Source organism: Micrasema longulum, unplaced genomic scaffold (assembly GCF_059751315.1).
Source record: "Micrasema longulum isolate JH-2025_06_02 unplaced genomic scaffold, ASM5975131v1 h1tg001633l, whole genome shotgun sequence".
NCBI classification, from domain to species: Eukaryota; Metazoa; Arthropoda; class Insecta; order Trichoptera; family Brachycentridae; genus Micrasema; species Micrasema longulum.
Window position 1 is genome coordinate 235,565 of NW_028278813.1, and position 288,358 is coordinate 523,922.

Here is a 288,358-nt window from a genome sequence, read left to right on the forward strand (position 1 = left end):
TGGCTAATAACAGGGGTGCATTTTTTCAATATGGCCGCTTGTTTGCATTTGACAGTGAGCGTGTTTATGACTCGTTGCATTTATTTTAATATTCTTTGAAAATGAAATTAAATTTTATTTTATTTTTAAATATATATTTTAATAAGCTTGCCCACCACATACCGCACACCGCATCTGAGGACATAAAGCTAGGGTTTCCTAGGACAGCGGTGCCCGTATCTTAACGGCCGTAGTGAACGGTGATGCGGTAGGCAGCCGTCGTAGCGGTGACTAGAGAGTGGTTTTATTTTTTAACTGTGTTATCAACACTATTTTTATAGGAAACCACTTTCTAGTCACCGTTACGACGGCTGTCAACCGCATCACTGTTCACTACGGCCGTTAAAATACGGGCACCGCTGTCCTAGGAAACCCTAGCTTAAGTCTCCTTGGCGGTGCTCACACACACACGGAAAAGTTGCTCGTTGCTCGAGAAAAGCTGCCCGAAGGAGCTCTCTGTAATCTGGTAGCCGTAGAATTAAGAATAGTCCAGAAGGAGCGTAGAATCATATTTGAATACATCGGACTGTGTCCAATAATCCCTCAGTATGCCCCACTTTCACCGCGCGCATTCGTGATGTCGCCGCGTAATGTTGCACGATAGGAAAAAATATAAACACAACACAAATGTACGGTAAAAAAAGCAATCTGTTAATTTCTCTAAAATTTTATTGTGCACGCGGAAATATTGATTGACACAACAGAGTCGATAAGTATTAAAGGGTCATTTAATAAGAGTAATTGAATTAATGAACTTTAAAATTAAAATATAAAACACATATTATTTTACATAAAACGGATATTTTTGTATTATGTTAAATAATATTTGATGTTTTAAAGATAATGTCGGTCAAATGTTCACCACAGAGTTGTTTGATTCGAGGTCCAATGTTCATTAATTCTCTCATTAGATGAGCAAAGTAGGGTAAAAAAAATTACTACCCTGGCAACACCAACGAAATATCCATTTTGTTTCTTCGACAATCTGACAGATGGAAAAATAATTCAAGTTTTAAGTAATGCATTTGCTACATACACATTTATTTGCTAATTACACATGAAATGTGATACCATCCTGTTTCTTTAAGATCCTAGTAGTATTTCTACCCATTAAAAGGACACAACACGGCATAGTTGTATTCAAATCAGGAGTTCCGTACTGAGCGACGCCTACAAAGAAACTAATGGGTAAAAAACGTAAACCTATTAATTTATGAGTAGTTTAGTCGCATTCTGTTTGATGTGCGTATGCGGCTTCTGGACTATTCTTAATTCTATGCTGGTAGCCTTAGCATCTTAAAGAAAGTAATCCATGAGTACACAATATCAGGGGCGAGCATCTTTGTGCTGAAAGAAGGTAATCCAGAAGTACATAATATGCACTTCATTTGATTGAGAAACGAGGGAAGTGAATTCTTCACACTGAGTATATTTTAATAGTGACAACCCTTAATAAACAATAAATGACGGAAATAATCAATATTGGTTATAAATTTTATATTTGAAGCACTAACTGTGTGGTTATTCATTATAATAAAATAAATAAAACAACTTCGTTTTTAACCACTAATTTGTTTTTAACCACTAAATTAGTGGTTAAAAACAAAGTTATTTTATTTATTTTATGATATTGGTTATATTTATTAATGAATTTCTTCGTAACTAGTTAAATCCACTTCAATATCGAGGCTATACTGACAGAATGCATTAAGTCGACAGTCTTTATATATTTCTAATATTTTAAAATATAGTTGCAAGATGTTGATTTTAAATGTACGCCATGTCTAGAATAAGCATTATTCTTAAAAAGCTTTAAAAAAAAATAAATTAAAGAAATTATGCGTTGAAAGAATAGTAAGAATAATAATAATAATAAGATTAGAATAGAAAAGTTTTGAATGCGATTATTTCGGAATTTGTTTAAATCACTTAATGCATTTTGTCAGTGAAGCCTCGATATCCAACTCGGTTAAATCAAATATAAATGTCTATTTTTACGGGTACTGTTTATTCTTTTATTATTTTATTTATCTGAAATACAATTAAATCGTACTTCGCATCTAGATCTTGTCCGTTTAAGAAATTAATCGAATTGCTATAATCTGTTTTGGAAAAACGTTGTTTGTGAAAAATTGTTAAGTCAAGGTTTAACTACTTTTTTTTATATTAACCGACACAATTATCGATTATTTTCATTTTCATAATCAACTTCTCTCGTTGCTAGTTTGAAATATATTCAACCGATACATTGATACCGTCGGCAGCCCACAGTAGGTGCGTGTGTGTGGGTGATAGTTGGCAGGAACATTTACGGGTGTGAGCAACATAACGTATTACAGTTTACAGTAGTATGTTATCGTATGCATTCGGAATGCTTTATATTTATATACATTATACATACACATTAATATTACATTTGTACGTATGCGGAGCTGCCATTATAGTTATCGGAGGCTCGGCCGGCTAGACCAATCACAGGCGAGATTCACACGAGCCCACATTCCCACTACTTTGCAAATTCTTTGTATTCCATATGCACTAGTTTTAAACTAACGTCATTTTTACGTACCGCAATTTTTTTTCAATTTCTCGACAGTGTACAAATATTTTTGAGTTTATCAATATTAAGAACTTTTTAAGAAGGCAATATGAGGTGAAAACTTTACACATTGAGTACCATCATTTCCATTCTGCATTTGTTTGAACACCCGTATTTTTTCAGTTCTTGGTTTATTTTTATTATTATTATTATTATAATGGTTGGATAATTTATACAGAGCCATTTTTGTGAAAATTACTTAAAAGATAAACTTTTGTTGATGGGCATAAGATTCTACTAAATTATTTCACTCAAAAGAAACACTTGAAAATGAATGAAAATGTCCATCATCTGAGTCGATTTAGTTTGTATGAACTTAAGTATTGTTGTGCGTTATTAAATGCACCTAATAGTGCCAGTCCAGGGACTATGAAATATTGTAGTCTAAATAAACCTTTTCAAAATAAATATTGCAAAATAACCATGCCTGAAATCGAACCAGAGACCTCTTGCGTGGTAGACGAACGCGCTGACCACTAAACCGCGAGGCTGACAAAGTAGATCGAGATTAATACTAGGCTTCTATAGGGTCTATGACCTATCATTAGCTTGTTTAGGTAATTAATTTATAACATTTCCTTTTCATAGGGCATTGCATTGTGACATGAAATGCAGCGTATGCTGATAACTTACTATATGAAGGTGAGGTGATCAGTCTTACGCTTCAGGTGCCTGTCCAGAGACAGTGAAATATTGCAACAAATATTTTACGTTGACCTTAGGAATCAATCCTGGGACCTTAAGCGTGGTTGAAAAACACGCCAACCACTACACTCCGAGGCGGAGAAAATACGTCCATTCGATTTTAGTTTTAAGCATTTTTACCTGAAAGTAGCTATCAAGTCATAAATGCTCGTCCAGGGTTCTGGTTCTATTTCACACACTGTATTATTTATCTGCCTTGATAATTTAAACGCGGATTGCTAAATACACCGTGTAACATTCAAATTGTTACAAGTACGCAAAATTATTTATACTAGTATAAGACAAATTTCCAGACTTCCATATAATAATTTATTCAAACTCCCATACTATTCCTTATAAGATTTTTAAGACATTGTTATGGTTTTGTTCGTCCGCTTCGTAGTCTAGTTATTACTGCGTTCAATTACCATACAAGAGGTCTCAGGTTCGACTCCTAACGTGATTGACATGAAGTATTTGATATTACCTATTTATTTTTAGTTCATAGTCTGGCACTTGAAGCGTAAACCTGAGGATATTGCATTCGTCTAACAAACTGATCGGGAGATGCAGCGGTTGGTGCACCAAAGTAGTGCTCTATGCACCTTTACGCATTAGGGGCGGATAGGAAATGGTTATAATGATGAAGTTTGGATTGGATTCCTGTATGGTTTGTGATTCAAATCCCGCTTAAATTATTTACAATTCGTAAAAAGTGTCACCTTAATTTAAAATATTTCGGTAATTCATAAAAACGCTAATATTTATTTAAAAAAAGTTTATTTAGTTTCATGACGTATTTTCAATGTTGGCCTAATGGAATTCACGTTGCCTCACTCTTTCACGGTATTTTCACTCCATGTGGTCGCCGTTTCACGCCGCTAAGGGTCATTATACCGTGGTTTAACTCCACACGAATAATTAGCATTAGCATTGTAACTTCGATAAAAACATAAAAGGTGCTAATTATTGTTGCTAAATTGAATGAAATGCTTATTACTTTTTATGTAGGCATAACGTAAGTAAAGTAGTCGTAAAGTGTCGGCCTCGTGGTGTAATGGTTAGCGCATTCGCCTACCATGCGAGAGGTCTCGGGTTCGATTCCCGATATGGTTGATTTCAAAGGGTGTTTTCACGCCAGAATATTTCATAGTCTCTGGACTGGTACCCGAAGCGTTAAGCTGATCATCTTATCTTCACGAAACAAAAAAGATATCAAGATACGCTGTAATTAATGTACCGATGCAGCGCCCTATGCACCATTAGGTGCGGAAAGGGAATGATGATGATGATAAAAGTAGTAATATTATACGTAACAACATTTAGTGGATTGAGCTACTAGCAAGAAGGGGGGGAGGGTGCATTAAGCAATTTAGCAGATGCAATCAGGGAAAAAACATGAGGGTCAAGAATCAAAGATTTTTATAAAGGTCTTTTCCAGGGAAAATATGATACCAAAATAAAACAACGGTGGTATTGAGATGGGCGGAAAATCGCGTTTTGTAGAAACAAAACTTTCTGCTGTAGAAAAAAAATCTGGGAAATCGGATGATAATTTGTCATTTAGCAATAGCGTTTCACATGCTTCGCTTTTTTAGCATGCTAATAAATTATAAAAGAATAGCATTTATTTCTAAATCTACAACCCACAACCGCAGGCGCCGGGTGATACCTACTGTCATTTTGCTAAATCCGTTCTCGTGCGCAACAGTCGGTTTTGAGTTTCGTTTGAGGGTGGTCGCATTTCCTCTTACCTCTTCTCGAATCAATCGAAGTTTATTTAAATAAAAATACTCTAATATTAATATTTTATAACACAAACTTATACTTCATTTGGAGTTGTAATCCAAACACAAACATTTATCCTTAGTCAAGTTATCAGTTGTAATATTTTTATAATTTTTATATATCTAAAAGTAGTTTTAAAGTTTAATATTAAGTTAAAAATCAGCTGCCTTTGAAGATTTTCAGTCGGTATGTACCCACGAATACATATTTAATTTATTTTAACGTTTATTTATTTATTTTTACTTGAACTTCATCATTACGGGTTATTTTTGTGACAGTTCTACAGTCTTGTGGGTTGACATTTACAATTTACACGCTCGTGAAATTGCACATAAACTTTATGATAATAATACTTAAATTTAAAAGCACCTATATTTGTTTTTAAATATGAACAAACTTGTACTTTTTAATCATTTAATTTTAATAGTTGCGATCAAAACCAAAATATTTAAATAAAATAAACTGTTCAAAGCCGGTAGTTTTTTAATTTTTTAAATATTGTGTGTTCAAAAATTATATACGATACGATAATAGTTTTTTTCATGTCCCGACTTGCCAGATAAATTTGTGTAAGTCGGGACTATGTACAAAATCCAGATTTTATCGACGCGACGTTGGAAAAGAAAAAGTTACCAAGTGTGACATGTAGCAACTTTGCAGAAGAGCCTATTAAAGTTTTTTTGTTTTTTTTTATTAATAAATAAAAATATTTCACACGTACGTATTATTTAGGCGGAATTCTAACATAATTCAAATTATAAAAAATCTCTTTCATTAGTTAATAAAACAAAACAACTTTAAGTGGCATTTCTGTGAAGTTGCTACATGTCGTTTAGTAGCTTTTTCCTTTTCTTCGTCGATAATAAATTATAAATAAATTGTGCGCGATTTTAATAATTACTTGATAAATTAATTTACGTATAATTTAAAATAACCTATAGACTTCTACGTGTTTGTTATTTTGCTGTTCCTTGTATTATTTTTTAATGTTTTTAAAGCCTTTGCCTTTTTTCTCGTTCCCATAATTTTATTTAGATAGAAGTATTTAATTCAAATTTAAGTACCCTTTGTTTTTTTTAATAAAAATCTCCACTGTCGAGCAATACACATTCGGCTTGAGTTAATCTAAGAATGCATACTTTTTTGTAAATATAATGTAAAAACCATCTGAATTTGAATAAAATAATTATTTTTTCAATGAATCCAATATTTTGTAGGTAAACTAATTTAATAGATTTGTGTTAACTAAGAATCGGTTATTCATAAATAATTGAAATGTTTTGTGATTTTGTAAAAATCACAAAAAATAACAAAAGTATGCTAGACAAAATGATTTTTAATTTATTTATTGAATCTTAAACTAGTACACACATAATTCATGAACATCGGAATACTAAATAAAATATTGTTATTGTTACACTATTTAAAAAAAACGATTTTTTTATACAAAATTAATTAAAGAGTCTTCCTCACTAGGAAAACCTGTTCTAAGGAGGTCTGTACAGTATTCAATATTTTTTTAACATATTTTATGTCATTCAAATATTTTCTTCTTCTTTTATCTTAATTCTCTTTTGAAATATTGTTTGTTATCAGTTAGCCTTATTTTATGTGGAAACACATTCAACAATTTGTCAGAAAAAACATCCTTGGACCTTAGTCCGAATGTGTAAAAGGGTGGAATATTGACAATGATTTTCATTTTATTTATTGGGGATATCAATAGTAATACATATAAAAAATATAACAAAATATACAGAGAATAAAAACAATGCCTTATATCCACAGAACATGTCCATTATAGGTTATAAATTGTTGTCTAGTTTATGTGGCCACATTACTTACACTGTAACATTCAACCTTCTGCTCATATTTGAGCATCCATATTTCATGAACTCTTCCATCCGTTGACTTTTACGAAGTAAAATAGTTGAAAATTTTATTGATGCGGGTGAGATTAATCCGAATGAATTATTTCACCTACTAGGCAATGCCTGAAAATACTCTTATACCAGATAGTGTTTTTCTGGGTTATTATGTCGTGTTTATGGGCTTTGTATTGCCGACGTTTCGGAGTACATTGCAGTGTCCATCTTCAGGGCTGAATGTATGAGTGTAGTTTTTAGTGTGTTTAATTGTGAGGAATTTGTACCGTGTCGCAGTCGGGCAATGTATGTGGTTAAGTGTGTGGAGTTTGTACCGTGGGCTTTTATACTCTTATACCAGTTAGATAAATCGAGCCAATGACAGGTCATAACCACTTATAATGCCGTAATATCGATGTGAAAAATGTTTTCCCTTTCTGTTGCATTAAATATGAATCTTGTACCCCGAATTGGCGGCCTCCGTGGTGTAGTGGTCAAGACGCTAGACTCACGCACGGAAGGTTCCGGGTTCGATTCCCGGTGAGAACACAAAAATTAAAAATGTGATTTTTCTCAAGCCTGGGTGCCCTGTGATGTAATTCACCACTGTAATTAGGCCTCCTGGCTTGTTGTGGTGCAAAAAAAAATGTATTAATTAATTACAGTTTCAGCTATTTAACTAAATCAACGGATGGAATACATAATGCAGAAATATGGATGTTTAAACATGGCATAATGGTGAATGTTAAACAGTGTTTAAAGTGGTAACATGAACCAGCTTATGACGGGTTAGAATCCCTGTATGATTTTTTTTCTCTCAGTTGCAATAAAATTAGTAAAATAATATATTGAGAGGAAACGTGGTCTGACTTTTCTTCATACAAACGTATTCTCGTATTTTCTCCCTGGATTATGGCACAAGATCAGTATTTTTTTTACACACTATAGATATTTACCATTTTCGTGTCCTTATCCTTTTGTTTTTTCATAATTGTTTCTTATGGGAGCTAGGACCATAAAAAACCCATAAAAGCGCCCAGTTTCATCTGCCATCTTCGGACGTACGGTATATTTATATGATAAATAATTTAAAAAAAACGGTAAAGGCACCGACACAGAAAATACCATTCTTTTATTCTTTAAAAAGATAAAATTATAATAGATTTCATTTTGGGGTGCGGAAAACGGGACAACGAAATCTCGATTTGGTCGATTTTAGTTAGGCATAATCAGTCCGACGCGTAGTTGCCTTTTCTGCAAGTGACGGAAACACTATGTTCAAATTGTTAAGTAAATGACAGCATTTATCGATACTATTCCTGGCCGATTACCTTTCGTTCCCATCCTTCCTTTGACCCATCCTTATGGTACCTACCAGGGGCGAACCGTGTATGGAAGCGATTATTCACAGCTTACCACTATATTTGACTAACCATAATAATGTTTTATTGTAACTTTATTTACAGAAAAACAAATAAATAATTTATTTATTTTAAATCATTTCCACCGTTTGTATTTTTATCCTAATATAAATATAAATTTTAATAGAGCACGCCCAGCGCCTGCGGTGAGCCAATAAATTATCCGATTATTCCAGCTTAATTTTTCATACAATAAAGTATACTATATTTTGAATGCATTAACCTTAGTGCGGGTTTTTTCTACTAGATTAAACTTGCAGAATACACTAATTATTTGAAGATTCTTGATTTGGAAAACAGTTTTTTAAACATTGTTTTTTAAGGACTATTTTTCTTTGAGATGGTACTTTTGACATAAGACCATAGTTACTTTCATGCGTCATATTGCAGGACATATAGCGCTCCACGCGGCCGTTTTTAGCACTAGTAATTACTAGAACAATGCGGCCAGTTGACATTTCAATTGAATACCTAATATCGACTGAATTCATAGTGGTATTTTTTATTTATTTTTTAATGAATTATATATTAAATAAATGGATTATATATCTATATAATATATCACAAAATAACATCGTTTGAGTTGATTTCATGGATGAGAGTTGTTGTATCACACAGATCCACAGAAAAATATCAATTTATAGTATGTATTACTTACATTATATTATGTACTTCCTATGTAGGTACAAATATATGATATTTTTTGTAGCTTACCTGTGAATAAAATCACAATTCGCCACTGGTACCTACCTAACACCAAGATAGAAGAAATTCAAAATTAGAAGATTCGGATTTAGAACAAAAACCAAACAACATTTTTGACTTCACATTTTGACTCGTCGCGCGTCGTTAAAAACATTGTTGCATTTTATAGTTCATTTTGTCATCCAGTGCCCGAAATTGAAGTACATTTTCACCATATTAAAGGTCCATCCATTCCATGTTCCTATACTTTATTCAAATATTTCCCTATTACAAAACTGAATGAAATTCGTTTTTCATTTACAATCCGCCTTTCCGCCTATTCGCCAAATTTATCTATGACGCTCATTGACATATTCATACATAGAAGCGCCCTGTAGAGTAAAATATTTTAAACAGTAGTGACACGAAAACATACCCATAGTTACTGAGTTTGTTTATCTTTACGCGGGCTCCATTCAACGGTCATGCAAATGTGACTAAAAATCGGAGGATACTTATTTTTGGTACATAATAAAGTTTGTATTTTAATGTTAACGATCAACATTCGTTTTTGGTGGATCCCAATCAGATTCTTTCCTGAAATTCCTTATAGTTTCGACCCATTTACTTCTTTTCACTAGATTTCGGGGAACGGAAAAATAATAATTACTCACATTTATTATATTTTAAAAACGTATTCCTATCAATGCATCCCAGTAAGTAAGAATAACTTCACAATTGCGCCGCTAGGCGTAGTTTGAAGTTTACAAAAAAATATATTTATTTTTGAATATTAATTGTTTTCAGCTTTGCTAATCACCCATGAAAAGTTACACAATCCTTTTTACAATGTTTATCCGAAAGGTTTTTATACGCTTTCACGACACAAGCAGGCATTTTTGTTTCGATTCTAAACGTCATGCCTGGCTAGCGGTCGAAGAACGGATAAATTGGGCATGACTAAGCGTTTGGGCATGAATTACGTGTCATAATTTTTTAGGGCTCAAGACAAGTCTATGATCACGCCGTACTTCCCCGAAGATTTTGAATGCCAGTTACTATTTAAACTGCTATGTTCTATTTTATACCGTGATTATCTCGTTTTAAATGTTACAATTGATCGCTTTGTGTACCAATATATCAAAATGTGATTTTGATCGTGTGACCACACATGAAATTCTAATGGGCTGGATTAAACTTTTCTACTCAATTGACCGTTTTTATTTATAGCCGGGAAGATGCATGGCATGACAAGATTTGATAGTCTAAAAATATTCTGGTAGATTCTACACGTGGTAATTAAATTATATTGGGTGTTGACATAAGCTGTGTCACTTTTTTAAATGAAGAGAACAAGAGTGCACAATAATAATAATAATAAAAAACAAATTATTTATATTCGACTTCATTATTTTACAACTAATTAAACAATACGTTTTTTTATTGATTAATATAATTGCATAATTGAGACATGTTTTTTTCTATACAATCTACCCTCCACAGTTTTTTTTATGTTATAGCTGTTAATTTTTAAAAAAGAGACTAGCTCTTGCGTTTGGAGAGTGACTTACACTGTTATATTTATTTAGTCATTTGAAGTTATGTAATTTCGAATACACAAGAGAAAACAATTAAAATTCATTGGGTCTTCAACACTGCGAAGCGATTCAATTATGGAAATTTAGATAAAAATAATTCAACTCATTTTCAAACTATGTTGCTCATTGTTGATAAATATGTAATATGTATATTTCATTGTACTTTTTTAAAATTCGATGCAAAATAAGTATCCTATTTTACTTCTCACCTCTCCGACTATCTCTATGCAAAAAAATTGTCAATCATCCGCTTCGTTGAGACGTGAAAGAAACACAAATAAACATACAAACACACTTTCGCATTTATAATTATTGAGATATAATACTCGTATAAAAAGATGACACTCCAAACAAATACGAGCGAAAATGTAATTTTCAAAGGAAAGGGAATTACCAGCGGAGAGAGCAAGTATCGTTACGTCATATTACGTCGACTTTGGCAAGCAAAACACGTAATACAGTAAAAAACACGGACTGTTTACATCGGTCTACTGAAAGTTCTATTCAGTATGTCGCTCCCTTCCGCATACGCGTCACCTTTGTTTGTCGTTTTCTGTACGCCCGAATAACTGAGCAGGACAGAGACAGGAGATAACTAACGAATTGCTATTTTAAACAAGTATTGATTAAGATGAGAAAATTACTTACCGGTGAAAGGTTATACTATCGCTCTTCCAGATCGATTTGTGCAATATCTACGAGTATAGGCATTTTAGTAATTGCGAGGAGACAAAAGTTCAAAAGTAGCCGGGGACTGCTTGCAACAGACTGAAGTCCGTTCTATCAAACATATGCCAATCAGCCGCAGGTTAAGGGACCATATTTCGAACCATATTTCGACTGTTAAACACTAAGTCAAAAAAATGTTTTTAATTCCTCTATGCCGTATTATCAGCGCTATGATTGAAAAAAAAATATTTTTAGAAATTACTCAGAAGTTCTCTTCCGTTTATTTTCTGCTAATTCTGCCGATTGGTCCGTTAACGGTGAGTTAAACGGATATCTTTCACAACTTTCTTATCATTAGTTGATTCATGTAAACTAGTGACGTCGTTCAAAGAAGTTCGTTTTTATTTATTTTTGAAACATTATTTTTTCGTACATATAAAAAAAAATTATGCCGTAAAATTTATTGCTCTTATTTTTACCGCTAGCAAGAAAACATTTTTTGTCACCAATTTACCGTAGGGCTGAAGTTCCTCATTAAGGGTCGCAATAATGTTCTAAAGGAAAATCGTGATGTTTGATTGCACGTGTTTATATTTATTTGACGTTTAATCACCAGTGTGGCCATATATGAAAGAAACTGTAAACGCATACAAAAAATGAAAATCCTCAAATTAATCACTCACTTAGGGCAAAGAAGATTTTCAATACCACCCCTGGATCTTTAGGTTTTGAGATTAGTACATCGATAGCTATCAAAGGTATTCGTCCCCCACGGTACACATATATATCTACGCACTGAAAGTGACAAAAATCATGTCCATGCATGCAATTTTTGCTTTAATTGCGATTTATTTAAATTTTACATAGTCATGATATGATTTTTATGCGTTATAAAGTTACTTGTAAAACGAACGCATCGTTTATTACGTTACTTAATGAAATAACTGAAATTCACAAGGAAAATCTATAAATAATACCTTTTACGAGATTACGACACGGGCACCGGGAGAATGTTGCCATAATGCAAAATGCTAAAAATAAATCCCGATAACCGGTTTTGGAATAACTTCTCAAGTACTGGGGAGATCTGATTAAGTACTGCTGTCATTTTTTATCCTGTCATGCCCATGAAATGATTCATTTTATAACATGGCAACATTTTTACCGTGCTGGAATGTTCCTTTTTTTAAATGCACTTACGGATCGCAATCGCAATTATTAGCTTTTCATGTTTAATTTCTTGAGCATGCCAGGTTGGCATAGCACGTTAAATGCTATTGCTATGCTTAGCTCTTGCGTGGCTGTGGTGTAACGCGAGTCTACATAGGAAACAAGACTTGATATATCTCTCCTATTTATTGTATTTTTTGTAATCTTCAAATGGGCATTTTTACACCGAATTTCAAAAGTATAATTTGTATGAATACGCTGGATTTTAATACATGAAATATTTATCCTTACTGTGCGGAGAATAATTATACGAATGAAAGTGATGCCAATACCACAATAAATCTGTTTTTGTGTATAAGAAAGAGCGTGAGAATAGAACATATAACAAGGAAGACAGAGACGTTGTTCTGTGGCCGGCGTTTATGTGAAAGAAACAACAATAAATAATAAATTTCTTAAATCAGTCGGTTATTGACAGTGAGTAGGTGCTTGCATGTGAGATGACCGGCGTATTGATGATTTTTTTTGATTTTGCTAAAGCAGGCCTAAATTGTATTATGTATGTATAAATTATAGAAAATTAATTATTTAACAGTACGTATGTCTATGTTTTTTTTCAAATGTCTAAACTTCAGAATATTATGTCTTTTGCTTGAGGTAACATGATATTAGGTGATTATAGCAGGCGCCACATTCAACAGCATGAAGGCTGTCCGGAGATCAGATATTTACTCAGTGGAAACCAAATGCCGCCTATATAACGCCTGCATAATACCTATTCTCTTCTATGGATGCGAATCGTGGCACCTCACTAGGGCCCAAAACAGCAAAATACCGAGTTTTGAGAATGGGTGTCTCAGAAGTATCTTGGGTGTGCGGTGGTTTGACTTTGTGCGGAATGAAGTAATAAGAGAACGGACGCAGTAAACTCCGGTGACATCTGTCACCAAGCGAAGGCGATACGGTTGGCTTGGCCATGTACTGCGGATGCCTCCTGAGAACCTTAACCACGCTTGCCTACTTTACAAGGCATTAGGTTCTCGACGTCCTGGACATCCACTGCTAACTGTTCGTCGGTATTTCATGCCAGAACTACGAGACGCGAACTTGACTTTGGAGGATGCACAGGATCTTCGTGGACACCATATGCTCCAACTAGGGAGCGGACATGGAATGATGAACACGATTTTACATCACCGCGTGTAAAGGAATTTTGTAGCACAGCTTTTGACGATTTAAACAGCAAAAGCTATTGCTATTCTAAATTATTTGCGATTTCACGATGCTAATGGTAATTATTCATACAGTATTCGCGTTGGCCTTATTTAGTACCTGCGTAATAATACTTTTATTACGGATGCCCGTCTTTTTATTTGTCATTAAAAATGATATAAATAACGAACTGGGTTTGAACGAACAAGGAGAGCATAAAATCCTGGCGCCACCATAAAGGAACGAGACCATTCAAAGATCAATTAAGAAGAAAGGTAAGGTTTGTATTTATTATGACGTAATTCCAAGTAGGAAGGTACTCACTTCAGATTGTCTGGAACATGTAACCTACCGCTTCCAATAATGTTTTAAATGAATCTAAGAAAAATCTGCGAAAGAATGTTCTAGAATCTCGACTATTCTGCCGTGTAATCCCTAGATCGCCGCTCATAAGGCCGAATACGTGAATTATTAACTTGTCTCAAAACTAAGACTATTACTAACTATTTATTTATTTACGGTTGCAAGAAGCTTTTACATAATTACAATAAAACCAGTAAAAAAAATACAACAAAAAATATCATAATATTAAAAAAGAACAAAAACACTGAGAAAAGTATACAATGGTAAACAGCATTTTTGTATAAAAAAAGAAACATTACATCTGATTACCTTACATAAATATTTACCCATATATAATAATGATAAATTAAAGAAAATAGCAGTTTTAAAAATAAGGAAGAAAAGAAAAAGAGAGAAAAAAAAGAAAAAGAGAAAAAAAAGAAAAAGAAAGTGCTTTAGAAGAAAAGTTAAAAATATTATTAATATTTAAAGCATTAACTTTGTCAACAATATTTTGAGTTTGTCCAAGTTTTTGTAGACAAGGACTGGATTCAACTCCCTGGGGAGCTGTTTATATTAACATATTACAACAGAGATGAAGAACATTTAAGAAAAGGTTATATAGAAGTCTAGGCATCTACAGGGCTTATGACCTGTCAATGGCTGGTTTAAGTGGCCACTTTACACACTGTGTAACATTCACCATTCTGCCTATATTTGAACATCTATATTCCTTCAATTCTTTCATCTGTTGATGTTTGTGAAGCTAAAGAGCTGAAACCTTTATTTATGCGGGTGAGATTCATCTAATTGAATTATTTCACCTACATACTAGGCAACGCCTGAAAATGTTATTTTTTCAATTTCTATACTTCTTCATGGACCAGGTAATTTATCAACTCAAAATATTGTTTATTACATTACATTAACTTTGTGGTGAAACATTTTACTAAATGTTATTAAATATTTGTATATAACCACTTCAGGACACCAATTCAACCAGCATGTTGGTTAAGTTGGTGTCCTGATGAAGAGACGGGTACGTCTCGAAACCGGTAGACATAGAAAAGTCGGCAAGCGGTTGTTAGTTTACTGCCTCTCCTTAAGCGAATATCTCAAATAATACTATAGATTTATTTTTTAAATTTGTTACTATATGTTTTTATGCACCCACGCAAGTAAATAATGTACACAATTAACATAATATTATACTAATGTGTGTTCAAGACTTGTACGCAAATAATAATTACCTATGTAAATTTTTTAGTTTTTTTCGTCTTAGATAAATGAAAATCAGCTTAAGTCTTATATCTGCGGCTTTAAAACGTGAACATCATTTCATAGTAATAACAATAATAAATTTTAAAAATATAATTATAACATACAATTGTTATCAATACAAAATAAGAAAACAAAGGTATACGTGACTAAAAGGCGGACTTATTGCCGCAGGCAATTTCTTACTGTTACAGTCTAACAAAAAAAATACAGTTAAAATATTTTTATTTTTTTTAAAGTTAAGAAAAAATGAACGATAAAAATATAACAATGTTTGATTATGTCCAAATGCTTGCAGACTGGCTGGATTTCCTCCCTAGGGAGTTGTTCATATTTAGATTTATTTCAACAGAGAGGGAAAAAGTTTTCGAGAAGAAATTTGGAAGTCTAGGCATTTACAGGGCTTATGACCTGTCATGCCAGGCGTTGCCTAGTAGGTGATTTGGTTCAGCCGGATGAATCTCACCCACGTGATAAAGGTTTCAGCTCTTTCACTTCACAAAAGTCAACAGATGGAAGAGTTGAGGAAATGTGGATGTTCAAACATGGGCAGAATGGTGAATGTTACACAGTGTGTAAAGTGGCCACTTAAACCAGCCAATGACAGGTCATAAGCCCTGTAAATGCCTAGACTTCCAAATTTCTTCTCGAAAACTTTTTCCCTCTCTGTTGAAATAAATCTAAATATGAACAACTCCCTAGGGAGGAAATCCAGCCAGTCTGCAAGCATTTGGACATAATCAAACATTGTTGAATTACTACCTGGTAAAAGAAGAAGTATAAAAATTGGAAAATTGTTTCCAGGCGTTGCCTAGTAGGTGATTTGGTTCAGCCGGATGAATCTCACCCACGTGATAAAGGTTTCAGCTCTTTCACTTCACAAAAGTCAACAGATGGAAGAGTTGAGGAAATGTGGATGTTCAAACATGGGCAGAATGGTGAATGTTACACAGTGTGTAAAGTGGCCACTTAAACCAGCCAATGACAGGTCATAAGCCCTGTAAATGCCTAGACTTCCAAATTTCTTCTCGAAAACTTTTTCCCTCTCTGTTGAAATAAATCTAGATAAAAATATAAATTAGAGTGCTTACATTATTTACATCAAATACATTCAAATTGACTCTGTTCCATCGTCCAAATACTCATTAATACTACGTAACATTAATCTATATACAATCGATTTATTGAAGCCCCCTTTTTATTTACATTCATATCACGTATGAAATGTCACTCCCTGAATATTCTAGTTTTTCCTTTCTCCTCCATATTTCATTCCCTCTTAACTCCCTCCTCTCTTCATAGTGTAGATATTTAGTCAATTTTTCTTTCTTAAAATTATTTATATGTATGTTTACCAATATTTTGTTCCAATATTATAATATACCAACAACATGTTCATATACCACTGATTTTCTCAAATTGAACGGTTTGGGTAGGTAGGAAGAAATTGCCTTAAGGCAATAAGACCCCTATTTATTTTATTGATTTATTTTTATTATTTATTTAAATGTATAATACAGTACTAATGCCAATTAAGATGTACTTGGATTATATAATTAGGTACCTACAAAAACATGATAAAAAAGCACAATAGATTATTTAGGTCTATATAAACAATGCTAAACAAAGACGAATAAGTCAATAATACACATTTTGGCACATAGTTAAAGACGAAGAGTCTAAAGCTGGTAATCCCAGCATGGAAAAGATCCACCTCTCTCGGTAGGCTGTTCAGCAGTCATTTTCCCCACAGGCATCAACAATGGTAAATTTGCTCTGCATTCTGGAAGAACAAATGATCTGTGTTGCCTAGTTCTTAAATATTTGCTCGGTACATATAGTTTTATGCGCTCCAAAATGTTAGGATTGTAAATAAACCTGTTTAGAAGTTTAAAGGCCATCATAAGCAAGACAATGCTCCTTCTGGTCCGCAAACTTGTGATAGTAAGCATACCTAAAAGGAACAGTGCTGGGTACTGCAATGGGTAGTACCCATATCCCTTCATGTAGAGGTAACGAAGAAACTTCTTCTGTGCTCATATGTATGTAAACTGTAAATGTATATAAAGTGTTCAAATAAATAAAATATTTCCTTTATTTTAAGTTTATTAAATATTGTTACGGTCATGCATATGGGTCCTCTTTGAGTAAACGATTTTTTCGCCAATGGAATTTTCAATTTGCCTGTAATATAAACAGCTCCCCAGGGAGTTGAATCCAGTCCTTGTCTACAAAAATTCGGACAAACTCAAAATATTGTTGATAAATCCACCTGGTCCATGAAGAAGTATAGAAATTGAAAGAATAAGATTTTCAGGCGTCGCCTAGTATGTAGGTGAAATAATTCAATCAGATGAATCTCACCCGCATAAATAAAGGTTTCAGCTCTTTAACTTCAAATAAATCAACAGATGAAAGAATTGAATGAATATACAGGGTGTTCTTTAAACCCCGTCTTATCCGAAACCACGATGATCAGTATGGGCAAGAAGACATATTGGCATATTTAAAAAAATATTTAGAACGAAGAAAATTTGTCGAAATAAAATATTAAAAAGAACAAATGGTTGCTTACTTCTGCAGGGGAAAAGCAAGGGGGGCGCGGCCGCGTGGTTATCGGTGTGTCAGACTCCCCCCTCTCCCTCCTGCAGAAGTTAGCAAACATTTGTTGTTTAAAATATTTTATTTCTTAAAATTTAATTCGTTATAAAAAAATATTTTCATGTGCCAATATGTCTTCTTGCTCATACTGATCATCGTGGTTTCGGATGTGACAGCGTTTAAAGAACACCCTGTAGATGTTCAAATATGGGCAGAATGGTGAATGTTACACAGGGTGTAAAGTGGCCACTTAAACCAGCCATTGACAGGTCATAAGCCTTGTAGATGCCTACACTTCTATATTACGTTCTCTTAAATGTTCTTCATCTCTGTTGTAATATGTTAACAAAATATTAGGTTGAAAATAAAGATTAATCTAATAACATGATATCACCTACGCCTTCTAAGAACTATTCTGGCCAAATCGAATATTGCCGCCATTATATTATAGTGTTTATGCACATAAATCTCTTTTTTGTTTTTTCGGATCCAATCATTACAAAAACTTTAAACTTTAATAGGAAACGTTTAACAGCGTAGCATGCGAGTATTATTATCGCAAAAAAATACAATAAAATTTAACCGACAATCTAAGACTCGTGAAAATTATAAAAATTAAATGAATTAATTTCAACAGTGTTTTGAGCATGTCTAGATGTTTTTACACAGGCTGGATTTCCTCCATAGAGAGTTATTTACATCTATTTAGAGGTAATGCAGTGCCCTATTCCCACTGGGTGTGGATGGGAAACGGTGATGACATCAATTTACCTATGAATTGGGAGTTGTTTATTAGTAAGTCATTAAAAATATTTAAAAAATATCATTATGGCGCGTTACGTTTTATCAGAAACACCTTTCCATTCACTGCAGCTAAATAATAATAATTATTTATGTCAAAATGTCTCGAGCCAGACAGACACACCTCCGCAGATAATGAAGTTCAATGAAAACAAATGAGGGGAAAAACATTTTTAAGGGAATATGGAGTCTGGGCATTTACAGGGTTTATGACCTGTCATTGACTTGTGTGGTTAGTTTCACCACTATTCACCGCTGTACTTATATTTTCAACACCTATATTAAATTTCGTTTTTCTTTTAATTTCAATAAAACTAATATTTTCATTCTAATGATTTACCCATAAATTTGGGGGAACATTTTTAATGAGTTGTAAATAACTCACTATTAGAAAATGGGAATCAAGTTGTGTTGTGACCGACATTATCTTTAAAAAATTAGATATTACTTAACATGACATAAAAATATCAGTTTTATGTAAAATATTTTTATTTTTATTTTCAAGTTCAACGTTCATTAATTAAATTACTCTTATTAAATGACCCTTTACTTATCTACTCTGTTGTGTCAATCAATGTGTGCAGTTAAATTTTCCGCGTGTAAAATAAAATTTTAGAGAAATTTAAAAAATATATATATTTTCATTTGTGTTATGACTATATTTTTCGCGATCTGGCAACATTACGCGGTGACTTTACGCATGAGCGCGGCGAAAGTGTGACTGTTCTTAATTCAATGGTTTAAGCATAGTTTTCAACATTTTGACAGCTACCATCTAGTGTCGTGTCTATGCTTACTAGTTATAGATAAATAAATGTGAATTGAGGATGTTTGTTTATCTCTTTCTTACACAATTAATTAAATGTGTATCGTGATGTGTTCTCTTTTTTTTCAAATTATTGAAGGCAGCACAGTATTAGAAATATTTGCTATTTGCCATATTATTTCAGATGTGGCTAGTATAGAAATAGCGTGTCACTATATTTCGCACAGACCTGACGATGAATTGACTCAATCCAATGTGTGCTTGTAAAGAGAGATTGTTATTAGACGTAATGGCTTCCTAGGAAGTTGCCTCGCAAGAGAACTGATGAAGCCTGTAATCTATGATGCTTGTTAGTGAAAAGATCAAATAAGCAATGATTTCCAATTTTCTAAAGGAAATTTTTACCTTTTACATGCCGACTTGACATGTACGTATTAAATATGACACGACATACAGACGGGGATCACTTTATTGATCTCATTCACTGCCGTATATTAAATATAGACACGTTATTCCTATACCAGCTACATTAAGACTGAAATTAGAGGGTTGTCCTCGGTAATTTGAATGAAAAAATCACGTTACACATGCAATCTTTTATGTAAGAAAGAGATATATTGCATTTTATCCTTAGTTCATATCTGGACCGCGATTACAATCGGAAGTTAAGGACATCATACCATGACGTCATAGATGGAGATAAATTCGCCAAAACGATTACGAAGATACGTTACCGACGCTCTATCTTAAATTTTTAAGGTAGTACATCGGTATGTACCAAGAGGTTTAGTACCCCACGGTACACATATCTACTCATTAGTGAAGTGAAAAAAAATTGTTCAACCGAGCAATTTTACTTTAATTACAATTCATTAAATTTTACAATCGTTCTGAGGTTGTTAGTTTTTTCCTTTAAATCCTATTAAGAGAAAGAAATAAGTAAATTTTGAAGTTGAATTGAATTCTGACGTAACTGTCAGTTTTTAATTTGAACGACTAGATGCAGAGATAATGTGGCTAGATGCTGCCATATTAATAGATAGTAGCATCTAGCCGTAAAAACTTTGCCACCATAAAAAATAAATTTAGTTATTTTATTTTTTCCATCATCCTGAGTGTACGTATAGAGATGTCAAAAGAGCCGGCTTAGGTAAAACATAAATGAATATCACAATAACATTATTATACTTTCGGGAGAGCACTCCTTCAATCGATGAGTAATACAAAACTCATCCGATATATTTTGTTTGAGGCAGGGCCTACATGGAATACATATTTTAAAATGTAAATTTCAATGCAATATTTCATAGTTCCTGGACTGGATCTTTAATGTGAGACTAATCGTCTTGCCTTCACGTATTTAATTATCAAGATTTGTTGCAGTTGGAGTACGAATGCAGTGCTCTATGCACTACTAAGCGTGGATAGGGAAACGAAAAATGTTCTTCCTTACTTGTCTTCTTCGCGTGAACGAGAACCAGAACCCTGGAGTAGTGTTTTTGACTCGATGACATGCTCTACGGTAAAAATCCTGAAAAAGTTAATCGAGTGCATTTAGAGTTTCAGCACAGTGCCCTATGCGCCATCGAGTGTGGATAAAGGGATGATGATGGTGATGCTGAAATCTAGTTGGAAAAAGTCTGTCTCTTAGTGTGGTGGTTAGCGCGTTCGCCTACCATGCTTGAGGCTCTGGGCTCGATGTCTCGGAAGGTCGCGTTAAAATATTAGTTTATAAGGTGGTTTTCACTGAAATATTATTTCATTCCTGGACTGGCACCTGAAGCGTAAGACTGATTACCTTACCTTCCTGTAATAAATGATTTATTTATTATTCAAACACTTTATAAACATATCGAGCCATAATCGGCAGAACAACGTAAGCGACAAATAGTGAATTGTGGGGGAGATGGTTTTTTTAAATTATTGTATCATATATATTTTTAAAAATAATTCGGTTAGTGGGATTTATAATGGTTGGTTACTGCCAATACTAAAATGACAGCCAAACTTTTTTAATACCTTCCGCTTTAAGATAGTGGCGGTAACGCTGTTTTGCCTATAACGCTAGCGTAACCGCCTACATTGTCGTCGGTTACGTTGTTTTGCTTAGCTTAAAAATAATGTGTCAACATATATTTTTTTTAAAGTGGAGTGATGCGGAGTTGATACATAGAAAACTTTAATTGGCCTATAATTTTGTTTTCTTTGTAAATATTTTATTTTTTGTTTGTTATAATGGCTGTTGTATTCTTTTAGTGAATAAAATAAATAAAAATAAATATCCTTAAATGTGGCAGGTGAATTTTATATACTCGTAGCTATGATGTTTTGAACACTTGTGCAAGGGGCAATAAGGAACACTTTTCCTTAAAAAATCGCGATTCGCCAAAAATGTCGCTTACGTCGTTCTGCCGATTATGGCTCGATATACAGTCTACGTACAAATGCATAAGGGCCGAAATATTGCCGCGAGGCAATTTATTCCTACCCACCCAAACCGTTCAACTGGAGAAAATCAGTGGTATACGAACATATTGTAGGCATATTGAAATATCAACAATGTTTGAGTATGTCCAAATGCTTGCAGACTGGCTGGATTTCCTACCTAGGGAGTCATTCATATTTAAATTTATTGCAACAGAGAAGGAAAACATTTTTGTGAAGGGAATATGGAAGTCTAGGCATTTACAGGGCCTATGACCTGTCATTGGCTGGTTTAAGTGGCCACTTTACACACTGTGTTACATTCACCATTCTGCCCATGTTTAAACATCTACAGGTTTGTTTTCAAAAATGTTTTTCTTCTCTGTTGCAATCAATTTAAATACAAACAACTCCCTAGGGAGGAAATCCAGCCAGTTTGCAAGCATTTGAACATACTCAAACATTGTTGAATTAATAACTACCTGGTAAAAGAAGAAGTGTGAAAATTGGAAAATTGTTTGCAGGCGTTGCCAGGCAGAATGGTGAATGTTACACAGTGTGTAAAGTGGCCTCTTAAACCAGCCAATGACAGGTCATAAGCCCTGTAAATGCCTATACTTCCATATTCCCTTCTCAATAATGTTTTCCCTCTCTGTTGCAATAAATTTAAATATATTTAAATATTTTCATTGTAAAAGAAAATATTGATATTCAGGTACATATTTATTTATTTATTTATTCATTCAAAATTACAAAATGAAATATTTATGAACTCATTAAGGCTTTTTAGGCTATGCCCGTGTCAAGCCACAATAAATAACAATAAAAATACACAGTAAAATTAAATAGATCAAATTATTATGACATAGAATAACAATCTAGAAAAAAAAGGTAAATGTAATAAATAATTAAATTCCAAAGAATACAATGCAAAAAAAAATAATCAGAAATAATTATTAAAATATAAATTATACAAATTAAGAATCACACATAATCAAATATACAAAATAGTGGTATCATTAAAATCAACAAAATAATAGTAAAATATAGTAGTATTAAAAAAAAGCAAAATAAGAGTATCATTTAAATCAACAGAAAAAGAATATATATATAAAAGCATAATTGAAATGATATTTGAGATATGTATTCTAGAAACTCACTCAATACTATAGTAAGAAATATAAGAAATAGGAGCAATAAATCATATGCCAAATAATAGTACGTACTAAATTAAATTAAACAAAAATACATAATGAAAAAAAAAAAACATAAAAATTAACAATATTTATAAAAAGCAAATAAAAGTAAAAAGTATGGAAGGAAAGCAGATTTGAAAAGTTTTCCTAATCTCGAACTTTAAAAAAATTGACAACCTCGTCCCTATCGATGTGCATTATACGAGTATATTTTAAAAAATAAATCAAATTGACTTAATAATAACTAAATATCTACACTATACTATGAATAGAGTAGGTGGTAACGAGGGACGGAAAGAGGAAGGTGAAAGGAAAACTTAAATTTTCAGGAAGTGGGATTCAAATGATGATTTGAATGTAAATAAAGAAGGAGACGTCTCTGACATAAATAGGTACATTATTTCACAATCGGAATCTATTACTGTGAAAAAGTAGACAAAAAAATTAGAGCGGGGATGAAGATGATCGAGGCAGTTCCCTATGTACCAGTGGGATGGATAAGGGTTTAATAATGGCTTATTTCAAAATAAAATGTTTTTTGATATCTTTACTTATACTTTATTTTAATAATAAAATAAGGCATTGTGCATTTGCTCGACGTCACAAGTCACAACTTTTTGAGCCGGTTAAAATAAATCACTTATTATGTCCAACTGAGCCCACACATATTTTCATAAATGCTGGGCATTGTCGACGCCATTTTGTTTTTTAAAAACGTCTTTCATTGAGTTTTGTTTTCTTGTTTCTTTCGGCTGACGGTGACGCGAGACGCGGAGACATCAGCGCGTGCGAAGGCAGATTTGGCACGACGAAAGCAACAAATTAGGCGCGTAGAACAATAACGGACCAACTCCTCATTGGCTCGCATTGTGGTGCAATGTTCCAATGCATGAAGGCGCTGGATGTGCGACAACTCTGCCTTAAAAAAGGTGGAAGGATTTTTATCAAGAATCTTTACGAACTTATTTTATCATTTAATATGAATTTTTCTTGTATTGGTCTCACTGAATACGCGCCTATGTTCAGAGTGAATTCAGGGCCTCGATTATAATGGAAAGTTAAGGACGTCATACCTTCACCATGACAGTATAGTTGAAGATAAACTATTTTAGATTTAAATAACTTCCTAGGGAGGAAATCTAGCCTGCCCACAAACATTTGGACATACTCAAAGCATTGTTGATTTTAAGTAGACTCAAATCACTATTTGATTTTAATAATATTGATCGGGTTGTGGTCCCGTGGCTAGTGTCACGGACTCATGTACCAAAGGTCCGTGGTTCGAATCCCACTCTACCCCAACTTGATTCCATTTTCTAATAGTGAGTTATTTACAACTCGTTGAAAATGGCCCTCAAAATTAAATATTTGGGTAAATCATAAGAAAAATTTATTAATAAAAAACACGCAAATATTTCTTTTTTCTTTTAAAGAAAAAATAATAAAAATAAAAATAATAATCATCATTATTTTAATATCCGCACATCGGTGCACGCATAGGGCGCATCATCGGTACTCAGTCGCAGCGTGTTTTAATATTTTTTATCACATTGGAGGTACGGCACAGTTTTACGATTTAGATGCCACACTAGGAACAATGAAATATTGCAACGTAAAACCTTTTTAAACGAATATTTCACGTATATCCCACTAGAAATCAAACTCAAGCATAGCCAACCAATAAACTACAAGGCACTTTACTTCCTTTTGATTTCCTTTTTTAGGATTTTCACCCGAGTTCTGGTCCTTTTTTATATATATCTCTGCATTCTTAATAAAGGGCCTTCGTTGAATACGATAATTATAATATATATAATATACAAATCACATAATGTGATACGATATTATATGATGTGAGTACTTCAAAACTGCCTACATATAATAAAAAACTTATAAAAGAACATTAGCAAAAGCGATTTTCAACAATAAACCACATCAACCTTGACGCCATTGATTATCTGAATTTTCTAAACTTTATTGTGCGCGGATTTGGACCAATTTTTTTCCATCTGTCAAACATGCGCACAATATTGAGTTGGATCTGGACTATTGCGTAAATTGTGACGCTGAAAGGCTTGTCTATTATTGTCTGGGGCGCTTCACTGATTTCTGTTAGTAAATAAATTACTAATTATTGTGCTCAGTGGATATTGTCGAAACGTGACACATTAGACATTAGCAATATTTTCAGTAGACATACACACACATTTATTGTTGCAGTTAAATACATACTTTGTTTTGATTGATTTGTTGATTTATTTTACAATGAATTACATTTATTTTATTTTTATGTTTTATCTGGGAGTTACATTATTTTTTACCTTGCTTATAATATACAAGGTTTATATTTCAAAAAGAGAATTTTTCTGCTATTATATTACTTTATTTTAGCTTAACTGTTGGGTTCAGGAAGGATATTCTAATGTGGGTCAATCAGGAACTTCTCAGCATTTGCTCATGTGGAGAGGAAACAACTTAAAACACTTCAGAAGAAGCCGGCCTGTTGCCAGTTATCAACAGGCCTTCCGTTCGACTAGAAGAGTGTTCGGCATTTTGTTCCCTACTTTGGTTGATTTTACCAATTGCCTGCACTATATTGATCATGCATGATACTACCTCTCGTGTGAGTTCTTTATTACCTATCACCGATGAGATGGCGCAAAGATCTTTACCCACGCTTCTGCATCGCGCCTCCAGCTGTTGTTTTTAAAAGCTGAAAAAGGGGCAATGCATCAATAGGTCAGGGACATCTTGAAGAGTTTCATCGTCGCATGGGCAGCTGTGGATCTCGGAGAGCTTGAAGTGATGCAGGTAGCTCATAAACCCACCATGACCCGCGAGAATCTGGGTGAGCTCGTAGCGAGCTTTTTGCATTCTCCTGAAATTATAGGCATGGACAATTGTAGGGAAAAACATTTTAGAATAATTCCGGTAGGTTCACTCAAATAACGATCGTTCTAGAGTAAAGTCGAAGGGTCCTGCTTCTGATTTTCCTTTTGGGAAATCGGTGAAATTGGGTGCTGTCTTCATGAATTACAATGAATTACATTAAGGGTGCCATTTTGGATCTGAATTAATAAGTGAGTGATTCCTTTGGGGATTTTTATCTTTTGCATGTGTTTACTCTTTGCTTAATATATTATGGCCACACTTATGATTAAACGTCAAACAAATAATATGAACACGTAAAATCAAACATGATGATTTTCATTTAGAACCCAAAATACTTAATTAGGTTGAATTGACCAAACCGTATTGGATTATTTCCGTTTTTGAACCAGTTTAATACACCAGTTGACGTTGATCATCAGTGTGGCCATTATATGAAACAAAGTTTACCTACGTAAAATAATACATTCATCCGTAGACGTACTAAATTTAACTTCATATATTAATTTTTCTGCACCAAGTAGTTGAAGTTTTTGAAAAAATCGATTTTTTGCGGAAACCAGCTGTCATTTCGTATTTAAGTAAGAAAATCAGTCCAATTAAGTTTTGTAATGCGTATTAAATCTTATTGAATAAGCATCTAAGGGCATGAGTTGCACTTTGTTTTGTAATAAATGGCTAGCATTATTTTATGAGGCATTGTTTTCGTCAATTGCAAAGATATTGTTGGCGCTCAACGGAATCCGTTCCGCGGAGTGTAATCTTTTTGTATTTTGGTAGTTTTAAAACGTGTGATTAAGTTATATCACTGACAAAATGTCCAGACAGTGATAAACTTCAAACCTTGGTTGAGGGCCAAAAGTAGTATGGAATATTTTTTTTAATAAATTTTACGTTCAATGTGATTCAAAATGCAACTTTATAGACCCCTTTCACTTTGATGTCCAAAAAAAAACTTCATTTATCATCGGCTCACTCTAATACACACGTACAGAAGAATAAAATATATAAAGACCTGACCGACGTTGTCCTGCCTGAATGTTGGCTTGACTGCTTAAAATGATTAATATTCAAATATTGAATTTAAGTAGGCACTTAGTTATTTTTTTATGATTGAATTCCAAAATTTTAAATAATTATTTTTTGATTATATATACTCTTTTTGCAAATGTCAAACTCTGCTCTTCTTACCAACAGTGGTGCACTTTATGTAGGAATACGATTTTCAAAAATGTATTGAATGTCGGCTAATATTATTTTAGTACTAGCAAAAATTCAGTATAAAGAAAGAAATGGGCAGAAATTATAAGGAATTTTAGGAAAGAATCTGATTGGGATCATCAAAAAGCGAATGTTGTTTGTAAACATTCAAAAACAATATTTTTTTATAAACAAAAATACAACATCTTTCCAATTTTTTAGTACATGCATTCTCGTCGAATGTAACCCAGGTACGTAGATGAATATAACATTTATGCTCCTATTTTTTTTACAAATTAAATTGAATATCTACGAACACGCGCAGCGCAAAGATCTACATTTCACTGAAAACCGCACATAAATCGGTAAAGCCGTTTAGGAGTTCAGTGACATCACACGTACAGAAGAATTATATATATATAGATTCGCTAAAACAAATCGTTAGATGACTTTATTACAGTTGTATTCATAGATCACACTTTATATAGGTCATTAGAACTGCGGAATTGTTACGAAACAGAAAATTACAACAAGTAGCTATCACTTGGCGTAGTAAATCAGTCGGAAACGCATTATTGTGTCTGTCGAGAATGAGTTGTGAGTTGTGACCGGGTCAAAGGTTAATGGTTCATAGATTGTTCGAATGACATAACAAACTGCGCTAGGATGGATGACCCGAGACCCGAGATCCGATGAGCACTGGCCATGCTAAACACTACATAGTTACTATGGACAAAAATGCAAATCTATTTCCAAAAATAACAATAAAATGCCCCACAACAAATTAACAACTAAAGAAGTTCAGTGAGTTCGTGTCATGTTTTTGTTATTTTATTGTATTGGCAGATGAAACCAGGCGCTTTATGGGTTTTTGGATGGTCCTAGATCTTATAAGAAACAATTTACCAAAAAAGCAAAACATTAGAGATACGCCACGCCTATGATAAATATCTATAATGTCTTAAAAAATCACTACTCAGTAGCATATTCAAGGGAGAAAATACGAGGATACGTTGTATGAAAAAAAGTAATTTTGAAATTAATTTTCTCGTGACGTCACAAATTTTTCCGAATCAACTTATAATATAGTGTTTTTGATTTCTGGTTTCCGGGAAGCCAATTAACTAATCAGCAGAACTCACCGACCAGAACTTGTGACGTAGTTAATTTTTATTAAAACCATTTTTACTATTTTTTTCATACATTTTCGAGAAACTCCGCCATACAATTTAATGCTCTTAGTTTACCGCGCATTAGAAAATATTTTTTATATTCAAATTAAGACTTTTTTCAGTTTCGTGAAGAAATCACCAACGCTACTGTACAGGATATGGCTACTACTGACAAAACATTCCCCGCAGAAGCTACAGGTAAGACTTTTAATCCTTTCATTGGCACTATTTTTATGGCACTTGTTTTAAAATATCCGTCTTTGTTATATCCGTCTTTGTCATATCCGTCTTTGTCATATCCGTCTTTGTCATATCCGTCTTTGTCATCCGTATTTGTCATATCCGTCTTTGTCATATCCGTCTTTGTCATATCCGTCTTTGTCATATCCGTCTTTGACGTATCCGTCTTGGACACAACCGTCTTTGACACAGTTGCCCAGACACGCCCTTTGAGAGTTGGTACACGTACTGGCACATGTGCTGGCGCGCGATCCGTCTATTGTCGGATTTTTGACACAGATCAAAGGGCGCTGGCGGAACGGTGGTGAAAGCATCCACACGCCGAGCCAGCAGAACTGCCGGAGAGTAAATAAAGATTCGCGTGGACACTCTCATTTTTCATAGATCCAAATCTGTTCAACGCATTCTTTACCCCTTGAGGCCCGAGACAAACCTGGCCACCAGAAAAACGTTATTTTTGTTTACGTTATTTTTCTTTCTTTTCATAAGGGTAGTAAAATTAAACCAAAGCGATCAAAAATTGTTTTTTTTTTATTTACTAAATTATTAAATAATTATTAAAAAATTAATATATTATTGAATTTGTTTGTTCATTAAATAGCTTTACAAAGATTTAAAAGATATATTATTAAAGTCAATTTAATAATGAGTACTCTTTCATAGGTTTGTTTTCTTAAATAGTTTCTCGCTTAAATAATTTCTATAAAAACATCGTTACTAAACACAAAAAAGTTGCATAACTGGACGCCATTTTGAGTAATTCACTCAAAGATTTTCGATGTTCTGCTTTTACAGACAAATAATATTGTAGAGAGCTGTTTAAAAGTATTTTCAGTTCTAAATTTGTTGCAACGGAGAGAAATTATTTTTGAGAAGGGGATATGGAAGTCTAGGAATTTACAGGGCTTATGACTTATCGTTGGCTGGTTTAAGCGGCCACTTTACACACTGTGTAACATTGACCATTCTGCCTATGTTTAAACATTCACATTTCCTCAACTCTTCCATCTGTTGACTTTTGTGAAGTAAAAGAGCTGAAACCTTTATGTGGGTGAGATTCATCCGGCTGAACCGATTCACTTACTAGGCAACGCCCGAAAACAATTTTCCAATTTTTATACGTCTTCTTTTATTTGCTTGAAAATGATGTTTTGAGTATGTCCAAATGTTAGCAGACTGGCTGGATTTCTTCCCTAGAGAGTTATTCAGATCTAATTTGACAGATGCGGGCGCTTATTCCAGCGAATTTTTTGACAGATAACTCTTACACCTCTAGACACCGTTAAGACGACTGTCTTATGAGATCCAGCGTGTATTATGGCCGCTGGATAATAGCACCGCTTTCCTAGGAAACCATAACTTTGTGCGGGAGAAATGTATTATTTTCAAAATAATGTTTTTTAAGCACCAGATAATCATACAAATCTTTAGTTCATTCGTAACTTTGATTATTTTATAGACTCAGTTATTTTTTTAAAAATTATTCTGTAAAACTAATATGGCCTCACTTATGAACCTGGCCTACAGTTACGTCTAGGCATAGTTGTATTTAAAAAATAAAAAAATAATTCAGAAAAACAACAGCAATACAAAAGAATATATACAACATCATATTTAAAAAAAACATAAAATAATGCCAAATCAGTTTCCCACATAAATACAATTATAAAATTCCAGTTCAGTTAGTTTTTGTGTGTGAGGATGCGTGGGTAAGTGAGTGGAGTGTGGTTTGGGTAGGCATGTGAATATGTGTGTGAGTGTATATGGGTGCAAGGGTGGGTTTATGGACGGGATAAGTGTGTGTTTGATATGAGTGAATTGAAACAACTTAAATTAATAATGTAAAAATATGTTTTTTTTTTATAAAGAAACATAATTTTTTCATGTAATAGTTTTTTAATTCTTGTTTTAAAAGTGAGTTTACTGCAGTTAAATGTATCTATGTTATTGAAAAATACATTATAATTACGCGCCAAATGAATCAGAGGAGAGTTCTGTGCATAGTTGGTGCGAACTGTGGGTACATGGAAAAGAGATAGATTCGTGTGACGGGTGCGGTAGCCAGGTACATTCAGGGCCAACTCGGAAACCAGAACAGGACTATCAAGACGTCCTTTAAGAATGTCAAAATAGAGATGGGAATATCATACTGATTCTATCACTTTAATAAGGGTGGTATTCTAATCCGTATTCTAGTACTATACCTAGGCGTAACTTTATGCCAAGTTTATGAGAAACGCCCTTAGTATATTATTTCGTCTAGTGAAATTTATTCCGGGCAGATAACACAGTGCTGAAGTTTTTTGACCCCGTGAAATGATGCAACCATCTGTTTATTTTAGTTATGCGATGAAACTTGTGGATTTGGATCATTTTTTCTGTAGCGGATTGCCACTGCATTTTGAAATGTGTTCGTGATGAAAATATCGCGAAACATTTGCATTTCATCTGAAAGTTTAAACACACATACATGAAGTGCACTTCCAAAAGCTGTTGTGTTATAAATAAAAACAACTTGGTTTTTAACCACTAATTTTTTTTTTTTACCGACTGGTTTCAAAGCTATATAAGCTTCTTTATCAAGGTACACTTAATAAATTAATTTCATCATATTTTATTTTATCGATGTTTAAATATTATGCTGTTTATGGATTTAATAAATCAAGTATTTTTGTCTTGTAAGGATGGGAAGCGTAATGTAAGATGGATACGACCTTTAAAACTAGACAGGAGTGGACTAAATTATTTATATAGTTTTCTTATAATGAATCGCTTTTTTAATTTCTAAGATTTCGTTTAAAGTTAGTGCTTAAAATATAAACTTTATAAGCATTATATTATAATGTAAGATTCGATGGTAATTGGCTTCAAAACATTGTTTAAAATAAACGAAAAAAAATTGTAGGTTGTACCATTTAACACCATTCAAAAATTGAAATATAACTCAATAGCTGGTACATCATAAATCCTTTAAAATAAATCGTTATTTAAAAGATATTTAAAGCATATAATTTGTGATCAAACATATCAATTATTATTTTGAATTTCTTGACTTTACTACTAACTTACTTAATTAAAATAAATATTTACATTCTTATAATTTACTTAAATATTTCGATTTTGGGGGCCATTTTCAACAACAACAACAAACCATCGCACCGTTTCTCGGCAGGGGTAGGCAGAGATGATAGAACGCCATCTCACTATGTCTTTTGCATACATACCTCGCTTCTTCTACATTCATAAATGTTCTCATGCACGCACACCGATTATTCCTACTTGTGACAGTTGCCATTTTCAACACGTTTTAAATAACCCATAATCAGAATCAAAATAATATGAATGTTCAAACATAGGCAGAATAGTGTATGTTATGTGTAAAGTTGTCACTTAAACCAGCCAATGACAGGTTATAATCCATGTAAACGCCTATTCCACATTTCCTTATCTTAAACTTCTTTTTTTGCTAACGTACACTTTAATAAATTTAATCTGGTAACATTTTAAATTTTAGCTTTTCAGCTTTCAGCGTTACACATGAAAATAATATTGTTTCAAAGCCTCGACATAGGAACTCACGTGTTTTGAAACCGGTTGGCATATAAAAACAATTTTTGTGATTTTACACAAAACAAAAGCTAACAGTATATTTACAGATTTATTGAAATAATGTTTGCTGAAATTAATCTTATTTTCATAACAACCTAGAACCGTAAGTAAGATAGCCTTCGCAGAACCGTAACTTTGATATAAATTTTCCAGACTTGTTTGCGAAGCTTTTATCTTTCGCCATAAATATATAGGTAATTTGGCAATTCATTTTCATGTTTGCCTTTAGGGAAGGTTGGCTCGAGGGTAGGTCACTGGTGCCTGCGTCAGAGGTTCGGAAAATGTAGATAAATATTATATTTGGTCGTTCTCGTGCCTTGTACCAACAATAATAAATATCTGTCCTTAAATATTGCGCCCATAGAAACAGTCTATTTTGGAAACTAAAACACTTAACATATATGGACAGTAGAACTCCAAATTTTCCGCACTCCGACGATCCTAATCGCTTTCAGAATTTCAGAAAAAAAAAATTAAGACGGAAACGTACTGCGATTTGCAAAATATCGACTTGGCTACTCGAAAACGGATGATGACAGTCAAACAGCTTACTTTGCCCGAAATGTTTAACAAGCAATGAGTTTAATTTTCAGTGTGGTACGTACATACTGTACTTATGTACAGCATTTGTAACTACGCTTAACACGTAAAAGCGTTGCCTTTTCATTTAATTAATTAAAAGCTCATTTTTTATTTTTAATCATACATTTTCACTTTCAACTAAAATAGACCCTCTTTCCGGAAAAAAATCCAATTCCCAGATTTTTTTATTATCCGAATGGAGTCCGGTCCCAATTGATTCGGATAGTTGGAGTTCTACTGTATTTCATTGGTGATGTCTAGATCGAATTTATAAATTTAAACTTTTATATAATACAGATATTACTATAAAAACACAATTTATTTATTTATTTCTAAGAATCAAACAGTTGACAATGATATAATAACATTGAAAAAAAATACGGTTTAAAGACAGACCAGCTAAGTTTCTAAATAAGAATCATAAATATTATTAAATTGTGCTACAACAAAAGGGTGTGTTTATGTGTATTTGTATGAGAGTAAGTGTAGATGTGTGTTTATGTGTATTAGTGTGGGAGTAAGTGTTCAGATGTGTGTAAGTGTGAGCATCATTAAATAGTAAGTAAGATCGTATCGCAGACAGAAATATAAAACTATATCAATAGATGAAAAAAAAGCATCATAGTTAGAGCAAAAACGATTGAGGAAAGAGTGTTGTGCATAGTTTGTGCTACAGACTGGCAGATGGAATAAATGCTTATTTCTTGTCACTCTAAAGGGGACAATAAGATTAATTTTGGAGAGTAGGTTAAAAGAGTCTTCTTAATAACTTATGTAAATAGCATAATTCCGATATTGTGCGTCTATTTTCAAAGGTAACAATTTATTGGAACTACAGTATTTCCAAGCGTTTATTTAACTTTTGACACATGGGCGCCTATAAAGTTCCGTAATTATTGACAGGCAACCATAGACCGAAAAATGCAATACTTCATGTTTTTTTCATTACGATAGTGAAGCGACATGTTCTTTTGCTCCGATATTTATCGATATCGATGTTTATTGAGCCTACTTATACAATGAGGATTATACAAGTTGATTTTTTTAATGAAAAAATATAAAATGTGAATTAAATTAAAACCAGAAATTAAAATAATAATTTTCTATCGAAAGCCACAGTATTTTTATTCATTTAATAATGAATACGACTAATTTACATGAAATATAAATGTCTAACTGATTCAATATTGTGAAAATATCAAATATTTATTAAAAACTACTTCTCGATTTCTGAATACGCAATTGTGATGCGCGCCTTGGCGGTCAAAGCTCTACGCAACTCTGGAAAGAGGAGCCAACACTATCTAGTATTATTTGTCAAAGTACAAAAAGATACAAAAAAAACTCACCCCGTTTCAGATGCCCGATTGACTCTGACCAATAATATTGATCTGTAATGCTGATAGTCGATCCACTACACTATCACATTAAATTTCTGTGTGAATTTCCAAAGAAAACGGCAGTGAAAAATATTGATACTTTCTTGTAGGCTTACAAAAGATGACTTTAAATTTATTTTATTGTGAAAAATCGTCGGATTCTTCCCCATATGAACTGGAATCATCACTTGAATCCTTAGTAACATTAATTGTAAATTCTCCTGTATTAACAATGTCAAACGCAATATCACGATCTCAATCAGAAAATATCTTCTTCTTTGTGCTTTCGACGACATTCGCCCAGTTTTCAGGCGTCACATTAGCACACGCATTTTCAAGAAGATCTATCATTTTCTTAGCGGTAAAAGGAGGAGTTGTGTTGTTTCTAGCGGCGTGTCCTTTGACTTGTGCTCAGATAAGCTCAATAGCATTGTATTGACAGTGGTATGGGGGAATTGACAATAACAAACTCCAACTAAGGAATTTATCGAGACTGTATTTAAAGTTTCTTTTGTAAAGAAATTATGTATTTTTTGCAATATTTTTTATTGAATGAAGACTTTAAAAAAAAATAATTTAGTACAGCGCTTTCGTAATATAGACTCTGCTTTAAACGTCTGGGTATGTTTATAAACTACAAAATTTAAAAACTTTTAAATTAAAAACTTTTTCATGAATAAAGTCGATTTTTATGAGAAATCGATTCGGAAACGCATTAGGACATCCCTAATCGATACATATTCGAGCTGTCAAAAGTTAAATAAATGGTTGGATAGAGTATAGTCTTCAAACACTCTTTTTAAGGGTCAGATATTAGAAATATCACTTCGCATCATTCCAACAGAACCAATATTGCTGATGTTTAAACTATCTCAGTTATCTCCACTTGATTTCATTATTTAGGAATTTTACCTGAGAGCAGCCATTGAGTCAAAAACATTCGTTCAGGGGTTTGGTTCTATTTCATACACATAACTGCATACTTCATCCTCGCCTAGACACAGAAATAGAAAGAGGTCAGATTTTTATTGATAGCTTTTAAAATACTTTTATATGGGAGTTACATTTATTTTTTACCTTGTTTATTATGTATAAAGTTTTTCAATTTATCCAAGTGGATTTTTCCGCTTTTAATAAGGTTCTATTTTATCAGTGTTGGGATCAGGAGGGATATTCTATAGTGAGCCAATCAGGAACTTACAAAATGAACGGTACAGAAAAAAATTCTGCGTTATCTGTTTTTCAGGGAGTATGGATTTTACCCGAGGCTTTTCCCGACTGACTTCTTACTAGGAATGCTGGGCTACCAATCATTGTTGGGGAGAAGGAATATTCATTTGTGTGTTCACTTTTTTCAACTCATTGGTGGTCGCATACATAATTCTGATATTCTGAATTAATTCGGTCTATTTGTCCCTGATAATTATCTTCGAAAAAGGCAACACAGGTTGTTCTACCAACCACTATGCAGAACTAACCTGCCAATGGTTATGCCGTTAGGTAGAGCAATCGTGTTATTCAATCGTATCGCCTCGTATATCGATATACTTCATGACAGTGGGATTACTCTTTAAAACAATTATACGTACTGTATTGACATATGGGTGTGAGGCGTTGACACTGACAGTAAAGATGACTGAAATGCTGGACACTTTTGAACGAAAAGTACTCCGAAGAATCTGCGGACCAGTGAGAGAGAATAATCAGGGGCGCATTCGGTATAACGAAGAACGTACAATATATACCAGGCCCCGAGCATCTCGGCACATATGAAGATGCTTAGATTACGATGGGCCGGACATGTACAGCGAATGCCTGACTCACGTGTCCCTAAAACAATAATGAGGGGACGCCCGGGACGAAAGAGATTAGTGGGAAGACCCAGTATGAGATGGGAGGATGAAGTGAGAAAGGGTGCAGCGCAGTTTTTCCAGGTGGTAAATTGGAAGACGGCGGCTGAGGACCGACAGAATTGGAGGCGAAAGTTGCAGGAGGCTAAAGCTCGATATGGGCTATAGCGCCATCGGAGAGAGAGGGATTACTCTTAGGAGGTCAATTTCCAAATTGTAATATGTATGTCAATTTTACATGACAATTTACATTTTTTTCTCTTTTCTATTTAATAAATCTTATATGTTTATTTCGTAATGTGTTGAGAATTAATTGGATACTTTGTAATGTTTGCAATGTAACTAAAAATAAATAAATGAAAACTTCTCTAGCATTTGCTCTAGTGAAGAGGAAACCACTTGAAACTTTTCAGAAGTAGCCGGCCTTTTGACAGCCTTCGACAGGCCTTCCGTTCCACTAGAAGGCTGTTCGGCATTTTGAGTCCTACTTTGGTTTATTTTACCAATGTCCTGCACTAACTTGACCATGAAAGATACTATCTCTCGTGGGGGTTCTTTATGAAGTATCACAGATCCGCTGTAGCATAGTCCCTCGAAAGTGATAGTTTGTGCGTCAAAGTTAACAGTCTTTTACGATAGGTAGGTAATAAAACATCATTTAAAATTGATGTTTTCATTAAGCGATGTTGGCTAGCTATATTATATAATACTTTTCTTTTAGATCTCGCCAATGTACGCCGCAACTGTCAACGTCCAAGTGCAAAAAAAGCTTTTCCGAGAAATGCTAGAACTATGTCAAGTATACAACGTACGCATACATCATTCGTATGATTTAGTGTTTCAAATTTACTCTATAAATGTTCGACCTTGTGTAGTTCTTGAAAATAATAAGTAAAATAGTAATAATAATAAATTCGTTATTTTAAAAATACAAGTCCAATGAAAATTCCTTAGAGTAATAATGCGTTACAGCTATAGAGATGCCATTTCGCTCCATTGCATAAATCAGTGTTTTTGAACCTGTCAGTGGGTCACGGGTAAAGATAAAAAGTAAGGGATTAAAAATTGGCATTTAGGCAATTGACAATGAGGAACTTCAGCTTCAGGAATAAATATTTTTTTAAAAACGCACTACTTTGAATGACGTCGCTGGTTCATATGAACCATCCAATGATATGAGAGCTTTGAAGGATATACAGTTTGGTCACCGTAAATGAACCAATCGGAAGAACTGTCATAGAATATCCTTTGACGTCACACGTGGAGTTATTTCAGAAATACAAAACTTTTAAAAAATCATAGCGCTTATAATACGATATATAAAAATAAAAATAAAAGATTTTCGGCTTAGTTTAATATTTAAAATTAAAATTAAAAAAAAAGACACTAAACTTCTTCATTGGTAGAACATAAGAAGTCTGGTCCCCCAGGGCATTTATTTTATTTGACTTTTGCATTGCTCGTTACTGCCACCCTCCTAATAAGTGAGAAGAGAGTGATTATGAGAAGATTTTTTTTTTTCATGGGACGACACTTTGCTTCATATAATGGCCACATTGATGTTTAACCGTCAAATGGCATATAAAACTAATACGGTTTGGCCAATTCAACCTAATTAAGTGTTTTGGCTAATGCTTAAGGTTGCAATAATGTTCTTAATAAAAATCACCATATTTGATTTCACATGTTCATATTTTTTGAAGTTTAAACATCAGTGTGGCCATATGTGAAGCAAAAATTAGCCGCATGGAAATAGTAAATATCCCCAAATTAACTACTTCCTAGGGGCTAGAGAAGTTTTGGCGGCACCCCATCTTGACAATAAAAAAGTAAATGGACAAAAATGACATTATTAAAAACCATGACACTTTTTTGTTTGTATGTTAATTAATCTTACATCTTAACTGTATGTATTAAATGCAAATAATGAATTTTTTCTCAGTTTATTTATTTAAATATAAATATATACGCCCGGAGGGCTATTACATGACAGGTACAAAATTAAAATTCAAACGTTTCATGGTATAACAAGTCAATTTGTAGGTCTAATATATATGTATCTAATGTACAGATTATTTTTTCAAAGTATCGAAGTACATTTATATATTTATTTATTTTTTCCATTATAAACAATGATAAATAATAAAAATAATGTGACTTCACTGGGGTGCCGAGGACACTTAACAATATTTAAAAATATATATTTTTACATGTGAGGATATACAAAGAAGACTTAATATCCAGAGATAATAAACAAAATGTTCAGACAGCTGTACACACTACGTATTTATTATTATATTTAATTTATGTGTACCTACATGATTAATTTTATAAAACGCACAATAAAAGAACAAAAACATAAAATAAACTATACATTTGTGGAGCACATGATTCAATATTGGTTTGGGCGAATACGACAATTTATTTTACTTCTACCCAGCTCCACTATCCATTTTTTTATAGCCTTTTTAAACATTTTCTCGTTACTAATTTCTTTAATGTGCAGTGGAAGTAGGTTATAGATTTTAATTGCATAACACTCAAAATTCCTTTGTCTGAAAGTGGTATGAGTTTGTATTTGTTTAAGTTGTCTTTGTGTTGGGGATCTAGTGATTATATTATTTGTATATGTTGTATTGATGGGGTTAATGTATTTTGTTTGAGTAAGAATAGTTTTTGAATTTGTAAGCGAGTATTGTTAATGCTTATGCTTCATTCATCGATATATCGCTGTTTAAATTCAAAAAGGCTACAAATTGAAATTCTACTTTTTTCAGCACAGCCGATGAAAGTTTTCGACACGAGATTGTTAACCATTATATTGACTGAATCATTATTAGGTCCCGGGAAGTAATGAAATTTCGAAATAGTGAATTGCAATCTTGATATCATTGAATTAAAATAAATTTACGAGCATATCAAAGAGTTTGTAGTGTTCTAAAAATACATAATTGGTATCCATGCACGCTAGTAAGCTTGCTTGCCAAGAAATATTATTTTACTGTCACAGAGAAAACCGGGCTTAAAAGAAAAGTACCGAAAATCATTTATTTTTTTATTTTTTATTAATAAATTTCACAAAACGTACATGTTTTTTGAAAAATTCCATATATATCTACTTTTAAACATCTAGTAAATGTTATCACTGTAACTCTCCAAAAAAGAGACTAACTCTTGTGCTTGGAGAGTGACTTACACTGTTGTAGTTGTTTTTTTAATCATTTTATTTTTTTTTTTTTGTTTTTTTACAATAAACATAATATTAAAACAGAGTATTAAAAAAATAACGCATAATTACATATCAATGCAATACATATTAATAGAAAAATAGTAAACAAAAAAATCCCACAAAGGCATGGCCCGTTCGTGGGTGTACAAGAAAATGTTAATGAATTTTTGCTCCTATAATAAATAATGGACAGTTATAATATTTTTGTATAACATAAGAAAGAAAAAAAAATATTCTGTTAAATATAAAATGGTATTTCTTTTATTTATAGTAATTAAAAAAGGAAATAAAAAATATTTAAAAAAACACAAAAATATTCCTTATTATTAAAGGGCAACAAAATAAATCATAGAAAAAAGAGTTCATATCTTTAGTTTGAATCCAGGATAGTGCAAAATCTCAACATTTCGAGACTTGGTCTCTGAGTTTCGTCTCAGTCTCGAGACTAGAAGTCCTAGTCAGGTCCCTTAGACGTTTTTTTGTTCCCAACAGTGCTTAAAGGCTCCTCTACAGTTCTAATCCTAGTCTACTTTCGGATATTTCGAAGCCAGGAAAGCTGTTTTCTTCCGACCCTACTACCTCCCTTGATTTTTCCCTTCACAACAAGTTAAAGTATGACTTATTTATTATTATTACCTGCCACACATATCTAAAATATTAAATCTGGTATTATAAAATAAAATATGACGTAGGTTTAGAAGATATGTGTAAATGTACCTATGTCTGCAGTCTGTAGGAACCTTAATATACACATCATTGAGGACTCTTAGTAAAAAAACACTAAAAAAGACCTATCCCAGTTTTCCTTGTGACAATGAATTTGTCAAGTGGGAATAGATTTGCCTTGTAGGAAACAATCATTGCATTTTCGCTTCACATAACGATTCTAATTATACTACATCTCAAGGCATCTCGTTTTTAGTGATCTGTAGCTAATATAATTGATAAAAAAATATTATTGATAATTATTTGTAAGCCTCGTTATGGTACTTTTGTAAAGTAAAAAAGTTTTGTTTTGAATGTGTTCAAACATATCGTCGTGATAGCACAACAACAAGGGTGTGCGAAAAATGCGACATTGACTTTTGTTTATATTTAACCTTATATATTATAAATCTAGAAAAAAATGACATAAAGTAGATGCTTACATAAATAATGAACGACTAACTGAAATTGAACATGTTAACTACTTAGGACTAACAATAGACAGACAATTGACATGGACAATTCATATCAACAATTTAATTAGCAAAGTGGCGACATTATCGAGTCTTTTTTTTAAAATCAAAAACTTTGTTTCAAAAACGGAAAAAATTCTAATGTACGAAGCCTATGTAAAAAATAAAATATGCTATTTGCAACTACTATGGGGAGCAGGAAACTAAAATGAGATAAACATATTACAAAGATAGAAAAATAAAATATTAAAGTTGACCTACCCTATCTAACAGAAACTAAAGAACTTTTAAACAAACTAAGCAATAATGTAACTGAACTCTTTAAACTAGAATCCTTACAATTTATTCATAAATTAGCCACTGATGTAATTGTAGATGAAGAACTAAAACTTGAAAAAAAAATTAGTGAACATGGACACAATACGAGAATATCAGAAAAATATCATATACAACCTTCTAAAACGAGACAAGGACATTCGAGACTAATAAACCATGGACTGAAATTATACAATAAACTACCAGACAAAACTAAACAAAAGACTCAGACAACCTTTACAAAAGATGATAAAAATATTATCATTAACAGTAGAATGTGAAAATTCTTGATGGAAGTTCATTGTAATTTATTATATAAATAAAACACGAGTGATACTTTAATCCACAAATTTGGAATATCCAGTGACCGGTTTCATCGCTTTCGCGACATCTTCGAGACTGGTATCTTTATTAAAGAGTTAAATGTATTTATACAAAACAGAGGTAAGGATAGATAATTCAAAGTTATATGTAAGTAAATTAAATAAAGTTATTTTTATCTTAAGGATCATTATCAAAAAAAATGATTTGGGTTAACTAATGAGTTGATATAATGCTATTTTAATGAGTTTAAGTATTTTATTTTATTTTTAGCGTCCCATCCTTCGTGAGTGTGGTTTTGTAAATAATGATTTCTGAAAAACAAAGGGTAAAAAGTCATTAGTAAAATTATATTACAATGGGTAAAGTAATGGAGAATGCACACGTGTTATCTGTTCATTAAGTAATTCTACGTCGGGTTTATTTTTTAATCTATTAATTTCGAGAATTTCTAATTTGTCAAGTTTATGGCCTTCTCTACAAACTCCGAAATCTCCCACCTCAGATCTCAGATGTTAGTGGCAAAGGTACTCGCATATAAAAATTTTCGCAGCGTCGTCAATAAAATTGAAGAATTTACATCAAACATTATCACGGAGCAATCCTACATGGTAGCCCTTATCGAAACTTGGCTTAATCCAAGTGTAGTCTCTTCTGAATTATTTGGATCGTTCTACCACGCCTACAGGAAGGATATAGGAAGTCGTGGAGGTGGAACACTATTAGCTATTCGTGACACCAGCTTCTCCCATGCTTAAATATTGACTAACTTCTATCTTATATTTGAAGAAATTAACTTCTAACGTGCGTGATTGGTTAAACAGCCCGTAAAGTTATACAGACCACAAATGTCAAATAAATAAATAAGTAAGCGGGGATCCTGAGCAACTTCTCTATCATGCTATAAGAACTTAACATGGCCTTCAAAAAAGTGTTACTACTTATGAACTTAAATAAAACTAAAGTGATGGCACGTACTTCTGTAAGGGTATGTATAGATAATAAACCCATAGAGGCAGTAAATTAATATGTTTATCTCGGCCATAAAATTGTCTTCGGTAAAGAAAATCAAACAATAGAGATCAACCGAAGAGTGGGGTTGGGATGGGCAGCTTTTGGGAAACTTGTTATTTAGTAATATTTTGAAAAATACCCGAATCCCCACCAATCTTAAACAAAAAGTGTTTGATTCCTGTGTTTTACCAGTACTCACATATAGGTTTGAGACCATCAAACTATCTAACAAAAGTGCGTACAAACTGAGAGTCACACGGAGAGCCATGGAGCGAGTGATGCTGGGGATAAGTCTTAGATATTAAATTAAGAATTAAATCATGAGAAATAAAACAGGTGTGCTGGATATTCTTGAAATAGTTGCTACGTTGAAATGGCGCTAGGCTTGTCATAACGCTCGCAGTTCAAACGATAAATGGACAAAACACCTCCTGTTCTGGCGCCCTCAACCGTCAGGAATCCCGGGTGACCGAAGCTCCGCTGGAGAGACGATATTGTGAAGCATTCGGAAACAGCGTGGATACAAATAGCCCAAGACCGTTTGGCATGGAGTAGGTGGAGGAGGTCTACGTTCAGGAGTGGACGGCTACGTGCTAAAGAAGAAGAACCCAAGTATCAAAATATATGCTTTTGAACGGATCTAGTTGTGATATAAACTTAAAAAAACAATTAAACCGCTCTCATGTAAAGTTGAAAAATATCACATGCGTCGTTGTTCTACAATCATGACGATATGCAGAATGGTAAATTTTACACAATGTGTAAAGTAGCCATATAAACTAATCAATGACTGGTTATTTAAATTAAATGCTTAAACTTTCACATTTCCTTCTTGAACATGTTTCTCAATCTTGATAACTCTCTAGGGGGTGGAGTCCGGCCTTGTCTATAACTATTTGAACATACTCAAAATATTATTGAATAAATAACCGAGAGTTAATTCAAATTGATTCATTTTAGGAAAATCCATTCATAATATAAAAGTGACATAACTTGTCAAAAAAGTGCATAGAATTTTTTCGTAGTGCATAATAGAAATTATTAATTTATTACAATACTTAAAAAAGAGTCACTCTGCCTCAATGCAGGGCCTGCCAGGAGTGAGGCACGTAATTGTAAATTTTAATGTTTTGTACATAAAATAGTATATAAAAATACATAAAATAAATAAATTTTAAAAATTAAAACAAAATAAATTATTACTAGTAATAAAATATAATGAACGTTGCTAATATATTGCAGAATGCCATGAAAAAGAAAATTCGTATTCTATCAAAACGTCATAATCAATACAGATTTAAAATTAATTAGTAAAGTATAATATAACGTCATAATTATTACAGATTTAAAATTAATTAGTAAAAAATTATAAAGATTCATAAAATTTGCCCGATGTGAATAAAGAGAGAAAAAAATAAATACAAATATGTAAAGTGTAGCAACACATATTAATTAAATAAATGGAATAAAAATATTGTAAACGAAAACAAAATTTAATTATGAACATTTAACAGAGTAATGAAGACAGTATTGTTTTTATTTTGTTACTAACCGTTTATTTTCCATACCGGCTGGTATTCCGAACTCGATTCTAGCGCTGTAAAGCGCGTTTTTACTCACTTAATACGCGTTATAGCGCGCTGTAAATGCATTCAGAATACCAGCCAAGGATATTTTTTAAACATAGCCAATTTTCCCTCAATAATCGATTGGTTCGGCCTTAACCAATAACCGGTAAATGGATCAGTTATTTTTATAACAGGATACTAGTTATTCGATTATTTCCATACATGTTATGTGCATTACTGAAGAGTTAAAATGTAGATTCAACGTATTCGCCTTTTAAGGCCAACAATGTCGTTTGTCAAGATGGACTCAATACAAAATGCTTATACATAAAAATCCACATTCTATGCTGTATTATATATTACCAAGAAGTGCACAAGCCTCCATCGTCTTGATAATATCGAGATATTTAAATAATTTGTTTTTATAATTGTATGGGTTTCAACTTTGAAATGTCAGAAACACTCACTAATTTAATATCGTGACATCACGGGCGATGTGATTAAGAAGTTTCGGTGGGAATTTTCAAAATTACAAAGTTGAAAAAAAATCATAGGGATAGTAATTGGATACATTAAAATAAAAAATAAAAATTGGCTAAGCTTGATAAAAATAACAGTATAAAAAGTCCTCTGAACTTCCTCCCTGCTAAATGTCACCGAAAAACATCTAATAGTAAGATTGCTTAGGTCATTAAAAAAATATTATATCATTCAAATTAATGCCATCAGAACTATACAAAATATTTATATAAATAAAATATCCGAATAAAAATTTAGGCTCGTGAGCGATCGAAATGTAATAAGAAAAACCTGTCAAACAAAACTTCTCACCTTTGTCTGCACATAATAATTTATTAAGACCTTTAGAGAAATAATTTTCTAGAGAAGCCCTTGAGCTCTATTGCATTTAACAAAAGCATTCCAATTTTTGTTTTGGTTTTAATTTGGTTTTTAGTTTAACAACAACCGTGTAATGGACGGTTTCGGATTGCACTCGCAATTCTCAACCCAAGTATCTACGGCCCGTTAAATTGCTGTAATCTGTAGACGACTTCGTGGCCAATAATCATAGAATTGGTTTTCTCCGCATGGGCGACTCCATTAAAACACTGCATCGGTACTTTAATTGGAAAACATCCTATCGGATTATTTGGCGGTTAATTTGGAATTGTTAGCCATTTATATGTAAAAATAGCTAACAATAGTTTAGAGAAAAGAAGAAATGTGGACTGCTGATGTATTTTTTCTGATTAATTCGTGGTATAACGATCAACATAGGTGTAATGGAGAGTATTTTTCTTTGTGTTCCTAATGACTACCTTAGAAAAAAGCAGGTTGAGCTGTTTTATCTTCCTGCTTGCAGAACCAACCTGTCGTTGGTAATGCCAGTAGGAAGAGCAATGTCTTTATTCAACCGTATCTCTTCGGATATCGACATCTTTCATATTAGTGAAAAAAAGTTCAGAGGGGATAGCATCCTTTTTTTTATAATTGTTGGGTATTTTTAAAAACATTTTTGTACATTTAAATTATAGTATTAACTTTTTCGTGTTATGTATGCATTTAAATATTTTTGTAATGCTCATAAACATATATTAGATAAATAAATTAATTAAAGGTTCCCAACATAAAATATATGAGTAAAAAAACAGAAGACGTTTCCTTTTATCCTAATTAAAAAATGTATTTTTAATGTTTTAAACTTTAAACCAATTAATTTGAAAAATATTTTTCGGGAATTAAAAAAAACATGTAATATAGTTTAGATAGTAACGGTGGTTTTAACGTTGAACTCCAGTATCAAATTATTGTTATTCTTTTATAATTTATTAATCATATAATACAAAGTATAATAAAAATGCAATTTATTCTCAGAAGTTACTACAGCTTAAAAACAGACGTAAGTAGTACTAACGTTTTTTTTAGTACATATTCAGAACAACAAAAAAACAAAGCAAGTGTCACTGCTTTATAACCAAGTATATGGCGGCCTCCGTGGTGTAGTGGTCAAGACGCTTGACTCACAGACGGAAGGTTCCGGGTTCGATTCCCGGTGAGAACTCAAAAATTAAATATGATTTTTCTCAAGCCTGGGTGTTCTGTGATGTAATTCACCACTGTAATTGGGCCTCCTGGCCTGTTGTGGTGCAAAAAAATAATAATAAAATAAAAATAAAAAAATAAAAATATCACAACATAATATGAATTGTAAACAGTTTCTTACAACAAACAAAATAAATAAATAAAAACGCTTTCGAGAATGGCAGAAGTGGCAAATCTAGGACTAAGGGAGATATGGTCCTTAACATCAGATGTTACGCAGACGACGCAATCAATTTATATTAGAAAATGTCAGCATTCGCATTTTCTTGTTAAATATTTTTCTTTGTTGTAAAAGTCTTTCTTATGTCGATTTCATGACATTTTGATGAAATAAGCTAATTTCAATGTCGCTACATAACATTAAACTTGTAAACATCTTAAAAATAGACGGTAATGGCAGCCAACATGTCTGCCGGGAGTACATATAGGTACTTTTACTTCTACGTAGGGGATTGACGGACTCTAAACTCTGGCGGTAAATCGTTTTGACGTAGGAGCATTCCAAATTTGAAATAAACAACGTTAATTCATTGATATATATGTATACACTAGATGCGGCACTAAGCACCCGACTTGTGTTCCATTCAACATAGGTTCCGGAGCTTATCTTGTATTTGGTGGGAAATAGTGTTTTTCGTTGTATACGCTAAGCAAATGTAAAGCAGTTCGACAATTTTTAGAACACGATTTCCAATTCGCGTTATATGAAGCGTCATCACAAACTTTGATGTCTTAATTACATTGTTTATGTCATTTTCCTGTTATTTCTGTATGATTTTTAATGGCATTGTCATATTTGTGTTTGTATACCAAAAAATTCACCAAAAACAATAAAAAAGGAATGGCCCACGCTCAGACGTTTAAGTCTTTGTGGGCATTTTTTCCAAATTTAAGGCTATGTTTATTTTTAGAATATGTATTTTTTCTCTTTTTCTCTTCTAATGTTTAATAAATATAATGTATAAAATATGTAATTTAATACATGCATAATATGTAACAGTATGGAAAAATAAACAAAAAAAAAAAAAAATTACCGCGTTGTGTTAATTATGACTTTTCTGTTAATTTGAAAAAACAAGGATGAACGTTCCGTTAATTGGCCTCCACAGTCTTATGATTTGACGCTCATGGATTACTTCCTATTTTAAGTCAATGGTCTGTGGAAACAAATCAGCAACTCTTGGAGCATCGGAAACTAATATAACACGCATCATTTCGGAAATAACGCCAGATTTGCTGAAAATAGTTGTCAAAAATTTACCATTCATTTCAGAGTAAACATTTTAAAATGAAGGGATGCCTTTTCAGGGTGCTTAAATGCCTGATTTTTCAGATGAGCTTGTCTTAGGTAAAAAATGAACTAATATTTCAAGTGAAAAACAATATAAGAAACGAATACAGTACGTATGAATAAAATAATGAGATTTTTTTCGCCGGATCTTTTTTCTCCTTCTCCTCTTAGTGCCCTGTCAGAGGTATCCCCCACATTGGCAATCACTCTGGCGAAGGTCTTTCTGTCCTGTGCTGTCCGGAAAATTTGCTCTACAGTCCTGAAACCAGTGCTGTCTCATATATTACGCAGCCAGGACATTTGCCTGCTTCCAGCCCCTCGGTGACCCTGCCCTTTAAAATTAAATGAAGCAAGTGGTACTTTTTTCCATGCATTATATGCCCTAGATACGAAATTTTACTAATATGTACAAGTAAAAATCTTCACCATTTTTATTTATACGCTAGGAACGCGTGTGAAATTCGAAAATTCCTGTCTCAGAGCGATGCCGGCCGCACGCCTTTCTTAACTTTAATGCCTGCCAAATGCGGCAAACGTCTGTCATATGGTAACCCCAGTCGCGGAGTACATTATTTGTCGGATATCACTCTCAAAAAATGTAAATGTACTTTCATTTTTTTAAACTCAATAAAAACACACTCATTCCGCCAAATATTTCCACATTTTATTTCAATTTATAGGTGTATTATACACAAAAACACATCCGTTAAATACATGCTAAATAAATACATTATTTTTAAGATACGGAGCGTGGAGAGGTGAACTGCAGGATAGTTCTGGCAAGCTGGGCCGGAACATTGCAATGAATCATAAATAAAATGTTACTCAAGCTATGAAGCCATAGATATTTGATTAGAAGTACGAGTCGGTCATTGCTATTTGATATTCATTTTACTGTACAATGCAATTCCACTGAGATTTGTTTACTTAATTGATTGATTGATTTAATAATACTCGTCGTGTCGGCGTCGCGTCGGTCAGCGAAGAAAATAATAGTTTCTATCTGTTCATTAATAAAAATCGGACGGTAGCTCAATACAATAAACCTACAAATATAATTCAAAATTAAGCTATGTATTTTCTTTAGATATTGATAATTGTATTGAATGTATCTTCACCACTATATAAATGTACAAACCTCTTGATGTGATCACTCACAATAACAGCGCTAAAAAAATTGACCAATATTTATTATTATGAATTAGGCGCTGAGAGCGACATTTAAATAATTTGTGCCAAAATGGCTTTCCACCATTTATGACTTGTTTTTTTTGTACAAAATAACTAAGACTGTTAATGTTAATGTTACTATTTTCTCTCGACATAAATAAGATATGTAAACAGACAGCTCTTATCCATTTTGTGGTTATGTTTCTCTGATACAATTTTTTTGTAAAACTTTCGTTTAGCCATACAGATTTTCTTTGTTCATTTAGTCTCCAACTTAAAGTGGCCTCAGACTTAGGATTTTTTTTCATCTAACTACACATACTCGAATGAAATTGATGTCAAATGTCGCTTAAGCTCCTATTGGTCTCAGTGCCAATTGCCAATTGTCTATAAAATAAAATTGATTTTTTCGTACGATATTGTGTATATATATGTGTATACAAAATCGACGTATTCTCGTCTGCAACCTACAGGTCATCAAAGATGTTTTAAAAAATAGATCCGATATTTGATTTTTCATGCTAAAAACTCGATTTGACTTTATAGAGAGGCACCGTGGCGCAGTTGGTTAGATGGCTAACTATGAAATCAGCGTCGCGGGTTTGATTTCCGCTAGTTGCAAGAAATGAATCCAAGAAAGATTTTTCCTCAATTTGTCTGGGTGTTGCGGTGTGTTTTTCATAATTTCCTTTCATATCCAGTCTAAATAAAAAGAAAGGCTTAGCGGATTTTTCCTTTTAAAATAAAATACAAAAGTTTAAAAAAAAAACAATTTTTTTTTTAAAGAAAAATTTAAGTGTCTTCGTAGGTAATCTGTAAGATGTTTAGAAATATTTAGAAAAGTTTAAGATGTTCAGAAAAAAAATGAACGAATATTCTATTTTTCATACAGAAAGGTTTGTTGATAAAATTGAAGTTAACACAGTTATCTTCGACTGTCTATAAAGCAAAATCGATATTTATGTGCGAAAATGTGTATATTTGTATGATAATTTCAAGTACCATATCTTCGTCGGTAAACTGTAATTGAACATGTTTAGAAAAAAAATGTACGTTTGTAGACGTATCGTACATAGTTTTACCACACATTTGACTGACATATCGCTTTTCGACAGAATTCAGCCTACTTTCACCCTTGTTTTTCCAATTCCTCCCATACATAAGGGTCGGCATCAGGCTCTTGCGATAAAAATCAAAATCGAAATTTCGATTGCGTTCATTTAATCTATATACGAGTATGTACTTAAATCTAGCAAAAGCAAAGCATTGCAGGGTTCGGCTCGTGTAAAGTAAAATAAACTCCTCAATAGCTCCAAACTCCAAAGGAAAACTCCCGTTGTTTATAATCGTGTAAGCTAATTAATAACAAATTAATATATTCGGTCTGTAGTCTGTAGTCTGTAGTCAGTACGTCTGGAGTTTGGAGATATGAACACGAGTAACAGTGTTGAATTGCGAACTTTTTAATTCTTTCCTATCTAATCTCAGCACGCTCCACATCATAAAGTTTAAAAGGCAATAATCACAATCGCGTGATAGCCATTTTATAACAAAAGCCGGCGACAGCTGTCAGCTTTCACATAAAAATGATGTTTCGTTTTCAGAAACAAGTGAATGAGGAAGTTCAGTGGTTTTTTTCAAATTTTTTATTTGTTAATAGACGGTTAAACTAAGTCTAAATTTTTTAATTTTTACATATCGTATTATCGGCGCTACGATTTTTTAAAGTTTTGTATTTCTGAAATAACTCCGCGTGTGACGTCAGAGGTTCATTTCCGCTTATTCTGTTCTTCCTATTGGTCCAGAAGCGACAAGCAGACCGGAAATCTTCCATAGCTCTCAGATCATAGGTTGATTCACATGAACCAGTGACGTCATTTAAAGTAGTGCGTTTTTATCAAAATATTTTTTATTATTTTTTCTGTACATTTTTAAGAAACTTTGCAGTACAATTTAATTCTCTAATTTTTATCCCGCGTAAGAAAACATTTTTTGTATCCAATTTCCCGTAGGGCTGAAGTTCCTCATTATAGCAATTTATAATTTACACGTCTAGAAGGTACTTTGTATTTTAAAATATATGTATGTTTATTCTCGATACTCATTTTATTTACATTTATTGCATTGACATATGGACAAGCCCTATAGAGTAAAATATTTGAAAAAGTGGTGACATGAAAACGTACCCATAGTTACTAAGTACTGCTTTTACCAAGGCTGCATTCAACGAGCATGAACTTGGTAACAAAATTTTAAGGATCCTGTAAATTTTAAGGATTTGGATACTCATTTTTTGATCAATTTTTTTGTTTTTTAACGTTAACAATCAACATTCGTTTTGGTGGATCCCAATCGGGTTCTTTCCTTAAATTCCTTATAATTTTGACTTTCAACCCAATTATTTATTTTCACTGGATTTTTAGGAACGAAATGATAATATATGTACTTCAGAGGCAGACGGACGCAAATCCAGAATTTGATGAAATGACATTTCGAATTTCTTATCCAGTTTATGATCATGTCCATTGATTTTGAAAAAATGTAAGTCTCATAATGAAAGAACCGATGTATTAAGATTCTGAAAATACAAATAAATGCTATAAGTTATTGGAAATCACTTTTAAAAAATAGATTCTTTAGGCTTTTGTTGAACATTTGACGTTTGAATTTGTATCCGTCTGTCTCTGAGGTACAAATATTATTAACTCACGTTTATTTGTTTATTATATTTTTTAAAAACGTATTTCTATCAGTGCACGGTGACTGAGAAGAGCTTCGCAATTGTTCCGCTAGGCGTAGTTTGACGTTCACAAAAAAGAATATTTTTATTTGAATATTACATCGCGCTCCATAGTGATCGCGAATACGATAAACAACCATGGTGAAAAATTGTTATCACGTTACTTATTAGCACTTCGATAGTTATTAGTAATTGAATTACAGGGGTGGTATTCTGAACGCAAAAGCGCGCGCAGAAATTACGTACTAAATACACGCCAACAGAACGATCTCTTCGCGCGCAATCCCGTCCAGAATACCAGCCCAGGTAGCAAAAAAATAACAAATATTACACATTATAACACAATAACAATCTAATTAAACCGTATTTTAAATTTATATTTCGCTTTACTGTATACGAAAATTTATACAAAACTTATATTACTTTTTCAATGTATTTTTACCATCGTTAGAATGGACTGCATAAGTCCGTCAAATAAATAAATAAATATAGGATGTTTTTATATTTTGAGTAAATATTAACATATTATTGAACTCTGATTAAATTATATGGATAATAATGATTGTTTTTAAATATGGTATTGCTAAATGATGGAACACATTGATTAATGTATAGTCTCATCTTTATTTTCTTATTACGTAACAAAAAAAGTAAAAAAAATCATTTTTGGGAATATTAACAAATGTAAAATATATAAACAGTAGTGTTCTTATAAATGTTATGTTTGGAGCTCTAATTTTTTGACTATTTATTATGAAGAAATAAATAAAATAACTTTATTTTTAACTTATTATATAAATAAAACACGAGTGATACTTTAATCCACAAATTTGGAATATCCAGTGACCGGTTTCATCGCTTTCGCGACATTTTCGAGATTGGTATCTTTATTAAGGAGTTTAATGTATTTATACAAAACTGAGGTAAGGATAGATAATTCAAAATCAAATGAAAGTAAATTAAATAAAGTTATTTTTATCTTAAAGATCATTATCAAAAAAAATTCTTTGGGTTAACTAATGAGTTGATATAATGCTATTTTAATGAGTTTTTCAAAACTTTATTATGATTATCTATCCTTACCTCTGTTTTGTATAAATATATTTAACTCTTTAATAAAGATACCAGTCTCGAAGACATCGCGAAAGCGATGAAACCGGTCACTGGATATTCCAAATTTGTGGATTAAAGTATCACTCGTGTTTTATTTATATAATAAATTACAATGAACTTCCATCAAGAATTTTCACTTACAAACTCAAATGTTTTATTTTTAACCGCTATTTTTTTTTTTCCATCGACCGGTTTCAAAGCTAAATAAGCTTCTTTCTCAAGGTATAATTGGCTCGCTCACAGTAATGCAAAAAATAAAATATAATGCAGAAATTTTTAATGTAAAATAATTGAGGAGATAAAAAAAAACAAAAAAATATAATCAAATTTAACCAACAATGCCATAAATAAAAACAAGGGATAAAAAAAAGATTACCAATGAGGAGAAAAACAGATTCTTAAAACTTATTTTACAAAGGATTGAAGCTGTACAATGATTTTCCCGAAGACGTAGAAAGCATTGAAATATTTAAAATTAACTTATAAAAAAATATTCTTGAGAAATTTTTATAAAAATTAAAATGTTATAACAGATTTTTTTATTTATTTATTTATCATTCATACAAATACATACATATTACAAAAAAAAAAAAAAAAAAACGTATCACAAATTCTATGAGGCTAAGGGCCCTGTGTTCAGTTGGGATACAACATAATGGAAAGTGGAAGCACGTACATAATTAAATAATAGCAATTAAAAAATATATATATATATTACATAAACATACATATATTTCAAAGGGTATCTGGACAACACGCTTAATAGTATATGAATCTATGCAATATCTCGCAGCAGTCTCCTGCAATGGTCTCTTACCTTAGACAAAATCCAGACCTGTACACTCTTTCTGAAAATGGCTTTCGTTTTGGAGAACTTAATATGTTCATCCAGGACATTGAATACTCTTGGGGCCACAAAAGAGAAATTTCTCTGAGCAAGCGTCGTACGTGTTTTTGGTATAAATATATCAAATTACAGAAAAACCAGATTATTTTAGTTCTTAAGATGTGATTAATTAACTTAATAAAGCATAAATAAATCAATAAAAATAAATTCAAATATTAATATTGTAATAGTCGCATGGGCATTTTAATACAAATTAATATAATTAAAATAAATTATATTAGAAGCTAATGATTATGATAAAATTATAAATGAACTTATCAATAAAACTTCTTGGTTTAGTTTTACTTTTTATTATTTTGACCAACGAGCGCTTTCGCCTAAGTAGGCATCTTCAAGACTGGTGAATTGTTTACAACGTTTACAGCTTTTATACTATTCTTAACATATTTTGGAGATAAGATCAAATAAGTATTTTAACAGGGGACAGAAAACATAAATATTTTCATCTAGTTTGCTAAATAGTTCATTTTTGGGAGTTTTTGGACCGAAACTGGGATTAAGCTTTTATTATTTAAAATGTGGGAAAAGAACACATGGCGAAATACAACAGAATGGAAAATACACATTTTAACAGATAAAGTTAGCACAATACTTTGGTTTTTTGACAGGGAAGTTTACATACCTATAGATGAATGACGAAATATTTTAAGATATATACATAGATAATACATTTGTTAATGATTCTAGTTTATCTAATTTAAAAAAAAAAACCCTTTATTTATAATTTAATCATAATCATTAACTATGGAGTTTTATCAAGAAATATCAACAATATTATATTATTATTTTTATTTTCTTTTATTCAGGAAACATACAGTACGGTTACATAGTTTTATATTTTACACAGTTAGACTTAACTCTAATGGACCAGTGAAGTGTCCATTTTATATAATAATTATATTATGTAAGGTTATCAATGAAAGTACAAAAAAAAGAAGGAAAAAAACATAAATGGAAGTTGTTTAAAAATTAAAATGTAAGTAAACAAAGTTTGTAGTTAGTATTTACAAATGGAAATAATATTAAAAATGAAAAAAAAATTAGAAGCCATTGTCATGTCCATGTCGGTGAATGAATAGGATATACCATCACAAGTACACACTACAAAAAAACGTTAATTTAAACAACAATGCAAATCATACAAGCATCCGTCACTCAAGCAAGTCGGTCAACCTATACAAAAAACTTCCTCAATCACATCATGACAATTTAAAATGCATCTACTTGTATTTACGATGACATGATTGCACCGCACCGCTGCGCTGCGCTGAAGTTTATTACTTTTTGCGCCATGTTTTTTTTAATGATAGCTCCACGGATGTTGTTTGATTACGTCATAATAATAATAATGTATAATCTTGAATTGATTGAATAATATAATTTTTTACGTAGTCTCAAGTTACTATGTATTGCCATGATACAATAGAATCCTATTTAAACTTGTGAGCAGCGTCATAGATTCGTTAATAAGAGGACGAGACCTCATACATACATGGGGAGGCGCTCGAAGTGTTACCAACTTCACGCTGCTGTAGCAACCAAACGGCCAATGACAGTGCTCTCGTGTTTTGACACGTGTCATTCTGTAATAATTCTACTGAAGCATATCATTTATGTCATAAATGAAAAAAGTTATCGAAATGGATTTCAAACTCAACAGTGTACAACTGGAAAATCGCTACGACATTTACATGTGAACAAAATGTTTGTTATCGGACCATTTTACGTTACAATGATGCTATAAAAAAAAAGAGGTGGACATCCAAAAACAGCAACATCGACAGAAATGGTTCGAAAGGAGTAGGCCAGAATTTAACGTAATCCACAACCATGCGTAGTTCAATTGGCGAAAAATCTCAATGTGTCTGATCGTAGCATGGGGCGCATATTGAGAAATGAACTACTATTGAAGCCCTGAAAAATACAAAAAGTTCTAAATTAAACGCCTGCACGAAAGGCAGTTCACCCAGCAAGAGTAAAGGTGTTTAAATACCTGCACGTTGGTGACGAGCTAGAAAATTGGGTCTTTTCCGATAATTTTTTTTACGGTTTAGCAATGTGTAAACAAACAAATCTTCGCTTAAAGACTGTAGTCTGGTAAAACGCACGCAAAATGAGGAAATCATACGATTTTGCCATTTTAAAACGAATATTTTTTTAACCGCGCAATAATAAAAAAAATGAAAAAAACATAAATTAGATTAAAACAATACTTTTAAAGGTATTTCTGTTTAAAAATATACTTAAAAGTTTTATGTAACTAAAATATAATTTCTTTTAGACTGGCAGATTACGCCATTTAAAATTTAGACTAAACTTAGGTATCTGGGATCTCAATAAAGACTAAGTATTGAACTAAATTTTTTTGCAATTATTTGAAGATAATAAATTGAACATGAAAGTGGCCGAAGCGAAATCTTAATTTTTTGTTTTTGAAAAGAAATACAAGCATTTTAAATCACATACATTTTTGTGACGTTTTCCTTAATTTTTTCGTAAAATTATGCCTTTGGTAATACTTTTATAGATGTTCAAATATAAGCAGAATGGTAAATGTTACACAGTGTGTAAAGTGGCCACTTAAATCAGCCATTGACAGGTCATAAGCCCTGTAGATGCCTAGACTTCTAAATTACCTTCTCCAAAATGTTCTTCATCTCTGTTGTAATATTTTTATTTTTATTTATTTATTAATGAAATCATACAGTCTTTATATAAAACAATGTACAAAAGAACAATGAAAAAAAGTAAGACCAATTACAGATTTAACACTAATTTATTGTGAATGCAGGAGGAGAGGGGAAAAATAATTTAATTCTAAAAAAGTAAAAATAAAAATGTTAAATAAAAAGTTCATAAAAAGGAGAAGACATTGTATAGCTACTCTACTTTCCTCCATCTCTCTCTGCTTCCATGAACATTAAAATTTAATTGTAAAAAACCACAACCAACAATAAATTATTAGATGCAGGTAGTAGATGTAAGTAAGTATAAATTAAGAGTTGAAATCAAATGTTTAAAATTAAAAGTAAAAGTTAAAATTAAAATGAAAAGTTTAAATTAAAATTAAGTTAAAAGTTTAAATTAAAAGTTAAAATTAAGAATTAAAATTAAAAAGTTAAAATTGAAAGATAAAATTAAAAACCAAATCAAAAGATCTGATAAAAATATGGTATTTACAATGTAGTATGTCGATGTCACTAAAACTGTCATTATAGGTAATCTGTATTCTTCGTAGAGTGCTATTTTTTAAATAATTAGTCATTGAGTTAGGAATGTCGAAGAGTACAGATTGACGAGTTCTACGGACAGGGACTCGATATGAAATGCCTCTAACAATTTCTGGGCTATCAATTACGTTATTAACAATTTTGTATAGAAAGCTCATATCCAACATGGTACGCCGAGTTGCGAGATTTTGAACCTTGTGAAAATTAGCGGACTCAGTCCTACTTGAGAATGAAACATTATTTTTGAAATCTAATTGTCTAAGAAAATAGTTTTGAATATGTTCAATACGATTTTTGTAAGTATTATATTGAGGATTCCAAATCGGCGAACCAAACTCGAGGATACTACGTACATATGAAAAAAAAAGTTTTCTTAATGCGTCGGTTCTTGTAAAAGGTTTGGTTGATCGTATGACAAACCCTAACATTTTGTAAGCTTTTTCTACAGTATTTTCTATATGTTTGTTAAATGTAAGTTTACTATCAAGTACAACACCAAGGTCACGGACTTCCGTAGAAGAATTTATAGTTAACTCGTTGATTTTATATGAATAATTATTTTTTTTAGAACGAATGCAGTAAAAAGAAATTTGCTGACACTTTTTAATGTGAATAGACAATCTGTTTTTAATGCAATATGTGTTTAATCTATTCAGGTCTTCTTAAAGATTTATACTGTCTTGATCATTATTGATAGGTAAGTATACTTTCATATGTTAATATAAACAGCTCCCCAGGGAGTTGAATCCAGTCCTGGTCTACAAAAATTTGGACAAACTCAAAATATTGTTTTTCAAAGATGGTGAATGGTAATTATATTTATTTATTCATGCATTTAATAATATTTACAGTTTTTTGTTCACTTTGCCCAGCTGTATGAAACAGTACTTATGATTTTTTTGTTGTATTACTGTAGAATGTTTTATTATTTAATTTTGTTTTTTACATTTATTCTTGAATTGTTTAAACTTTCTACTGAATATGCTGTATAATTTTTAGGTTATTTTTTAAAATATAAATTTTGTATTTGAGGGTTTATTTTTTTTTTTTATAAATCTTGGGTATAAGGAAATTTATGTTTTTTTAAAAAAACATTAAGCCTATTTGGCTTAATATTGTTAGTATTATAAATTTTTGTAAAAGGCAGATTTGCCGTTTATGTTAATAAAATAAAATATCTTGATACATATTACAGTAAGATTTTTTCGTAAAACTTTAACAAACAATACAATAATATTACTCAAACGATTAAAATAATTTATTTGTTTCTAATTATTATTATTCATTAGATTCTCTTTTACATTGTAAGTAAGTACTGAAATTCAGATTATTTCAATTATTAAAATTAATTTTAGCACTAGCAATCTTCTTTAGAAAGTTCGAATTTGAAATTGCAAGGGGCGTGCGTTGATTGGTCCAGGTTCGCGTGCAAGCATTATTCATATTATTTGCAGCTGTCACTATGGCGCCATGTCTAGCGAGTTCAAATAATCATGTTACAAACATTATAAATTATAAACATCATTCTTGTTCTCAGTTACTAGTAATCTTGTAAATGAGAAGGTATTATAGTTTCTTGTTGTACTGGTTGTTTAATAGTTCAATAATAATAAAGCCTCGTTTACTGTGATTTATATACAATCGTTTTCAGGCGTGGTTTTAGATCGAATAATGAGAGCTAACCCAACCAAACCCCCTATTTTTATAGTTAATTTAATGAACATTTTTTTTCGTAATTTACATAATAAAGTTCCTATGGTTTGGGGGCATGGAGTTAATGGACGACAAATAATAAAATAATTAAAGGATTTACACTGCAAATGCAAGAGTTTAGGAAGAAATGACACAAGCTCGACAAATATTATCAAGAGTGGACACGATAAAAGCCGGAATAATTTAATTCAGTTCAATTTTATTTTATAAATAATATGCACATCACTTAAATTGTAAAGCCGTACATATAAATAAAAAAATATATATTAATATACAACAGAGACTCTAGTCAAAGTAGTACGAGATTCTTGCTCCTGTAAAACACTTTCGGAAACATGGAACAGATCAACATCCAGAGCGATGTTGTTCAGCATAGCGGTAGCTCTTCCAACAGGCATATCCATCGGCAGATTGGTCCTGTATATTGGAATATGAAACAATCTATACTGACGATGTCTAAGCTAATTATCAGGAACATGCAAACCAATGCTCATCATAATCTCAGGATTACCGACTATACCGCGCAACAATCGATAAAGATGTGTCATCAAATACACATTTCTTCTTGCCTCTAAACTTTTGTAGCCATGCATACCTTGAAGAAACTCGGTCGGGTAGAGCCAAGGATACCCAAACTCTTTTATGGAGAGATACCTGAAACTTCTTTCGGATTTTCTCTAACATAAGACAGTGCTTCAGTTCATGTGGCCCCCAAATCATCGAGCCACCCTCTAGTCTACTGCGCACCAAGGAGTTGTAAACAGTTCTCAGTAAACTGTTCTTGTAAAAATTCCAATATAAACTTTTTTACATGCAAAAAAAAAACATCTTCCCATTTTTTTAGTATATGCATTCTCGTCGAATGCAACCCTGGTAGGTCGATTAATAAAACATTTATGCTCCTAACTTATTTTTTTACAGATTAGATTGAAGATTTTAAGGTCTACAAACGTGCGCAGCGCAAAGCTCATTATTATGCAAAAAATCGCAAGTAAATCGGTTAAGCCATTTAGGAGGAGTTTAGTGACATCACACGTACAGAAGAATTATATATATAAAGATAACCTGCGTGCGTTCTAGAAGATACATTTTAATGATACCATAGGAACCGTAAAAGCGTACTTGTAAGAGAAAAATCCGAGAAATATTTTTTCCCAATTGGTCTGTGTGTCGTGATGTATTTTTTATTACTCCCTTTTATATCCACTCTTTTTTATCTGCCGACAATCTCTTAAATCCACAATTCTTATACAGGGAGTTCTTCAAACCCTGTCACATCCAAAACCACGATGATCAGTGTGAGCAAGAAGACATATTGGCACATTAAAATAAATTTTTAGAACGACTAAAATATAGAAAAAAAAACAAAATGTTTATTACTTCTGCAGGGGAGAAACGAGGAAAGGGGAGGGGGCAGTATGATACACCGCCAACCGCACGGCCGCGCCCCCTCGTTTCTCCCCTGCAGAAGTAAGCAACCATTTGTTTTTTTACTAATATTCAATTTTACAAATTTTCTTCGTTCTGAATATACTTTTAAATATGCTAATATGTCTTCTTGCCCATACTGATCATCGTGGTTTCGGATGTGACAGGGTTTAAAGAACACCCTGTAAAGTGTCCATGCGGCTCTACTGTGGAATCATCTCCCATCCACTATCGAAGATGTTTTTACAGTAGCTCTGTTTAAATCACGCCTAAAAAAACATCTCCTTTCTCTTTCTTTGTTTCTCCTTTATTCTCCCTCCTTTTTCTTCTCCTTTTCTCATAAAATATTATCAATATGAATCCACTTACAAACATATTGAAAATTCATTTTTTGCTTTTTATTTAACGTATACGTTTTGAAACTACAATTATATTAATAACATATTTCAACTCTATGTAAAAGAAGAATTATAAATGACTTATTAAATTTATATAAAATAGCGAATGGCGTATTGGACGTCCCGGAATTAACTAGTGTTATCAGCTTGAAAGTACCTCTTCGAAATACTCGGCAGCTAACGTTATTTTTTGAATCTCCTGGCAGTCACAATTATTATTACAATTCACCAATACCTAGACTACACCGGTTAGGTAACGAGTATGGTGAAGTTGATATATTTTGTCTGTCTTTATATAAATATAGGTTAAGTATTCAAAAGGTTATAAATTAATTTATGTAAAATTTCTTAATATTTTTCTTTATTTACTATTTCTTTTTCTCATGTATCTCTTTAATAATGTATAAACTTATATGTATGTATATGTATGCGTGTATGTTTTCATATGTAAATTTTAAAAATATTTTTCTATGTACCATATACCTATGTTGGTACATTTCCTGATTTTTACCTATTATTGTATCTTTTAGCTTTTCTTATGTTATCTTTTATTTTTACCAAACTTACATACTTATGTTTCACTGCTGCACTTAAATGTAATTTCTAAAATATGTAAAAGCCCATTGGGCGTGTAAATCAATAAATAAATAAATAAATAAATAAATAAATATTTGATTTTATTGTTCAGTTCAAAGAAATTGCCATTTGGCAATAAACCTGGCAATGTACAGATATGTGATAAAACTCAAAATATTGTAATAAAACCAACTGGTCCAAGAAGTTTAAAAATTAGAAAATTGTTTTTCAGGCATTGCCTAGTATGTGAAATAATTTGATCAGATGAATCACTCCACAACAATAAAGGTTTCAGCTCTTTAGCTTCACTAAAATCAACAGATGGAAGAATTTAACAAATGTGGATGTTCAAATATAGGCAAAATTGTGAATGTTATACAGTGTGTAAAGTGGCCACTTGTTATGTAGTTATGCTTTTTTTAATACTCTGTTTTATCATTTATGTTTATTGTATAAAAACTTTTTTAAAAAAAAAAACCAGCCTATGATAGGTCATAAGCCCTGTAAATGCTTGGACTTCCATATTCCCTTCTCTAAAATGTTCTCCATCCCTGTTGTAATTTGTTTATCTTAATGACTCCCTAGGGGGTGAAATTTAGTCTTTTGTCTACAAACATTTGGACAAACTCAAAATATTGCGCTAATAGTATCGTTTAGTATTGGCAATTAAAATAACACGAAACCAATATATTTATGTAGATTTATGCAAATTGATGCAAATATTATGTAAAATAATAATATAATCGAGTTACCAGGCAAGTTTGGTTAATTGTACGATTCCTTATTGAAAACGAGTACCTAGCTGAACATCTGATATGATTGATTTTGACACACTGACACCGAACTATTTAGGGTATTAAATTACGTACCTTGGCATAAAAAAATGTTTATTAGTCATGCCGTGACTATGAAGGTCGATCGTTTAGTAAATAACTGGTTTTAAAGAATTGCATGTTTTTGTGGAAGTAAAGTGGGAAATGATAGATTTAAACTCGGAAGAGTTGTGATGACTCGGTAATGAGTCGCTCCTGACAAATTCACATCTTTGGCGTAAGTTTTGTTGACGTACTATTGAACTTTTATTATATAAATAAAAGACGAGTGATACATTAATCCACAAATTTGGAATATCCATTGACCAGTTTCATCGCTTTCGCGACATCTTCGAGACTGGTATCTTTATTAAGGAGTTCAACGTATTTATACAAAACAGAGGTAAGGATAGATAATTCAAAATTATATGAAAGTAAAAAAAAAATGATAATGATCCTTAAGATAAAAATAACTTTATTTAATTTACTTACATATAACTTTGAATTATCTATCCTTACCTCTGTTTTGTATAAATACATTGAACTCCTTAATAAAGATACCAGTCTCGAAGATGTCGCGAAAGCGATAAAACCGGTTATTGGATGTTCTAAATTTGTAGATTAAAGTATTACTCGTCTTTTATTTATATGTTAAATTACAATGAACTTCCATCAAGAATTTTTACTTACAAACTTAAATGTACTATTGAACTTTTAAAATTTAATGCTAACAAACTATATCTCTTAAATGTTGGCAAATAAATGTTTGTCGCGGGAGGCTAAATCAGCAGTTTACAACGGAATTCTGGTGCCACCTTTTATGTATGGAATTGGAAAAGTATGGATGAAAGTCGGTGGAATAATGTTGAAATACAATCTCTGACTAAAGCTGTAAAATTCTTTATACTAGCTGCACAAATGTCGAGATCCGTGCATTATGTAAGGCTGAGACCAGCACTATCGACAAAATCAAGAAAGGAGTCCAGCGTTGGTCTGGTCCATATGTAAAGCGAATGGACAGCGAAAGAACGGCTACAAGGAAATGACGCGAATGTTGATGGATCGAGAAAGGCATGGCGTGGCTGAATCTAACAAATACTTGAAGATGGGCATGTCAAAAGTCGGAATAATCATCGTGGGTGCATGGGAAGATATATGAATGTTGAGGGAGCGAGGTCTGTATGCAATGACAGAGTGATGTGGCATTCGATCCTTTCTGCCTATCCCCATGGGGCAACGGCGTGATTGTTTGTTTGTTCTTATTAAAAAAATATGCTTTTATATTCTTCATATAAAAATACACTGAAACATTATTATTCTTCTTTGTTTTATTCAAAAAAATAATGTATTTGTCCTATTGTCTGTATTATGGTTGGTAAAGATTTTGCATTATTATTATTATAAATAAATTAATGAATTAGTAATTGCACTAATGAATGAATTAGTAATAAAACTAATGAATTAATGAGTAATTGTATCACATGCGAAAGTTAGTAACTTCGATTTATTGCAAATAGAGTAAAAGGGATTTAGGGATTATTTTATTTTAGGGGGGTAGGGGTTGTAAATTAGATGGTGGACTAGTGCCCAGTGCCCAGCAGATCTTGGGCAAAGTCTTATTTAGAAGATACTTACTTTTATTCGAAGGCCACAATACTAATAATGTTTTTAATACATTTGTTCCAGGATGGCTGTCATGCAGAGTTGTGCTGAATATTATGGTGATTTTGGGCTTCATGTTGAATTATGCCCTGAGAGTGAACTTGACTATTGCCATTGTCGCTATGGTGGAACCCAGCGCCAGCGAGATGAATGCAACTCACGGAGTCCACAATGTCACATTGGTAAGCATGATCAAACCCCGACAGAACCCAATGACCAAGAAATTGATTTAATTACCACCCTTACTTTCGCGCATGCACGCGCTCATCAAAAACAAAACCCCACTCCTGTACCCCTCCTTTTGCACCCTTTCACACATAATTGATTTTTGTGTTTTATTCTTCCGGTGCCTTGTCGGGTCCCCCTGACGCGACGTTGGCGATCACTGCAGCGAAGGCAATGCTGTCCTGTAGCTCAATCACAAAGAACTATCGACGCGCTAATAAGTGACGTGACAACAATTACTCACCATGGATGTTTATCGTATTCCCGATCACAATGGAACACTATCTAATATCACTATCTAAATATTTAAATTGTTCCTTTGTCATTTTTCTTTCTTTCCCATCCCCTCTCCTCTCTTCATAGTATAGTGTTAATTTTTTTTAAATATATTTATTTTTGTTAATCTTCGCTTTTAATTTTTGTATAAAATTGTAAGATTCAATATGTCCATGTATTTATAATTTTCTCAAACTGAACGGTTTGGGTAGGTAGGAAGAAATTGCCTTAAGGCAATATGCCCGCCCTTATATGTATATATGTTGTATATGTATATAAAGTGTCAAATAATAATAATAATAACATCCGTGAGCACCTAATATTAAATGTCAACATATTTACGTTTCGTGACGTATAATCCTGCTTCGCAATCACATATTTGAATTTCGCCGGTGTAAATATGGAAAATATTCTGAAAATGCTATTTTTATTTATTTATTTATTATTTATCATGCTATTTATTGCATTTAGCCGGCGGTTGGCAAGCCAAATATAAAAAAAGCAGCCGCCATAGTGATTGTAATTTACTTTCACTTTTTTGTATTAGATACTCCTTACTATTTTGCAAATGCAATATATTGTATTATTTTTTATAGTAAACGCTGATTTTTTGCCAGTGACCTGTATTTATTTACGAGGAAAACAAAAAAACAAACCGACACGAGCGTTGACTTAGAGATTACACACGCGTTGACTTATGACCGCGATAACTTAAGCATGTTCATTATTGTTCATTGTGATCGCTCAAAGGTTTAGCATGTTTTTAAGCACGTCGATAGTTATTTGTGATATACTGCACTACTTTTATATATCGCAGCCAGAATGACTGCTTTAATTTTTTAAAAATTTAATTACGGACATTTATCTATTTACAAATTTATAGGGGTGAATATTACAAAATAAGAATAGTTTAAAACATTTAAAAATACTGAAAGAAGCATTAACAAACATAAGGTACATCAAGACAAGATCTGGACTATTTATTTAGCGCTTGTTTGAATCGTTGTAAACTAAAACCAAAAAAGTCCAGATCTTGTCTTGAGTTAACAATACGACAAAGACGGGTCGGGTCATTGGAGAATTAAGGCCATAGTTTGTTCTATGCTCATCGATGAACAGTTATTCGTTGTTTCTCAACTTACGAGTCAGAATATAGAATTTTACCTGTCCCATTGATGATGGCACATCGATTATATAATTTAGTATGCCGAATATACATAGAGTCAATATTAGTTCTACGTTTTATTAGTTTTACTTCAGAGTAAAACAAAATTCAGTGAAAACAGTTTAACCTTAACAAATTACAACGGGATGGAGAATACCTTAAATAAGGGAATATGGAAGTCTTGGCATTTACAGGGCTTATGACCTGTCTTTGGCTGGTTTAAGTGGCCACTTTACACACTGTAACATTCACCATTTTGCCTATGTTTGAACATCCGTATTTCTTCAATTCTTCCATTTGTTGATTTTAGTGAAGTTAAAGAGCTGAAACCTTTATTGTTGTGAAGAGATTCATCTGACTGAATTATTTCACATACTAGGCAACGCCAGAAAACAATTTTCCAATTTTTAAACTTCTTCTTGGACCAGTTGGTTTCATTACAATATTTAAGTTAGTCCAAATGATTGTAGACAAAAGACTGGATTTCACTCCCTCGGGAGTCATAAAGATTAACAAATTACCTTATTTTTCTTTCTAAACTGCAAACTTTGATAAAAACAAAAAAAAATATGTTTTTGATGTAAAATTCAGTTAAAACAGCTTTACCTTATTTTTTATTCTAAACTGCAAACTTGGATTTAAAAAAAAAAGTTTTTTATGTGTAGTAGTTACAAAAGTTAAAACCTTTAGAATTTATTTTTATTTTATTTTATTTATTTATTCATTCAAAATTACAAAATGAAATATTTATGAACTTATTAAGGCTTTTTAGGCTATGCCCGTGTCAAGCCACAATAAAAATACATAGTAAAATTAATTAGATCAAATTATAATGACATAGAATCACAATCTAGAAAAAAAAGGTAAATGTAATAAATAATCAAATTCCAAAGAATACAATGCAAAAAATATATTCAGAAATAAATTTTAAAATATAAATTATACAAATTAAGAATCACACATAATCAAATATACAAAATAGTGGTATCATTAAAATCAACAAAATAATAGTAAAATATAGTAGTATTAAAAAAAAAATAACACAATAATGCGGGTAAGATTCATCCGGGTGAATCAATTTACTTACTAGGCAACGCCTGAAAACCATTTTTCATTTTACAAAAGTCAACAGATGAAAGAGTTGAGGAAATGTGGATGTTTAAACATGGACAGAATGGTGAATGTTACATTGTGAGTGTGTGAAATGGCCACTTAAACCAGCCAATGACAGGTCATATGCCCTGTAAATTTATTTTGTTCATTAACGCTCAAGGGACATTTACAAAAAATACTAAAATTACATGCTAACATAATTAAAAATAAAACACAAAATATTTGGAAAAAAGATGTGAAATTATTTAGGCAAGAAAAATTAGAAAAGATATAATAAAAAAGTCATACAAAGTTAAAAAATAAAGCTAAACAAGAAAAAAAGTAGGCGTATAAACAAAAAATGCAAAAGTATAATTTAATGGAAATAAATTCTGTAAAGCAAAAAAAGTCAATAAAGTGTTACGGTAAGCAAGAAAGAAAAATGTTGGTAAAATTAATAATCAAGCAAGCATATTATTGCGAAAAAAAGGAACAAATGAAATACGTATTTTCCAATACTTAAACGCAATTGGATATTATAGCAAATAAAAACAAGTATAGCGTTTTATAAAAAAAGTTATACAAAGTAAAATACTTATAATAAATGCCTAGTCTTCCATATGCCCTTCTCAAAAGGTTTTACCTCTCTGTTACAACAAAATTAGATTTAAAAAATTTGTTATTGAATTAATTTTGAATGACGTATTTGCCTAACTACAAATTGGTAAATTCGTTATTTTTTATTTACATAAATACCATTCCTGGATTTGCCTTTAAATGAAATCTCTAAGCTCTGAAAACTAAGTAAAGATTTAGACGATAGTAAGAAGGCACCGTTAACAAAAATTAGGAACAGCAATTACTTGTAACATTGATCTTACTATGTAAAGGATACCAAATCTAAACATAGAATTTCAAAAGAGGGCAAGGCTAGAGCGTAATATATTTTGTAGCTACGTAGGTATGGGTCTTGCTTCCAAGGATAATAATTTTTATGCGAAACCGTATATTTTAATCCAAATGACTTAATTACCCGACTGAATACAAACGTGGGATTTTACGACATCCTGTCTGAGTTGGGTTATCTAAGATCGAATTGATGGGTTATCTTAATCCACGTGCAAAACTTATGATAATACCGGTACATATTTTATGTTGATATTTATTTTTTACATTTGTACTTACACAATCATCGTCTTGGTAGTGAAAGGACTGTGAAAAGTGAATTAAACATATCTGTTTTGTAAAAAATCTTAGAAATCTGATAAAAAGTATGAACACCACACGATCTTGTCATTTTAAAACACCGTTCTTTTGAAATCACGCCATTAAAAATAGAAAATAAATAACCATTAGACATACAATATTTTTTTAAGGTATTTCTGATAAAAAACATGTTCAAAGTTTTAAACAACTAAAATATATCTCCTTTATTACGCGACGGGCAATTCACGCCTCTTGAAATGTTGACTCAACTTAGGTACCGTAACCTGGGGTGACTTTACGCAATATTAAAAAATCCTACCCAATGTATCAAAATAAAATAAAACGTTCATTTAAATGGAAGAGTACGAATTTCACATTTATTGAATATTTTTTTGAAAAAATACAAGCAGAAAAAAAAAACGTGAAAATTAAAAATTTGGAACAAAATATCTCATACGGTGGGGTAACTTTGTGCCGAATTACAAAATCAAGCAAAAATTATATAAATATTGTTTTGGTGTATGGTATGTATACTTTATATCAAAACATTTTCTATTAAAAGTGAACACATGCAAGAATGTCAGCCATGGTAAAAAAATATTTTTCCTTATATTTATTGTTTAGATGTAAAATTATTCGTAACAAAGTAAAGTTTTGGCGCAACGTGTACCGTATATCTTGTTAAAAACAAACATCCATATAGGTAGATAGTAGATAGAGTGTCATCGGAAAGCGTCTGGATTTTATAACAAAGTTTTGTTTTTAAAATTATTTTTGTAAAATATATATATTGTTCATTTTTACTATTTTTAAAAAATCATTACATTACATTACAAACAGGCGCAAAGTCAAAGAAACAAGTTTATAAATAAAAAAATATCAATGAAGAAAGCTCAAGTTGTAACAATAGAAAAATAATAAGAAAATTACAAAAAAAAACTATAAGAAGCGAAGGGAGAATTGACTTAACAATAAATTATGAAACCAAAACAATAGATAATAAATTACTTTTGAATTCAGTACCCAATGTTTTGAGTATGTCCAAATGGTTGTAGACAGGCTGATTTCCTCCGTAGGTAGTTATTTAGGTCTAAATTTGTTGCAACAGAGAGGGAAAACATTTTTGAAAAGGGAATATCCTTTATACTTTTGAATTCCTTAGGGCCTGGTGGTTTGACCATTAGTAATAGTTAAAAGTCGAAAGTAATAGTAACAATTTTAAGAGCAAAAAGTTTTTTTTTCGTATGAAAAAGTGAATACTTTTTCAAAACTTTACTACTCTTGATTTTTAACTACAACTACCGATCAAAGAAAGGCTTTAGTGAATTACCAAAAATCCTAATTCATATAGGTTTTATAATAATAATGATTCATTGTTTTACTTTTCTTAATAAAATAGTAATTTGATGTGCTCTATATCAATATTACCTCAGCTCATATCTGCAAATATCGAGCAGTCAATAATTTGTGGTTTACGCCGATTCGAGATAATAAAGCTTTTAGTGTGAATGATTCTAGTACGTTCTAGTACACGCGATAAAATGCTATTTTGTTTGCATCAACCAATCCGATAAGACTACCGTTCTCCTACCGAACCACTAAAGTGAACACAAAACTGCTGTCAACACCTAGTACCTACCGGTCTGGGGGGCGATTACAATTGGAAGATCCGAAGCCATGTAGGTAGTTAGACGAATGTACCAACCACTTCTCTACAAGGCTTTTTCCACTCAATTTCCTTAATCGAGACTTTACCTGAGAGCAGCCATCGAGTGTCGTCTAGGATTTTGGTTCTATTTCGCGCACATAACTGTATTCATCACCCAATCGGATCCAGACATACGTTACAGTCGAAGATAAATTCTCCTGAGCGATTGCAAAGATACACTATCGACCCTGTATCTTCGAGTTTTGAGTTAAGTACGTCGATCGAGGGCACTAATACCCCACTGTACACATATCTATGCACTGAAGTGATGAAAACTAAGTTTCAACAATGTTTGAGTATGTCCGAATGCTTGCAGACTGGTTGGATTTCCTCCCTAGGGAGTTATTCATATTTCAATTATTGCAACAGAGAAAGAAAATCATTTTTGAGAAGGGAATATGGAAGTCTAGGAATCGACATGTCGGTAGAGCCGGTTTTGTAATACCGAAGTAGATAAAGATAGAAGAAAAGTCAAGTATACTACCGACGTAGACAGCGTTCGTAATCGCCCTCCTGGCTTATCTGAATGATTACATGTTGGTATTAATCAGGTGACCACAGAGACGATAAGGTTGCTCATTAAACCTTCAAGTAGGTTTACAAAGTACCCATCAAGTCTACAAATCCCGGGACGAGAAAAGCAAAAGCCATTCAACCCACAATATATTTGAATCAAGAAACCTCAAAAAAGATAAATAATAAACAAAAAATAAGTTAACAACATTTTGAAAAATATTATTGAAGGCATAATTTAATGAAAATACCACAAAATTTGTGTGATTTAAACCGCTTGTATTTTTCTTTATTATGTTTTTAACTTGTTCAATCGTCGTCAAATCGTTTGTTTGTCTTTAATACTCGTACTTCGTCTTTATACGAGTGCCAATGGACTAATTTTTAAGAGTCCTTGTCTTTATGTGATTATCAATGTTACTAGTTACTAAGTTTGATCTATATCTGCCGGTCGAAAACTAATTGAATATATTTTAGTTACATAAATCTTTTCAGTCTAAACTTTTTAACAAAAATACCTTAACAAATAGTTATTTCGTCGCCGATCAGGCAAAAGTTATGTCTAAAAATGTCATTCGCAACATAAAATGATGTTCTTTAAGAGGCAACTACTGTCGCCAAGCTAACTTAGTCGGGAAAATGTTGACTCCATATTATCGTTAAAAAATATTTCTTTAAAAATATAATTATTTTTAACCATGGCATTATAATAACTATATTTAATATTTTATTCCTTTCACCAGCTCTTATAGCTTGCATCGTCCAGATTTTAGCTCTACAATGCCCGATGTAGACGATCTGCTACATATCGATAATCGGTGTATAAAAGGGATTTCAAACATGTTTATCACTCGGCGACTAGTTTATTTTACTGTAAAAATACTAGCCATTATAATTTATTTTGAAAAGTCGCCAACGGGGTAAAATTTTTCGATAAAATTTGAAACAAAAAGTCAGTTGCGCGTATTCTGTCAAAAGTGTAAATTAGCTAAAGTTCAAAGGGTGATTTCTTTGTTTTTTTTTTAAAGATTTGAAGTTATAATTGTTTCCGCAACTTTAATTATTATATAAAAAGATGTTTATCAGAACCGTTATATATTGTTTTCCTTATATTCTTGTGTTTTTTAACCTTTTAATGCCCGATGTAGCATATTGTCCACAAAAACTAAAATCTGAAATTAAAACTGAAAATATTATGTTTAAAAATAAAATTTTATTCCAGTATTTACATCAAGAAACATACATAAAATTATGTTTTTAGTTAAAATTGAAAAAAATGATCATTGAAAGGTTAAACAAGCAAATATTACTTAACCAATTTTAGCCACCTTGCTTCTTTTAAAACCTTCTAGATATTTTTTAATTTATCAGGAATCAGAAAGAAAAAGTTACCAATGTAATTTATTAAAAATGCCATAAATAAATTATGTAGTTTTAATACCTCCAAAACACAAAAAACTGATTTTTCCTTGGTCTTTCCTTGGATTTCTCAAAATGATGTTTTTTGGATTAGTAACTTGACTGAACGGCGACGATTTTTTTTAATTGCGCTATTTGATCTTATGTTTTCATTACTTTTCTTGCGTTTTACTAGACTGCCTTATAAACGAACTCAATAAATAACGTTTTGAATAAACTGGTTGAGAGACTTTTGCAAAGCACCGTTCAGTTTAGTGTTGCAATCCTTACATAACGAAGTGCAGTTGTCGACCTTGAAATGGGACTTGAGTTCAATACTCTGAAACTAGGATTGATCCCATAGGTTTTACATTCTTCTTCAGTAACAAGAATTACGCAGTGATAAAGATTCTTTAGAAGCCAAACACGAAACATCCCTTTCTCAGTCAATGTCAATAAAAATAAAACCTCTTACAGACTTTGTCTATTCAATTAATTTATTTAAAAAATAACAAATACATCACAAACTTAAATTCAAGACGTACGCATACGAGTAATAAACAGGGAAAAAAAACATATAAGAGACTCTTGTCAAAGTATTAGGAGAATTCTACTCCGGAAAACCCCTTCGGATACATGCAACAGATCAACATTCAGAGCGATGTTGTTCAACATATCGGTAGCCTTTCCAACAGGCTACTGGTTTCGAGACCTACCCGTATCTTCGTTAGGAAACTTATGATATGACCAAAACCATCTCGAGTTTAAGGTACTTTCCTAAGGTGATGTTCTTAAATTTTGGCCAAATTTCAATAACACGCTACGCTATACATCATTAGAGTGGATTTTCTTTGCATTACACGGGTTGGATGCTCTTATTTCATGAGTCTCGTAGAGTAATATGACAACGTTATGAACGTTAATGCGCGTGCGCGGAAATTCGAATATTTATAATAGGACTGGACTCAAAATGAAGAGTAGTATCTAGAATCCAGCGTATCTAACGAATACTATTAAGGCCAAGGTACATTGATATCCAGTATATTGATATAGGAAATACGCATACGTATAAATATTGTTTGAATTTGTAAATTGCGTGCGCTCGAAAATTTTCTGCAATAATTTTTGGAATAATTTAACTTTTTTTTTCATATTTGTAATTTTTAATACTCAAATGTATATGATTATCTTAAAATATTAAAGGGATGCGCCGCATCCACAGCATATGGATGGAATGCGCCTGATATACATGTCTTCAATTTTTCCATCTGACGATCTTTGTGAAATTAAAGAGCCAAAACCTTTATAGATAACGGTCAGGTTCACCTGACTGAATATTTCACCTCTATACTTGGCAACGCCTGAAAATATTTTGCAACTTTCATATTTCTTCTTGAACCAGTTGGTTTAATCAAAGTTTGTCATTTTTTTGTAGATAAATATTATTTATTTCAATTTCAATTTATTTCAATTTATTTATTTTATAAACGTTTATGTACATTACAAAATAGTTCAATGCATACATTAAACGAAAAAATTAATACTAAAATTTCAATATACAAAAATGGTAAAATAAAAATACCCATCAATTCTAGAGAAAGAATGCTATCCTCTCTGAACTTTTTTTCATTAACATGAAAGATGTCAATATCCGAAAAGATACGGTTGAGTAAAGACATTGCTCTTCCTACTGGCATTACCATCGGCAGGTTGGTTCTGCAAGCAGGAAGATAAAACAGCTTAAGCTGTCTAAGGTAGTCATTAAGAACATAAAGAAAAATACTTTCCGTTGCACCTATGTTGATCGTAATACCACGGATTAATCGGAAAAAATACATAAGGAAGTATGCATTTCTTCTTTTTTCCAAACTATTGTAGCCAAGCATTCCCAGTATGAAGTCAGACGGGTACAACCACGGATAATATCCGCACTCCCTTAAGTAAAGATATTATATTCCCTTCTCTGATATATTCTCCATCTCTGTTGTAGTATGAGGTTAAATCCTTTTTTTTTTTATCAATATGATCAATCTCAAAATATTGTTGATTTCTAAGCTTGCTACTATTCGTTGTTCGAAACATTAACAAAAGACGCTTCGAGAATTTTCTTTGAGATCAACAAAACAACACGCTTTGTATTTAATTAGTTTGCACATCGTGTAAGGTCAAAAATACAAAGTAACATTCATTACCGTTAATTTATTAGATAAATCGTTGCTTTGTGGATAAAGGCAAAATGAAGAGAGATCAAATGAAGCCGATACTACAATACGATACATGCATTCCTGCATAGTCTTGACGTTATCTTTATGCACTGCAAGTTTATAATAACGGTAATTAAATCGATAACATGAAAAATGATAACCGTAACGTTGAATACAAGTGCGGTCAATTTAGAATAATGGTCTACATCAGGTATGGGTGACCTTTATCTAGTTTGGGCCAGATTGTCAATTTTCCCCGAGTTGGGAGCCGAATATTAGAATAATCTTAGAGTAATAACACGCCTATAGCTAATGATAGAGTCGCCCATACGGACAAACACCATTTACGATTATTAACCATGAAGTTAGCTAAAGCTTACAGTAGTACAACAGGCCGTAGGTACTCGGGTCGAGAATTACAAGCGCAAACCGAAACCGTCCGTTACACGTTTGTTGTTAAACTAAAAACCAAACAAAAAAATGGAACGTTTTTTTCTATGCAAAAAGGGCTTCTCTCGAGAATCATCTCCTCAATTAATTAGCTCTTCCAACCTCTATCACAACACGGACTATCTCTTCGTTCTAGTAACGGAGAGAACCCTTTTAATACCATTTCATCGCTTTTATTTTCTTGCCTCCTCTTTTACAGTAGTAGCTGCTCGATTGTGGAATAATCTACACACTAATGTTAGAGACTCCCCTTCTTTATTTACATTTAAGTCAAGATTGAAATGTCACTATCTAAATATTTAAGTTGTTCCTTTATCCTTCTTCTTTCCTTCCTATCCCCTCTCCTCTCTTCATAGTATAGTGTTATTATTGTTATTTTATTTTTTTGTTAATTTTTGTTTTTAATTTAGTATAAAATCATATACTTGTAATATAATGTCCATGTACTTGTAATTTTCTCAATCTGAATGGTTTCGGTAGGTAGGAAGAAATTGCCTTAAGGCAATATGCCCGCCCTTATATGTTTATATATTGTAAATATATGTTAAATAAATAAATTATTCTTTTGAGAAAATAACCACCCATATGAAATAAAAAATCATGAGAAAGAAATATAATCATCCAAAAAATGTATGTAATTCATATATTAAAAATAAGGAATTTATAAAACATGAACAAAATTAAAGCAAATGGCTGGCGCATAATAGGAGCGTTTGGTGAGGTTTTAGATTAGGGAAGCAGTAAGTAGTAGTTTGGTTATTAGTATTGTCTCAATTATCTGATGATGTTTTTTTACCCCTATTTATGAGAACTTTGCATCATAATTACATTACAATGAATGTATTTTTATAGGAAAGCAGCATTCATCAAACTCGCTTCCAGTGGGACGCGTACGAACAAAACCTTCTTCTTGGCTGCTTCTTCTGGGGTTATATCCTCACGGAGATTCCTGGTGGACGGATGGCTGAGGTCTTCGGCGCCAAGTAAGTAATTTCAATTTTCTACCAAACGTCTTGCTGTCGTATATTTTATTTGTAACTGCGTTCAATTTTTAACTTCACAATATTATTTAAATTTTATTGACAAAAATCAACAGATCATACAACATCTATACTATTTATACAAATATTATAAATGTTAAAGTGTGTTTGTTTATTTGTTTTTGTGTTCTTTGCGTGTCAACGGAGTGACCGATCGACTTGATTTTTTGCACAGGGATAGCCGGAGAGATGAAAAGTAAAAATGGCTACTAAATTTATACACCGAAAATTATTAAATTTCATTAAGAACATAGTAAAATTCAGTAACAATGAACAAAATTATTTGAAAATGAGTAGGCGGTAGGGTGGGACGTCAAAATGAATGGCGAGTTATCTCCAAAATAGAAGCCAATACGTCTCCTATGGTCTATTCGCGTCGGAGTGTTTCTATACTTTCTCTGGGTTAGCCGGGTCCATCGTTGTTCTCTATTTTTATTAATAATATTAAAAATGATATTTTGTACTCGCGTTTTTTGTTATTCGCGGATGATTTAAAACTTTTCTTAAATGTGACAACTTTGGATAATTTTCGTCTTCTCCAAGGAGATATATCTAATATATGTGAATGGGGAAGACGAAACAAACTTAGGTTTAATGTTTCCAAATGTTCGGTCACGCCTTTCACTAGGGCCCAAAAAACTTTTTTTTTTTTGCTACAAAATGAATGACCAGAATCTGACACGAACATCGAATGAAGGATCTGGGCGTTAGATTTGTGAGCACCCTAACATTTCATGATCACATAGTCAGTGATTTTGGTGTAATTTTGAATTTCCTCGAAAACAGTCATTGCATTGGCCACGCCCCTAATACGTCGCGATTCATGTTAATTTTCAATTTGGTTCCTGACCGTTCAATTTTTTTTTAGAACACCATCACGAATCTTGACGTCACAGCTATCAATGCCAATGAAAAACACAAAAGGTACCACACAGAAAATTCATTCTGATCCTTTCTTTAAAAAAACTACCCAATCGGTTCGGTTTTGGGGCGCGGAAAACGGTACAGTGAAACTTCGATTTTATTTAGGCATAATCAGTCCGGTGTGCAGTTGTCTTTTTGCACCGTTTCGGGGAGGCATTTGCGAGAGGGTGACAGAAAAACAATGTTCAAGTAGGTATTTATCAACATTTTCAGCCTCCGCCTATCATCTTCATAAAAAAATCTTGAAAAGTATTTTATAAATACAATCATTGTATTTTATGAATACTCAGGTTCACATTTTAAATAACCCGTTAAAGTCCTCATGAATATTGGAATATTTATGATAGATTATTGACGTAAAACGATGTTAATTTATGTATGTGTATAAACTGATGTTGTTACGAGTATTATGATTATTGCATTCCATTGTTTTATTTTATGAATATTAAACGCGCATATCAATCATTTATTACCATTTGGCTTTCCCATTTTTATAAAAGTATACTTCTAAAAGTCAATTCACTTGATTTTCCAATAAAATATTCCTGACTCTTATCAGCAGGGCCGCGATTACAATATGAAGTTGACATCATATCTTCACCATGACGGTACATATAGTGGAAGATAAATTATTCGAGCGATTACGAAATCCCCATAATCCACTACTTTTTTTCAACATTTTGCTCTATAGGACGCGTCTATGTATATCGCTAGGTTGATGGGTACGGTACACACGTATGTAATATTACAATTCATATTAAAGGTGGTATCAATAAGGCTCAAGTCCAGTCACTAAACTCTATTTATTTATTTTTTATTTATATCCCTACAGAGATGAGGTAGAATTTTTTCAAATTCAGGATTATGGATATTCGAGCGTTTACAGGGCTTATGACCTGTCATTGGCTGGGTTAAGTGGCCACTTTAAGTAGGTACTACAACATTCCCCATTCTGCTTATTAGCGAATATCCACACAGGTAACATTTTTGATTGTTGTATATATGTTACCGAATCGAGAAACCATCCACAAGCGAGTTGGAGCGTCATCTATGTATTGATATTAAAGTTAAGTATTTTAATTAGCAGATTACTTTATTTTATGTAGTTAAGACTCTTCCGAGTTAAATTAAAAAATATAAAATAAAAAATATATACCTACTCCCCCTTGGGAGAAAATCCAGATTTGTGTGTGTACAAAAATACACGTACCAAAAATAATGTTCTATTTATTTATGCTTTATTAAGTAAGTTCATAACATCTTAAAAACTAATATAAACTTTTAATAATATTACAATATATTTTTTCAAATTAATTTGAAATATTTCAATTTTTTCTATTTCCTTTATTTCTTCTGGTAACTCATTGTACAGCTTCAATCCCCCGTACAATGAGTTTTGAGATTCTGTTTTTTTCCTTATTGGTAATCTCATCTTTTTTTTCCCCTTGTTTCATATGTATGACATTGTTGGTTAAATTTTATTATTGTTTTTATTTTATTCATCCCCTTAATTATTTTATATTTAAAAATTGCCACATTATATTTAATTTGTTGCTTTACTGTGAACTTATTGCAAGCCAATTTATTTGTGCATTCTTTCTACATTAGAATAGATATTTATTTTGAGTATAATCCTCATTGCCTTATTTTGAAGAATTTGTATATTTTTATTTCTCCTTCATTAAATAAAAAAAGAATGGTAGAACAATTATTTATGTGTGGACATATTAATGTTTTGTATATGAGAAAACTACTTTTTAAATCTATTACATTTCGTAATCATTATTACATATTAAATATGTTTTTAAAATTTAAATATCCATCCAAGTAGACTCCGAGATACTTTATTTCGTCCACATAATTTATATTCAAATTATCAATATTGATATTGTAACTCTGGGGTATTATTTTTCTCCCAATATTCATATATTTTGTTTTTGAAATATTTAATTTCAATTTAAACTCTAGGTTGAGAAAGCTGTGCCATCTATTCTGCTCTCTTAGAGACACTCTGGATATTGGCACTCTCAGAAGTGTGTACTTTGCTCTGTTTCAATCCACTGCACCTATGTAATAGCTGGCTGAGGGGGTTGTGCAGCATCCATTTTAAAGCCTCTCAGAATTTCACAGAAATTATTATTAAGAATAATATTCCGGCGCCCTCCAACATACCCGTCAGAACGGTTTTTCCAATCCATGAAGGTGCTGGATATGAGACAACTGTACCTAAAGAAGCACTTACACACTTCTGGTCGAACAATAAGGAGAGGTCTCAGCAAAATGTCCGTACGAGGTTTTCCCAGAGCATGAATTATGTCATACCCAAAACCCGTACGGCTTTTCCTTAGAGACATCTCTCATTTATCGCACCGAGAGTGTTCAATATTTTGGAAGAAGGTATTAAGCTCTCAAGGACAATAATTATTTTCAAGAAAGGAGCTAAACTGGATTTTCCTTAGTGGGAGGGATTTGAGTAGGAAACTCCTGAATGATTTTCCGAATGTTTGAGTTTACTGTTTACCATATTGATGTGCCATATATATGTTTTTTTTTTAAAAAATGTTTTTTTATCTTTCTGATCTTATATTTGTGGTGAAGTACTCATGTGTCTGTGTCAACTTATTGCTCGTCCCATCCAACACAGGACTTTGAGTACTATGGAATTGGACTTATGTCTTAAATAATGTACAATAAACTTATATAAGTATGTTAATAAATAAATAAACCCTTAAAACTCCTTGGATTTATTAACAGAAGTACAACTGACTTAAAAAATATCAATACTCTTAAAACTCTCTTCTGTTCCCTAGTTCGCCCGCACCTAGAGTATTCCTCTGTCATCTGGTATCTATATTATGATGTTCACATAAAAAATATTGAATCAGTTTAACATCGTTTTTTAAGAGAGATGGGCTGAAGGTTGGGTTTATCCAGAGATCAATATACGTATAATGAGTTAGAAACTAGCTTAAATGTATCTTCTCTTCAAGACCGTTGAAATAAATCCGATCTTCTAGTCCCATTTAAAATTCTCAACTCACCCTTTGATGCGCCTGAACTACTGAGTTCAATAAAATTAAATATCCCAACTAGAAACCTCAGACAAAACATACTTTTTTATACCGATAACCATAGAACTAACTATGGTTTTCATTCCCCTATGCCCAGAATTCTTAGGTCTGCCAACAAGCATACCAGTTTTGATTTCTTTGATAACAAGTTGTCTTCTTTCATAAGATCACTAAATTAAATTAAATCATAACAGCTCTCTCCCGCTTCCACTCCCACCAAGTCTACTATTTACCATTGTGTCTTTCTACTTTCTTTTATAATAATTTTCTATGTATACATATTACACATGTCCTTAAAAATGCCCATTGGGCGTATACATAAATAAATAAATAAATTGTGTTCGTTGTAAAATACTCATCTGGATTTTGTTTTGTCTTCCTAGAAATCCTAACTGAAATCCGTATTATAAGGGTCAGAAAATGGTACATGATCTTGTTTAAGATTAGATAAGTTCTTCATGTATTTCTTGTTTCTTCTCTGGCAGGCGCGTGTTTGGCTACTCCATGCTGGTATCCAGCTTCGTCACGCTGCTGACCCCCATCGCCGCCTACAAGTCCCACATCGCAGTACTGGTGCTGAGGGTTGTACTCGGGTTCATGTTGGGAGCCACCTGGCCGGCCATACACCCGATGGCGGCACGCTGGATCCCGCCAATGGACAGGTCCAAGTTCATGTCCAACATGATGGGTAAGCTTACATAATTTGTGGTTAGAACTGTATTTTTTTGGTATCTGTTATATTCTTCCATTAGCCTTCAGTGAACTTAAAAAAAAAATACCAAATTCACAGGCCATGCTTTTGTGGGATTTTTTAAAATCTATTGTATAGTTTTTTTTGCTGTATATCAAACATTAATTGTAAAAAGCAAAATTAAAAAACACCCAAGTGGCAGGTGAAAAAAAGCTTTTAATACTCTTAGAAGATTTATTTTACATCCGCGCGACTACCTCATAATCGCCCTAAATAAATTTGATTAGAATTTTTTTAACATAAAAAAAATTAAACATTTCGAAGCCTAATTTTTTTCATATTTGCGTTTTCCAAAACACACTGTCGACAGTCATAATGAGGAACTTCAGCCCCACGGGAAATTGGATACAATAAATGGTTTCTTGCGCGCGGTAAAAATTGGAGCATTAAATTGTACGGCAAAGTTTCCTGAAAATGACACTAAACTTCTAAGTTTTGAGAGCAAGTGCTTGAAGAAAATATTAGGTATAAGGTGGTTTGATTTTATAACTAACTCTGAAGTCCGAGAACGGACGCAGCAGCCTCCTATAACGAGCGTCTTGAGGATGCGGTGGTGGACCTGGCTTGGACACGTGCTGCGCATGCCTCAGGAGAGCCTTAACCCATGTTGCCTTTTCTCTAAACCTGCGGGCTCGCGCCGCCTGCGCCCTGGAAGACCGTCGATGACAATCTTTCGATAGTGATGTCCACATGCTCCACTTAGGAGCGGATGTGGAAAGAAGATGGAGATAATACGATATATAAAAATTAAAAAAAAAAATTGGTTTAGTTTAATAGTCTAATAACAAAAAAAAACTGAACTTCCTCATTACTGACTGAGCAATGTTTTATTTCATGCCTATATATTTGTTAATGTTTCGCAAGTAATCTATAGTTGTATCATAATAAAAACAAATAAAGTAACAATCCGACTTATTGTTACACAGGAACAACAAAATCTGAAATACGAGTAGTTTTAGAAAAGACGATATTGAATTTGTGTGAGAATAATTTGAGAAATTGAGGTTATGATGTTCTGAGGTTAGTCTTTATAACTCTAGGTGATCTTAGAACTCACAATCACATTATTTATTTATTTATTATCATTATATTACATACACAAAATTACAATTTATGTAAAGTTGCTTTGACTGTCTAACTAGGGCTATTTACCCCGTTCTAAAACAGTCAAAAAAATATAAAAAACAGTACTCAATTTATAGAAACAGTTATAAAGATACAGGACAAAGTGAAAAACAAAGTAAAAAATGTAGTAAAAACATGGTAAAAAATGTAGTAAAAACATGGTAAAAAATGTAGTAAAAACACAGTAAAATTGTAGTAAAAACATAGTAAAATTGTAGTAAAAACATAGTAAAATTGTAGTAAAAACATAGTAAAAATGTAGTAAAAACATAGTAAAAAATGTAGTAAAAAAAACGTAGCAAAAAAAATAAATTATAAAAACAAGGTAATAAATGCAGTGAAAACATAAAAACAGAATACATAGTAAGAAACATATTTAAAGTTATAATAAAAAAATAAATGTATGTTGTATAGCAAAAAGCATATTTTAAGAAAGAAAAAAAAAAAAAAAACAGCATATTAAAAAATAAAGTAAAAGATGTAGTAAAAATTTAAAAAAATAAATACATAGTTAAAACAAGTTAAAAAGTCATGAGGATCTTAAAAATTAAATCAGTAAAAAACTAAAAATATATATTAACAATTTTAATTAAAACATGTGTTGGCCATCTAACAGTTTATTATGTTCTTACTTATTTATTTGTGTTGTAATATTACTTTTACTTTGGTTATTTTATGTATCTATTTTGTATACTTTATATTTCGATAATTAATCGCGGTACGCATATCATTCGACATGCTTGATTAATGTAAATTAATACTACTCAAGAATGTGACAATAGGATTGTTTACTTTGTATTTTTTTTGTAATTTCAAAGTCGAATTAATTGTGGCAATTAGTGCAATGGAAATTTCGAGAATCATGCTCGTGGCGACGCGGCCGCATACAAGAATCAGTAAGGAAAAATAAATTGAAAATATCTGTTCACATTTGAAAGTTATATCCATAAATACAAAAAAGAGGTTGATGGAAGCCCTGATATTCTCCATTTTGCTGTATGAGGCTAAATGTGGACAGTGTGTACCTATGGGAGAGGATCAATGCATTCGAGATGTGGTGTTGGAGAAGGTTTCTGCGTGTGCCTTGGACAGCCAGAAGAACGAATGCATAAGAGCTCCACATTACAACTCGTCTGTCAGTGGTGTGTCTGAGAAGGACACTGTTTTTTTTTTTAACATATTGCAAGATGTGAGTCAGTCAACCTAAAAAAGGTAATAATGACTGGTCGAGTTGAAGGTAGGAGAAGCTGGGGTAGAATAACATCTAGATGGACTGATCAAATAAGGAAGGCTACAGGGTTGACGGTCTAGTGATCACGATCCTCAGCACTGAGGGACCGACTTGAAAGAAGATTTTAAAAATTAAAAAATAATCTTAATTTTTAAAATGCGTTTTGTTATAATACGAATATACATACTCTTCTTCTTTCATTTCATTTGGGGTTGGCTCTCCTGATCCTTCCTCTCCGCAGTCTCCTACTGAAGGTCTTAGTCTCGTTCACTGGGATTTCTTCATCTCCCTTTTTATAGCACTCAACCATGTGGTACTGGATTGACCTGTACCTCTTTGGTCTTCACAAAGTTTCAGCGCCGTATACACCGTATTTTCTTCATGCCTGGCTAAAGGCCCATACCACCTCAGTTTGCATTTCCTCATCTTCTCCGCAACTGAAGCCTCCCCGAAACTACTCCTAATATGCACATTCTTTATTCTATCCAGTAATAAGGCTCGTTTCATCTGCTCTAAGGTTTGAGAGGTTGTTAGGACGATTAGGGTCTTTGCACAGGATTGTTCCTTATGTTGGTATTAGGAACAGTTAGGGTTTTTTGAGGGATTAGATTTATAGCATTTCAATATGGATCACGATAGGGTTATGTCAGCATCTGTGTAAGGACTTTGCCAGTAGTGTCTTGATAATTTGATGTACTTATGTGCTTTGAAATACGAGTTGTTTTTCTTCTTTTGTTTGAGCGCATGTTGTATTAGGCGAATTCTTCGAATGGTTTTGGGTTTTGTGTCTTTGTTTGTTTTGTCCGTATTACTACGTTCTTTTTCCTTTTCGAAGTGGGATCTGGAGCGTAAGGCCGCGGTCTCAATTTGGAACTAACACTGTATTCCTTCACTTTCATGCTGGAAAATTAGAATAAGGTGATTGTACTGCCCATGTGTATTTGATTGATCAAAAATTGACAATACTGGGTTACAATGAAAACTTTTAAAGTTTCCATGTTTTATTATTTTCGGGGATTAATTACAAAGAAATATGAAATTTTCGCTTAATTAGTTTTAAAAAATTGATAGCAAATATGCAAAACTGAAGAACGACACAAGCCTTTATAAATAGTTCCGGGAAAGGGGTGGGACTTTCATAGTATCCAGAAAAAAAATAATATTTATTTTTAAAAATAGCCTGTCCCTCGAAGGATGAAGTAAAAAACAACATCCCGTTACAAAAATGAGGGCCACCGTAATGTAATGGCTAAGACGCTTGACTCACGTGCGGAAGGCTCCGCGTTTGATTCCCGTTGAGAACACAAAAAATCACGTGATGAAGGGTAGGAAGGTAGCCTACCCTTCCAATAACTACTCCGCCAGGCTTGATGCTTATTATTCGTTAGGTTACGTAAAAAGAGGCTTGTCAGCAGCTGGGAAAGGGAGGATTTGGAAGGAATTTATGAAAAATATACCACAACACCCAGACCAATTTAAAAAAAATCTTTCTGGGAATTTTTTCTAGCGACTGGTGGGAATCAAATCTGCGACGCCATGCCCAGTTTCACAGTTAGCCACAGTTCCAACCTTGAGTGTTTAAATTAAAATGCGTTAGGTAACTAGTCTCCTTAAATTGTGGGATGACTTAATTTAACGTAATCATAACCACACGAGAATGATGTGTAACATGAAAACATTTATTATGTCATTGCTGCCCTTGGCATTTACATTGGGGAGAGTTGTATTGATCGTAGTTTAGTACATACGACTTACTTATATACACTTTTCTGTGCACATCCCGTGTTAGGGATTAACTTCCCCTATTTCTTTTTTGCGGCCAAATGCACCTTAGTTGGATCAATATTAGAGAAGCTACTCTCACTTTAATACTACCATAACTCCATTCCCCATAGGCAGAGAGGATGGACCACCACACACGTCTATCCTTACACTGACTACGTTTTACCTACAAACTACAAACTCTGCTGGCTTATGTATAAGTCACTGCACAAATAATACATGTTCGTCCGGAGAAATTGCAAGTGCAACAAACTCTGAAGTACCCGTTATTTCGGCGATTCCGGGAATTACTTTGTTGTTTCCTCCAATGATTCCACCAGAAAATCGTGGGCACTCTAATCCGTCATATACATTGACATGTTATACATAGACATGCCCTCCTGTACAGTAAAATATTTTAGAAAGTGAAAAAAAACCGTTTATATACCAGCGGTGCTATTCTTAACCGCTCTCGCGGCCGTAGAAAACACTTTTATCTCGTGTATTTAATTTTTATTTTTTTTGTTTATTCAGAAAAACAGCAGCAAGACAAAAAAGTATATACACCATTATGAAAAAAACATAAAATAAAGCCAAATAAGTTTCCCACATAAATAATTATAAAAATCCAGTTCAGTTAGATATTAATATATGTAGCAGTGCATGTGTTCGAGTTTTTCTGTTTGAGGATGCGTAGGTAAGTGAGTGGAGTGTGGTGTTGGTAGGTATGTGAATATGTGTGTAAGTGTATATGGGTGTGAGGGTGGGTTTAGGGACAGGGTGAGTGTGTGTTTAATACGAGTAAATAGAAAAATCTTAAATTTATAATGTAAAAATATTTTTTTTTATAAATAAACAGATTTTTTTTCAAATAATAGTTTTTGAATTCTTATTTTGAAAGTGGTTTTACTGCAGTTAATATATCTATGCTATAAAAAAATACATTATAATTACGCGCCAAGCGAATCAGAGGAGAAAAAATTGAATCTCCTACTCAAGGTTGGAACTGTGGCCAACTGTGAAACCGGCATGGCGTCGCAGATTCGATTCCCGTCAGTCACTAGAAAAAAATACATACAAAATACGCGAGATAAAAGTGTTTTCTACGGCCGCAAATGTGTTTGGAATATCACCCAGGGCTGCATTCAACAAGCATGAATATGCTACGAAAAATTGAAGGGTAGTCATTTTTGTTTCCTAAAAATATTTGTATTTTAACGTTAACAATCAGCATTCGTTTTTGGTGGATCCCATTCAGATTCTGTCCTTAAATTCCTTATAATTTCCACTTTCAACCCATTTTTTTCTTTTCACTGGATTTTTAGTGCATCACTGTAACTAAGAAGAGCTTCGCAAATGCGCCGCTAGGCGTAGTTTGACGTTTACACAAAATAATATTTGAGGGAATGAGAAGCAAATTTAGTAACCTCCATCAAAAACAGAAAATAAGTTATTGATGCCAAAATAATCTATACATAAAAACCTACCTACCTAAATAATAGCGTAATTCACAACTATCTCTAAATCTTGCAAAAACAGACCTCAATATTGTACAACTTGACATCGCAAAATTAGCATTCTCCATTGAGATAATGAAGCGTAATTAGAAATCTCAATTCTTTTTTCAAAGTTTTTCGCAAATATCTCAGTAACTCCTTTAATGGAGATTTTTAAGTTTGTTTCTAATTAATAAATCAACCCTCATTTAAATTTGAATAATATAATAACAAATAATTATTTGAAGCTTTGTTAATCACGCTTGAACCAATGAAAAGTTACATAATCCTCTTCACAATGTTTATCCAAAAGGTTTTTACACACTTTCATGACACAAGTAGGCATTTTCGTTTTGATTCTTAACGTCACGCCTTGGCGGTTGACAAACGACTATATACGCGCTGGGCATGAATGAGCGTTTGGACATAAGTTAATTGTCATTATTTTTGAGGGCTCAGGGCATTTCTATGTATAATTTCCCCTCATTATGCTGTTCATATCAAGCGCCTTGAATCAGTTCAACATCGTTTTATAAGAAAAATTGCATGGAAGATGGGATTGGAAAGAGGAGACTATTCATATTCTGATATGGAGAGGTTTTTAAGCATATCAAGTCTTGAAAAACGCAGATGCATTGCAGATATAATCTGCATGTATAAAATTATGAACTGTCTCATTGATGCCCCTGAAATTTTGCAAAAGATTCTTTTTAACGTTCCCACCCGTAGACTAAGAAATAATGAAATGCTTTTCCTCGGTCACTACAGGACCAATTATGGTGCACAGTCGCCTTTGCCCAGAATGATCAGGCGGGTGAACGATCATCAAGATCTTGATTATTATGGTGTAAGGATGTCTTTCTTTACAAATCAGCTAAAGAATCTGTATAGTTAGCCTATGCTTTTTACTTAATCTAAAAAATCTATCATCTGTCTTTGCTGCTTATTTCTGTTCCTTATATTTTTTTATTCCTTTGTAAAAATTTCTTTTAATTGTAATGTTTATAATGGACTTTGTCCGTAAATAAATAAATAAATAAATAAATAAATAAATAAATATGTCAATGGTCATATACCTTCGTACAAGTGACCGACCGAAACAATTTTTTTAGCCGAAACCGTGTTTTGCCTTCTGTTCTGGTTTCGGCTGGAACCGAAACTTATTGAAATAAGTTTAAAGTTATTAAAATAAGTTTAAAGTTATTTCAAAACGCCCAAAATCAGGCGTTTTTTTGTTAAACCCTCAAAGTAATAATTCACTCAAGAAGCCCCTTCAAAAATGTTCCAAGTTGTTTGTTTTGTTTTTTAATTTAACAACAAACGTGTAACGGACGTTTTCGGTTTGCGCTTGCAATTCTCGACCGGAATACATACGACCTGTTGTATTGCTGTAATTTGTTCCTAATATTGTAGTTTATTTATTTATTTATTTTATTTTATTTTATTTATTTGGATAACCAGCAGCTATAATTATCTCATATATATATATATATATATATATAACATAACAAATAAGCCAATTACAGGTTTTCACAAGTAGCATCACAGTAAGTTAAAAAAGATTCTCGAACATAAAATGAATAGTAATTAAATGTAAATTTAAAAGAAAAGAAAAAATACTACGAGTTATTTCGAAAGCAAACGCCGTACGTCATTAAGATTATTTGCAAAAAAATCTATGTTAAATGATTTATTTATTACATTAAAATTATTAAAAGTTCGCCACAAATATGTATTTTGCCTATAATTAGATGAAACAAGAGGTATGTGAAGAAGAGGGTTATTTCTTAAAACTTTATAATCATAGAATTGTTTTTCTCCGTACGGGCGACTCTATTAGCCAGCGGGGTGTTATTACTCTAAGGTTACTAACCTTACGAGTTCATTAAAAAAATACACAATAAAATAAAACGTATAAATTAAATGAGTAAATTTGTTTATGTTTTGCGTTTTTTGGTTCGTTATTATGTTATACTTTTGACTAAAAATACTCACCGGCCGAAAGTCGAAATAAAAGTCACGCGGCCGAGTCGTTCGCCATAAGATGCACCCGAGTACAGCCGAACGTAACCGAATTTGAAATTGAACATGTTAAATACTTAGGACTAACAATAGACAGACAATTGACATGGACAATTCATATCAACAATTTAATTAGCAAAGTGGCAACTTTATCGAGTCTATTTTTTAAAATCAAAAACTTTGTTCCAATAAAGGAAAAAATTTTAATGTATGAAGCATATGTAAAAACTAAAATATGTTATATGCAACTACTATGGGGAACAGGATATCAAAATGACATAAACAGACTACAAAGACAGCAAAATAAAATATTAAAGTTAGTATATGACCTTCCCTATCTAACAGCGACTAAAGAACTTTTTGAACAAACTAAACAATTAAACGTAACTGAACTCTTTAAACTAGAATCTTTAAAATTTATTCATAAATTAGCCACTGATGTAATTGTAGACGAAGAATTAAAACTTGAAAAAACCTGTAGTAAACATGAACACAATACGAGAATATCAGAAAAATGTCATATACAATCTTTTAAAACGAGAAAAGGACAATCGAGACTTATAAACCATGGACTGAAATTATACAATAAACTACCAGACAAAACTAAACAAAAGACTCAGGCAACCTTTACAAAAGATGTTAAAAATATTATTATTAACAGTAGAATGTGAATTTCAAAAGTGAAAACATTTTGTTAAATGTATGTAACCCTTAAGGGTTTATCAATAAAATTTAAATAAAAAAAAATATAAAATAAAAAACCCGACACATTCCGACCGCAGGCTTCGGCCAATTTTAGACCGAAACCGAAACCGCGGACGAAACTCGTTTTATTTGCCGAATCCAAAACCGAAAATGCGGGCGGTCACTAACCGTCAGATGTTTTTTTTTTATTTTTCGCGTCTTTTTGACATTAGTACCATGGGTTGATCTTTTTTGAAAACGGGACATTTCGGCGCCCCGAAGCCGTGCTTTGGGACAATGGAACAGGGTACCTAAAAACGGGACGTATGATCACGTTATGTATGATCTGTGTATCTGAGTCAATTTTTAATATACATATTACATACCTACGTAACTAAGGTCAATTAGTAAATTGTCGTAAATGTACACTTCTTGAACTTTGGGTAGGGTCAAACTGGAAGTTGTTCTCATATTAATTGACTCTTGACCAAATGATCAGTACTTAGATCTTGCATATTAAAAAGGTTAAATAATATTACTACGTACTATCGCGGTTCGTAATAATTTATGAGAGACGTAAGGTATTTATTATGGTTCACAAACAATACACAATACTTAGACATTGGTATAATAATTCATTTGTTTAGTTTCGAATCGTTCATAAATACGTATACATTTACTTTGGTAAAAAAATATTACAACACACAATTGACAAATGAGATTATTAGATTTTTTTAAATCAGTAATATAGTCCTCCAATTATTGTAATAATTTTACTCATTTTCGTATAAAAAAAGTGTATTCTTTACTTACATGTTTAATTACGTGTTACTGACGAAGAAATAAAACATTATACGCAAATATTCACAACTTCGTTTTAAAAAAAAAAAACTTTATTTTATAGACAGTTTAAGATAATTCCAGGGCCGCAATTATGAACGGCTATCTTCATCGGTATATACTGAGACGATATATAAACTAATATCGATATGTATGTACGAAAATGTATAAAAATTCAAAGTATCTTTGTCAGTAACTGGCAATTGAACATGTTTAGAAAAAAAAATGAAAACATATTCTAATTTTTATGCAGAAAACTAAATTTTATTTTGTAGATAAAGTTAAATATAAATTTTAACCTTTTTTTAAAATTTATTTAACTTTTTGTGCATAATGTTATTTGTACATTGGCGGGCTTATTGCCAAATGGCAATTTCTTCCAACCAACCAATAAAATAAAAGTTTTATTTTTATAATTCAAGTTACAGAACATATTCAATAGAAAAAAAAAAGATTAAAAAGTTAAAAATATATAAAAATAGAAATAAAAGTATTTGTTTATAAATTACCTCAAATCAAAACTATTACTCAATGGGAAAAAGGAAAAAAGAGGAAAGAGGAAAAGGGAAAGGAGGAGAGATTAAGGAAGAGAAAGGAGATGTTTCTTCAGACGTGATTTAAACAGTGATAATGTAGTAACATCTTTGATGGTGGATGGGAGATGATTCCACAGTCGAGTCGCATGGACACTTAACTTCCCACTAGAATACGTACTCAGGGCCGCGATTACTATCTTCATCGATACATATTGAGACGGTAAAGTATAATCGATATTTATGCACGGAAATAAGCAAATTCGCATAAAATTTAAATTGTATTCGTCGATAACCTATGATTGAATATGTTTAGAAAAAAAAAAATTATGCGTTTTCTATTTTTCATACATAAAACTTAATTTTACTTTGTAGATAAAAATTAAGATAAATGTTGATTTCCTATTGTTATACGGGCCCAGTGTCCCAATTACAATGAGGAGGTAAGAGGTAACAGTTATCTTCAACTGTCCATAAAATTAAATCGAATTTTCCGTACGAAAATGTATACATTATTACGTTTTTTTATTTGTTTACAACTTGTTCAATTACGTGTTACCAACGAAGACACTTAATTTACCCATTCGTTAAAAAAAAAAAAAAAACTTTATAGATAGTTGAAAATAACTTTGTTAAATTTCCATTGTAATCGGTATCCTGGTGCGAATAATGGTATTATAATTGTTCGTATAACTATTCGTATAAAGATTTTTCCAAAGCGTCACCAACTTTTGCTTCTGAAACTTCAGAAGATTGGCTTCAGTGACATTCTTCTGAAGCTTTTCACAAATTATCTTATAGATCGTAAGCAATATGTGTCATACGGACTGTATCAATCTGAAACATTTAATACCTCTTCAGGAGTTCCTCAATGTTCTAATTTAGTACTAATGTTATTTATAATCTTTGAAGTCATAAAACTTGTAATTTTCTTTGATTTGCTAACGACTTAAAAATATTTTGTAAAATACAGACTTCTTCAGATTATATTAAACTTCAGTGTGACATTCATAATATAATTCAATGGAGCAAACAAAACAAATTGTTCTTCAATATATTCAAATGTTTTGTAATGGCATACACAAGAGCATCCAAAACAATATACTATTGTTATTTCATGAACGGAGTGAGGCTTGAAAGGCCTTCAACGTCCAGCGATCTCAGAGTGTTGTTTAACGCTCAGTTATCTTTTAATCTTCATATGGTTAATCCATGTAATGACTCCCCTAAAATGCTTGCTTTTGTTCTTAGATATGCCAAGATCTTTCCCAACTTTCAGGTTATGAGGACATTGTATAATTCCTTGGTAAGAAGTCGTTTGGAGTTGAGTTCCATTATTTGGTTGCCGAATGAGGCTCGGTACTCTTTGATGGTGGAGAGAGTGTAGAAGAAATTTCTGGGCTATCTGTACCTAAAGGAGTGCGGATATTATCCTTGGCTCTTCTCAACTGACTTTTTACTAGGGATGCTAGACTATCAGTCATCATGGAGGAGGAAGGACGTTAATTTGGTTGTTCGATTCTTCCAGGTGATTGGTGATTGCATACATAACTCAGAAATTCTGATGGATGTAGGTCTGTTTGTACATAATAACTATCTTCGACAAAGGCAGCATCGTTTGTTTTACCTACCACGATGCAGAACCAATCTGCCAATGGTTATGCCGGTTGGTAGAGCAATCTTGCTACTTAATCGCATCACCTCGGATGTCGACATATTTCACAACAGTGGGTCTTCCCTTAAGAAATCACTTTCTAACTCATGATCTTTTCTGTTTACACTTTGTTATATTATTATATAAACATGACCATCGATTATCATTTGTGATTTATTTTTGTATTCAGAATGAATTGGATTTTTTTTCTGTAATGTTCTAAATAATTTAAATACAATAAAAATGAAATGAATATTGAAATCAAATTCTTTCCGTATTGTTTATAAATTCTTTCATTATTATTGATTGAGTTTATGTTGCGTATATTCTTATTTTTCAAATCAGTTATTTTTTGTTCAGTGTACATAAATACCTAAATGTATGACTATTCATACAACCACATTACACAAAACCGATAACAAACACAATAGATTAAACGTAATACATGTTTGGATGTAAATGTAAAACACGTGACATCAGCGCACAAAACCAGTATTTTTTTTTTTTAATTCTTGCCTTATTTTGTTTTTTTGAAAATGCCTTGGCATCTACAAAAATATAAAAGATTTTGAAACAGCGACTTTAAAAAAAGTTGAAATCTATTGCATCAGACAGGGAAAACACATTTGAGGAGGTAATATTGAAGTATAGGCATTAAAATAGCGTACGACCTATCATTGGTTGAATGAAATCCAGCCGTGCTCAGGGTATTTAAAAAAAAATACATATATGGGAGTTGCTTTATCTCTTACCTTGCTTATAAAATACAAGGTTTTTATGTCAAAAATATAATTTTTCCGCTATTATATTACTTTTATTTTAGCTAAACTGTTATGATCAGGAAGGACATTCTAGAGTGGGCCAATCATGAACTTCTCAGCGTTTGTTCGTGTGGAGAGGAAACCTCTTAAAATTCTTTAGGAGAAGCCGGCCAATAGGCCGTAGTCCATAGACAGTAGTCAACAGGCCTTCCGTTCCACTAGAAGAGTGTTCGGAATTTTGTTCCCTACTTTGGTTTATTTTATCAATTGCCTGCACTATATTGACCATGTATGCTCAGGATATTGTCGATCAAACTAGCTGGTATAAAGAGGGGCTTAGGAATCTAAAAGTATTTTAAGTCGTTGCCTAGTAGGTGAAATAATTCAGCCAGTTAAATCTCACCGACATCAATAAACGTCTGAGCTCTTTTACTTTACAAAAGTTAACTGACGGAAGAGTTGGGGAAATATTTACGTTGAAACGCAGAACGGTGAATGTTACGCAGTGTTCGCCACTTAAACCAGCCATGACAGGTCACAAGTCCTGTAAATGCCTATTTGTATTCCTTTCTCGATGGTATTTTCCCACTCAATTGCGATAGATTTTAATATTAACAGCTCCCTAGAGAGTGGAATCCAGCTTTGTCTAGAGACACTTGGACGTGCTCAGGATATTGTTTGAAAGTTAAAATTTTCTTTTTTTGATGTAGGAATCAGCATTTTTTAAATTAGCGAATAACTTCAGCTTGTTCCTGATATTTTCATGCGTAGATTCTAAAATGGTGAAATATTCTTTAAGTATCAGTCTAGAAAAAATGGCTTCTTGCCACAAATATTTGATGATTGGATTAAATTTTAACAAATTATTTACATTTTAAGCCAATTTCGCTAATAGTCTGTGTGGTTCCATAAATGTGTGATTTTTATTCCAGCATCATCATTGGGTGCTGCTATCACAATGCCTATTTGTGGATTACTGATCGCATCTGTTGGATGGGAGAGCGTATTCTATGTCACTGGTAAGTGTTTGTTTGTTTTTTTTGTTGCGTAATTTGCTGACGTTTTAAATACAATAGAACTGATTATAATATTTACTTATTCAGGAATCATTGGACTTATCTGGTCCCTGGTTTGGTTCCTAGTGATTTTTGACTCCCCAGCTGATCATCCTCGTATCTCTAAGGAAGAGAGAGACTTTATTGAGAAAGCAATTGGAAATACAACAAACCACTCGGTGAGTAAAGATCTGGCTTTATCGCGTGTATATAAATTATCACAGGGGTTTCAAAAGGCTTACAGTTTAGGCTGTTATCAAAATAATTAGTTCGCAACTTAATTTTCGTATAAAATGACAACGTGTACCACAGCGGGTGGAATGCAAACTCTGTTGGCTTATGTATAAGTCACTGTACAACTCTGCTCCAGAATATCTAAGGGAACTCTGAATTCCATATGAACTAGCTGACAGACGTCTTACGCTTAGATCAGCTACATCAACGTCGAAAGAAAAAGTTATTATACCTCTACGCAAACAGCGCACTAAATTTGGCGAACGCGCATTTGCGGTCGCAGGCCCTACGGCATGGAATGCTCTCCCAGCAGAGGTCCGAAACTCTGAGATAAAGTGATGTTTCGAAAGAAACTTAAAAGCCACTTGTTCTTTAAATCATTTAAATAAATTCTTAGCATGTGGTGACAAAGTACATTATTTTTCTTAAATTAAAAAGTTAAAATTAAATTTATATCTTTATATAATCACTTTGTAAAGCGCCCTTGAGGTATTATATTACGAAAACGGCGCTATATAAGTTATCTATCTATTATTTGCTTTCGTTAAATTATAATTTTATGTCACTTTTAATTCAATTTGCATATCTTTTTTTTAGAACAAAAGCGTGCCCTGGGGACAGATGCTTACTTCGGGACCTGTTTGGGGCATCATCATCACCCATGGTATGTCTGTGTTCGGCTACTTTACCGTGGTTAACCAGCTTCCTACATACATGAAGACCATTCTTCATTACAACATTAAATCGGTAAGTCTTGAACTAAATTTGAAAACGATACTTGTGGTGGGGACAGGTTAGGCAAACCAAAGTAGAATCTTCTGGATGTTCTACGATTTACGATTATGCAAAATTATTATTCATGTTTCATTACCCTGCAATATTACTTACAGCCACTAAAAGTCATGATTCTTTGTTGTTCATTCACATACATGACTATTTCATGACATGTAAAACCTTTCGTAATGTGGATTTAAACAGCAGCTATAATATTTTGTTATGTACTTGACTTTTTTACAAATATACTGTTTTATTTTGTTTTTTCCTGGAATTTATTTTTTATTGAGTTCATATTTTTCATCGATCTCGTTAGCATCTTTATTAAGGAAGTTCAGTTGTAAAGGAAATCGGAAACAAAAATGTTTTCTTACTCGCAGTAAAAAATAGAGTATTTAATAGGGAAATATCAGGGGTTTTAAAATATTTAAGGTCTATAAAATACTGTCCAGCAAAATATTTTTTTTCGCTAATTATGAGTTGCATAAATGGTATTTTTAAATTTTTAATTCCCGCAAAAACGGTCATTCTTTCATTCCTTCGGCCAAGCTCCTAATACGTCACGATTCATGTTTATTTGTACCTGGCCATTGAATTTTGTTAAGAACATTATCACGAATCTTGACGTCACAACAACCAAGGCCAATATTTTTATTAAATTTCTTTTTTACATTTATGTATGAAAACATTTCTCTTTGAAAATACAATTGATCATTCTAAATCCATTTAATATATTTTATTCGGTATTCGTAGTATGTGATATTTTCCTATTGTAACGCGAAGTTGCTCAAAAATTAATGAGAAAATAAATGGTTTCAATAAAAATGAACTACTTTGAATAACGTCACGAGCTCTTGTGAATCAACCAATGATATAATTCTGATAAATTTCCGATTTACGGAAAGCCGATCCGCCAATCAGCAGAACTCACCGTAGAGAATTTGTGAATTTGTCACAGGCGGAGTAATTTCAAAATTGTAAAATATTTGCGTTGAACCAGTGCGTTGTTTGTCATAATATGTTGTCTTTTATATTTATATATTTTTTAAAATTTTATTTTAGTCTTATATATTATACGGTTGCTACTTAAGTTTTGAGATTTGGCAACACCAGTCTGAATATGTCGAATCTGACATTGTCATCGTAAAGTTTGCCATTTTTAATGGTAAATGTACTCGGAACGTTTTGTCATACGAGTGATATTTTTGTTGTTTACAGATACTTGAAAAATTAATTTTGTTAAAAAAATAGAACTAAATCGTGAACATTTACGTGCGATGATTTTCTAAGAATTTCGACGTGTATTAAACCAACAACAGTGTGCCGATCAACTCGCTGCGACTTTTGATGATAAAGCACTATCTCAAGCCACCGTGTTTCGTTAGTTTTCTGAATTTAATCGTAGTCGCACTTTGTTACCGGAAGAATTTCATGAAGCTCATCCGAAATCGGCTGTTGTGCCAGAAAAAATCGATCCTTTGCGTGAACTGATATTGCAAGATCGTCATGTAACATAGCGTGAGATTGAGGCATGCTTGGAATTTAGTTTTACTTGCATACATTCAATATTGCATGAACATTTGGTCGTCAAAAAGATTTGTTCGCGTTGAATACCGCATAATATGACAATCGTTTAAAAAAGGCTCGTGTCGATTGGTGCAAACAAATGCTAAAACAATTCAATCGCGGTGCTTCAAAAGATGTTTTTAAGAGCGTGACAGGCGAAGAATCATAGATCTATGCATATGGACCCGAAACTAAACAACAATCGACTGTATGGGTCTTCTAAGACGAGCCAAATCCAACAAAAGTTGTTCGCGCACGAAGTTTTTTCGGAATAACTAGACATGTCGCCACCGTTTTACTAGAGCAACGTAGAGCGATCAATTCTGAATAGTACACCACCATTTGTTTGCCAGAAATGTACGGAAAAATAAGGGAAACCAATTGCAGAAGACGAATCATTCTCCACCACGGCAATGGAAGCTGTCAAACATCAGCTCAAACAAGTGTATTTTTGAGTCTTCAAAACATCGAATTGATGGGTCATCCGCCGCACAGTCCTGATTTGGCACCCAATCATTTTTTCTTATTCCCGCGGTACGCGGGTAGTGCGTTATTCACCTAAAGAATACGAATGACTACTCATTATGTTTGGGTTTTGCTTGAACTTGTGAATGCTTATTTGTCTGCTTTCAATACGTTTCTATTCTCGGAAGCGGATCACCGAGTTTACGCTCGTGTAGAGGCTCATTATCGTGAGTAATTGTTTGTTGCTGTTTGTATTAATTGTCGTACAAAGTGCGGAAGTATTGTTCTGATGCAGATAAATGTGCATTAACATTAATCCATAAATTCTGCACTCGCTGGCAGGCTGGGCTTTACCGCCACTTCCTGACTGTTGCTAGTCGAGTTTCTCGGAACTGTTATGATTGCAAGTTGTAAGTAACCCACATTTGCGAAGGCCGATTCTAATCATTATGGTATCCAGTATGTAAAATGGCTAAAAATGAATCAATTCTAATTACAATTTTTCTTAATTATTTACTGATTATTCACATTACATATAACTACAGATTATAAGATATTATTTACAAATCCCCGCAAGGTACTTTTTGTGGTTTATCGTTCAGCAATTAAAAAATATAGTTTCCAGTATTGTATGATTCGAGAAGCCACTCCCTTATTTTGCCCTTGTAACATTTAATGGTTTAAAGACAAGTTAACAATATAAGGTGTAAGTTACTTACTTCTATATGAATTGATATCATATGAAATATTTCAAAGTAATTCTTATTATTTTACTGTTCAAAAATTTATAGTTAAAATATTTTTCGTGCCGGCATCTGAGTTAGCGATATGAAGATTATATACTTTAAGAGAAGGTTAGAATTGAAATGTATAACTTGAACTAGCTAATATATTACTTAAACAACTCTTGAACTTTACAAAATTCAACAGATGGAAGTATTTAAGAAATATCTATGTTCAAACATAGGCATAATGGTAAATGTTACACAGCGTGTAAAGTGGCTACTTAAAAATTCCAATGACGGGTCATAACCCCGGTAAATGCCTAGACCTCCATATTACCATCTCTAAAATGTTCTCCGTCTCTGTCGTAATGTATGTAACCACATATATAAATCTTAATAAGTTCCCAGGGGCTGAAATCCAGTCTTCGTTTACAATCATTAGGACCAACTCAAAATACTTTTGATTTGACAAATAATATACTGCGGACTCGTTTTGTTAAAAAAATATTGCGAACCTATTTATGATCATTGCGATCTTAGACGAATTCGCAAAAATGAACACGATTGTGGAAGATAATGGACAAAGGATGTAACAATCGTTGCATATTAATTTTTAGGCATTGTTTCTACGCATTAGGGAGATTATATATTTAGTATTATTTATTCTACCTGGAGGCGACAGGTTAGTCAAATTCACAGACTATAATTAAATCTAGTTTCACTTACGCAAATATTGATGTGTTACCGATTGTTATTATTACATTAATAAATAAACATGGCCTAATGCCATACGTGATGTCTCATCTCTGTTGCAATCCTTTTTTTTTTCATTTTCTCAACCGTGTCACCAGAACTCAAAATCTGCTATTTGTCAAATCTTCTAAGGGCCGGTTGCATCGACAAAAGTTAAGTTAAAGTCAGGGCTAAAGTCAAATAAAAGTTACTTTTATGTCAAAATGCGATGCATCAAAAAAAGTTAACTAAATATCAACAAAAAAGTTACTTTTATTTGACCGCCCGCCAGGGGACCGTTTAAAGTTAAGTTTAAAGTTAAATGCGATCTGCGATTTGCCATCTGTCAAAAAAGCGTCGTGAGTGTTGAAACCTATAGATCGATCTGTGAAAAGTTGCACAAAATGTCAATTTTATCTGATTTTTCGTCTTCCGATGACGAATTTATCATCGAGTATATTCTAAACCGAAAAAATAAACTGTTCAAACCACGAACGGACCATTTTTTGTGGGAAGAGTCCGACTTTATCGCAAAATTTCGAATGTCAAAAAAGTGAAGAACTAATAATTATTTGAATTTTTAATTGTTAATTATTTTTCAAAACACAGGACTTGATCATCAGCGGCGTGGTGCAAAATTAATCTAAATCATGACTGTATTGAAATGCTGTTTATTTATTTTTAAATAGAGCTAGATTGAGCTCAGCTAACTCTTTCTGGGCATTTAAGGCTGCCATAGTTGCCCGAAAAATGACATTTTTGCTCTACTTCTAGAGTAAAAAGTTCTTCATTTTGTTTTAGCTTTTGCTCTTTTAATTTTTTATATAGTTCAAAAAGGACGATGTCCCTTTTGTTCTTTTCTTCTCCGAATGCGCAGTGTTGCTTCGCCCTTTCGCACACACTGAAAATTGGAACGAAATTTAAACGTTTGTGCCCAAAGACGCATATTGCAACGGAATTTTTCAGTTACCAGATATTGAGCCTTAACTAAGTTTAAATATTTAACTTTAAACTAAATTTATACCAACTTTGATGCAACCGGCCCAAAGACCAACTTTTATTTTTATGCCCCAATGTCCAGAATATGTGGATTAGTCGATTCGTCACACAACTCGGAATTTTTTGGCATAGATTTTCCGGCTTTTCAGACATACAGTAAAATAATCCAATTTTAATAAAATATTATTTGTGAATTCGCTACTTACACATGAAATGTAATCCCGCCCTATTCCCTTTTAATCCCAGCATAATTTTGACACTGAAAAACGACACACACGGCTTAGTTGAATTTAAATCGGCAGTAGTGTATTAAGCGACGTCTACAGAGTAACTCATGGCCAAAACGTAAAACTACTCATTAAAGAGTAGTTTTGTCGGCTTCAGTTTGATGCGCGGTTTCTGGGCTACTAAAATTTTATGTCTCCCTGTATTTTTCAGATGCATTATTTTTCTTCGTATAAAAAACTTTTCACTATATGTGTCGTAAAAATATTTTCTTTGTTGCATTTTGACCGAATAGAAAAACATTAATTGTATTTGTTTGACCTGTTTTCTTTTTTAAAATTGTTGAAAATATTAGTTTGTTGCGAATTACGTGGGTATTTATTGTTAAAATATTGTCACAACTTCAACATCCTTACAACCACTGTTCACTTCCCACCTTAGTATCCTTTGATCACCCGCCACAATAAGACCTCGTGTAGTGAATCGCGCGTTTGTTTTGTTGAACGTGTGCCGCATCATAGACTTTGTTTCCACCAACTACCAGTGTTCAGCTCCAGATCGGAGGCCTATCCTAGTATTGGTGCTGCTCGCAATTGACCACTCGGACTACCGCAATTCTATCAAGAACGAATCAGGTTAGTGGCATCCATTCCTAATCCATCTTATTCGTTGGGGTTGTGACCGATTGACACTGCATACCGCATATCGAGGATATTAACTTATTTCATTAAAATTAAAATACAGTCCACTCCGCTAAACAATATCGTAGAAGACCTAGGGCTTCGCACCCCCGCAATTTACATTCGTTTTCCCACCAACCAAGTTAAACAAGCATGAAATTCTGTTGGTATGTAGGATGTATCTACTTTGGTAATTATTTTTTTTATCGAAACACTTTGAAAAGGTAATTACAGACATCAGACATCAACACATCAGAGCTGAAGTGAACTGACGGTGTTAACAGAATACATTAAATCCATTATTTTGTCTCTAACTACTCTGCATTGTCCCGCTTAAGCGCTAACAGCCAAGTCAAATGAGAAATATTAAGGAAAACTGCTTACATTTGCATAATTCGATTGTCTATGGAAAATTCAACCAGTGGCGACCTGTGGTAACTTCGATCGTTTAATCGGGATTTTATTTATTGAAAAAGGAGGAATGTTTGCATTCTTTGAATTCACCATTCATTCATTTTAAAAAGTTGTAAATAACTGCGATAGAACAACAATCCCAAGACCTCAATCCAGTTCTTGGGGCATTTTGATCAAAGCATAAATATTTTTTAAATACTTGATTACCTTTTAACTGGTAAACTCATATTGACGATTGTTTCAGATTCACGTGTGTACGTTTGTAAGGGTGGCGTCCTCAATTCATACATAGAAAAACTAAAATTAACTAAATCTAATATACGCTAATTGTTGCCCGGAAATATTTGGTTTATTTTGATAGACTTTGCGCGTCGCATCGTATTAAAAATACGTGACTTCTACGTTTAATGAATTCCCATCTGTAAAAAAATGATTAATTATAACAAATCACAACAGATATGGAGAACATTTGAGAAAAGAGAATATGAAAGTCTAGATATTAACAGGGCTTATAACCTGTCATTGTCTGGTTTAAGTGGCTACTTTACACACTGTGTAAAATTCACCATTTTGCCCACGTTTGAACGTTCATATTTCTTCAATTCTTTCACATATATACTTCAAACCCCGTGCTAGTATTATGGACTCACGGACCAAAGGTCCCAAGTTCAAATCCCACTCTACCACAACTCAATTTCCATTTTTCCAGCACAAGTTATTTACGACTTTTAGGAATGGTTTAAAAATTGTAATATTTTATTAAATACAAGTATTCAAGTATTTAATTTTTTTTAAAATAGGTTTTTAAAAAAATTAAAGAAAATGAGTGTATTATTATGAAGGCAAGCGAGGGTATTAGAAGCAAACTTAAAAATCTCCATTGAAGGAGTTACGGAGATATTTGCGAAAAACTTTGAATAAAGAGTTGTGAGATTTCTAATTATGCTGCACCAACTCAATGGAGAATGCTAAGTTTGCGGTGTCAAGTAGTATAATTAAAATCTATTTTGCAAGATTTAGAGACGGTTTTGAATTACGCTATATTTCGGTTGGTAGATTTTTATGTATAGCTTATTTTGGCATCAATAACCAGCACGCGTTATTTACGACTTTTAGGAAATGGTCTGAAAATTTAAATATTTGAGTAAATAATTAGAACTCTTGTATTGCTCTTTAAAAACGCATAGGCGAAATGGTGAATATTACACAGTGTTCAAAGTTTATTTACGTTTATTTCTATTTTTATATATTTTTAACTTTTTAATCATTTTTTTTCTATTGAATATGTTCTGTAACTTGAATTATAAAAATAAAACTTTTATTTTATTGGTTGGTTGGAAGAAATTGCCATTTGGCAATAAGCCCGCCAATGTACAAATAACATTATGTACAAAAAGTTAAATAAATAAATAAATAAAGTCACCACTTAATCCAGCCAGTGATAGGTCATAAGCCCTATAAATGCCTAGACTTCCATATTCCCGTATCTAAAATGTTTTCCATCTCTGTTGTGATTTGTTAATCTTAATGACTCTAGGGGGTGAAATCCAGCCTTTTGTGTACAAACATTTGGACAAACTTAAAAGATTGATTGATTATAAGTTTAAAGTTCTCCTTCACTGTTGAATATTCTCGGAAGTCTGCCGCTTTGACGAAATAATTTCCGTTTTTAATGTATTCACGGCAATGTGATGGCGATGCTAATTTCAACTGCCTGTTAAATTAATAATATGCAAACGTTTTGAGATTCTATGAAAATGCGAGTAATATACACGCTTTTGACAGTTGGCGGGATAGATGGCTCGATAAAAATGATTTGCAGAATTAAAAATCTGTTCATTCTTTTCGTCATTATTTTATATATGTATAAATATACAAATATATTATCGGTGCGTTCGCCTATCACGCAGGAGGTCTCGGGTTCAATTTCCGACACGGTAAATGTATGTATTTAAAAAGGTGTTCTTAGACAGAAATATTTCAAAGTCTTTGAAATGGTATGTGACAAAAATTGATCGAGATACCCATTATTACGAGATATGAGGGCCAATGCAGACAGCAGACCATTAGGCGCGGAAAGTAATGCTACAGTAAGAAATTTTTAGTTTTAGAATTTTTCTGCTTTAATTTTAAATAAAAGAATTTGTACAGCGTGTTGTTAATTGAATTTATTTAAAATATTTGGAGTTTCTTTTTTATTAATATAATTATAATGAAGTTCATATTTATAATTTTTTTTATCGGTTAAATTGTTGGTAGGTGGCGTATGGCGGTATAGCCTAATCTTCTCTGATGAAACCATTTTAAGCTGAAGTATCATAATTTTTTATAGCTTTTGAATACCCGTCAAAATTAGCAGTTCACAATGGAGTCCTGGTCCCGAATCTGATGTATAGGAGCGAGGTATGGACTTGGAAAAACAGAGATGAAAGTAGGCTGAATGCTGTCGAAATGCGATCTTTTAGGCGAATGTTTGGTAAAACTATGTACGGTAGATGTACAAATGTCGAGATCCGTACATTATGTAAGGTGGAGATAGGCATTATCGACAAAATCAAGAAAGGAGCTCTGCGTTGGTTTGGACATGTAGAGCGAATGGACAGCGAAAGAACGGCTAAAAAGATTTACGTTGCGAATGTTGATGGATGCAGAAACAGAGAAAGACTGAGAAAGATATGGCATGACCAAATCCTACAAATACTTGAAGATGGAAATGGCAAAAGACGGAATAATCGGCGAGCGTGCATGAGAAGATGTATGAATATAGAGGAAGCGAGATCTGCATGCAAAGATAGAGTGATGATGATACAACGCTATCCTCTCTGCCTACCCTTACGGGGAAACGGCGTGATGGTGTGTTGTTGTTGTTGAAATACAAAAATTGTTGGCCTCGTGGTGTAATGGTCAGCGCTTTTGCTTACCATGCAAGAGGTCTCGGGTTCGATTCCCGACATGGTGGATGTAAAATATTTATCTAAAAGGGTGTTTTCACACTAGAATATTTCGTAGCCCCTGAACTGGTACCTGAAGCGTAAGACTGACCATTTTACCTTCATGTAACAAAAAATATTAAGACACGCTGCGATTGGTGTACTACTGCACTGCCCTATGCAGCCTGTGTTGATTCGTTAGAAAATTTCTTCTATGCAATGGATCATATTCAATATTTTGTTGAAATATGTTATAGATTTATTTGTTTTCAGGGAATCTATGTATGTACACAACATTAGAGCATTTAACAACAATATGGATTGTCCTCAGGGGTGGTATTCCAAACGCTCTCGCGGCCGTATTATCTCGCATATTTACATACAAAATACACTTCTCGTGCCGCGAGAGCGGTTCAGAATAGCACCCCTGATGAGGTTAGTCTCCATTTAACATGGTTCAGTCCATGCTCTCATAAATATGATACTACACTGAGTTTCTCTAATGACATTTCTTGGTAGAAATAATTGTTACCAGTGACCGGGTCTCGTCGTGACCGACATCGTCAGACTTGTGGGAGACTAAACAAATTTCTATATTATATTCAAGTGCAAGCAGAGGTCGTAAATCATGATTTTATGTAACTATGGGAATAAAAGAGTCTAAAGAAAAATAATTTAAATTTAAAGTTATAACAATGTATATAAAAAAATAGATGTGAAATTTAAATTTTATGAAATTTTATAGTAAAAATGTTTTTTAATTTGATTAAAACTATAACTATATATATTAAAGCTGGTTGGTACTTCCTTCGAAATCCACGTCCTCGGGCCAGGGTTGATGAGGAACTTCAGCCCTACGGGAAATTGGATACAATAAATGTTTCCTTGTGGGCGGTAAAAATTGGAGTATTAAATTGTAGGGCAAAGTTTCCGGAAAATGTACTAAAGAAATAATAAAAATGAACTACTTTAAACTACGTCATATTTCATATGAATCAACCAATGATAACTAACAGAGTTGTGGAAGATTTCCGGTTTACTAACTGTTGACGGACCAATCGGCAGAACTGACCGAGAAGAAGCGGAAGAGAACTTAGACGTCACGCGGAGTAATTTCGGATAAACAAAACTTTAAAAAATCATAACGCTGATAATACGCCATATAAAAATTTGAAAAAAAAACATTGGCTTAGTTTAATAGTCTTTTTGTATTATAGATAAAAAATGACATTTTGAAACAAATATTTTTTTTAAACCACTGACCTTCCTCATTAAGTGAATCATAATGCCAAGTTTTCCATTTTCCCTTTTCAAAAATGTCTTTCTTCTCCGACGCAACAAATTTAGAATAAGATTCAATCATATCCACAGACACTAAAAACATTGTATTTTGCACATTGCTCCACTGTCTGGTCTCCTCAATATTTCAAGAATTGAAAGAATTCATAAAAAAAATTTGAATCTCCTAAACTTTCGTCAATATTTACATTTCAATAACTATGAAAAAGGTGCAGTACATCACAAAATCGATACCTTACTATCTAGAAGAATCATCAATGATACCGTCTTCTTTTACAAAATATGCAATCACAACTTAGATTGCCCTCAATTGCTTGAGAAAATTAAAATTCGTATCCCTCAACGTACAACTCGGCTGCAACGATTGTTTCATGTTGGTATTTCAAGCATGAATAATAATAAGAATGCATCTTTTCCCAGAATTCTAAATAAGTATAATTAAAGACACGTTTTTTACTGAAATCGAAATATATTTACTCACTTTAAAGAAATTTAAAAATGCTAGAATTCTAATTGAAATAATAATAATTTTAATTTAATCTAACTGTACCTACCTAATATTTAATTTTTTTTGGTACTCTTTAGTATTGTAATAAATTAATTTGTTTGAAAGAAGAAAAGAGGAAGGGGTGATCTAGGGTTTTTCCGCATGGATCCGCCGTCGAAATGATTTTTAAGTCCGAGTAAACAAAAAAAAAAATCTTTTTTTTTTTATTATTTCATTATTATTGTTATATTTTATTTATTTTTTACGCGTGGAATGATGCGTAGTGACTTTTTAAAGCTACGCCTTTTTTCTTCTTTTTTTTGACATTGAATTTAGTAATGTATAAAAAACTATAATTGGCCTATAATTTTTGTTTATTTGTTATTTCGGCTGTTGTTTTCTTCTAATAAATAAAATAAAATAAATAAATAAAATAAAATATCACGCTCGAATATTAGGTAAGAGCTATTGGATGCCTACCATCAGACCCCATACCACCAAGAATGCAGGAATGTGGATTCCCACGAAATTTAATAAATTGTTGCATCAGATTCCATAAATTAATAAATTTCCTATTTTATCTCTAAGTGTGCAGACTTATTAAAATGTTATCAAAATTATCAAACATTTAATTGCAAAGTAATAAAACCATGAATATTAATAGTGATCGACCGAAACAAGATTTTCGCCGAAGCCGAAAACGAAATCGAACTTCGGCTTCTGTTCTAGTTTCGGCCGAAACTGAAGCGACCAAAACTAGGCGTTTCTACCGTAAAACCTTCCGAGTTCATTAAAATAAGTATTAAAAAAATACGCAATACAATAAAAGGCATACAATTAATGGTTCGTTATTATGTTATACATATTACTTATATGCAATGGTTCTTCAGTGTACGCTAACGGAACTTTATTTTATGAACTGTAAAGGAATGACAAAAATATAAATATGAAAGGTCACGCGACCGAGTCACGAGCCATAAGATGCACTCGAATACATACGAACGTAACCCGACACATTCCGACCTCGGGTTTCGGCTGAGCCGAAGTTATATCTAAAGGAAGAAGTTTCACTAGAAACTGAGGCATTGATTGATAAATACGTATTTGTTAGTGTTGCCTTTTTTCATTTATTTATTTAAAACTTTATGTACACATACATTTTATATATTGAACATATTATGCATTTTATATACATACGAGGGCGGACGTATTGTCTTACAGCAATTTCTTCTTTCCTACCCAATCAGTTCAGTCATCGTTCCCTTACCGCACCTAATGGTGCATAGTACACCAATCGCAGCGTATCTTGATAGAAAAAATTATTACATGAATGCAAGATGATCAGTCTTACGCTACAGGTACCAGGAACTATGAAATATTCTGGTGTGAAAACACCGTTTTAAATAAATATTTCAAATTAACCATGTCGGGAATCGAACCCGAGACCTCTCGCATGATAGGCAAACGCGCTGACCATTAAGAAGTACATGGATATATTCTATGTATTAATACAGAATCTTATAATTTTTTACAAAAATCAACTAAAAAGTTACGCAATACTGTGAAGGGTAGGAGAAGGGAAGGGAAGGAAAAAGAGGATAGTGGCATTTCAATCTTGATTTAAATGTAAATAAAGAAGGGGTGGCGTCTCTGACATACGTGGGTGGATTATTCCACAATCGAGCAGCTGCTACTGTGAAAGAGGAGGTAAAAAAATTACAGCGGTGAGTGGGTATTAGAAGGGTTTTCTCTCGTCACTAGAACGAAGAGATAGTCCGTGTTGTGATAGAGGTTGGAAGAGTTCTCTTAGATAAACAGGAGAAGTGGGCTTATTCAAAATATTGTAAAAAAGTTAATGATGGGAATGTTTCTTGTATGCTCAGTAGTATGTATGGCTCAGTAGCCATCCGATTCATTCGTCTTTGTAATTCAATTGTCGAAGGGTTTTCAAAAATACCGCTTTGACAAAGCAATCGAAATGATCACTCGACTATTGTCAAATAGGTGACAAAATGCCACCTATTTCCAGCATAAGGCTTTAGGGTCGTAAGCATTCTTTTAAGTCGTATCCAAGTAGAAAAAAAGAATTTATTATAAATATTTAAAGCATTAACTTTGTGATCAACTCTCTCCACTTACCAACTTTCTTATGTCACAAGACAAAAAAAGATGATAAATTAGAAAAAAATAAGAAAAAAATAAACAAAAAAGACAGAAAAGTCGGTAAGTCGTTGTATACAAATATTTAATAATATTTAGAAAAATAATACGGTAGAATCACACCGACATCAATAAAGGTTTCTGATCTTTTGTTTCACCAAAGTTAACAGATGAACCGTTTTTAGGTATAGATGTTAAAACGTGAAATAATGGTAAATATTGTATTATGATCAATGAATCCTATTTCAAATTATGCCTTCTATTATGCAGGGATATTAATATTTAGTTACCGACCGAAGTTTCGATTTCGGCCGAAACTTCGGCTCACCCGAAACTTGTGGTCGGGATGTGTCGGATTACGTTCGGCTATGCTCGGTGGAAAATAAGCTCAATTAGATATATTTTATTGTTGACCATAAAATAATTAGTTATTGCATTGCCATTGTCTAAAAAATAAAAACTATACAGATTTCATTCAAGATTTGTTGACTATATTTAGTAGTTTTTGTCATTCTTTTAAGAAATTCCTATAGCGTTCATTGAAGAATTGATACATATTTATTATTTATTTATAAATTTATTGCAAAAAAATAATATATATACTAAATAACAGGGAATCTATATAAAACCAATTAATGTAAAATGAAAACGGAGTGTTATCTGTTTATGATTGTCTCCATCTAACATGGCACAGCCTGCTCTAAGATGGAGATTTTTTATCTTTAGAGCATAAGTAGTCCTATACTAATAAAACAATAACATAAAAAAGAAAAACTAAAACCACTTAATTATAAATGCCTAGCTAATCAAATGTAAGAAATTAAAATCGTTATAATTCAAATAGAAATTATATATATGCCAAGAATACATGTTACTTAAACATAAATAATATCGTATAATATATAAACAGACAAATATAAAGTCATATATATAATATATATAACATGACAAACGAACCATTACATTTTTTCATTTTATTTCATTGTGTGTTCTTTTTATTTGACACTTATTTTAATGAAGTCTTAAGGGTAAACAATAAAAACGCCTAATTTGAATTTTGAAGTGACTTTGACTTTCGGCCGAAACTAGAACAGTAGCCGAAATTTGATTTCGGTTTCAGCTAAAAATCTTGTTTCGGTCTGTCAGTACTATTAGGAAACGGAAATCAAGAAGTAGTTGAGCGGGTTTCGAATTTTGGACCTCAGATGCATCACGGATCTTAGAATCACTTTCAAAACCAGGTTCCACTGTCTAAATATGCTGGAAATATTTATATAATTTGTGCATTGACATGTTAATACACATGGAAATGCCTAGAGCCTTCACAAATTATGTCACTTAACTCAAGCCCAAACGCTCAGTCAAACTAAGTAAAGACGGACGTGCCTAGAAAATACGAATCTTTTTAATGATAAGGTATATACCCAATGATTTATAGGTACGTGATTGATGAAACAACATCACGTGAATGGGCATCATTATAATCAGGTTTAACTGCACCACTACCACTGCCACTGGCATTGACTCATCCTAAATTGACCTTTAGATGGCAACTCGTAAATTCAAGCGAAAAACTATTGTTCAGCTATCCTTAACAATATTATTTTTCACAAATTCATTGGCATATTACACAGACGCGCCCCATAGAGTAAAATATTTTTAAAAGTAATGACACAAAACCTTCCTATTGTTACTTTGTTTGTTTGTTTAATAATAAAGTTTTATTTTATTTTATTAAATTTTATCTCTAATTCTTAATATTTTATATATATTTATATTTTCGATACCTGACACCCTCATTCCAATATAACACCCACACACCCACCCTCTCACTCACTTACACTCACACAAACACACTAGTATGTATTGTACGTGTATTTAATGTATTTATGTGGATATCTGTCATTGGTTTTATTCTCTGTATATGTTATTTGTTATATTTTTATTACATGTATTACTGTTGATATCCCCAATAAATAAAAAAAATAAAATAAAAAAAACCAGGGTTGCAGTCAACTACCATGCATATGCGACCAAAAATGGGAGGATACTCATTTTTGGTACATAAAAAAGTTTGTATGTTAACGTTAACAATCAACATTCATTTTTGGCGGATCCCAATTCGAAAGATTTTTACACGCTTTCATAACACAAGAAGTAGCTCAATCACAAATAACTATCGACGTGTTTAAAAACATGCTAAGAATTTGAGCAATGAACAATAATAAACATACTTAAGTTATCGCAGTCTTAAGTCAACGCGTGTGTAATCTCTAAGTCAACGCTCGTGTTGGTTTGTTTTTTGTTTTCCTTGTAAATAAATACAGTTCATTGGCGAAAAATCGGCGTTTACTATAAAAAATAATACAATACCATTTTTACTATTTTAGTAAGGAGTATCTAATACCAAAAAGTGAAAATCAAATTACAATTACATAAATATTTAATAAATAAATAAAAATAGCAGTTTTGGAATATTTTCCATTCACCGGTGAAATTCAAATATGCATTATACGACGCGAAACGTAAATATTTTGACATTTAATATTGGGTGTTCACGAAAGTTGCATTGTGATCGCAAATACGATAAACAACCATGGTGAGAAATTGTTATCACGTCGCTTATCAGCACGTCGATAGTTATTTGTGATTGAGCTACTGGCATTCTGGCTTCGATTCTAAATGTCACGCCTGGCTGGCGGACGAAGAGCGACTAAATACGCATTGGGCATGACTGAGTGTTTAGACACGAGTTAAATGTCATCATTTTTGAGGGCTCGGGGCATGTCTATGAATAATGATATGCCAATGGATTTAACCCATAATTTGTATTTTATGAATAAAAATTGGCTATCAAATAGTGTTCTAATACAATGCACTATGCACCACCTGACGCAGACGGGATGTTTAATTTTTACATTTGAATATTACCAAAATATGTTGGTTTTAAGTTATTATAACCTCATTTCTTTATTCTGTAGAATTGAAACGTTTTTGATTTCTCCTTCATTACACAAATAAAGTATCGAAGGACAATAATTTATACGTGTGAATTACTGTTTTATCGACAATAATAATCGTATTAGAAGCAAATTTAGAAATCTCCACCAAAAACGAAAAATTAATTACTGATGCCAAAATAAACTTTACATAAAAATCCACCAACCTAAATAATAGCGTAATTCAAAACCGTCTCTAAATCTTGCAAAAATATACTTCAATTGTACTACTTGAGACCGCAATCTTAGCATTTTCCATTGAGTTAGTGAAGCAAAATAAGAAATCTCACACTTCTTTTTTCAAAGTTTTTCGCAAATTTCACTCTCACATTTTTTCTTTTTTTTTAAAGAGAAATACTTGAGTTCTTATTGTTTACTCAAATATTACAATTTTCAGACTGTTTCCTAAAAGTCGCAAATAACTTGTGCTGGAAAAGTGTAAATCGAGTTGTGGTAGAGTGGGATTTGAACCTCGTTCCGTTGGCCCGTGAGTCCACAATACTACCACGGGACCACAACCCGGTGATGTTGCTTAAAGCAATAAAAATGGCGGAGGAACTCTGTATCAACAGCGGTCGGTTCGGTAGTCCTTGCAAGGACGAGTTTCAACTCGTTCAATCTAGTCCAAGGTTCCATTTCCTCCACTTCCCAGAATCGCGTCACGTGACGAGCAAAAACACGCGTCAGCAAATTATTAGGAAATTCGATCAGTCAGAGGAGACGGAGCATCTCCCGAGGCGAAGGGCGACTTTTGTTATTCTTGCGATCGCAATGAAAATAATAATACACGGTGGCGCAAAAGTCATCACCGTATTTGAAGATACCATATTTTTTTCAAATGGCGGGAAATGTCAGTTCTGCTTTGACATTTGTGAAGTAAACTGATACAAAATACAGGTCAACAAGACATGAATCGCTACACTACTTAAGAACGCGGAAAAATGTTTTCGATTGTTTTGCGGAATAATTCGTCAGCAGTGTTGGTGCAGCATGAATTTAGGCGCAGATTTCCCGGTCGTCCGACACCAACTGGGCAAACACTACGGCGTTTAGCCGCTCACCTAGAAGAGTATGAGACAACACGAGATGCTGCCAGGTCTGGCTGGCCCCGAAGCAGCCATTCTGCTGAGAATGTCGTGGCTGTGGCTAAATATGTCGCAGAGGACCCAAGAGTTTTGACCAGAATTCGCGCCACACCATTGGGTATCAATCAGTGGTCTTTAGAGAGAATTTTGGTGAAAAACTCGAAGATGTTCGCTTACAGAGTGCAGACAGCGCATCAGATGCTAGACGTTGACCACCAAGCGCGTGTAACCTACGCTCAAGCCATCCTGAACCTTGACAACGAGGAAGTCAACTTTTTATCGAAAATCATCATAAGCGACGAGGCCCATTTCCATCTCTGTGGATATATGAATAAGCAAAATTATTGCTTTTGGGGCACTGAAAATCCACGCAAAACTCACCAAGAGCCTTTAAACCCACTCAAGGTTACTGAATGGTGTGGCGTTTACGCTGGAAGCGTCATCAAACCTTATTTTTTCGAAAACGCCGCGGGCCAAACGAGCCATGCTCAACGATTTGTTCCTCCCTCGATTGGATGAATTAGGATTGGAAAACATGTGGTTCCAACAGAATGGCGCAACAGTGCATACTGCTCGAGCCACAACCAATATTCTGAGGGCTGCATATCCGGGGCGCCTGATCTCTCGTTTTGATGATTTGCAATGCCCGGCAAGATCACCCGATTTAACCGTTCCAGAATTCTTTTTGTGGGGTTTCTTCAAGTCACGAGTCTATGTCAACAAATCTTAGACTTTTGAAGCCCTTAAAGAGAATATCCGTCAAGAATGCGAGAACCTATCGTCGGAAGTTATTTAAGAGTAATGGATGCCATAAATCGGGCCAGCATGGTCATTAATTCTGGCGGCGGCCACCTAGCCCATATAATTTTCTCAACTTAATGGAAAAAAATTAGCCAAAGAACATCGGGTGACAACTTTTGCGCCATTTTGTATAATGCTTTATTGAATTATATTCAAGCATTTTGACACGAAATACAATAATTTTATTTATGAATAAAAATATATAGTAACAGAGACAATACATGTGCCTCGATTATGAAAACGGTATACTTAACTTCTGTACTAACTGTGATCGAAACAAACCCATGAATGACCACAAACAATTAGTCCGCGTTCCTTGCGTCATTAACATTAAAATAGAGAATAGTTCTCATTTATATTTTAAATAAGCTTCTGTGATAAAAATTGCCCACTTCAAAGCGATTATAAACGCCAATAAATCCTAATTCAAGCAAAAAATGTTTTTTTTATGACTTTTGGAAATGACCTAGAAGGTACGCTTAACGATCGTCTGTATTTATCTACCGATTGAATACAAAGCCGGCTCCTTTAACGTCTCGATATACACTCAGAAAGATAGTAAAACAGATGGAAAAAATAAAATAATAAAATTTAGTTTTACAGTGGCAACTTTCTAACGCCTCGATACTCTTATATGTTAATAGGGCAGAACCTAGCGACATTATTTTTTGCATCTAGGCGTTCGTTTTACTACACTGACAGTTATGTCAGAATTGAATTCGTCTTCAAAATTGACTAATTTCTCTCTCATATTTTTAATAGGCTTTTAAGAAAAAAAGTGCCGACCTCAAAACGATTCAAAATCAAAATAAATCGTAATTAAAGGAAAAATGGCTCGGTGGAACCAAATTTTTGACACTTTTAATTCATAGATAAACGTATCGAGGGTTTCTAGACCCGTCGCGTCGGTACAAGCCGATGTACTTGATGGTGGGGGGATTGGTAGTGTATTTTAGCAGTCGGTCGGGAGACTTTTATCTTCAACTGTGACGTCATACTGAAGCTATGTCATTTCAGTACGTAGATATGTGTACCGTGACGTACGCTTCCCCTTGTACCTATCCAAAACTTGAAGGTGGGGGATCGGTAGTGTATCTTTGTAATCGCTAGAGAGAATTTATCTTAAACTATGCCCTCAAGGTGAGAAAGTATGACGTTTTTATCCTCCCATCATAATCGAGGCCCAGGGGTGCTATTTTGAACCGCTCTCGCGGCACGAGAAACAGTTTTTCTCGTGTATTTTGTATGTACCTACGCGAGATAATACGACCGCAAGAGCGTTTGGAATACTACCCCAGGGCACTGGCTCTATGGACACGAGATAATTCGCAGATCCATCTCTATTTTTTCCCAATTAAAGTTTTTCTGTTTTATTGTCAATCGGACTGTGTGCACTGAGAATTACATTTAGAAATATTCATCCGACCAAACCAGAGGGCCCTTTTGATAAATGCAGTGGCGTTTCGATCAGCCATTGACCCTCATCTTCAAGGGCACTCGTGTAATAAATGATTGCGTATTGCGGAGGAATGTTTCATTGCAGTGTTACCGTTTCAAAAAACGAATCTAACGAGAGCCGGAAAAAATATAAGATATTATTCGTTAATATTTATTAGGCTGTCGAGTGAGATTTTTTATGGCCGGTAATAAGTAATAATTTAAGCAAGATTAATGGAGTTGATTTTTAAATTGGTTTACAAAGTGAGTTCTGTAGGTACACATTTTAAATATTTATAATTGCATCTGAAATGTATTAAATAAATTTAATCAACGATTGTACAATTTAGTAAAATATTAATAGGATTTTAATATATCTATTAAAAATGTATCCGGTCTTTTTCCCCATAAATATTGAATTAACCCGTTCAGGTTTGAATAAGGATCTTAATTGACTTAATGCACAGCTTTTATTATTATCGGTATGTTTTCTAATTTATATTATGTTTAACTTTTTTATTATTATAGGTATATTTTCTAATTAATATTTATGCTTCAATATTTATTACTATCGGTATGTTTTTTTATTATTTGATATAATTATTTGAATTTTGCAAGCGTCATTTAATGAAAAAAAAACACGTGTAAAAACAGGAATATCCTAGCTAGTCGGGACCTGAAACAACAAACGAGAACGTCTGTATATTTTAAAACTGTGAAATAAATACAATATTTGCTTTTGTAGTAAGAACGCACATTGGAACGATTTATATGAAAACTTATTGTTGCGAAAACATAAAGCAAAGGTTATTCATATTTAAATGAACTGTATGTATTTTTCTGTCTGTGAATTGCGAAACCCAAAGGAAACACTCGTATTGGCAAAAAGTACCTAATTATGCGGTTGCTGGTTTGTGCAATGTGGGTTATGTTCCGAGAATGCAAAGATCAGTCACATAATGACGTAAGCGTGATTATTTGATCTTTGCATTTCAAAACTGCCTATTATTATTATTGTTGGATTATTCAAGTACCTACGATTATTCTACCCGCTCTATGTAGTGACAGAATTAAAATAAAAGCTATTATCAGCGCATCAAATCAAATATAAAAACAATCAAGCGTCAAATAATTGTGTAAAAACAATACAGGGTATTCTTAAACCCTGTCACATGATCATGTAGGCCACGAAACCACGATGATCAGTATAGGCAAGAAGACATATTAGCATATTAAAAAAAATATTTGGAACAAAGAAAATTGAAAAAATAAATTATTTAAAAAAACAAATGGTAGCTTACTTCTGCAACGGAGAAGTGAGGAGAGCGCGGCGTAGTATCAGACTTCTCCCTCTACCCCTTTCCTTTCGACCCTGCAGAAGTAAGCATCTATTTGCTTTTTTAATATTTTATTTTTTTAAACTACTTTTGTTCTAAAAATATATATTTTAATGTGCTTATATGTCTTCTTGCTCATACTGATCATCGTAGTTTCGGATGTGACAGGGATTAATGAACACCCTGTATATTGAAATTAAGGCGTGAAAAATAATTTCATAATATACTTGAACTAAACTATAGCTAACGTGTATTTCTCGTCCAGAGTACCTACCTATTTTCGGAAAAGGAATTAGTAGCTCAATCACAAATAACTATCGACGTGCTAATAAGCGACGTGATAACAATTATTCACCATGGTTGTTTATCGTATTCGCGATCACAATGGAACATCCGAGAACACCTAATATTAAATGTCAAAATGTTAACGTTTCGCGACGTATAATCCTGCTGCGCAATCACATATTTGCATTTCACCAGTGTAAATATGGAAAATATTACAAAACCGCTATTTTTGTTCATTTATTATTTATCATTCTATTTATTGTATTTAGCCGGCGGTTGGCAAGCCAAAAATCAAGAAAAGCAGTCGCTATAGTAATTGTAATTTAATTTTCACTTTTTTGTATAAGATACTCCTTACTAAAATATTAAAAATGCAATATATTGTATTATTTTTAATTTTTCGCCAATGAACTGTTAAAATTACGAGGAAAAAGTATTTAAATTAGGAAAAAAAAATACGAGGAAAACAAAAAACAAACCGACACGACAGTTGACTTAGAGATTACACACGCGTTGACTTATGACTGCAATAACTTAAGAATGTTCATTATTGTTCATTGTGATCGCTCAAATGCTTAGCATGTTTTTAAGCACGTTGATAGTTATTTGTGATTGAGCTAAAGGGGTAGTTTTCGGATTGAAGGACATTATAATGAATATAATGTTTTTAGTACAGGACTCTTATTTATTTATATCTTTAATTTGTTTTTTTTTTTAACAAAATAGCCAGTTAAAAATAGCGCTGAGAACAGTGGTAAAAGGAAAAGAAGATCCTAAAAATCTTTGATCAAAATATTCACCAATAAGTCACCAACTTGAAATGAAAGGATGGAGATCTTAAAAAATAGATGGAAACCGCAAAAAAATTGACACTCACAAACTCTAAAAGAATTACCCTGTAAAATACCGAAAGAATCTTATAATTCAAAAATATTGCGAAAAATAGCAATGATCAATGAAATAAAATTAGGTTTCCTTTAGATACCTAATATTGTACGTGTTCGATTCACGCTGGTCCTAGCAGACTCAACGTAAAACATGAATAATTTATTGATTACAGTATTTTATAGTCCGTGGTAGTGAGATACCACGAATATTTTATTACTATTCGGTATTCGGCCTATTCGGCTACTATTTTAAATATTTTTTAATATCAAATCATGAAAAAATCAACGCACATATTACTCAAAAATATATCTATTTTAATCACAAATTTTTAGTTTATTACTTTAAATCTATCAGTGGTAAGTTGTGATAAATCAAAACATGTTTTCAGCATTTGTTGGTAGCAAACGATTGCACTTTTCCTCATAAATAATTCCTCGCCAAATATTGTTGTTACACAGCAAACACACAGCCAGTTATTATCTTGACCACTGAGATATTATATATAGAGATGACACTCCATACAAATCCAAGCTAAAAAGTGTCCAGCGGAGGGAGCAAATGTCGTCACGTCATATCACGTTGACTTTAGCAAGCAAAAAGCATGGACTGTTTACATCGGTCTACTGTAAGTTATATTCAGTATGTCGCTCCCTTCCGCATACGCGTCACCATTTTTTGTCGTTTTACTATACGCCCGAATAACTGAACAGGACAGAGACAGGAGATAACTCACGAATTGCTATTTTAAACAAGTATTGATTAAGATAAGAACATTACCGGTGAAAGGTTATACCATCGCTTTTCCAGATCGTTTTGTGCAGTATCTACGAGTATAAGCATTTTAGTAATTGCGAGGAGACAAAAGTTCAAAAGTAGCCGGGGACTGCTCGCAACAGACAAAAGTCCGTTATATCAAACATATGCCAATTGGCCGCAGGTTGAGGGACCATATTTCGAACGCTCATGCTTACTCTAGTTATACAGTGTGTTCTTTAAACCCTGTCACATCCGAAACCACGATGACCAGTATGAGGAAGAAGACATATTGGCACATTAAAATATTTTTTTCGAAAGAATAAAATTAAAAAAAATAAAATATAAAAAAAACAAATGGTTGCTAACTTCTGCAGGGGAGAAACGAAGAGGGGGAAGGGAGGAGTCTGACACACCGTTAACTACGCGGCCGCGCCCCCCTCGCTTCTCCCCTGCAGAAGTAAGGAACCATTTGTTCTTTTTAATATTTTATTTTGACAAATTTTCTTCGTTCTAAATATTTTTTTTAATATGCCAATATGTCTTCTTGCCCATACTGATCATCGTGGTGTCGGATGTGACAGGGTTTAAAGAACACCCTGTATACCTCAATGATCTTCACTACAAATCTCATAATATTCCCAAATAGGCGATTTTTTATCAAGTGGTGCCATGATGTACAATGAACAAATGATTACTAATAACTAATAATTATTACTAAAAAGGACTATCAGTAACACAATGTGATGTAATAATTAATAAACGCGTGTCGCGACACGATCTACTCGAAAATGAAACGAACACGCCCACCCCAACACCCCCGCACGCACAGCAATGAGACAGGTCGTAACCTGTCACGCGCGAAATACGCACATTTTTTGCAGCACATTCGGCTGCAGAATATTCGGCGCTTCGGCCGAGAGCGTGGCCGAATATTCGGTATTCGGTCAAATCACTATTCGTGGCATCTCTAGTCCGCAGACTGGCAATAGCGCCTGAAAGTGAGCACAGATGCGCCGATTCCTACCCTGCGATTGGAGTATGTATCAATACGAGTGTATTATGCGAGTGTATCATTGTATTGGTGATGAGTGATGAGTAATAATGATTCATCCAGTCACGCGGTCGATAAAAAAATACTGCCTAACCTATAAATTAAAGGTATATACTACTTGAAATCTGGGTACGTAGAAATAACAAAAGTTTAACAACAGTTTTTTGCTATGGAGATTCCAATGAATTGATTATGAAACAAATTTTGTATTTACGATCTTAATTATAAGCTTGTCGATTAAAAAAACATGTACGATACTCTATACGTAGGTAGCGTAAGTCTTAACCACTGTTGTATGGCTGTCTTACATTACAGGCTGTCCTGTTTTTTTAAAATTATTGTCTGCTTATGGAAAGATGGAAAATTTTCAGCCTTTTCTATTTGGAACTAGCTTGTTTTTTTAGGTGGGAGTTGCATTTATTATTTGCCTTGCTTATTATGTAAGAAGAAGCTTCTATTTTCTCTTTAAGTGTTGGGATCAGGAGGGATATTCTATAGTTGGCCAATCAGGAACTTTTCGGAATTTGCTCTTGTGAAGGTAAAACCACTTAAAACTCTCCAGGAGAAGCCGGCCTGTTGGCAATCATCAACAGGCTTTCCGTTCCACTAGAAGTTCTTATTAGAAATTAGCTGGTTTTGAGAGTTTCAGACTGCGAATCAGTGACCAATAAATTGAGCTTAGTAATAATAAACAATAATATGCTGATACGTGTATGTTGGATACTGAAAATGGTATATTTATATTGGTACTTTTTTTGGTATGTTGGTACTAAAGAAGCATTGAATTTATCTTTGAATGCTTCTGCATTATTACAGATATTAGATAATATCATCTCCCTTCCTGCATTTGTTGACATTTAATAAACCCGAAATAGAGTAATACAGACGCACAAAGACACTGCTCTTTCATGTTTATTATTCAAAATTATTTGTGGAATTTCATTGTGATTTATTATAGAGATACTTCCACAAACTTGTAACGGTTTAATCGCTTTCGCGACATCTTCGACTGGTATCTTTATTATAAAATTAGATCTCTACTTATTCAAGTTGTCTAGTAGTCGTTTTCTGATTTAAAAAATAAATAAATCAGAAAACAACAGCTTCAGTTGTTTTATTTGAGAATTTTTGAAGATTGCCTGTTAAAAAAATAAGGTAAAAATGCTGAGGAACTTTATGAATATTTATTTCTGGAAAGTCACCAAGTCACGTAGGTAGACTTTTCACTGATATACTGTTGAACTTCTGACCATTGTTTGCTTTGTGAAGAATTTCTTTGTTTGTTTTCTTACTTCCTCATATCGGTGTGACTTCAGTTTTCAATGGTACAAGCTTAAGAGACTTTAGATTCACTACAGCTGTAGGTACATACGCTGATTTACAATTTCAATTATGACAAGTCCCGCGGTCTCTTCTTATAATTTAAATATCGGCCATTTTGTTTACTCGGCTTAACTTTCAAAATACAAACAGTGATGTATTATTATTCAAGTGTCGGTTTCTTCACAACGCGGCGAGAGTTTTACGAGACAGATATTAATTTCTTTTTGTATCAGATGTCAATCAACTAAAATACGAAGAATTTAAATTGGCACACAACGAGGTTTAAATTCAAAACATCCTACTCCTATGCACACAACGTGCAAAAACAAACACGATAAGGTCATAATAAAAAATGTATGACGTAACTATTGGTGAACTACATTTTTCAATAAGTCCCGTCTTTTTTTGCTTGCATAGGCTATTTTCAGGGTGAACTATGTTGTGTGCTGTGTAGAAAAAAACAAAAACGATGTGTTTATGTACTCGCAATTCATACCGTGTCGCAGTCGACAGTAGATACATTCAGTTTCATTTTATTTGTTTATTTATTCATTAACGCCCGAAGGGGTTTTTACATATAAATACAGAGGTTATAAACAATTTACAAAATATAATTTTAAACGAAAAAAAATATAAAAAAAACAGATGAAAAAACTAGAAACTCAATTATTGTTTTAAAAAATTTAAGAATTTAATTTATTTTTTAATATTGGTTTCCCGTGTGTAGTGCCGGGACCACGTTGAGTTTTGCCCATCGTTTCTGTTTATTTTATACATTTTTCAATGTAAATGACACGTGCCTCTGTGACGCTTTTTCGAATATAAAAACATAGTTAGGTAGGGTAAAATGTACTAAAACACACAAGACATGATTTGAAAAAAAATGTTTCTACCACTTGAACAATTTACAATTTTGCCGATACAGCATTTAAAATTTCTGCGGATGAAATAAATTATGTCACTGTAAAATAACACGGTACCTATATTAATTTTAAAATAAATAATAACTCTCCCTTCCTGGTGAAATGTAGCTAGTACACATTGCATCTAATAACTTTTGAAATACCGAGTCAAGATTTTTGGTATTCTTTCGTCATACATTTACGTATCAATTGAAATATTTTATTATTAAATAATAAATAATTATTGGGTACAGAAATAGCGGTTTATAAGAAATTGGAGATAAATCACCTATACAATCGAAAGCTTACGGATGTGTCGCATTGTAGCGGCGATGAAATAAAAAAATACCGAATATACGACAACACGTCTTACTCTCAATGTTATAGATATACTGCGAGTGAGAGGGATAATTTTACGCGTGACGCAGGCCAGACTGTATGACTGCCACAAAATGGTTAGTTCATATAATTTCTGGCTCAGTTGCTCTCGGAGCCTCACTAAGGGTGGCCCGTTTGCACGTACTGTGAGCGTTAACAATAGTTTTTTCGAGTTTTTAGCGATTGTATTAAATTATAATTTTTGAGTTCAAATACAGTTGACTGAAGCAATTGCCTCAAAATGTTCTATGGGCACGCACTCACGCTGCATTTTTACCTCTAACAACAACGCGTAAGGCACACCGGAACTGCTCGACGTCGACACGATCGAAACTCAACAGAATCTCCGTGTCCCGTGTCGGCTTCGGTTCAGTTAGTTTTTTGATCTCTCTCTCTTTAAGACTTTTAAATACCCACATAATATAAATTCGTGTCATGGTTAATTCATTCAGTGTTGTATTTAATTTAATCATTATTTGTATAATCTATTAAACACATTATCTATTAAATCTCAGAACAATGTAAGTGAATCTTTCATTCAATTTCACGCAACCTTACAAAAAAACCACGGTTAGTAAAACTAACCATTTCATTCCAACAAAAGAGTTCACTACAGTTCCATTTTTTAGATTTTAAATCCCTCTTTTTTGTATTTTTTGTGCTTCACAGCGCCGGAACGCGCAAACTTTTTTAACACAATAAGGGAAGCGATAAATAACAAAAAGTAATGTATGCTAAATTCCGAGTATCGACAGGCGTCTCAGTAATGCAAAAATGTTTTTGAACGGCACTCGTTATAATGTACCTACACGTTCTAAGATCTGAAGTCAAATCGGTCGCTTTTCGCGCCTCTGGCGAATCGTGCTCTAATTGGATAGCGGTGAGACAAGCCCATATTTTATTCGTCACGTGGTTTATATAGTACTGGGAATTCCAAGTAGCGATTATAATCGGCATTTGATGTAGGTGGTAGGTACCAGTAGGAACTATTTACCGGCGAGGTGCGGTAAATGCTATTAACTAACCTGTAACTCGTAAGTAATAATCGACACATTATTCATTGGCGCCTGGCCCCCGATTACAAAGGACGATAAAAGATCTGGCGATTTTTTTATTATAGGCACCATAACGCAATATGTATGATTATTAATTATTATTTAAAAACTTCGATGGTCTGTCTTTCAACCGTATCTTTATTATATAATTCAATCATTGTTGACTGAATGTTTCCATAAATATATATTAAAAAAATATTTTGAATTTGTCAGTTTTTTTGTAGACGTGTACTGTGTTTGCGTAAGGGGTTATTAAGATTGACATATTACAACAAAGATGAATAATATTCTAGAGGAAAGAATATAGAAGTCTAGGGATTAACAGGGTTTATGGATTAGTCACTGGATTTGTTTTTTCGTTTTTAGAGAAATATTTGCATTTTAAAATTTTTCTTAAATATTTTAATTTTAGAGGCCATTTTCAACAGCTATTAGAAAATGGGAATCAAGTGGGGTTCGAACCATGGACCTCTGATCCATGAGTCCGCGACACTAGCCACGGGGTCCCGCCACAACTTAATTCGTTATTAAGTGACCACTTTACGCACTCATTTAAATATATATTTTTTGTTTACTACTTACATAATATACACATTTAAAATGATTTTTTTAAAAAGGAATAACCCGCTAAGCCTCTATATTGAGGCTTGTCAGCAGGTGGGATAGAGGGGATATGGAAGGAGGTAACGAAAAATACACTACAACACCCAGACCAATTGAGAAAAAAATCTTTCTTGGATTTTTTTCTTGCATAGCCAGTTGGCGGGAATCGAACCCTCAACGCTAGTTTCACAGTTGGCCGTCTAACCAACTGCGCCACGGCGCCTTTAAATATATATTTTTAGTTTACTACTTGCATTATATACACATTTAAATATATATTTTTGTTTACTACTTGCATTATATACACATTTAAATATAATTTTTTTGTTTACTACTTACATAATATACACATTTAAATATATATTTTTTTACACCGTGCCTTTCAAAAAAAAAGACAATCTCTTGTGCTTAAGAGAAACTTACACTACTATAATAAATTAATATAAATATTCTGTCTCACATATTTAAAAGTGTTTATTGTGGTAATGAAAAAGGAAATTGAGTGGAGAGAAGTCCGCCGGATAGTGTAGTGGTTAGTGGTTAGGGTCAAATGGATATTAAAGAATATACGTTCATCCAAGACTTGACATAGCAAAACACCAAAATGGTGATACATCAATTAAGCCATCTAAATTTTAGAGACTCTTTTGGAACTTTTGAAGAACTCTAAATACAATTTGATTTAAAAATGTTTCTTTTATTTTCAGAATGGATTGCTGTCATCTCTGCCATATTTAGGAAAGTATATGTTTGCTCTGGTTACCTCCCTCCTGGCTGATCACCTCAGAAGAACTGGAGTGTTGTCAACCACTGCTACTAGAAAGATCTTCACTACATTTGGTAAAGATATTTTTAAAAACTACCATTTCACAATCCTTGGATTGGGATTTAAAACGTAAGACAGGTCATCTTACCTTCATGTAAAAAATGATCAAGTGACTAGAGTTCATGTCCCCAAAGCTGCATATCATGGTATACTTAGAATAATGATTATTTTGTACATTTTTTAACTTTTGGATTATATTATGTATATAATTTCTGTATCTTTGAAGTCAGAATTTTTATCACATTGTAGAAGTTATTGTCACCTATCAATTACGGAGTGAAATGTGGAATAAAAAAAGTGATAATGCAGGTTTATTCATTCTAAAAGCAAGTTGGCTAAGTAATTACAAGCCCAAATATAATGGGTGCTTAATTTAATATTAAATTCACTATAAGTGATCAGACCGCTGAGGAGTATAATAGGCAATATCAGCAGGACACAGGAAACAAGGAAAAAGTGGAAGACTGCCTTTGCCGTGTCTGATGTGTTGACGGCTGCCAAAAATGTTCTGTGTTGCCGTATGCCACAACACTATAAAGTCACAGTGGATGATGTTAAAATTTATTAAATTTTTATTTATTTAAAAATGAAGCTTGCAGCACTGAATCTCAATAAGGAAAGAAATTCTCCACTTTTTTTTAGTACCTAGTAAGATATTTAAGAGCGCTTAAATAACAAATAATCTGTTTTTTATTATAGCCATTGGAACTCCATCATTGTTGATGATAGCACAAGTGTTTTTGGGATATGACAAGATTTGGTCAGTGGCCATCTTCACTATTGCCCTAACTATAAATGGAGCTGTTACTGCTGGCTATCTTGGGAATGGATTGGACATCGCCCCTAACTATTCTGGTAATTTTTTTTTAGTCATCGCATATTTCCCCATCTCTAATGTTCACATTCATGTGAAAACCAAATGCCCCCTATACAACGCCTGCATAATATCTATTCTTCTCCATGGATACGAATCGTGGCACCTCTCTAGGGCTCGAAACAGCAAAATAAGAGTTTTAGTTTCTGGGTGACAACTGTCATCAAGTGGAGGCGATATGGTTGGCCGGGCCATATACTTGAATGCTTCCTGAGAGCCTTAACCTGGCTTGCCTACTTTACAAGGCATCAGGTTCTCGACTTCCTGGACGTCCTCCGCCAACTGCTAAAATTACGGCACAGGAACCTGACTTGGGAGGATGCACATATGCTAGCAGCTGACAGAGACACCTGGAGGATCTTTGTCGACACGATATGTTCCAACTAGGGAGAGGACATGGAATGATGATGATGAACATTTATCGAATACTTAAGCTGCTAAAAGAAATAAAATAATTTATCATTTTATAACAGTATAATAATATTTTTACATTATAAATTAAATTACTCGTATTGATTAAAAAATAATTGATATCATAAAAGTTTTTCAAGGTAATATGAATCACAATTGTCAGTTTTATTATGTCTAGGATTTACAATTAACCAAAATTAATGTTGGCAGTAAAATATCAACTATGCGATTTTATAATCTAGTTTATTTGTGTGTGCACATAAGCTAGTCACATTATGATATAAAAAACATGTTATTCGTAATTTTTATCCTTGGAATTTGAATATGATCTTTATTAACAAAATGAATAAATACATTGTACAACAGTGATTAGTACACTGTCCCAGTGTGCTAAGATTTCATGTTTACAATTTCAACTTTTGTTAGGGTCAAAATGGGAAACATTTTATCCTTTGGATTTACCTCTACTTATTTGTTTCTTATCAAATTGCAAATTGATAATCGATCTCCTTTTTTTTAATTTTCAGGCACAATTTTCGGAATGGCAAATACTCTGTCCTCACTCGGAGGATTTCTATCCAGTTATATGGTCGGAACTCTCACATACAATAATGTAAGTCGATTAATTAACTGGTTTTAAATGCTTTCAAGAAAACATGGATAATAATACATATTTACAGAAGAAAATTTTTATAACAAATTAAACATAGTTTTGTAAATGAGAATTAAAATTATGTGGTGTGTGATACATAATTTAATTTTAAAAGAAAATTCAGTAGATACGCAACTTGCTATCTGAATATAAATCACATAATTATTCCTAGTTCTAATTAACATGTAACAATAAATATTTGAGGAAAAAAAACATTCATATTTAAGTTAGCATAAATTAGAAAATTAACGCAAGGTACTTACTGATTGTGATTGTGTTGTGTTATTAAGATTATTGCAAATCTGTTTTCCCCTCAAATAAAATTGAATGTATGCCTACCTATAATTATTATTCTCAAATGATTTTTGTCACTACTTTTAAAATCATTTTTATGATAAACAAATGGAAAGTGAGAGTTGTCAGATATTTAGTGTTTATTTGGATGACAATTCTTCAAAGAATTCAGGAGTTTAGGACGGTTTTTTTTAACCTGCAATATGTGTTTATTAACCATTAAAATTATATTTTATTTTCAGCAAACTTACGGACAATGGCAGATAGTGTTTTGGATTCTGGCAGGAACATATTTCTGTGGCGCTCTTTCTTTCCTTTTCCTCGGTTCTGGTAAACTACAATCCTGGAATAGTGGAGATCCTGTAGAGGAAGTTAGAGGAGAAGCTAACTGTGATGAACAAGTTCCACTGAAAGAGCAAGTCCCTGCCTAAGTACATTCCTATAAAAGAGATCTCCACACATTATGTTGATTATCAAAATTATGATCCATTTATCTGACACATTATAATAATTGAAGTTGTAAAAGAGTAAGGCTTTTTTCTCCAACATAAATTAATTTAGACAAAGTTATGAGTAGTAATGGAATGGATAGTGGTTTGGCTCGATGCCGGATATCTGGTGAGTCCCTAAGCCGGATGATATGGCCTATTGTTAAAAAAAAAACAGTAAAAACACCCCAGTATTTGAATTTCTTTCATAGAATAAAACAAAACTTTTAATGGGCATAAAATAAAAAGGAGTTAAAATATTTTTAATGATCACTTATCGATCAGTGCATTGCACACCAATATGGTTTATTAATTTAATAATTATAATAGCTTTGTGTAGTTTCACCTCTTGCGCCTTATTTTTTTATGCAAATACGTTTTTAATAAAAAAAATGCATTTGATAAATATATTTTATTTATGGGTTAAATTCTTTTTCTAGGGTGTATACTGAACACTGACGAATATTTTTATGCAAAAAAAAACAATTTTTCAAATAATGGAAGTTATTTCTTTTTTGCCAATCACTGTCAATAATAATATATTTTTTTGCATCACAAGAGGCCCAATTACAGTGGTGAATTACACCACAGAACGCCTAGGCTTGAGAAAAATCACATTTAATTTTTGTGGTCTCACCAGAAATCGAACCCGGAACCTTACGTGTGTGAGTCAAGCGTCTTGACCACCACACCACGGAGTAAATCAATTTAGAGAGAAATTTTCAGTTTAATGTATATTAGGTGTCCGCCGGATATTGAGATACTATCCGTTTCATCTCTAGTTATGAGCACTGTTAATGACAACTCAAAATCTTAAATCGCACAACGCTGATATTTTAAAATCCATGACTTATACTCACATTTACGAATAGATAATCCAACTTTACAGATCTCTAAACAATGTTAAAATGGACAAGTAATATAAGTTGAAAAATATATGTAAAAATATGTATCGGCTTATTGCGAATTATTACACTGTTTCTTTGTGCCATAGAGTTAATCATTACTTGTCGTCACAGGGATAGGGGTAAATGGATTTTTTAAATATACCGAGAGAATTATTTTTCGCTATATGTATATTCATTCACAAACCATCTGAAAAAATGACAGCGTTTCATAATCTTTTTATTGATTATGACCTAATATTTATACGTCGACAGAATACTTAATTGTTATTGATATTTGTGTCACTAGCTATGGATTTTTTCTGATTTTGATAATATTTAATGCATGTACATTACATCATGAACAGTTTATTTTCACTATGTGAAATATGCGGGCTTTAATTTGTTACGAATAACTTAACTACATCATTCTTTTTATACCTTCCTATAAGCAAATCATGGATACCACCTTACCCCTATACAGTAGAATATAAAACATACATATTTATGTTACTTAATTGGTATTTATTAAGTGATACGCTACTGTGAACTTGGGTCGGTTCGCAATATATTCTGTGTGACAACACAAGAGAATCTGAAAAGATTGCCTGTTAAATGATGTTCAAGTATGTATGAGAATGAAGCTCGAACAAACGTATTGAAAAAAATACTCGCTTATGATGAATGATATTAAAAAAATATCCATTATTTGCTTAACAATGTTCATTGAGCATTAAAGGAAGGAATGATTAATACCTGTGATTGTTTACAAAATAGTTTTTGAAATGTTCTCTATAATTTTGTCATAAATTTACCTATAATTCTTAATGTTATCTTTAGTGGAACTTGAGAAGCTAGACTTCAATATCGTTTCTATGTAATCGTAGTGTGTTGTTGAAACCTAATTTTATTTTTTTAAATTAGTAATCTCAATGGTTAAAATTTGACATGGGCAAGACCAGCCGTAATATAAAAGTTCTTGAAAACATATCAGCAATAAATAAAACTATTGAATTAGAACACCAGCTTCAATATATCTTGAAAGAAAACAATAAAAAAAATACAAAATTTGAATCGTTTCTGTATACTTACTTAAGCAACTGCAAAATGAATTATTTCAGTTGAACAAGAATAAGTATTTTTAACCCGGTTGAAAAGTTTTTTGAGAACAGAAAAATCTGCAAGTTTTGCATTTGTCATTGTTAGAAACTGGAACGTAAAACATTATAACTTCTGCGCAGTTCTAATATATTTGATTTAATGACAAATACTCTTGTTTTGTTGGTCTTGTTTTAGTACGACATTTTATTTCTTTGAAACATTGATAAAACTACTAATAAGAATGTTAGGTTAATAATTTATGTAGTTTATAGCGAAAACACTTTATAATTATTCATTTTAAATACTTCACATGTGATTTACATTATTTTGTAATGTGTTCTGTGCACTGTCTTAGTAGTATGTATTTCAATAAAAAAAAGCTTACTGATTTAAGACATTTATCTTTTATGATACATTCTTTTACTTAGAAATGCGATTTTTTATTAATTTCAGTTACACCTTTTGTGTATTTATAAAAAAAAATATATTAAGGATGAAAATTAATGTTAACTTTAGTAGTATGGTAAATAAATTATTTACGGTAGCTAGGCATATATAGAATATGACAATGTTTGAAAAATGACAATGCTATTAGATATTTTTGTATCATAAAAGTGTTAGAAAATTTTCTAGATTTTTTTATCTTTAATAAAATATAATATTAATCAAAATAAGCTTATAATCAATTGTATGAAACAAGTGCATCCAAATACAAATATTTACGAATTGGATATTTTTTTACATTATCTAGAAACAATATTTAAACAGGCACACAGGGTTTGCAAATTTAATACATTATTTTGTTCTTCTGTCAGAATCTATCTTTTAAATATTTGAGCCATGAAGTATGCACACTTAACAGTATTTTAATTATTACTTAATTTTTAAGGTTTTTAATAACGGCAAGCTAAATAATATTAATATTTTAACTTTTCACTCTGTTGATGTGGTTATATCTTGTGCAGTAAGAATTATTTTTTGAAGGCATGTTTTCTAGCCAATTCATCCAAAATTTCGCATAGTTCGCCTTATATTCTCCATAGTGATTTGTTTGAAACTATGTATTAGGAAATTTTAAGATTTATCTTTGTAAAAATACATGTAACAATAAAAATACCTATGTACGAGTACTTACGAGACTGCAAAACATTTCTTATCATATCTTAGACTGAAAATGCCTTTAAATGTCAATTCTACAATTTACTCGAGTAAGAATACAAACTTTTTAAATAAATACCCACCGGTTTACATTAAACATTATAACAATAATTTTTTCTCTCAAAATGATCATTATTATATTGTATTATATTAGAGATGCATGTTATTAAGACAAAACTATTTTAGTATTTCGATGTTGATCATCAATGTGAATTTTTATATTAATTAAATGTTTAATAAGTGTTTTTTTAGAGTTGGGATTATACCACATGTCATGTATGTCTATAAATAAATATTTTAAATAAATTACATATGAATTTTATTAAATTTTTGTAGTTATGCCACATTTATGATGGAAGCAAGACTCTAGGAAAATACATTTGAATAAAGTAATACATATTTTTAAATGAAATATTTTTAAAATTCAATAGTTTTCCTATCTTACTCCATAGAGTGCGGGTCCCAAACGTAGACAGTTTTTGATGACATTCCACCTCTGCATGCATGCATATTTAACTTTCTTTGGATCATTCCATAGATTCGTATTTTCTCCGACAAGGAAAAAAAAATGTTTGATAAATTTGATTACAAATGGATCTTTTGATCGTTTTTCATCAATCGCGCAGTCGGACTGAGATTCCCGCTGTACGCGTCTGTCAAATAAAAATAAAATTTACTTTCACACTTTGCGCACTCCCCCCCCAGTGCGCATGAGTGAAGTGGCCGCTAATGTTGCCAAACCGTAAACAATACATTACCATAACACAAATATGAGATAATTTTACGCTGTTATAACCACAAAAAAGATTTTACTGACTGGACAATAAAAAAAATCAGGTACTTTTACTAGGCAAACGTAATAAAAAACATAAAATAATAATTTAGTAATTAGTTCAAATTAATACAGTTTAATATTGTACCAAGGCGTTTTAATAGAAAGCTGGGTAAAAAAATTTGACTAACTGGCAATACGAAAAAAAATATCCGCCTTGTTTTATTTAACAATCTGACATATGGTAAAATAATTTAATTCTTAAATAATTTTACTTGTGAATTCGCTACTTACAGATGAAATGTGTTCCCACCCTATTCCCTTTTAATCCCAGGAGTATTTTGACAGTTAAAAACAACACAACATGGCGTAGTTGCGATTAAATTGGCAGTTGTGTACTAAGTGACGTCTACAGAGTAATTAATGGGTAGTTTTGTCGGCTTCAGTTTGATGTGCATACGCGGTATCTGGACTATTATAATTCTATGCATTTGAGATACCACTTGACAACTTTTAAACAAATATCAATCTGTCTAATCAAAGGTGAGCATTTTTAAAGATAACATTTAATTTCTGAAATGAATCCGAATGAAAGAATAGAAATAAAAGAACTTATTGCTTTTTTCAGTAGTTTTATTTTTGATACAAATCGAGTTTTCACATTTCTTTTGGAATCATCCCTTCACCGATTCAACATTTACAAAGGAAATCACAAGCTTGTCGGGTGGAAATAACAAGGATTTAATAAATAAATGTGTAAAAACTGTCAAAAGCACAATAATTATTAGTTTATAATATTGAAACATGCATAAATATCAACATACATATAAATAACATTTAAGCTTCATATCTTTTAATCGGTCAAAACGCATATAATGCGGTGTATATTAATTACTTCAAATTTTAATCCATTGTGGTCCGCCCTTAATTACCCAAAAATCACAATCTTCTTCCTCCAATCGGAGACTAATAATAAATTATAGCACTTCAGAAATGAGGATTACTAAGTAATATTATCTTTACATTTGGAATAAAATTTTGCATTCACTAGGTTTACTTACAATAAAAAGGCAATTCAGAAGTTTAGCTTTCCAAGCATTATTGACTTATGCTTATAAATCTAGCGTGCTAACGTGTTCCGCTAATTCAGAAATAATATTTCTGTATATTTATGAATTAAATCTTGTTCTAACAGAGGTTTAATTATTAGTCTATCTAGTTATGACTTTCATGAAAATCCTATAAAGTTTATTGTCCATTAAAATAAAACTTCAAACGACGCAACGACCCTAAACAAAATGTATTACGGATACCATCGTGGTTTATAACAAATTGACTGCTACAAATTAATCTATTTTTATTTCTTTTTGGACACACACATTATATGGAAATACAGGAGTGTTTGCTACAAAACTGGTACATGTAATTGTATTCTGGGTTTGAATTTCAAACATGATTGGCATATATAATAATTAGTGTAACAATGCAATCTACGCAATGTAAGGTGCGGTGCAGTGAAGTAAAAAAGTGATAAAAAAAAAATATTCTACCATCACATTTCTTTTTTCAAATAATCGCCTCGTACCATAAATTCGAATAAAAATGTAGCATTCTACTGATGCAATTGATTTAATGTAAATAATAAAGACACAGGCATCGGTCTTTCGATTCAAATATGAGACCAGGGGTGCTATTCTGAACCACTCTCGGGCACGAGAAAACAGATTTCCTCGTGTATTTCGTATGTAAATACAAGAGATAATACGGCCACGAGACCATTTGGAATACCAGCCCAGGGTAGCTTAATATAAACTATTTTCATGAGCAAATTAGATTCAGTAAATTGTAGCAGTCAATTATCACAAAACAACAAAGGTCTATAAATACTAACTACTTCGTTGTCATTGTGTGCACGAGGACTGTGAGCACATTTTTAAATCCAATTTCTAAATAAAAATAGGCATCGAGAGAACCTGATGCGTTATGAGACCATCTACTGAAAAATAAAATTATCAACAAAATTTTAAAATCAAATAAAACATTTCATATGCCATGAGGGAAATGGGAATTCCATTTACGCTAGTTATGTGCTGAGTTTGTTAACAATATAAGTTAGAGACGAGAGAAAAAAATATGCGACTAACAATATATAAGCAGTCCCATGAGAAGGATGGAAGAATTTACAATTAATTTAATTGATTTTTTTACATGTAATATCAATGGTGTTATAAACTATTCATCAATTCCAATTATATATTTACGCTAGAGTATGAAAATAGTATATTTTAGATCATTTTTACGAGAGGTAAACATTTGACAAAGCTTTCAAAATAATGTATTTCTTTACTTTTCATATAGGAAAAAATAAAAATTACATGTTTTAATTCACATCAGTATAATTTTTGTGGACAATAATGTGTTTTGAATTTTGGTGTTGCGAGTTAAATACAATTAAATTAACTATGTATTCATTTAAATTTTAATCATAAAATTAAGTAATATTGAAAAACAATATTATTTGGAATTTAAAACACTAATTAGACTTTTATGTGCAAAATATGACCATGTGGCTATCATTTCAGCATTCTATTATAAATATTTAAATTCAAAACAATCATTATTATTACAACCAAAAGCGGAAGCATATATGTAATTATGAACTTTTTATGTGGCTTTTCATGTAGCTCAAAACATAAAATAACAAATATCACATTTATGTCAGGAACAACCCTTTAGTCTAAAATTGTGTTAGAATTCAAATATTACTATTAAACTAGAGCAGATTAAAAATATGTTTTTACACTACGAAGGTGGTTTTTTCTTTAACAATTATTGAAAGCTGAGATCAAAGGACGATATGAAATCAACGAGAAAAACTAAATAAGTTAAAATAAACATAAAATAATTTAGAAGTTTTTGAAACGCAGCAAATAATCTAAATTCATTTAAGAAGTATTCAATAAACTATTAGATAATATAAGATTTATGAAGAATAGTGACCATTTTAGCTAGTATCTCAAGTTTGTCTACATTAATTTAGTTATTCTATTTATCCATAAGAGAATGAGTTTAGTTTAATTTTCCGACCTCTACGAGGTGACAACCTTGTGACCAGGTCAACATTTTTATACCAATAACTATAATAAAATACGTAGGATAAAATTAATTAAGGGCAGTGAATCAAGAAATTACATACACCAAAATTATTCCTTAATACTAAAAAAATGAAGAAATCAACGAAATTTAAATCAAGACGATATGGTATTTATTTTATTGGTTAAGTAGTAAAGCTTATATTCCGCATCCAATAGCCAAAAGTAGGATGACAAATGATGTCTGCGGGTGCTATTTGTAGACTGATTTTGAAACTTAACTTTGACTACATACATGAATTTGAATGCATTTTTAAAAGCATTTATTTTTTAACAATATTATATATATTTTATTTTGTACACTTGCCAAACACAGAAGCCTGACTCTTTTTTGCCAAGTTCAGCCTGAATTGTTCATAATGCAAATATTTATTTTTAAAATATACAAAAATTTGTTGATAATGAGGAAGTTCGGTGGCTTTATAATTTTTTTTTATTTGTTAATATCCTATTTAATATTTTTTATGTATCCTATTATCAGCACTACGATTTTTTTAAATTTTGTATTTATGAGATTACTCCGGCGTGACGTCTCAAGTTATCTTCCCCTTCTTCTCGGTCAGTTGACTTACCGTAAACCAGAAATTTATCACAAATCTCTTATCATTGGTTGATTCATAAGAACTAGTGACGTCATTTAAAGTAGTTTGTTTTTATTAAAATAACTTTTACTTTTTTTTTTTCATACATTTTTTAAGATACACTTTAATGCTCTAATTTTTACCATGCATAAGAAACATTTTTTATATCCAATTTCCCGTAGGGCTGAACTTCCTCATTTACATGGAACATCACACACAGCAAACAAATATATGTATATAATTTTGGATGCATTTTCAAATTTGTTGCATTAAAAATAATTAAAGACTGATTAATGTTACAACTTATCTTCATCAAGAAACAGAATTATTTTAATTAGACAGAGAGAAAAACCATTATTAGATATTTTTGAACAGTTTTGGTATAAATACCACATCATGCGATCTAAACATTTTAATTAGACACAGCGTGCAGTGGAAATAGTTTAAAATGATACGGTAAACGAGCAAATACTTTTTTATTTTAAAAGATAAATAAAGCAAATAATTTTGAAGGCTCATACATATTTTTTTAGTCAGTCAATAATTTCAAATATCCTTCATAGAATTTTTCCTCGATTTGTATCGGTGGTGGTTTTGTGGTAGTTGAATTGCAGACTCCGAGCAGATATTCTTACAAGGTTATTTGTGAGCAAATGCAAATGGCCACTGTTCAATATTTGGGTAAATCATAAGAACTAAGTTTGAAGTGAACATGAAAGGGATATTTAAAAAAAATCTAATAAAAATAATCGTACATGCAAAGAAAGATTTGATATAATAAAATTGACTTGAGCTTAATAAGAAATTTAAACATTGTGTTTATGCTTAATTGAAAATTCAATGAAATCAAACGAATTATAGACAGATGTCAAAAGGTAAAATCATCCATATTTTGCATAAAATGCAACAGATACACTAACATAATATGACACTCAGAGTCAATGGCATAATTTTTAGTGTCACGATAAGATGTCATTTGCAGGCGTTGAGTTATTGGCTGATTTTTAATTTTAAACTATTTCCACTGCAGTTGAAGAAGTTTGCAAACTGTTATATATACATCTTATAAATCTGTTGTCTTTATCAGACCACTATCCAGGGGTAAAAATCATATGATTTATGTATGTATTTGTGAATGTGTAATTTGCAAACTACATATCGCACTTCCGGTAAAAATAGTCATAAAAAAATTGATTTTGAATTGAGTATGTGAAGCAAATTATAATAAAAACAGTCATATCGTCGGTGACACTGCAACATAGCGTAACTTCATTTTTTAACAAAAATGTTTTTAGTGCATAAATTCATTATAGGGACTAAGAGCTGTTAGTTTTAAATTATTGATATAATCATTGTTCTGTAAGAGTTACTCGGAAATCAATGCCTACTGTCATAAGACCTACTGTCGTCTTGAGGACAGAGCAGGATCATGCTTTTGCTGTATGCAAACTAAGGTAAGCGCGGGGGATATAACGCGGTCGGGGATATGACGCGTTTTCGAGATCTCGCAAACTCGGCCTACTAGTGACGGAAAGGTATTGGGGAATGATAGTACCGACCATTGCCACCAGATGAAGCGTGTCTAAGTTAGTGTGCAGTGAACCGTCGTGGAAAGAGGGCCTGTTTTGTGCGCAGTTTTGCAGGTAACAACATGTGAAATTTCATCGAATAAATTTTAAAGCTTGTTAATTTGTTTTCTTTCTATGTTTTTATTGGTTTCGTATATTTTACGTTATCGCGCTGTCTTTAAAATCAATAATATGACTTGTATATTTACATAGCCCTCATCGCTTACTATTTGCTATTTTTTACTTAAAATGCCGTCAAATTGGGGATATGACGCATTGTGGTTGCGGGGGATATGACGCTCGTCATATCCCCCACATAATATTTGTGGTAATACTAACTTGTTTTTAGATATGCCTAGCTACAAGTCTAAGAACCTACGGGGCTGCTGGACTGAAGATAACCTTCATGCCGCTTTCAAGGATGTAGCAGGCGGCTCTTCAGTGAGGGGGGCAGCTAAAAAACATGGGATACCGGAAAAAACCCTACGATTCCGTCTCAAAACAAAGAACAGCAATAAAGGCAAGCTCGGGCAACCTCCTGTCCTTGGCTTGGACGCAGAACAAAAATTAGTGGTTCATATCAAGAGACTGCAGGCTGCCGGGTACGCCCCAACAAGGGATTCACTCTGCCGAATGGCTTTCAACCTGGCTGGACAAATGGGCCGAGCTTCCAGCGCACATTTCAACGTAGAGAAACGCAAGGCAGGAAGGGGATGGTTTAACGCATTTCTCAAACGAAATCCATCATTGGCAATTCGAAAAGCACAAGGAGTGTCTATGGCCCGCACGGATGGCATGATAAAGGAAGAAGTGAATAATTATTTCACTTTGCTAAAAACAACGTTAGACTCATTGAACCTCTTGAACAAACCAGCAAATATTTACAATGTAGATGAGTCAGGTCTACAGCTGAACAACCCTCCGCAAGAAGTCATAGCAGCCAAAGGCAGCAAATCAGTTCAAGTTCGGCAGTCAAAAGAACAAGGTGAAACAGTCACAGTTGTTGCCTGTTGTAATGCAGAGGGAAGCTTTTTACCGCCTTACGTAGTCTTCAAAGGCGTTTACAAGCAACAAGTGTGGCTCGATAATATGCCTAACGGATCGGAAGTGGTAATGGGTGGAAAATCAGCCTACATAAATGAAGAGCTGTTCAAGAATTGGCTGGAAAACCATTTTATCCCAAGGAAGACAGCTGGTCCATGCCTATTACTACTTGATGGTCACGGATCACACACTAACTCGCCTGACATATTAGAGAAAGCGTTGGAAAATGACGTCCACTTTCTTTGCCTTCCCAGCCATACGACGCATTACTTACAGCCTCTTGATAGATCGTTTTTCAAACCATTGAAGGCCTATTATCGAAGTGCTGCTATAGAATGGGGAAATGCAAATCCTGGAAAGAAGATAGAGCGCAGGCACTTTGGCCAACTTCTACAAAAAGGCTGGTCTCAAGCTGCAACAATGTCTACGGGTTCGGCAGGCTTCCGGGCCTGCGGTGTGTTTCCATTCGCCCCCTCATCCATTCCCGATTACGCCTACTTACAAGGAGCCCCGGAGTCCAACTCTATGCAAAAAGACGACGAAAGTGATGGCTTTGACTTGGGTCCTCAACCCAGCACATCCAATTCGGGTTCACACACCCCAAAGAAAAAACCCACTGAAACCCACTCTAATAAAACCACAGAAGTGACTCCTACAAAACTCTTAGAAATCGTGTCACCAGTGCCAAAGAGTGCTACTCCTGCCGTGGCGAAAAATAAACAGCATGCTCAGCTTTTGACAACGCCTGAAAATATAGAAGCTAAAAAGGCCAAACGAGCAATCAAAATTGCAAAGCAGCAGAAGACATTCAAGCCTCGAAAGCCGGCAAAAAAGAAGATCCCTTTGGAAGAAGAATTACCATCATCATCTGGAGGCGAGTGGGATGAAAAATCTTCCAAGGATGAAAGCTTAGATGAGGTAGATTTTCTCGAATGTGTAGAAACTGTTAACGTCGACGAATACGTGTTGGTTGAGTTTCCAGGAAAAAGTAAACCATTGTATTATGTGGGTGTAGTCGTTAGCATCAATAATGATGGCGTAGAAGTTAACTTCATGAAAAAAGGGGAGGTACAATTCATCTTTCCATTAGCCGAAGACATCAGCATTGTCAAAATGGAACAAATTAAGAAAATCATGCCGAAACCTAATGTTCGTCGCGGACACTTCAATTTTGCAGTAAAATTCCCCAACACCGTGTCAGTTGTGTAGTATGTATATTATGAATAAAATTTTATTAAAAATTGAAGCTTTAATTTTTTAAAAATTTGAGTTTTTATTTTTGGTTTACATGTAATTTCCCATATACCATATCCCCAACACCTGGTGCGTCATATTACCCCCCCTGTCGGGGATATGACGCAAAAGTTAACTTATTTTATTTTATATATTTTTAGTATTTCTCATTGTAAGATTTAGTTGCAATTTATGCTGTGTGTACCTAATAGTCCTAGGTACCATAAACACCAATCATCATGTCATAATAGGTATTAGCGTTTGAGATATTGCGAAAACCCGAATTGTGCGTCATATCCCCCACGCTTACCTTATATATTGTCAAAACACCCAAATTACTGCTGACGAATTGCTGAAACGTGCAGATACCAATACGCTGACAACCACAGAAATAGCATACGAAATCAAGTTCCCACTAGGAAGTAAAGTGAACACTGGACAACATATAAGTAGTAACAACTTAGTTACACAGTCAGTTCTATTATGTAGTTAGTTCAGTTAATTAGTTACTAATGTAAAACTTTTACGTAGTTACTCAATAATTTCTACACTTCTAATACTCAAGCGGTATTTTTGGTTGGTTAAAATCACAAGTAATATATTAAGAGAACAGGTTTTAGGTTTCCCTGTAAAAAAATCAAATTAATAGTTACGGATGCAGTATCTATTGCAGTATCACTGACGATAAGCTAAAAACATAGACATAATTCTAGCTTTAAGATTTAAGGGCTTGATGGCTTATTAGACCGTTACATTTATTTGGATGCGGCCATTCTCAAACAGTGCCATATTTTAATTATTTTTTTTATGACAATCGAGATTTTTTTTGTAAAATGTAATAGCATTTTTTGTGATAAATCTAAATATATGGCACATCGCTTTTGCTTTAAAGCACATGAAGGCAACCACCGACCCATGGGATGTTTTGATCCGGTCCGCGGAAATGTGTTTTGATCACACTAAAATTCATTCACACACTCAAAACTATTGAAAGTATTATGAACTAGATAAATAAAATTATCAGCTGCTAGCTTGAGGTGATTTTTGTCAAAAATTGTTGACAATAAATTGTCTTTCATTATTATCATTATGAGATACCGCATCATATTAATAGTAACAAGACACAGTTTTTAACTAAGGACGTTTTCCCCGAAAGAAGACTGAAAGTAATTTGAGAAAAAATAAAGCACAGACATTGGAAAACAAGAATGGTAACAAAAATATTGTGTAAGAATCGGAAGCATCAAACTCAATTTTAGAGAAAATAAATACTAAAACATTGGAATAACTTAATTCCAGAGTGCATTAGAAACATTAAATAGAATTTAACCGGACTAAGACTGTACTTATTTACCAATAAAATTGATGTATTTCCCATCCTGAGTGCATCATATGTCTATTTTATCGGATGTGCAATATTATTATTGTAGGATATTCACCTACATTGCAAAAATGAGTGTCTTATTAACAAGTAAAATAATTTCTTTTCATTTCATAAATATCAGAATTATTTAGATGGTGACACACCCACAGACATTATTAAAAAAATTGATCCGTTGAATTAATAATATGTCATTTTTAATATAGTTTTATAAAGCCAGTATTTAGGTCATATTGTTACAATATTCCCTATTTAAATTCTTATCTAGATTACAAATGGGTAACAATGATGTGTATGTGAATTTGTGATTTCTTTACTTGTCTAAAATACAAATAATCAACAAACATATTTTGTAAATAAATATTCTTAAGGATAATTTGAGCTACCAAAGACAACAATAGCTATAGATTCCACAACCAAAATTTAACTTCTAAAGCTAGTTAAAAAAAGTTATATGAACATTATTTTCATTAAGGATTTTGTACACAATGTATTTTAAAAATAAAAATACAAATCAAAATAATTGTTACAGTGAAAGCTAAATGCTATTTTTTTTAGCAGAAAACAAATTTTGTACAGCATTTAAAAATTGAATAAAAACAAGGTAGGTACTATTTGGATTATGTGATTTTAAAAACATACCTTATTAACAAAAGAATATTCTAGATGCACACAATTGTTCGCATAGGAAAGGTTGCTTTATTTTAATAAATTATTATACGTTTTTAAAGTCAACCGGGGTCAAGTCATTATAATTTATATACAGTTAAAACGATTTTATTAACATAAATATTTCATTTAATTTTTTAATGGAAATATCACTCACTACACATTTTGATTTTATCTGATGAAAACCACCAAATTTAAAGCTGAATACAAAATAAATTACTTCAAATAAATAGAGGCAATTATTTTGAGAAGGAAATTTGAAAGTCTATTGGTTGGTTTAAGTGATCATTTAAGATTAAGTACAGACACGGCGGAAACTGAATGGTTGTGATTGAACCGCAGAAAAGTGCGTGGCGAAGTTACATGTATTGAAATAATCCGCATTGTATATCCCATACTTTTTTCTTTCTGCACTTTATCGATAAACAGCTAAATCGCACGGTCTCCGCAAAGTAGCTGAACACTCTTTAAGCATGCCATAGTAATAAGAAGATCGCCACGAGATTCTATTTTCCGGCAGTTGAGTGTAGTTCAGTATGGTGATCTGCGCGAGCAAGTGTGAATGGATACGGAGACGCCAATATAAATAAGAAACGTGTCGGTTTCAAACCGCGCGATTTCCGCAGTGTCTGAACTAAGTCTAATACACCATATCTTTCATCATTCTAAATACAAAATAAAATGTATGGTAGTATGGCACATTGTGTTGACTAGAAAAATGAAATTATTTACAGGTGAAAACTTTACTGTCTAAATGTGTTTTTGATTCTAAAATAAGGACGAGTGTAACTATGAATAAGTAAACTTTACGTTTGTAATTAAATCTTACTATATTTCTTCTCTATAGTAATCTATTTTACTTTTAACATAAGTATGTTTGTACAAAGTCACTTGAATTTAAAATGTGAAGCTAAAAAAAGTGTACTAATGGATGAAAAGATTATAAAATAAATAATATTGTCAGTTTAAAAGGAAAATTGTATCTACCCATTTAATAAAACCTTAGTTATAATAAAAGAATATTCAAATACAAGCTGTCAAAAAATGGTAAATCGTAAAATGAAAATTATTAAAATACACTTTAAAAAGTGCATAGAATGTTATTTTAATGTAAAAATATATGAAATGTATAAGTATATTTGCATTTGTTTACTTTATATTACTGTATATCGACAGTCCCAACATATACTATCGAATCTGCATTTTGCGAGGTTTACAGGAGAGTAAAAACAAAGCTTGATATTTTTTCAAGAAGCTATCAGATACTGTAGAATTTCTAAACATGTGTCTATTGAAAAACAATATATTATACCAAAGACGTCAAACCAGAGTGAATACACCAAAATACACCAAAATACATTTTTTTTCACGTTTATTTTCAGAGCTATAGCAACAAATCTGCATTCATTTGAAAATAGGGTTAGGCTTATTTGTTACGGTTTTATTTTTGTTACAGAGAAAGCAGCAATTTTGGCAAGGTTTGTATTAAAATTTGTCTCCTCCCCAAACAAAAAAATTCTCGATGAGTCATATTGGTTCTAAGCCCTAGATGGGGATGGAAATAAATATTCATGTGCACAATAATGGGGAAATATCACATACTATGAATACCAATAAAAATATATGAAATGGATTTAGAATAATTAATTGTATTTTCAAAATCAATATGGATATTGCCGAGAAATGTTTTCATACATAAATTAATAAAAGGACTTTAAAAAAATATGTGGCTAGAAAAACGCAAATGACCCTGACAGTTGTGACGTCAAGATTCATGACAATGTTCTAAACCAATTTGAATGGGCAGGAACAAATAAACATGAGCCGTGACGTATGAGGGGCGTGGCCAATGGAATGACCATTTTCGCGGAAATTCAAAATTACAAATTTAATAATATTTATGCTACTAATAATTAGCATAAAATTTATTTTTTTTACTGGAAAGTATTTCATAGACTTTTATTATGTACTTTAAAAATGTTAAAAAAACCTGATACTTCCCTATTGTATAAAAATGAGTAACATAATGAAAAGTGAGTTATTTTCTCAGACAAAAAATATAATAAAATAAAAAAGAACTAATTCAATTCAGATTTTTGTGTCTATACTGTGTGTTTTTAGGACTCTGTTAATTTATTGCATAAACACATATATTCATTTCTAGGGAATCTATATAACACTAGATCATTTTGAGTGTCCTCTGGTTAGGTTAGTCACCATTTTAACATGGCTTAGCCTGATCTAAGATGGAGTGCTAGTATTTAACAATAAAATATGTAAAGTTTAACGATTTTTGTTGTATAGATGTTCAAGATTAGTACACTAATTGAACAGACAATTTGTATAATGAAATCAAAGCCATAAAATAAACATTGTTTTGATACAGAGAAAATAAAAAATATTTTAGCATGGTGTAACAAATTTAAGATCTAAGAAACAAAAAGAGATCCAGCTCGTTAAAATAATTTAAAGACAATATAACAATATAGTTTGTTCATAGTTAATCTCTACCACAACAAAATCAGTATTCAAAATGAAACATTCCCATATCAAAACCTATCCAAGTCAATTAAACAAGAAAGCTGAAAAATGATTTAAATGACTTTGAGCAAAAACAGTTTTTGTTCTTTGCTGTTATTATTATATGGAAGCGCTTTCAAATTGAAATTCAGATATTATTATAACAATATAATTATGTGGACAAATATTAAAAGACTCCATAAATATGAATAGATTTACTTTATAAATATGCGACGAAAGATAAAATTGCGGAAGTTATAAAAATACTGTGTAAAATTTAAACGGAGTACGTAAGAGTCTGTGTTGGTAAGACACCCATTGTGAATAGGATAATATATGTATGTATGTATAACCAAATTTGGTGTGCATAATCTGCTTAAGCTCCTATGATTGTGTCAAATATAAATATATTTACGCCTAATTTACGTGCATCGTTTGCATATAATTAAACGTGAAGATCAGTTAGCCACTTCACAACGTGTCGAGGCGAAGTGTAACGAGACATTTACACCGGCGCAGGGTTGGCGCGGAGAATGGTGGCTCTGTTTCCAGTGGACGTGGTATTCTGTAGGAACTAGCTCCTTATTACACAAATCCTTTCATCTGTCTTGTGGTATCCTGACAGATCTCAAGACCTTGCTTTGCTGAAATGATTAAAGGATAGAATTAAAAGCATTTATGACACTTACATAAATTGTTTATTGGGTGATACACTTAGAATTTTTCAAAGTGGCAGAAATCTTTTGAAAAGTAAGATTTTTTATGCATTGCATTTTTTGTTATATATAAGATTTACACATACATATTTCGTAGTTCATATTTATGGCATATACACTGGCTGTCAAATTGTGAAAATTGATCTTAAAATATAACTAATTATCTAGTTATCAATGAATTGGATCATATTTACAAATAACATAATCTAACCATTCTGTTTTCCACAGTTGCAGAGTAATTAAAGCATTTTCTCAACACATACAGTGCCATTTTTATGCACAGTCTAATCACAACGATAGTCTACTAGAGAATGAAGGCTAGGAAGACAATTACCCACAAATTGAAATGCCACCTACTACGCGCTTATATTGCTTCTATTTAATTTATTAGAATACAGACCACCTTGTGCATTAGAGTGAAGTCAGCAATTGTCCTTCTGGTGGAGAGAAATGATAACCTAAATTCAGATATCGAAGTTTGTTAGCAAATTTAATGTAGAGGTTTATCCCTTTTAAACTGTATGTAGTGTAAAAACTTTAGCTGAGCTCTTCCCAAGTTGAAAGAGTTGTAGTCGTACAAAGGGCTCTATTATAGCAGTACTGGTTACCTCATACTGGAGATCCGTCTCCATGAGCCCCCGCAAAGCCACCAGCTGGTACTGGCGGGCGCGCAGGGCTGGGGGCGCGCGGCGCAGCGCCCGGAGGGCCGCCCCCGCACGTAGCTGCCCCGCCCCGTGGGAGGGGTCCAGCACCAGCAGGCGCACCCCTCCCCCCCGTCGGGGGCTGCCGCGGACCACCTCGCACCCGATTATGGTGCGGGAGTGACCTGAAATATTCACTCATAAACATTGTGTTCTACCTATTTTCAGGCAGATAAGAATGCAGTTATGTATGTGATAGAACCTAGAGATCTTTGAATATTCTCACACATGGTCAATCATTAATGTTAACTGTTTCTTCCTCCTAATCGGTCCCTCGGTAAAGAGGATCGTGGCCACCATCCAGACGAGTCTCCCTTAACCTTCTCGGTGTCCTACGCCATTTAACTCATTTAGTATGGTATTTGTGATTCTTCTGATTTATTATAACCGTCCTAGTAAACGTTCCCTTCCTCATCTACCATCAAATGTTCTAAGCATAATCTGTAGCTCCAGGCTGTCCGGCCCCCAGAAATAAGGGTGTGCTGCTCGCATTGTGTAGAGATGCCAAATTCACTCAGTATCGACTCGCTGTTTCTGTGCTCTGACCAATGTTCTCGCAGCAGTCGTCTCCAACACTACATTAATGCGTCAATCCCTATAATTCCTGACCCTTAGTGTCCATATCTCTAAGAAGCTTACTGAAACTAAAGAGTCAACCATTTAGTGGGCAATAATTCACCTTGATGTTGAAGATAAAGCGGCGGTTTAAATTCCCCGGGATTTTCCTGGAAGTAGTTGAGGACCCAAGAAAACAATGCCGGGTGACCTCCATCTTCCCCGGTAGGTCGGTGGAAGTCAATCAGTTGACATCTAGAAATCCAACATACAAATTTTTACACGGAATGATGTCATTACAAATTTCAAATTCTAATGAACATTATCGGATATATAAATTATTGTTGCACCTTATTCTTAATGAGGATAATACAGTGACAACCTCACAAGCTCCGATCCACTTTCTTGTATTGTAAAGCTTTGAACCCAATTGCTCTGCCCCCTGTAAAAGTAAAAAGAATTCCCAGTTCAAAAGGCATATTGTATACTTGAAATATTCCTTTCCAATATTCGATGAGAAGTATTTTTTTACATGAAGTTGAAAGTGCTATACATTTAAAAAAAATCAGTTTTACTAAGTTAGTTATTTTCAGTCTCTTAATTAACAAAATTTAAGCAAAGGCAAAAAAAATTGTATGTGATGAATTTTGAATGAAAATGATCACAACTTATAGTGACATAACCAGGAACGACTCATGCCTGTGAATGTGTTCGTTGTGTTCGTAATCTAAAATTCGTGTTGAGTCAGGATATTATTAAACAATATTGATTGACAGTACCGAAAATTAAGTACACTTGATAGATGGGAAGCCAAACAAATTACTTCACTGGGATTGATTACATTAAAATGTTTTTATTTCAGGTGTACCTGTGTATCAAAGCCTAGTTTCCATGCATGCTCCACCATCAGCTGCAGGCGGGAGATGGAGGGTACAGCATTTCTGGGTTGCTGAGGAGGTGTTTTCCCCGCACCGATTGTCACCCACGCCCCATTGTACACAACTTCATTGTAAGGACTGTTTTCTACCAGCGATGATATCAACATTTGCATATTCCTGAAAAAGTGATTTAAATTGAAAACATCACATTTGCATGAAAATACACAGAGTGTTCTCGAAAATGTATTATTTTGTACAAATTATACGAAAGTCGACACCTAGATCAGTTTCTCAAATTATAAGTTTTCACATTCTTGGAATCTAATTTATAGTTTATTCCAAAATAATACTAATTGTGGTGTACCTTCGAGGGAAAAAATCATTAATGCCTGTCATGAATGAAAAATTGTTTATCAGCTAATTTAGATTTAGATAAATTCACTTTTTACTGAGGTCATATTTACTTATTCTGATAGTCATGAGCTGGCGTTTCAACCTCCGAAGGGAAAAGAGCCGGACCTACCATTGGCACAAAGAACCAGACACTTGCTTATGAGGGAGTGGAGAATAAAATGCTGGTGTAATTTTTACAAACACATATCTTTTCGTCCCTTTTCCGTAAGTGACAGGGAGCTACATCTTGCTAGATCCGCCGCTGGAGGGGAATACCCGGTTTACGGAACATTCAGTATATCAACACTCACAAAAAAAAAGTTACAGTTTTTCAGGAAGCATTTTTTTAAAATCCACCTTAAAAAGAATATTTTTTAATGATTACTTTGTAAATCCTAACAGAATATGTTTTGTACATCGAATGAATCTACATTACATATAAATACAACTGTTTTCTATAGGCTGTTTGATCTTTAGTTGATCAGTCAAAATAATAGATCAAATTGTTAAGTAACTTACCGAAAACCACACCCCCAGCCTCTATCTCCATACGTACTAGCGTAGTGGTCCACAGCAGAGCATAAGTGTGTGCGTAGAATAGATGGGTTTTGAGCATTTAGCGCTAGGATTCTTGGAAGAATTCCTGAAAAAAAAAGAAAACATTCTAAAAGACAGACACAATTTCTTTATTTTTAGATTAATTTTAGGGCTACTGAACTCACATTTCTTTACTTTTTATTTGTGTTTTATTTTGAATACATTAACATTCCATCAATTTAACATTTCATTTAATAAGACATTTTGGTCTCTATTATACAATGGTATCATATTAACAACGTATTGCTTTATTAAAGGCCAGAAAATATTTATTACATATACGCAGTTTTACTATTGTAAAGTGTGGTCCTTATGATAGCATAGGGTTTCCTAAGAGAGTGGTGCCACCATCTAGCGGCCATAGTGTAGTGGTAGATGACGTCACTAAAATGTCTACAAATCAAATAGCACAGGTTTCTTAGAAAGCATTGATTGATAGCAGAACGTCAAACAGCGATGACGTCTGTCAAAAATGACAAAATTTTGATTGATTTTGTAAGAAAATCAAGTAAATTTTGAAGTTTGCACTAAACCATGAGATGCACACTCTGCAGCAATGATAGATTTTGACATACGATGACTCCTTATCTTTCAAACGCACCTACTTTACCAAACATACCTATGCTGCTTAGTTTGTTTATTTAATAAACGCCCAGAGGGCTCTTACAATATATAGTTAAAAGTACATTAAGCATTATAGAAAATAACATAAAATAAAATCATAACTATTACACTAAACATGTAATTCATTCTAAAAACAAGAAAGATAAAGGAAATAAAGTGAAGACCAGTAGAGAAACACATTTAAAAGGAGAATTGAAGGGATAGTCATTAGATGGATAGGATAGCTGATTTGATTGCAGCAGGAGTGGCGTGTAGCAAGTCCAACAGCTCAGCATAATTATTAGCAGTTCTGTGGATGCTCACTAGGGGAGGGGAGAATGGTGGGTGAAGTTTGTCCTATTGTACGAACATGTGTTAGTTTGCCCGAATGTCCATTTTCTTAGTTTAATATAAATAAGTTTATAAAATTAGATGATCGGTCCATAAAATTAGGTGATCACGGCCACTAGATAACGGCACAGCTTTCTGTAAGTTTACATCTCAGGGCAACGTCAAGATGGTCGTCATGGCCATTAGATAATGGCACCGCTTTCTTGGGAAATCATGGCTTTAGAAATGACAATTACATATTGCTTATATGGAACCCCACCGTGTACTTAATGGTGTTTGATTTAAAATGTGTACTAGCCTTTTGTACAGCTTGTTGAATCGTCGACACCATCACTCTCCGCTCTCTTCAAGCCGATTCTTCTTTCATAATAGTCTCGCACTGAGAGTTCCCCCGTGTATACGGCCCTTCTGAGTCCCCGGGCGGCCTGTTGCCCGTAGTTCCCCTGCTCGTCCATTCCATACTGCGCCTGCGAATTATATTTTAATACTATTGATCGGATTGCTGATTTACTCTTTATATTAAATAAAAAAAGTATTTCTTCAATTTTTACACATGTACTGATGGCGACTGAGTTTTTCTGGGCCATTGTGATGTGTCATTGCAAAGATAAAAAAAAACATATATTAGCATTCTTATGATTTACCCAAATATTTCAATTTTGGGGCCATTTTAAGTTGTAAACAATTCACTATTAAAAACGGTAATCAAATTGTGGTAGAGCAGAGTTCAAACATTGGACCTCTGATCTGTGATTTTGCAATATTAGCCACAGGACCACATCTTGGTTCAGATTATTTTGATTTGATATTTAGTTTATTTTTTATTATAAATTCACTCAAATGATTTATTCAATTTAATACAATATTTCCTGAATAATGTGTGTGAATTATATAAATAAATTTGACCGCTCACTTTAACTGACATCATAGACAATAAATATTAAATTATTTAATACCGAATTTATAGAAGAACACTGATAACCAGTTATTTAGAGGCTCGTCAGCAGGTGGGAAAGAGAGGATATGGAAGGAAGTTATAAAAAAACACACCACAATACCCAGACCAATTAATATCAAATATACATACAATAAAACACAGTGAGTAAACAAACCCTTAGCATTTCAAATTCTCTTTGTTCTCGGTGTCTCTGTACTTCTCTCTGCTGATCGCTGATGGCCCCGGAATTAGCTGGTGGCTCATTTCCCCCTCGTTCGAAATGCTCCTCTATGTGCTTTGTCTGAAAAATCAGCAGCAAAACATCTAACTTATTAATGAAATAAAGTTTAACCCGTACTAGGTATAAAATAAAACATACAAAATTTCAAACAATATTTTCATAATAAAAACAGATAATAAAATATCAACGGCGTAGAAAAGCAAAATTTACTAAGCGATATGTAGCCAACTTTACAGAAGAGCTAATTAAAGCTTTTTTTTCAATCAATAAAAAATATTGTTCATTAAATTTTTATTTAAATTATGTAGGAATCAAGCCAATATAATAGGTATGGATGAGATTTTTTGTATTAATTAAAAAAAATATTCAAAAAATTGGCTTTTCTGTTAAGTTGATACATGTCCCTTGGTAATTTTTTCAATTTTTGATTTCGATATATATATTTTGTTATAAAATAACAATGGATAAAAATGTTGATATTTTGTACTTTCTGTCTGGTCTAACATTAATTTTCACAAAGGTATCATCATCATTATCATAATTTCCCATCAGCACCCAGTGGTGCATAAGACACTGCATTTATACTACAATTGCAGCGTATTTGAATATTTTTTTGTTATATGGAATGTAAGGTGACCAGTCTTACGCTTCAAGAGCCAAGTTAAGTGACAGACAAATGTTAACATATTGAAAAATCTACAAATTAAGATGACATGTGAGTCACAAATCCCACTACATTGTGTTGAAATATCAAAATAAATATTTGAGTTAGTAGCAAAAACAGCTCTGACTCGCACATTTATTGTTATATGCATATGAAAAAATTATTATTATAAATTATGCATATGAAATTTATTGTTATATGCAGAAAAATTGTTTTTAGCGATCTGTGCATAAGCAGAAAATGCCTCATTCAAATAGTTTCATGAAGAGCCCACATTTGGCAAACTGTACACTGATTTTTAAAGTAAATTTTCAGAATACGCAAACATTCTATCATGATTATAAAGAAAGCATAAATATGAATATAAAATAAAAAGATTGATAGATGAATTCTAACAAGAAAATAAAGAACTTTCTTGAGATACTTGAGAACAATACGGAAACATAGGTATTTTTAAGGCGTGTGTACGCGATTACTTTACATTGTCATTGGCTGGTGAACGCGATTACTTTACATGGTGAATATCAATTTGTTTGGTTATACGTACCATGTCTTGTTGAGTGGTACAGTTGGGTAGAGTCTGACAGCATACAGGACACACGAGGGCACTTGGCGATGGACTTGATTCCACTAGCATGTTCTCAGCAGATTGGAGATACGATGCGTTTTCAGTTCCTCCTGTCGCTCCATCCTGAATCAACAAACAACAATTGCCAAACTGCATCTCTCAAGGAAAAAATATAATTTATTACGTGACTTTGCATAAAAAAAAAGTTAAAGGTATGTACAGTCTAGTAAACATATACACCTCATATATTTAGAATATCAGGTTAATGGGCCAATTATAGATTTCCATGTTTTATTTTTTATTATTTGTGTTTTGACAAAGTAGTGAGAAAAAAAACCAGTCAGTAACAAACAAACAACAATTGTTTTCTTCGTTGTGAGAATGTTTGTAAGGGGGTGTAAGTGTAGGCGTGTGTTAGTGAGCATGTGTAATCAAGAACTATGTATGTGTGAAGGGTATCGCTCATTAACCCTTTTATTCAGGATGTAAATTTTTGACTTTCGTACTAATCAAAATTCAAAAGCGGTGATTTAAAAAAAAATACAGGAACCCCTAAGTAGATCTGTATTATTTTTTTGTAAACGTTTGTAATCAGCATTACACAGAAAAGTTTGTTTTTAACTAAGACGGCTTCTGGCTGGTTTGTTTGTTTTGGAGCAAATTCCTGTTGTTCTGATAAACGATATTGTCAATATTGTCACCGTTCAGGCAAAAGTAACTGACCACAAAAAAAAAACGTTTTGAGTTGAATATGCCATTCAAAAAGTGAAATTATGTTCCTTACGTGGCGAAAATCACCAAGGTTACTTAAGTTGAAAAAAAGTTGGGTAAATCTAAATTTTTGTTAGTGAAAAACAGAGGTGTGACTTTCAATAAAGTCTCAACAAGCATAAATCACTAAAGGCAGATAGAATTAATTGTCAATTTAGACAGATTTTTATATATTTGTAAGGATGATAGTAGTTATTATTTGTATAATAAAACACAAAACAATAAATATGTTAAAAAACATTTCTTTACATAAAACATATTTTTAACTACAAAATTTAATGATTATTTGTAATATTTCCTTCCCGGTCACAAACTCTTTTGCGTTGCATTGTCCAGATTATAAAAAGGCAAAAGTCAATAAACCAGATTTTCGCCACCTTAAAAATCTTCCAGATATATGAAAAATTTTAAAAAGTTACCGATGGATTTTTGAAAAAGGACAAAGGAATTTTGTTGTGTACATAAAACTATCAAATTGCGATTTCTCAAAAAGGTGTTTTTTGGGATAGTGACTTTTGCTTGAACGGCGATGATACTTAAGGCAAGTTCAGTAAAATTAAATTAATTTAATTAAATAACATTGCAAGATTTTTACACTTTAAATTAATTTCGTCGGTTGATTATCAGTTGGAGATTCATTGCTTATAAAAAATTAACGTTCAATAATTTCTTAAGTATAAAAGATTTTTTTTTAAATACCAAAAATTTTCAAATAATTTCTTCAGTAAACCAAGAATAAAAAAATATTTTTAATATCCACAGGAATTAATTCAGGTATGAAAGATTTAAGAGGGTACTTTCACAAATTGGGAATAACATTAAAAACACATTTAATATTAAGAGTAGATTTTTACGAATTTTTATAGACTGTGTTTAATGTTTATTTTAAAGACCGGTGGTAAATGTAATTTTATTTACGGAGTAGTGAGAACTTAAACAGAAAAAAGAAAACGGTTTACTAGCTCCCTTCCTTAATACGTAACATAAAATTTGGACAACTTTCTCTAGAGAGGCTTATTCTAGTTGTTTAGATTTTCAGTTACCTTTTGCGGGCTGAGTATATCTCTGTGCTCTATATTGACGTGCAGTTCCAAGTCTGTCCCTCCTGTGAAGGTCCTCTCGCACAGTGGGCAGTGGAGACCGGCCGGCGTCTGGGCGAGGGTGGGGTCGGGGGCAGGGTCGGAGGCAGCGTCGGAGCCAGTGGACGTGTTGCCCTGGTTGCTGGACTCCAGCGAGGGTGAAGTCAGGTCGAAATGCGCACGGTTCATGTGTTCTTCCAGGCGCTGGGCGCAGTCAGAGGTATACTTGCACATCAGGCACTAAATTCAAATTTAAAAAGTAAACTAATGAGCGTCACCCTGTTTCAGATTTCAGATACTATAAAACATACTTACAGGCGAACAAAAATGAGGTCTTTAAGTAGAGAACTTATTGAAGTATCTAATTTCGTAACGGTGTAGGCAGCAAAATTACCTGTTCATAGGACCAAGAGTCTTCAACGGCTTGCCGCAGAAGCTCAGGGATTAAAAAAATGTAAATAAAAATATGGGTTATAGATTTGACAGAGCCGTTAGTGGAATATTTAATTTATAATAATAAAGTGCGTTGAATACCCGCTGACTCAACTGAAGTTGTGCAAATAGAAATTCTTGTTTTGATTTAAGTTGGCGAATCTCTCAGGCGAATGTATGGTCAAACTATGTACAACAGATGCGCGAATGCCGAGATCCGTACATGATCTAAGTCTAAGATGAGCATTATTGACAAAATCGAGGAAGGAGCTCTGCGTTGGTTTGGACATGTAGAGCGAATGGACAGCGAAAGAACGGCTAAAAAGATTTACATTGTGAATGTTGATGGATGCAGAAATAGAGGAAGACCGAGAAAGATATGGCATGACCAAATCCAATAAACACTTGAAGATGGACATGTTAAAAGACGGAATAATCGGCGAGCGTGCATGAGAAGATGTATGATTCTAGAGGAAGCAAGATCTGTATGCAAAGACAGTGATATGGCGTTCAATCCTCTCTGTCTACCCTTATAAAGAAACGGCATGCTAGTTTGTTCATTTTGATTCGAGTTATTTATTAACATTTCTTGATGGAATTCCATTGAAATTATATAATAAAATATAAATTAAAAATAATTCTTGTCCCGCAGTAGGGTAAACCTAGGGAGAAACGTAATAAAAAAATAAATAAGGAATAAAGCTGCCAAAGCTGCTTCTTCGTGCAGTATACGGTGAAGATGCTATAAATTATTGATTAATTTGTTGTAAAATAATGAAGGAGAATACATTATTGACTAATTTGTTGCAATTTTTTCCTCTTGTTCCTTTCGTTTGGAAAAAACGGACACAACTTGTGTTAACACCAATACGTAACACATGAATTGGAATTTATAAAAATATTTTTAAAAGTTATATTTGGTGATGCAGATCAAGTGATTCGTATCCTCTCGGTGACAGGGTCTTACCAGCCTCTACTAAGCAGATTAAAAATATGAAAACAATTTTATATTTATATTTGACGCAATCATTTTGAGGTGAAACATTTTGAGAAATTTGAAGTCAAATAAGGAAACTTCATCAAAGCTGGTTGGAAGCGTATGATATTGAGGATTTTTTTTCATTGCAAGAAAGGAGTTTTAGAGACGTAAAACTCTTACTAAAAAATGACACACACAAAAAGGAGTCTTATTAGATTCACTACCAAAGTCTGACTGAGTTGAAAATTGAAACTAAGCATTTAAAACAAACATTTCTTTCATATGCTACATACTTGGAATTTGAGATTTAACGATGTTTCATTAGTTTGTATCACGTTTTTATTTACCTGAATGATGGGTGGACTCGGAGTACGAGGTTTCACCTTCTTGGGTGTGTTAGTCTTAAGTTTCAGGGCTAGTTGAGATCTTAAGGGTGATCCTTGACCAGCGCTCGATAGTGACAGCTAGAAAACCAGTCACAATGCAAAGATTAATACTAAAATACGGATAATTAATGGAAACAAAGCATGTGACAAATTTATTAGAAAGTGTTACTTTTCTTTGTCCAACATCAATTGTTTTCATACTGCTTTATATTAAAATTATTCACTACAGAGTTCTAGCAAGGAATATTTACAAAAAACATTATAGTATTTAAATACTGATTGCTACAAAGGAATTACAAAGAGCTGTGTATCAATTTACCTTGCTACCAGCAGGAGATAGTTCGTAATCACTGCTGGAGTTGTTACCTGAATTGTTTCTGTAATCTGTAAAAATAACAATATTTGAATTAACTAACTAACTAACTAACTAACCATCACGCCATTTCCCCAGAGGGGTAGGCAGAGAGGATAGAACGCCACACCACTCTGTCCTGGCACACTTCCTTTGCTTCCTTCACATTCATACATCTTCTCATGCACGCACGTCGATTATTCCGACTTTTCACATGGCCACTTTCAAGAATTTGTTGTACTTGATCATGCCATGTCTTTCTCGGCCTTCCTCGACTTCTACAACCAGACACATTCGCATCATAAATCTTTTTAGCCGTTCTTTCATCATTCATTCGCTCCACATGACCGAACCATCGCAAAAGACCTTTCTTAATTTTGTCGATAATGCTTAACTCAGCCTTGCATTCTGCTCTAATTTCGACATTAGGGCACCTATCATACATTGTTTTTCCGCACATTCGCCTGAGGGATCGCATTTCAACAGCATTCAGTCTACTTTCGTCCCTTTTTTTCCAACTCCATGCTTCGCTTCCATACATTAGGGTTGGTACCAGAACTCCATTATGAACTGCTAATTTAGCCTCTTGCGATAGACACTTATTTGCTACGACAGACTTTAAGGCACCATTAACTTTGAATTGAATGTAGTTATGCAGAAAGCCGCCAGTCCATGATATTAAAAAAAATGATATTGGTGTTATCGGGTTCAGGAAAGTCAGTTCTATGTTTTGATAAAAACAGCTGGGCTGCTTTTATACAAAAAAAAACTGTTAAAATCACATTTGGAAAGTGTCACAATTTCAAAATGTCACAAAAATGAATGCCACCTCATACATTTAGAGATTACATGAGATATTGGGTCTGGCTGTTTTCTGCAAAATGCATATTTTAGGTCGTGTGGTCAGACAGAAATCAAAAAAAATAATTTACCTAAAACATAATTAAATTATTTTTAAGAATAAATTAGTTGATTCTTCACAATTCAGTATTCTTATATAGATATAAAATAATATGATCAATACGTGATGACACAACATACATCATAGTTTTACTAGGGCTGGCGGTTTTCTGCAAAATGCACACCTTAGGTTATGTAGTCAGCCAAACTTCAAAAAAAATTTAAACTGGTAAAATATATAATTAAATTATTTTTGTATTTTAAAAAAAGCGAACAAACGCATCATTTATCATTTCTCAAAGTAAATAGTATAATATAAATTTCTATAGCTGGCTGTTTTCTGCATAACTATGTTTAATTGTGAGTTAACATTATATTTAAATATTAAATGTACATAATATATTTTTTGGCCTATTGGCTCAAAGGGCAGATACACCAAATATCAAATACAATTTTGTAAGAAAATTTACGTATCTATTAAAAAAAACATGGATGAATAATACATTGAATAATTTTTCTATTGAAAATTTTTACAGAATGTTCTTTATGCAAAAACGACTAAACTTATTTGATATGATTTAAATACAAGGTTTATATAACAAATCTTGTGGTAAAAGAAATATGCGTATTATTTGAATAAAAACTAAAATACCTTGGTGTCATAAAGCTAGGGTTTCCTAGGACAGCGGTGCCCGTATTTTAACGGCCGTAGTGAACGATGATGCAGTGGACAGCCGTCGTAGAGGTGACTAGAGTGTGGTTTTCTAGGAAAACGGTGTTATCAACACCATTTAACACCGTTTTCCTAGGAAACCACTCTCTAATCACTTTTACGATGGCTGTCCACTGCATCACCGTTCACTACGGCCGTTAAAATACGGGCACCGCTGTCCTAGGAAACCCTAGCTTAACAGTAAATATGTTAGCTTTTATATACATGATTTTTTTAAATGTTTGGTAAATAAATACTAAATATTAAAATTTTTATAAAGTTACGATGAAGTTTTTTATTTTCCTGAAAATGACTAAAATGGTCGGTTTTACGCTGCATAATATAAACTCACACAAAAATGAATATTTTTTACTTTTACAGAAATCATCAATTTTGTATTATAAATAATTCAGTCTATATCAACAAAAAAGTAAACAATGCTGAAATTTTCAGACTTATGTAAGTAAATGTGCCAATTGAAGTGTGAATATGAAGATAAGGTAGACAGAGGGTCCTTTTATACAGTTTATACAAGTCTAGGTACTTAAATAATAATTTAACGCATCATGCTTGACGTGTACATTAGGGTGGGCCGATATTTTTTTTTTCGGAATTTTGAAATAAAAGGGGTCTAAAAAGTTGCCTGTTGGATTACTCGGGATGCAAAAAAAATATTTGATACTACTTTTGGCCCTCAACCAGAGCTTGAAGTTTTCGAAAAAGTCAATTTTTTGCTCTAAACCGGCTGTCATTTCGTATTTAAGTAAGAAAATCAGTCAAATTAAATTGTATAATCTGCATTAAATCTTATTATATAAGCATCCAAGGGCGTGAGTTGCACATTGTTTTGTAATAAATGGGTAGCATTGTTTTAATGTGCCATTGTTTTCGTCAATTTTAGTCAGGCGCTCAACAGAATCAGTTCCGCGGAGTGTAAATTTTTTGCATTTCGGTAGTTTTAAAACGTGTTCGAATTTGTAATGTGATTAAGTTATATCTTTACGAACAAAAAAATAATTTTATCAATATAGATAATTATAAATGTTCAGACAGTTATAAACTTCAAACTTCTGTTGAGGGCCAAAAATAGTATGGAATATATTTTTAAATAATTTTTACGTTCAATGCGATCCAAAAGACAACTTTTTAGACCCCTTTCACTTTGATATCTAAAAAAAAAAAACTTCATACATCATCGGCCCACTCTAGTGTACATAAATTATTATTATGGGAAAAACCAATTGTTAAATCATGATGTACAAAGTTTACGCTAAAAGAAAATTGAGCAACAAATCTTACAATCAATATAAGACTTACCCTACCACTGAACTGTCCGAAAAAACATGCCCGTTTGACATAAAATACTTGACGAAAATTGAGATAGTAAAAATAGCACACAACATTGCACTGGGAAATACACAAGACAATGACACAACAGTAACCAAGCTGGAATACACAAATATTATACAATGGACTTAAACACTGCAATGACTTACCTGCCTACTTAAAAAAACATATTGGAGACAAATTGAAAATCAACATTAATTGCCACAACCAGGTAACTTCAAAATCGGCACTTGTGAATTACCTACTAAAACACATTTTTTTCCTCCTCCATGAATGCTACGATAAGACAAGTCATGCACTCAAATCAGATTTTAATGAAACTTGACTTGCCTATTTGTAGCATTCACTGAGGAAGATACAAATGTGCATTTTTAGTGGGTAACTCAAAAATGCTAATTTTGAAGTTACCTAGTTGGAGTAATTACCCCACTTTATGTTTATATAACCCCAATGGGTTTTTAAAATAATACATAAAGTAAAAAAAGGCAAGGTGGTCACTTAATGATCAGGACCCTCAGTTGTTTGAAAATGCCCTTATAAAAACAATAAGGAATTTCAGTGATACAGGATTTTTACAATGTTTTCTTACACGCGGTAAAAATTACAGAGTTCAACAATGTTTGATTATGTCCAAATGCTTGCAGACTGGCTGGATTTCCTCCCTAGGGAGTTGTTCATATTGATGGAAGAGTTGAGGAAATGTGGATGTTCAAACATAGGCAGAATGGTGAATGTTACACAGTGTGTAAAGTGGCCACTTAAACCAGCCAATGACAGGTCATAAGCCCTGTAAATGCCTAGACTTCCATATTCCTTTCTCAAAAATTTTTCCCTCTCTGTTGAAATAAATTTAAATATGAACAACTCCCTAGGGAGGAAATCCAGCCAGTCTGCAAGCATTTGGACATAATCAAACATTGTTGAATTACTACCTGGTAAAAGAAGAAGCATAAAAATTGGAAAATTGTTTTCAGGCGTTGCCTAGTAGGTGATTTGGTTCAGCCGGATGAATCTCACCCACGTGATAAAGGTTTCAGCTCTTTTACTTCACAAAAGTCAACAGATGGAAGAGTTGAGGAAATGTGGATGTTCAAACATAGGCAGAATGGTGAATGTTACACAGTGTGTAAAGTGGCCACTTAAACCAGCCAATGACAGGTCATAAGCCCTGTAAATGCCTAGACTTCCATATTCCCTTCTCAAAAATTTTTCCCTCTCTGTTGAAATAAATTTAAATTACAGAGTTCAATTGTACGGCCAAGTTTCTTAAAAATGCATGTAAACATGAATAAAAATTAACAAATTTGAATGATGTCACGAATTCTGGTTTATGGGAGCTATTATTCACCACTGAGCGGAACTCACCATAGAGAACTAGTGACGTCACAGGCGGAGTAATTTCCAAATTGTGAAACTTTAAAAAATTAAAGCGCTCATAATACGACACATAAAAATATTGAAAATTTTTTTTGGCTTAGTTTGATCCTCTATTGACAAATGAAAAAATCCACTGAACTTCCCAATAGTCTGATTTCATCAAAAAAATTCATACGTAGACTCAATAAAAAATACATTTAGTAAAACAACACAATAGTGGAAACATCTTACCGTGTTTGCTAACTCCGTTATGGTTATTGGAAGTCACACTTTCAACAGAATTTTGTCTGCTTGTTGATTTGCTCTTAGATTTGGATTTTGACAGGCTACTCTCACATCTGCGGTTCGGCTTAGAATCGAAAGAGGTCCCATTGTGAATATTCTCTCTGCTATTTTTCTTCGAAGTACTCGCTTCCCTGATGGTTCCCGGTAGCTTTTTACTTTTCGCATTACTCTGGCTCACTGTGCCGTTGGACTGGGAAGCGAGACTGGACTGACTAGTGCTTCTTAGACTGTTTCCATAATGCATGTGGTTGGTTTTATTAGATGGTAGAGCGTGTCCATTGCTATTAGGGGTATGCCAGCCATTTTGTACTGACGTCGGTGTGGTACTGTTGTTCGTATGACTTTCTGATATGGTGTCCGAGTCCTCATCAAATCTGTAATAAAAAAATTATAATTTAGAGCAATGAGGATATCATTTTCATTATTTTCTTATCCGCATTGAGAGGTGCATGGGGCACTGCATTGGCATTCTTATTTCAGTATATCTGAATGATTTTTTATTACACGGTAAGAAATTCAGGAAGCATATTCATAAATACCCGAGGCGTTATCCATTTCGGGATGGATCAGTATCAATCTGAAATACGTCTCCTGTTCGGCATGTTTCAGAGTCACTCAGGCGCTCATAAATTTGTCTTTTTTAATTAGGACTGCTCAATTTCATAAAGTCACAAAATCACCCCTGAGTAGCACCTGCTAACATCAATTAACAAAATTCTAGTTTTTATTGTAGCATCTCAGGAATGCCATAAATCTGTATTTGCAAAAAAAGTTTCTTTGTTTGTCCTGTATGAGTTCCTGTACCATTAATTAGATCGCGCTAAAACTTTAGTGAATCGTTGTGTGCACACCTACAAAGGTTTTTGAATTTATAAAATTGAATGTTTCTTTATTTGTTTGTTCGTTATGCATTTCTATACATTCATCTGATTGCAATGAAACTTTGACGATTTGTATGCCTGCAAAAGTTTCTGAATAATAAAAAATAAAATATTAATAAAAATTTGAAAATCTACGCTTCTTATATGGACAGCTGTATGTGGCCTGCTCATGAGTCAGAAAACCTTCTGATATTTGTGTATGTACCAGACAGAAAAACAAAAAATACTGTATATTTAAAAGCACTTCAACAAACATAATTAAAACACAAAAACTTTTTTCTTTGAGTGGCATTATTGCAACGCATGTCTGATACTCGATAGTGTCGTAAAAGAATTTGGTATGTGTCGGTTATAACTGGGGTGGCTAACGCGTCAGGAATCTCCAACCGATACAACTGCTATTTACAAAGCCACTTCAGGTGGATTCCGAACCATTCCTAACGTTTTTTTTTTTTTTTTTTAAGAAAAAGAAATATTTGCGTCACACTAGACATTAGCCACAGGACCACAACCCGATTTAAAAGTTTTGATGTATTTCCGAGTGATACTGAAACATCCCAAATGGATAAAGCGTCAAGCATTTATGCGTCAATATGTATCCAGGGACAGTGAAATTTTGCAGTACTAAGCTATTAAAACAAATATTTCATGTTGACCCTGCGACAGAATCGAAACCGGGACCTCTAGAATGGTAGGTGAATGCGCCAACCACTACAGTACAAGGCGATTTATCCTCACTTGATTTCCTTTTTTAGAATTTGTACCTGATGGTAGCCATCGAGCCAAAAACATTAGTCAAGAGTCCTGATTCTATTCCACACACAAAACAGCATTATTTATCCACCTGGACACAGAAATGAGGATATACCTTTGAGTATTTAAAAACCATTGAAAAATAGGCATGGTTAAATGTTTTAAAAAGTTACATAAGTATTTTGACCACTATATGCATGAAAAAACTGGACACATTAAAAGCAGTTAAAATAAAAAAATTCTTTCACTTAGCAATAAGTTAAGGGAGTTAAAGACAGCTGATATCATGAATTTTTACACAAAGAATTTATATAACTTTTTTTTTATACAAAATTGAATATCTATAACGTTATTGATCCAATTTTGACCCAAAAATGACTTGATTATGAGATGCTGTGATATAAAAATATAAATGTATCTTATCATTATGTAAACATTTCTACTATATTACCAATATTTTAATGCTTAACACATTCTCTGTAGCGCCATTGTAAATATTATTATCTATTTTTGCTTTATTTATTAGCTTCGACAGAATACATAATAATATAATGAGGATATTCAATGGTAATTATTTTTTTTATTTGTTAATAGACTTTCAAACTAATAAAAAAAAAAAAAAATTATGTATCATATTATAATACGATTTTCTAAAGTTTCGTAATTTTTTGATTACTCTGCTGGTGACGTCACTAATTCCCTTCAGATTGGTGGGTTGGCTTCCCGGAAACTGGAAATCTATCACAACACTCGATCATTGGTTGATTTAAAAGAACTCGTGACTTTAATAAAATCGTTTGTATGATTTTTTTCATACATTTTAGAGAAACTTTGCTGTACAATTAAATGTTCTAATTTTTACCGCGTGAAAGAAAATATTTTTTATATCTTATTTTCTCGTAGCACTGGACTTTCTCATTAAATTAACAATGTATTCCTCAGTGGGAAAATTCAATCCGCGGAATACATTTTACAATTTTAGTTTAGTTTGATTTATTCATTTTTAATAGTAATACTGAAAACATAAATTCAAACCACAAATACTAGAAAAACATTCTTAATATTATTAAAATAATTTATTTTTGTGAACTGACTGCAGATTCAACTAATCCAATCAGACAGAAAATATTTTTTAATAAAAAAACAAAAGAGCAAATAATATAACACATTCGGTAGGCCTAGCCTTGGCAAAATTAAATATGTAGTACATCAGTAGTTAAAGAGTTAACATGGTAGTTAAAACATGTTTTTAAAGATAAGGAAATTGATTTAACACCCAAAGAGATAAGAAAAATTGTAAATCAGAATATTGAATTATGCATACTAAAGAGATATGTACGATTACTTTTGGATTTATATATTTATAATAAAAATATTTTTCATGGGAAAATTGAGTAAAGAAAATACAATAAGATTTCTGTGAAAATCTATTAAAAAAAAAAACAAATATTTGAACTAATATTTGAAGTCGCCAAGTACTGGATTAAAAAAAATAGCTTTAAATGCGCGATTATGCTTGTTGCCAGCAAAAAATAAATATTCAATGGTTCAGTGTAGTAGAATTAAGTAAAAAATATGGAGTAAAAATGGTATTTATCATTGGAATTTCTCCCTTGTGTGTAGTTTGAATACAAACTGCTAATAAAAAAAAAAACAAAATGAAACTGAGCCAATCCTTTAAAATTTCAGTTTAATGGCATTCATTATGGTAAAGTCGGAAGAATAATCGTCTTATCAAAATTAGGTATGAAATAATGATCATTATATTGAATTTTTTAAAGTTCATGTACTTGAAATTTCAGATAATACGAATCCATTGCAGGCGAAGCGGGCTAACTGACAAAATGGTCATCCTTTTATATTCAAAGTTTTAACTTTTTTTTTAAAGGGGCATTTCATTGTAATTAGTGGGACATTTGATGCCAGAATTTGACCTACTTCGAGCTGTAACTATGTCATCAGAATTCGTACAATAATAAAATATAATCAATAATAATCATTTTATTATACTGTTTCAAGAAAAAGCCAAACAGTCGATTATGTTCAGCGTAATGATTATTTTAATGAATGTGACTGGTGGGACAATGGCAAATCCCATTTTTCTTTTTGGATTTGAAGATGAATTTATGCCAAACTACTCAATATTAATGGGAGTTTTTTTTGTGTTGTGCATGTAATAAAATAGAAGTTTAATGAAGAAAAAACAAAAACAAACTCAATTGAGACTGGTGGGACAGAGCTTTGTGACTGAAAGGATTTCTAAATAGTAATGGTTTTCAAAGACAAAAAAGTCATTATTTATTCCTTTGAAAAATATTTTTCTATAAATTAATTTTAAAAAGACGTTCAGTTATGTTACTATTAAATTAGAGGTGACAAATGAAAATTAAAAATTTATGTCGTTTTCCCATTTCGCATTGAATGCCCCATAACTGTTTTGATATGTTTAATTACAAGGGATGTTTTGTGCATAAAGAACCAGGAAAAATAAGTTTTTGGATTAAGAAATTTAATATAAGCAATATCTTTACTTCAACTTTGGAATATCAGTTCATTTCACCTGCAATGGGCTCATATTTAACATTTTTACACTCCACAATAGAGGATGGCATCATTATGGCAATTGATTTTTTTCCTGCAGTCAGTATGAATAAAGATTTGTAGCTACAGTACATTCTTAAGTATCAAACCCAGGAGATACGTCTTTTCCCTATACTACTTTTCTTTTTAACTTATCCTTGCAATATGATTCATACTATTTCATACTTTTTTTTACTCTAAGCTATTGCAACTGAATATCGCACAGAACGCAGGACCGGCCGACAGAAGGCGCTTTCAAACAACAAACAAAATCATGACCTATATAATTCTAAATAACTATAATAACCAATCTCAAATTGGAGTAATCTTCAAACGAATCATATCTTGACAATATTTTTATTCTTATAATATAATATTCATCTAACATAAAACAATTATTTTGTTATAAACCGGCTCATTTGCTATAAATATTAAAAATTAGTGGCTAATTTCTGTTAAAAGTATAATTTACAGATTAACAAAACTGTGTTCAGCTGCAATAAAGAATAGTGTGAGGGTGAAAAAGAGCCAGGGGCCTTATCCTGAACTCATTCGTCCTAAGAATCGCATGCGACTTATGTAAATTGACGAGTGACAGTATTCTTGAACCAACCGTGCGAGTGAAGTCGATCAAAAACCAGTTAAATTTTCTCGAATGCTCCAAAGCACTCGATATGGATAATCAAATGCGACATCGTACCTTCAGTTGTCAAACTTTGTTAATATAAAACGTCGTCATTCACCTTTGAAAGATTATCCTTTAAATTTCATTTGAACTAATATAATTAAAAATTAACCACAGTGATGAATGTTATGATGTAGGTGTATTGAAAAAAGTGCAAAAAATATCTTTTACATATTTCCAATCACTTCTGAAATGAAATATGATATTAAAATTATTTTAGCCTTCGTCAATGTCAAAATACATATTCGATAATACCTGTACATTAAATAATTTATAAGCTTTTAAAATCCATTAAACGAATGGCATTTTAAAGTGGTAAATTTTTATGAAAACTTATTTTTATTAATATTTTTACACATTTTCAAGAAACTTTGTCATGCAATTAAATGCTCTAATTTTTACCGCATGTAAGAAAACATTTTTAGATCCAATTTCCTGTAGCACTGAACTTCTTCATTAAGTTATAAAAGGAATTCATTTCGGACCTCTGAAACCACGGGTCTCCTAGGTAAGATTGACTCACGTTCGGAGGGTTTAGACTTTGATTCTCGGTGAGGTTACAAAAATTAAATGTGATTTTTCTAAAGCATCGGTGTTTTGTGCCATATGGTACGACCGTAATTGGGCCTCTTGGCCTGTTGTTGTGTGAACTAATAAAAAGATTGATACTTACGCTGGACTCTGATCATCGATGAACACCATTAGCTCGGCCTCGGGTGTCAGGAAGTCAAGATGTGCCTGGTTGACATGAATGAGCATCTCATCAGATGACAAATCAGTGAGATCACAGAAAGGACATGTGGCTTGGCCTTCCACGTGGTACATGAGGGTGTGCGCTCTCATCTCATCATCAGAGAACCCCTCCAGTCCGCATATTTCACACGTGTACGAAAAGGTGGGAGTGTTGGCGGCCATTTTATATTTATTCAGACTTTGGTGTCAAGCAAGATCATAGATATTTTAATTCGACTATCATAATTTCTAAAACAAAGGGAGGTGGTTAGTTCACAAGGTGGTTTAGTTAAAAGCAGTTATTTTAGATAATTTTATGAGTTGAGTAATCATAATATCTTTTATAATAAATATTTTTGAGCAGTCAACTCTTAAAACATCGTGCTAAAAAACGGTGCTGTAATGTTGTGTTACATTTGGCAAAAGACAAGATATTTTGAAAGACAGATATTTAAAAACAAAAAACTAATGCATTATAAAGAGTACAGGATTTAAAGGATGAATTTCATAAAAAGAAGTTTTGAGATAGAACGTTTTTAAGTTTTTAAACCTCTTGGACATTAAAATAAACTTATAAATCTAAAGGAATCTGCTTAATATAAATATCATATACTGTTTTAAATAATGTAAAATGGTTTGCATTAACATTAAATTATCGCTTCTTTTCCTTAAAGTGCCAAAAGCATCCACACGTTACGGTGCTGTGTAGTCATTACACATGCAAACAATTAGTAAGAATGAGAATATAATAATATTTTTATCTAATAGCTGAAAACATGAAAAAAACATTAGTTCATGCTCGCAGCGCTGGCGAAAGAACTGCCCCTAGTGAAACTCGGAGGGCTTCTAACTGGCGTCTGGCAGAAGTATTGGCAACTTTGCTGTTCGCGCGTGTCACACATGGAATTGCCTCTCTCGCTCCCGAATAAGCGTGTAGTATCGAGAGTGTGTGAGACAATAACATATTTGGTACTCTTTTAGTTATTACTCCGCAACATGTGACACATTGGTAAACTTTCTATTGTATTGGTGATTTATCTCCGATTTTCAATAAAATGCTTTTTCTGTTCTCAATAAGTATTAATTATTTAATAAAAAATGTTTGAATTGATACGTAAATGTATAATGGAGGAATACCGAAAATCTTAATGAATAATTTTTTTTATTTATGGAGATATTTGATTATTAGATACAATGTGTACCAGCTGCACATCACCGGGAAGGGAGAGTTATTTCTAGTATTTAATTGACATCGACTGTTTATCTTTATCATCTTTATCCACGTTTGCATTTTTTTCTTGTCCAATAAGTAAGAAGGAAAGTAGAGCCTTTATATCAAATTTTATTAAACAGAAATGTAGATCATGTGATTTGGCATCAGATGCCATTATCCTAACTTAACCTAAGTTCACATAACAAAATAAATTTAAAAATAAAACAATTATTATTGTTGTATTAAAATAAAGAGGCTAAGCGAATTTCAGCCTTTTTGTTAAATATTGTTTTCAACATTTTGGCTAAGCGTTCGATAGCCAGGGAGTGCAGGGATTTAATGAACAGCATAGTCGCCCAATTGAGTGGCCGATTTAACTATTTGGCGGCGATATATTATATAAATATCATTATCAAAAAAACACATAAGAATATGTTTAAATGTGCCCTGCTTCAAGATTCAAAATAAAAAAGTACACATGGTACCTGCTCCATAGCGTCAATGCAGCTGATTTGAATGAATAAAAAGTACTAAGAGGGAGAAGACCAAAATAATCATTCCGATCAGAAAAATTAGGCCAGATATAATTGATGAAATCTCGTTTAGTAAATATATGTATTTATTGTCATTCCGAAGAAAAACTAGAAAAAGTTATTGAGGAATGAACGACATTTTATACAAAAGTACTAATGAATCCTAGAAGTCTTAAGTACGATAAAAGTGACATTCCTTAATCCATGTAATAAAGTAGGGTTATAACGCGAAATCGATAAAACTTCCGCAATTTCACTTCTATCATAAAAGTAAACTATACTGTTCGTGAAATTGAAGAATTCGGTTACGTATTAAAAACAATACAATGTGTTAAAACACAGTAACACGCACTTATTTTCTATTTTCTGAAATATACTTACAATATCAGCTGTCAAGTTAAACTCGAGCGCCCGCTCACTTCTGGGCATACACTACAATAATTTATTTTTGCACTTTATCACTAAAATTATCATGGCACTTGGTGAATTAATTTAACAATTAAGAGGCTTCCGAATTTCTTTACATTTTGCTAGTCGTCGCAAAAGCTCTTTCACGAATTGACGCGAACTGGAACGGGGTTTCTCGATTCAGGAAGAAATCGAGCATTTTGTTTGACCAGCTGACCTCGTATCTCGTATTGATGGCGCCTTCGTACCTAACCAAAGATTTTCGCCGTTTCGACTTTTCCTCAAATTTCTCTATGGGAAGGAGAAAAATAGTTTCATTCAAGCGTCTGAAAATAGGAGAATCAATATCTTGCATAAGCTTATACATATTATTTTTAAAGGTTTCTCTCGGCAAACAACATATGTAACTTAATTTCAGGAGTTATCTCCCCTAATAAAGACGAATTAAAGCGTGTTCATACAAACTATGAAAACAACATAATATTTCATAGTTATATTGAAAAGTGCTTTATTGTATAGTAGGTACTATTTTTAATTCATTTCGTTAATTCGAAGAAGATTTATTTTAAATATAGTCGGCGTAGATGAGCGTAAATGGCCGTATATAAATTATGAATTTGTAAGTATTATGTAAGGGAGGATTAAACAACAGCAGGAAGCATTTTTTTTTCCCGGCTGGAGGGTTAAATCTGTGTCTTGAGTCTAAAAGGACTAATGCCGGATTTCATTTTTTTCTTGCCAACATTTTATAGAGGGTTGATGTCAATAAAAAAATACATATGTATATATTTTAAATGTATACACGTACAAATGTGGTAGTGCTTTTTTATTGAAAATAATTTCAAACACCTCAAGCAGTTTTTTATAACGCTGCAAAATAGCTGTAAAATTACTCTGGTGTCATGTTGTGATTTACGACATTGGCTCTTTTAGACCCAAGCCACAGAAATAATAATAAATTAATGTTTATTTATTTAACACTTTATTGAAAAAAATATTTTAGTATGAGCGAATCCGATAGGAATGCCTGCGGTCTTTAAAACAGTTTTTATGTGTATTGAGAGAATTCTTTCAATGCATTGACATATTAATACATAGACTCGCTTTGCAGAGTAATTTATTTAAAAAAGTAGTGATACGAAATAGTACCGATAGTTACAAAGTATGTTTATTTGTACCAGGGCTGCATTCAATGATAATTTATATGCTACCGAAAATTGGAGGATAATCATTTTATTAAAAAGTTTGTATTTTAATGATAACAAATTCCAAATAAACAGTGCTCCCTAGATCCCATCCCCACCTGGTTATTGAAAAAATGTATTAACCTTCTCTCTTCATATTTAACAAATATTTTCAATGAATCCATCAGCACGGGACAGGTTCCTAAATTATTTAAAGAAGCGATAGTTACTCCACTTTTAAAAAAACCTCAGCTGAACTCCGAGGATCTGGCGAATTTTCGGCCAGTATCCAACCTGCCAATAATATCCAAAATTCTAGAAAAAATCATAACTAAACAGATTTCAGTTCATATAAATGATTACAGCTTGCTTTCTAACTTCCAATCAGCTTATAGAAAATTCCACTCAACTGAAACGGGACTGTTAAAGATTCTATCAGATATAACTCTAGCAAATGAGTCTGGAAAATTAACGATACTTGCTCTCCTGGTCATGAGTGCTGCATTTGACACAATTGACCATAGTTTTCTTATTGAAAGATTAGAAGTCACTTTTGGAATTTATGGGCTCACTAAAGCATGGATCCAATCTTATATTTCGGAGCGAACGCAATCAGTTCAAGTTGTGGGTAAAAAGTCTTCATTTACCCTTCTTAAATCTGGCGTCCCACAAGGTTCCGTGCTTGGTCCAATGCTCTTCACACTGTTCATTAACGATGTGTCCAAAATTATTCACTCATTCGGATTACTTTCTCACTGTTATGCGGATGACCAACAAATCTATTTTTACTGCTCTCCTCAAGATATAAACAATTTAAAAAATCGTGTGTCTCAATGCATCCAAACCGTCAACAACTGGATGTCATCAAACAGACTCAAACTCAATCCATCTAAAACTGAGCTTCTATTGACAGCGACAAAAAAGCGACAACACCTTTTAGACCAATCTCCAATTTCAATAACAGGTTGTGATCTTACCCCTAGTAAAAATGTTAAACTACTGGGTGTTCATTTAAATTCAGATCTTTCTCTTCATTCTCAGGTCAATAAAACGGTAAGTGCTGGTTTCTTCCATCTCCGACAGATCAAATCCGTGCGGAGAAATATTGCTATAGATGCAACTAAAGCTCTTGTAAATGCTGATGTTTTTGCGTCTAGATTACAGTATTGGAATTTACGCAAATCTCCCAAAATATCAAACTAATAAACTTCAATCTGTTTTCAATGCAGCAGCAAGGCTTATTTTGGGAGTAAAAAAATATTCTCACATCTCACAACATCTTCGAGATTTGCACTGGTTAAAAAGCCCAGAGAGAATAAAATACAAGCTGTGCTGGACAGTATTCAAATCCCTTCATGAAATGGCTCCATATACCTATCTGACCTTTGTATTAGGGAAAATACATGTCAAAGATTACAGCATTTGATTCAGGAAGAGGAAAACTTGTTGAAATCCGGCGCTCCCCAAACACTAAATTTGGAGATCGTGCTTTTGCCGCCGCCGGCCCCTCTGCCTGGAACCAATTGCCTTCAAACTTACGAATCATCGACAGTCCCAGTCAGTTCAGATCCCAACTAAAATCCCACCTCTTCAAACTATCATACCCTCAATTTGAAATCTGGAAATATAATGTATCACTTAAGTTTAGTTAGAATGTAAGTTTAGATATACAATTGTAAAGCGCCCTTGAGGTGATTTTTTACAAAAATGGCGCTATATAAATCAGCCAAATATTATTATTATTATTATATTAACAATCAACATTCGTTTTCGATGGATCCCAATTAGATTATTTCCTTAAATTCCATATAATTTCAACCCATTAATTTATTTTCATTAAATTAAATACGCATTGGGCATGACTGAGCATTTGAGCATGAGTAAAGTGTAAAGTATTTTTTTAGGACTCAGGGCATTTCTATGTGTATTAATATGTCAATGTTTCAATGCAGTATTTTATTGTTCCTGGACTGGATCTAACTAAAATGACCCAGAAACGCTTCGATAGGGTATTTTCACACGCCAGGAATAACGTTAAAAACATAACATACACATATAAATATGTTCTAAAGAGCAAATTTTTACAATGATGTATTCAAAACATGTTTTCATTTAATTTAATTTTCGGGTTTAAAAATCATTTTCACGTCACATGTCATGCTGCCGATTGCGCTTTTGTACGGCGCGATAATGTCATACGTACTGTCTGTCCCACGGGGCGCGAAACGTCTTGTTTTTGGGTAATATGCATATTTTAAACCTTTGTAGAAAATTTATTCTACGTCGCACGAAAAAATATTAAGACCCCATTGGATGGCCAATGTAGTGATAAATGCACTCTATATTTCGAATCTTCGGCCTCGTGGTGTAATGGTCAACGCATTTGCCTACCATGCAAGAGGTTTCAGGTTAAACTCCTGACATGGTTGATATGAAATATTGTTTAAAAGGGTGTTTTTGCACTAGAATATTTCATAGCCCTTCGACTGGTACCTGAAGCGTAAGACTGATCATCTTACCTTCACGTAATTTTTTTTTATTAAGATACGCTGCAACTGATGTGTATATGCAGTGCCCTATGCACCACTAGGAGCGGAAAGGGAATGATGATGGTATTTTGAATCGGGTTGTGGTCTCATTGCTAGTGTTGCGGACTCACGGATCAGAGGTCCGAGGCTCCGAACCCCACTCTACCCTAACTTGATTTCCATTTTCGAATTCATTCATTAGACGTACCTGTAGAAATTATAATGGACTCAGTATTGATGTAGACATTTTTAACTGCACGTTGCATTTGTACAGAAAATTTCTTCATGGGGTCGATTATTTGGGATAGTTGCTGAATGTGCATCTTGAGTGGTTTATGCTATGTATATGTGCCGCATGTAATGTAAATTTTTGTGTATGTTTTATATGTGCGTTCATGTGTGTGTGCGTGGATGGCTCGGAGTGTGCATTCGGTATTTTTATTTATTTTAATTTATTACTTTCATGGAAAACGCAAATGTTAATAATTATTCTTTTCTCACTTAAAATTCTTTTTTTTTGTCACATTTAATGTTTATATCTTTTTAATTTATGAAAACTTAATTGGTCTTTTTATGTTAAAAAATTGTTGTTTTTAATACTTATTATGTATAACTGTATGTTTTCTAAATAATAATTTTAAAAAAAATCAAACATTTAATGGCGACTTATACTAACTCGTTAAAAATCGTCACCAAAGTTGAAATATTTGGGTAAACCATAAAAACGCCAATATTTTTTTTGCAAATGCGATGAGGATAATATTAAGATGTGGGAGACGAACAAATGTTAAGAAAATGATTCAACTTCTAGATATCATGACAATTGATCAAAGAATCAAATTCAATGTTGCCAATGAAATAAACAAAATTATTAAAGGAATAGTTCCGAGATATTTTCAAAATAAACTAAAAAATAATGAGTTATTTCATAACTATGCAACAAGAGGATCTAAAAATATAAGTTTGGAAAAGAAATCAAAAGCAATGTCCCAGAACTGCCTTATGTACAAGGGAATACAACTATTTGAAGAAATGCCAGAAAGCATAAAAAATTAGATTAATGTAAATATATTTAAAATTAAATGTAAAAAGTATATATGTGAAAAATATTAGGTAGTATATAGTGTAAATAGTGAATATAATTAATGAAAATGTACATATGAAACAGTTAATATTATAAATTAGGATATTAAGTGTATAATAGTGATAAATAATGTTAGAATAAGTATAGATGTAAATATTGTGTTGTAAATAAATATTAGACTATGTTACATAGAACTAAATAAATAAATTAAAAAAAATATATATAAAAAAAATAGCGAGATGACGATAAATAATTGTGTGTGTAAATTACATATAAATTTTCATTGATCAGCGATAAAGTTGCGTCTTTAGTTGAAAAAAGTCGTGAAAAAAGTCCCATTATATTGAATTAATTGAAAAGCTAACTAACACGTTTTCAATTATAAACCACTGGGTATTATCGTTTTATTATTATTGTGTGATTAAAGTAGTATCTGGTATTAACAAATTATATTTTATTGTCTAAGTTTATGACAGATGATATATTATATAGTACGTAGAAAACAGAAGTTCAATGTCGGTAGTATAATATCGTGGGGATACTGGCAAAAAACGTTAACTCCAAAATATGCGGATTTGACTTAATGATGCAGTTTTGTAAAGTTTTTAACGTTCTAGAAACTGGCAAAATACACCAAGTGATATTAAAATTCATATATCTGTAGTTTTAAAAATATATTTAAGGTTAAGTAGTATACCCGGTATTTTGTTCGGGCTAAAAGCTTTAAATAGCTTAATATTTACTATATATAAAATTAAGAAACGGAAAAATTAAAAACTTGTTCTTAAATGAGCACTTAACATCTGACTATATTTAAATAATATAAAAAATAGTAAAATCGGAACAAAACTTAAATGCATGATTTCTCAAAACAGGGATTTGAGAGTTTTTTGACAGCTTTTTGACAGCTTTTAGTCAGCTTTTTGCCAGTGTATCCACTATTGTGGGTATATATTTATAACTTTAATCTACCAGTTTGCAGCGGTTTGCAGTACCTACATGTGAAAATATAATAACAATGGATTTATTTTCGAAGAATAATTGAATAAAAGATTTGAAGTTACTTACAATAGGGAAATATCACGAGTTTTTTTTAACAATTGAAAATTAGTAAGGGTCTATGAAATACTATAGAATAAAAGAAAAAAAAAAATTATACGCCCGCGAAAACGGTCCATTGCATTGGCCACGCTCCTAATACGTCACGATTCCGTTAAATTTTGAACTTCGTTTGTGACCATAGAACATCGTCAGGAATCTTGACGTCACAATTGTAAAGGCCAAACATGTCGCGTTTTTGAAGAGACATATTTTTTAACAATTTGATTTTAAAAGTTATGCATGAAAACATTTTTCCACAATATCCACATTGATTTTTAATATTTAATTAATTTTTCCAAATCCATTTCACATATTTTTATTGGTATTCGTAGTATGTAATATTTCCCTGTGAAAACACAGATAATACGTGGATCTGAATGCTGGGGTGGTATTCTGAATTTTCTCTACCCGATTTGGGAGGTTTGAAAGCTTTGTTATTTATTTTGCATAAAGATTTTCACATAAAAAAAAAATTAAGTTTAGGTGCCAGAAAATTGTACTGTCAGTCCGTAATTTGTTTTGTCTTTGGTAGCAGAAGTACGGTTTTTTGTCCCCGACCCAACATGGATTTTCTAACGAGTCGGGGCAAGTTCATAGGCATGGGTCGTTCCTGATTGTGTCACTATTGTGGCTCTGTCCTAGATAAATGTATATATAAGGGTACTAAAATTTTAAAAAAACATATTAAAAAATAGATGCATATTGTATTTTAACGTTAACAATCAAAATTCATTTTCGGTGGATCTCTATCAAATTCTTTCCATAAATTCCTTATAATTTTGACCAATTTATTTATTTTCACTGGATTTTGGGGAACGCAAAAAAACAATATAAACTCACATTTATTATATGTATTTTAAAAACGTATTTCTGTCAGTGCACGCTTCTAAGTAAAAAGAACTTAGCAATTGCGCCGCTAAGCGTCGTTTGACGTCTACTGAAAAATACTATTTCTTTTAAGCTTTGCTAATCACTCATAAATAAATATTTACCTATGCAAAGTTACACAATCTTTTTTACAATGTTTATCCGAAAGGTTTTTACACGATTTTAATTACGCAAGCAGGCATTTTGGTTTCGATTCTAAACGCCACGACTGACTGGCAGTCAGACTGAGCGTTTGGGCCCGAGGTAAGTGTTATATTTTTTTGAAAACTTAGGGCATGTCTATGTGTAATCATATGTCAATGGTCTATTGTCATATTTTTTGCCCACCATTATGTCTGACAGATTTTTATACTGTCAAATTTTGATAGTTAACAACTTTATCCTATTATCACTTATTTTTATTTTATTTATGTTTTTGTACTGTAAGTGAATAATATAGATTTTTGCCGTATATCGCCAGTGAAAAAAATGATCACTTTACACACCGTTACAATTAGCTTTCCGTCTAAAATTTTATTGTTTAAAATAATTACTAAGTAATCGATAACATAATTAGCTTTTTTATGACTCACTAAAGGAAATGCTTTGATTTTAATGAAAACATGCATCACGTTTCATAATGAAAATGGTTTTTAATGACTAAAAATAATTGGATTGATTATATTTTAATCAATTTGTTTTGTTTTCATATTTTACTTTTAATGGGTTTCTTTTGTTCTTAATTTCACGAAAATTTAAAGAAAAAACCCGAATTGAAATGAGGAAGTTCAAAAAAAATATTTGTTAATAGACTGTAAAACGAAGTCGGTCCAATTTTCATAAGTTCTCTCATTAGGTGAGCAAAGTAGCGTAAAATAATTTACTACCCTGGCAACACTAACAAAATGTCCATTTTGTTTTCTTTGACAATCTGACAGATGGAAAAATAATAAAAAATTTAAGTAATGCATTTGCTACTTACACATGAAATGTGATCGCATACTGTTTCTTTAAGATTCCAGCAGTATTTCTACACTTTAAAATGACGCAACACGGCATAGTTGAATTCAAATCGGGAGTTGCGTACTGAGCGACGTTTACAAAGAAACTAATGGGTCAAAACGTAAAACTACTCATTTAAGAGTAGTTGTAAGTCGCCTTCTGTTTGATGCGCGTATGCGTTATCTAGACTATTCTTAATTCTATGTTTATGTATAGGGGTATATATATATATATATATATATATATACATATATATGATCAGCCAATTCAACCGTATTAGTAATTTCTGTGGCTTGGATCCGAAAGGGCCAATGTTATAAATCGTAATATTACAGGAGAGTATTCAGCCATTTTGTGGCGTCATAATGAATTCTTTGATTTTTTGATAACCAATATTAATAAAGAACATTACCACATGTGTATGAGTTCATAAAATAGTAAGTTATGTATGTATTAATTGACATGGACTCTTGACAGAATGTTGGCAAGAAAAATATAAAATCTGACATAGCCCTTTTAGATCCAAGTCACAGATTTCATGAACCAGTGTAACCCGAATCACGACTTGCATTTCAAAAGCACTTTTGTACTTTGTTTTGTACTTCCAGTCACTTTTTATGTCTCTGTTCTGCCCTTTTCCAAGGACAGAGTCCACCCAGATTGTCCTAGACAAAGTACAGACAGAAACGTGGAAAAAGTAAGTTCTTTTGTCATTTTTTACCGTTCCATATCTTCCCTGGTCCAGACGATTTAAATATTAAAATGAGTTCGTCTTTTGTTTTCACGAAACAAAAGAAAAATGGCGCTGTTATTACGATTTATGTTAATGTCATAATTTACTTAAGGTTTAAGTTTTTAAATATGCAAAACAAACGCGTCTAAGCACTTGATTTACGTAAAACAATGTTATTTGACAAATTTAATTCGGCATTTGAATCTTAAATTGAGTGAACATGAAAAATTATTATGGTAATTTTTTATTAGACCTAATTATATGTAAGTGTAGGTACTGGGTACCTATTTATATACACCGGAACCTCTTTTTACACGGCGGATACGTACCACGCAGTACCGTGTAAAAAAATATTAATACATCGACGCGCCGCGCCCTATAGAGTAAAATATTTTAAAAAGTAGCGACACGAAAACGTACCCATAGTTACAAAGTTTGTTTATTTATACCAGTTGCTCAATCACAAATAACTATCGAAGTGCTAATAAGCGACGTGATAACAATTTCTCACCATGGTTGTTTATCGTATTTGCGATCACAATGGAACATCCATGAACACCTAATATTAAATGTAAAAATATTTACGTTTCACGACGTATAATCCTGTTGCGCAATCACATATTTGAACTTCACCAGTGTAATATGGAAAATATTCCAAAACTGCTATTTTTATTTATTTATTATTTATCATGCTATTTATTGCATTTAGCTGGCAAACCAAATGTTAAAAAAAGCAGTGGCCATAGTAATTGTAATTTAATTTTCACTTATTTGTATTAAATGCAAATGCAATATATTGTATTATTTTTTATAGTGAACGCCGATTTTTTGCCAGTGAACTGTATTTATTTACGAGGAAAAAAATAAACCGACACGAGCGTTCACTTAGAGATTACTCACACGTTGACTTATGACTGCGATAACCTAAGCATGTTCATTTTTGTTCATTGTGATCGCTCAAATGCTTAGCATATTTTAAGCACGTAGATAGTTATTTGTGATGGAGCTACAGGGCTGCATTCAACAAACGTGCATATGCTACCAAAAATTGAAAGATACTCATTTTTGGTAGATAAAAATGTTTGTATTTTAACGACAAACAGCATTCGTTTTTGGTGGATCCCAATCAGATCGGTTCCTTAAATTCTATATAATTTCGACCCATTTATTTATTTTCACTGGATTTAGGGAAATGCAAAAATAATAATTACTCACGTTTATTATATATTAAAGAATCCTGCAGTTCTTTGGGCATGTTTCCAGGGGAAACTCTGATAGTTTGGAGAAAACAATTCTCCTGGGAAGTGTCGAAGGGACAAGGTCGCGTGGACGTCAACCGACAAGATAGAGCGAGACAGTCACCGAGTTATCAGAATCATCACTGACGAATGCCTATAGAAGAGCACAAGACCGTTCCAGATGCAGGGAGACTGTCCACAGACGAGCCATGCCTAGAGTCAGGCGTAATCACCATCCTCAGACATGAGGCACGGATTGAAGAGAGATAGATTATATAAAAAACAAATGTTTCTATCAGTGCAACCCTGTAACTAAGAAGAGGGTTGCAATTTGACGCTAGGAGTAGTTTGACGTTGACAAAAAAATATTATAATTTTAATTGTTTTAGGTTTTAAGCACTATTGAACAAATATTTACCGATGAAATGTTACACAATCCTTTTCACAATGTTTATTTTTATTTTTTGTATGCCTCCGCTCGTTTTTATCCGAAAGGATTTTAGACGCTTTCATGACACAATCAGGCATTTTGGCTTTGATTCTAAACGTCACAGACTGAGCGTTTGGGCATGAGTTAAGTGTCAACATTTTCGAGGGCTCAGGGCACGTTTATGCGTCTATGCCAATGACTATTACTGTCATATATTACATTATACGCCTAGTAAGTAAAAGAGCGATGTGATTCAGAGAATTCAAAAAGCGAATTAGCATTACGCACAGTAAAATTTTTGGAAAGTGTTATTTCGAAATTATGAATAAAAAACGTTTAAAATGAGATTTTCTAAAAAAAAAACAGTAGAAGCCTAATTAATCGTTTTGCCTAAACTAATCGTCTTGCCTTCGTGTGGAAAAAATATAATGAAGATGCGACGACTGACAACTTTCAATTATTTTTTTCAAAGTAGGTATACATTATACTCTTATTGTAAGTCAATATAAAACGCAAAGAATGGTCAAGTTTAAATAATTAAATATTTAAAAGATAATCAAAATAATAAATACACAAACCTACGCAATAAGGAAGTTCAGTGTCTTTTTGTTGTTTTTTTTTGTTAATAGAATATTTAACTTGGTCAATTTCTTTTTTTTGTGTATCGTATTATCAATCGTATTATCAATATCAAGCCTGAATGTTCTGCGATGTAATTCACCACTGTAATTGGGCCTCCCGGCTTGTTGTGGTGCAAAAAAAATAAAAAAATAAGCCGTTTTCTAAAGTAGGTACGCCTTTTATGTGAGTTTTGAATTTATTACCGGTGATGTTTAAGACACCGACGGATATTCTGTTGTAGAAGCATGCTACACAGTGCCCAACAAACGATGTGCTAACCTTACTTAGTTTTTGATTTTGGAAACACAAATTTATCTTGGTTTCTAGTATTATCACTACATAAGTTTGTCGCTATTTTTGGGAAAGAGAGATATGTTTCTACGCACATGCATAATGTTTTCATAAATATATTGACTATGACTATACACTCTTACAATGTTTATTTCTTAAAATAGTTATCTTAAAGAATCGCGACAACGTAACTTGTATATGCCTCTCACTGCCTTCTTTTATAAAATAAAAATAGCGGAAAAAACACCGGCAACCCGACCCAACACTAAAATACCGTAAGACACAACAGCGCGAAAGTAGCTAAAGTAAATTATTTTCGCCCTGACAATATATTATTTTGCGATCAACGTCTGGGTTCTAAAACAATATGGATGACGAACCTTATCGAAAATCAGTATTTCAAGAAAAGAGAGGAAGCGTGAAGCGAAAAAGTGTTGTGAAACAAATAAGACCGAGGATAAATAAATAAAGTGACACAAGCAACAAATACGCGTTGACAGTTGAAGTTGACAGAAAATCAGCAGGATCACCGGTGGGGGTTGCGCGCGCCGATCTTGGTTCAAATATTTTTTTAAAAATAAAATGTGTGCTAACATTTTTCTGAATTTGATCACGGATTTTACCCATTTTGTGTATTGCACGACACAATAATTATCAAGTCATATCTTGTACCATTTTTTGACCCATGTAATACGAGCTTTGCTTTCAAAAGACAAAAAAGGAAAATAAGTAAAAAAATGCATGGTTTTTAAAATGTCGTGTTTAAACAATAAATGTTCGTAAATGTAAGTGGTTATACTAAAATATTTACCAACATTTATTGAATTTTTTACCTCACTGTAAATGATTTAAATTTTAACAACATATTTAGAACAATTTAATAGTATTACGATTTAAATTCTTCTTAAACATAACCATAATACACGCTTCACGTATAATGATGGTTTGGTAGTACCAAAAGTACGTAATAAGTAATAGAACTCTTAATTATTTAGTACTTGCATTTTTAATTTATTGCCGAAAAAACTTAAATTTTACACACAATGCAAGAAGAGCAAAATAAAAGAGTGGCTACTTGCTAAACCTCTGGGTTTATATTTATGAATTCCGAGTAGATATTTGAATTTTTCTTATATTTTCTTGTTTATAAAAAAAAAAATATTTGTATAAACATGTATATTATTGATCATTCCGGCTGTTTATTATATCCGTAAACTCATTGTTTTTATACATTTATATAATATTATTTAAGTTAGTAAAAATATAAACCTCTACCAACAAGCTACAGAAAGTGGCTTGGTGGAATTAAATAAAAATAAGATAATTTAAATGTTTAAAGTGTAAAAATATATATTGATATTAAAATAGAATTGAATAATTTTATTTTGGATTTACATATATACTCGTACATAACCTGAATAAGGTACTCGTATTAAAAAAACATTTGATTATATTTTCGTGAAGTTAGATAAAACGGAAGATTATAGCCATAGAGGAGGAGGAAATTAAACTTCCGTGCTTTTCGCCTTTCTATTGTCTATGGTTCCTCCTATCAGCAACGCTTCTGAATTCTCCGTTTTCTTTTCATTTCTGAATTTGAACTTTAAAAATAATGGCGGCAGTGTTATCGCGCCAAAACGGAACACCTCTCGGTTGCTCCATTTTTAAATTCATTGAATATTTAGAATTTTTGTTTTAGAACAAAATTTAAACACTTCTTTTGGTAAGCAGAGATTGCCAAAAGTAAAAAAAGATTTTTTCATTATGTAAGAAGAACGGTCCTATCTACTGACTTTTAAGGATACACCTACCTACCTACTTTATTTTGTTGAACATTATGTATATATTTGGACCCCAGTATTTATTAGCCTTACGTGTCATGTAGAAGGCTAGGGTACTCTGAAAAAAATGTTTTTGTTTGTCTTGGAAATGGGATGTTTGATCAATGATTTTGGTTTATTACCTTTATGAGTCCAATCACCATTGTTGCAAAGTTCAAGAACAATGGCGCGTGATAACTACTTTTAACTACAGTGTGGATATCTGTTAAGGATATTCCATCTTTCCTGCATTCTGCTTCCAGATTATAGCGTTGTAAACTGAAAAATGGGCACTGAAATAACAGATGTTCAATACTCTGTGAAGAAATACCATCGCATGGACAATAGTCACCATTCCTTAATTTAAACCTATACAGGAAACTTCTCATAGCTCAGTGTCCGATAAAAATTTGGGTCGTTTCGAAAGTACTTTGGTGATGACGACGGAAGTTTGCTGCATCAGCCAACGTTGGGAAAAACATTTTAGTAATTTTACCTGTAGAAGAAGCGCCGTAATGATCCTCCCAACGCTGCTGTGTATTTTGTTTTATACAGCGTTTAGCAAAGCTGAGGGGAAATTCTGAGAAGAAAGGTGCCATTCTTTTACAAGTTGCGGCTCTTGCTCATTCACCCGCTTTCTCATTTCCCACGATACCAGCATGTCCTCTTATCCAGCATATTTGAATAAGCATCCCTCTGATTTTTAGATGCTTAATTTTACTCTGAATATCTACAATCAATGGATTTACCGACCGAGTATCAGTTATAGCTTGAACGCCCAAACGACAATCTGATAATATTTTTGCAATAACCCACCTTTCTGGTGGTTTTTCACCATTCGAGAGCTTTTCGTATTTCGAGTAGTTCAGACTAAAAACTGAGCAGAAATTGTCTACTTAAAATGTTCTGCCTGTTCTGTTTAAGATTATGTTACACTTTTATTATAATTATTCCGATCTATATTATGCCAACAAATTAAACGCTATTTTTTGTGTATTTAATATTTACCTCGCTTTAATTAAATGGGATATTGTGTCAGGTACAGCATAATTAATTTTGTAGCTTTAATCGCGATATTTCAATAGAGCGATAATTTTGCAATCATTTAACGGAGTTATAATTATTTTTTTGAAGTGTTTGACAACGAATATTAATAAAAAACATTATAAAACAATATGTATGTGTTTATAAGATAGTAAAATATATATTTTTCAAATTGACATCGACTCTCCATAAAATATTAGAAAGAAAAAAAATGAAATCTGACAATAGCCCTAGATCCAAGCCCCATAATAATCATCATTATCATTCCATGTCCGCTCCCTAGTTGGAGCATACGGTGTCCATAAAGAGCCTCCAGGTATCTCTTTCAACTGCCAGCTTCTGTGCGTCCTCCCAAGTCAGGTTCGTGTCCCGTAGTTCTGACATAAACTGCCAACGAGGACGTCCAGGACGTCGAGAACCGGATGCCTTGTAAAGTAGGGAAGCGTAGTTAAGGCTCTCAGGGGGCATCCGCAGTATATGGTCCAGCCAACCGTATCGCCTCCGCTTGATGACAGTTGTCACCGAAGTTTGATGCGTCCGTTATCTTATTACTTCATTCTTCACAAAGTCAAACCATCGCACACTCAGGATTTTTCTGAGTCACTTATTCTCAAAACTCAGTATTTTGCTGTTTTGGGCCCTAGTGAGGGGACACGATTCGCATTCGTAGAGGAGAATAGGTGTTATGAAGGCGTTAGGCATATAATACTTTAAAAAAATAATTTTTGGTTATTGGTCAGTGTAGGTAATTTCTCCTGACTTTTCTATATCTTCTTCTTCTTCCTAACACTGTCCCAACTCATTGTCTAGGTAGGAATGTGGAGTCAATGTTATTACGTTTTTGTAGACGTAAGATTTTTTAGATTTACTGCATATCTCCGTATTATGAGCACGTACATAGTTCTGGTTGGTGTTCCCTAATAGCTCACACATCCTGTGTCCAGATTCCAGATTAGTCCACGTCCACGGCATTCCAACCTATCAACACACATTCTAGGCGCGATACACGAATATTAACTAGGATACCATGCATGACTTTGACAGATAATGTTAATCAAGCAAGACGCAATTCCAATAATCAAAACGATATATTTTTATTTTTTTTAAAACGGGAGTTTGTATTTTTTGCCTCGCTAATTATTAAAACATACAGATAGAAAACATTCCATACAAATCCGAGCTAAAAAGTCGTCCTCAAAGGAAATGAATGATCAGCGGAGGGAGCAAGTATCATCACGTCATATCACATCTACTTTGAAAAGCAAAACAAGTCGTACAGTAAAAAGCACGAACTGTTTATGTCGGTCTACTGTAAGTTCTATTCAGTATGTCGCTCCCTTCTGCATACGCGTCACTTTTGTTTATCGTTTCATACGCCCGACTTACTGAGCAGTACAGAGGCAGGAGATAGCTTATGACTTGTAACATATTAATAAAACGTGTTTAAATATTAAAATAGCTATTTTAAACATTACTTACCCGTGTAAGGTTCGATTCATCGATTTTCCAGATCAATTTGTGGAGTATCTTATTTATTTAACTTTTTATACATAATGTTATTTGTACATTGGCGGGCTTAATGCCAAATGGAAATTTCTTCCAACCAACCAATAGAATAATAGTTTTATATTTATAATTCAAGTTACAGAATATATTCAGAAATAAAGATTAAAAAGCTAAAGATATATTAAAATAGAAATAAACGTATTTGTTTATAAATTACCTTAAATCAAAAGTATTTCTCAATGGGAAAAAGGAATAAAGAGGAAAGAGGAAAAGAGGGGAGATTAAGGAAGAGAAAGGAGATGTTTCTTCAGACGTGATTTAAATAGAGATAATGTAACACCTTTGATGGTGGATGGGAGATGATTCCGCAGTCGAGCCGCATGGACACTATATGAGTTAGAGAAGAAAGAGGAATTGTGGATGGGTATTAAGAGAGTGCCTGGAGAATTAGAACGAAGAGGCAAACCATGAACTGATAAGCGTTGAAATTTTTCACTTAGCGTATCAAAGCGTACACATAGGAATTTTAGTAATTGCGAGGAGACCAGTAGCCAGTGAACGATCAGTGAACAGATTAAAGTCCGTTTTATCAAACGTATGCTAAATATTGGCCGCAGGTTGAGGGAACATATTTCGAACGCTAACTCTAGTGATAAAGGAATACCTCAATTGGTACAAGGCTTGTATTAACTGCAAAATGCATGATCTTTCTAACTGCTCTAACTTCTGCGTGAGGATCTGGCGAGATAGTCGGCAGTGGCTTTGTTAAGGAACTGCTCCGCATTTTTTGTTGAAGAGAAACCACAGAAAACTCATTCAAGAGAAGCCGGACTATTGCCAGACATCAATAGACCTTCCATTCCACCTTGACAGCGTTCGAAATTTTATGTCCTATTTTTATTTATTCCGCAATTACCTTTACTATTTTTTCCATACATGAGATTTTTTTTATATTTTTTTATTTTTTTATTTTTTTTATATGGGAGTTGCTTTATTATTTACCTTGCTTATAATATACAAGGTTTATATTTCAAAAGTGGATTTTTCTGCAATTAAATTTCTTTAAATTGATCTAAACTGTTGGGATCAGGTGGGATATACTAATGTGGGCCAATCAGGAACTTCTCAGCATTTGCTTATGTGGAGAGGAAACCACTCAAAACTCTTCAGGAGAAGCCGGCCTGTTGGCAGTAGTCAACAGGCCTTCCGTTCCACTAGAGGAGTGTTCGGCATTTTCTTCCCTACTTTGGTTTATTTTACCAATAGCCTGCACTATATTGATCATGTATAATACTACCTCTCGTGTGAGTTCTTTATTACCTATCACCGATGGGATGTCGCATAGATCTTCACCCAAGCTTCTGCATCGCGCCTCCAGCTGTTGTCTTTGAAAGCTGAAAAGGGGGCAATGCATCAACAGGTGAGGGACATCTTGAGGAGTTTCATCGTCGCATGGGCAGCTGTCGATTTCGGAGAGCTTGAAGCGATGCAGGTAGCTCATAAACCCACCGTGACCCGTAAGCATCTGGGTGAGCTCGTAGCCAGCATTCTGCATTCTCCTGAAATCATAGGCATGAAAAATGGTAGGGAAAAACATTTTAGTTATACTTCCGGTAGGTTCACTTAAATAACGATCGTTCCATACATGAGATTACCTCATGTGAAGTCCTTATGGCTTATTACTGATGTGATATCTTCTAAGTTCTCATCCAGACTTCTGCATCGCGCCTCCAGCTGCATTTGCTCTAAGCTGAAAAAGGGACAATGCATCAACAAATGAGGGACATCTTGGGGTGGTTCGTCGAAAACAATGGTTCACATCAAACAATAGTTTTATTTATTTATTGGAGAAATCACAGTCTGACAAAAAATACGAGCAATAATTTAAGTTTGTCGAAATTTTCGCAGACAAGGACTGGATTAATATTGACATATTACAACAGAGATGAAGGATATTTTAGAGACGGTAAGTCTAGGCATCTACAGGGCTTATGACCTGTCATTGGCTGATTTAAGTGGCCACTTTACATACTGTGTAACCTTCACCTTTCTGCCCATATTTGAACATCTATATTCCTTCAATTCTTTCATTTGGTGATGTTTGTGAAGTTAAAGAGCTGAAACCTTTATTTATACGAGTGAGATTCATCTAATTGATTTATTTCACCTACGTACTAGGTAACGCTTGAAAATGTTATTTTTTTCAATTTCTATACTTCTTCATGGACCAGGTGGATTCATCAAAAATATTTTGAATTTGTCCGAATTCACAACATCAATAGATGAAAGAATCGAAGGAATATTGATGTTCAAATAGGGGCAGAATGGTGAATGTTACACATTGTGTAAAGTGGCCACTTAAACCAGCCAATGACAGGTCATAAGCCATATAGATGCCTAGACTTACCTTCTCTAAAATGTTCTTCATCTCTGTTGTAATATGTTAATAAAAAATACGAGGTTTAAAGGTAACACAAAAATTAAGACCGTTTAGAGATTTTTAGTTATGAATGAAATCGTTACAGATCGAGAAAAAAATAAAAATAATAAGATATAAAAGTCCATAAAAATGTCAATAAATACTTTTTCTACACGTGGTATAGTAGCAACTAGTTGATAAAAAAAATATAAAGCTCCCCCTCCGCTCTGCCCCTCCTCCAGTTTTCATGTACATTTTTGTCCATATTTTTTTTAATAAACAAATCATTTCATTTCATTTTCATTTTTTTTGCACAACAGGCCAGGAGGCTCAATTACAGTTGTGAATTACATCACAGAACACCCAGGCTTGAGGAAAATCACATTTTATTTTTTTGTGTTCTCACCGGAAATCGAACCCGGAACCTTCCGTGTGTGAGTCAAGCGTCTTGAGCACTACACCACGGAGGCTTTGATGAAGATAAGAATGTATAAATTAGCTAAAAGATATAAATGATGTCTTTAATGGACTCGTTTTTTGTATAATGTTTACAATTTAATAATGTCGGTGTCACTAATACTGTAAATGATTATATGCATTTTAATTATTATTTCAATAAAGGTTGATCTTTTCAGATCAAAAGAGAAAGTTGGCATAATATTGTTAAACATCGACAAAACCAGCATTCAGTCATGCAAAACTAGATTTAAAAAAGGTTAAAATTTGTGGATTAAAGTATCACTCGTGTTTTATTTATATAATAAATTAAAAAATGTTGAAAACTAATTTTGACAAAATTAATTAAAAGGTAATTAAAATTTTTGCATTTGAAACATTAACATTCCATTTTGCCGTGTATTTTTTAATATTTTTTTATCACAACAAGCCAGGAGACCCAATTACAGTGGTGACTTACTCCGCAGAACGCCCAGGCTTGAGAAAATCACATTATTATTTTTTGTGTTCTCATCGGGAATCAAACCCGGAACCTTTCGTGCGTGAATCAAGTGTCTTACACCACTACACCACGGAGGCTGCCACGTGTTAACCCTTAAATGCATGATTTTTTGTATTGCATCAGAACAATTGTTTTAGGCCGTATTTTAAGAAGTAGTTTTGAGGAAAAATTATTTTTTAAATTCATAACCATAAAAATAAAAAGCATAACCGTTTTTCATAAATAGCATAATGATGTAAATTAACATCATGAAATTCACAATTACTTTATTGAATTAGATATTTTTTACGTAAAATAAAGTATATATAGTATACATTTAAATACTAACGTTTTTGCTCCACTTTTTGATTGTTGTCGCCACGTTGTCGCCTTTAAAAATATTATAAATAACTAAAATTTTAATATAAAACATCGGAAAACTTCAAATATTACAAACACGCGCGATCGAAATTTCAACTGACATAAATCATAGACAAAATGTTGATTTTATTTTTCTTTTCCCTTAAATCCGTAGAAAAACTTTCTAAATTATTACTGGACCTAAAAAATACTCCACTATTTATGATTATAAATAATTAAACCTAAATATTTGATATGGTGGAAATTTCCCTCACGATGGATTTAAGGGTTAATTCATTTGAATACGTGTTCTTATAAAATCACTATATTAATCATTTTCCGAGCAGTTTTAAAACAGGAATTTTCCTTTGTCTAGGAAAAATAAACATTGAAACAGTCATGTTCTAAAACCGATCGGCATACTAAATTTTGATTACCGATTTTACATAAAATAAAAAATATGCAGCTGCTTATTTATTTATTTATTTATTAACGGACATTGTCCATGTATACAATTTATAGGGTTTAAATATTACAATGAAAGAATAGTTAAAAATATTTTTTAAAAAAACAAAAGAAGCATTGACAAACATAACGGACATCAAGACAAGATCTGGATCTAGTTTGATTATGAAAACTCCCTCAGAGTTCCCAAAAAGTAATAATAACATAATTCGAATGCTTTTTTAAAAATATTTTATTTTTATTTCATTAACATAAACGGCAAATCTGCCTTTTACAAACATTTGTAATACTACAATATTTAGCTTAATATATATTTTTTAAAAACATAAATTTCCTTATACCCAAGATTTATTTTTAAAAATTAAACCTAAAAATTATACAAGATTTATATTTAAAAAAATAACCTAAAAAATATACCGTATATTCAGTAGTAAGTTTAAATAATAAAACATTTCACAGTAAAACAACAAGAAAATCATAAGTACTGTTTCAAAAAACTGTATATATTATGAAATGCATAAAAAAAATATATACAGTAGGGCCAATTTAATAGATCACATTTGACACTCCATCAAAATTCAACAACATAACCTTGTAAGGGCGGTAATAAAATATTATTTCTTTTTTCGACTTTAGAACTGCACAATTGCTTAACTTTTTTCAATTGCTATTACATATTTATTGTAATAACGACAAAAGAAGGTAATTTTACGATTTACTTTCACTAATAAACCATTTTAAACATAATAAACTTTTTCTGTTCTAAACGTCGTTACAATGTTGCATCAGTGAACTCTTTTTCTTTTTAAACACTAGGAATGTTACCCAGAAAAATCGAATGTTGATAATTTTGTTAAATTATGTACTTATCTTATTTTGTTCCTTAAATTTACGATAGAAAGTAATAATGGGACAGGGATTTGACTTATGGTTTTAAAAATAAAATTACAGTACCTATAAGTACTTTTTCATAGTAACTGAATTCAATTCACATATATTATGTTTGAAGTCCGAATCGATTCATTAACTTTAATCGATGTTTTTAAGCAGGTCACCTCACTATGAAGCTAAAACCGACAAATGTCAAATGTGACCTATTAAATTGGCCCTACTATAATTATCACACCATCTTTGAAAAAGTTCAAAAGTTTATTCTATAGGAACAATACCCTACACAATACAATACCCTTTTATGAACATTATATTCGCATACGACCTAGAATTATTCTTAAAGAAGACGATTCACGTGTTTTTTATGACCGCGCAGTCTGCAATAAATTCATAAAGAGAGTTTTATTTTACGTTTCGAAGTATTGCATGAAAATATGAATCACACATGTACAGTAACTTTTGCGACTCATAAATATTAACATAATACCTACGTAGGGTATACGTAAACATAACGGAAAATCAGTAGCGTAAAAGATGACGAAATTGTTTAAATTAATGCGAAATTGAAAGTGAATTTTTCAATGGAGAGCGAAAATGAAATTTTCTTCAAAATGACACACACAAACCAATTCTTTACGGGTGCGAAGAAAAAGTAACTCGGGTTTAGGCCGTCTTGAGACAACGCAATACGTGTCCAAGTCAAGTCCACCGCCGCATCCTCAAGACGTTTGTTATAGGAGGCTGATGCATTCGTTCTCGGGCTAACTTGGTTATTTATTACCTTAGAGTAATAATACGCCACTGCCTGACTAGAGTCCGCCGAAAACCATTTTGTGATTATCAACCATGAAGTTAGCTACAGTTTACAGCGATACAATGGGCCGCCGGTACTCAAGTCGAGAATTGCAAACGCAAACCGGGACCGTCCGTTACACATTTGTTGTTAAACTCAAAACCCAAGCAGAAATTAGGAACGTTTTTGTTCATTGCAATTGAGCTAAAGGCCTTTTCTAGCGAATCGTTACTCTGAGAACTAACTTATACTATTATTCAACGAATGGTAGAAATTTATTTGTTTATTTATTATTTTAATTATATTATAACAATAAATAATTAATAATTTCATTATATTATACGTTTGTCAGAAGCTATTTGGAATACGCATCTCAGATATGGAACCCCCAGCACGCCATATATATAACAAGAGTAGAAAATATTCAAAACAAATTTATAAAGTACCTAAAATACAAAAGCGATATTTCTTATGTATCAATTTTTACTGCCTCCACCTACCATGGAATCACTTCTCTACAATATCGCAGAATGTGTGCGGACCAACTACTGCTTTACAAAATTATGACTGGAATAGATGACTTTACAGAACTACTTAGTTTAATAACAATACATGTGCTAGCCAGGATTTGTAGACGGTACCACGTATTTCATGTACCAATAAGTAAAACATCGTATGTTAAAAATGCTTTTTTTCGTAGGACTTTTTCAGTGTACAATACAAAATTTAAAGATATGGATTACACAAACATCACTCTGTCAGATATAAAATTTACACTAAAAATGCATTATGTGACTAAGTAGACATTATAATAATAAATATGTACATCTCCCTTCCCCTCCTTATCCTCTCTTCAAGCATCCTTGTCCTAATCCTGCCCAATTTACAATAACTTACCGTTCTTAAAAAAAATAAAAAATATCTAATTTTGTATAAACTTATATGTATTTATTTCATTTGTAATATATTTTCTTTATTATACTTTGTGGAAATCTGTTATTAGTTCTGAGTTTATACACTATATCTGTTTGTTTACTATAAATATATATGTAGAACTGTTGATTTCCCAAATAAAATAAAATAAAATAACTAACAGCGAATTCGTACAAAATTAAAGTTAATTACAAAGTTATTTAATAAAAAGAAAACATAGTTAATTGCTATGGTCAAACTCCGTAAAAGTAATATATAGTAAAAAAAAAAGAGTTAAAGATTTATAGTAAAAGAGTGAAGTATAGAAGAAAAGTAGTAAAAAAGATATGCATTTTAGGTTTGTAAATCTTACATAGGCACACATTGTAAGGCACAAAAATTCAGCAAAAATAAAAAGACATTTATATGGGTATATTATACAGAGTGAATCTCCGGTTCATCGGTTATTGATTCTATTTATATTACTGAGACCATTTTGTACTATTTGTGCCTTGTGAAAATAATATAAAACCAAAGTTTAATAGGCATTCAGTTGTTTATTTATGTTTTGAGCAGTCCTATAAGTGTACTTAACTGTTAATACCATTGATTCAGGCGTGCACAAGGAACGTTTTCTTATATAAATCGTAAAATGAACGAAAATGCATACTGTTAAATCCGCCCCTCAAAGAAATACATATTTTTTTTTAAATGAGTAATAATTAAAAATGGATTACTAACGGTTTTTTCAGATTTCAACGTTTTGAAGTGAGCGATTCGATTTGCTCCTAAAATCGTGCGGCCGTTATCGAAACTACACATGTAGTTGTAAATAACGTGTCGTGTAAATAATTCATATAAATGGACAGTAAAAAAATAATTAAAAAAACACAAAGTAAGTCACGACCACAACCGCTATACATCACTTGCTTTCGCTGACAAATCGCCATTCGAAAACTTTCAGTAGACAAAGAAATACAGTTTTGGAAAACAAGTTCACCCAAAATGTTCTCCAAGGTGTTTTTCAACTTCCTTACTGCGTTCGTAGTTCTTCAGATTGTCCAAAATGGAGTCTCAGGTAGGATATTTTAAGCGAATTGGAATCCTTGTAGACACTTCAACCTTTTTGTGATTTTATGTAAAGAGACTATATCTCAACAGAGAAGAAGGAAATATCATTGTTAGGACTATCACAATTATTATTTTTTAAATTACGATTGCTTCTCACTTGGATATTCTAGGTGTGAGGAGGACGATACTATAGCTTTATATTAGTCAATGTTCTTTTTTATAACTATCTTTTTATTTTTATGATGCCACTCCACGGTGGAGGTTGGCTATCATCATGGCAATTATTTTGTCCCCAGCGGCTCCAAATAAGAATTTTGAGCTACAGAAAAACCACTCTTTTAAGTTTCTAACCCAGAAGATACCGTCGCCGTTCAGGCAAAGTCACTAACCCTAAAAATGACCATTTTGAGTTCTTCTTTTATGGTGCCACTCCACAATGGAGGTTGGCTATCATCATGGCAATTTTTATTTTGTCTCCAGCGGCTCTAAATAAGAATTTGAAGCTACAGCAGAACCACTTTTCTATGTTTTTAAGCCAGAAGATACCGTGGGTCGCCGTTCAGGCAAAGTCACTAACCCTAAAGATGACATTCAAAGGGTAAAATTATGTTCTTTCTCATCTCTGATGTTCTTAGCAGGTTCTTCCTTCTTGTGGTGTCCGCTTGTGTTTTTACAGAATATGGCTTTATTCTTACAATAGAAAAAACAAATAACAATGTAAAAAAGGTACATAATATACATTGTATGTATGGTTGTTAACTACCTCACTGGGTATAACCTGTTCTAAGATAGCTAGCAATTATTCCTTAGCTATGTTTTGTGGAGCATTGTTTTGATTATATTCTCTGAATTCAGGCAAAGAAGCTTTAGGTTTCTGGGCCCCAAAATATTCAATATGTAACCCAAATATTGCAAAACCATGACCCGGATTCCATTTGATAAATTTGTAAAAAAATGGTTACTGGGTTTAGGTCGAGAAAAGTCGGAAAATTTGCTCAAAAACATTCTTACATAATAAATGGTATAAATAAATATTGTATAACTGTATCATTATTTAACTAGTAGGTGGTAGTAATATTATTGTTTATTTTGCATAAAAATGTCTGCCTTAAAACAGGTTGCACCTAGTAGGCAGACTAGCCATGATCCAGAGAAATCTATTACCTAACTGTGTATGTAGCAGATAAAGTAATTGTTATTTTTGTTAATAAACCATGTTTATTATTATTATTATTGTTATAAAAGTCTAAAAATAAACAAAAATACGTATAAATGCATATTATATAAAAAAAAATATTTATTCATTTACTTATAGGTTGTTTACTACGGATTATTTGAGACATAAGTCCCAACTCTTTGGGACTTCAAATCCTGTGTTGAATTGAGATCAGCAAGTAGTTGACACGAGAATTATCACAAATATTATATAGGATCAGAAAAATAAAAATAATTTGGAAAAACAAAATATACGGCACATCAATATGGTAAACAGTAATCTCAAACACTCGGAAAATCATCAAGGAGTTTCCCACTCAAATCCCTCCCACTAAGGAAAATCTAGTACTACTCCTCTCTTGAAAACAGTTTTTGTCCTTGAGAGCTTAAAACGCTCTTCCAAAATATAAAACACTCTCGGTGCGATATGGGAGAGATGCATCTGAGCAAAATAATGATAAAATATTCATCTCATCATGTTACTGTACATCAGTCGGTCTTCTTACTATTTTCTATCTTGAGCCATCAACCATTGTGTATTTTTAAAAAAGAAATAAGTATCGATACTTTGTATTATATCCAGTGGAAGATAATTTCATTTTTTTCCTGTATAAAAAGTACAAATGAACGTTGTGCAAAATAATTTTAAAACACATTACAAATTGAGGTTAAAATCTCCATTAATTAGAGTGTCACGAATTTTGAAAAAAATTGAAAAACCATCTCTAGCTCTAACATCTAACTTTAATCTCACGAAAGTGATGCCACTTTATTAAGCCAGCATTATTATTTAATTTTTTTTTATTTTATTTAATTTTTATATTGTTTAATTTTATTTTTATTAGGCAAGAACACAGATGTTATGTTTATAAAATGTAAAAATAATACACACGTCCAGTTAAAGTTTTTTGTGAATATAATGATATATTATATTACATAATAAAGAGAAAAACATAAAATATTATTTAAGAAAAGAAAAGAGCACTGTAAGAAGATTGGGGATGTGGAAAATAAGTATAGAAGTGGAAGGGTGGAAGAGTGGAGGAGAGGGATCAATCCCAAATTTACTTACGATAATAACATAAACATATTAAAAGATGCATAAATTAATTACACACTGACAAATGTTTCACTTGAGTGTATCAAAAAAAATATTTTTTATGTCACAAAATTTAGAATTTTAAATATCTATGTAAATGGGGACAAAGTATAGTGAACCTTATTTTTTTAAGCAATGGATTGTAAAAAAAAATCTGCCGTGTTGACTGAACGGGAAAATTCCTTGATATATGCTTTAAGAGCAACGGACTATTGATAAAATTGTTCAAAATTTCGAAAAATAAAGATAAATCAGTAGTGCTTCTACGTTTAGTAAGGGAAATTAAGCTGTGAAAGGAAGAAGAGACTTCGTACGATTCAAAATAAGTGCGGGAATTACGATCCAGACGTTTTAAGAATCTATTTTGTATCCCATTTAGTTGTGGTATACAAACTGTAAGTCAAGGATTCTAAGCAAAACTCAAGATGGCTGCGAAAATTAAATTTTGAGTGATGTGGTTATTAAAAATGATCGAGTGGTTCCTATAATAACGCCCAGGTTTATGTAAGCCTACACGGATGCTTGAATATGGGAATCTAATAAATATTTTTTTATCCTAATTAAACTCAAACAACTATATTATATTTTACGTAACTCAATTATAACTTATGGCATAATAGGATGGGGAGGCACTAATAAATCAAAATTAAAACCTCTCGAATCTGCTCAAAAATCAAAAGTTAAAATATTTTTTAAAAAGCCGTTCAAGTTATTTGTGATTTTAGATATAAGGCAATTATATATTTTTAGAAAAATAATGTTTGTGAAAGCAAATTATTCTATCAAATCCCAAAAGGAACACTCCCACACCACCAGAAGTCAAACTAGAGGATGGGTCATGGGGTCTATCACAAACTCCGAATTTGGGCAAAGAAATTTCAGGTTTCTGGGACCCAAAATATTTAGAATGTTACCCGAACATTGTAAAACCATGACCCGGATTCAATTTTTAAAAAATTGCAAAAAAATGGATACTGGGTTTAGGTCGAGAAAAATCGGAAAATTTACTCAAAGTACATTCTTAAATAATAAATGGTATAAATAAATATTGTATATTTGTATAGTAAATTAACTAATAGGTAGTAATGCTATTGTTTATTTTTGCATAAAAATGTCTGCCTTAAAATAGGTTGTACCTAGTTAGGCAGACTAGACATGATCCAGAGAAATCTTACCTAAGTGTATATGTAGTAGATAAAGTAATTGTTATTTTGTTCATAAACTGTGATTATTATTATTATTATTATTATCTAAAATCACACCTAGATCTTTCAGATCGTTTTTCCTTACCAGATAATTACCGTTAATATAATAACGAAGCATCGAAAAAAATATCAGTGTCTAATGCTCGGTTGTTTGATAGTAAAACTATTTCGGTAACCCAAAATAGTTTTACTATCGTTCTACAATCAATGAGTTGTTTGACCCACGTTCTTGTAAAATGAAACCACTGGTTTTTCGATTCCAAATCTCAAAAATGGAATATTATGTTTATTTATTTTTTACACGTGGTTACACCTTAGAGCATATAAGATGTATATACTCTAAGGGTTACACTGTAGAAAGTGAGTGCAAATGTCAGAACAGCGAACAAATTAAACCACACGACAACATGGCATACGTAAACGCAACAAAATAACATCGGTTAACAGAATCATAATAATAATAATAATAATGAAATTTGACAATTTCGAATAGTAAAAACTGAGGCACAATAAGAATATTTCCATATGTTATTTGAAATGATAAGCAACATTGAAAGACAACAAAAATACTGTAAATCCAACAAGTTTTCAAATTTAACTTTGAATTATTATAATGTAGGTACGAGTTTTTAATAATATAACATTATATTTATTTTATTTTATTTTATTTTATTTTATTTTATTTTATTTTATTTTATTTTATTTTATTTTATTTTATTTTATTTTATTTTATTTTATTTTATTTTATTTTATTTTATTTTATTTTATTTTATTTTATTTTATTTTATTTTATTTTATTTTATTTTATTTTATTTTATTTTATTTTATTTTATTTTATTTTATTTTATTTTATTTTATTTTATTTTATTTTATTTTATTTTATTTTATTTTATTTTATTTTATTTTATTTTATTTTATTTTATTTTATTTTATTTTATTTTATTTTATTTTATTTTATTTTATTTTATTTTATTTTATTTTATTTTATTTTATTTTATTTTATTTTATTTTATTTTATTTTATTTTATTTCATTTTATTTTATTCAGAAAACATACAGTCATACAAAATAAGTATTAAAAACTACAATTTTTTAACATAAAAAGACCAATTAAGTTTTCATAAATTAAAAAGATCTAAACATTAAATGTGACAAAAAAATAAATAAGAATTTTAAGTTAGAAAAGAATAATTATTGACATTTGCGTTTTCAATGGAGGTAATAAATTAAAATAAATAAAAATACCGAATGTACACTCCGAGCCATCCACGCACACACATGAACGCACGTATAAAACATACACAAACATATACATTACATGCGGCACATATACATAGCATAAACCACTCAAGATGCACATTCAGCAACTATCCCAAATAATCGACCCCATGAAGAAATTTTCTGTACAAATGCAAAGTGCAGTTAAAAAAGATAATATATTTACAACATTCTTTGCTCAAATAATTTTTCATAACTTTAACAGAATTATTTGAAAAAAGAAGACAAGATTTGACTGCCACAAAATTGGCCGTCCGAGGTTTGGTAGAAAAATACTGTCATGTCGTTTTCAAAATATTTTTGTTTTCTAGACAATAAGTAAAAAATTTCATCACGAAAAGACCCTCCGATTAATATTGATCATAATAGGCGTAATCCATTCCGTATTCGTAAATATTCATTTATTAATTTTTTAAATGTTTTCCCTGTAAAGTCTTACCTCACCTTGAACACAATTACCCCCTCTTCTATTCTTATCGGCACCCACTAATCTGTTCAATGTTTCTTTCACATATGTATGTTCAGTTATTATATAACCCTGAATAGGACAACGTTTAGTTATCGAAACTAGTCGGTTGTGTCAATAAAAAGTGGTTCATAAAACAAAGTTACTTTATATATCTCTAAAATATAAAAATGATCATAAAACGGATATGGTAATCAGTATGAGGACAAGGCTGATATATTTGGTTCTGGGCTTGATAGTTATAAAACGTGTCTGATATCTTTTTTCTCTCGTAATATAATTCTTAAACGTTTCTCAAATTTAAAAATGTTTTTCTTTTTTGCTTTTTCATATTTATGTATATTTATGTATTTATTTTATTTATTTATTAATTTACACGCCCTACGGGCTTTTACATATATTAGAAATTACATTCAAGTGCAGCAGTGAAACATAAGTATGTAAATTTAGTTAAAATTAAAGATAACATAAGAAAAACTAAAAGATACAATAATAAGTAAAAATAAGGAAATGTACCAACATAGGTATATGGGTACATAGAAAAATATTTAATAAATTTACACACATATACATACATGCATGTACATATATATACATACACATACATGCACATACATGCATATACATACATAGAAGTTTATACATTATTATAGAGATTCATGAGAAAAAAGAATAGTAAATAAAGAACAATATTAAGAAATTTTATACAAATTAATTTATAACCTTTTGAATACTTAACCTATATTTATATAAAGACAGATGAAATATATCAACTTCACCATACTCGTTACATAGCCGGTGTAGTCTAGGTATTGGTGAATTGTAACAATAATTGTGACTGCCAGGAGATTAAAAAAATAACGTTAGCTGCCGAGTATTTCGAACAGGTACTTTTAAGCTGATAACACTAGTTAATTCCGAAACGTCCAATACGCCATTTGCTATTTTATTTAAATTTAATAAATCATTTATAATTCTTCTTTTACAAAGAGTTGACATATTTAGTGTACATAATAAATTATCGTAATCAATATTTTCAGTGGGTATATTAAGATTGTAATTGATGAATCTAAGGAATTTACGTTGTACTCTTTCTAACTTTAAAATATGAAAATTGTAATAGGGTGACCAAATATATGTTTTGTTAATATCTTTGGTTACCTGTGTGTATTTACGTGTAACTATTGTTATAGTTATGGAACTTTATAATTTTTTATTATATATTTATACATGGTTATAATATACGTACATATGTATTTTTTTCTTCATATTTATGTTCAATTTATATGTTAAAGGCAATTTATTTATTTTTATCTGGGGAAAAAATAACAGTTTTTACATATATTGTATACTGAGAATAAGAATATATATGAACGAAAATTGTAAAAACAGTCAATATCAATTTTCCACAGTGGTGTAAGCTATTGATTAAATACATTATCGGTATCAAAATAAAAGCAATTTAACAATTGGGAAACGTTAGGCACTTAGAAGTTGCAAATAAAAAAAAAAATACATACATTTATAAACAGTATTAAAAATTAAAGTAAATAGAAACAAGACAAATTTAAATTGAATGAATTAGAAAAGAAAAAAGTTATATAAAAATAATGTAAAAGTTACAAAATATAATAATGAACATATGAGTACATACATAATGAGGAAGTTCAGTGTTTTTTTTTGAATTTTTTATTTGTTAATAGGCTGTTAAACTAAGTCAAATTTAAAAAATAAAAAAAATTATATATCGTATTATCGGCGCTACGATTTTTCAAAGTTTTGTATTTCTGAAATAACTCCGCGTGTAACGTCAGAGGTTCATTTCCGCTTATTCTCATTCAGTTCTTCCTATTGGTCCAGAAGCGACAAGCAGACCGGAAATCTTCCATAGCTCTCAGATCATAGGTTGATTCACATGAACCAGTGACGTCATTTAAAGTAGTGCGTTTTTATCAAAGTATTTTTTATTATTTTTTCTGTACATTTTCAAGAAACTTTGTAGTACAATTTAATTCTCTAATTTTTACCCCGCGTAAGAAAACATTTTTTGTATCCAATTTCCCGTAGGGCTGAAGTTCCTCATTACTGACATCGTATAACTAAACGGGTGTACTGTTTATGCCGATTATGTAAAAATAAATGAATTAAACAATAAATAAAGTAAGTGCCACAAATAGTAAATTTGTTGTTTTAAATAGAGCATGAAAGGTAGGAGAGTGGCGGCACTATCGATTGGTAAATATTTAGTCACTATCGCTTTCTAGTTATTCATAATATTCCATTATTTTCTTTCTCCTTTATAATAAACAAATTAATGTTATTGTAACAAAAAGTTTGCTCTCCATAAATATGTTCAATATTCCACTTTGTTCCAGTAAGTTTGTTTTGTTAGTAACTATTGATTCGTTATCTATTTTACTTTTCTACCTTTAAACTACTTTATGGCAAAGAGTATTCTATTACTTTCTAAGTTCATGGAATTATATTAGAATAAATTTTGTATGAATTGTCGTTCTTGACAAGAAGACATGTGGTCCCAGAAAATTGAGATAAATAGGTTATTTGAAATTTTATATCTGGAGCACTAACTTTGTGGTTATTCATTATAATTAAATAAATATAAAACAACTTTGTTTTTAACCACTTATTTTAATTTTTTTTTCTACAGATCGGTTTCAAAGCTACACAAGCTTCTTCATTGAGGTATAATTAATTGATTTATATACTTTTAAGCGTGTTGTCCAAATGCCCCTTGAAATATTCTCGTATGTATGTTTTTTTAATAATATTTAATTGTTTAATTATGTTCGTGCTTCCACTTTTCATTATGTTGTATCCCAACTGAATACAGGGCCCTTGGCCTCATAGAGTTTGGGATACGTTTTTATTATATTTTTTTTGTAATATGTATGTATTTGTACAAATAAAATAATAAAAAAAACTAATTAGATAATGAATCTTGTGTAGCTGTGAAACCGGTCGGTAGAAAAAAAAAGTTAATTAAATAAAGTTGCTTTATATTATAGGTATTTCAAATAAAGTTTGTAGGTTTTCACGGCTTTTTAGATTCTTGTGATTTTTTCTGGGTTATTTTGCCGTGTTTCTTGTTTTTCATCTTTGCTTTCTCCTTCTTGCCGACGTTTCGGACAACCAAAATCAGAAGGTATTTGAACATTGTCTTTCTGTCACTCCCTCTCAAATGCCTCCCCGATTTTCGGAGGGACATATTTATTAATAAATTATTTTTTAAAGTTATGTATGAAAACATTTCTCAACAATATCCGTATTGAAAATAAATAAGTTTTTCCAAATTAATTTCATATATTTTTATCGGTATTCGTAGTATAAGATATTTCCCTATTCCTAACCCAACTATTCTCCCAACAACCCCCTTTTCTGCACTCGTTTTCCATACCTTTCTTCCCTGTTGTCACTATTTAAACTAAATGTATTTATAAACTGATATCTCTACGGGGATGAAGAAATTATAAAGATCACGTATTGTCCAGAATTTTCAGAGGTTGCATTTGTAGAGTTAACCATACGTGATTTTTATGTGTGACAGTCATGTATGTGAAATAGAATCAGATCCCTGGATGAATGTTTCGACTCGATGGCTACTCTCAGGTACAAATCCTGAATAAGACAATGAAGTAGAGATAGTCCACCTTATTGTGAAGTTTTTGGCGCGTTTGCCTACCGTTTTTGAGGTCCTGGGTTCAATATCTTACAGGGTGGACGTGAAATATTTATTTTAAGTTGGCAAATCAAGATTGAAGTTTTTACATATACATTTACCATCATACGATAATACAATTTGGTCTTCATTCTATAGAACTTACATAGACCATATCGAGTCTATCCAACATCGTTTTCTAAAAAAAGTGACATGGTTTGTCGGATTGCAAAGCGGTAATTATTCCTATTTTGAAATAGAGCGATCTCTCAATTTGTCTTTATTGGAAAAACGTATAATGGAGATGGGCTTTATTTGCATTTTCAAAATAATAAATGCTATAAGTGATGTCCCATCTCTGTTGCAATCAAATTCCTATCATGTTCCTAGTCGTGTCACCAGAAGTCAAAATCTGCTATTTATCAAATCTTCTAAGAGTAATCTTTGTTCTTATACTCCAATGACCAGAATGTGCAGATTCTGGCTTTTCGTAGATCTCTTCACCATTAACACACTGTGGGATGAAGTTGGATTGTCTTTATGTTGATCGTGTTTATTGATATATTGTATATCATTATTATATTACCCTTGTTTTTTATGTACTTTTTTTTCAGTTTCTTGTACATGTGTTTCTTAATATAACTATTTTAATTGGCTTAGGCTGTATATACAATAAATACATAGACACGAATACATAATTTTGCTATTTAGTACACTTTTTATTTTAAGTTTATTTTGCTTTAGATCACAAAATTTGACTTGGCCGCTTTTCGCTGTATGCTCGCGATATAGCTAGATGCCCGATCATCTAATAAATAAACCTGTTACTCGTATACTAGCTACATCCAAAAGATAGCAAATATCCTTTTGTTCTCAAAAATTGTTAAAAGTTCTACTAAAAACACCGAGTTAAAAGTTCTACTTATTAAAAATATAACATTCACCCTTTTCTTGGCAATGCATCCCATAGGATAAAATATGTGATTTCATTTTTCCCCATGAACTAAAACACGAGTTTAACGGCATTTAGTTAAAACTGCTTTATCAAATTTTTCTTTCTAACTGCATAATCAAAATTCGTGATAAACTTTGATTAAAACAAACAATTATATTTCTTTGGAATTTTAAAACATTTTTAACCATTAAATGCGTACGCAAATAATTTTAGTTCTGCCAAAATAAGGCTTAAAATTATAGAATTTAGAAATCTTATAAATTGAAAAAGCGATTAATATTACAATCAAAAAAATAAAAATTGCCTTCAGTCCACTCTTGTCTAATCAACTTCCGAACAACTGCAAATGATTTATTTGTATATCCCCCTCACCTCTCGCTCCACACCTTCACAAACATAAAATACTACTTGACATAATAACTTTGTAAAAGTAAGGTAAACCAGTATTTTGAGTTTGTCCAAATTTTTGTAGACAAGGACTGGATTCAACTCCCTGGGGAGCTAATTATATTAACATATTACAACAGAGATGAAGAACATTTAAGAGAAGGTAATATAGAAGTCCAGGCATCTACAGGGCTTATGTTTAAGTGGTCACTTTACACACTGTGTAACATTCACCATTTTGCCTATATTTGAACATCAATATTCCTTCAATTCTTTCATCTGTTGATGTTTGTGAAGTTAAAGAGCTAAATTCTTTATTTATGCAGGTGAGATTCAACTAATTGAATTATTTCACCTACACCTCCTCTTAAATGTTCTTCATCTCTGTTGTAATATGTTAATATAAACAGCTCCCCAGGGAGTTGAATCCAGTCCTTGTCTACAAAAATTTGGACAAACTCAAAATATTGTTGATAAATTACCTGGTCCATGAAGAAGTACAGAAATTGAAAAAATAATATTTTCAAGCGTTGCCTAGTATGTAGGTGTTAGTACATCGATGCAATTTTTTTATTTTATTTGTATTTTTTTTTTACAGATTCACTATTTGGCATAGATGTTGGAGGTCTTGGTAAGAACCCATTTAACTTACCGACCCATCATCCAACTACCAATTCATCCGCAAATACAACTTCATCTAATTCAACAGCCAGTTCACCAGCAAATGTAACTCTATCACCAGGATCAAATTCTTCATCAACTGCTCGCAATTCAACACTCAATTCTACCGACACTTCTTCTAACCTAACTGTTTTGGCTCTGAATTCCTCGAGATCGGACAATTCTTCGGAGGGAATTGGGCCGAACGTCACTTATCCAAAGTTGGTTGAGAATTCCATCAAGAGCATGCCAAAAGTTGCCTCGTCATTGCTGGAACTTTACGAGTACTTGAAGGATTCGCTCAAGAAGCTTTGAAGGCGCGTGCAAGCTGATGCATAAAGATTCAACCCAGTAGAAAACCATTTTATGTCAAATTAAAACACAAGGTTGAATAAATTATTTAAAAAACAAAATGTTTCATTCTTTCACAATTTAAAGTTTTAGTCTAATAAAAAAAAAAAAATTAAACAATTTTTTTGAGGATGCCCGGTGCCGAAGGAAACATTTTACATCTCCAAATACACGGAAAACTTTTTCATAATATACCAAAAAACCAACATATTTTTCGTTAATCATTAATTATGCTTAATATATCGCTTTAATTGATGCACAACCCACATACAATATCCATTTTTGGTGTGTGTAGGTCGAGCAATGATCGACAAAATATCGTAACCGACAAAAACAGTAGTTTTCGGTAGAATATTTTATTTTCTTAATTATAAAGGAATATAAGGCGCGAAAAAAAAAAAAAAAAAAAAATTGGTCCAAATTGAAAAAAAAAATAGGTTTAGATAAAAATTTAAAAAACAATTTTTGAGTTTCTCTAAATTTTTATAGACAAGGATTAGATTCAACTCCCTGGGGAGGTGTTAATATAACATATTACAACAGAGATGAAGAACATTTTGGAGAAGGTAATATAGAAGTCTAGGCATCTACACGGCTTATGACCTGTCATTGGCTAGTTTAAGTGACCACTTTACATACTGTGTAACATTCACCTATCTGACCATATTTGAACACATGTATTCCATCAATTCTTTCATCTGTTGATGTTTGTGAAGTTAAAGAGCAGAAACCTTTATTTATGCTGGTGAGATTCATCTAATAAAATTATATCACCTACATACTAGGCAACGCCTGAAAATTGCATTTATTTCTATACTTCTTCATGGACCAGGTGGATTTATCATCAATATTTTTAGTTTGTCCAAAGTTTTGTAGACAAGGACTGAATTCAACATAAGTCATAAGCCCTTTAGAGGCCTAGACTTCTATATTGCCTTATCAAAAATGTTCTTCATCTCTGTTGTAATATGTCAAATTTTACAGTTCATGTCTAAATCTATGTGCCAAAAAAACACACTATTTATTCCCCCGTTTTTGCCTATACAAAAAAATAATTATGCCCTAAACATTCCCTAAACATGCCCTAACATTCAAATCACCAGCGGCGTAAAAAACATTTTTTAGTTTTTAATACAGGTAACAAATCACTTTTTTAATGTTTGCTCCGCATAAACTTTTAGAACCAAAGTTCGTTTTGTGTATTTATTTTATTAATATCTATAAAATAAATTTGAATCAGGTTGTGGTCCTGTGGCTAGTGTTGCGAACTCACGGATCAGAGATCTGAGGTTCGAACTCCACTCCACCCCAACTTGATTTCCATTTTTTAGTGGTGAGTTTCAAACTCGTAGAAAATGATCACCAAAATTAAAATATTAGAGTAAATTAAAAGAATTTAACTTAAAAAAAATCTATAATATAATATATAGACTTTTTTATTTCCATCTCCAAATTGTGCACCATTTCTTTTGTTATAGGATGTCAATCTTAATAAATCCCCAAGGGATGAAATCCAGTCCTTGTATACAGAAATTTGTACATAATCAAAATATTGGTAAACGAAATAATTCATTAAAAATAAAAACAAATTTACATTTCATATTTGTAGGTATACGTTTATAAATTTTTTGCACCACAACATGCCAGAAGGCCCTATTACAGTGGTGAATTATAGCACAGAACACCTAGGCTGGTGAAAAATCACATTTAATTTTTGTGTTCCCACTGGGGATCGAACCCAGATGTCCCTGAAATTTTACATGTGCGAGTCAAACATCATAACCACTACAACATACACCATATTTAATTATATTCAATTATTTTAATTACACGTGGAAAATCTCGGAAATAATTGCATTGATAATCATGTATATTCGTTTATTTTTAAAAGGAGTTAAAATTTCTCTTAGATATGATGTAATAACTTATAATTACATTTAAGTTATTAATTAAAAAATACTTGGTATACTTCCACTTATTTATTTGACCAATTAGCGCTTTCAACCTCTAATGGGCATCTTCAGACTCTTAGTTTGTACACGGTATCTGGTGTCTAATCCTAGAAAACGATGACACTCTGAAATAGCGACTCATATATGTATTTACATGCGATTCTGTCGATACACGGTTCGTCATCCGACATCTATTCTGTCATCACAGATTTCGAGAAATCCGCTTGATCGATCAGGGGCCGTATACAGGAAAGACGTGACATTATGTAACCCACTCTGCAACAGTCGAGTGGTCATCTCGGTTGCTTTGTCAAATGGGTATTCTTGAAAATCTTTCGACAATTTAATTATGAGGCGAATGAAGAAGTGACAACACTTACAAATACAATATTTCGAGTTTGTCCTAATTTTTGTTGACAAGGACTGGATTCAACTCCCTGGGGAGCTGTTTATATTAACATATTACAACAGAGATGAAGAACATTTAAGAGAAGGTAATATAGAAGTCTTAAACCAGCCATTGACAGGTCATAAGCCCTGTAGATGCCTAGACTTCTATATTACCTTCTCTTAAATGTTCTTCATCTCTGTTGTAATACGTTAATATAAACAGCTCCCCAGGGAGTTGAATCTAGTCCTTGTCTACAAAAATTTGGACAAACTAAAAATATTGTTGATAAATCCACCTGGTCCATGAAGAAGTATAGAAACTGAAAAAATAACATTTTCAGGCGTTGCCTAGTATGTAGGTGAATTAATTCAATTAGATGAATTTCACCCGCATAAATAAAAGTTTCAGCTCTTTAACTTCACAAACATCAACAGATGAAAGAATTGAAGGAATATAGATGTTCAAATATGGGCAGAATGGTGAATGTTACACAGTGTGTAATGTGGCCACTGACATGTCATAAGCCCTGTAGATGCCTAGACTTCTATATTACCTTATCTTAAATGTTCTTCATCTCTGTTGTAATATGTAAACTTACTAATACGTATTACGTATTAATCTATGTCTTTTGTGCACTTTTAAACTTAAATTTTATTGGGGTATTTCATAAACGTTATACTTTTATGACAAAAGAAAATGTTTTAATGAGGAAACTTGTAAAATTATTGTTGGTTTGACACAACACACATTTGCATGATATGCGAAATTCGTTTTACCTATTTTTTATATTTTTTTTTATAAAGGAGTTGCATATTTTTTGCCTGAATTGTTATGTACAAGGCTTATAGTTACTGCAAAAGGTATGTTCCTTCTAATTTTTTTACCATAGTGTGAGGATCTGGTGGTGGAAACTCACACAGGAGAAGCCGGACTATTGACAGGCATAAGCAGATCTTCCGTTTCACTTTGAGAGCGTTCGGCATTTGGTGTCCTATTTTTATTTATTTCAACAATCACCTTTACTATTTTGACCATGTATGATATTACCTCATGTGATAAGTCCTTATGGCTTATTACTGTTACAATATCTTCTAGGTCCTCATCCAGACTTCTGCATCGCGCCTCCAGCTGCATTCGCTCTAAGCTGAAAATGGACAATGCATCAACAAATGAGGGACATCTTGGAGTGTCTCATCATCACATGGACAGCTATTGATTTCTGAGAGCTTGAAACGGTGAAGATAGCTCATAAAACATTCGTGGCCTGTAAAGATTTGAGTCAGGTCGTAGCCAACTTGCTGCGTTTTCAAAAGCATGATAGATTTATGGACGTTTTACCTATTTGTTTAATAGATGTTTAAAGCTTAGTATTATTTATTTATTATTTATCATTTATTTATTCATATATATGTACATTACAAAATAAAATATCTTAATTCATACAAATATAAATAATTAGGTAAAATTAGGTATACATAAAAAAAACACATTAGTATACATAATATCCAAAGAATAATATGTTAAAAAAGCAAGAGAATCTTGTAACGAAAAACTCCCTCTGAGACGTGAAAAATGTCAATATCCAAAGTGATATTGTTCAACTTAGAGATAGTCCTTCCAACAGGCATAACCATTGGCAGGTTGTTTTATATTTGCTATCCATATATCTCAAATATATATTTTCACGTCGACGACGCGACGGATAAAACAATTTTAAAATCGTGTATCATTTCAGAAGCGATTAAAAATAAGTACATTTATATTATTTTTACATTTATCGACACACTAACACCATAGCATTCATGACTGCAGTTAATTTTGACTTATATTTGTGCAAATGAAATTGAAAATACTTGTCATTCAAAGATGTATGGCGAGCGTATATAGCGCGCAAATAACCGAATAAAAGGTAATTATGATTTCACGCAAAAGTTAATATGTATGTTATATTCCAAATACAAATAAACTTTTCCATACATTCCTATCACAAAATATGAAGGTATATAGTTTTTGTGAAAATTTCGAAAGTTGGTATTTTTTTAATGAATAGTTCCACTTGCTCTAAATTAAAAAAAAATAAAAAATATCTTAAAAATCTTAATAGTTATTTTTTTATCATAAAAATATTTCTGAAAATTTTGTATTTTGTAGATATTTTGCTTTGTAAAAACGGTCCTCAATTGAGGTCCTCAGTTTGATTCTCATAAATTTTAAGAAGAAATCCTTCTTTTTTTTTTATAAAACCATATCACTTAAAATTACAGGGTACAAACAAATTCACAAAAGTGAAAAAAATAAATTATTCCTGTTATTTCGAAATCATGTAAAATGTGGTTCCAGTGTAATACAATTTTCGTTTGGTCTACAGATGAGTTGGTGGTACTGTCGATACAACACAAATATGTATACAAACCTTTTCAATATACTATATGTATGTAATAGATACGTGATATAATATACTGGTATGCTTTCACACGCATAAAGTTTGAAAGCTAAGTGTACGATGTCGTATTCAATTGTCAAGGTCGAGTGCTTTGGGGAACTCGACTGGTTTTTGATCGACTTCACTCGCATGGGTGGTTCAAGAATACTGTCACTCGTCAATTTACATAAGTCGCATACGAAGCATAAGGCCCCAGAACGCAGTTGATAGACTGCACTGTTGCTAATATTATGCATGGCATTTACGTACATAAACATTGTTTATGGCTATAAACAGGTAAATACGATTCATCATTCTCCTAAGTGGAGCATGTGGACATCACCAGACTCTTCCAGGAGACCCTATCGCCAACCAGCACTCGCCTCCTTTCATCTCAAACCCACAACCCTTAGTTCTGTCGAATATAGGTAAGAAAAAAAGTTATTCGGGATAAGGCTTTCTTGAGACAACTGCAGCACGTGGTCAAGTCAGGTCTACCACCGCACCCTCAAGAAACTTGTTATAGAATGCTGATGCATTCGTTCTCGGACGAAATTGGTTGTGACCTTCAATAAATAATACCACCACTGGCTAATAGACACCCTTACAGACAAACATTTGTTTTTGAAGATGTTTTTTTTGGCGAAAGTGAGGCATAGTGGGGGAATTATTGGACACAGTCCGATGTATTCAAATATGATTCTACGCTCCTTCTGGACTTTTCTTAATTCTATGATTTTGACACTCTTAGTGTATAATGTTTACGCCCAGTTTCCAGACATATGAAGAATATAGTTCTTCATGTGAAATATAATCAGAGCCCAGAACAAGTGTTTTCGAGTCGATGGCTGCTCTTAGGTAAAATCATAAACAAGGAATTCGAATGTTGTGTAGTGGTTGGCGCGTTCGCCTACCATTCTCGAGGTCCTGGGTTTGATTCCTGGTTTGTTGTTTAAATCGCAATATTTGAATGCCCCTGGACTGGCACCTGGAGTGCAAAACTGAGCACCGTACCTTCATGTAACGGACGAATAAAATACACTGCATTTGGTGTACCGATGCAGTGCCCTATGTACCATTGATGAGGAAAAGGGAATAATGAAAATAAAGGGTTTCAATCTCAGTAACCCCATAATGTTAAATAATAAAATAAATATCGTTGAATGTCCTCGGGGCGTGTGAGGACACATTATTTTTAATTGTTCAACGATATATGTATATATATAAAAATGCAATGTTCTTGTGTGCGTCCTCGATAGACTAAATAACTACTGGGCCTCGAAAACAATGGGAAGTTAACATTTATCTTCAATTTTATCTACAAAGAAAAATGATTTTTTCTGTATGAAAAGCAGAATATGAATACATTTTTTTTTCTACACATGTTCAATTATAGGTTACCGACGAAGATACTTTAAATGTTCATGCAAATATACTCATTATCGTACACAAATATCGGTTTTTCTTTATAGACAGTCGAAGATAACTCTGTTAACTTCCCATTGTAATCGGGGCCCTGGACTGATTTACGTGCGGTTTTCTTTGAAATTATGTACTTTGGCATAGGTACTTTTGTACTTCTCGAATTCTTCAATCCAGTAAAGAAAAAAAAGTTAGGAGCGTAAATGTTTTAAACAGCATCACCAGGGCTGCATTCGACGAGAATGCACATGCTAAAAAATTGGTTGGACGTACTTTTCTTCAATATAAAACAGTTAGTATTTGAATGTTTACAAACATCATTAATTTTTTATGGATCCCAATCAGATGCTTTTCATAAATTCCTCATAATGTCTACCCATTTGTTTCTTTTACTGGATTTTTGGTTACGATAAAATAATATAAAATGACATTCAATATATTTTTAAAAAACGCATTCCTAAATACAGTGTACCCCTGTTGGTAGAAGAGCAGAGTTTGACGTTTGCAAAAAGAATTATATATTTGAAAAAGGATTATTTAATGTTTTGGAATTTAATCATAAACAAGTACCTAGGGACCTACTTACAAATGAAAAGTTACACCATCTTTTTTACGGTTATCCGAACGGTTTTTACACGCTTTCATGACACAATCAGGCATTTCGGTTTCCAATTAAATGTCATTAAATGTCTTCGGGCCCTGCTTCAAATATAATTAATTAATACGAATACAGCAATTTTTTTCAATTCTGATACTGTAGAAAAAAAAATCGATTCAGTTTTGAGGTGCGGAAAACAAGACAGCAAAACGTCGATTTTGTCAATTCTTACAAAAGGTCCGAAACAGTGTTCAAATACCTATTTATCAAAAATCCCTGTCATCGCCATATCCTAACAATTTATGTAATCCGAAAAACAAAAAGAATAATGTATATGACATATCTAATTAGAACTAAATACAATAATTGATATCAAACTTTCGATTGTGTTCATTCCATATACTTACGAGTATGTACTCAAATCTGGCAATAACAAAACATTGCCGGGTTCAGCCCGTATTTCATAAAATGCAAAATTGAATCAATAACAAAATACAATAAACTGCCTTGATTCTTATATTGTCCTCGGGCATTTACTCTCAGAACTACAAGTTTAGTGTAGCAAAATAATGTTTTAAACGAATAGTAACTACAATGTAAAATGTAATATCATAGTGATAGTGGGCATTATTGTTTTTTAGAGACGTGCTTTTTTAAATTGCAATAATAAATAATTGAATTATCACACAATATTATTTTGATTCTGTGCTAATGATCAGTACAACTTATAAAAAGTATATAATTATTGTTACGGAGTGAGATCATAGCTTTACAAAACTCTATAAACATTTTTACTCGGACTCATTAAACACGTTTCTAAGGCGAGTTTGGCGTTTATTTCACGACGATACTTAGACACACACAAAAGTAAAAAAAGACACATGAAATAATACGAGAAAGAAAAATTATATTATAGTTATTTGAGCTTTTTGTGAGGAAAGCGCGTTTTGATGAAATAATTTTGAAGTTGTTTTCTCAGTGAAGTCGAATCTCGTGAGAATTTCGTTGATACTGAATTCTCGTTTCTCTTCGGATCGCGCCAGTCAGTTCGTAGCAATTGTGGGATGTGGATGTCTGGCCATTTTGCTACAGATAAAGTTTTGTCTCGTAATGCCGGCAACAGCTGTGATTTCCTATCATAATACACAACGTTTTGTACACAAAATTGAACATTTCGAGAGCGAATCTAGAAAGAAATCGCCCTCATTTGTTTTTTAACGCTTTTGTTTTAGTGCGCGGGAAAAACAATTGTCACCGGTTCGAACATTTTAGAATTATTTACGTACTTATTGCTGTTCTGTGGAATGAAAACATTGAAATATTAAGGTTATACTAAACCGTTTTATTTTTAATTAGTGAATTATTACTCTGTTAAGATTAAATGTGTTAAATTATTCGGCAAGGACCTAATTGGATGTTTAATTCAATAAGTGCAAAATTTGGATTTACCTTCCGTTAAATTGAAGACTACATTTGTACAGTTGGGGAAGTTATTTAAGGTAAGTGATAAAAAATACATAAATTAATTATTTAAAAATATATGCGTGACTTTAACGTAAGTTAAAAATAAATGTTGGCAAGTAGGTAATGTTTTGTTATTGTCTGTCAATGTATTGGCGTCGTGACGACACACGACGACACGATTCATGAAGCCTATTAAAATTTTACAGAACCAGAAGGCAGGTATATACATTTTTTCAAATATTATATTTTTTTAGTTTTTATTCTAGCAAAGTTTTAAATAAATAATAATTTAAAAATATCTAGGGATAACAAACTTTTTTTTAAATAAGTAAATTAGTAACACAAAAACATTAATAAGTGAAATAAATATTATTTTTTAATTCTTTTGTAAGTGCTATGCATTTTGAATACAACCTAACTTAGAGTATATTTTTGTGTTATATATCAGAAGTCCTTCAAGACCTTCAAGGGGGTCTTAGCAAGTCTGAACGCTTCAATTTTAATGCCAACTTTAGCTATGGTTGGGTGAATAAATCAAATGGTTCATGGTTAGTTTTTTTATTCATGCCTGAAACCTACAGGGTATTTCAGGAGACAATTGGAAGAACACACTTTTCCGTTCCCGCTGAAAGGCCGCATTTTCTAGCATATCTACTAGTTTAATAATTAATGTTTATTCTCTCCCTGTCCAGGCAAATCAAAGATACCGTTTTGTTTGTGAAATAGAACCAGAATTTTAGACGAGTATTTTGACACGATAGCTACTGACTCGTAAAAATCCTGAAAACGAAAATCGAGTGAAGATAAGTCCGCCTTATAGTGAAGTGGTTGGTGAGTTCATCCACCTGCTTGAGGTCCTGGGGTGGTATTTTGAATCTTCTCCACCTTTTAGAGAGTGATTAATTTGAAGACTTTTTTATTTGCTATATATAATGGCCAAGAAACAATTTATAAAAAAAACACAACAATACAGACACTCCAATGGTAAACATCTCTGGTGCCACAATCCATGGACAAAATACCGGAAAATGTTTGTATGAATATACATAACCTCAATGTTCGATTGTTGTCAACTCATAAGTTTTATTGGTGTGCGGGTGCCTGGTCGACTCACTATTATTATATATTAATTTACAGCGGTCCACCATCGACCAATTACAGCGCGAATTCACCAGTAGTACGGATGTGTGTACTTGCGAACCAATATGCTAACATCGATGTCTTTAACGTGAATCAATGTATATGTTCCATATCAAATAGAAGTTAATATTATGTTTATATTGTTTTATAAAATGATGTACCTAGCGGTTTTAAACCTTAAAACTGTATTTATTTACTTAACGTATGTATGTATTTTTAATATCTTTTACAAATTTTGCTCTCTTTAACAGTTTCTTTATATTTTTCAATACCAACTAAATTTCTAAACACTGTTTTATCGTTTATTTTATTTAATTTAATTTTTAAAATTTTATGTTGTTTATATATTCGTGGGCGGGTAAATAAACATTATGCTTTATGGGCGTGAAAAATTAATAAAAGTCAGACCTCGTTTCCCCTTGATTATGGTTTTTGTATAGGAATCACAATGAGGAATTTCAGCCCTACGGGAAATTGGATGCAATAAATGTTTCCATAAAATACAATAAAAATTTCCTAAATAAGTACGAAAAAAAAATGTTTTTGATAAAAACGATCTACTTTGATCTACTTTGGTTCATTTGAATCAGCCAATGATGAGAGAGTTATGGAAGGCTTTCGGTTTGCTTGCCGTGAAATGACCAATGGGAAGAACTGATCGAGAATAAGCTGAAGAAAACCTCTGACGTCACACGCGGAGTTGTTTCAAAAATATAAAACCCTGAAAAAACGTAGCGCTGATAAAACGATTTATAAAAATTGAAAAAAAAAATTTTGGCTTAGTTTAAAAGTCTTTTAACAAATAAAAAATATAAAAAAAAACACTGAACTTCCCAATTGGCGATAAAACGGAGATGCTCTTAGTAAGGAAATAACTAGACAATTTATTTTGCGTCAATGGTGCAGATAAAGTAAATGCAAAAAAAACATGCCGTTTTGTCAAAAGGTAAAGGGGTGACGATAAAGGAATTTATTACTACCCGCATAAGATAACCGCCCAAATTGTGACCTAAAATTTCGCCCTTTCAGCAGGTGCCGCTACAAATGTGCCTAGTAATTAATTTAATGGTTTGAGACAGTAAATTAAGTAAAAGCTGTTGAAATAAATACATCGAAATATCTGAATAAAATGGTTCCATGTAAGATTAGATCCCAGAACATTACTAGCATACATTTAAGGAATTTCAATAATGTTAGATTAAAATGTTTTGAGTTTACCTAAATTTTTGTATCGACGACGGCTGAATTATAACATAGCGAACATTTAGGCTAAAATAACAATTTTACATCCCAAGTAACATGTACTATTCTGCCTATGTTTAAACTACCATATTTCTTCATTTCTTTCGACTTTGTGCAGTTTAAGAACCAAACCTTTATTAATGTAGATGATATTTATCTCACTTCATTATTTTACAAAGAATTGAAGAAATATGGAAGTTCAAACATAGGCAGAACGGTGAATGTTACACAGTTTGTAAATTAAATTAAAAATCAACCTGAAAAAATACACGATGACCGCACTAACCAGACATGACAAAACATAACTACACCTTATAATATTTCTTAAATAACCCTTACGGGTTTTAAAAAAATAATAAATAAATACAAATAAAAGTGTTTACTTCTGTAGCAAATGGTCGAGAAGTTTTTTTTAATAATGGAACTGTACTAATATACAAGTTTTACACATATGATAGAGATTATTTGAAGTCCTAACAGAAAACGCCAAAATATACTTAATGGCCGTTTGCGGACTGATGAGTTTTACGAGTTAAAATATTATCCATTATATATTTTTTTTAAACATTTGGATAAATTAGTAGGTAATGCTAGTCAGGGAGAATTATAAAAATAAATTGATATTATTTTTAATATCGTACTCGTATATTACAATGATCCACATAGTAAGTGCTACATACATTAAAAACAATTCTAGTCAGTTATGGCAAATCAATAATCCAATCATCATTATGTTGACCGGTTTTTCGTTCATATGAGTACTAACACTTTCGCCTAATCGCAACTTGACTTTCATTTATGGATCAAATTAATATCGATGGCATGTGTGTTATCATGAAAATTCGGCCGTTGAGACTACTCAACCACAAAACTCTATAGATCTCATCACCACCTTGCAGAGGCGAGCGGTGATTTTTTTAAAGGTAATCTTAAGCTTAAGCTTACCATTATATTATACTATCAAAAATAATGTTTTATTGTAGTTTTAATTATAGGAGAATAAATAAAATAATCTTTATTTATTATAAATTAACGTCACTGTTTATGTCTTCCTCAAAAAATAAATATAAGCATCTAAATGCGCACCCAGCGCATTGCCCGTTCCCAATTATTGCAACATGTTTCTATATACAAAATGTATACTGTATTTTAACATCCAAAAACCCAGTACGTATATTTTCCTTGCTGAGTTCACTCGCAGATTACAGATATTATTTACAGCTTCTCTATTTAGAGGGTAGCATTTCGAACATTATTTCCGAAAGACCATTTTCGTTTGATTTTATTCTGTTGACATATGAAGCCAGTTTTTTCATCCGCGCGTTTTAGCTAGTGGCGCCTCGCTCGGTGTCGTCAATTTCTTGCATTATTCATTCTCAGTTTAGAAGGAAACGAAGCTGACGGCGGTCACGATGGTCACGTGACATTTTTGTTGCAATATTATTGCGAATATTTTTAATTAATGTTATTGTTGTGTTATGTATTGTAATAGGAATGTAGAGTAAAAACGATGTATTTTGGAATAAATAAATGAATTTAAATCTAAACTTATTGTTTTTTTAAAAGATTTCCAGAAAAAAAAAATATTAACGTTTCCTATTACGTAAAAGAATAAAACATCGTGTGTGTACATAATGGGGAGTGACGTCTTACAATAATATGTTTATTTTATTTTTAATTAGTAAATATTTCCAGTATAAAATGTAAATTACAAAAAAATATAAGGTGTTTTCAATCAGTGCTAAACAAAATGGAATTATGAATATACTTATTTTTTTATATATTTTATTTTTTTATATATTTAATTTTTTTTAACTTTTGCATACATGTACTGTATTAAAATAATAGAGAATACACCTACATATTTTGCGAAGTAATCAATTATTTTTTGCTTGTTGGGCTAAATTAGCAGTTCATAATGGAGTTCTGGTACCAACCCTAATGTATGGAAGCGAAGCATGGAGTTGGAAAAAAAGGTACGAAAGTAGACTGAATGCTGTTGAAATGCGATCCCTCAGGCGAATGTGCGGAAAAACAATGTATGATAGGTGCCCTAATGTCGAAATTAGAGCAGAATGCAAGGCTGAGTTAAGCATTATCGACAAAATTAAGAAAGGTCTTTTGCGATGGTTCGGTCATGTGGAGCGAATGAATGATGAAAGAACGGCTAAAAAGATTTATGATGCGAATGTGTCTGGTTGTAGAAGTCGAGGAAGGCCGAGAAAGACATGGCATGATCAAGTACAACAAATTCTTGAAAGTGGTCATGTGAAAAGTCGGAATAATCGACGTGCGTGCATGAGAAGATGTATGAATGTGAAGGAAGCAAAGGAAGTGTGCCAGGACAGAGTGGTGTGGCGTTCTATCCTCTCTGCCTACCCCCCTGGGGAAATGGCGTGATGGTTAGTTAGTTAGTTAGTTAGTGTTGGGTTATTGGTAATAATTATTTTAATTAAAAATAAATAGGTATTCCGTATTCTGTTGCCAGCAGGTAAAACTAGAGCTGGAGAGATGAAGTTGTTTTTACACAAAACCAAAGAAAAAGAATTCGTGTACCTGTATATACTTTATTACTTATATGTATGTATGTATATGCAGGTACAAATTATGAAAAAAAATAATGCTTACGTATAAAAAAAGTCACCGTTCGCCACTGCTGGCACATGACAGGGTGGAATGGAGATGATTTTTGGTGGCCATGTGCCCTTGGAACAATGAAAATGGTAAAAAAAGATAATAAAAGACAATCAAATGCACGCGACAAAACTTTTATTACTAATTCTTATAACGAACTTATTCTGCTACTGTGACTTCGAGAAAACGAAAGAGATTTCTTCGTTGGGTTTTTCTACTGATCTTTATTTTATTAAGGAAAAGTTTGGAGACTTAATATATAATGAACTTGGGTAAGGACGTGAGGAGATATAAGTGGAACGAAACTAGAATCGCAAAGACTGATTAACAAAACAAAGTACAAAATACTGAAGGCACCCGATGTTAACCATTATTTTTCAAGGATACTGTAGAGTAGAAAAAGTGGTGTTTTTTGGCTTAAATTTTGTTTTAGTAGGCGAAAATTGCAATACACACCAGTAATAAAATATAATAACCATAAAAAAAATATAGTTTTGTAATGAAAAGAATTAGGTACTTACGTCTAACATACGTTTAATAACATGTTATTAAAAATAAATTAAGTAAATTCTTCTCACAAGCTAATTACTCTCGACTCGCCTAGTAAAGACTCGACCCGTAAAGGCTCGACTGTGGAATCATCTCCCATCCACTATCAAAGATGTTACTACAGTATCTCTGTTAAAATCACGTCTAAAGAAACATCTCCTTTCTCTTCCTTAATCTCCCCTCCTTTCCTTTTTCCTCTTTTTTCCTTTTTCCTATTGAGTAGTATTGATTTAAAGTCATTTGTCTACTAATACAGTTATTTCCATTTTTAAATATCTTTAAGTTTTTTATTTTTATTTTCTATTGAATATGTTTTGTAACTTGAATTATAAAAATAAAACTTGTAATTTATTGGTTGAAAAAGTTAAACAAAAAAAAATAAAAAAAATAATTACGCCGGAATCTCTTTTTACACGTTTTTATATTTTGTAATTTTATTAATACACTTAACTTCACTGTCAATTTAAAAATGTGGAAATGGGGGCTAGAGTTTTTAACGTCCATATGTTCTGTAGCTGCAAGAAGTGCTGTAATCAAGCTCCTATTATGATTGAAATAGATCTCAGATGAAAACGAGGATCTAGAATCCTAACCGCCCATGCGTCCTGCAGCTGCAAGACGTGCAGAGGTATTTTACAGCGCCCTTGAGCTGATTTTCACAAAAATGGAATGCTAGTAAATTATCCAACTATAACATAGAAAGAACCCTTTTAATTACCGCTCTAATTTTTTAGCCTCCTCTTTGCCAGTAGAAGCTGCTCAATTATGGAATAATCTACCCATTAATGATAGAGACTTCTTTATTTATATTTAAATCAAAATTGAAATGTTACAATCTAAATGTTTCAGTTGTTCCCTTCTCCTTCTTATTTCATTTCCATCCCCTCTCCTCTTTTCATAGCATATACAGTGTAGATTTTTAGTTAATTTTTGTTTCAAATTTATTGTAAAATTAAAAGATTCTGTGTAATTACCTAAAATATGTCCATGTACTTGTAATTTTCTCAAACTGAACGGTGTGGGTAGGTAGAAAAAAATTGCCCTAAGACAATATGCCCTTATGGGCCTTACTTATAAATCGGGTTTTAAGTTAAGCTTGAGAATAGTGGTAGAGTAATGATGGTATAGCAAAAAGTATTACTTATAAACTTGGTTTAAATCTGGGATAGCGACTATAGATACTTATACCTGCACATTATGTGGTATAAGGCTGTAAGCACGCGATCTGTCAAAAGTCAAATTTTTCGGTCATCAAAATGGATACTTTATCAGATTTCTTTTCAATTTAAAACAATCTCGAATTCCTGCGACCTTCTTATTGGTTTGTTTCAATAATATCTGAAATGTTTGTATGTATTTTAATTAATTGTGAAAAAAAAGAAAGACGAATGAACTAAAGAACTCGTTTTTACCTTCTCCTCTTCTTCCCAATTTTGATTTCCTTTTCTAACGGCTTTCTCCATGTTATCCATTACACTGACAGTAGTCTCGATGGTCTCGATTTGACTTTGACGTTTGTTTGTTGTTGTTATAAAAGTTACTGCGCACGCGCACATATCAGTGTTGACTGTTTAAAAAAATGAAGCATAAAATAACCTGTGAACTGTTATTCCAGGTAATAACTATTTTTATAAGTAAGCTTTTTCAATTATCGGTTGAAAATAGTTAAACCGGATTTAGTTATTTCTTAATGTAAACCTGGTATAAGGAAATCTAATAAGTAAGGCCCTACATATATATAAATTGTATATAATCTTCAAAACAACTTTATGTAAAAGCTTTGTTACTGTAGGCACGTAAACATTGTTCTCTACTTTCCGTTACAAATACAAGAGTTACTAGATACTCCACCCTGATGCTGCAAAAAAATTTAAAAAAAATTAGAACCTTCGATCAAAGAGGATTGGCCTACTACTCGGTTAAAGTGTACAATTTACTTCCATTATCCATAAGGACAATTAGTAAGTTCTTACAATATAAAATTGCTATTAAGAAATGGATAGTGGAGGTGGGTTGCACACGGATCGATGAGTGGATCAAGCCAAATAGGTAAAATGTATGAACTGTTTATGAAATTTGTTTTATTTGTCTATTTATATTGGTTATGTTTTTTATGATTATTTTAGTTTTTTATTGTTTATTATGTAAATGATAATTAGGTTAATTGGATTAATTACGTTTTTCTTGTTGTTATTATTATGTTAACTTTGTTAAATAGCTAATTTAAGGCATGTTTCACATTTTGTAAAATGTTTCCCTCGGCACGGGACACCCCAGTAAGAGAACATTATTCTGTATAAAAAAAGAATACAAACAATGTAAAAGTATAAATAAATCAATATAAAGTGTAAAATAAATAAACAAAAAAGTCGTAACAGTAATATTCTTTAAAAACATATACATTCGAACCTTATATTTTGTTATAAAAATAAAAATTTTCAGTTTCATATATTCCATACACGGTTTGCGGAAATATTCCATTTCGGTAGCCTCTATAAGCCCCTCCAATGGGAGACAAGTTCGATAAGAACGATATTGTCTTCGGGTTTGATATAAATTCTCTTCACGTGCAAAAAATCCATACAATCTGAATCCTGACACCTATCCTCGGGTATTGGGTCTGTAATACTAGAGTTTAGGAAAGTCATTATCTAGTTACTACCGCGTCGATACAGCATGTGAAAATTTTGTGAAAAATTACATATTCGGGAACAGTGGCATGTTAAACAGTTATGTCGAACAGTTATAAAAGTAGCATGGATGACTGGCCTCGAGAGGGGAGACTACACTTACGGAGAAACGGAGTCAATGTTAAAAATCTCAAGTCTATAAAAATGTAGAAATAACATTGACTCCGTATTTATGTTTAATTTACTAAATGGCCACATTGATCTACCACCGTTACTGGAACAAGTGGCATTCAATGTTCCGATCCGCCACGCTGGTTGCGAAATAATAATGTGCTGTTCCTTGATCACAGCACAAACTATGGCTTGCATGCACCAATGTCCCGATTATGTCGCATTGTAAACTCGAAACAAGATCTGGACTTTTTTGGTGTAAGTCTTTCTAGATTTAAACAATCTCTAAGATAGGCCAAATCTTGTCTTGAGGTAGTAATTATTATTAAGTTTTATCGTTTATTTTCATAAGTTGTATTTTATTTTAATCGTACATGTATATATTATAAAGAAATGTATTTACCATTGTTCAATGAACTGAATACATCCGTCAATAAATAAATAAATGAATGATATTAAATATTTCGAGGATATATTTTTTATTTAATACTCTGATGTCTATTTACGGGCCGGTCGGATGAAGAGTACTGTTTTCTGCATGAAATAGAACCAGAACTCTGGACGAGTGTTTTTGACACGATAGCTACTCTCAGGTAAAAATAATATTAGTGAAATGGTTGGCGCATTTGCCTACCATGCTTGAGGTCCCGGGTTCGATTCGGCAGGGTCGATGTGTCATATTTGTTTTAAAGGCGGTTTTTCACTAACTGATCATTTAATTTGACATGTTATCCAGGGAGCCCAATGTCTCTGGGTATGGACTGAACTAATATTTTGTGCCGATTTTTCCCATCAAATGGAAGTAGTGTTGCTAACCCTTGGTGTTGAAATTGTCAAACGTAGTACTTACTTACTAACAATCCTTTCACCGTGACCTGATTAAATTGAATTAGTTAATAACCTTTAAGTAAGCAGTGTGCATTATTGTGGGATTTATCTTTTGGTGATTTATGTAAAGGGCGTCAGAGTTAGGAAATTTAAAAATTATTATAACGATAATTTAATCAGATCTTATTAAATTTATAAAATTACAATATTGGAGATAGGCTATTGTAATACAAGTAAATACAGTTTTTGCCACCATTCGTGTTTGCAATATGGCCATGAGGATGAATAACCACATAACCGAATATCGCACGCAACTACACTGGCTCAGTATCGGACGTAGAAGAAACATTCACATTCTATCACTTCTTCACAATATTTTAAATAATTCTACTTCGCCTGTTTATCTGAGACAACTCTTCCAACCTCTATCACAACACGGACTATCTCTTCGTTCTAGTAACGAGAAAACCCTTTTAATACCCTTTCATCGCTCTAATTTTCTTGCCTCCTCTTTCACAATAGTAGGTGCTCGATTGTGGAATAATCTACCCACTAATGTTAGAGACGGGCCTTCTTTATTTACATTTAAGTCAATATTGAAATGTCACTATGTAAATATTTAAGTAGTTCTTTTATCCTTCTTCTTTCCTTCCCATCCCCTCTCCTCTCTTCATAGTATAGTGTTATTTTTTTATGTATTTTTATTTTCTTAAACTTTGTTTTTAATTTTTGTATAAAATTGTAAGATTCAATATGTCCATGTACTTGTAATTTTCTCTTACTGAACGGTTTGCGTAGGTAGGAAGAAATTGCCTTAAGGCAATATGCCCGCCCTTATATGTATATGTATATAAAGTGTTAAATAAATGACAGAGGCCCGCCATATCATTTTCCAATCACACAGTAAAAGGGACAGTGAAACTAGTAGAATAAAATTTCATAAAACTCGTTTATTGACAAAAAAAAATTGCTTTATGGTGAAACCGATAAGAAGACCCGCGGTTTTTTACCGGTTTCGGGTATGTAGAGGAATGTACTTTCACTGACTTTTTCTAGACAAGTATCTGAATAGTAAGACGATCACCTTAGATTCATCTCGCAGATAATCGATATATGAGTACATTGCATTTAGTGTGGCAATGTAGTACCTTATGCACCATCAAATGCGGAGACGGGTATGATGATAATATGTGTCGCACATAATGGCGTTAAAGGCTTTATTTTAATACATTCTGAAAGTTTATACTCGTTTTATTATTAGTAGTTTCAATATACGAACGTACAAAAATGTGCATTTTGGTAAAGGGCCCTTTATAAAAATTCTATCAATTTTAAAATTCCACCCGGGTTTTAACGAAGTCTTCCACGTTTTCGCTATTACAAAAATGTGTTTAATATTTAAAAAGTTGACCCCTGTCGATCCCCGCCGTATATAAAATTGAGAAATTTTGATTTTCAGAAATAAATTACAACCGAGATTTATAATACCTTTGAGAAGGGAAATGCAAGCATACGCATTTACAGGGCTTATGATTTGTCATTGACACTTAACACTGTGCTGTTGTTTAAACATATATTTTAATAAATTCATTTTGGATTAAAATTTTGTTTCTGCGGTCTATGAAATCGAAAATTTAAAAATTACCTTGAATCATAGAATTAAGAATAGTCCAGAAGGAGCGTAGAATCATATTTGAATACATCGGACTGTGTCCAATAATTCCCCCACTCCGCCTTACTTTAGCCGCTCGCATTCGTGATGTCGCCGGGTAATGTTGCTTGATAAGGAAAAAAAAAATCATAACACAAATTTAAGGTAAAAAAAGTAATCTGTTGATTTCTCTAAAATTTTATTGTGCACACGGAAACATTGATTGAAACAACAGAGTAGATAAGTAAAGGGTCATTTAATAAGAGTAATTGAATTAATGAACTTTAAACGGATATTTTTATATCATGTTAAATAATATTTGATATTTTAAAGATAATGTCGTTCAAATGTCCCCTACGGCGTTGTTTAATCTGAGGTCTAATTTTCATTAATTTTTTCACTAACAAAATTTCCATTTTGTTTCTTCGACAATCTGACACATGGAAAAATAATTCAATTTTTAAGTAATGCATTTGTTATATACACATTCATTTGCAAATTACAGATGAAATGTGATTGCATCCTGTTTCTTTGAAATCCCAGCAGTATTTCTAAACTTTAAGGGGACACAACACGGCATAACTGAATTCAAATCAGGAATTGCGTACTGAGCGACGTCTACAAAAAACTAATGGGTCAAAACGTAAACCTACTCATTTATGAGTAGTTGAGTCGCCTTCTGTTTGATGTGCATATGAGGTTTCTGGACTTTTCTTAATTCTATGCCTTGAATAATGTTGCAAATAAATTTATTTGAAGCATGAGTAAAAGCGAAAGGAAGATATAATTAACTTAAGACTTGAAGATATGAAATCTTTACTGATGTGAGTGAGATTCACACAAATTATTTCATCTACCTACAAGTATATGAAATAATTTTTAAATTCGTACCTACCTGCCTTGACAAAAAAATAATACAGCCACTTACCGACTTTGAATGGATACCGGTTTTGTGACGTACCCGTCTCTTCGTCAGAACATTCACTTCACCAACATGCAAATACTAAAATACAATTTCACCTTTACTATCACCGTAGTAATATAAATAGTATTTACAACAAAATACATCAATTACATGCAGAGTTACAGGGGATGCAATCGCAACCGCGTCTGAACATGTATTAAAAAATTAGGTTGATTATAAATGGTGGTATGTTGGAGAATCGGTAGGGGGTTGGGAAGAAGAAGGGTTAGAAGGATTAAATTGATCAGGATTTAGACGGGTATATCTTGAATCCCGTAGACAAAAAAGTTTAAATACGAATGTTTACTAACATTAGTTAAAATATTATAAAAATAAAACACGAGTGATACTTTAATCCACAAATTTGGAATATCCATTAAAGTATCACTCGTGTATCACTCGTGTATCCATTAAAGTATCAATCGGATTAAAGTATCACTCGTGTTTTATTTATATAATAAATTACAATGAACTTCAAGAATTTTCACTTACAAACTTAAATGTTTTAGTTAAAATATTTTACCACAACGTCAATGCTTTAAACATAAAAAACACATTAAACACAATTTCATAAAGTATTCTCAAGGAGTTTTTGGAAAAACGCATATAGGGACAAGCGTATAAAAATATTAGTTTTGACACGTGTTTACACTTTCAACAATTATTTACAAAAATAGAATAAAAATTATGACATATTTTAAATCGACAACTTTATCAAAAAAAAAATATTACAAACTTATTTTTTTAAAAAATGTTGTACACATTTTCTGTATCAATTCCCTAGGGAGTATAATTCAGTATTTGTCTACAAACATTAGGACACACTAGAAAAGTTTATTTTCTCTTTGCTCTACGTGTGTTTTCTGAAAATCACGATTTGAATTGGTTTATTTTTAGATCATGTAAATATTTTTGTGCGTATAGCTGGACTTAATTTGAGGATTCATCTTAATATTTACAATTTATCTAAAAAAATAAACGTAGAAAAAAAATTAAGTAGTATAAACAGAATTACGTTAATAGAATTGGCATATACTTTGTAAGACTTCATGATAAATAATCACAAAATATTTTTTTGATGCAAACGTTTTAGAGGAGAGGTAAGGAATTAAGATCAACAAATTTCAGAGAATATTCTGCAGAATTTAGAACTATGATAATTCTATTTCACCTGTCATGGTAGGAATGCTCACCCAAAACTGTTTTTTTTTATTATTCATTTATTTTTTATCCTTTTTACGGCATTATTCATAACTATTAGAATTGAAATCATTAGACTAATTATCTTGCTCGACAAATCCCAACTGGAGACTTTTCTAGCTTCAAGCAGACAATTTAACTCATTTAAGAGAATATGTGGAAGGTAAGAATTTTGATAAAAAGGCATTTTTATTTTTGTATTTTTTTAAATTATAAATCACATAAACAAAGTATAATACGTTGAAATACATTCCTAGGAGTTGTAAAAACTCAATTCGGGACATAAATAATATTGACATGAAAAAAATAACACATATTGAGAACAACAAAGAAACAAAGCAAGTTTAGCACCTTTATTACTAAATATAGCACGATAATGTATACGCCAAAAACATTGTCCTACACAAGCAGAATAAATATTTAAAAAAAAAACGCTTTTAAGAATGAAAAAAAGTAGTGAATCTACTGAGAGAGATAAGATCATTAACATCACATTTCAGAAATAATATTTTTCACTCAGATCTTCCAAGAAAAGGTTTAGGTAGAAGGCGTTGAGAGCCACGCTTTGCAATTTACGCATTTCATTTCCTTTAATTTTGGTCTGCAGTTTATTATACAGCGTTCGAGAGATATTCTCCAATGACTTTTTACCAAACTTGGTAAAATGAAATTTTGGAATATGCAGGTTTTTCGAGCTGCGCGTATTGTGGCTATGGATATCGCTATTAAAAATTTGCTTTAAATTTGTATGAGCTGAGGAATTCAAAATGTTTAACATGGTGTTTGTGATATCATGCACATGTATTACTTTAAAAGGAAGTATTTTTGTTTGACTGTAAATATCTTTTACATGTGTATCCCAAGGCAGACCAAGAAAGTTCCTCAAACTTCTGTTTTGAGCGTTGTCTTTCTGTCACTCTCTTGCAGATGCCTCCCCGATACAATCCGAAAAAGACAACTGCACGACTCGACGGACTGATTTTGGCCAAGTGAAATTGACGAAATCGACGTTTGGCTGTCCCGTTTTCCGCATCTCAAAACTGTACTGATTTTGGCCACTTTTTATAGAATAAGTATCAGAACGAAATTTTGTGCATCAAAACATTTTCTGATTTTCAAAATTGTTTATCATATTTGTTTACCGTACGTCCGAAGGCGGCAGATAAAACTGGGCGTTTTTTCGTGTTTTTGGATGGTCCAAGCTCCCATAATTAACAATTTATCTAAAAAACAAAACGAAAGAGTAACGCCAATCGTAAAAACCTAAAGTGTGTAAAATAAACATTGCTCCAGGGAGAAAATACGGGACTACCTTTGTATGAAGAAAAGCAAGATCGTGTCTCCTCTTAGTAATTTCAAATTTCTTTAACATATATGTTTTAAATTAATTCAAAAACCCTTACGGATTACATTCATTTAACATGATAATTTTTCTTTTTTATATTCTTATTCTATTGTAGAGGTATATTATTAAACTCGATTAGATAGTAGCTATTTGTTAGTTCATGTAAAACATATGATTTAATGGATTGAATGGATTTAACCTCAAAGAATGAATAATTTACATAAGTTACTTTCATTTTTTGGTTTATTACACACGAAAATACAGAGATTAAACAAATAATACTTTAAGGTTAATTTGAATACTGGTGAAGACAGAGAAGGGCGAGTGACGTGTTTTTCAATTCAATTCAATTCAATTAATTTATTTGTTTTAAATATATAACATATACATTACAAGCATATATTCAATACGTACATATTATAAAAAAGATAAAAAATACCCGAAAGAGACTCGTGTCAAAGTAATAGGAGAATCCGGCTCCGGAAAACCCCTTCGGATACATGGAACAGATCAATATCCAGAGCGATGTTGTTCAGCATAGCGGAAGCCCTTCCAACAGGCATAACCATAGGCAGGTTGGTTCTGAATATCGGAATATGAAACAATCTATGCTGACGCTGTCTTAGGTAGTTATAAGGAACATATAAACCGATGCTCATCATAATCTCAGAATTATCGATCATACCGCGCAACAATTGATAAAAATGTGTAGTCAAATACACATTCCTTCTAGTCTCTAAACTTTTGTAGCCAAGCATACCCTGGAGAAACTCGGTCGGGTAGAGCCAAGGATAATACCCTTGTGTTACGCGCCCTTATATAGGTTCATTGGGCACTGCGGCCATAGACAACACATCCTCGTCTCTCACTCTCTGGTCCTCACACTATTATTGAAAATAATATTTTTAACATCTTTTGTAAAGGTTTCCGAGTCTTTTGTTAAGTTTTGTATGGTAGTTCATTGTATAATTTCAGTCTCGACTGTCCTTGTCTCGTGTTAGAATATTGTATATGATATTGTTCTAATATTCTCGTATTGTGTCCATGTTTATTACAATTTCAATAATATTTTAAGTTACAATCAATCTCACCTCAAGAATCCTCTATTTTTTATTTACCTGTCGCTATTTAGTCGTAATTATTACGCTAGGTAAGCATTCCGTATTAAAGCAAATTCATCCGTAGGATTTATCTGATAAAAATATGCGGCGTGCAGTTAATTAAACCGTAAAGGAATAGATTCTTCTTGGCAAGGAAGTTATTTTTATATCTCTTTATTTCGTGGGAATTTACAACAGAGAGTTGATAATCAACAGGATTGCGTGTTGAATGGTTGGTTTTCTTGAACTTTGTATGTACATGGCGATATATTTTTATTTTCTTCTACTTAAGTCTTGTGTGGCTGTGATGTCACACTAGTCGACACAGGACACAAGACTTTACATATCTCTCTTTTTTTTTTAAATGATGAATTCGTACTTTTTGTAATCATCAAATATACATTTTCACATCGAATTTCAAAAGTAAAATTTGTATGACTATGCTGGATGTTAATACAAAAAATATTTATCCTTTCTACGCGAAGAATGAATGTCCGCTAATTTAACACCACATCTGTATAAGAGAGAGCACGAAGATATAACTCATAACAAGGAAGACAGAGACGCTGTTCTGTTCGGGTAAAACAGATTCAGTCTTCAGTCGGTTGATGACGGAGATGGAGGACGCACGCGCGTAATATGAGCAGCGTATTTTTGATTTTTAATTTATTTTGCAATAACGGGGCTAAATCATATGTTTATTTGCATAAATTGTGGGGCAACACGATGTTACATCACCGCGCGCAAAGGGATTATTTACCACAGTCTTTTAAGAGTTTACAATGAATTAATATTTTATGTTTAATGTATTTATGGGTATTTTAAGAAAGATGGAGGATATAAATGAATATATTTTAATATCCATAAACTCTCGTCGGCTAATTTCCCTGCTTTACAAATTACAAAAAAGATTAGTGCTATATTCGAAATATAAATTTGTTGATTCATCTCTGATATAAGTTTCTCATAATAGACGAGACAAATATAAAAAAATTTGGTATTTCACATTGAATTGGAAATAAATACAGTAAAACTCCAGATATCCGGATTCCGAATATCAGAATCGTTATCAGGAAATAATAAAAATAATAATAAAATAGATGAAAAAGAGCGCTGACGGCCGGCGCGTTTCTTCGTCAAAGCAATTAACTTTACTGGACATGTTAAGGTATAATTTCATGTGATAACGTCTTACACTCATTAATCCGGATAGTTGGAGTTTTACTGTAAGTGTTTTTCTCGACGTATGCCATTTTTTCACTTATTAAGTTTTTACGTCAAAGCGAACAAAATATACGGAGGAAACTAATTGGTAATAAATGCCAATGAATGCTTTTCAAACACACGATTTTTCTATGTAAATTTTATATTAATATGATTTGTTACCACGTTTTTTATGTTTAAAAAAAATACTGTACAAGCCCGATGATCCATTTTTGTACAAACTTATTGTAATAATCCACAATCTAATAAGAATGAATCAATTGAAATAGTTATTTTGGAGCGTAAGAGATATTGGTCGATAACTTTCTCTGAAATTCCGGGACATTAAAACCGGGTTGTGGTTGCGTGTCGTGGACTCATGAATCGGAGGTCCGAGGTTCGAACCTTACTCTACGACCACTTGATTTCCATTTTCTAATTGTTATCCGAAAATTATAAATGAAAACTTGTTTTGAATACATAGTTTTTTTTATTTGTTTAACACTTTATATCCATAATATGCATTTTCTGTAAATATAAGGGCGGGCATATTGCCTTAAGGCAATTTCTTCAGACCTAACCAAACCGCTGATTTAGATAAAATGAGAAGAACATGGATATATTTTAGGTGTTTATTCAGAATCGTATAATTTTATTAAAAAAATTAAACGAAAATAAACTAAAAATCTACACTATAATATGAAATTATAGGAAGTTATATTATTAGAATAATCCGCTTTAAATATAAATCATATTGTAAACATTATACGCGACCTTTGAAAATACCCCATTGGGATATTTTGTTTCCATATACTTTTTAGGAGAGTATTAAAAATCTTATAAACATAGTATATGTGCGGTCGTTGGCCATTTGCTGCATTTATTTTTCGTACCGATTACAAGTTGTTAGCGGTTGCTCTAGTTATTATACCTTTTGATGTTATTTGATTCTTACTTTTGTTCTATGGTATTGTTAACGATAAGCGGACTGTAGAATGTAAAACGAATATCATTAAATTTTGTACAAAGGTGGAGTATTTGAATCAAGGAAAGGAGCACGGGAATGGACCTACCTTTGATGCGATGAGAATGTTCTTCAATAAAGTTCACCATAAATCATTGAAAATTCTAAGATAACAATTTTTACAATGATGCGAGACACTTTCAGAATTCTTATGCAATGTAATGTAATGTCAAAAAAAGTTCGATTTTTATTAATCTTAAGTGTGGGTGAAGTGAAAGATGGATAAAAAAAGTAATCGGTCAGGGATAATATCAATAATAATTGCTGTGTTATACTAAACATGTAAAATATTACACAGTTAAGAATTTCATATGTGAAAAACGAATATACAAAAAAAACGAAATTGTTTCCACAAAGTAATGAAATTATGAAATAAAACAAAAGAAATGAAGACGAGAAGAGAAATATTGCAGAATTATGAAATAACAGAGGTTATGAAGCATTCTTGTTAGAAATTCCACCCGTCTCCAGTTTGAATTTACAATTAAAATACATTTTTCTTGGCGGCTGCAATGCATTCTAATTGTGCTTATAAATATTTATATTAAGTTCTATTGTTGTACAACACAAGGGCTGATTCAGTTTTTTTGCTTTAAATGAATATTAATTAGAAATTCTTATGGAATTCATATACCGCCACGTGGGGATAAATTGCACTAGAATATCGATTTAAAAAAAATAAAAAATTAATAGTAATTTTTTATTTTATTTTTTATTTTGGTGCAATGTGAGGGGTTTTGGCTCACACTTCGTTAAATTGCGGTTATAAAATAGTATAATTATGGAAAAATACAATAATGATAGAAGAATAAAAAAAAATACTATAAAATCTAATACAAATGTTTTATTCAATATTGAAGGTTTTTAATTATATAAAGTAAAAGGTGGGATTAACATTTAGTACATAGGAAATAGGAATTAAAATATATAAAATTAGGTCTAAATATGGTCGAGTTCTGGGACGGTAAAGAAACCTCTTTTGGAATGCATTTTCGGTTTTTTTATGGATCCCATTACATCCTTCAAAGAATATTGAAGGATGTCATCCTTTATCGACTACTTCCACGATTTGAGACAAAAAAATTAAGGCGGTGCATTTTTCTATATTTGACGCAAAGCAAACAGTCAAGTTTTATGTCTTTGCATAAAGGATTTTATCCATCCAGAGCCTGGTACGTTGCTCTTAAATAATCGTACTGTTCTGCCTATTTGAAGATTAAAAGCACTCACCGGGAAACCGTACTGACTTATGTCTACTATGCAGTTCACGAAAGATTGCTCTTCGCCCTTGTCAAATATCGAAGGTTTTCCCACAGGTTTTGTGTGCTGATCTTTGAGTTTATAGTTAATCGTCCTTCCGGGAATTTTGAATATTTCTTCAGCTTTTCTTTGACTGTTTGTATCATTTCAAATGGCCTCCAAACAGTGCTCCAGTCTCTCCGGTGTGAAATCGCAGTATCGTCGGGTACCAGGCCGCCATATACGAGTATGTGTTCATGGCATTTTTGAAAATAATATACCATCAGGAGTTAAGTAGGTACACAAAACCTATAGATATATAGCAAAAATTTCGAGCTGTATTAGCCGTTATAAGAGTTTTGATCAAATTAATTAACCATGGCCCTTTGTGGATATTTTGCACCAGGTAAAATTTAACCCCAAATGTGGTCGATACGAATCTGTTCTTAAAAAAAATAAATCATAAACTTGATAACATAACCAAAAAATACAGCATTTGAGAAAAGCGGGGCATACCTACATACGATTGAGAGACCACTCACTTATTGTAACTTGTTTCGGTGTACTGATTACACTGGATATTTTCAGGCAGAAAATTATCTCCACGTTCGGACAGGCAAAACACATCGAAACCATGGCAATCGACTGTTATTTCCATGAACTAAAATGTAGATTGCAGTGCCGTCTATCAGATACGATAGAAAATAGAATGACAAATGACATGAATCAGAGATGACAAGTTCCACAATTTCTTTACAGAAGGTGGTGCGAAGTATTACCCATGGTGCAATTCATACCCACTTGAAGGTAGCAGTACTCTTTATTCGAGTATTTTACATAAGAACACCTTTTTTGAATTTATTTTCTAAATTCTTGATTTTAAATCAAATAAACTACCGAAAAAACAGGAAAAACAGAGGTTTAAAATGGAGATTTATACAATATACACTCTATATCTGGCCAGATAAAGAATATTTATTTATTTATTATACGGCACAAGTGCCTTTACAATATTAAATATAACAATATTATGAGTTAGTTACATACACAAAAATTTAAAATATATTTTTAATTTTTTTTTGATTGGTTAGAAGAAATTACCATTTTGCAATAAGCCCGCCAATGTACAATAATATCATGTAAAAAAAGTTGAATAAATTAAAAAAGTTAAATAGTGTAACGTCGTTCTGTTTTCTTTTGATAATTTATAAACATAATTGAAAATACTTACTTACCTTGAGCATAAAAATGGGCGTATATATAAATAAATAAAAAAATGAAATGTTTTTGGCACGTTTTTTGGAGAAATGAATAAAATCAACCAGCCAATGGCAGGTCATAAGCCTTGTAAATCTAGACAACTTTATCTCTGATGAAATACTTACTAATCAATCTTAATCACTCTAATTCTAAATACCCCTTTCACACCATCTGTGAGATTTCATATCATCATTTAACATCATGAACGATGGTACATTTTTTGGAGAAATGAATTAAACCGACCAGCCAATGACAGGTCATAAGCCCTGTAAATCTAGATTGCTTTATCTCTGATGAAATACGTACAAATCAATCTTGATCACTCTAATTCTTAATATCATTTTCGCACCCTCGATGAGATTTCAGCCGTTACAATAACTACAATCCCGATCCAGTGGCGCTTTCAGCAAATACTAGAAACTTTCAGATCTTTGTAACACACTTTGCTATCGATCACGTGATACGTTAAGCCAATTCCACGACTCTTTGCAATTCGCGAACGTATTGGTTTTTGGTTTCCCGTTTTTGTATTAACGCCAATCCTTTAGGGACAACCTGATCTGATCAGAGCGAAATATTCGCCTCGAAATATAGACGGCCACTTTTTAAACCCTATAATACTTTCCCTTTTCTGCTGTAGACCATATCGTAAGCCAATCCAATTGTTTCGAAGATAAAACCTTTTGCGTTCCATAAAACGAAATTTAAAAAGAAACTTATCAAAGACAAAAATCAGAGATATGAATTTGGTCGATTAAATTAATAAAATAGGGAACAAAACGGCAAGCCATTGAGTTTTGATAATAAGTGCCTCCGAAAAAATTGGGTTTTTCGGTGCGGCGATTTGATTGATAACGAGAAACGTCGATGCCAAAAAAAATGGATGCAGCAATCTCTAGTGACAATAACTCAGTTGCCAGATGGCAGAATGGACCATCTGTAATTTTCAAAAATGTTCAGAAGAGCTAAATTAAGGCTCAATTACAAGCCTTTAATCCACATACTAAAATATTTTAAATTTACTTTTCAATAATTAATTATCATTTAAATGATGCTTGTTTTATTTTGTATGTGTATTTACTAAAATATTTATTGAAACTGTTGAAAACTAAAAAATCTAAAAAAATTACAGATGGTCCCTTCTGTCATCTAACTACCGAACTGTCACAACTTCCTGGGGTTGATCTTTCTTTTTTGGCATTGATTGGCCGGAGTCGTTAAAGTAACAAATAAAAGTTAATTTTGTCGGTATGTGAACCGGTGTTAGATTATTCCGATTTAATATATATATATATATTTTATTTTATTTTATTTTATTTATTTTTTTTTTTTTTTTTATTTTTTTTTAATTTTTTTATACAGTCTTTATTCAATAAAATATACATATTATTACAATATTAATACATTATAGAGAAAACAAAGTATTAAGATATATTTTGTCCCGATAAACTATTCAATAATAGTTTGTCATCGGGTGCTCAGACATTAGTTTTAATTAATAATCAAATAAGAAGAGTACAGACATAATACTGTATACGTATAAAATAATAAACATAAAAATAGTTTAAAGATATTTTTTTAAGTAAGAAAATAGAGTAAAATAATACAATTAAAATTAAAATTAAAGAATAGTAATTTACTTAAATATATTTTAAATATAAGAAAAAAAATAAAATAATAGACACATATATAAATAGTGTGTGCTCATAAATGTAATCAAAACAAGATAAAAAAATAAATTAAACAAAGTAAAGTAAATCGAGAATTTCAATTCATATCTACAGAAAAAAAAAAAAAAATTAGTAAGAAAATTAAAAGTACATATTAAAATTAAGATCTAAAAAATGTAAATGAAATATGAAAGTAAGAAAGTAATAAAATAAAAGAAAAGGTTAACCCAAGAAAATAACAAAAATGTATTCAATGAGGGATAAAAAAAAAAATAAATAAATAAAAAAAAAAAAAAAAAAAAATATATATATATAAATAAAAAATATAAGAAATGTATTTCATAAATATTACATAAATAATAAATCAATAAAGGATTCATTTCAGTTCTATAGAATCTGGTAGAATATGATTATTAAATGGTACGTTTATATAATTAAATGATACGATTGGGATTACGTAGATGAGATAAGTTTTCACTAAATTTACAAATCGTCGGAAAACTTATAAAACTCTCTAAATGCCAAATTCGAGAAAATAAATAAAAAATGCAAATACATTAAATGGCATTTTTCAAGCTTAATTGTTTGATAAAATCTTCGAAATCCTCCGAGATTTAGTTTAAAAATTATCATGTATAAAAGCCCACTAAAGTTCTTCAAACAAAAATTATTATTCTGTTGGAAACCATTAATTTCAATACCAAATATTTTTTTGGAAATCTTTAGTATTGAAACGATTTAAAAATGAGTAGTGTGAAAAATGCTTAAATATCATATTTCAATTTGACATTTAAAGTTCTTGCTGTAATTGTAGTCAAAATACCAAAATATGTGAATAAATTTGACATATTTTCTATCGTTTAACAATTTTTGTTTTTTTATTTTTTCTTACAAGTTAGTAAAAATAATTCTTAAAGTAATAAAATTAAAAACAGTGTATTGTAAAGTTACCTTGGCACGGGTAACCTTAGTGAGGTCACGTTATTTTTATTATTAATTGTTTATAATGTGAAAAAAATGATTAAAAAAAAAAAATGAAATGAAATAAAATGAAATCAATGAAAACAGTAAAAGTTTAACTCGATATTGAAGGTATTAGTAAATGCTCTATGACCTTATTTTTTTATTAATCGTAATGTTCTAATCTTCTTCTATCTTTCAATAATCGATTTTCTTTTATAAAAGGCTTTGTTGGATCATTAAATCATATTACCTAACTGTCACCATTTCAATGGTGTAAAAATCTCATACAAAGCGTCATACAAAAAAAGCCAGATTACAATCGACGATTCATTCGCGTCCCACACACCAAGTAAACTGGTCGCCTTATACACTGAGTCCACGAAAGTTTTTAAAAAAGAAAAAAAAGCTGTATTTTGAAAACATATATGAAATATCGCACAATGGGTTTTAATTAAAATTAAAAACAGAAATTTAAAACATGCGGCATTTGAGAGTTTGTACATGTACATGTTTTTTTTTCAAATTTATTAGAACAACGCAATATATAGCATATTATGCTTTATTTGATGAAGCTAGTGTAGGAATAAAGTAAATGTTTTTTGTAGGTCAGTGATCGTATTGCAAATTAAGATAATACATATACAAATTATATATATATATTTATTAAACCGTTAGAAAAGTTTTTTGTATCTACTATAACAAAAAATTTAGTCAGTATTCCTTTTCCGAAATTCATGGTGCATAGAGCACTGTATTGGTACACCAATCACAAAGTATCTTGATATTTTTTTCTACATGAAGGTAAGATGATCAGTCTTACGCTTCAAATGCCGTTCGAGGGACTATGAAATATTCCAGTGTAAAAACACCTTTTTAAATAAAAAAAAATACGTCAACTCGAGACCTCTTGCACGGTAGGTAAACGTTAACAGTTAAATACTTAGTAGATTTTATTAAATATATTTTAAAATTAAATCAATACTTATCATTACTGACATTTGAAAATTAAGGTATCGATATTTTAACTTTATTGAGTACTTGGGTGAAAATGTATTCTGTTTATTGTTAAAAGGAAACGCTAGCTGACTATTCTTCATACAAACGTATTCCCGTATTTTTTTCCTGGAATATGGCACTAGACTAGTCACTGATTAGAGCAATTTTGACGAAATTTATATTTTTGCAAATTGTCTACTCCCCTTTAAAAGAAATACGATGGTTTAATGCGCATATATCATGTCCAAAATATAAATAAGGAAAATCGGAAAAGACTTTTGTTAAGTCAAACATTCAAATAGATTTTTCTCAGAATAAACTTTAATGCATTCCGAAGATTTTATAATTATACAAACGAAATGACAAAACTTATATATCCAATGGATAGTTTTAGAGATTAAACGTCACATGTTACATCGGAAGCTGTCGGCGTGGAAAAAAGAACGAAAAGCTCGTGTTTTTCTTTTACAGTATTTTTGAGAGCGCTCCCTGTTGTCGGTATTACGTATTGTGCAATATTCAAGCATAGCAAAGATTCCAAAAAATAAAATATAAATTTAACGTATTAAACTATTTTCTCATGCTTAAAAACACATTTCATTTCAGACTTTTCAAAACGCGAAATATTCATCGTTTTCAAATCGAATACTTTTACGTTCCTGAGACCCCGCGCTTTGTTATAATGAATTCCCGCATCCAATCGTCATCGCTGTCATGCGCGTACTGGCTGGCGCGTACTAGCTTCTGTCTGATTTCATATCGATCATTGGCCAAGAACGAAGAAAGGTGATAGAAATTTCGCTTCCAGCACCATACTAAACGCGCAATCCACGCGCAGGCGCAAACTTAAATTCTTACTTTAGTCCAAATAGAGCTTGATTAGAATGACAGCTGTCAAACTAATTTCATAAGTGATGAGAAATTACTAATCACTGATCAAATCGAATTTATCAGTTATTTCATGCAATCATGAAACTCTGTTTCCGAAAATTGATATAAAAAACGTAAAAGCAAGCCTATTATAGTGTGTTTAACACAAGTATTCATAAAAAAAATAAGACATTTATACTTTTTTCATGAACAACATCAAATGAATTATTTTTTTATTCGATCAATTTACATTGATCAATTTGTCTATCCCTAACGTTTTTGCAAAATGATGTAACCTTGTAAGAACATCGTTAATAAATAAGTTTTATTGAGTTTTTTTTTTTAGTTTTAAAGTTGCTTTTATATATTAATGTTGATTTATGTGTCGAGCATTGTATTAAAAAAATAAATTAACACGCCAGATACGAATGATTGTTCGTGTGTCAATATAAATAACTCCTTTGACGTTACTACAAAGTTATGTCGTCACTTTTTCTGACAAATGTCATTCTAATAAAGCTATATTTTAAGGACTAAAGCTAGGGTTTCCTAGGACAGCGGTGCCCGCATCTTAACGGCCGTAGTGAACGGTGATGCGGTGGACAGCCGTCGTAACGGTGCCTAGAGAGTGGTTTCCTAGGAAAACGGTGTTATCAACACCATTTAACACCGTTTCTCTAGGAAACCCCTCTCTGGTCGACGTTACGACGGCTGTCCACCGCATCACCGTTCACTACGGCCGTTAAGATACGGGCACCGCTGTCCTAGGAAACCCTAGCTTAAAGGTTGTGGAAGGAAGGAGTTTTTCGTATATAAATCATCTAGTTTTGAGGCGATGCGGCCGCGACGCACCACGCGTGCAGTACCGATGCGATTATGGTATTTTGGCACTGAACATAATATAGTGATAATTATTTTGTGATGGAGTAGGAATAAAAAATATAATGAAGAATTTAATTCAAGCATTAGAATAATAATAATATGTAATATTGTAAAAAAAAAGTTTATATTTTTTTCAAAAATCGTTTTTCGCGTTTAAATAATATTCACAAGCTTTAAAAACACATTTCATCATCTCGAGTATAAAACATTTTCACGATTGTTAAATTAAAACAAACAAACCAAGCTATTAAATATTACTGAACTCTTTCAACTAGAATCATTAAAATTTATCCATAAATTAGCCACTGATGTAATTGTAGACGAAGAACTAAAACTTGTAAAAAATTGTAGTCAACATGGACATAATACAAGAATATCAGACAAATACCATATACAACTTTCTAAAACAAGACAAGGACAATCAAGACTAATGAACCAGGGACTGAAATTATACAATAAACTACCAGACAAAACTAAACAAAAGACTCAGACAAACTTTTTAAAAGATGTAAAAAATATTATTTTGAACAACAGAGTGTAAATGAAAAATGTATGTATTATTTTATGTAAAATGAATGTAATAATTCGTAAGGGTTTATAAATAAATTTTCAAATAAAAAAAAGATATTTATACTATTGATAGTCAAAGTACCCAAAGAAAAGTTCCCAGTTATAAGAAATTCTGCGAAAAAATGAACCGGCGCCATAGACTTTTTGAAACGCGGAATATTAATTGTTTCCGAAGCGTTTTTCTTCTTTATACTTTTACGTTCCAGAGACTCCGCTCTTTGTTATAATGAAGGAATTTAAAATTTTATTTTACGCGGATATTTTTTAATTTTATGAATCTTTTCGCCAAATGCGTTTGCAGTCAGTTAGCGAGGCAGTTTGGTAGCGTAATCGCTCATAAATTTATTCCGTTCCTAAATATAATGTATTAAGTTAGAATGTTGGCATTTTAAGTTTCCGGTTCAACTTTGCGGTAAGCTATTTTTATTTATTTATTCATTTTATAAATGTAGTCTGTGTGACTTTAAGGGTAGTTTAACCCATTACGCAATGCAAACTGTAAAAATTATAGAATAACATTGCAAATTATTGAGCAGAAACAGATATTTACAATACAAAAAAAAATAGATTCATATTAAGGATATTTTTTTTATTAATAAATGTATTTTAAAAATAATAGATACATGTTTTTTTAATCTATACAAATCTACTTTTATACATCTAGTAAATGTTATAACTGCAACTCACCAAAAAAGAAACTTATTCTTGTGCTTGGGAGTGACTTACACTGTTATAGTAATTTATTTATTAGAATTTATATAATTTTGAATAAACGAGTAAATGAGAAAAACCTTATGGGATATAAAAGGAAAAACCGAAAATAATAATACATTCATACTAATTACCAAGCGTCAACCACAACCATAATACAAGATACTCTAATAGGGATCTGATACTAAGTGAAGGGGTCAACACTGTTCTGGCATCGAGACAACACTATAACGTAGGCAAAAAGGTCCATAACCTTTTGCCAGAATCGTGGAAAGACGGGAGTGTTGTCAAGTTACGGAAGGTGTTGACCTCGCTCTTTCATGACATTGGTCGTAGGGAGTCAGAAAAGTTGATGCATGCCACGGATTGGAGAACCTTACTGGATGTCAAAAATAAAATATAAAAAATAAGGAATAATTAAAAAAAAATATATTTATAGATGACAACCATGAAGTTCCGCATAAATAAATTGTCTATGTTTTTATGAATGTATGTATGTGTATGCGCATGGGTGTATGTACGTGTGTGTGTATGTACATGTGTATATATGTGTATATTTATATATACATGTGTGTATATGTGTGTATGTCTGTATGTATATGAATCAAAATGTGTATCCGAATAAGTTTATATTTTGTTTGTCTGTGCTCTATATTAATTTGTTAACTATTATAATATATAAAAATGTAATTGCCTAGCTTGGAACGGGGTATGTACCCTTGTTAGCTGGGCAAAGTGAATATGGAATTGTATTTTGATAAAGAGTGTGAATAAATAAATAAATAAATTAAAATTGAAAGCAGTTTTTACACTTGTTCAAAAAATTTCTTTAAATTTACCTTGAATTAATTTATTGATATATAAGTTTTAATAGTTTTTAGATCGTTGGGGAGATTATTGTAATTTAGCTAGATGCTTGAAATTTTCGGCTACTATTTGGTATTTGGCCTATTCGGCTACTTTTTTATTATTCTGTACTGCGTACTATTTGGTCGAATGTCGAATACCGAACCTAGAAAAAAAACGCACATTTTACTAAAAAGTGTATGCATTTTAGTAACAAATTATTAGTTTAATACTTAAAATCGATCAGTGAACGTAATTTTTCAGTATTTTTTGGTAGCAAGCAATTGCACTTTTCCTCATAAATAATACCTCTCGAGATCTTATTGTTACACAGCCAGTTTATTATCTTCACTCAAATCTAATAATATTCCCAAATAGGCGATTTAAAGCGAATACAACGATCAAATATTTACTAATAATTATTACTAGTAAAGACTATCAGTAACACGGCGTGATGAAATAATCAACAAATAACGCGAGTCGCGACATGATCTACTCGCAAATGAAATAAACTAACAAACACGTCCGTCCTGTCACGCCGCACGCGCCGCAGTGAGAAGTGAGCCCATACTATTAATCTGTGAGTGAGACAAGTCGTGACCTGTCTCGCAAAAAATGCACACGTCTTTTGACAAACATTCGGCCGCCGAATATTCGAGAACTTCGGCCGAGAGCGTGCCCGAATATTCAGTTATCACTATTCGTGGCATTTCTAGTCCATATAATCTGTAATAGCCGTATTTAGCAAGCGAATTGCCCCATTAATGGGTGAATTCTGAATTGCATTCATACGGCTTTTGGTTACGTAAAACAGTGCGTAATTATTTTCATTATTATTATGGTTAACTTATAAAGCGCCATTTTCGTAATATAATACCTCAAGGGCGCTTTACAAAGTAATTATATAAATTTAATTTTAACTTTTTAATTTAAGAAAAATAATGTACTTTGTCACCACATGCTAAGAATTAATTCAAATGATTTAGAGAACAAGTGGGTTTTCAGTTTCTTCCGAAACATCACTTTACTCTCACAGTTTCGGACTTCGGCTGGGAGAGCATTCCATGCCGTAGGGCCTGCGACCGCAAATGCCGCCGAATTTAGTGCGCTGTTTGCGTAGAGGTATAATAACTTTTCCTTTCGACGTAGATGTAGCTGATCTAAGCTTAATTTAATTTAACTTAATTTCTTAATAAACAAATAAGCCAACAGAGTTTGTATTCCACCCTCTGTGGAGAACGTAGCCAGTGTAATTCCCGAAGTAGTGAAGTGATATGACTGAACTTAGAGATTCCAAAAATAAGTCTCGCTGAGGCATTTAATACAGACTGTAGGCGAGTCATTTTATTCATTGGTAGACCTGCGTAGATACCATTACAGTAATCGACTCTAGACACTACAAACGCATTTATTAATTGACGGGCGGCATCAACTGGCAAATTTTTGCGTATGTATTTAATCTGTCTCAGCTGGTAAAAGCATGAACTTATCGTTCCTCTAATTTGAGCGTCAAGAGAAAGGCAGAATTAAGAATAACTCCCAGTAGTTTAACGGTGGGTAAAGCGGTACTCCTTACATCGGGTAGTGCCGTATCCTGAATCGAATTCTGTCGTCTGGCTGAAGCCATCCATAGTTGTTCCGTTTTAGATGGGTCAAGTGTTAATCTATTTTCAGCCATCCAGTTTCCTATTTTCTCGTAAGATCTCGCTCTAGTATGGAATAATTAAACTGATCTCTCTCAATATATTTGGATTATATACATTTTCAGAAATCGAAAAGAAAAATAAGACTAAAAGATTCTAGGGTGTTGTTATCCAGCATCTATGCTGGAAATAATGTTGGACACAAAATGGATAATTATTATATTTTCTAAGATAAAAGTATCGCGAAATTCTCTTTTGAACCTTTTCTATTTCAAGATGTGATTTGACTCAGAAGGAACATACTAGAGTACTGATCATACAATGTGCGTATTACAGTTGAATTTGTGTTAACTCTTAAAAGGCTCTGCTAAAAAAAACCTTCGGGCGCGGTCCTGTAACATCGTGTTTTATCAAGCAAAAGACGGAATATTAAGTTCAGACATTTAAAAAAAAAGAGGCATAGTATTTAATTTTTGACCATAATTTATAAAAATTCTTCTCGCGGTGCCTTGTCAGGTCCCTCCGAAGTTGGCGATCACTACAGCGAAAGCATCTCGTTCCTGCGCTAGTCTTATATTGGATATACTCGCCATAGTGACCAGAGTTGTTTCCCGTTGCCTTCTCTGGTGGATTTTGCTGCCGGGGTTACCTTCCCTTAGCTGTTCAGTTTTGGTTTGGAGGCGCCAGAAACTCGCCTTTCATCATCTCGTTATCTGCTGTGATCACACCGTTATGAGTGTGATCCTATTGCCCAGGGTTCACGACGTGGACGCTAACGAGTTGGACTAATCAGAAGTGTTGCCAGTGGAATGCATGCAAAATCACATCCTTCAGCAAGATGTGACTCACTACGACTCTACGGGCAGTTCGAACCCCTTATTATATATTATTAAATTATATTATTATTTTTATGAAAATTATAATACGGCGTCCACTGCTGACTGTTCGTCGGCAGTTTATGTCAGAACTTCGGGATGAGAACATGACTTGGGAGGACGCAAAGGAGTTGGCAGCCGATGGAGATGCATGTAGGCTCTCTGTGGATACCATATGCTCCGCTCCAACCAGGGAGCGAAAATGGAATGATGATGAATACATGTATGCATGTATGCATGCCATATTATCAAGGTACATTTTTTTTATTCAAATAATAATATATAAGTATGCAATATTACTACTAAATACAATTTTTATATGAATTCAATACATATATTTACATTAACGTTTCCCATTACGTAAAAAAAATAAATTCTTGCGTACATAATTAGAAGTGACGGCGTATAATTGTTTGTTTATTTTATTTTTAATTTTTAATATTTTTAGGATAACATGTAAATCACAAAAAAAAAAAAAAAAAAACGGTGTTTTTAATCAGTGCTACACAAAAAAATAATTAAAAATATAACTTTTCACTTCTTTCTTAAATATGTTGTATTCCTGACTGCACTTTTTATTTTCTTTATTAATTTCATTGCAGAAAATATTCCTCTGTAAGTAAAATTGTTGTGCTGTAGTTGTTTTTGATTTGGGAATTGAGATATTACCACCTGTTCTAGGTCGCGTACTTACGTTTTGTGACCTAGGAACACTACTATTTAAATTGTCTTTATATATTTGAAGCAAACAATTCTTTTTACTTAACAATTTTTTTAATGTATGGAGCGAAGTATGGAATTGAAAAAATGATGATGAAAGAAGGTCGAATGTGTGGTAAAACGATGTATGCTAGGTGCACAAATGTCGAGATCCGTAAAGTGTGTAAGGCTGAGACACGCATTATCGACAGAATCAAGAAAGGGGTGCTGCGTTGGTTTGGACATGTAGAGCGAATGGACAGCGAAAGAACGGCTAAAAGGATCTACGATGCAAATGTTGATGGATGCAGAAAACGAGGAAGACCGAGAAAGACATGGCACGATCAAGTCCATCAAATACTTGAAGATGGACATGTCAAAAGTAGGAATAATCGGCGTGCGTGCATGAGAAGATGTATGAATGTAGAGGAAGCGAGGTCTGTATGTCAAGAAATAGTGTTATGACGTTCTATCCTCTCTTTACAATATTTACTAATATTTATTTATTTTATTTTATTTATTGATTTATTATTTACATACATTTTAGTTATTTTTAAAACATTTTTAATTTTTTTTTTTTCAGGACTCACCAAGCCAATGAATATGGCTTGTCGGTAAAGATCATTTACAATTTATAATATGATAGTCCTACATAGCTGTATAATAATAATTACTACTAACTTAAATATAAGGAGCGAAAAAAGTACATGTAATTTATGCTTTCAAAAAAATATTTAGAAGATGTAAAAAAAAGCAAAAAATAAGTGAATGATAACGCAATTTTAAGATAAAAAATAAATAAATACAGAACCTACTCGTAGGTTTATGTTTCCGTAGGGAGTCTGAAATGTTGAAAGGTTTTAATCAGAAAAAAATGTTTGAACTATAGAATCCCTTATTTTCTTGATCAATCTGAGCTGTAGAAATTTTTGTAAATGAATTTACATTTTCTTGACCAAAATCGGGTTTTTCTGAATATCGTATTTTTAAATTAAATTAATTAAGTATCTTTTTTTATTCATTTCGTTCAACAATATTTTCACAATGTCCAAATATCACTATCACTGGATGAAATCTTTAAGAGATTTTTACCATTTTATAAATTTTTAAAGATTAACTTTTTGGTCAAACGTTTAAATAAAAATATTGTATAAAATATGGAGATCCACCACCGAGTTGTTAAATGCGAGGTCAAATTTTAATTAGTTCTCTCATTCGATGAGCAAAGTAGGGTGAAAAAAATTACCACCCTGGCAACACTAACGAAATTTCCATTTTGATTTCTTTGACAATCTGACAGATGAAAAAATAATTAAATTTTTAAGTAATGCATTTGCTACTTACATATTCATTTGCTAATTTAAAATGAAACGTGATCCCATCCTGTTTCTTTAAGATCCTAGCAGTATTTCTACACTTTAAAAGGATAAAAGGATATAAGGCATAGTTGAATTTAAATCAGGAGTTGCGTACTGTGCGACGTCTACAAAGAAACTAATAGGTCAAATAGTAAAATTACTAATTTATGAGTAGTTTAGTCGCCTATGTTTGATGCTCGTTTCGGTTTCTAGACTATTCTTAATTCTATGGACTTTGGTGCTTATTTTTTAGTTTGGATAAAAACAGACATAACTCATGTTGACACACAATACAAAAAAATATCAATCCACTATAATGTATTTTTATCGCCCTGTGTAGTTTTTTGCCATCGATCGTATGAAATGGGTCAATAAAGTGATGTTAGATTTTATCGGAAGGTGACCATACATGTAAGGATTGTTCTGGTCGTGAAGCGTAGGACGTGTGTGGGATTGCTTATAACATCAGGTAGATCAACAACTATATTAATTCAAGGTGAACTACGCATTATATTTGCTATGTGACTATCGGAATAAGCTGTTCTGATGCCTAATGATGCTGGTATGTAAACATAATGTAATTGAAACAATAATGTTATTAACAATTCAAACAAACGCCTTATAAAAGAAGTCCAGGGCATTGGACATTAGACAGGTATACATGTATGTTAGGATAATTTTGATTCATGTTTATTTCTAAAACAGATAGTCGAATTCGTGACTTAGAAGATATTATTGATTCTAAATTAATGTGTGGTGCTTCGATGTCCCCCTACTTTCCAATCTAAGACATTGTTTCAATTCATGAAAGTACTGGACATTAGATAATTTTTTTAAAAGAGTCATTGACATATTTCTGGGCAGGCAGATACAAGAAAAGATCCCAGGAGAATGCTCGTACGAGGTTTTCGTGTAATTTGAATTATTTAACACCAAAACACGTATGACTTTTGCTCAGAGAAATTTCTCTTTTGTGGTCTCAAGAGTGTTGTCCTGGATGAACATAGTAAGTTTTCCAAAACGTAACCATTTTCTGGAGAGGTGTACAAGTTTGGATTTTGTCCTAAGGAAGAGACCATTGCAGGAGATTGCGGCGAGATATTGCGTAGATTTTTATACTATTTTAAGCGTGTTGTTCAGATGTTTATTGAGATATATGTTTATGTAATATTATTTTGTTTCGATGATTTTTGCTATTATTTAATATAAACATGCTTCCACTTTCCATTATGTTAGGGATACGTTATGGTTATTTTTTGTAATATATATGTATATTCATGAATAAATAATAAAATAAAAACTTTCGGAATGAATCAGTTTTGAAAAAAAAGCAGAGGAAATGGTCGGACTTTTCATGCGGGCGCTGAAACCCTTAAAATCTGCAGCGACATACATATAACTTAATAAAACTTTTATTCGTCCCCAGCTACAGTACTGCTCATTTATTTGGTCGTATTGATATCAGAAGATCTGAATGAAGCGTGTTTTGTTAAAAAAAACTTACACGTATATCTATGATAGTTTTACCAACCTTATGAAGAAAAAATAAATCCATTATCTTGAGCGCGATGCTTTTTAGTTACTAATTTCGGGTCATATTAAAACATAACAGTGAATCCTTCAAACCCCGATTAAGATGAACAACGCTTTAGTTTTATTAAGATTTAAAAGACAAACACTGAAAGTTAATAAGAAAATTATGAGCTTGAAAAACAAGTAAATTTCTTTGATGAATGTTTAATGTATGAACTAATTTAGCCATCCGTATAGCGTTGCCTTATAAAATTGAATTCGATGAACTGAAGAATAAGTAATTTTCTGAAATCAGGTATTATTCATAATTTCGTCTTTAATTTGTGAAATTCTTGAAATATAATAAAGTTAGTAATGTAGAAATCAAATATTACCTATACAAAATGTAACGATGTTAAATAAACTTCTGATTGCGTGTTGAACATTAGTTTAGAACTGTTTTAAAATGACGGAATAAGGTGGCAGTTAAGAACTTTGACAAAAAGTATTTGAACATTGTCTTTCTGTCGCTCTTTCGCGGATGCCTCCCCGATGCAGTGCGAAAAAGACAACTGCGCAACGAATTGATGATAACCAACTAAAACAAACTTCGGTTAGAAAAAATGGAATTTACTGTGTCGGTACGTTGCCTGTTGTTCAAAATTATTTAATATATTGTTTACGGTACGTCCGAAGACGGCAAATAAAACTAGGCGCTTTTTTGGGTTTTTGGATGGTCCTAGCTGCCATAAGAATCAATTTATCAAAAGAGTAAAAGAATAGACACGCGAATGGTATTTTAAAAATGATTTTTTTATTTATTAAAAACATTAAATATACATGAGTTAATTTAAGAGACACAGTGTATAGTAACACAACCGGGAACGACCCATGCCTGTGAACCGGTTCGCCTTGCTAGAAAGTCTGTTTTGAGAAGTGGTATCTCGGGGCAAAATAGTGTAAAAAAAATCATTGCTACAGTGCCATAATCAAGGTAGAAAATACGGGACTACGTTTCTATGAAGAAAAGTAAGACCGTGACACCCGTGAATATTTACTCAAAACTTCATATACGACAACAGAGACGGAAAACACTTTTGAGTGGGAATGTGGAAGTATGAGTATGTAAAACTTATTTCTGTACTCTCGCAGTAAAAAAAAACTGTGCCCTGGGATCCTATATTGAAAAGCTGCATCAGCTCATCACCTCCAGCTGCGACGAACTGGTGTAGCATTTCCAGGCGCTATCCCTTATCTTGGCAGAATAAAAAAAATTTCTTACACGTATATACAATATTATACAAATTTACAAAGAAGAAAAAATAAATGAATTTGAGATGAATAAGTCACTAACATGCCAAAATAATATCAAACTTTTTGAATTCTACACAAGTAATGGTCAAGATAGTTTTGTTTTTAAAGTAACAAAAAATTACAATCATCTCTCTAATGAACTAAAAAATATTAATACTATTTTTTTATGTTATTTAGTACGTACTATTCTTACTAAAGTATTGAGTGAGTTTTTAGAAAACATATCTCAATTATCATTTCAATTATGTTTTTATATATATATTATTTTTCTATTGATTTCAATGATACTCTTATTTTTTTATTTTTTTTATACTATTATATTTTACTATTATTTTGTTGATTTTAATAATACCATCATTTTGTATATTTGATTATGTGTGATTCTTAATTTGTATAATTTATATTTTTAAAAAATATTTCTGATCATCTTTTTTGCATTGTATTCTTTGGAATTTTATTATTTATTCCATACACCTTTTTTCTAGATTGTTATTCTATTGCATCACATGTCATTATAATTTAATTTAATTAATTTTACTATGTATTTTTATTGTGGCTTGACACGGGCATAGCCTAAAAAGCCTTAATAAGTTCATTAATATTTAAACTAGTGTAATTTTGAATGAGTAAATAAATAAATTAATATATATAGGATACATGTGACCTCGTTTTTTCACATTAACTAACACCCGAGTAAAAACACTGTTGTATTTTAATTATTATAACTGTATTATTATATTATTTTATGCTTTTACTTGTATTTCGGATATATATTTTTTTCATTGATAACTTCAAATTACTAAAAAACTATAACACTGTAAGTCACTCTCCAATCACAAGAGCTAGTATTTTTTTTTGGGATGTTTTTTTTTTGAGGAGTTTTTATTTGTAGGATTAACCCGCTAAGCCTCTATTTATAGGCTTGTCCGTTGGTGGAAATAAGGGTATATGAAAGGAGGTTTGAAAATACACCACTACGGATGTAGTCAAGATTGACCAATTGAGAAAACAATCAACAATCAAGTACGGCATTTGTTTCCTACACTTAACATTCAATAACAACAGAAATTTATGAGTGTGCAAACGTCAAAAGTCTCTTCTTAAGTTGACTGTATAATAGAGGTAATGTGATGACCCTGCGAACATATTTTATCGGAATAGGTACCTGGTAACTAGAATCTTTCGCTGAAGAACCTGCCTATTGGCAATAAGATAGAAAGTTCTTTCAATTTGGCAACAGCCGGCAATCATTATGTCCCGAATGATCATTAGACACAGCTAATGTTTCTTGATTCGTTTTAGGTTTGTGACAGAATTGTTTTACGGCTCTGAAATTTTATTGTTTTTCTTTCTCCACGCTTTAAACTGTTTCATTCTTGTCGACTTGATGCCAACGTTCGAGATTGAAATGCGTAATTAATTTAGTTTCAATAGTATGGCAATTAACACGTAGTCAATTGATTTTCTAAACTATCTTTTAAAAACCATCGTTTGTCAATTTTTTAAATGTTAATAAAATAAAAAAAAGTTTTTTTTCAATCCAAGATTTATTTCACCGTATAATTCAATGCTCTGATTTTTACTGCGTGAAAAAATAATTTTTTAATCCAATTTCTCGTAGCACCAAACTTCATCATTACAGTTCGAATCAATTTCCTCATTCATTCCACGCACAGATGACATCCCTACGCCTAAATAAATCTCCGAAATTCTTATTTGAATATATACCCGGGCTGAAAGGGTTAAATCTAATTCTTCCTAACAAAGATACGAGTACTTGGAGAATATTCATAACACCATTTCGAAATGCCTTACACTGGTTCTACTTTCTGTTGAATTTCTCAAGAAATTAACGATATTTCATCGAAATTTTAATATTTTATACTATCCGATCGATTTCTTCAATGTCACGAGGTTACGCAAACGGGGCGAACTCGTATTTTAATGTTTTTTGTTTAATAAAATTCGGTTTTGTTTTGGAGCGCCAGATGTTACGGTTATAAATGACTCCGTTGTATGAAAATGGTCGATAAATATAAAAGGAGTAGCTAGCTATACCTGCCGCCATGTACACAATACACGAGTTGCACACCAGGAACGCGATTACAAACGCTATCTTCATCGAGACGGTAAACAAAACTTTTTTACTATCTCTACCTTCCTCGGTATGGCGAATTTCGATCTACCCACCTGTTTTCATTACGTCATCTCAGACGTCATATGATCGAATTCAACCAATAGGTTAAGCTGAAACTTTACTCCGCGTTCAATGCTAAATTAAAATTCAAGTATTTCTCTTTGGAATTTAAAATAATCTTCTGTGATATAAGAGTCGGCCACTTTAGAAAGACAAAAATTAAAATAAATCGCAAATAAAGCAAAAAATGCGACATAAACATGATTTTTATTTGACATTTGACAGTTCCCAAGACAGTACGGTTAACTTTTCAACCTCCCCTATCTACTTACGTATTACAAAGCCGGATCTATCGATATGTTGATACTGTGCTCTCAGGAAATGTGGAGAAATGTGAACAGTGAGGAACAATATGATTATTTGGTTTAATTTTTATATAGGAATATTTTTACCAAATCTAAATGGTCACGAGGCTTTACGTATGCGTTCTAATTATCCCGAGTTTTCAATTCGGCTTGAAAAATGACAGTTATGTCATAATTTAAATCGCCTTCAAAATATTTTTTTTTTTTAAATATTTATATACGTATCACAACTACATATATAACAAATTGCTAGGGGGAATTTTTTTGACACTTTTAATGAGTAGATATGTGTACGGTGGGGTACTTGAGGCCTCGGTCATGTCTATGAACCTACCTCAAAACTTGAAGATAAAGGGTTGGTAGTGTATCTTCGTGATCGCTCGGGAGAATTTGTCTTCAACTATACTTGTATTATGAAGGTATGACTTCCGTATCTTTCAATTTATCCCCTGAGCTCAAATAACACGGAAAATACCGTCGATGTATGGTTAAATCACAGATAATATAGGATGGTTTCGACCATTGAATAGATAATTCCTCTATTCATCATAAACCATCCAAAATACACAAATTGTTTTGGACTTAAATTATGGAAAATTTTGTCCACTCTTCTCTCCTTAATATTTATTCACAATTTTTAAAACCCGTTACAGTATTTTAAAGTGAAGCCATTGTGTCCATTCTAGTTAGTATTTATTATTCTTGTGCTATTGATGTTGATTTTAAATTTGTCTCCAATACATTTCAAGAAGCCAGGTAAGTCATTGCAGTATTTAAATCCACGGAATAGTATTTTTGACCGTCCCGCTTTTAAAATTTTTCTGATTTAAAATTTCTAGTTATTGCATGTGTATTGAATACGAAGCACCGTAACGCGCAGATGTTTTTGGCACAGTAAAGGAAGGATTAATAAATAACAATCGAATTCCACCAAGAACTTTCACCAAAAAATTTGAAACATGCACAAATACCAAAGCATCTTGGCCTGAAAAATAAATAAATAAAGGAAAAAGATTAAATTTTTCTTATTTTATTGACTTAAATAACTTTTGAAAAATTAAATGTGAACCACCGGACTATTTAATTTTTTGAATTGATTAAGTTAAAAGTATAAAGCCTTCGGGGATATTTTATAAACGTAGAAAAGTGATAAAATATTAAATGGGTTTACGCGTGGTTACAGAATTTCGGAAAGTTCTGGAAGTTTTAGAACTTCCTTAGAAACTCGATTCTAAAAATAGATTAATTAATCCATACCACAATAATTAACATAATTATCAGAATTTCGTAGGTAAGGCAAAGAATAAATCAAATTTTGGAATTTAAAATATGTTTTTCATGTCATTGAGTTCCAATGGGGTATTTTCATGTTTTTTTGTTATTTTTGGATATGAAAAAAATACGATAGTGACGGTATTATTATTTTTCCGAACGACAAGACGTCGGATAAATTTCATACAAAAATTTTAAATTCACATTCTGAATTACCCGAAAACGAGACGTTTCGCGCCCCCTATGGGACGAATGGCACGTATTACGTTACCGCGTCATACTTGCACGCAATGTTTGTTAGAAGCGTACTCGGCGGGCATGACGTGTGACATTAAAGTGACGTGACGCTGACTGGGAGCCGTTTTGTATTAACTCATTTTCAAACCAGAAAATTAAAAAGGAAAACTTTTTTTTGTGCATTGATGTGTAGTTTTATTATTATTATTGTATAATTTAATATACTTTCAACGTTATTCTCGATTTGTGTACCCTGACGAAGGAAATAAAACTTGTTTGTTTGATTGACTGAAAGGGCTTCAAATTCCTTCGATTCGATGTAAAATCGGTAGGATAATAAACATCATATTATTCTATAATATTTTATTTGTTAAGAACGTTTGAGCATTTAGTAAAATATGTTGAACATTTAGACGATAAAACTTACTTACTTACTTTAAACTTATGGTCGCTATGACCATAATAGATAAAAATATTTTTGGTTGATATGGTGGAAGGTGAACAGTTGTACAATGGATTTACTGTCGTTTTCTTCTAATGTTATGTGTAGTTACAATAAAAACAGAGAAAGTTTTCAAGAGAAAAATTAAGGACTGGATTTTCCTCAGTAGTAGGAATTTGAGTGGGAAACTCCTTGATGATTTTCCGAATGCTTGAGTTTGCTGTTTAAGATATTGATGTGCTATATAAATGATGTGCTATTTTCAATTAAAAAAAAAAAGTTTCTGATCCTACATAATATTTGTGGTGACTCATTGTAAATCATGTCTGAGTTAACTCATTACTCGTCTCAACTCAACACAGGACTTTAAATCCCATGGAATTGGGACTTATGTCTCAAAAAATGTGTAGTAAATTGTTAGTAAATAAATTAATAAAATAAATAAATTAGGAGTTACCGCCATTGACCTCGTAATAGTGGATGAAAGGTTTGGTTTCTTTAACTCAATTTCATCATATTTAGAGTTACCGTAGTTTTTCTTTCGCATACAGAGTCGAAGAACCTGTAAATTCCTCATCGTTACGAGTATATATAAAAAATGAATGTACATATGTACATATGTTTGTCCTTTATAGACTTAATAACTACTGGACCAATTTACATGCGATTTTTAGCAAAATATTCTAATTTACGTAAATTAGGTGTGTAAATAATAATATCTTCAATATGTTCATCAGAAAAAAAACTTAGAAACGAATATGTGTTTTTCATCGAACTTCCAGGGTTGCATTCGACTAAAATGGATGTCGTTTTTTGCATATTAAAAAAGTTTCTATTTTAACGTTTAAAAACATCAATTGTTTTTAATTGATACTGAATTGACTGATTTCTTTTTTTTTTTATGGATTTTTAGTAACGCTTAAATAATTTTAACTGACATTTGATACATTAAAAAAAAACGGATTCTCACAGAAAATGCAGCACTGTTGGTTAGTACCGCAGAGTTCATATTTGAAAATTAATTATTCTATGTTTGGGAATGCAACCATAATCAAGTACCTAGGTACCTGATTAAATTCAATATTTGAATATTAATAATTTTTAATTTTAGGATTCAATCATAAACAAGTACTAAGGTACCTACTTATCAATGAAAAGTATTTTTTCTTTTATCCGAACAGTTGTTATCGAAATATCAAGCTCAAGTCAAAACACGGCTGGCGGTTAAAGAATGACTAAATTCGCGCTGGGCATGGGTTGAGTGTTATAATTTTAGAGGGCTCAGGCTAAACCGCGCTCTGACTTTTCTTTATTAAATTGTAATTGTCTTCATGGATTATGGCACTAGAGTAGTGATTTTCGCACGATTTTGATTTGAGGCCTCTTAGCCAATCACTTAAAGGAATAAAACGAAAAACTAACCCTTATGTATAAATAGCCCAAAAAAGTTCAAAATAAATAACGCGTGTCCTTATTTACGAAAAAACGTTTGTTCAAACAGCAAAGAGCAGGCAAGCCAACGTTCGGGCAGGACAACGTCTGTCGGGTCCGCTAGTAGTTTATAAAAATAAACCTGTTCATTTATTGTAAATTCTTTGTTTTGAGGATTTATTCACTAGATTGCCTCAGCTGGGTTACTATGTAGTATAAAGTTGGAACACAAGCGTTGATGATTTTATTGTTTTTCTTTTTAAGGACAGATTTGTAATCGGATCAGTTAGTTCATGCATGTTATTACATTCTTTTGTAACGAAAATATCCACAGCGGAATGTTTGCTTTCACGGAATAAATGCGTTTTAAAACATTCTGTATTGTTGTGTTACGTGATTGTCATTCCATGGATTTCTGTACGTATTGTGACATACATATTCATTTGTTTATATGCTTTGTTTTTAATTGAAATTATGTTACTACTGTGGCAACAAGCAACGACTTGTTGAATCATTCTGACTTTATTTTCAAATAGAAAAATAATAAATGCAGTTTTTACTGAAAATATTTGTATTAACCGCTTGCAAAACGCAAGAACTAGAGTATTTTTTGAAATGTCCAACGTAAACTGTACATGCATACATTGAGATGCAATATATAATGATTACACTACATACAAATCCGAGATAAAAAGTCATCCCCAAAGGACAGGGATTCACCAGCGCAATAGCAAGTATCGTCAAGTCATATCACGTCGACTTTGATAAGGAAAATAAGTAGTACAGTAAAAATCACGGACTGTTTACATCGGTCTACTGTAAATTCTATTCAGTATGTCACACCCTTCCGCGTACGCGTCACCTTTGTTTGTCGTTTCGCTTTACGCCCGACTGAGCAGGACGGAGACAGCAGATAACTCACGAATTGTAACATATTAATAAGACGTTTTTTGACATTAAATTAGCTATTTGAAACAATATCGATTAAGATAAGAACATTACTTGCCGGTGAAAGAATATACCGTTGCTTTTCCAGATCGGTTTCTGCAGTATCTTAGCGAACATACAGGCATTTTAGTAATTTGCGGGAGAAAAGTAGCTGGCGAACGCTCGCAACATACCAAAATCCGTTCTATCAAACATAGACCAATTGACCGCAGGTTGAGGGAACATATTTCGAACGCTTATGTTACTCTAGTTATAAACCTCAATGTATGCATATTTTTATTTCGCTGATTTGGTGCTAGGTGTTAAAAAAAGTTGTTTCCCCCTTTTGTAATTTTAAAATGAGCATAAAAAGTTAAACAAAATGGTGAAAGTTATACATCATTCGAAAGAAAATTTTCTGTTATACGAAACGATGTGTTTGCTTTTACGTTACACATGTTATTTTATATAATTAAAATATTATTTTATATATTATTTTATTTATTATTTTATATAATGAGACGGATTGTCAGTTCGCGTTCAATCGAGGGAATAAATGAGAATGAGTATTCCTCTGTTATCTGGTCTCCATATTATGATGTTCACATCAAGAATATTGAATCAGTTCCACATTGATTTTTGAGAAAGATAGGCTGGAAGTTGGGCTTATCCAGAGACCAATATACGTATAATGAGTTAGAAACTAGCTTAAATATATCTTCTTTTCAAGTCCGTCGAAATAAACACACCTTCTAGCCCTATTTAAAATTTTCAACTCACTCTTTGATGCGCCTGAACTACTGAGCTCAATAAAATCAAATATCCCAACTGGAAACCTCAGACAAAACATACTCTTTCATACCGATAACCATAGAACTAACTATGGTTTTCATTCCCCTATGCCCAGAATTTTTAGGTCTGCCAACAAACATACCAGTATTGATTTCTTTGATAACAAGTTGTCAACTTTCAAATGATCACTAAATCAAATTAAATTATAAACAATTCTATCTTCCACCTCTCGCTTCCATTCCCATAAAGTCTACTATACTGCCGTCATAAAAAAGAAGGACGCAGCTAACGTATTATTTTTAAATGTGTTAAATACATATTCGGAATCAAGAAAAAAATACACATCTACTGGTACTTGAATTATTTTCCTAAAATAACCACAACTCTATTATTTTCACTAATAAATGAGACTTGACTGCAAAAAATCTTGAACATTACTAAATATAAAAGGCTGTTCTGACTCATAATAATGCTTATTTTTTTTCTATTCCGTTTTTAAAAACATCTGAATTGAATGTACCTACTCGTATTCGAATTTCGAAGTTAATTGATTATTAGATCGGCGTTACTAGTTTGAAAAGCAGTAAATGGCCAGTAACGTCTATTTTATTTATGTAGTTGAGGAGAATCTATTGGCATATTAACACTAAGAAAGAAAGAAAGACATTGACTTAATTACTAAATAAAAAGGGCGTTTCTAGCCAGAAACGTCTTTTCATTGCAGTATAACATATTTTCTTGTATTTTTTACTAAAAAGAAAACGTTAATTTTTATATATATAACGTAAAATTTAAGAAAAATAATATATATATTCCGTCAGGGCAAACCATAATACACACTGTCGCATAAACTTAATTTTTGAAGTATTTTTCAAACAGCGAATTTTTCGATCTCCTAGTTACAAAATATTTATTTTCTCCGTTTTTTGTTTTATGTAGAAACGTCCTTCTTTCTTGTGACGGAAGTATATACCATTTTGTCTTTCTATTTTTTTTTGTAATATTTTTTTTTGTATACATATGTCCTTTAAATTGCCCATTAGGTGGATAACTGAACAACTGTGGGTGGCTTCAGCCAGACGACGGAATTTGATCCAGGATACGGCTCTACCCAATGTAGGGAGTGCCGTTTTACCCACCGTTAAACTACTGGGAGTTTTACTCAATTCTGACCTATCTCTTGACGCTCAAATTAGTAGAACGATAAGTTCATGCTTCTACCAGCTGAGACAAATTAAATGCATACGCAAAAATTTGCCGGTTGATGCCGCCCGTCAATTAATAAATGCGTTTGTAGTGTCTAAAGTCGATTATTGTAATGGTATCTATGCAGGTCTACCAATGACCAAAATGACTCGCCTACAATCTGTATTGAATGCCGCAGCTAGACTTATTTTCGGAATCTCTAAGTTCAGTCATATCACTCCACTACTTCGGGAACTACACTGGCTACGTTTTCCACAGAGGGTCGAATACAAACTCTGTTGGCTTATGTATAAGTCACTGCACAACTCGGCTCCGGAATATCTAAGGGAACTATGCATTCCAGATGAACTAGCTGACAGGCGTCTCACGCTTAGATCAGCTACGTCTACGGCGAGAGGAAAAGTTATTATACCTCTACGCAAACAGCGCACTAAATTTGGTGAGCGCGCATTTGCGGTCGCAGGCCCTATGGCATGGAATGCTCTCCCAGCAGAGGTGCGAGGCTGTGAAAGTGAAGTGATGTTTCGGAAAAAACTTAAAACCCACTTGTTCTCTAAATCATTTGAATAAATCCGTAGCACGTGACAACAAAATAAATTATTTTAATTAAATTACAAATTTAAAAGCTTCAATTAAATTAACTTAACAATAGAATCACCATGTAAAGCGCCCTTGAGGTATTTTATTACGAAAATGGCGCTATATAAGTTATCCACAATAAATAAATAAATAAAATATAAATAAATAAATAAGGAGAATGCAATATTGAATAATTTGTTGTTTTTTTTGTTGTGTCGTCTTGTTCTTGAATATGGTGGTGATAGAAATAAAGGAGGGTTGGTAATGGTTCTGGTTCTCCCAATCGGACTTGTTTCTTCCGGTTTACTAACAAGCTAATGAACTAACCCTATCGCCGTCAGAATTGTGAAAATTAGATTAAGGGTGTCAGACAAATTGACGGTATATACTTATCTTGCTCTGACAGCAATAGGGGCGGGGCATTGAAAGCAGTAAATGTAAAATTCTGAAAAGGAAAAACGCGAATCTTCTATAAAAAAATAATTTTTGAAACAAAAAAAAAACGTTCATTCATAGAACTAAGAATATTCCAGAAGGAGCGTAGAATCATATTTCAATACATCGGACTGTGTCCAAGAATTCCCCCACTATGCCTCACTTTCGCCGCGCGCATTCGTGATGCCGCCGTGTAGTGTTGCACGATGGGAAAAAATATAATTATAACACAAATGTAAGGTAAAAAAAGCAATCTGTTAATTTCTCCAAAATTTTATTGTGCACGCGGAAATATTGATTGACACAACAGAGTAGATAAGTAAAGGTCACAAAACGGATATTTTTATATCATGTAAAATAATATTCGATGTTTTAAAGATAAAGTCGGTCAAATGTCCACCACAGAGTTGTTTAATTCGAGATCCAATTTTCATTAGTTCTCTCATTAGATGAGCAAAGTAGGGTAAACAAAATTACAACCCTGGCAACACCAACGAAATGTTTATTTTGTTTCTTCGACAATCTGACAGATGGAAAAATAATTCAATTTTTAAGTAATGCATTTTTACATACACATTCATTTGATAATTACACATGAAATGTGATTGCATCCTGTTTCTTTAAGATTCTAGCAGTATTTCTACACTTTAAAAGGACACAACACGGCATAGTTTAATTCAAATCAGGAGTTGCGTACTGAGCGACGTCTACAAAGAAGTTAATGGATCAAAACGTAAACCTACTCATTTATGAGTACCGTAAAACGGGGTTAAATTGCACCATCAAGGGTAACATTGCATCAAAAAAAAAAAAGTTTTTAGAGACACCTGTTGTCATTGCTACTAACAATAACTCATTGTTTCTCCAAATATTCAATGGATGTCACTTTTCACTCTTACCTAAGGTTATTTTCCATTCAATATGGTACTTTAGTACTGAACGATTAGCGGTTTGGGTTGGTTGTGCAGTTTTTATGAATAATTTCTATAGGTAATTCTTATCACATCTTCAACAGTGTGTATCATTCTAAGGTGAGTAAAGTGGTTTCGTATGTTGAATTTTGTCATGTATTTGATAATACCAGTATTTCTTACTAGATTTACCAAAAAATATTAATATTAATATTTCCATTTCCATGTGGAATCTATTAAGATACTGAAGGAAAAAAAAAGTGATGCAATGTTACCCCGCCCTAGGGCTTACTTTGCATCATTTTTCAAAAAATTATAGCTTGTATATGAAACTACAAAATATACTTATAACCACAAAAAAGTAAAGGAAATATATTATATAACCATGACATTTATTGTCAAAAACACTACTCATCTCCTCGATGAAAAAAATCGTTATAGCTGAAAAGTTATTAAAAAGTGATGCAATTTAACCCCGTTTTACGGTAGTTTAGTCACCTTCTGTTTGATGTGCGTATGCGGTTTCTAAACTATTCTTAATTCTATGCGTTCATTACCGTTCAAGAAAAAATGTTTTTGCAATAGGGATCTGAAAAGAGGCCGCAAGACTTTTAAAACGGATCCGGGTAAATTGTTCTTTTCATTTGGAAAAAAAAACTGACACAATATAATGTATATTAACACCTAATAATATATTAACCGTTTGCCAAACCACAAAATAATAAATGATTCAAAGAGATGAATCTCACCCGCAGTAATAAAGGTTTCAGCTTTTTAACTTCAGAAACATCAACAGATGAAAGAATTAAAAGAATATAGATGTTCAAATATGGGCAGAATGGTAAATGTTACACAGTATTTTAAGTGGCCACATAAACCAGCCAATGAAAGGTCATAAGCCTTGTAGATGCCTAGACTTCTATATTACCTTCTCTAAAATGTTCTTCGTCTCTGTTGTAATATGTTAAATATCGATAGTATGAAAGCATTTTCTCGACTTGTTTTTTTCTAAAACTTTTGCGTAGGTGTGTTTTTTCCCCGTGGGTTATACATAAATCTTTTAAGGGTTTTTGAACGCTTTTTTTTTACCAACATAATACATTAAATTCAAAATATTCGTACGTATCACACCTCTTCGCAGGGGTAAATTTGTATTTCGTCTTTTGAGAGATTTTTTTGTTATTTTTTTTATTACATATTGTTAGTTTCTCTTTTTTGGTACAAAAAATATTTTGTTTATACTTATTATTCCAACACAAATATTTTTCCTATTTAATAAAAATTCTTTCACCTTTTTAAGCAAAATGTTACTTGAATACTTTGATTTTAGAATTTTTTACAAAAATCAAAGATAAAGTAGCTTTAAATATCATTAAAGACAAATTTCTGTAATTATCATTAGGGGGATAATTATGAATGGGACAATCTTCCAGCCTGAACTTCTGTCTTAAAAAATATGCTACATCAGCACCGCGATAAAAAATGGATTAACCTATTTATAAATCGCAGATCTTTGCGGGCAATGAAGTAAACAAGACGTATTTCAAGTTTTTTGGGTAAAAAACTTTTTTTTTTCCGGTAATTTGTTTAAATTGGTGAATTTAAGTTGTAGCACGTGTACCAATAATTAATAACTGCATTGGAAATTGGTTCTTTAAGTTTTTTTAAAATTAACTTTTGACAAACTCTCTAAAATACAACCCTTTTGGTTTATGCGTTTTTCTAGAAATTTACCAAAAAAACTATTAACAAAAAAACAAACACTACAGAACTTCCTCTTTCTTTTTAAGACGCCGTGGCCGTTATCTACAGTGGCTTAAAGACCCACAACTGAAACTGCATCATCGACATACTCTAAGTCGCAGAGTTTTTTGAAGGAGAAGATAGATATTCCTCGATATAGTGGAATTGACTTTCTTAGGATCAAGTCCATAAGGGTTATAAAAAACTTAAGGAACTCAGGGTTCTTGAAACTCGATCTATTCTATGACTTGGTGTGACAGTCAGGTGATTTTAGGGATCAAGGCACAAAATCTATAATTATACTAGTAGTTATTGATAAATGCGTGTAGACAAATTGTACGTACAATAAACAGAAATACATGTGTTTCAAAATAAATACAAAAAAAAATTATTTGCAACATAAATATAATTGTACGTGTTATGCGAGATAAAATATGTGGAACTATGACACTGAGAAATAATGAATTCTTTTGATTTTAAACTTAATTGACGCTCTTTTTTCACTTCTAATTCCCAGAAAAAACAGATCGTAAACAAATTTCTGGAGCTTTTTACTTGGAGAAATATTTTATATTAATAAAATTATTACAAAGTAGGTAAACAGACTGAAATTGAAATCAACAATATTATAAGTCTTTGCGAATGTAGCGTATCTACGAAAAGTTAATATTATTTTTTATTTTTTATTTATTGGGGATATCAACAGTAATACATGTAATACAAATATAACAAATAACATATACAGAGAATAAAACCAATGACAGATATCCACAGAAATACATTAAATACACGTACAATACATACTAGTGTGTTTGTGTGAGTGTAAGTGAGTGAGAGGGTGGGTGTGTGGGTGTTATATTGGAAAGAGGGTGTCAGGTATCGAAAATATAAATATATATAAAATATTAAGAAATAGAGATAAAATTTAATAAAATAAAATAAAACTTTATTATTGAAACTAAGTATAAGACAAAAAAGAATGTTTTAAGACGCGCATTTTAAATGTTATTTTTTTACAATCAAATGGATCAATAAGGGGAAAGTTCAAATTATATTCACTAGCAAAACGTATAAGTGGAGAGTTCTGGGCATAGTTCGTACGAACTGCTGGCACATGAAATAGAGAGCTCGACGTGTGACGGGTGCGGTAGCCGGGGACATTTAATGATAACTCTGACAAAAGAGCCGGACTATCAAGGCGTCCACTGAGTATGTCATGAAGCACCCCCATGTCCAACAGTAGACGGCGATCTTCTAAAGTAAGCAAGTGGTGTTTTTTGCAGGAAGACATATAATTGAGATCGGTATACCTGCATCTCCAGTTAAGATGTCTAAGAAATGTCCATTGAATTTTCTCAAACTTTTCTTTATGTGTGACATATTGTGGAGACCAAACAGAAGAGGCATACTCGAGCAAACTGCGAACATGAGCAAAGTAGACCATTTTAATACACGCGATATCATTAAATACCTGACATGTACGAAGTACAAAACCAAGGTTTCTATGTGCACGGGTCAGTATGTCATCGAAGTGATTCTCAAATGTAAGTTTGCTATCAAGAATAACACCCAGATCGCGTACGGTATCAACTCTCTGAACAGGTTGGTTTGATAATATATAATGATATGGGATTGGATGTCGACCTCGCGAAAAAGAAATAAGCAAACACTTTGATACATTGACGTTAATACGATTTTTCAAATAGTATTCTGTCAAACGGTTTAGATCATCTTGAAGTTTAAGACAGTCAAGGGGATTCTTAACTTTGAAGTATATTTTTTTATCATCTGCGTACATCAAAAATCTTGCGTTCATAAATACAACATAAATATCATAGAGATACGCATTGTAAAACAATGGTCCCAAATGTGAACCCTGGGGTACTCCGGAGGAAATATCAGCAAACTCAGATCGAAAACCACCAAGAACAACAGCTTGGCTTCTATTGCTGAGATAAGATAAGATCCATCTGTGAACGTCTCCTTTTACACCCAAGTTTAAAAGTTTTCTCATAAGAATGATATGATCCACTCGGTCGAAAGCTTTTTCGAAGTCAAAGCTTTTTCGAAGTCAATTATTTTATAATTTGTTGCAACAGAGGGGGAAAAAAAATGAGAAGGGAATATGGGAGTCTAGGCATTTACAGGGCTTATGACCTGTCATTGGCTGGTTTAAGCGACCACTTTACACACTGTGTAACATTCAACATTCCGCCTATGTTTGAACATCCACTTTTCCTCAACTCTTCCATCTGAGAGAAACAACAACTAACTCCCTAGGAAGAAAATCCAGCCAGTCTGCAAGAATTTGGACACACTTAAAACATTATTATTAATTTTTTTATCTTTTCTCTCCCCGATGGACGTTGGAAATCACGGTAGCAATTCTCACTTTGTTGGCAGCTGCCCTGAACAAGGACCGAGTGCTGTAATGGAACCAGTCATGCAAGTTCCATAGTCAAGAGATGCGCCTTCTTCCTGCACTGCGTCTTCCTTCAATCTTTCCTTGTAGTACTTATCACATGTCCAAAGTACACAAGTTTTCTTTTCTTTGTGGTCTTCAGTGCCCCTAAATCTTTTTCATCGTTTCGGACTCCTGTAACACCACATTTCAAGTTAACATCACTCCCCATTAGCTTCAAACTGCCCAATAGGCTAACCGCTTAATATATTTTAAGCTGCTTAAGAGGTAATGCGGTCATAGAGCAAATTTATGAATAGGTATTTAAACAAAGTTTTATTGTCACTTTCTCGCAGATGACTTCCCGATATTGCGAGACAACTGCACGTCAGACTGATTACGCCTAACTAGAATCGACAAAACCGAGATTGCGTTGTCTGGTTTTTCGCACTCCAAAAGCGAACTGATTTTTTTTTATTAGATGGAGTGTCAGATTTTTTTTTATGTTGGTACTTTTTAAGTTTTTCAAACCTATTTGTCGTATTTGTATATCGTACGTCTGAAGACGGCTGATGAAACTGGGCGCTTTTATGGATTTTTGAATTATCCTGGCTCCCATAAAAAACACAAGATCAAAAAAACAAAACAATAAAGACAAGCCAATGATAAATATCTATAGTGTTCCTGCATTTTGTTTAGAGAATGTACCCCCGAATGTCCCCAGTCGGCGATTGAGATCATACACTACATTTTATCTTCCAACCTTCAATAATAATATGCCTCACTTAAATGCATTATTACGTATGTTAAGATTATATAATTTTTGTTTATTTATTTATTCATATTTTTCTCTTACAAACCGTAATTAATAATAAAAATAATGTGACCTCACTGGGGTCACCCGTGCCGAGGACACTTAACAATATACTTTTTTGAAATGTTTTTACATTAGAGGATAAAAAAAGACTTAAACTTAGATTTACTTAAAAAACAGAGATAATAAACGAAATAATCACAGTTTTAAAAACTGGGTATATATGTACATTTATATTATTTATATTACAAAACGCATAATGAAAATAACAAAAACCTAACATAAGCTATACACTTGTGGAACGGTTGATTCAATATTGGTTTGGGCGAATGAGACAATACATTTTACTTTTACCTAGCTCCTCATTTTTTATAGCCTTTTTTAACATTTTTTTATTATGTAGAAAGTAATATTGATATTGATATCTTTATCGATACATTAAATAATTACAGGAAAACTGTAATGCAACGTATTAAATCACAAAGTCCCTTATGTTTACGTAAAATAATTGTAATAAACTGTTAGTATAATTTAGTTTCATGATATTAATAGAATTTAATTAAGCTAGTCAATTTTTATAAGAAATTATATACATATATATATATATATATATATATATATATATATATATATATATTTACTTATTTGCGCATGTTGTGTTCCCATAAAACTGATAAACAATATCTTAACGTATTGTGATTATAATACCAATTTCGTAAGTATGTTTCACTGCTCCAGTGCCATAATCCAGGAGAAAAACACGGAAATACGTTTGTATGAAGAAAAATCAGACCGCGTTTTCTCTAAATTTTAATAATTTTCATTAAATAAATAACAGTAATAATAAAAAATAAGTAAATAATTTCTCCCTAATGCCACGTGAGCGAAGCCGCGTGTAAACGTTAATTAACTAGCAATAAATAATTAAATAGAATTGTAATTACAATATTGATGATTGTTTTGTTTGAAACGCAAATGAGTTCTTTGTTGGACAATCCATATATTGCCTACGGACACATTTGCCATACAAGCCAATTTTCCTTTCAAAGGTTGAACGCTTTTACACATGAGATAGCTACAGAATTCCTACTGCACGTGTATTTTATCAAAGCCGTGTGTTGTGATGCATTCTCTTTGTTACACAAATAACAGCTTTACTGTACACAAAGGTGTTTGAACTCTTTGCAATAAGGATTACTACTTCTAAGTTTAATCTAATGCATCGCTTTTTACTGCACTTTAAGAAAAAAATCATCTAAAAAAATATGCATTAATTTAGGCTAGTCAATATGCATGCAAAGTGTTATACATGAAGTGGCAATATTATTTTCTGCTATTTATTATCTTTTATTGAGAAAATAGCAGGAGTAATTGAATTTTTGGAAAAATAAAAATTTAAAAATAATTATAAAATATTTAGTAAAAAGTCTATATTCATTTTCCACAGTGAATCAAATATATTGATAATGAATTGCAATACATACCCAGTAATAAAATCACATGAACAGTGATTCAATAGTATGCCACTAATAAAAAATATATAAACATAATAAACCATGTTTTGAGTTCGTCCAATTTTTTTTAGACGAGGACTTCGATATGACCCCCTAGGTAGCTGTTACTATTAATAATTTACAACAGAGATGAAGAACATTTAGTCGAAGAAGAAGTATAAAAATTGAAAAATATTTTCAGGCGTTGCCTAGTATGTTGGTAAAATAATTCAATCAGATGAATCTCACGCTCATCAATATTCGTTTCAGTTCTTTAATTTCAGAGACATCAACAGGTGGAAGAATTGGAGGAATAAAGATGTTCAAATACAGGCAGAATGGTGAATGTTACACAGTGTATAAAGTGACCACTTAAACCAGCCAATGACAGGTTACAAGCCCTATAGAAACCTAGAGTTCCGTATTACTTTCTCTACAGTGTTATTCATCTTTGTTGTAATATGTAAATAAACATGGTAATTAATAATTAATACATTAGTATTAAGTAGTCAAATTAAATAAACATTAATAAAATTTAAATGATGAGAATGAAGAGTAAAAAAGATTTTATACATTAACTGATAAAGAAAAAAAAACAATAAAGAATATATAAATATTATAAACGATTTAAAAAACGTTCATTTTTTATTTATTTAAAAGCAATTAACTTAAGTTGTCATAACAAATAATAATGAATACGTAGGTAAAGACAATAAAGTATAAAAATATTGAAATAACAATTATAATGTCTTTAATTATAATGAATTCAAATTGATATTCATACCATCACTTTGTAAAGCGCCCTTAAGGTTACGAAATAATTGTTACATGTACTATTATTTTATGAAAATGACGCTATATAACGTAGTTGCGCCAGCAACTAAGCAATATAGTAGAAATCGTTAAGATGATGATAAATAAAACAAGGTACCTTTTGACGATCGATTTTTTAGCATATTTATTTATTGATTACAAAAAAAAAAAATACGAAATTTTGTTTAGAAAAAATATTTCAGTGTATTTTGTCGAAACGAAATTATACAATCGTAATGAGAAATTAAAAATGATTTTTAAAAAAATAATCAGGATACATGTATTTTCCGTGAAAAGTGTTTTTTTTAGAAATTTTACCTGAGAGAAGCCGTCTATTCGAAAATACTTTAGGGTTCTGGTTCTATTTCACACACTAAACTGTATTCTTTATTTGCCCCGAAACAGATATAACTTTATCCAGTTACCTACAAGATAAATGACTTTTTCAAGTGTACGCTGTACACATTTGACAAGTGTAAAGATTCGTTATGTTTAAGTTATTACTTGTGTCACAGTAAAGATACACATTAATGTCCCTTATCTCAGTTACTCTCAGTAGGAGATAATTTATCTACGCGTTGGTCCTTTATTCATAATATTAACTCATTGTATTAATTGTACATTTTTTTTTGCAACCCAACAGGCCAGGAGACCCAATTACAGTGGTGAATTACATCACAAAACACCCAGGCCCGAGAAAAATCATAATTTAATTTTTGCATTCTCACCGGGAATGAAACCCGGAACCTCCCGTCTGTGATTCAAGCGTCTTGACCGCTACACCACGGAGGCCACAAAAATCGGGTGGTGGTCCCGTGGTTAGTGTTGCGGACTCACGGATCAGAGGTCTGAAGTTCGAACCTAACTCTACCCCAACTTGATTTCCATTTTCTAATAGTGAGTTATTTACGACTCGTTGGAAATGGCCACCAAAATTGAAATATTTGGGTAAATTATAAGAACGCTAATATTTCTTTTTAAAATAAATATAAATGTACATAAATATATATATATATATAAAAATATATATATATATATATATAAAAATATATATATATATATATATATATATATATATATATATATATATGCTTATATTTAGTAGCAAAAAGGTTTTTTTTACTTGACATTATTTCATAGATCTTTATTACTTAAAATATATATATATTTTCTTATTACGAACCTACTCTAATACAAATATTAGCTGTTAACATAAGTTTTGTCCAATTTTAAAAAATGACCACCAAAAGTAAAACAAAATGGCAAAGGTTATACGACATTCGAAAGAAATTTTTCTGCTTTACAAGATATTGTGTTTGCTTTTACGTTACATATATTATTTTATTTGATTATAATAGATCAAAAGAAATGTCACCTCGTTCTGTTCACATTCATTCGAGGGAATAAAGCTGTCAAAGCTGCTCGCGATATTTGCGCAGTGTACGATAAAGGTGCTATGAATTATTGACGAATTGATTTTTTTTATTGTGTCCTCTCGTTCTCTTTATTTAAAAAATAACACACAGCTTGTGTTAACATTACATGTTTGATCATAGTCTTTAAAGTTTTATTTTTCTAACAAATAAAAACACATCATATCGTTTCAACGTAGGGGTAGGCACTGTAGGCAGAGAGGATAGAACGCCACATTACGTCTTATTTATTTTTTTAAATTAAAAAAAAAATTATATACAAAAGTAATAATTTAAGTTTCCTTACTAGAGGAAACTGTTCAAAAAAATTGTTACGTATTTTACATGTGAGTCAAATATTTTTTTAATTTCTTCTTTACTAATTTTGTTCGGCTAGATTTAGATTTCTCAGCATTCATGCATCTTCTCATGCATGCACGCCGATTATTCCGACTTTTGACATGTCCAGCAGCAAGTATTTTTTGGATTTGTTCATCCCTCGTCTTTCTCGGTCTGCCTTGTTTTCTGCATGCGTTAAAATCAGGATATTAAATATTTTATGTCGTTCTTTCTCTGTCCATTCGTTCAACATGTCCAAACCAACGCAGCACCTCAAAAACTCATTTATCTATCGTAGCTGCTCTAAATTCAACAATGTTTGAGTATGTTCAAATGCTTGCAAATTGGCTGGATTTCCTCCCTAGGGAGTTATCAAAAAATTGTATCTCTCTCTGTTGAAATAAAGCTGTAAATTTAACTTACCTTGTCCCCATTTAGATATTTTTAATACTAAATTTTGCGACTTCAAAAAAAATCTATTTGAAACATTCTAAAATAAAACATTCGTGAATATTTATTTATTTATTCATATTTTTTCGCTTACAAACTATAATTAATAATAAAAATAATGTGACCTCACTGGGGTTTCCCGTGCCGAGGACACTTAACAATTTAGTTTTTTTTTTTATTACATTTGAGAATAAACAAAGAAGACTCACTTAAAAAACAAACATAATTAACAAATATTCAGACAGTTTTAAAAACAAGGTATTTATATACATCTATATTATTTATATTAAAAAACACACAATGAAAACAACAAAAACCTAACATAAGCCATACAGTTGTGGAGCAGTTGATTCAGCATTGGTATGGGCGAATGAGACAATCCATATATAATTTATTTATTTACCTTTTAATAAGTTTATGTTATTATGTTTGAAAAATGGAAGCAATTGGCGTACATGGTCATTTTTTGCGTTAGGTGAAATCATATTTAGAAAATAGAAGCCAGATTGTTTGCATAAATGGATTCGAATCATCACCAGTACCTGTGCATCTGGTGTGCTACAAGGAGTAAATCTAAGGCCATTTTTATTTTTAGTTTTATAAATGATCTTGGCTCTCTCTTAAAATGTGATTTTCTGCTGTATGCTGACGATCTAAAGATATTCCGTAGAACCGAAACATCAGCTGACCAACACATGCTTCAAAAAGATCTCAAAACTTTAAGTTCTTGGTGTAATCTGAATGATATGCACCTAAATATACAAAAAATTTACAATATTACATTTAAACGAAAAGAAAAACAAAATATTTCATTTACAGTATTAACAATATGATCACTCATTCAGTTAACACGATTCGAGATCTAGGAATAATTTTTGACTCACGCTTTACATTTTCCACTCATTTTAATAATATCAAAGAAAAAGCCCTAAAGATGTAAGGATTTATATTCAGAATATGTAAACCTTTTAAATCTGTATCATCGATAATTTGTTTTTTGCAATTCATTAGTTCGTGGTAATTTGGAATTTGGGTCTGTAGTCTGGTCGCCACATTACATAACTCACATTAATTAAATTAATCTGTCCAAAAAATATTTGTATCCCAACATTTAAACGTAACCTGCGCAGAACCCTTCAGTTTTATGATCAGCGCCTAGAACATTTTGGTTTAGACAAGTTGGAATTTAGGCGACTGATTTTAGACTTAACATATCTTTATAAAATAATTAATTGTAATGTTATATCTACATTTTGGTTAGAGAATTTACTCCTGAAGTCGGCTATAGAGATCGCACACAAAATTTTATCTTCCAACCTTCAATAATAATAATATGGCGCATTTTAATGCATTATCAAGTATGTTAACATTGTATAATAATGTAAAAAAGTAATGCTGATATTGATATCTTTAACGATACATTAAATAATTATAGGAATACTGTCACGCAAATTATAAAATCAAAAAGCCACTTTTGTTAGTTAGTAAAAATAATTTATAATAACCTGTTAGTAATAATTTATTGATATTACTTTTATAACATTCATAGAATTTAATTAAGCTAGCCAATTAAAAAAAACACTATTTAAACTTTTTTTTCTTTATTTGTGCATGTTGTGTTCACATGTAATGAGGAAGTTCAGTGGTTTTTTTCAAAATTTTTATTTGTTAATAGGCTGTTAAACTAAGTCAAAATTTTTTTTTTTTAATTTTTACATATCGTATTATCGGCGCTACGATTTTTTAAAGTTTTGTGTTTCTGAAATAACTCCGCGTGTGACGTCAGAGGTTCATTTCCGCTTATTCTCATTCAGTTCTTCCTATTGGTCCAGAAGCGACAAGCAGACCGGAAATCTTCCATAGCTCTCAGATCATAGGTTGATTCACATGAACCAGTGACGTCATTTAAAGTAGTGCGTTTTTATCAAAATATTTTTTATTATTTTTTCTGTACATTTTCAAGAAACTTTGCAGTACAATTTTATGCTCTAATTTTTACTCCGCGTAAGAAAACATTTTTTGTATCCAATTTCCCGTAGGGCTGAAGTTCCTCATTGATGAACATTATCTAAAATAACAATTTGTGATTATTATACTCTCTCTTCTACTCCTCTACTTTTTTCCCTTGTCTCCAACCGTCTAACAGTGCCTTTTTTTAATTTCTTATTTAATATATTACGTTTTTCTCTTCATTGTGCAATATGTTACATCATTATATTTGTAAAAAACTTTAACTGGATGTATGTACCTTTTTTGTACAACGCCGGTTGTTTTTCTTAGTAAAATAAAATAAAATGTAAATAAAAATCAGCATATTCGATTTATTATTCATCCGCAAATTGTTATCTGTTCATATTATACCGTAGATTTCTTTTTGGTTGCAAACAAGAAGCACGGCATCATTAGCAAAGAGCAAACACATCAATTTTTGTAATAAATTTTACAACGAGAGAATAAATATAAAACGAAAATTTTGAAAACTATTTGACTTTATAATTTTTACACAAATAATAAATGATACAACGTAATTTCATTTGACTGATATTAAATGTGTTAGATATTCGTTTCCAAATAAAATAAACATGGCGGTGTCAAATAATGGTTTTGACGCCTGGAAATATTTAAATAAATAAGTACGCTGTTAATGTAATTCCTAAAGGGTGGATCAATAAGAGGCGTACGACTTGTTTTTTAAATTAAACTCAAATAGTTTAGATATTTCTAAGTTTGTTGATATCAGTATAAAATAAAGACTTGTTTGTATGGAATACAATATCGCTTAAATGCCCTCCTCGGCTTCTCTGGCATGAACGCCGCCATCTTTTTGTTAAGATGTTCTATTTCAAACTTAACAGTTCAGTGTTTCTTATACTTTGAAACTGGGAGATTACTTTAAATATTTTGTTGCATTTTATTATATCAGCATAATCATATTTAACTTCTTTCTTTCTGGAGAGTTTCATCTCTTGACCGAGCTGGACGGTGAACACCGAGTAATTATCAGATATTGTTTCTTTTTTTATCTTACCCTCCGGGCACTCTATTTATCTATTCATATTATATCATATGATCCGCTAGTAGACAACCCTTCAATTATCTGGCATTACTTCTACATTATATCTAATATGTTTTATAGTCCGTTAATAGACAACCCTCAAATTGTCATGGATTACCTTTATATTATATATTATGGTGCGTTAGTAGACAAGCTCTCAATTGTCTGGGATTGCTTTAATATTTCTCTTTCACAATTCAGTATTTTTGTTTTGTGGCTGGAAGGGACGATTCCCTGGATGATACTATCCATAATCGTGGTGGTCTTTCACCGCCGCCTTGCGTGTTAATGGCATCTCGTCAACATGCTGGATTATCTCGTTCTTTCGGTCTGTAATTTTTGTTGGCTGATTGGCGTGGACTTTTCATTTCAAGAGGTAACTTGCCTTCTGAACTTAGATTGCAAAAGAACAATTATTTGCTATGTGGCAGATGACACCATTTTTTGTATGCCTAAAAACCGCACCAAACTGTGACTTTTTGTGGATGCATAGGTTTATCGACAATCTCTCGTGGATTTTTAGTCACCCAAATGCGGTATTTCTGCTTATTAACGAATCCATTGAGGTGAAAATCTGCGTCATTTCTAAAATGTATTTTCTTCGCAAAATCCGCATTAATTTCGAGTTTCTCCAGCATTCAATTGGTGAATGTACTTCTTTGTACAGTATAATAACGCTCCATTATCAATTCACCATGTCTCTCGATATCATTTGTCAAATATGGCGTTTCTAAATTTGAAAAAAAAATGCGCACAATTCAAATCGAACACCTCCAATTCATACACCCCTTTTAGATGGGAAAATGGGTATTATTTGCATTAAAATATCTATCATTCGTATTTATTATTGTTGTTATACGTTTTCAATACAAAGTGTCACACAATATAACGTATCCAGTTACCATATTTCCGATAGAAATTCCCGCCATTCCAAATGTCAATTATGCTTCTCCCGGATCGGTGTTGCCATATTTATGGAAATTTCTCGCTGCATAAATTTAATCGGTTAAACAGGTACCTCCTCATCTACTGACAGGAAAGCATTTATTGTTTGGATACTGAAATTTGGCAACCTATTTTTTTATATTAAAATATGACTTATTTTCATTTCAGGACCTATTATGTTCTATGCACTGACGTATAATAAATAGACCTATGAATCCTATAATTACTAGCTTCTTCTTAAATATAATACGGCAAACATTGCGTGGCCTTCGTTGGAAAAAAAAATCGTAGCGGCGATGATGGGTTGAAGTAACTGCACTTAAACTCCATGTTGGAGCTGAGCAAACTGCGCTGATTTTGTTGGGCTGACTGAACGAGCTGACTGATGTTGGCTGCGTCCTGTGGTCTCTTTATAGACCATATTCCTTTGCAGTTCATTTCTTCATAGTAGGGACGATGTGAATGTACTGTAGGACGATGCCCTCCGATTTCATGTGAAATACTCATAGAGTTGGATTTTACGAATGTATTGGATTCGATTGAAAATGATGACATTGCATCGTCGGTCATTAGTCTATTTTAGGTGAACTAATTTAACACGTTTGTGTCATCAACTATGGACTATGGACCCTACACGTCTGTTCATTTCTTAAATCAAATTTCAATTTCTGTTCTTTATTTAACTGCTTTTTGCACAAAACATTTTTGGCACCTTGAACGTTTTGGTAGTCAGATGTCAGAAGAGACCATTTGTATTTTTTTCTATGTTTTAGTTTTTGAAAGATTTAATAAATATTCCAGTAAATACAAATAGAAAAAACAAAAAAAACATCACCATTAAGAATGGTAATTTATTATTGAAAAGGTAACTCTAAAATATTTTAGTTTGTGGATTGAAGTTATGAAATTGAGTTATATTTCAGCTCTCCTAAAAATTTTTGAAAATTACATATGGTCCCTTCTGCCATCTAACTACCGATTTATTTATATTGAAATGGTAACCCTACACACGACGGCATATTTCTGTACATGATCACTGATCATGATGAATGTCATGCGATTAACGGCAAGGTAAATTATAATCCTGGAACAGTGGTCGGTAAACTCATTAGTCAAAAGATCCAAAGATCAGCATTACGACGATTAAGATTTCTTTTGAGTGCCAATTTTCTATTCGTTAAAGTGTTTATCCTTAAAAGCCAATGAACCTTATTATGCAGTGAAGATCTCCGTATTTACTCTCTGTTATTGAGTTAACATTCTTTAAATTAGAGATGTAAAAAAAACGACAATTGTGTGGACAATCCATAACTTTTGAAATATTTCGCCTCTTGATGAATGATGCAGTTATAAAAAGCAAAAATAGAAAAAAAACCGTTCTCACTTCAGTCATACTTAAGTCATATTTTAAGCTCCCTATGTTGAAATTGAAATAATTACAAGTTTAATATGATGCTTCTCCATGCATTCAATTACAGTATTTGCAATATCCTTAATAATTCAAAAGGAAACAGTTCTAGAAGTTCTTCTATAGAGCCTGTAGACTAAATTTTTTTTTTTTAAAGTGAACTTGTGCCGAGCCGCACTTGAGTGCCCAAAGAGCCGCATGCGGCTCGCGAGTCAAGGTTTACCGACCACTGTCCTAGAATATAGAAATTTGCAGTTGTGGCATTCGAGAAACTAATCTAAGGCGTAAATTTTCGCGAAATTCATAAAAGTGTCAATATCTCGGAAACAAAATACATTTTTTTGAGGTCATATGAATATATTCTGGTGAGTCACGAACTGGCATATCAGCCCTCGAAGGGAATAGGTGAGTTTTGGGACACCTTGTATGTAACTGAATATAAATGTTTCATTTTGTGCGAATGAAATGAATGATTTGAATCTAAAATGTGATATGCGAATTCGGAAAAGCTATTTCAAGAAAGATCGTGGTAGTGTTCGTAAAAAGGTTTATAGATTTTATCAACTGAATTTTATTCAAAGGTTATAAAAAATCGGTATGTTATTTTATAAATAACTAGCCGACCCAACAGATGTTGTCCTTCCCGGACGTTGGCTTGCCTGCTTTTAGCTTGGAGTTTTTAAAAATAGATAAGTAGGTACCTAGGTACTTGTTTATGGTTGAATCCCAAAATATTAATTTATTTATTTTCAAATATAGAACTCTTTCCGTAAATGTCAAACTCGGCTCTTCTCACCAACAAGGGTGCATTTTATTCATGAATGCGATTTTCAAAAATGTATTGAATGTCAGTTAATATTATTTTAGAATCACCAAAAATCCAGTAAAAAGTAATAAATGAGAAGAAATCAAAAGGAATGTAAGGAAATAATCTGATTGAATTCATAAAAAGTGAATGTTGTTTGTAAATATTCAAAAACAAACTTTTTTAAACATAAAACACAACATCGTTCCATTTTTTTTGTACATGCATTCTCGTTAAATGCAACCTTGGTAGTTTGGTGAAAAAAAGATTTTTGCTTCTAATTTTTTTTTGACAAATATGATTTAAAATTTGAATATCTACAAACACGCGCAGGGCAAAGATCTACATTTCGCCGAAAACCGCACGTAAATCGGTTAAGCCGTTTAAAAAGAGTTCAGTGACATCACATGTACAGAAAAATTATATATTTAAAGTTATTCCGATACATAAAGAAGTTAGCTTAGTCATAGTAAAGCAAGAAATAAAATATATTCGGGCAAATTTTATACATAAAATAATGAAGGGTACAATTAAAAAAAAAACATAATTAAATTTAACAAACAATGTTATACATACAAAACTTAGGATAAAAAAAGATAAGATGCCATTGAGAAGAAAAACAGGGTCTCAAAACTCATTGTAAAGGGGATGAAAACTGTACATTTAGTTGCCTGAAGAAATAAAAGAAAAAAAAAACCTTAAAACATTAAAAAAATATTTTTCAAAATTTGTTTTTGAGAATAAAAGAATGCAATATTGGTTGTTATGATGTTATGTACTCGTACTAGTTAAATAAATATACATTTAAAAAATACCTTTATTAATTTGTTTGTTTTGTCTTTTTTCAGGTATCTACATTTCAATAATTTGAGGTGGTCCAAATGTTTGTCGACAAAAGACTGGATTTCACCCTCTACGTTTCATCCAAAGTCTACAAAAATCAAGACTCTTGAATGTAAGTTTTTTTTTCTAAATAAAGCATGAATCGATTCTTGCGGTGTTAAAAATATTTTGTAATCGTAGGTATACTTAAGTAATTGTTTTAAAAAATTGACGATTTAAAATTATTTTTTATATTTTGTATTGTTTTGCAACACAACAGGCCAAGAGGCCTAATTACAATGCAAAATTATATTACAGAACACCGGGAAAAATCACATGAATTTTTTGTGTTTTTACCGGGACTTGGACACTGGGACGTATAATGATAATAATTTATTGTGTTTACAAAAAACAAGTAAAATTGTAATGAGATCAAGTGAGTTAAATTATTTTATATAAAACTTTCCAAAAATCGAAATTTGATGCAACAGAAAACATTTTTGGGAATGGAAAATGGAATTAATTTTTTAATTTTTAATTATATTTTTATTTTCTTTTATTTGGGAAACATACAGTACAGTTACAAAGTTTAGTATTTTACACAATTAGACTTAACTCTAATAGACCAGTGAAGTTTCCGTATTATAAAGCAATTATATGTAGGGTTAGTTATGAAAGTATAAAAAGGAAAAGGAAAAAAAAAACATAAATGAACGTTGTTTAAAAATGAAAATTTAAGTAAAAAAATTATATTTAAAAGTTTGTAGTTTGTAGTGAGTATTTACAAATGGAAATAATATTAAAAATGAGGAAAATTTGTAAGAGTAATTAAGAATTGAAATAAAGAATGAAAAACATGCTCAGATGTAAAAATGAAATAAAATAGTAAAAACATTTTTAAAAAAAAAAGGAAAAACATAAATATACACATATATATGTTAAGGGATTCAAAAAAACGATGAGAAGAATCTTTAAGTGAAATATAAGACAATAAATTTAAGTCAATTTAAAAAACATCTACAAAATTAATGACACATTATAGTAAGAGCAGCAATATATTGATTTTATAAACATATATAATATAAGTAATTAAAAGTAGTTTAAAAGTATAAAAACATGCCAATGCAGCAGAGAAAAAAGAAAGATAAAGAAAGAATAACAAGTATAGCAAGTAATCTTTAAAATTTGAAAAAGCATTTAAAGGCATTATCAAGGAATTATAGGCATTTTCTATTCATTCATCAGGTCATTTAAGTGTCCACTTTACACATTGTGTAACATTCACCATTCCTGCATCATGCCTATGTTAGAACATCAACATTTCCTCAACTTTTGTCAACGTTGTCTTTTGTGAAGTAAAAGGGCTAAATTTTTATTGATGTGGGTGAGATTTATCTGATTGAATTATTTTACCAGCTAGGCAATGGCAATTACATAAAAAAAAATTAACATCCGTATTTTCATACCAGCTAGTTAAATCAACAATATTTTAAGTATAATATTCAATAGTTTGTAGATAATGCTGGATTTCACTCCATAGGGAGTAATTAATTTTGAAATTTATTGTAACAGAGAGGGAAAACATAATTTAAGAAGGAAATATGGGAAAAAGAAGTTCAGTGCAGCGAGAAATTGGTTATAAGAAATGTTTCCTTACGCGCTGTAAAAATTAGAGCACTTAATTGTAAGTCTATGTTTCTCTTAAATACATAGGTATTAGGTACATGAAAACATATAAAAAAATTCATTGCTTTGAAGGACGTCACTAGTTCCCTGAAATCAACCAATAACAGAGTGTTGTGATACATTTCCGGTTACCGGGAAGTCAAACCACCAATCAGCACAACTCCCTGTTGAGAACTTGAGACCTCACAGGCGGAGTAATTATAACACGACAAAACTTTAATGAATTATAGTGCTGATAATACGGATACATAAAAGGACGAAAAAGCTTGGTTTTTCAGTCTCTTGACGAATAAAAATAATATAATTAAAAACTGAACTTCCTCATTAAATGACCACTTAAACTAGCCAATGATGGGCTAAAACCCTGTAAATGCCAAGACTCGCGAATTTCATTTATTTAAATTATTTTTCGAAAGGAAGATAAATTTATTTTCAATTTTATCTACAATGTAAAATTATTTTTTATATAAAAAATAGAATATGTGTACAATATATTTTTTCATACATGTTTAATAACCGGTTACCGACAAAGATACTTTGAATTTTCATACAAATATACACACTTTCATTCATAAATATCGATATTAGTTTATACCGTCTTAGTATATACCGATAAAGATAGCCATTCGTAATCGCGGCCCTGGCAAGTTTGCAGCCTTGTCTACACATTTATTTGAATATATTGAACATATTTTTTCCAAATGTCAAAAAAACGACAGAAGTTTACAAATAAACAAACAAGCTACCCCGAAGCCACTTGTGTTATTTATTTTTATCGTGCTTAAATCAAAATCGTGCAAAAATAACTGCTTTAGTGCCATAATCAAGGGAAAAAATATGTGAATATGCGTTAACAAAGAAAAGTCAGCCAACGTTTTTCCCTGAGCTCTTTCAAATTATGACACTCAACTTATGCCCAACACGAATATTTTCATTCTTAAACCGCCAGCCGGGCTTTGACGCGAGCTCGACATTTAATTCGAAACCAAAATAAATGAAAAGAAAAATGCCTGAAAATGTGTCGTAAAAGCGTGCAAAAACTGCCCCGATAAAAGACAAAAAACTTTTTATTGATAAGTAAAAAATAATTTTAAAAAAAAATATATAAATATAAAAAAAATAAAAAAAGTAAGTACCTAGGTACTTGTTTATGATTGAATTTTAAAACATGAAATAATTCATTTTCAAATAAAGAATCCTTTTTGTCAAACTCTGCTCTAAGCTCTAAACTACCAACAGGGGTTCACTTTATGTAGAAATTCAGTTTTCAAAAATGCAAAGAATGTCCGTTAATGTTAACCCTGGTAGATCGACGAATAAAACATTTATACTCCTTACCTTTTTTTAATGATTAGATTGAAGATTTAAATATCAACAAACACGCGCAGCACAAAGATCTACATTTCGCGGAAAACCGCTCGTAAATCGATTAAGCCGTTTAGGAGTTCAGGGACATCACACGTAAAGTAGAATTATATACAAATATATATATAAAAAAAAATAATTACAAATACGAAAAATGTTAAAATAAAACAGGAATAAGTAAACATAAAGAAAATAAAACAAAAAGCAGTAACACTGCAAACAGTTAAGAGTTTAAACGTATCCATTTAATAAATACATTTTTTGAGTAATCGTAAAAATAACGCATAAACTTTTGATTCAAGGTCTTGTACAAAAAAAGGAAAATGAAAAGGCTTAATCAAATTCAAATCTTAGATTTTCCAGGCAGAAAATTACTGAAAATCTTCAATATCTCCTTTCCTCTTTAATTTGATTATTCTTATTAACATTTACCACGTGACCACTTTGTATATTTCTGGCCTTTTCCTTTCGCAAGATTTCTTTCTTATCTTCATTTTCCTTTTTCCTTTTATTTCCTGGATATTCATACCCTTTTTCTAGCCAGTAGCCAGTGACTAATTTTACGGGAATTTTATAATAGAAAATCTAGTTAAACAGGATGAAATAATCTAAGCAAGTATTTAAGTTTTACCTAATTACATAAATACAATAGATAAGTAAACTTAGTAGATAAGACGGAATGTTTTGAGAGCAAACATGAAAGCAGAGACGTAAAATTAAAAAAAGACGATACAAGCCCGCAGAAAATGTCATTAAATTTTTTGGATAATATTGAAATATCACACACTACGAATATCTACCTATAAAAACACGTAAAATAGATTTAGAAAAATTAATTGTATTTTCAAAGTCAACATGGATATTGTGGGGTAATGTTTTCATTCATAACTTTAAAAATATATATTTTTTAATGTCTTTACAAAATGGCGTTGTTCGAACCCCGGACCCCGCTTTTATCATTATCATCATCATTTCCTTTCACTGAATTGGTATACCTATCGCAGCGTATCTTGATCATTTTTTGTTACATGAAGGTAAAATGATCAGTCTTAAACTTCAGATACCGGTCTAGGGACCATGAAATATTCTAGTGTGAAAACACTGTGTTACATCAATATTTTATATCAACCATATCAGGAATCGAACCCGATATCTCTTGCTTGGTAGACAAACGAGCTGACCATTATACCTCAAGGCCGACTAACTAAAGTGGCGAATGGTGGTTTTATTTACAGGTAAGCTATAAAAAAATTAAATTTATTTGTACCTACATAGAAGGTACAAAATATAATGTAAGTAATATATACTATAAATTGATATTTTTCTTTGGTTCTGTGTGATACAACAATTCTCATCCATGAAATCAACCCAAACGACGTAACTTTGTAATATATTATATATATTATCCATAACTTTAATACATAACTCATTCAAAATTAATTAAAAATATCACTACAAATTTAGTCGATATTAAATATTTAATTGAAATTTCAACTGGCCGAACTGTTCTAGAAATGAATAGTGCTAAAAACGGCCGCGCCGAGCGCCATATGTCCTGCAATATGACGCATTAAAGTAAATGGACTTATGTCAAAAGTACCATCTCAATGAAAAATAGCCCTTAAGAAATAATGTTTAAAATACTGTTTTCCAAATCAAGAATCTTCAAATAATTTGTATAATCTGCAATTTTTATCTAGGAGAAAAAACCCGCACTCAACTCACGACATTCAAAATATAGTATACTTGTATGAAAAAATAAGCTGGAATAATTGGCTAGTTTCTTGGCTCACCGCAGGCGCAGGCGCTGGGCGCGCTCTATTTATATTAATATTTATATTAGGATAAAGATACAAAAGGTGAAAATGATTTAAAATAAATAGTAATTATCTAGGTATTTGTTTTTCAGTAAATAAAATTACAATAAAACATTTTTATGTTTAGTCAAATATAATGGCAAGCTGCGCATAATCGCTTCTATACACGGTTCGCCCCTGCTAACTAGGACCCCGCTTTATTATAAAAGAATATTGCTTATTGTCTCAAAATAACTTTTTTTTCGTCTCAAAAAAACCTGTTTTTTTCCCCAAAATAAATTTGTTTTTAACACATTTCCTTTTTTTAAAGTATCTTTACTTTTTGGCACGAAAAAACTGTTTTTCAAAATAGTTTTTTTTTATTTTCAAAGCGTCTTTGTTTTTTTTTTACAAGGAATGAATGATTTTCAACTTTTCAATCCCCATCGACTATGAATAAGGAGTAAAATAAAGCTGAAAGAATGAAAATCACGTTCCGTTGTACTTCCGAAGGAAAATTACATCCTTACCTTACTAATTTTCAGCCTCTGATTTATTCATATCACATTTTTTGTTGGTTTGACGAATATTTTTGCCTTCACTTTAGTGCTTTTTAACTTATTTTGTTATCTACGGCATTATGCTTAACAGAAATAATAAAATTATGCTCGTTATATTTTTAATGTAAATGCGGTCGGTTCCTTTTCAAAACATTTTAAACCCTTTAAACCATAAAAATACTCAATAGGGTATTTTCACGTTTTTTTTTTATTTTGCAAAAAAATTGAAAAAAAAATTACGATGGTAACTGTACTGTTTTTATTTTTTTATGTCCACGCGTTAATTTTTCAGAGCGGTTTAAAAACGTATACTTTGAATTGGCGCCAAAACGAACATTCGGATGCCGTATGGGCTTGTGACGTCACGCGTTACGAATTTGACTGACCGTTCAAACAAATTCATACGAATTTGTATAGCCTACGTGTTGTTTTTGTTGTAATTGGTTGTTTTAACTAATTAACGCGCATAAAATGTCTTTAGTTATAAGATAGAAGTACTGTTTAATTCCGATGTGCACAAACACTACGGTGAAGACGCAAAATAAAGCTTTTTTCACCATTCCTAGTACCTAATGAAAAAATGCAGAAAAAGTGGTTTAACGCATTTGAACGTTATGAAACGAGATGTTAAAAAAACAAACCACTATTCTTTTTTCCGTAGGTCTTGTTCAGTACGAAATACTATATTTTATGGTGTAGACTGTAGACTATAAACATTTACTAACAGTAGGTACTGAAATTAGCACTTATAAAGCTTGACAGGTACTACAATACTAAAATAGTTTATTCTTTGAACGTTATTGTTTATATTTGTATTATATTTCTGTACTTATGTTACTTAGTTTAATTTGTGGAACTGTTGGTTTTCTATATGAATAAAAAATAAAATTACAAAAAAATTGCTGTATGAAAACCTACCTTATTTATTTGTGAAATTTATTGCATTTACAAAATGGCAACTGACCTTGAGATGCTGGACAGTCTTCACACTTGCAGGAATCTATTATTTCCTAGACTTCATCGCAAATCAACGTCACCGAGTACGATTTGGTTCTAACTTTAAGTTCTGCTGGGGTGACTCGACCTTTTACCATTCAAATATCACCCGTCCGTTTTACTTGAATGTAATCTATAGCACTGTCTCCGTAATTTACCCTAGCTGATGTATTAAGTAAATCACATTTAATAAAAAAAGGCATTAACACGCACTCGAGCAACAGAGATGTTTACAAGCAATGGTATTTTATGGATTATGTTGTGTCAAAGTCACGTTACTTCCCCTTTGCTTTAAATGTACGCTAAACAATATATTTATAGTACATGCAAATAATACAACTATTTGAATGAATACATTCTGGAAGCAAACATTATATATTTGCTTACCTTACGGCCTTTACATTTCTATACTCGAACTTAAAAAGTTTGTATTGGATGAGAAAAAAATACCCATCATGATTATATCTATTTTGGGCAAGTTATCGGACTTTCCTTGTAAAAAAACAATTTTAGTCATAATGCTATGGATGTTTATAAATGAAAACAAAAAAAAAACAAAGGAAAAGACGAAATTTAACTAGAAAAAACAAATAAAAAGCCACAAACCGCCCGCGTCGGAGTATCTCAGTATAGGATTTGAGTGAACGTAGGATATATAAGTCACGCGTGACGTCATCAACCCTTTTGGCCAGTTACGGGCCGTTTTATTTCTATCAAACTTTAAATGGGAAATTATAAATGAAAACATTCGTTTCAGATTTTGATAGTTATATGGTTCGAATCGTAAAAATATTCTTTAAATACTGAATACATTAAAAATCATATCCCCAGTTTATGAAAATACCCTATTACGAAATACGATGCTAAAAATAAAACCATAAGACTTGCGTTAAGTGTTACGTTAAATTACATCCTATTTGCAAAATGTTGTTGTTTTAAAATAATTGGTAGTAAACTTCAATTTTTTTAATACCCGAGTCGATAATTATTTCGACAGAGATGTAGAACCCTTTAAAAAAAGATAGTATAGAAGTTTAGTAACAGGCTGATCTCGTATTTATACACTGTGTAACATTGACCATTGTGCCCAATTTTTTTTATTCATCATTATGTTAGAACATTCATTCCTAACCACTACACCACGGAGGCCGGCATTGTATTATAATACACATATTTATTAATACGAGTTATTTTTACAAGGTTCATGTTAAAAACATCGATATCGTTAGCTAATTAATTTTGACGACGGGATATTTAATCTCATTTCGGCAGTAAAATCCGAATGTTCAATATGCAGGGGCGTTTAAAGTTGTGATTTGATTAGGCCATTCTAAGGGGGTGGATAGGAGATGAAAATAAAAAGAATTTTATTCATTTTCTCTGCAAAATATTATGTTACAATCATGCGCTTTCCGAAAAATACAACAAGCGAAAATATTATAAATGGCGTTACGCTGTTAGCGCACGTAAGCGTCACTATTTATAGATATAATATTATGTACAGTGACAGGTTATAAGCCTTGTAAATGCCTATACTTCTATATTTCCTACTCTTAAATGTTTTCTACCTCTATTGTATTTTAAAAATCTTATTAGGGGTGAAATCCATTCTTTTGCCTAAAGACATATGTACAAACTCAAAATATTTCAGTACAATAAAAATTTCAGTTCTTTAACATTATTAAAATGAACATTGAAAGTATCCACCACACACCCGAATCCGTTTTAAAGATAAATTGTCTTTCTTCGGATTTACTCATACAAGCAAGCGTTTTTCTTTCATTACCAATTGATTATATTTCTTCCTCTTATAACCAAATTCAGTAAGGAAAAGCGGGAGCAAATATTTACATTTACAACTTTTAATGTCCCTTTCACTGTAACTCTAAACCCCCTTCCATTGTCCACAAGGTAGGGACAAGGAGAAGTCTACATAAAATGAATTAATAAATCACCCAGTACAAACCTTTTTATGACGAAAGTGATAGGAAACGTTAGGAACTACTCTCTGGAGCACCAGAGCGCCCCCAGGTGACACTCAAGGCCGGTCACCGGCAGCGCACCCAAAAGCATCAGACTTACCCAAAGACTACTAGTTGCAAACCACCTTTTGCCACCACTCATACCTATTTCAACTGTAATTATTAAAGAATGTTACCTCATCAAGCGAAAGCAATAAAGGAGACGTATATTCCGTGCTCAGGGCAGTTAGGTCCTCAGCAAAAGATGTCCACTGACAGAGGCACCCGCAATCAGAAACTTCAGGCCTCAGACACGGCCGGTGACTCCTATTTAGTAAAGGATTAATTAACCCCACCTTTCTTTAGATCGGGACAAAAACGGCACAGACATGAGTTTTGCACCTCAACCAGCACGGATCCATTCCTCTCGTATATTTGTTATCGACAGGAGCAGTAAATCAACAGATGGAATAATTAAAGAAATATGGATCTCCAAACAAAGACATAATGGTGAATGTTACAGTGTGCACATGGCCACTTAAACATGCCAATGACATGTCATAAGCCCTGTTAATGCCTAGACGTCCATATTTTCTTCTTTAAAATGATCTCCATCACTGTTGTAATTTGTCAATATTATATGCATTGCACATGCATAAAAAATGTAATTGGCATCGTAAAAAAGAAAAACATATTTAAAATAATTAATATAATTGTCATACCTCCTTCCAATGCACAGGGCACTGTATTTATTAATTTACTAAATACAACGTAGTTTGATTATCTGTTTAATGAAGGTATTGTGATCAGTCACACGCTTTAGGTGTTAGTCCAGGAATAATGAAATACGGCGGTTTAAAAAATAATAATAAAACCAAAATTACACGTCCACCCTGCCAAATGTGTCAACCACTATAAAAGTAAATCAGGTGGAGATAAGTCCGACTCGTCGGGTAGTGATAAGTCCGACTCGTCGGGTAGTAATTGGAGCGTTCACCTACCATTTTTGAGGCCCTTTGTTCGATTTCTGGTAGGGAAACTTGAAATATTCAAGTGTTGTTTAAGCTGAAATATTTAGTTTTTCTGGACAGGCACTTGAAGCGTAAAACTGTTTACATGAAGTAGCATAAAAGCAAAAACCAATACCTACTAGAACAGAAAATTTCTTTCGAATGATTTATAACTTTTGCTATTTTGTTTTACTTTCGGTGCTCATTTTTTAATTAAAAAAAAAAGACACAGTTGCAATAACACATTTTTTAAATTCTCTTTCCGTGCGTTGCTAATTGAGCTCTTAGCATAAATAAATAACACAACCATTATAAAACTTGTCCGGTAACCTTCAAATTATTAGCGTCGACTCCCATTTTTCATTGCTAAATAAATATTTTTAATTTATGTAAAAAAAATCAAACACTCTTTTGTTATTTTACACATACAGAAAAATCTATTACTCTTTATTCTTTTATATATTGCCGACATGAGTCAAATTATATAAACAGTACCGACTTACTATGTAGATGTATTTTGTAAGTATTTTGTTGATTCTGAAACATACTCGTAATGCGTATTTAAGAACCTGTCTCTGTCTAAAAAAAAAATAGAAAAAATGCGAGAAGAACTCTATGGGGAAATATCAAGTTTTTAAAAACATTTTAAAAGTAATAAAGGTCAATGAAATACAGTCCAGAAAAAAAAATCCGCTTATTATTAGTATAAATATTTTTTCATTTGTAATTTTGAATTCCCGCGAAAACGGTTATTCAATTGGCTACGCCCCTAACACGTCATGCTTTATGTTTATTTGTTCCTGGACATTCAAATTTGTTTAGAACATTATCACGAATCTTGATGTCACAACTGCCAAGGCCAAACATGTTGCGTTTTTCTAGCGATGTATTTTTTTAAAGTTCTTTTTAAAATTTATGTATGAAAACATTTCGCCACAATATCCAGATTGAATTTGTTGACACTTTTAAAAAACAGAATCCCAAAATCGCATTTTTTATAAAGGTTTAAAAATGTTTTTTCATAGTGTAGTGTAAATTTTTAGTTAGTATTTGTTTGAAATTTTTGTAAAAAATTACACGATTCTGCATAATTACCTAGAATACTCGGTATGTCCATGAGCTTGTAATTTTGTCTGGACGGTTTGGGTGGTAGGAAAAATTTTCCTGAATGCAATATGCTCGCCCTTATATGTATATAAATTGTTTGTGTATATAAAGTGTTAAATAAATAAAATAAATAATTAGCATTAGTTTTTGTGTTTAGATTGAATTTGAAAATACAATGAATTTTTCTCGCTGCATTTTATATATTTTTATCGGTATTCGTAGTATGTGATATTTCCCTATTGGATACCAAAAAAAAAGGAAACTGAATTATATATGCCCGTTTATAAATTTATTTATATTAACAATCGAATGCAAAAATACTTCGTCAATAATTTTGTGTTTAATAAATAATTTTGTAAGTTATATTACTAGAAACGAGGATAGAATTAAGTTGACACTTTTAAAAAACAGAATCCCAAAATCGCATTTTTTATATAGGTTTAAAAATGTATGAAAAGATGCCTGAATGTATGAAAAATGAAAAAACTTTGAACGAATTTAATAAAAAAAAATTGTCATTACTGTAAGATGATATTAATAAATATGAAATTAAAGTCAGTGTATAAATGTATAAATTAATTGTATTATAAGCTAACTTAAGAAAAAAACAGTTTTAAAAAACTTTACACTATATTGATTGTTACAAATACCATAACAATATAATTTAAGTCCTTTTCACAAAATGGTCTATAAATTATCTTATTTTTGGTTTCGTTCACCATTCTGTGAAAAGAATCTAAATTATACTCGTATTTTTATGGTATTTGTTTCAATCAAAATTATTACAAATTATTTCCGCAAACCAAGTTTTGTAAAATTTCCATTGAAAATAAAGGTAAAACTTGCATTTTTCATAAAAAAATGATAATTATTTTCATATTTTCATTAAGAATCACCTTTACTTCCCATTGTTATAAGGACCCAGGTTAGGTTACAAATATTTACTAACATTTGTTAAAATGTATGACAATTTTTTTTAATGTTTATATAAACATAAAAGATATTTTTTTTTCTGAAAAATATTTTAGTATGTCCAAATGCTTGCAGACTGGCTGGATTTCCTCCCTAGGGATTTGTCCCTATTTTAAAATTTATTTCAACAGAGAGTGAAAACATTTTTGAGAAGGAAATACTTAGAAAACCAGCAAGTCTGCAAGCATTTCGACATACTCAAACATTGTTGAATTAACTACCCGGTAAAAGAAGAAGTATAAAAATTGAAAAATTGTTTTCAGGCGTTGCCTAGTAGGTGATTTGGTTCAGCTGGATGAATCTCACTCACGTGATAAAGGTTTCAGCTCTTTTACTTCACAAAAGTCAACAGATGGAAGAGTTGAGGAAATGTGGATGTTCATGGGGAGAATAGTGAATAGTACACAGTGTGTAAAGTGGCCACTTAAATCAGCCAATGACAGATCATAAGCCCTGTAAATGCCTAGACTTCCATATTCCCTTCTCAAAAATGTTTTCCCTCTCTGTTGAAATAAATGTAAATATTTTTTTATTTCTATTAAAATAGGTTGGAATCCAAAAAATATATATGAGACGTCAATAAAATTTTTACGAGTCTATTCCGAGAATATTCTAAATCTACGGTATAAAGTGCCATCTCTTGTAGTTATAAAGATAAAATAAATCACTCCATTCGTATTCTACTCGCATTGTCAAAAGATGCTGTGCTATGAAATGTGCTGGGAAATAAATATTTTACTATTCGATAAAAAAGCACATCTAAATTTTTCCGTTTTTTAGTATTTTCGTTATGTAAACCAACAAATAATAAATGTGGGTAAAACGTTTAAATATATAACCTAACGACTCATATCTACCAGTTTCGAAACGTACCACAATTTTGTTTAAAGATTGCCCAAGTGTTTTTTTGGGGAGCTGTCCCCGTCGGTGGTCCGGCAACTATGGCAGCTCTTCTCTAGTGCCATAATCCAGGGAGGAAATCCGCGAATATGTTTGTATGGAGAAAAGTCGGAGCGTTTCCTCCTAAAATGCGTTCCTCAAAAGATGACAAGGAAGGTTTTTTTTGTACGAATAGAAAGTATCTGATTCCATAATCCAAGAAGAAAATACAGATGTACGTTTGTATAAAGGAACGTCAGATCGCGCATCCTCTAATTTTACCTATTATCCGGTCTACATATTTTTTTTCAGTTTATTTAGAAAAAAAAATGTTTAATATAATTAAATACAATTTTTTTAAAGTTGTTTTTAATTTTGTATTTGAGATGTTACCAGTTATTCTAGGTCGCGTAATTACCTTCGTTTTGTGACGTTGAAAAACTACTATTAATGTTATCTTTTTGGATTTGAAGTAAGCAATTCTTTTTAACGACGATTTTATAGCTAAAAACGTTACATTTCTTAAACAATCGAACAGTGGGAAAAGTAGACGGTTTTATTTAAAGAACTTTTATAATTATTTTGTCTTGGTAAAATATTTGTTTTATGAACACCACCCCAGCTAATTATTCCGCACTGTAATATGGATTGAGCTGATGTAAGGTCAATTGATTTTTTTTCGATAATTAATATATTTCTCAACCTATGTGAAGAGGGTAACAATCAAAAGGAGTTCCTTAGCATGTGCATGTTTTGATTTAGACACGTAACATGTGCGTAAATGTTAGTGAATATTAAGCAGTATGCAAACAGAAAATGCAACCGGAAGCGCGATGCAGAAGTCTAAATGAGGATTAACACGATGTTCATGTACAAATTAGTCATAAGAATTTGTGAAAAAAGGTAACATTATACACGCTAGATATAGTAAAGGTAATAAAAGGTATCAATGATAGCAGGGCACCAAGTGCTGAACACTCTTCAAGTGGATAGGAATGTCTGTTGACGAATGATAACAGTCCGCCTTCTCCTGACGAGTTTTCTGTGGTTTCCCCATCACTCGAGAAAAAGCAGAGAAGCTCCTAAAACAGGCCACAACAGAAAAATCCTACCCGGTTCTGGCATATTATAAATATATTTTTTTACCAAATTAAGTTTTTCATTGAAGTAAGTTTAAAAGAACATTGTTTTTTTAAGTAAACAAATAAATAACCATCCCTTTGAAGTAAATAAACATTTTGTACATTAAAAATAAGGTAAACATATTGCACCTCCCTTACATAAGAAAAATGGTATGCAAACAAAAAACGAAAACAATTCAACTCAAAAAAACCTTAAAAAAAGTAAAGATCATAAAACGACTTCAATGAACACTTTCCATAATTCTGCATTTAAAAAAATGCAACATTTGGGTGGGAATAGGACAAAACCGTTACATCGGTCTCTTTGTTACTCAGAAAATTTAGGTTCCGTGTTAGTAAGGAAGCGACGCTATTAGTGTAGTGTTTATATTGCTGTATGAAGGACGCAACGCAGACAAACATATAGTGACCGAAAACCGGTTGAGTCGATTTTATTCCGACACAAATGGCAACTTTGTTTTAATTTAAAAAATATTAAAACCACCAATTTAGCTTTGTTATTGTTTTTTTTCTGACTTACCGATAATCTTGGTGACTTATTAAGGTCTATGTCATTCCGTGAATAAATAAAAACACGTGTTTGGTGATCTGATCTGAACTTATCAAAATTATGTCATTATCTTATTTATCAAAGCGCTTTTTTTAAATTTATTTTTTTAATCTTATAATGACTAATTAAATAAATGTCTTGTTTAAACTTATAACAATTTATTTTTATTACGCTTTTTGTTCATAGCTGAATGCCTTTGGTATAATTTTAACTCAAAATTTGGTGCTTATTTAGAAAAATACGAAACAATCGACGAAAGAATACGAAGGTGTCACAATTTTCATTTTTCTATTGCAGTTTCCCAAAAAGTTGATTTTTTTAGTTGAGTCGTTTTCGTCCTAAAGGTCCGATATATTTATAATTACAAGTTCACAAAATGTAAAAAAATGCACTTCCAAGGTATTTGATGAGGAGCCACTAGTGGTTACAATATCCTGTAATTTATTCCATCACCATTTGAGTATTACTGAACGTGGATGTTGTTTGAGGGTCTGAAGTGATGGTTGAGAACGAAAATAAGACTACGTGTCATTCCTTGGACGGTGACAGTATATTACGTTAGTCCCAGATTAGTATGAATGATTCAGACATTATTAACTTCGCAAAAATAGAACAAAATATGCAGACATGACGTCAGAAAGATTTGAGGATTGAGAAATTACTAACAAGACAACGAGACTTATAAATAAATATGAGTACACGAAAAACAAATTATTATTGAAATGTAATGAACATTTTCTGACGTACTATGAAAAGTCACGCCATTCTTATACTAGATGCATCTAAGATCTGAAAATAAAAGAGATGCAAGGAAAGCAAGTATCTTCGAATTAAAATGCTAACATTTACGCGCTTACATGGTGTCTATTAATATTATATGTTTAAGATGTTTTTTCTCCTTCTTTTTTCCTTTCCACCCCCTATCCTCTCCTCTTTTCATAGTGTAGTGTAAATTTTTAGTTAGTATTTGTTTGATATTTTTGTATAAAATTACATGATTCTGCATAATTACCTAGAATACTCGGTAGATCCATGAGCTTGTAATTTTGTCTGGACGGTTTGGGTAGGTAGGAAAAAAAATTCTGAATGCAATATGCTCGCCTTTATATGTATATAAATTGTTTGTGTATATAAAGTGTTAAATAAATAAAATAAATAAAATAAATAAAATAAAAAAAATAAATAAAATAAATAAAATAAATAAAATAAATAAAATAAATAAAATAAATAAAATAAATAAAATAAATAAAATAAATAAAATAAATAAAATAAATAAAATAAATAAAATAAATAAAATAAATAAAATAAATAAAATAAATAAAATAAATAAAATAAATAAAATGAATAAAATGAATAAAATGAATAAAATGAATAAAATGAATAAAATGAATAATTAGCATTAGTTTTTGTGTTTCGGATAATTACTCTAGACAGCGTCAACATAGACTGTTCCTTATTCCAACCTCCAATGGTTATACCTGTCGGAAAAGCTAACTCTATGTTAAACAGTATTTGTTTTGTTTTGTTTATTTATATATACGCCCAATGGGCATTTTTAAGGAAATATTTATTTCAAGAAAATGATTATAAAAGAAAGCAGAAAGACACAATAGTATACAGTAGACTTAGTGGGAGTGGAAGCGGAAGAGAGGTGTTTATAATTGAATTTGATTCAGTGATCGGTTGAAAGAAGACAACTTGTTATCAAAGAAATTTGTTTCAAACATACCAGTTTTGAAAAAAATGGTATGTTTGTTGGCAGATCTAAGAATTCTGAGCATAGGAGAATGAAAACCATAGATAGTTCTATGGTTATCGGTATGAAAGAGTAAGTTTTGTCTGAGGTTTCTAGTTGGGATATTTAATTTTATTGAGCTCAGTAGTTCAGGCGTATCAAAGAGTGAGTCGAGAATTTTAAATAGGACTAGAAGGTCGGATTTATTTCGACGGTCTTGAAGAGAAGATATATTTAAGCTAGTTTCTAACTCATTATACGTATATTGGTCTCTGTATAAGCCCAACCTCCAGCTTATCTTTCTCAAAAATCGATGTTGAACTGATTTAATATTCTTGATGTGAACATCATAATATGGAGACCAGATAACAGAGGAATACTCTAGGTGCGTAAGTACAATATCTAAATCTCGTATACTAGACACAAGTGATAATATTTCATCGTTCAGTGAATAGTCGTATATAATTTGATTTACTTGGACATTTTTGCGTCTTTAAGGGAGTTTTTCGACGCACGATTCTCTTGATTTTTTAAGACATTATTTGTATTATACAAAATATCATAATTTTCACATTTATCGATGCGGAGGGGTAGAGGTTTGTAAAAGTGATACTAGTACGAGAAATTAAGGATAAACTCAGTTTTCAAAAATGAAAAAAATGGTGTAGTGGTCAAAGCGCTTGACTCATACACGGAAGGTTCTGGGTTCGATTCCTGGTGAGAACACAAAAATTAAAATGTGAGTTTTTTCAAGCCTGGGTGTTCTGTGATGTAATTCACCACTGTAATTGGGCCTCCTGGCCTGTTGTGGTGCAAAAAAAAAATGTGTATTTCCAAATATTTTTATTAAGATTCTTAAAAAAGTTTACCACTATGAATATTTTTCGGAAGTTTCACGATTTGAGGCCTTATTCTGTTACTAATTCGTTTCGAGAATTCATTCGTATGAGAGGGAACGAGAGCGAATTACGATTTTTATTGCGCTAGAGTAAGATGAATGTTCTCATGTTCGTAAGTGTTTGATTAATTCGCACAAGTAAAACGACCTTGTTAAGTTTTTATATTCAATTAATTATAATTAACTTTCTTGCTCGAATAAGTAACTGCTATAATAATATAATTATCAATCTTATTGGTGTTAAATATTGCAGAGACTATGTCAACGGTACATTAGCCGAAGTGATTAATGGATTCTGGAGACGGAGTGACCCAGTTCAACGCATTCGATGGAAACGAACCATGGTATTCTTGGACACGAGTTACAAAAAGAGAATTCGAAAATAAGATACACGTTGTATATGGTAAATTAGAAATGGAAAAACGAATGAAAAATGAGATATTCATAATATATGTACATATAATTAAAGAAAATTCGATACTTACTAAAACATTCACGTATTCAGCTGTTGATGAAAACGAGGAAGTTCAGTGGTACGGGAAATTGGGTACAAAAATGTTTTCTCGAACACAGTTTAAACTAGAGCATTTAATTGTAGAGCGGAGTTTTTCGAAAATGTATGGAAAAAAATAAAAATGTTTTTTATAAAAATCAACCACGTCACAAGTTCTAGTCGGTGAGTTCTGCTAAATGATGAGTACGAAATTTTATCTAACACTATATTATTGGTTGATTTGGAAAAACTTGTGACGTCACGGACGAAGTAATTACAAAACTTTAAGAAATCATATCGCTGATAATACGATACGTAAAAATATAAAATAAATTGTGTGAGTTAAATTGTCTATTAACAAAAAATTACCCACTGAGCTTCCCAATTGGAATATATTTATAGTGTAAATATAACACCGATATCTCAATCGAGATGAAGAAATTATTGGATATATGGAAATCTAGGATAATGATGCCGTGATTCTTGCTAACAACGAAGAGGAACTGCAACTCTTGGTTAAAAAATGTCTACGATGTATGCAAGGGAAGTGATTTGCTGATGAATGTCGATAAATCGAATGTGATGGTTTTTGATAGAAATTAGTGAATGACTAAATGTGGAATATAAAACAGGTAGAGGAATTTGTGTATCTAGGAAGTATGTTTACTAGAGATGGAATGACTGATAAAGATATTGAAAGAAAGGTGAGTGCCGGGAACAGAGTGAATGGTGCACTTAAATCAAATCTTAGCAAAAAAATGTTTGTCGCAAGATGCAAAATTAGCAGTTCACAATGGAGCCCTGGTCCCGATCCTGATGTATAAGAGCGAAGTATGGACTTGGAAAAACAGGGATAAAAGTAGTAAGAAATGCGAGCTCTCAGGTGAATATGTGGTAAAACTATGTATGATAGATGCACAAATATAGAGATCCGTACATTATGTAAGGCTGAGATAAGTATTATCGACAAAATCAAGAAAGGGTCCCTGCGTTGGTTTCGACATGTAGAGCGAATGGACAGTGAAAGAACGTCTAAAAATACTTGCAATGCGAATGTTGATGGATGCAGAAAAAGAGGAAGACCGAGAAAGATATGGCGTGACCAAATCCAACAAATGCTAGAAGATGAACATGTCAAAAGTCTGATTAATCGGCGCGCGTGCATGAGAAGATGTATGAATGTAGAGGAAGCGAGATCTGTATCCAAAGATAGAGTGATGTGGTGTTCTATCCTCTCTGCCTACCCTTATGGGGAAACAGCGTGATGGTTTGTTTGTTTGCTTACAAATCTTGGCATTTACGGGGTTTATGAAAGATGTTAGATCTTTTTTGGCACGGAGACAATACTTGTACATGCGACAAAAAATATAGGGATAAACAACCGTGGGAATGTAAGAATTTCAAGCTAAAGAAGTTATTTACTGCTTTCCTGAGGGAAATTGGTCGCTTTCAGTCTGAGAGGTTGGTGATAGCTGAAAGATGGCCAGCACATGTTCCTGTTTGAAGTGTTGATTTTTGTTGATTGATTTCTTATTCAATTTTATTATGTAAATATTTTTTGTGCTTGAAAATATTGTTTTTCGTGTTGGCAATTTTTTGTTACACAAATTGTGTTTTTGGTAAGTACTACTACTACTACTACCATCACGCCATTTCCCCGTAGGGGTAGGCAGAGAGAATGGACCGCCACACACGTTTATCCTGGCATACATTCCTAGCTTCTTCTACATTCATACATCTTGTCATACAAGTCTGCTTTTGACATGACCAGACTTAAGATTTCGGTTTATCTAATCATGCCACGTCTTCCTTGCTCGTCCTCGTCTCACGTTGCCGTTCATTTTTGCCATATATACTTGTTTTACCATTCTTTCATCGTCCATTCGTTCTACGAGACCAAACCATCTCAGAGACCCTTTCTTAATCTTATCAATTATACTTGACTCAGATTTACACTCTCGTCTGATTTCATCATTCGTAACCCTGTCGTACATTGATTTCCCACACATTCGTCTAAGAGATCGCATCTCAACCGCGTTCGCTCGGCTTTCATCCTTCCTCTGCCAGTTCCAGGTTTCACATCCATTTTTGGCAAGTAAAATAATATATTTTTGACTCTCTTATAAAAAAGTTACTCACCCTATTTATATTACTCGTATCAATATAATAAATGATAATACGGTTTCAACTTTTATTTCAATATACGAAAAATAAAAATAAAATTAGCTAC

General features: G+C 32.2%; 3 protein-coding genes and 2 long non-coding RNA genes across 5 annotated transcripts; 3 read left to right on the top strand and 2 right to left on the bottom strand.

Moving 5' to 3' along the window:
- The first annotated feature begins 5,031 nt into the window (after positions 1-5,031).
- Positions 5,032-126,098, top strand: LOC148274517 (sialin). Its single transcript, XM_088237002.1, has 12 exons — positions 5,032-5,296; positions 28,521-28,596; positions 62,851-63,008; positions 73,916-74,046; positions 78,584-78,786; positions 91,889-91,975; positions 92,060-92,190; positions 92,843-92,992; positions 121,309-121,441; positions 122,127-122,282; positions 123,240-123,325; positions 123,901-126,098. The coding sequence occupies exons 2-12, from the start codon at positions 28,557-28,559 to the stop codon at positions 124,087-124,089; spliced, it is 1,464 nt and encodes a 487-aa protein (XP_088093128.1). The 5' UTR covers positions 5,032-5,296; positions 28,521-28,556; the 3' UTR covers positions 124,090-126,098.
- Positions 126,099-128,676: 2,578 nt separating this feature from the next.
- LOC148274518 (uncharacterized) lies at positions 128,677-137,495 on the bottom strand. The gene is made up of 2 exons (XR_015824285.1): positions 135,950-137,495; positions 128,677-133,243 (listed from the first exon to the last, which is right to left on the bottom strand). It is a non-coding gene; the product is annotated as an uncharacterized LOC148274518 (long non-coding RNA).
- Positions 137,496-139,128: 1,633 nt separating this feature from the next.
- LOC148274519 (uncharacterized) lies at positions 139,129-164,043 on the bottom strand. The gene is made up of 15 exons (XM_088236994.1): positions 163,792-164,043; positions 161,606-161,913; positions 155,980-156,407; positions 151,380-151,444; positions 151,022-151,138; positions 149,228-149,503; positions 147,393-147,536; positions 146,116-146,241; positions 145,302-145,470; positions 143,972-144,095; positions 143,050-143,236; positions 142,532-142,623; positions 142,306-142,436; positions 141,534-141,751; positions 139,129-140,853 (listed from the first exon to the last, which is right to left on the bottom strand). Exons 2-15 carry the CDS (start codon positions 161,845-161,847, stop codon positions 140,809-140,811), a joined length of 2,364 nt encoding a protein of 787 aa, XP_088093120.1. The 5' UTR covers positions 161,848-161,913; positions 163,792-164,043; the 3' UTR covers positions 139,129-140,808.
- LOC148274520 (uncharacterized) lies at positions 154,134-156,407 on the top strand. Its single transcript, XR_015824286.1, has 2 exons — positions 154,134-154,979; positions 155,614-156,407. It is a non-coding gene; the product is annotated as an uncharacterized LOC148274520 (long non-coding RNA).
- Positions 164,044-187,013: 22,970 nt separating the features above from the next.
- Positions 187,014-198,435, top strand: LOC148274521 (uncharacterized). Its single transcript, XM_088236995.1, has 2 exons — positions 187,014-187,122; positions 197,994-198,435. Exons 1-2 carry the CDS (start codon positions 187,050-187,052, stop codon positions 198,368-198,370), a joined length of 450 nt encoding a protein of 149 aa, XP_088093121.1. The 5' UTR covers positions 187,014-187,049; the 3' UTR covers positions 198,371-198,435.
- The last annotated feature ends 89,923 nt before the right edge of the window (positions 198,436-288,358 follow it).

Bases quoted from the DNA above. Each gene is read 5' to 3' on its own strand.
- LOC148274517 (XM_088237002.1), top strand. From the start codon at position 28,557: ATGGCTACTACTGACAAAACATTCCCCGCAGAAGCTACAG. The intron at 28,597-62,850 runs GTAAGACTTTTA...CATTTGTTCCAG, and splicing joins ATTCCCCGCAGAAGCTACAG to GATGGCTGTCATGCAGAGTT. The intron at 122,283-123,239 runs GTAATTTTTTTT...TTTAATTTTCAG, and splicing joins CATCGCCCCTAACTATTCTG to GCACAATTTTCGGAATGGCA.
- LOC148274519 (XM_088236994.1), bottom strand. From the start codon at position 161,847: ATGGCCGCCAACACTCCCACCTTTTCGTACACGTGTGAAATATGCGGA. The intron at 142,437-142,531 runs GTGCAACAATAA...TTGGATTTCTAG, and splicing joins TTATCCTCATTAAGAATAAG to ATGTCAACTGATTGACTTCC. The intron at 140,854-141,533 runs GTAACCAGTACT...TAATCATTTCAG, and splicing joins AGACGGATCTCCAGTATGAG to CAAAGCAAGGTCTTGAGATC.
- LOC148274521 (XM_088236995.1), top strand. From the start codon at position 187,050: ATGTTCTCCAAGGTGTTTTTCAACTTCCTTACTGCGTTCGTAGTTCTT. The intron at 187,123-197,993 runs GTAGGATATTTT...TTTTTTTTACAG, and splicing joins TGTCCAAAATGGAGTCTCAG to ATTCACTATTTGGCATAGAT.